At 56.0% G+C, this 280,008-nt stretch overlaps 6 protein-coding genes and 2 long non-coding RNA genes across 12 annotated transcripts; 3 read left to right on the forward strand and 5 right to left on the reverse strand.

Moving 5' to 3' along the window:
- Positions 1–74,997: 74,997 nt before the first annotated feature.
- On the reverse strand, positions 74,998–81,555 carry IRF8 (interferon regulatory factor 8). The gene is made up of 8 exons (XM_068203150.1): positions 81,332–81,555; positions 80,099–80,282; positions 79,043–79,131; positions 78,505–78,616; positions 78,191–78,238; positions 77,123–77,509; positions 76,445–76,560; positions 74,998–75,585 (listed from the first exon to the last, which is right to left on the reverse strand). The coding sequence occupies exons 1-8, from the start codon at positions 81,503–81,505 to the stop codon at positions 75,415–75,417; spliced, it is 1,281 nt and encodes a 426-aa protein (XP_068059251.1). The 5' UTR covers positions 81,506–81,555; the 3' UTR covers positions 74,998–75,414.
- A 6,496-nt stretch (positions 81,556–88,051) lies between these two features.
- Positions 88,052–101,692, reverse strand: LOC137481217 (dual specificity protein phosphatase 22-A-like). The gene is made up of 8 exons (XM_068202774.1): positions 101,466–101,692; positions 101,271–101,346; positions 99,922–99,955; positions 99,337–99,419; positions 95,972–96,021; positions 93,232–93,306; positions 92,222–92,393; positions 88,052–88,234 (listed from the first exon to the last, which is right to left on the reverse strand). Exons 2-8 carry the CDS (start codon positions 101,289–101,291, stop codon positions 88,052–88,054), a joined length of 618 nt encoding a protein of 205 aa, XP_068058875.1. The 5' UTR covers positions 101,292–101,346; positions 101,466–101,692.
- Positions 101,693–102,363: 671 nt separating this feature from the next.
- On the reverse strand, positions 102,364–107,479 carry COX4I1 (cytochrome c oxidase subunit 4I1). The gene is made up of 5 exons (XM_068203151.1): positions 107,402–107,479; positions 106,599–106,678; positions 104,865–105,032; positions 103,452–103,583; positions 102,364–102,629 (listed from the first exon to the last, which is right to left on the reverse strand). Exons 2-5 carry the CDS (start codon positions 106,675–106,677, stop codon positions 102,493–102,495), a joined length of 516 nt encoding a protein of 171 aa, XP_068059252.1. The 5' UTR covers position 106,678; positions 107,402–107,479; the 3' UTR covers positions 102,364–102,492.
- Positions 107,480–110,510: 3,031 nt separating this feature from the next.
- EMC8 (ER membrane protein complex subunit 8) lies at positions 110,511–118,355 on the forward strand. Its single transcript, XM_068203152.1, has 5 exons — positions 110,511–110,755; positions 115,516–115,592; positions 117,046–117,115; positions 117,582–117,676; positions 117,805–118,355. Exons 1-5 carry the CDS (start codon positions 110,558–110,560, stop codon positions 117,962–117,964), a joined length of 600 nt encoding a protein of 199 aa, XP_068059253.1. The 5' UTR covers positions 110,511–110,557; the 3' UTR covers positions 117,965–118,355.
- A 6,324-nt stretch (positions 118,356–124,679) lies between these two features.
- LOC137481424 (uncharacterized) lies at positions 124,680–128,537 on the forward strand. 2 transcript variants are annotated; one of them, XR_011003492.1, is made up of 3 exons: positions 124,680–124,796; positions 126,735–126,858; positions 128,180–128,537. It is a non-coding gene; the product is annotated as an uncharacterized lncRNA (long non-coding RNA). The 2 variants fall into 2 exon arrangements; XR_011003491.1 differs by lacking the exon at positions 124,680–124,796 and adding an exon at positions 125,243–125,345.
- Positions 128,538–130,382: 1,845 nt separating this feature from the next.
- On the forward strand, positions 130,383–133,824 carry GINS2 (GINS complex subunit 2). The gene is made up of 5 exons (XM_068202435.1): positions 130,383–130,533; positions 131,197–131,311; positions 131,933–132,032; positions 133,100–133,226; positions 133,666–133,824. Exons 1-5 carry the CDS (start codon positions 130,444–130,446, stop codon positions 133,789–133,791), a joined length of 558 nt encoding a protein of 185 aa, XP_068058536.1. The 5' UTR covers positions 130,383–130,443; the 3' UTR covers positions 133,792–133,824.
- A 4,652-nt stretch (positions 133,825–138,476) lies between these two features.
- Positions 138,477–239,195, reverse strand: GSE1 (Gse1 coiled-coil protein). 4 transcript variants are annotated; one of them, XM_068203154.1, is made up of 17 exons: positions 237,234–239,195; positions 203,888–204,050; positions 153,816–154,034; positions 149,929–150,128; positions 148,386–148,567; positions 148,056–148,253; positions 147,667–147,858; positions 147,086–147,396; positions 146,397–146,721; positions 144,195–144,775; positions 143,565–143,677; positions 142,836–143,106; positions 142,610–142,732; positions 142,134–142,502; positions 140,901–141,176; positions 140,419–140,522; positions 138,477–139,188 (listed from the first exon to the last, which is right to left on the reverse strand). In XM_068203154.1, exons 1-17 carry the CDS (start codon positions 239,178–239,180, stop codon positions 139,054–139,056), a joined length of 5,709 nt encoding a protein of 1,902 aa, XP_068059255.1. In that variant the 5' UTR covers positions 239,181–239,195; the 3' UTR covers positions 138,477–139,053. The 4 variants fall into 4 exon arrangements, with proteins under 4 accessions (XP_068059255.1, XP_068059258.1, XP_068059256.1 ...); XM_068203157.1 differs by having other exon boundaries at positions 142,610–142,717; positions 148,386–148,564; positions 237,234–238,621; XM_068203155.1 differs by having other exon boundaries at positions 148,386–148,564; positions 237,234–238,621.
- LOC137481426 (uncharacterized) lies at positions 191,099–200,116 on the reverse strand. Its single transcript, XR_011003493.1, has 2 exons — positions 196,730–200,116; positions 191,099–196,682 (listed from the first exon to the last, which is right to left on the reverse strand). It is a non-coding gene; the product is annotated as an uncharacterized lncRNA (long non-coding RNA).
- Positions 239,196–280,008: the final 40,813 nt, after the last annotated feature.

Raw genomic sequence — 280,008 nt, forward strand, 5'->3', positions numbered from 1 at the left:
TTAGAGACTGGAACTGTAGGATTTGCCCTTTGCAGCTGTATGAACTGTATGTTAAGAGTAACAGAGCTGTCTCAAATCCCTTTGTATTCCAGGGATATTTTTCCAAGGCATTTTGTCTCCGTAACAATACCCAGAGCTCCCTAAATTTTGGGAAGGTCATTTGTTTCCTAGCAGAGAGATTCCCTTATCCAGAGCTTACTAGAGCCCAAACAACAATTTATAAACTCTAAGCTCCTTTCTCCTTCAAGATGAAGTGCTTTAGTGTTGAAGCCAAACTAAATCTTTAAATGGTATAAGAGGCATTTGGATTTTTTTTCCTTGCCCAGCTGACAGTAGGTTTACAGTTTATAATCTGGCCTTTGTAAAGGCATTTGTCAGCCTGGATATTTCATTTTAAAACGCGACCACCCATGAGGACGCACAGACAGGAAGCGTTTGTTCACTTGCACCAACAGCCCATTTGAAGGTTGGCTGCAAAATAACAGAATTTAGTCACAAAGGCAAACTTTTTTCCTTTTTTTTTTTTTTTTGGTGCATTATCTCCCAAACATCTCGTTTTAAAAAGCAGCTTTTGTTTATGGGAAGCCAGTCCTCCGCTCTAAATTTGGAAATTCGACGTATTCCCCTAATCCCCACGTCCTCTCAGGGATGCTGGCTGTGCATCTTTGGCCTCCCAAAAGACAGAGCTGCTTTTATCTTCTCTCCCAAGGTCCCCAGTTTAACTGCCCCACCAGAGGAAGAGGAGTCTTAGCACTCCAGGGGCAGAGGGGAAATGTTGAGCCCAAGTTAACAATTTCCATGGAACCAGACCCACTGGAAGTGCTGCAGCTTCGTGCCCATCCCATTTTTTCAGATGTGTTTTCCACCTTTAGCACAGATTTGGTCATGCCAAACGTTGGTTGCTTTTGTAATTGAATAGAAATCTGTCTTATAGTTTATAAAAGGATTTCAGTTCTAAGATTAGGGTATCTCTTCATGGCTCCCATCTGGGACTTGACTTTTTCTTTGAAAGAAAAGAAGTGAGTGCACTAGTAATTAACCAACACGAAACCCACCACACTCATTAGTACATTAACCAAGAAATCTCAAAATTAAAAAAGCATCTTAAATTAACAACCCAAAACCACTACACCAAGCCAAAAGAGAAAGGCAAGAAATAGGATTTGAAGTTAAAAATGAGTGGCCTCCACTTCTTAAATAGATGAGTTTGTGTCTCCATGTCTGGGGCTGAGGGGGAGAAAGCAAGGCCAGAGCAGAGGGGCTCTTCCAGACAGTACCACACAGAATATTGCATTCTTTCCCCCACCATCACAAGTAACACTCACTTTTTATCTCTATTGCTCAAAGGTTTAAAGGGAGGAAATAGTTCCAGCAAGTGATAAAGCTTTCAGCTTTTTTTATTTAAGTCAGTTGCAAAATATAACAATAAATAATAATTACCTCAAACACCCGTGGCCTGGGGTTCAGCTCTGTGCCCCCATCATTGCCTGGGGGACAGACCCCTACAGTACCTCAGAAGCACATGTTTAAAGAGTATTCCCAGCTTTGCAGCCCCCAAAATATTTGCAGTATTTGCAATCCTCTTAATTCCCTACTTCCTACTGGGTCCAGCAGTTTCTTGTCACCCTGGAAAGCTTTTGCAGGCCTTTTTGTTGTTGTTGTTGTTGTTGTTGTTGTTGTTGTTGTTGTTCCTTGGCTGCTGGCACAAACTTTGATGCTTAAGGAATCTTCTACAGCAGAAATCATGATGATTAAAGAAAAGCCAAAACAACAAAAAAAAAAACAACCAACCAAACAAACAAACAAAAAAACACCAAAAAAACAAAACAACAAAAAAAACCCAAACAGGGGACAGGAAATTCTCCAATTCATGGAATCTCAGAATGGTTTGGCCATCCAGTGCCACCCCTGCCGTGACAGGGACACCTTCCACTATCCCAGGCTTCTCCCAGCCCTGTCCAACCTGGCCTTGGAGATTTCCAGGGATCCAGGGGCAGCCACAGCTGCTCTGGGAATCTGTGCCAGGGCCTCCCCACCCTCGCAGGGAACAATTCCCACCCTTTGAGCCCCCTCAGCCATATATGATGGGTTCCACAAGAAAAGTGCAAGAGCTGGTGATGCCTCCAGCACCTCTTTGGGCAAAGAGGATTTTGAGAAAGTTTGCAGGGAGAGATACAAACAGAAGTCTGGGAAAAACAATAGGACAATATCAGAAGGAAAAGAGGAGAATACCTGTTCCACGGGAGGGGAAAAAACGCCCCAGGCAGGCTATTTTAAGTCCTCTCTTCATGTCCCAAATGCCACTGCTGTTTTGCCCCAGCACTGCAGCTCTGTGGCACCGTGCTGCCAGCACAATGCAAGCCAAAGGAAACCTGCTCTGTGTCCAGCTGTCCTCCTGCTGCAAGCCTGGCTTTATTCTGCATGGATCTGACAGTCCAGAGCCTTTCTGATGCCTCCAGGCCCCAGTTTCTTGGCTGCCAACAGCAGTTCTCCCGGGGCAGGACTGTGGTGCTGCTGCTGTTTCTGGCCATACCTGAGCCCGTCCTCTCTCCAAACTTGGGTTGGGAGGCAGCTGCGGTCACCAGGTTGAGCCTCTCACTGTTCATAAGCCTTTCCAGGCATCCTGGAGAGCAAACACACTTTCCAAAAGGGATTTCTCACAGTTGCTGATGGCTCAGGCCATGCTTTTAGTGGTGGGGCTGTGCAATGTAACCTCAGAGAAGGAAGATTGTGTTTCCCTCTCTCATCAGAACACGCTGTGCTAATTTGCCAGGGCAAAAAACACCCTTTTTTCTCTTCAAAGGAGGTTTTGGGGTCTGCAAACACTTTAAGTGGACTTCAGTACATGGGGTTGGATTCAATCCTGCTTGCTTGCCCTGCAGTGCCCAGCCCAAACACCAAAGCCAAAGGAAATATTTGTCCTAAATATTAAATGTGTCTATGAAGAGAAATAAACTCTTGCTGAAGCACTTGAGCCTCATCCAGACCCAGGGAAGGAATCATCTGTGGAAATAGAGGTAGGACACCTTGGAGATTGGTCCAAGAATAGAACCAGAGAGTCATGGAATGTTTGGAATGGAAGGAACTTCAAAGATCATCCAGTTTCCACCATTGCCATGGGCAGGGACACCTTCCAGGATCTCAGGTCGCCCAAGAGTTCCACCCAACCTGGCCTTGGCCCCCTCCAGGGACGGGACATCCACAGCTTCTCTGGGCAAACTCTTCCAGTGCCTCACCACCCTCCCAGGGAAGAATTCCCACAGTCCTATCCACACCTACAAATACACCCCCTCTCCCCACCAAAAAACTGAATTCCCCTTGCAGCCAGATGAAACCAGGAGCTGTGTAAAATTCCAGGGTGCTTCAAATAGGACCCCCAAGTGGTCAGAAGAGGAGCTGGGGCTGTCATTGGCCTTCCCTAATCCACATCCCTACTCCCTCAGTGTCATTCCCTCTTCCAACATTCCCATCTGCTGCTGAGAGCACCCTGGATCCTAAGGTAAGGGCTGCATCCCAGCTCCTGCTCCAGTCCTGGGAGTTTGAAAAACATTAATATCACCTGTTAAAGACAGGCAACAGCCAGCACTGAACCAGGGCTGGTTGGTTTATAGGTATCTTCTGTGGGAAGAGCATCAGGAAGGCTCCAACACCAGGAATACTCCACTTTTTGTGGAGCCAGACAGTTACTTAAACCAGGATTAACCCATGGGAAACATTAAAGTTTCCCTTTTCCTCCAGAATAACACTGTTCTAGAAACAAAAAGAACATTTTCCTCCAGATCTGCTGCATCCCTGCATGGATCAATGCCAGCCCTTGGATTGATATCCACATTATTATTTCTCATCCCATTTAGCAGCTTTCCCTCATTTCTTCCTGGCACAGAGATCCCATAATCAATAACCTACATAAACTTTGGAGACAACTCCAAATTTATTTTCCCCTTTTCTGAAGGCATTCAAAGCCAATACATTTTATTTTCCATCTCCTTTGCTGAATTTGAATTCAAAGCATTATTTTGCTTTCTCATGGCACTGAAGAGAGGAGGAATTGCCTTTCCCAGTGCCTGAAGTTGATACAAACCTTTATGTGTGCTGTTAACTGGGAGCTCAACAGTGGGGATTTAGGGGTATGGCCCTCTGAGCCTGGGAACAGCCTGGGAAACCTGAGGAATCTCTGCCTGCCAGAGATGCACTCCCTGCCCCTTGCAGCCCCTCGTTTTACAGCTCCAGATGGGCTGCCTGGTTTAGTCTGAGCTGGGCCATATTTTAAAGCATGTCCAGAGATGTGAATTCAGACCAAGCAATTCCAGGTAGGTTCATGCACTCCCATTCTCAAAATCACTGTGTTTTGCAGGAATCTGGGTTTCCCTCAGCCTTGCTGGAGCTGTCTGGACCTCCCTGTGGCTATTAGGGCTGAGTTTAAGTTTTCCAGGAAACCTGGAACAGACCCACTGACCCAAATCTGCAGCACAGATGGTAAAAATGATTTTGTAACAATATCTAAACCACTCCACAGTGTTTCAGTAAACAGTAAATTTATTTTGGGTTTGTGTCCCAGCTTCATTTTCCTCAAAAAGGACTATTCCATTTTTAGTTTTATCCCTATGAATCTTCTTCCCAACACTCAACCTTTATTTATTATTTGTAAAGGGCATCTATCATCCTGCCTTAGAACTGTAAATATTCTACTTACACCCAGCACAGCACATCCTTTCTGTTCAAAATCCGAGCTGGGGGGTTTTATATAATTTTTTCCTTTCCAAGCTGAAAGGTCCTAAAGATAAATTCGCAAGAATCCCAAAGTTGTGAACCACAGCCCAAGCCCATCCCAAGGGATCCCCTTTAAGCTTGGCTTCTGGCAGTGTCAACACCCAAAGGATGATCAAAATTAGGAAGAAAAACAATTACCTGGAAAGCAGATGGTAACTGAGCCTAAGTGCAGGGAAGGAGGAAAGGAGGGACTCCTGGAATGCATTATTGGGAAAAATTATTCCATTGGCGTTCATGACTGGTCATTGGGCTATAAATTATTTCATTATAGGGCTGTGATGTAGGAATCCATAGGCATTGGGCACAGGCAGAGGAGAATATCACCCAAATTACTAACCCAAATAATTTGAAGGAGCAACCTGGTCAAACAAAGGCAATATGGCAGCTTTGAATGGTGCCTGCAGCTTTTCTGAGGGGTCAAATAAATAAAAAGCAGCATTGGGTGGTTTTTCTCCAGGCTCAGCTCTGCAAAGTGAGAATCACCTGCTTCCTCAGTCACCAAAACCCAGTCAGAAACAGACTCTGTGCCAGTATTTCAGCACTTCAAGATTAATTTGGTTTTATTTGCTTCATTTCCAGCAGAATGAAACCCAGGATTCTCCTGGCAGGCCCTGAGGGGGCTGATTTATTTTTCATTAGTTGCAAATTAGCCCAACGACAAGACAACTTTTCAAAAGGAGAAGTTTGAAAGTGGCTTCTTTCAGAAGAAAGTCAGCAACGAGGCACTTTGTGGTTTGTTTGGTTTCTTAATGGTTTCTGTCCCCTCTCTGAAATCCTCCTGGCCGCCCAACACAAACTCAGGATTGATTTTAGTCCAGCCAAAGGTGCAGCTGAACTATTAAATTACATAAAGCAGGAGGCCACAAAGGTCTCCTTGACACTGGCACTGGCTGTGGTGATGATAAAGTGGTGTTTTCACATGCCTGGGGTCGAATTCAATTTGTAGTGAGGATGGATAATATGAGGATGTGGCTGGTTTCAGTTTTCCCTTGATCCCTGCCCCAGCCCTGGAGTAATGAATCCCAAAAAAATAGCCTGTTGGCCCAGTGGGTATTTTCTCTCCTAGTAGTCCCAATCCCACACTGGAACACCTTTAGGCTGTCACCTCCTCACCTGAGCACCCCTGAGCTGTAACAACCCACCTGGCACCATCCCCACTGCCAACCAGCAAGGGGTTAACACCACCCCCCACCCAGGAAAGGCTCTGTCAGGAGCAGATCCGTGGCAAAACTGAGTCACTACCACTCTGAGGTCACTGCCATGGTGGCTTGGCCAGCATCCAACCAAAGGAAGAGCAGCTGGGGCTGCAACACCCACACCAGGTGCCATCAACACCCCACCACGGGGAGGTGACCCCACAGAGATCCCCTAAGCACGTGTTATCTTGGGAGCCCCAAAACGGGTCTTTTTTGGGTGTTTTTCCCACTTCTCCTCCCATTTTCCACCAGGGAGATCTCTGCTGGTAGTGCACACATGGGAAGAAGGGGCGAGAGGATGTTTCCCCAGTGATATCAGCAGCCCTGAGTAAATTCTCTGACCAAAAGCGAAGGGCCAAGGGAACAACTTGTGCTGCATCCTTTAAATGCCAGATCTCCATTTGCGAGCAGCATTACAGGAACAAGCAGGGCACTTAATAGCCAGCTGTGAAGTCATCAGGTATAAATATTTACAGAGGCCTCTTGCAACATGGACATTCCTCCAGATGCAAGAGGATCCCAGGCGTTTCATGGCATTTTCACCTTCTGCAATAAGAATCTTATTTTACACATGCTCAGCCATAAAACGACAGAAATAGCATTTTATGGAAAACCCACAGCACACCCACTCTTCAGGAGCTGTTCCCTCTCTTCTCCTCTTTTGGAATGGTCAGTTATCTCTGGTTTTGACTCAAATAAGAGGTTGCAAAGCAAAGGTTGTTCAGGGCATGGCGAAGCAGCGTCCTGTGGAAGGGCAGTGATTGCTGAGGTGTACAAAGGCATGACATGAAGAGGGATGGGGTGGAATTAAGCAAAAGAAAGTTCCTCTTTTATGGCAAAACCCCTCAAAAGAATAGATTGAAAACTTCTTACTGAAGAGATCCAATACTCCACAAATCACAGCTGGCAGAAGGGGTAGAGGACCTGATGAATCATTTTTGGGGTTAGGGAGAGATCCAGGGACACCCAGCCCAAACACAATGGAGATTTTCAGCAAGTGAAAAACAGACCTCCAGCCCATCTTGTGCATTCACTGCCATTATTAAAACCATCTCTTGGTTTCTGCGCTCCTTCGTCACCTTTTTCCTTATTCTAAATGAAAATTCTCATTCAATATCAGATTGTGGCTGAGAGCCTGGGAATTACCATGGGAGAGTCCAGGTCCTTCCAGATATTCCTTCTTTGTGTATGAAATATAACCAAGGAAAAAGTCACTTCAAGGAGGAGTTTTTTTCTTGATGAGGAAATGAGGTTTTAGGAGACCAGAATTATGGAATCATGGTGTCCAGCCATCAGCCTGATGAGACTGACCACAGCCAGGCTCTGCATCTGCATTATTTTTCACCCCAGACACCAATTTTCTCCAGATTTGTAGGACTTTGTGATGATAATAACGTGGTCTTGTGTTTATCAGCCTTGGCCAGAATGGGCTGCTGGGTTCAGAAGTTAAAGTTATCCACCCCATTTCCCTCGAAGTCAGAAGATGTGGAGGGGGTGAGGCAGCACCTCTCACCACCATCATCAGAATTCCTAGGACCTAACACAGGTTAAATCCTGATTAAAACCATGCAGTTTTCTCATTTTTAGGGTCACCCTGCTCTCCTTCTCCACACACAACAGCATTCCTCCAGCACCAGCTGTGGGTGCTCCAGTTGGGATTGGCAAACCCAACTGCCCATTCCTCCTTTCATGCCTCCATAAACGCCCCCAGGACTTTGGTGAGAAATGATGGCAATGCAATCCAAGCTGGAGCCAAGGTTGGGGAATAATGGCACGTTTTCAATGCAAATCCTATCGGTGGGTTTCTAAAGAAAATCCTAAAAGGTGCCGATTTTGTGCTGGAAAGGGAACAGAAGTCAGCTTACAATATTCCTGCTGCCTCCTTTTACTGATTCCAGACGCCAGGCCGGGCAGGATCTGGCTATTTTCACCATCATGTTATCACTCCACAATATGTCAGCAAATTCTTGTCCAAACATGATTTTTTTCCAAGGCACGTTTTATCACTTCTTTTCCATAATCATGACTGATAGTGAATCTAATCTGAATTGGGCTTGGAGGAGGCACGAGAACAATGAAGTGCCGTCAGCACAGGGAAGCACATCCCCTTCTTTTATTCCTAAAGCCAGGCCTCGCTTCAGAACAGATCCCCTCAGTGCTGAAACAAGGCTGGAGAGCAAAACATGCACCTCTTCAGGCACCTGAAATTGGAAATAAATCAGGGAATGTCAAAATACAGGAATGTCAACAGGCTCTGTTGTAGTTGTGCAAGGGATCAGCAGCTCTTGGGAGCTGCTGGATTGGCTCAGCTGACAGCTCCAAACCCAAGCTCTTGCTGTGGGCACACCCTTCTGTCCCAGAGATCATGGAATCAGGGAATGGCTTGGGTTGGAAGGGATCTCATCTCATTCCACACCTTTCCAACCTGGCCTTGGGCACTTCCAGTGATCCAGGGGCAGCCACAGCTTCTCTGGGCAACCTGTGCTGGGGCCTCACCACCCTCACAGGGAGGAATTTTCTCCTAATATCCAATCTAATCCTACCCTCCAAAGTGAATATTTTATCCCTTCCATCCCCTTCATTAAGTATTTTTCTGTTTTTCCTTTTTTTCAAATTTTTCTTAATTTATGTGCTATTTTCCTGATTTATCAAAAAAAAGTATTTTCGCTCAGAGGCAATTGCTCCCATTTCAGCTTCATTTTTGTATTGTTTTTACTTTCATAGCTCAAATAGGTTGTAAATAAAGCAAACAGCACATTTGCTTGATTTCAGGGGGACCTGGAAAAAGGCAAAGCTTTACAAGTTCTGATTTTGTCTCAAAATTTAAAATTAAAGAAAATCAAAGCTAATCTGAGACATGTTCATCAAATACAATATTCCTCCTCTGTTGAACCCAGGGCAGGCTGATCATTCCAACAGATTTAAACCTGGAATTTTATGACTGTTTCCCATATTCAATTACAAATTCAATTCCTATTTTTGAGCCCAGCTCTTGACAGCCCAGATCCATCACCTTTTCTCCCTAAAACACCTTCTACCTGTAATGACAGCTCCCCTAAATAAGAGAGGTGACACCTCCCCAGGCCTGAGAGCCAGACAAGCCCTTGGAAATCTGCTTTTTGCTACACCCAAAGTGCTGACACTGTTGTGGATAAACCCAGTGACTGCAGAGGGCAATTTCTTTCTCCAGGCTGGAATATTTTTGGACAGTGTTGCAGGGTAAATAGGAGGAAAAGCAGTGGTTTACCAAACACAAATCTCTCCAAGCTGCCAAGCAAAATTAACCCCTCTCTTAATTTTTTCAGTTTTTTTTTCAAGCTGAACAAGGCTCTTGGGAAGGGGAATGGGTTTTGTGCTGTCACACTCAAGAGGTAACTGAGCCTTTCAAGTGCTGATCTGACTTAATCTTTCAAAAATGTGTCCAAATTGCCTGAGCAAGGAAAAACCCATCCATCCCTGCCCTCTCCCCAAATGGAGAGATCCTTCAGAGCAACTCCTGCATTCCAGAGGTAATAACCTCCAATACCTTAAGTCAAAAAGCCAAGTCAAACTCCCCAGATAATGCATTTGGGATTAAGGTTAAATAGGCTCCCGTCACCAATAATGCATCTGCTCCCCATGGGGAGATTTGGTGGGACTTGAGGGATGGAGCTCCTGCAGGGCTCCCCAAACAAACCCAGGGGTGCACCAGGAGCACCCCAACCCCGGCCCACCCCGGTGCCCCCTTCTTGACTCCCACCCTGGCTTTGCAGGAGGGCACAAAGGGGGAAAAAAAAGGGGGGTAAAAAGCTGGATTCAATCCATTTCGAGCTGGCTGGATGTGTCTGGGATGGAGACAGATGCTGTTTAGACAGGCTGGGTCGGTGGGTGGCCGTGTGAGGAGACCATGGCTGTACAGTTTATAGAAGGCTCCCAGCATAAATGAACTGTTGAAGACCATTGGAAGCCTCAGTGAAATCACAACACGCAGGAACACGGGGGAGGGAGGGAGGGGAAAAAAAAAAAAAGGCTCTTTTTGAAAGAGCACGGATAGAAAGGGATATTTGGAGGGACTCGGGGAAAATCACAATGAGGGGGCTTCTGAAGCCGCCATTCATGATCCCCAAAGAAAGTAAACATGCCCAGGAGGGGCTGAAAAAAATAATAATTAAAAAAAAAAAGCAGATCTAAATAGTTTTTCCTGCATCAGGGCTAAGGAACAGACGTGCCTTTGCCCTGCTCCTGTCTAGTCTTGCTAGGTGGAAAGCTAATATTTGAGGTCATGCTCCAGTGGGGAATATTTGGATATTAAAAAAAAGCTGTCCAGGCTGCTCTGCCCATTGCCAGCCTGCATGGGATTAAAAAAAAATTAAAAAAAAAAAAAAAAAAGAGCTGATTTGGAGTTTCCTGGGTTTATTTAGAGATAAGCCTGAGGTGACCTTTCACTCCCACACACACACACGTTCGCCTAGAAATGGAACTGTCTGATCCTTGAGGTCTGTGCTCAGGAAAATCCAGAGTTTAATGTGGCAAATTGCACCAGAATCCTGAAATCTGAAGATTGACAGACTCTGGGATTGCAGGGAAATTTGCTGGGAATGAACTCCAGCCCATGTTCCCCACTTGGGGAACAATAATCTGCATGAAGTGCTTGCTAAACCCCAAGACCACAAATCCAGTTTGTTCCTACATTTCCCTTCTCTGTTTCAAGGTAGGAGCCAAAGACTGGAAAAATGTCCAGGATATCTCAGGTCCTCTCTCCTTTCACTCCCCTGCTCTCAAAGAAAAGGAACATCTTGAAAATCTCAAAATTCGGGAAAGATTAGCTTGTTTTACATGGATTCAAAGCATCTCTGAGAGTATTTTCTCCCCTCCTCATCGCAGGCTGGAGCTGGACTTTAAACTGCTCCAAAATCCCATGGGAAAGGTTCCATGGTGGCCTTGGAACTACCAGGGTAAGGGTTGGACTCAATAATGTTGGAGGGATTTTCCAACCTCAACAATTCCATGATTCCATGAAGGAGGGACAGGGGAAGGAAGGGACAAGGGAAGGACAAAAGGAAGAAAACACATGGAAATCAATGCCGGTGTTGGGATCAGAGGTGGACTGGGAGCAGAGGACTTCTGGAGCTTGATGCCACCAGTGGGATCAAAACCCCAAATGTTAATAAGTTTGATGTACAATATGCTAAAACATAAGAGAAAAAAAATCACCAGTTTTGGGGGATTTCTCTGGCTTTTAGGGCTTTTCCCTCTGCATGATAGGCAGAATGTTCAGAGCTGGACACTCCCAGCGTGGAGAGGATAATTTGGAGGAGGCACAAAGAGCTCTAAATCCTGAAAAAGCTTTGGCAGAAACCCAGATCTCATCTCAGCAAAATGGATTTAAATGGAGCAGCTTGGGAAGGAGCAACAAGCCCTAAGGAACACCAGGGCTGTGGGAATTCCAGCGTTGGAGGGATGCACGTGTGAAGCTGTATGATCCCAGGCAGTTCTTGGGGATGGCTCCTAGACAAAAAAACAGCAAAAAGAGGGGAAAAAAATCAATCAAAAAACCTCTTTTTGATGAGAACCTGCAGCTAAATCATTTCCATCCTGGAAATAAAATGTTTCCAGGTCAGAAAAGAGGAATTAAAATGCATCTAAAAATAATTTACTGTTCTGAAGCAAGCCATGACAAATTTATCTGTGGAGTTTGGAGGATTTCTCTCCGTTTATTGGCACTGCAAGTGTTACGATGAAAAATAGAGGCATCAAAAATAAACTCTGCTACTTCATGTTTAAACTCCTGTGACTCCCGGTACTCTGGATTTTCTGGAGCTCCACAAGAATTCATTCACTGGAAAAATAAAACTGTCCAGCTATTAAAAAATGTGCAGCCTCATCCTAATTAGTGGCTGATAAAGCGATGGAAACCATATTTCTCCCAGTTTTGACCAAACAAAACTAAGATTAGAATATCTAACAATAGAAATTCATTTTAATAGCATGAAAAAAAAAAGAGAGATCAGAGTGTATTTCACCTATCAAAGGTCAGTTTATTTAATTACAAATGCCATGGAGTATCAGAAACTAAAATATTGAATTATATTAATGCTGAGGAGGCATCTCCATGTCCATACATTACGCACAGAAGCAAGAGTTCAAAGCCAATCTTAATTAATTATTTGAAATATCTCCAGCTCCCACCTTTCCCCCTCTCCATAAAACACAAAAACTGGCCCAGGTTCATCATCCTGGGACCAATCCCACTCCCCTTTTTCCGTGGGATAAAACTCTGATTTCCATTGCCTCCTTTAAATTGCTTCCATGGCAAAACCAATCCCTATCAGCAGCGATTTTTCCTCCTGTCTCGCCCCTGCTGCTGGTTTGATAAGGGGAGTGCTCCCCTCTCCGCGACTCCACGCTTAATTAGCTCCAGATGCAGCCTAATTAGTCAGTCTGCAGGGCGAGCATTGTTCCGTTGTCACCCGAGCCCGAGTGGAAGAGCTGAGATTGAACATGAGAACCAGATGCCGGCAGCGCGCCGTGCTCGGGGCTGCCCATCCCGGGATCCCCCCGCGCTCCAGGGCTGGGGCATCACAAATGTTGTGTTTGAAATGTTGTGTTTAAAAGCCACGGGCACGGCAGGAGCCTCCCGTGGTTCAAGGGAGGGAAGGGGTCACAGCTTCAAGCAACCCGTTCCCGCTAATTCTCCGCTGGAGCATCCTCGTGCCAGGATTTTGGGACAAATTGCTTCGACATCCAGCACGATTTTGCTCGGCAGGCTTTTGGTGTCTCCCTTTTCCTCACCAGATTGAGCCTTTAATTCCTCTGTAATCCCACGGAGATACCTCTAATTTCAGTGCAGAGGTTTTTCCCTGGCTTTTTCGCTGATTTCAAAGGTTGGCTTGCTGGAGAGGCATTCCACATCTGGAATTAGGGAAATCAGCTGGACAAAGGATGGACAGACTCTGGGATTGCAAGGAAATTTGCTGGGAATGAACTCCAGCCCATGTTCCCCACTTGGGGAACAATAATCTGCATAAAGTGTTTGCTAAACCCCAAGACCACAAATCCAGTTTGTTCCTACATTTCCCTTCTCTGTTTCAAGGTAGGAGCCAAAGACTGGAAAAATGTCCAGGATATCCCAGCTCCTCTCTCCTTTCACTCTCCTGCTCTCAAAGAAAAGGAACATCCCAAAACCCAATTTCAAATGTTGCCTTGCTGGAGAGGCATTCCATGTTTGGAATGAGGGAAATCAGCAGGAAAATCAGATGGGCAAAGGGTCTTACCCTAATGGCATCTGACACACTCACAAACCTGACGTGATTCGTACAAATCTGAGGGTGAAACTCAACCAGCAGCCTGGGGGTGTGCTCCTGGAGCAAAAGGATGGAGGAGGAATGGAATTTATGTCCTAAAATTTGTTGTGGGTCTGAAATTTGGGTTGTCTTAGAGTGTTGGCTGAGCAAAGCTGGGAATGGTTCTTCAAATGCTTTCCAGGTCACCTTGCTGTTTGATTTTATCACATTAAATTAAGACAAAACCAGTTTGGTTCAGTGGGACCTTCTGCCATCTCAACTTTGCTAAAATTGGCCACATGAAGGAGTGATTTCCCTGTATTCCAAGGACATACACGCTAAATAATCCCTGGAAAAATGACAGTTCTGACCCACGGTGGCTTTGTTCTGTTTCATTTGGAGAATGAACTGGAATATTACGTAGGAGATCCAGCCGAGGAGACTGACCCCAAAGCAGGAGCAGTCTGTGGGTGAGTTCTTGGAGACAAGTGCCTGAATGAAGATTCCTTGAGCTCAGAACAGCTCTGTGATCAAGTCCTTCATCCAAAATCCAAAATCAGGATTTTGGATGAGGAAACAATCTGACTGTCAGCATGAAACCCCAAATTGCTTCTTCAGAAACGTCACACAAACACCATGATCACATTATCAGCCCAGCTGGGGGAAAAACTGTTTGTGTAAAAACAATATTTACTTTAATTGGGAGCTAAAACGACTCCATGAACAAGTCCTGCAGCTCGGAGGGGGTGCAGAATGTGGGATCAACAGAACACGGTCCTTTCGTTTCTCAGCTGGTTTGAAGGAAAGTCAATGAAATAAATGGGAAATGTTCCAGCTCCTCCCATTCCTCTCCACCCTCTCCCATACCCGACATCATTGCTGAGCTGTCCCTGCAACCTGAGCCCATCCCCATGCCAGCACCATGCCAGCTCTCTCTGCTGTTCCTTCAAATCCAGCAGGGGTGGGATTTTTTTCCCATTTTAAGGAAGCAATAAACATTTATAATCACATTTTCAGCCAGCACACCTGAGATTTCCACAATGTTGCTTGTAGTTATCCTTCCTAGGCAATTTTTGTTCCCAAATCCCCACGGACACGGCGATGACGTCAGGGAATCCTCCACCACCACAGCCCCTGATGAGCCAGGAGAGATCCATGGATGTGGCTTTGTCATCCCCTGTGCCTGCCCGTCCCTCCCGTCCTGCCAGCAGCAGCCTTGGTGCAGGAAACTCGATCCCAAGGCACGGTTTTAAGCATGATTACAGCTTTTCCAGGCTTTCCCTGTGGTTAATTATGGTGGGCCTGTGAGGTAACCAGGTATAGGTTTCAGGATTTGAGCAGTTTGGTGTGGAACAGCGATCCCATGCTTGTTTGCAGGGAGTTGAAGGGAAATTGGCAGCTGCATTTGAGCACCAAGGGACTAAAAACAAAGCACAGCATGGTCTTTAGTTCAACTTCATCTCAGCAAGTGTCTTGTGATTCAACTGAACACACCTAAAATAAAAGGAAATCACAGAAAGTGACAGAATGGCAATTTTTTTCCTGTGTTTGGTTCCTGTCTTGTCAAACCAAACTATCACTGAAATCCACCCAAGAGCACCAGACACCAGATCCTCTACGTGACCCTAGTCCTGGATGACTTTTCTGATGCAACCAGGCTGTTTAGGAGGTTCTTGGTGTGGGAACTCTTATTTGGCATCTTTTGTACCCTTCTGAGCTGAAATCACTCAGTAATTTGCCATCTCCTTGAGTTCAGAGTGACCATTCCAGGCTTGAAGCCAACCACACCTGGAAGGTTGGACCTGAATCCGTAAAAAAAACCATATTTTCTATCTTTTATCCATTTCCAAATTTCTTCCCATCAGATCCTGCGGTGAATTCACCAGAAGGAACACAGAGAGAGAGAGAGAGCAAAATCACTTTCCTAAAGTCTGGAAAAAATAATCCATCTATGGCACATCAGGTTAAGGAAGAGACATCTGGCTTTTATTACGTTTTATAAGGTTGATAGCAAATAAGGGTATTAGAGTTAATTTACTTATTTAGAGAGAAACGACTCAATCACAGAAGCCGTGATTGTGCCTGCATGTTTGGAGAGCTCCAAAATTCCCTCCAACCTCCTCTGGGAGTGAAACGGTGCCAATGGGAAAGCAGAGTTTCTTTTCCACAGAGATATTCCCAAAGGGATGCAAAGATTAGAGGAAAACCACCAGGAGTAAGTCCTTCCCAGACTTCCTGGCTGCCTAGGAAAACATGCCAGGGTGTTATTTAGAGCTGGAGGTGTAGCTGGAGGATGAGGAAAAGACTCGGTCGTGGAAGTGCTGGAATTTATGGAAATGGAGATCCAAGAAGGATGAGATGCTACAGGTGAGACAGAGGGAAAAAGGGAAGATTTGAGGGTGGATTTGAAGGGGCTATAAATGCAGAGGTTTTGCTTGGAATGAACATCTGGGGGGGTGTGGATCAAAGCCAAAATGTCCCCTTCAAGATGTCACATCCACGTGGCTTTCTGGACATGCCAGGGATCTGTCCCAGGGCTGCCTCATCCTCCTGGGGAGGAATTTTTGTTTCCAAATCACATCCTGTGGCCGCTGCCCTTTGTGAACCTGGGAATCCAAGCACGGGCTTGCATTTCTCTCTGTCACATCTATCCTAAAAACCCCAGGTCCTGCTTGTCTCAGAGAGGGAAGATGGGAGCTCCTGTGGAAATCTGCTTGCCTCAGGGGTCATTTCATCCCTGCTGGCACCTGATAGCCCCGAGGAAGCTTTCAAGGGCCCTTTCAGCACACCTCTTTCCCAGACACATCCATCCCAGGGCTCTCTGTCATCAGCTCTCTCTCCTGTTGCTTTAAATCCAGCAGGGATGGGATATTTTCCCCCATTTTAAGGAAGCAATAAACATTTTAATGTCATTTTCAATCTCATTTTCGGGCAGCACACCTGAGATTTCCACAATGTTGCTTGTACTTATCCTTTCTAGGGATTTTTTTTTTCCTCCCTCTCCTTTTAGTTTTCTGTTTAACTTTTGGTGGAAAAGAAATTGCTGCTGCCACCAGCTGGAATTTTTGGGGAATAGCTTTGAAATGTTTCCTTGCATCCCACGGACACGATTCCAGCTGCTTGGACTTTTATTCCTGCTCATTGCAGTTAACTGGAAACAAATTTAAGCCCAGCTTGCTTCTTGGAGGCGCAGAACAAAATTATGTGACAGCTGATGAATTTTTCTTGAGCTGGATCCTCCAGTGCCAGGAATTCAGACAGAAGTTAAATAAAATCCATTCTCAGCTGTAATTTCATCATTATAACAGCCGTGAACAAGTGGAATTTTGGAGTCAAAAGTGTTCTGAGGAGTGTGGTGCTATCCATAATTTTTTTTAAATAAATAAATCTGGAGAAATAATTTAAATGAAATTCAGGATTATCCCCTGGTAGGTGATGCTTCCTTTGAGGGTCACGGTTCATGGGTGGATTTGGCAGTGCTGGGATTTTGGCAACCCCAGAGGTCTTTGCCAACCTAAATTAATCTATGGCTCTTTAGTTCTTTCTTCTCCCTCTTCCATGATTAATGTATTGATTGAAAGGGAAAAGCTGTGAATTTGGGAATGATCAGCCAAACACTGGCCATGGCAGAGGCTGAAATTGATTTTCATGGAGCTGAGCAAAATTTTTCAGCGGATTTCAAGCCAAACTTCCAGCTGCAGCCAGCAACAGCCATAAAAAACCTCATCTGGAAAAAAAATCCACTTTCCCCTAACTCAATGCACCTCACTTGGATTTTTTACTCTGGATTTACACCACCAACACCGAGGGGCAGAGCTGGAAGAGCCAAGGCAGCCCTGAATGCCCAACCCCAGCCCAGGGGAGGTGATTTATGCCCAGAGCTGAGCCCCCAGATGGATGCTCCGGGCTGCTTTGCAGCAATGCCACTCGCAGATAATTTTTGATTTAATCCATGCCACACAGGGCAGTGGCTGTGCTGACCCTTGGCTTTTAACCCTGAGACCTTGGCTGTTCTGGCTGGAGGAACTACTGTCTGTCCTCTGATAACCCTGCCAGAGCTCAGCTGGGGCTGGTATCTCACACGGGTGTTTATTGATAAAGATGTGGAATCAGGGGGGCATGTGAGCAGCTAGAAATGACCACCCGGGCAAGATTTTGTATTTAAACCCCATGTACGCAAGATTTTCTCTGCTTTTTAGGCCTTGGAGGTATCCAGAGTTTTGGGGACACCCACATTTCCCAGCCATGCTCAATGCTTCAAAAGCTCTGCCCCTTTTCCTATTCCACTATAAGAGAGTCCCTAAAAACATTCCCATGCCACAAATCCCTTTCCCCAGCCACAAAATGCACATCTCTTATTTTTTATGTTTAATATTTATATGCCAGACCAGGCTCGGTTTCACCATTGTAAGATTTTTAAAAACAGCCTCGGTTTTAAATATATTTCTCTTTCAACCAGATCAAAGTGAATTTGACTTTTCCAAGCCAAAGCCATCACTCTTTCCTGATTGCCACTCCAGCTTCTCCCATTAGCCAAAGCATTTTGAATAATGCCTTTTTAAAGTTATTAATCCATTCCTTTAATTTTTGTAATTAATTCCTTTCTTTAATAGCTCTGTATCTAAATCCCATGGAATATTTTCATCTGCCATCCATGTGAGATTCAGCTCCATCCCCTCTACTGTTTGCCCAGCTTAACAGGAGATGGGAGAGAAGCACTTGGAAGCATAATGAAACGAAAAAGGGGGAAAAGGGGGAAGAAAAGATTAAATGATGGCCAGGAAGAGCAGGAATGCCTTGAGAAAGAGAAAAACTGCTGTGAAAAAAATCGAATGATGGTCAGAAAGATGAGGAATCCCTTGAGAAAGAGGAGCAATGCCTGGAAAAGGAGGCTGCGTTGGACGTGCATTCCCCAGGGAGCTCGTGGTGGAGAAGAACTCGGGTCTCACCTACGCCGGCTGGGCGGGATTTATCGCCCTGCTCCAGGAAAGTCCAGGAATGATGGATTCGGTGCTCTGCTGGGAAAACAGCCCCGCTCCGGGAGTGACTGGCCACGGCCGGAGCCTGCGGAGCGCCGAGAGTGCGTGGGGGCTGGATGCGCTTGCTGATAAGGGGCCGGGTTTTATCTCCAACAGAATTTTAGGCTAATCTGGGCTTTTAAAGAGAAATGTGTTTGAGAGAAGTCTGGCTGAGCCGCAGGTGGCTCTGGGGAGGGGGGTGTTGCTGGAGGGATGCTCGGCATTTTTTGGGGAGGTGGGTTTGGGGTGGCCAGAGCCCAGGGTGGTCCTGGCAGGGCGCCGGGAGGGTTTCCATGGGGATCCAGCTGGGTCTGCCATCCCTGGAGTGCAGATAACGCCCAACAGGGGTGCTCAGGGCTTCCCACTCCGAGCGGGGATGCACAGCCGGCAGATTGGCAGGAGGGAGATAAGGTGCTGCCCTCCTTTTAAAAGAGAGCACAGGCAAAGCTTTCCAAAAATTGGGTTTGCCCAAGGCCACAAAGATCCATCACTCTCCCAGAGCTATGACAGTTTAAAGTCTTCTGTCTCCCCATCCCTCTCCACCCTTCTTATTCCAACATCTGAAGGAGGAACAGAGAGGAATGAAAGCGATAAAAAATTGCTATAAAATGTTTAATATCTATAAATCAAGTCTGCAGCTCCAGCACTGCCTTTTGCCTTTCCCTTGCAAAGACTGAACGGTTGCACAAGAAAATAATTTCCAGTCTCAGCCATCCTGGCTGCAATCAATAATATCAGGAATTTATTTGGGGATTGAAGGGACATTTCTGTGCGTGAAGCAGGTTGGTGAGAGGCTTCAATTAAAAAATTAAATGAGGTTCAGTTTGGTCACAAAAGGTGACATATTTCTTTATTCCCCTCTGTGAATGAAGGTATAAATCAAAACCTTGGTATAAATAGGTTGGATAACTGGATCCTTGGCAGTGGAATAATAAGGAACTTCCTCACTGACAACAGGGCCTGAGCTGTGGAGTTTCCCAGTATGCAAGAATGGCCAGCCAGGCGGGTTCCATCTTCATGGATCACCCAGCCACGGTGGGAAAAGCTGTACTGAGCTCTATAAACACCCCAGGTTTTATCAGGGGCTGGGGAGGAGATGGGGGATGCAGGGACTGAGGGATCCATGTGCAGGGATTGTCCTTGGCAGTGTGCTCCATGCCCATGAAGATGGAAAGTGCTCATTCCCATTGGGCACAGGCTCCTCCTGCTCTCTCTGTGACATTGCACAACATCCCAAGTTAAGAATTTGCCCTTCAATGCAAATGGAGCTTTATACAAGCAACACAATTATCCAGGATGGAGCAAATCCCTTGTTTCAGTGCTGTTTCTCCAGTCTCAACTGGATGGGAGTCACAAATTCTGGTGGCAACAATCTCTCTTCCAGATCATCATCTCTACATCTTCTTCTCTCCAGGATGTTTTCCCCCAAGGTCATACTCCAGCAGCTCTCTAGGTCATTCCCACTTAGCAACTCTGCAGGAAAGGAAATATTCAGAAATCAATCTGCTTATTTCTTGTCTTGTGTGCAATGATTTCTCAGGACAGGAGGAAAACCAGTTGCCTAAAATTAAATTTATTTTTCTCTGTATTTTTATCTGTGGTTCTGAATTGCTTTTAAAATTTGTGGCTCACTGTGATGGTAAAAATTAGGGAAGAGAGGAGGTTAAAGTCACGTTTCACCTTTGCATTCCCCCATAGGGGACATTTGGGGCTTTATTTGTAGCTCTTTGCTCCATCTTTTCCCTCCACACCCAGAGCAGTGGGATCTGGAGTCAGGATTTGGGGTTCCAGATGGAGCAGTGAGATACACAAGTGCCTCAAGGAACAGGAACTCTGATGCAGCTACAGTGCCCAGCACTCGCCAAGTATTTACATTTACATATTTAAAAATAAACTTTTTTTTTTTTAATTGTCACGGGTGAAGGTAAGCACAGAAGAAAAAACTCGAGGGAAACATTTGGCAAAGCATGGTGGCCCAAGGAAAATCCAAACAATAGCCTGGGAGGAACAAGGGCAGGGGCGGAAGGGTAAGGCTGTGGATCCGTGTGCCGCGGGAAGGCTTGGATTTAACTGGAGCTGGTACCTCCTGGAGACAAACCCACAGCCCTACTTGTGTGGAGGCTCCTGAAACTCTTGTGTGGAGGCTCCCTGTCCCATTTCATGGTGGTGACGTGGTTTTGTCTGGCCCAAAGTCTCCCTCTGCAGACCGATCCCCATCCCTGCCGCCATCGCCGGGTTCCGCTCTCCCCCGGCGGTTGGGATTTGTCGTTGTCTCTTTGGATCTCTGACAACGTGAGGTTTGCATGTTCATTTGCCTGTGCAAAGCCTTTCCTTGGGACTCATCCATCAATTTCCAAGTTAAAACAGAGCTGCTTGTCCAGAGGAAGTCATTTGTCTCTCACGAAAGAGTCACCCTCCCACCCCCGCCAACCACTCCGTGGCGGTGCAAGTGAATCCATTAACTTCCCTGGAAAATGCATCATCTGACATGGGGACTAAACTTTAGACTAACAAACCCCTGGAGAGGACATGAAGGAGCCATCTCTGTCACCCTGCTCAGTGCTCAGGTCAAAGCCTGACCTCTCTTTCCATTAAATCTTTGACTTTTAAGGGAAAACATCACAAATTGGCAGCAGCTCTGGGTTTGGTGGCCGGAGCCGGCGCCCTGATTTCCAACCTCCCAAGAAGGCTCCTAGCTCCCTTTGAAACCCACCTCTGGAGTCGCTGCCTCTCCCTGCTCCCCTCCTTCTCCTCTCAGGGGAAAGCGGGAAGGAAATGCTCCTTGGAGGGGAATGGCTGAAAGATCCCAGAAATAAAGCCTGGGAGCAGGAGGGAGCCCGTGTAGGAAGCAGCCACTCAGCCACCTCGCGGGAGCCGCGCCGAGGGCAGGGCTCCAAAGGAAACACCCCAAATCACATTCAAGTTTGTTTTCCATGTGCTTAATCCCACCTTTTAATATTAACAAGTTTTCCACAGTCCCTATCCCAGACTTGCAGGCCTGGAAGAAGTACAGGAGATAAATTATCCCATCCCAGCAGCCAAGCGGGACCCAGGAAAATTTTTGTTCAGATAACCCCAAACATAACATCTCCAAACATCTCCACCTTGGTCACAACTTTCCTTGGTCACAAATAAAGGATATATCAACTGCCACACTTTCAAGTGGGAATTCCCATGTGCATCCAGAAGAAATTATTTTTCAGGGAATTTTATCCGCAATTCAGCATAATTTTGAAATTTTTGTCCTGGAAGTTTTCGTTCATGTCAATTTTATCTTTCATACCAGTGGAAGAGAAGAGCATTTATTCCATTAACTCTCACACTGAATGATGATTTTATATTGTTTGTGAGTTTCTCTAAAACTTAGCAGGCAAAGTTAAAATCCACAAAGCCAAAAAACCAACAAAATCAGTGCCCTGCTCATCAAACTGTTTCCTTTTCTGGAAAATTATTTTTCATTCTTTGAAACTATTTTTCAATTTTATTTTGCTCAAGAAACAAACACAAGAAGGAATTATTCATTTAGGTTTAAAGAAAAGAGGGGAAAGACCAATTTTTCTCCTTCATCTGACTGGGAGGTGAATGGCCTTTCTATTATATGAATAAAAAAATAAAATAAAATAAAATAAAATATTAAGGAAAAATAGAGGAGGCAAATGAAAGCTGATGGGAAACCCTGGTGAAAAATGAAAGATCTTGGAAAGTTCATTCCTGGACTTTCTGGGACAGAGCTGTGAAAGCAAATGCAACTGAACTCCAGTGAGGTGGGGAACGTCACTGCTTTGAGGCAGAGCTTGTAACAGATTCAGATTTAAAGACAACAACTTTATTTTTCTATGGCCTTGAGGGGATTAAGAGAGGAGAGGAGTCCTGCTCGCCACTGGGGATATAAATCCTGGAGGGTCACTCCGTAGCCATCCGTCAAGCCAGAGGAAGGGAGGAGGCAGAGTCATTTTCAGTAGTAAATTTGGGAAGAACAAGCACTAATGGCCTAAAATTAAGAAAGAAAAACATCAGGCTAAATAGTAGGAAACGCTTTATAATGGTGAGGTCAGGCAGACAATGGGGAAACCTGTCAGGGGAGGTCAGGGGCTCTCCAATAACGGAGATGTTCAGGGATGGCCCGAGGAGCCACGGAAAGGGGGCTCTGCTGGAATCTCCTCCCTCGGGAATGTGTGTGATCCCAAGGTGCTGGAGATTTGGGGAGGAATGCCAGGTTTCTCACAAGCTTTCCCACTGTCTCCCACCCAGGAGCAAGGTGCAGGGTGGGCGAGGGGGTCAGCTGCCGCCGGCGCTGCTCGGAGCAGCAGAGATCTGCCCCAGCTGTTCCCTTCTCCAAAGGAAAACAGAGGCTGTCTGAAGAGGTGGGATCATCCACGCAGGGAAGGAAGAAAGAAGCCTTTCAGCAGAGCCCTCCCGCCGGGAAAGTGGGGGAGAGGGAGGCGGGGGACAGGCCGGGGGTCTGCGTGGATTCCAGCTCCAGGCGCTTTCCTAAGGCTGTCAGGTTGATTTCCTGCCGCTTCCCGCACGGACACCTGCGCTCCGTTCCCCACACGTCGTTAGGTTTTTCCAACTTCTGGTGTCCATCATCACCCCCAGGCAATCAGAGCGGAGCTGTGATAAATGATCCGCAGGCAGTTTATTATACACACTAAATCCTCTTCGCTTGGTGCTCCAAGGGTGGGCCTAATACATTTTATTCCTCTTCGGCTTGGATTTGGATCTTGGATCTGTTGGACACCTCCTGGTAAATGTGGGAGAGGTGCTGCACACCGTGCATTTGTTCCAAGCACAATTATTTCCCATAATTTCTCTGGTGAGAAGTCAGTAACGCTGGATTTTTTCTGTATTCCTGGAAAATCTGACCATGTCAGAAATGTCACCCAGCCAAAGCAGGGAATGTCACTGTGACAGCCCAAATCTCCCAGTGGAACAAGGCTGGAGATGTGACAGCAAGTGGAGGATGGGGGTGCTGAGATCAGATTCCGGGAAAGCCAGAACAACTCACTCCCGTTGGAATGGACCATGCAGAGACCACCATAACTGTTTTGTTGTTTTTTTTTTTAACAGAGATAATTCATAAGTCTAAAAAATTAAAAGCTTCGTGTGGGGCTGGCCTGAAAGGCAGCACAGGGACATCCATCCGTGTCCCCACAGCTGCCCTCTCCTCTGAGAGTCCTTCCTGCTTTGACATGTTGTCCCAAACACCTCCCAAAGGCGACTGCGGTGGGCAAGGGAGTGCTTCTAATGGAGAAGGTGGAATCGAGACTCTCCTTCCTCCAACTGCACCCTCCAGCCCCACCAGAGCAGGTTTCCACCAGCCCACTGGAGGAAATTCCACAAACTTCTCCCTCTTTGTCAGGAGGCAAAGTGGGAAAGATTTCTCCACAGCACTGCTGCCTCTCAGGCATTTGGAGATGCTGTTCCCGGTTTTCCCTCTCCAGTATCAGGCTCTTGGTTCCAGGATGCTCCCAGAACAAAGCTTTTGAGAAGGTGCCTGCTCATGATGTCTTGCCTGGGGAAGTCAGTGGTTTTATGGAAGACGAGGATGGACAAACCCAGAGCACAGAGGGCTCCAGTGCCTGCAGCTCGTGTGTAGACATGGAAATGTTTTGGCAAATGACAGGAGGTGAAAAAACAAACAGGGAGCATGCTGAGGAGGCTGAGGAGAAAGGAGGAACCTCAGAGGAATGGCACTGACTGCTGGACTAAAGGGCAGCTTTTCCCTCTCCAAAAGCTTTGTTTCTGTCCGGCTCCTGAGGGAGGAGAGTTGGCCTGGAGCTCCAGCAGTAACTTTGAGTAACTCCTCAGGAAACAGCTTATTTAGATAGCACTGCCTATTTTCAGAGGAGGGGAGAGAAGGACATATTGCCTGTTACTAATGAATGGCTTTTCCACGACTAATGATGTTTCCAGGGATGGATACTCCAAGGTCTCCCCAGTATCTCCACTAACAGGATGGATTTTGGCACCAGGAAAGCCAAGCTTTTCCACACACACACTCTGATAGGAGAGAGTTAAATCTCCTCTCTGCTTCTAATGGAAAATTAAGCAGGCATGACGCATCTGCTTAGAAGCCTTTTTCCTTATCTCCAGGATCAAAAAGAATTCCAGGGCTCCAAGAGCAGAAATTGAGAGCAGCTCGTTCCCTGCCAGCGCGTGCAGACTGGAGGAGTTCAGGTTGGACACAAGTTAAGGGTTGGAGTCTCACTGCAATAAAGAGATTGTTTCCACTGCCTGCAGGAGGAACAACTTTGGATCTTGAATTCTCTGCTCGAGCTTGCAGTAAATAAAAGCTTCATGCAGAGCCCATTAAAGCTGTTTCAATTTCCAGGCTCCGGTCTTTCTAAAATTAACTCTTAGATAATTCAATATACACAAATGACCCTTGGCTGAAGAGGAGAAGGATTCAGATCATCAGATGTTCATGACAACCTTCTGGGTCAAGGATCTGCCAGGAATATATCTGTGGGTTTGCTACCCAGCCTGGAAAAGGCTTCAGCAAAGAATTCCCAGAGACAATAGAGATTCTACATTTAACAGATTTTGTCAAATCATGGTATCCAGATCCTGTTCTGCACAAGAACTGGTGCTCAGCCTCGTATTCAGGTTCCTTTCAAGCCTCAATCCACAAAGCCAAACCGTTGGGGCCTCGTTCCACCTCAGCAGAGTTTTAGGATTGAGCTGAAAACCACAAGCCCCAGTCCCTGAAGGACCTGAGAGCTCTGGGCAAGGCTTCTCCTCCTTTTACAAAGCACAGCCCCTCTGAAAGAAAGCAAACAAAACTTAATCGCTGCTACCTTGAAGCAGCCAGCCCCATATCCCAAGGCAGAGCAGGTCCCTAACTCCAAATTGTTGGCTCTGGGAATTTTTATTTTGGTGGGGCTTTGCTGCATCTGGTTGTGCAAGTTTTTCTAACGTCATTTCTGATCAAGGTAGTTCCCAGTAACAACTTTCAGCATATTCCAGGTCAAGGTTAAGAGGGAAGAGGAAATTGCACTGGGGAGGTGCTCCTGCTGCTCTTCAAGGTGGCAGGGCCTGGGAGAGAGGGGATTGCTCAGAAATTAAAGGAGTTCTTGTAATTCAGAGGAGCTGCTGCAAGGAAGGGGGAAAGCAATGTATGTGACACCGTTAACAAATGATAGCAATGTGCAGATGCCTGGAAACGAAGCCAATGTCAGCTTTAAACCCATCCATGGCAAATTGATTTCAAATCATCAGCCCTGTGCTCCAGCAAAGGCTGTTTTTTTCCAGCAGAAACAGCCTGTGCATTTGGAAATCACTTTAACCAAGTCTGGAAAACATCCTGCTAAGCAGGCCCTGACTCCCAGCAGAGTCCAGGCTCACACAGATCTTGTGCTGGGCAGGTTGGGAGCAATCCTGATGTCAATTAATAGTAACTTGCCCAGAGAAGCTGTGTTTGCCCCATCCCTGTAAGCATCCAAGGCCAGGTTGGATGAGACTTGGAACACCCTGGGATAGTGGGAGGTGTCCCAGCCCATGGAACTGGGTGAGCTTTAAGGTCCCTTCCAACCCAAACCATTCCATGATTCTGTGATTCCCATACACAACCACATTCATGGTTTGTAGCATCATCCTCTCCAAGCTCAGGAGATCCACATGGAAAAGCTGAGCTTGCAGCCCTCAGCTGAATTTCACATCTGCGCATGAAAATGAGTCCCCAGTTCCTTTTGCTGCCTGGACCAGCTCGGATTTTAAGGGGAAAAAGAAGCCCTAAATAAAAACTCCCAGGTACACGGAGGGTTTGCAGCACACAGAGCAAACACAGCCAGAACCTCATGGAAACCCCATCCCAGATTAATCAATCCCTCCCTCAAGCAGCCAAGGAAGACATTAAACCTTCAGGCTGCTGGGGAATTGCCAGAAGCCGGGAATGCCGGCACCAGCTCTAAAGAATAATTGTCAATGACAGCAAAATGTGATGTTATCCTTGCAAATTGTCCCTGTCAGACCTGATGGGATTTAGGGATCACTGAAGCACAGAGGATAAGCTCTCTCTGCCGAGGCCATGGATGCTGGGATGTGGAGGGCAGGATGCTCCACGACAAAAGGGATACAGCTTTTCCATCTCCAACCCCATCCATCCTGACACAGGCGTCTTTCACATGGCAGGGCTGAACTGGGACAGAAAAATGGGACCATAGGAATCATCTGGATGCATGGACAGGTAAAATGATGTCCCCACTCGGTTTTGGGGAAGAATCCAAACTTTTTGTGTTCCCATCTTCCCTTGGATTTATAGATTTATAGTTTGCAGCCAGGTGTGGGTTTGTAACTGCAGTAAATGCAGACACAGCTGCTGGAAAATTTGAAATCCAAACCACTCTGGTGGAAAAAATTCCTTGCTTGGAAAAAAATCCATGAGAAGCCTCAGCCCTCACCTGCATGGCCTGTGAACATCACAGGACCCTCCTCTGCTCCTGAAAGACCCCAAAATCCTTCCTGCTTCAAAGAACTTCCACTGATGGGAAATTCAGGTTCTGTCAGAGCAACAGCACAAAACCGTTTGAAACCAGAGAGGTGAAGGGAAGAAAAGGGAATTTTAGGAGCAGAAAGGCCAGGCAGGAGGGAGGATTCAGTTAGGAGAGAAGCTTGGCACAGCTGCACCTCTGTCTTCAGCCCTGGGGTTGGGCACCCACCTCTTTACCTGGCCCCCATTTTCCACAGGCTCCAGGATTCCAGCAGGGAGCAACGAGGAGATGCCATCATCTACCCAACACTCACTCACTGCCAAGCAGCATCTTACAGAGCACTGGGAAAAGCTTTAAACAGCCCCTCAGAGGTGGTTTGGAGATAAATTTCAAACCACGGCCTTGGTTGCTTGCCTCCTCAGTTGCCTGGACCAAGGCAGTTGATAAATTTGGGATGTCCGGACTGTCTGACCTTACACAGCCAAGGCACATGGCTGCTCCTCCCACGTCGTCTCCCCCAGTGCCCCCTGCTTTTCTCCCCCACACCCCTGAGAATGCCTTTCCTTGTTTTCCAGAGCCTACTCATTGTTCCTGGCAGGATGGGCAGAGCACAGGGCACACAATGCGGTGCCCTCTGCTCAGGATGTACGTTGGTCATCCCAGGGCAGGAAAATGCTTACAGAGGGGCTTCCTCAGCCAGCTGCCTCCTCACTTTCCCTCCCCCTTCCCACCAGATCCTCAGCATGATCCTGGTGGTCTGATTACCAGCCACCCCTCACAGGAACTCAGTGCAGGTGACCAAAATGTTCATCACCCATGGAAGATCCCATGAATATTCAAAGCCCACCACAGGTAAATGCATCTCTCTCCCAAAACCTGTATCCCACCCAGGGCTGGAAGGGTAATCCAGAGGGTTGTGTCCATTGTGTCCACTCCATCTGATGACAGGAGCCTCCATCCTCACCAACGTCATGTGTGCAGTAAATGAGTCCTGGAGTCCTTTCATCCCCTGCCAGCCTTTGTCCTTGGCACACATGAAACTCCTGGGCATCCTGAGCGTGGGGCCAGGACTGGTGTCCATCTGCTCAGCAGCCCGTGGAACAAAGACTTCTCTGGGTGTGCAGCTCTGCAAATGACATTAATTAGTCTATAATTAGCTCTTAGCCCCTCATGGTTCAGGACAGTGTGTCCACGTCAGCCCCATGTCGTGGACATCCTCCCTGGGGGCTTGTACAACACAAGGAATTCACCCTGACATCACTGCTTCTCGTAAATCCCAGATCTGAGGCGGCTTTTTCCATCTCTCAGGCCCGAGTTCACTTCCTGCAATGGCTCATGGTAAATCAGGAGTTGGGGGTTTGGATGGCAATCCCACACACCAGGTTTCTACACAGCCTGCAAAGTTCAGGGTAAAATACAGACTGGATTTTCTCGGGGCAAGAAGATTTGCTTCAGAGCTAAACACCTCATCAATAATTATCTCTCAGTGCAAGCCATGTCAGCCCTGCCAAGGGCAAAAGCATCTACAAAGACAGGAATCAAAGAACTACTCACTTAGAATCAAAGAATCCCAGGATCATTTAGGTTGGAAGAAAGCTCCAAAATCATCAAGTCCAACCTGTGACCCATCCCCAACTTGTCACCAAGCCCAGAGCACTGAGTGCCACATCCAGCCATTTATTGGGCACCTCCAGGGATGGGGACTCCAAACCTCCCTGAGCAATCCATTCCAATGTTTGATCCCTCTTCCTGGGAAGGAATTCTTCCTGATGTCCAGCCTGACCCTCTTCAGCAGTGAGCAGTGCTGATGTGGGGCCGTGTGGATTTCAGGATCACGTGGAGTTGCAAGCACTGAGACCCCAAAAACATGGTGGCTGCCTCACCAGAGATTTTCTTCACGCCTCCACTGCTCTCCTCACTCATCCAGAGGGAATTTCCTGGGGAGGATTCATTTCTATCTCAGGACAGAATGTCCTCCTTCCCCACAGCACTGAGCTCTTGTTCACACCTCACCTTACCTTCACCTCACCACCACTGCTGTTGGTGGATGTCCTGGGGGAAGCCCAGGAGATGATCAAGGTTTGATCCCCGTTTGGAGTTGACTTTTGGAACAACATGATCTTTAAGGTCCATTCCAACCCAAACCATAAGGTCATAAGATTTCATAAGATGAGATTCCAGCCCAAATCTTTCCACGATTCTGTGCAGGGACTGGGGAGTTCCCACTGACTTTACACCATCAAATAACTTCCCCGTGTCTTTCCAGAGGCTCAGCATCCACGACCTTCCTTCAATTCATGTGCAGTCACAGACCAGATGACCTACAGGGGTGATGGCTCAGCAAAACTCCTGAGTCTGCCCCCACCAGTGGGAAAGAATCAGTTAAAAATACCAGAGTGGTTTGCATCCCTTTTCCTCTGAGGCCTGAATGAGCCTGTGGGAGGAAAGTGCTCCTCAGGGCCCTGACATCTGAATGTGCTGCTGAGGAAGAGGTGTGTATCACATACACAATAATTCACTGGGGTTTGAAGGCTCCAAGTGGCCTTTGAATGACAATTTGCTCACAGAGGCCATAAATACACGACGTGGTTCATTGGGCTCCGGTTAACATGGGAAACAACCCAAGAAAGGGATTTTGGAATTGTGGCTTTGCATTTTTTCATGTGTGTTCTGTCCAAGCCGGGAGCCCGTGGAACAGCAGGGTTTGGGGAGGGGTGATCACTTAACCCAGCAGTGAAAAACAAGATTTTGAGTGCAATTAACAGCTCAGTTTGCTGTCTGTGGTTACTTTTATTTATTGATTAATTGGGTGCAACTGCCTGGTGGAGTTCCCAGATTTTGAGGAGGAAGATATGTTGGAGAGGTGGCAGAAAAAAAACAGGGATAGAGCCTAAAGGAACCTGGAGGATCCTTGTTTCACAGGACACTGCAGGACCCAGCAGACACAGTCATGGGAAGATGCACCCATGGAAGTCACTGGCCAGCAGTTTCCAAGATGTTCCTCGGGTTTCCAAAAAAAAAAAAATTTCTTTGCAAGCAGAAAATATCTGCTCAGAGGAAATATTTCCCCACAACAGTTGATGGAAACCTCTTAGCCAGGTCCAAAATCCAGGGCAGATTTTCCAGTGATGTCCATGCACCAGTTTGGAGAGGCTGCAGAAAACTTCTCCAGGTCTCCAGAGTGGAAGCTCACCACGTAACTCCTGGTTTTCACCATGCCCTTGAACCTCAGTCTTTTCCACCCCAGCTAAACTCAAAACATTTGATTGCAAAGCCACCAATAAAAGTGGTTTTCGTCCACTTTACCAAAATCCCTTTACTGCACCATGACTTTGTGCATGTGGGGTGGAAAAGGGACACAGCCAAGAGGCTTTACTGGAAGTTTCCCTGGATTTTTATCCCACTGACAAGAGATTAAGCATCCTTTGTGGTGTCCCAGAAAAGGGCTGGAGCTCCTGGATCTTGGCTAAGCAGAGGAAGACAAGAGCTTTGCAGGGATCTCATTCAAGGCTTTTTTTTCCAAAGCAAAATAAGAATATTCTCTGGAAACATCGAAGGCTTTTGCAAAGAGAAATAAAAGTTTACAGCTCGGGTTTGGTTAAAGCCAAACCTGTGTCCTCTTCCAGTGGGTGAGGGGCAAGGGTCAGGAGGGAAAAGTGCTTGGCTCTGGAGGAGAAAAGCCTCAGGCAAAGGAGAAATCAAATGAGAAATAATTTTTAAAAATCCAAAAGGAAGACTCAGACCCCTCTTCATGATTCATGCCTGCAGCTTTATTTGCCAGAAATTATTCAAAATTACTCTTCTGGCCCGTGCTGCTGTTCCCCACCTCTGGAATTCCCAAATGTCCTGCTCCTCTGAGCATCCATGATCCTGCGGCACCCACCTTTCTCCTACCTCCAGAACTAAAATAAGGTACTGGAGGTAAATCTGGAGGAATTTTTCTGGAGGAAAAATCCCTCTCTGGCAGCCCCATAAGGAGAAAAACAGGGCACCCTTGTTTTCAGTATCTATTCAGTGGCTTAAAAGAGCAGGAAATTTGGGCCATTTGCTTTATCCATTGTATCTTCTGTTATTCTTCAATTTTGGAAAACAGCCTCTAAAATTGTTTCCGCCTCTCCTTTCCCATGTAAATCACTCCAAGGTTTTGTGTTTTTGTCTTAAAAAAAAAAAAGAAAAAAAAAAGAAAAGAAAAGAAAAAATAGCCAAACATTCTGTTGTTCGCAGCAATTTTTTTTTCACTTCATTCCAATTTAGCAGCTCCGTGGAGCTCCCCTTTCCCTAACAGCCTGGAAACAGAGGAAGCAGTTCCTGCCTGCGGCTGCACGCAAGCAGCAAATGCCACAGCTGAATGTTGTTTTCCTGTCCCCTCTGTCCCCTCTGACTGCTCCTTCAGCCCCGGGAATAACCCCCCTCCTGCAGGCTTCTCCAAGTGCTGACTCTGCTCCAGCCCCCAGGGGGATGCAAAAAGTTCTTTGCAGCCAGGGTGTGATGCTGCACTTTGGGAATTCCAGGCAGATATTGAAATGTTTGGGTTTCAGGGAGAAAAACTTGATTTTGGGGGTCTTTTCCCCCTAGACATTTCTAGGTTTGGGAGGAGATGTGGAAAGCAAATAAAAATGGGATGTGACCATAACCTGGTCACATGAAATACAAGACACACATGAAACCCTGGCTTGCCTATTTCCTGAGGGAAGAGCCAGGGCCAGCATGGACCAGGTTTAACTGGGAATCCCTTTGGTTTCCCACCAGGGTCCTGCCCTGCTGATCCCAGACTGGATCAACACATGGACATTTCAGGAGATATCTCACTTGCTGTTTGTCTCCAAGACCCAGCTTCAAGAATCATCTAAAAAGATGTTAAAATATATAATTTAAATCCATTTAAATTAGATTTTGGGAAGGAATCCTTGTCTCCCACTGGCACAAATTCCCAGAGAAGCTGTGGCTGCCCCTGGATCCCTGGAAGTGGCCAAGGTTGGACAGGGCTTGGGACAACCTGGGATAGTGGAAGGTGTCCCTGCCCATGGAACTGGATGAGCTTTAAGCTCCCTTTCAACCCAAACCATTCCATGATTTTATGATTTAGCTGCACCCATTTCCCTCACTAAAGTGAAAGAATACCCCTAATGCATCCATGAGAAGCCTGGACCTCCTCCAACTTTTCCCTGAAGGATCAGAAGGAAGCTGGAATGATCTCAGGATGTGCAGAGTCAGACCAGCCAGTTTCCAGCAGGTTCACACACAGAGGAGGGGGGAAAATAATAAAAAAATCAAAGCCAAAAGAAATACTCATATTGCAGCTTTTGCTTCTGGAAATCCCCTGTTTGACCCAGAGCGAGTCAGCGGAATTGCTGACCTTGGAATCATGATGGGAATGCTGTGTGACACAAAAGGAGAGCAGAGCAGCCCGGCTGCAGCGCGGAGCACTGGCACGAGCCAGGAGCTGATGAGCTCACAGCTCCAACCGTGCTGCAAAGGCAGTGGTGGTGTAGGAAGAGAGGACTGCTGTATTCCAGCAGAAAGGCAAAGCCAGGGAAAACAGCTCCTCAGTGGCTGCACCCAGCAGGGAAACAGCCCACCAAACCCAGCACCCACTGCGATGAGTAAGAAACAGGTTGCCTGAATAGTTCAGAGAGTATTCCCATTTTAATCGGATTTTTTCCAGGTTTTGAGGAAGCTCATCCAATGCCTCATGCCTCAAAGCAAGCAGAGAAAGAAAATCCAGTTAAATGTATTTTGGCCAGGAAAAGTTTCTCAATAAAATATCCTGGCAAAGCCGAGCTCATTTTTGGACCGAGCTGACCCACCTAAGGTGGTGTGGAAGTGCGCAATTAACTAATTAATTGATTTCAGAGTTGTTGCCATTCTGGGAAGATAAGTAGGGAAGGAAGGTGGATTTTAGTCGCTGTCAGGAGAGAAAGGTCAGACCCTGAAAGCTCATCCCACGCTGGGAATCCAGTTATGGGAATGTGGGCTGGCCAGGCAGACGTTCCTCCAGGTTTGGAATATTTGCCATGCACTGAGCTGTGGATGGCAGGTTACCCTTCCTTCCTCTTAAACTGAATAATCCCCTCTTTTCCTGGAACAATGAAAATTAGTAGGAAATTGCAATGGCTTTTTTCCTTAAGTGATTTCTTTGGTTGCCAAAGGGAAAATCCAAACGGTACATCCAAGTCAGACCTTGAGAAGTTTTATCATGGATTTATCCTTAAGTTGTCACTATCCCTCCTGATGTCCAGCAGTTCCCAAAGCACGATGGAACACGACTTTTTACTGGAAAATCTCCCTGATTACAGCCATGCTGGAATAAGGCAGGGATGAGAGGGTTTGGATTGTTCAGCTTGGAGAAGAGAAGGCACTGAGGAGACCTTGCAGCCCCTTCCAGTGCTTAAAGGGGCTCCAAAATTGCTGGAGAGGGACTTTGGAATAAGACCTGGAGAGACAGGACAAGGGGGAATGGCCTCCCACTGGCACCGGGCAGGGCTAGTTGGGATATTGAGAAGGAATGTGGGTATTGGCAACTAGATCAGCTTTAAGATCTCTTCCAAACCATTCCACGATTCTGTGACTAAGGGAATGAAGCCAGACCCAGCTGAGGAGTTGATTTTTGAGATTTTTGACATTTCCCGCAGCACATTTTTTATTCACCTCCCGATGTCCCAGGAAAAGCAGAGGTGGGCTGCATACCTTGGACTGATAAGGGCAAAAATGAGTCCCTACAGCCTCAGCCTGACCTCAGCCATGGTGTCTCACTTCTACCTTCTCCTGAAGGATCTGTGCCTGTTGCAATTGCCCTCCTGGTGTGTCCCGTGCCTCCTCCGCTCCAACCCCGGCCTCCTTCTGAGCAGGAGCAGGAGATAAGTGCTTAATGAGTGAGCAGAGCACATAGTTTCCCTGCAAGAAGCATCTCTCTGGGTTCCTGCCAGATTCTGAGCCTCTCCCCCGTGCAGACCGCCCTGGCAGGCAGGAATTTTCAGGGGATTTCAAAGACTTCCCACCGCGCACCCGACAGGGAGGCCTTTCCTCTCCTAAACCTGCATTTGGGGTGATGTTTTTTTTTTTTTGGGGGGGGGAAAGCCCTGGCAGTCCCCCTGGAGGTTTGGGACACACAGAAAAAAGGGATCCCTGGAGTTTAGGGAGCTGGGTTTCTTAATACTTGGAGCAGAGGAAGGCTTGGCCTCCATTCCTTAGGTCACAGTGACAGCGGAGGAAGTCTGGCAGGGCCACGCTGTGGGATGGAGATTGCTCTCCAGGGTGACTCCAAAAGGCAATAAAAAAGAAAAGACAATAAGGAGAGAGATAATAAAAACCCTCCAGCTTTTGATTTTCTCCCGGCAATGCCAGGCTTTTCAGGAAGGCCTAATGTTTGCCTACAGATTTACTGTCCCCCAGGCACAGGGGGCAAAGGGACAGAGGTGACGTGACTTGGCAGCTCCAGCCAAGGATTTGCATCGAGCTGAGCAAAAATTGGTGGCTGGATAGAAATGGGGTCAGAATTATCTTTTCCCTGAAGAGCACTGAAAAAGGACCAGGACCTTAAATCAGAATTATTCCTGCTGGAGGCAGCTTTTTCTTCCTATAACAAACACCAGCTTCTTCTGACAGGAATAGGAAAGGCCCTGGACAAACAATGTCACAACCTCAGGGCATGCAGCTGGAGAGTCACCAGGAATCCTTGGGATGATAAAAGCTGAGGCTGGCTATCCCAGGCACCAAGAGCAGCTCCAGTTGCTCTCCTTGGCCTCCACCTCAGCAGACTTTCAGTCCCTGATGCAGCCACCACCCAGAGCTCAGCTCAGTCCCATGAACTCACCCTGAGCACACAAAGAGGGGAAAAAACCAAAATCCAAAATAAACACAGAGCCTTGAAGATTGTCTCTCCTTGGAGAGCTTGGCCGGTCCCATGAGGATCTCCTTAGGGATGAACCAGGATGGTGGGATCTGATTTTCATCCAACCAGGAAACCCCACCCAGACTGGGTACCAGATGAGGGAGGATGAGCAGCTGGAGCCAAACCTGCACAATGAATTCCTCTCACCTTTCCCAGCCCAGGCTCTCCAAACCTGGGTGCTGGACCTTCCCAAGGGATGTTCCTGGGGGAGAACCAAGATTGTGGCCCAAACCCTTTGCTGATGATGCTCCAAGGACAGCAATGGGAAGGGATGGGCTGGGGAATGGGGTGTGGAAAAAACAAAAAACATCTTCTGAGAGGAGACTGGGACTTTTGTTTTCACACTTCACTTTCTCTTCTTTCTTCCCCTTGGTACTGGAATGCCTAAGTAGATATATTGGAAAACATTGGAATGTTTTCTTCCAGGGCAATTGGAATATTATGCTGCTATTAAAGAATTATGGAATTCCATTAACAATATTAAAGGAGAAGGCTCAACAAGGTTTTTTAAAAATTCTCCTCTTGATATAATTTGGTGAAACGAAGGCCTTCTCCTTCCTGAGAAGGATTTGATTGCAGCAAAGCCATTTCCTATGGAAAGCTGCTGTGCCTGGCTAACTCCAGTGCCAGGGATCATGGGATTACATGGATAATGGCCAGCATCAGCTGGTGGTGAAAACACAGCACATGGAGCACCCAAGATGTTCATTTCTGACTGCCCTGGGGGAAAATCCCTCCATGAGCTAAAAAATCAAACATTTGTCCTCATTGAGGTGATGCAATTCTTAGTTTTTTTTTTTCCTTTTATTGTTTTATTCGTGGTTTTAGTTGTTTTTTTGTTTTGTTTTTTTTTTGTCAGAGCTCTCCAACCACTGACTCTCTACCTCAAAGGCCAAAATCTTTCTCTACCATGACCATGTTTTGGATGCCCCCCACAGCGAGGTGACTCCACCGTGCCAGAAGTCATTCGCACACTTTAAAATCACTGCCAGAAACGCCTGGATATGAGGAAAATCCTAAAAAAAAAAAAAAAAACCCAAAAAAAACCAAAAAAACAAAAAAACAACCAAGCAAAACTAAAAATCCATGCCTTTTAGCTATGCATGTGTGGAAAAACACATTAATCTTGCAGAACACGGCCAGCAGACAGGAGCCAAAAGGTTGCCACCGGGGTGTGGTGAAGGGGAGACATTTCCATGCTATTGCTCAGCAGGTCACAGCAACAGGATGCTGATAACATCCTGCAAACTTCCTCCCTCAGCTGGCCTGGAAAAAAATCCCGAAAAATGAAGGCCCCGAGGCACATCATGAGCAGCCAACCATTCACAAATCCACCTTCTGGGAATGCTGTGTTTCAGGGCAGGCTGGGGATGCGGAGCTTTTCGCTGGTTGTAAAGGGGACAACTGGAAAGGAAGAAAAAGAAGGGAAAAGGGGAAAAAAGGGAAAACTAGACAGAGCTCCATGGCCAGCAGGACTTTGGGGTGGTGGCTCAGGGATCACAGTGCTGGCACAGCCGTTCCTTTTATTGTTCCAGACGGATTTTACATGGAAAAGAGGCTTTTTTAATAGCTGGGTTTCCACTTTTTCCTCGCCCTTAAGAGCTCAAAGGTGTTCAGAGTTATTCTCTCAACCACACAGAGATAAATCCAGAGAAAGGCAAAGTAACAGGAGAGGATTTCCTCAAAAAGCAGGGAGAGCAGGAGACTCCACCACATCCAACACCTTTAAAATCCATAAAATTAATTCAATTCAAGCTTTGACAAGAGACGAGCAGGATTTCTGCAGTGCAGTTGGGCTCGTGGCAGGGGGCAGCAAGAAGAAAATTGTCTGCCCAGAGCACTGAGGGATTTCTCCTTTTGCAAAGGAAAACACAAAGAGAGGCTCGGAAAGAGAAGTGAAACCTGCCTGCAAAGGAAAATGGCTGAGAATAAAAATCTAAAAAAAAAAAACCCTAAATATATCTTGGTTTGAGCAAAATAATTTCCTCCAACAAAATTCCAATTCACTCCAGTCATGACACTCACTTGGTTCTCAGGGAGGATGGGACAAGGAGCTCTGTGAGATGCCAGGGGCATTCCCAGGGCCCAGGAAAGGGGATTTTGCCTCTGAACGAGACTCAGTTCCCCCAGACCCTGCACAAGCCATTTCCAACCATTTCTTCTCTGTTTTTAATTCTCACCCCCCACAGGAAGGGAGAGATTCTTCAGGAGGGTGATGGATAGCATTGGTGAGGGGATTTCTTCTGCTCTGAGCAGTGCCACCAGTGCTGGGCCGCTGGTTCAACCACAAACCTGAGCTGTGGGGACATCAAACATGCCACAAACACAAGGAAAATGCAGCCCCACCCCTTAATTTCCTCCATTCACTTGAAGGGGATGAAAACTATGGAATTATAGAAGGGTTTGGATTGGAGAGGACCTTCAAACTCATCCAGCTCCATCTCCTGACACGGCAGGGACACCTTCCACTGTCCCAGGCTGCTCCAAGCCCCGTCCAGCCTGGCCTTGGGCACTTCCAGGGATCCAGGGGCAGCCACAGCTTCTCTGGGAATTCCATCCCAGTCCCTCGCCACCCTCCCAGCCGGGAATTCCTTCCCAACATCCCATCTGAAGTCAGTTTGAAGTCATTCCCACTCTTGCACAGCAGCGCAGGGCCCCATCCCCTCCAAGGCACCAACTTTGGGTCTCTGCCGCTGAACTTCAAGCCCCGGGAATGTGATTGTTCCCAAAAAGGGGAACAGCTGGGGACAGCGTCCCAGCGGTTATCTCCCACCCTAATTAACACCTTTGAGCGGCCGCCAGCCGCGGGCTGGGAAGGCAGCTTTGCTCTGAAGTCCATTCCTCGCACCAGAGGGAGCTTGTCAGCCCCTGCCTCCCACCCCTGCCCCCCTTATCTCCCCCCGGAGCTTTCCTGTTTACATTTCCCATTAGATTCCCTGTAATTAATGCACTGACAGGGCAGGCTGCTTGGGAATGCTGCTGGGTGCCACTCGAGATGAGCAGCACCCCCCCACACCTGGAGATGCCACCAGAAATTTGGGGTGACACCCCCCTATAAGGCTGATCACGCCTGGTTTTGCTTGCAGTGGGAAGGAAGGAGCAGCACGAAATGCACCCAGAGGGATCTGCCTCAGGATGGACGCAAATATTCCTGATAAATAATTAGCAAAAAAAATCCCTGTGCTGGGGGTGCAGTTTTGGCTGCACATCCCAAAACTCCAGCTCCAGGCAGCCTTGGCACAAAGGGAGCAGCCTGGGACCACGCAGTGGGCACTGTAAAACCTGGCGCAGGGAGACTCCCTGACCCTTTAATCCCTCAGGAGCTGCAGTTAATGCCCAGCATGCAAGTATTTGTAGCCCTGCATGGCACAATGCTGCTTTTCCTGGAAAATGCTCAAATTCTCCCTATTTTCCCTCATTTCCCCCCATTTTACCCTGCAGCAAATAGAAAAGTTCAGGCATTCAGGCACAGCTGCTGGTGTCTGTCCAGTCCTAGGGTGGGGAAGGGGGGGATGGAGAAGCATTAAAAACTCAAACACTGCTTTTACACATTTTCTTCCATTCCTATTTCCCAAACTACCCCTAATTTCCAACAAAACAGGCCCAGCTCTCGATCTAGGAGTGGATTAGGCTCCAAGACCACCAGGCATTTTCTTGGAGAGAAGAAGAACGAAGAAACTGACCAGATTTTGCCATCGGGAGAAAACCCCATGGCTCCATCCCGGCGTTTGGATCCCAAAAACATCCCGTGCCATTCCTTGTGACGCCAGCGGGGGGAAACCAGAGCCATAAACCCCATCCCTCCCCCTGAACTGGAGGCCAGCCCGCTGCAGATCCCTATCGGAATCAAAGCCCGCAGCTGCCGGGTGTGGGGTAGGGACCCTTTGGTGGAAACAGCCCCCTCGCTGTTATATGGCATCCAGGGGAGCTGTGGCTGTCGCCTTTCCAGACCTCAGGAATCCCGGGGGGATTTTAGGGAGCTGCAGCACAGCTGTGCCTGCCCTCATCCACACCTAGGCAGCAGGGTGAGAGGTGCCATATAAAAGAGCAGGGTGGGGGCAGATATGGATCTTCAAGGAGGGAAATTTGGCAGGAGGGTGAAGTAAAAGAAGAAGAAAAAGAGAGAGAAAAAAGGAAAAAGGGGAAAAAAAAAGAAAATAAAAAAAAAAAAAAAGGAAGCTTTGAAATCGAAGCCCTGGGTGATCCCACCTGGAGGTTGGGGAGATGAGAAGGGAAGGGTGGGTTGGGAAGGGAAAGGCACCCCTGGGATGGGGATGGGGTTGTTGTTAACACCTTTTTGAGGTGCACACACAGAGATCACATCAGGCCCAGCAGAGACAGAGTGCTGGTGACTTCCAAGAAGGTGTCCTTAAGGAAAATCCATTTGGCTCCGGTGCCTGGGAGCTTTTCTGCTTAACTGATAACCCCAAAGCATCAATATTCAGCCTTTATTAATATGAGGCAGAAGCGCAGCAGAAATAAGCCCAAAGGGGGAGGGAGGGGTAGAACATTTTATGCTTCAAAATCCAGAAAACAGCAAAACTGTGCTCTCAGTTTGGCCCACAATATTGACTTTTTTACTACCTGAAATTACAGTCATACTCCTGGCACTGTTACTGCCCTGTACTTCCCTCCAGCCCCCATTTTTCTAGCATGCTCAGCTCATTTCTTTTTTGCCTTCCATGCAATAAATCCTGCTCATCCTCTGAGTGTGACCAACCGCTGCTGCCATTCCCACATTTCTGATCCCTCACTGGGGTTCCTTTCCAGCTGCCATAAACCTGAAAAGAACCTTTTCCTTTGGAAACCCCTTCAGCTGCTGGGGCAGAAGGGTTTGGAAATGACCCCTCTCCTGCTCCTGCTTCCACGTGTTCCCCAGCTGCAAGTTCTGCCTCCAGCAGCATTGACCCCGAGCCGGATCCACCCCGGGCTCGCTGGTGCTGTGGGAAGGGAATTAACCTTTTTTGCAAGGATGAGTGAGGGAATTGCTGGTCTTGTTTTGCCCTTTCCCTCCAGCAAACCTTGCTGCGAGCTCTGCAGCAGCCTGAGCTCCTCTGGCTGGAAAAATCCTGCTCCTTGCTGCTGGGACAATAAATATTTTTCCCTCCACCCACCCGGGTTAAGAGCCTTGAGGTCAGGCTGGAGGAGCTGAGGGTGCTGGTGGCTCGCTGCCCTGCGTGCTTCCAGCCCCATTCCCCCGCGGGAGCTGCTGCCGATTTAGGATGGCATCCAAACCCTTTGGAGCCAGCCTGGCTGTGCCAGGAGCAGAGGCTCGGCTGTGACAAAGGAGAGGGCGAGGAGCCGGAGCGGGACACGCTGAGGTGCTGCCCGTGCCCTGCCCGCTGCTCCGGAGGGTGGAGAGCATCCTTTGGTGTGCGAGCTCTGATTTCCCTGCGCTGGTTGCTAAGGGCAGCCCGGAGGAGCTGAGCTGCCGGCGAACCCCTGAGGATGTGGGGAAATTATCCAGCTCGTTTGATGAAATCCTAGCCTGGCTGGCAAAGGAAAAATCCGGCAGCACAACAAATCCTGCCTGGGGGCTCTGGGATTGGATTAAAAACACAGCAGCCACTTGACGCAAAGAGGCAGCTCGGGATGAATTCAGGCTGCTGGTTCACAGCTGCCCGCTCGTCTGCGTGCTGGCAGATCCGGGCTGGATCGGGAATTGTGTGTGCCATTCCTCGGACACCTCCGCTTGTCCCCAGGCGGCACCGCAGGTGTGAAATCGCTCTTCTCAGTCGAGCGCTCGGTGTGTGAGGGGTGGAACGAGGTGATCCTCAAGGACCCTTCCCACCCAAACCATCCCAGGATTCTGCGGGCACAGCGCTCAAAGCTGTGCCGGATCCAGGACTCGCACCTGCGGCTCACCCCCAGCAGCCGGATGTGTGCGGTGCAGAACCACAGGCATCCACAGCGCCCAAAATGTGTACAGCACGCCTGGAACCTGATGGAGAGTGCCCAAAATGTGCACAGCACTCCTGGAACCTGATGGAGAGTGCCCAAAATGTGCACAGCACCCCTGGAACGTGATGGAGAGCACCCAAAGTGTGCATAGCACCCTTGGAACGGGCTGGAGAACACCCAAAATGTGCACAGCACCCTCGAAGAGTTCAAACCAGCACCCAAAATATGAACACCTTTGATGCATTCAACCCAGCACCCAAGACAGGCACAGCACACTTGGGATGCACTGCAGTGCACCCAAAACGTGCACAGCACCTTCAGTGCATTCAAACCAGCACCCAAAATGTGCACAGCACCCTCGGTGAGTTCAAACCAGCACCCAAAATATGAACACCTTTGATGCACTCAACCCAGCACCCAAGACAGGCACAGCACACTTGGGATGCACTGCAGAGCACCCAAAACGTGCACAGCACCTTCAGTGCATTCAAACCAGCACCCAAAACATGAGCAGCACCCTGGGAATGTGATGGAGAGCACCCAAAATGCACCCAACACCCCTGGAAGGAGATGGAGAGCACCCAAAGTGTGCACAGCACCCTCAGTGCGTTCAAACCAGCACCCAAAATGCACACAGCAACCTTGGAACGTGATGGAGAGCACCCAAAATGCGCACAGCACCCCAGGAACCTGATGGAGAGCACCCAAAACGCGCCCAGCACCCCTGGAACCTGATGGAGAGCACCCAAAATGCGCCCAGCACCCCTGGAATGTGATGGAGAGCACCCAAAACGCACCCAGCACCCCTGGAATGCGATGGAGAGCACCCAAAATGCGCACAGCACCCCAGGAAGGTGATGGAGAGCACCCAAAATGCACCCAGCACCCCTGGAATGCGATGGAGAGCACCCAAAACTCGCCCAGCACCCCTGGAATGTGATGGAGAGCCCCCAAAACGCACCCAGCACCCCTGGAATGTGATGGAGAGCACCCAAAACTCGCCCAGCACCCCTGGAATGTGACGGAGAGCACCCAAAACGTGCCCAGCACCCCTGGAATGTGACGGAGAGCCCCCAAAACGCACCCAGCACCCCTGGAATGTGAAGGAGAGCCCCCAAAACGCACCCAGCACCCCTGGAATGTGACGGAGAGCCCCCAAAACGCGCCCAGCACCCCGGAAGGCGCTGCAGAGCGCGCAAGGCGCTCCCCGCTCCCCGCAGCATCTTCCGCAGCTGCCGGGGCAGCCCAGCCCGGCCCGGCGTGCGGGTGGCTCTGGCTCTCACTAGAGGGAGGCAGTCGCCAAGAGAAGCCGCGTGAGGAGCTCTCCGGGCAGCCCGAGCTCCCCCAGCCGCCTGAAGAGGGACCCGAGGCAGCCTTTGAGCATGGGCTGAGCTCCTGTTCCTGCCCGAGGCATTTCCCAGAGCTGAAGCTCCCCGGGATCGGAGCTGGGCAGCCTCATGGAGAGCTGGGCTGGTCTGGCTCTATTCTGGGGAGCTGGGGTGGCCCTGCGTTCCTAAATCCCCCTCAAATCCCTCATCCCTCAGATCCTCAAACGGCTGGAAAGTGCCAGCACCACTCACCCAGGGATGCTGGTGAACATCCTCACCCAGGATGAAAATCAGGACATTGAGGGGTTTGCCTCAATTCCTTCTCCAAATGGGTTTGATTTGGGATGTGCAGAGCTCCAGGCTGGAACGAACCCAGGTTTGGCAGAGTTCTGGCTCCATCTGATCTCATTTCCTTCCATTCCTTAAAGTGCAGAGAAAAATCCCTGGGAACCAGTCCCGTGTGGATTAAAGCAGGAATTCAAGTGCTTTGGGACCCAGGTCGGGCCAAGCTTTGCTCACAGGTGGTTTAGAGCAGCACAGAAAAGAGCAGTTCCCCTAAATTTGTTATAAAATGATAAATCTGTTACACCCAGGGAGTGAATTTGCTAATTGCCAGCCAGAGTAAGCAGGAATGGAGGAATAGGACTGAAAAATCCATCTTCCCATTGCAACAGGACTTCCTGAAGGAAAAAGAACTATGGAGCTGCTGGGAAGTGGCCTTTTAAAGAAGGCAAAATGAGTAGAAAATCAGAAAATTGAGGGGCTTACCTCAGTTCCTTCTCCAAATGGGTTTGATTTGCGATAGGTTTTAGCTGGGACATTAAAGTTTGGAAAGCTTTATGAAGAGCTTTATTTATAGATAGACAGGTATTGTGTTGAGGCATAAAATGGATGGATATACAAAATCCAGAAATAAAATATAAATGTGACCATTCTCCCCAGATTTTCAGGAACAAGGAGCAATTTAAAAAACACAATATAATTTCTATGTTAAGATAATCAGAAACTTATTTGCCAGACTGGGCAACTTGTTACACATTTAATGATTAGATGATACTCAGAGGGGTAAAGAATAAAAAGTTACCGAGACTTGATGCAAAAGCCCTTTTTTAAGCTAAATCCTCGGTGTTTCTGAAGAAAGGCAGATATTTAAAAATCAATAGGAGTAGATGGTTCCACTTCCCCTCTCGCCTTAGGGAAAGGAAGCGCCCAGGAAAGGAATAAGTTAAATTTTTAAGGAAGTCTGAGAAAAGGTTCGATTTTGAAACTCCAGCGTGCCTTTTCTAGGCTGATTTAGGGGAAAAAGCAGAGTTTCTGCTTTCTCATTAGCACTCAGGGGGACATTCCTGCTGCTCAGCTGCCAGGGCTGCACCTCGTCCAGCTGAGACTTGTGCAAAATCCCCCCCAAAGCAGCTTCCCTAGGGAAGGGACTTTTGGGGCTCATCTAATCCAACATCCCTGCAAATAACAGGGAAATTTCCAACCACTTCAGGTTGCTCCAAGCCCTGTACAACCTGACCTTGAGTGTTTTTAGGGATGGGGCAGCTACCACCACCTTGAGTTTTTCCACCCTTTAGGAATGATCTTCCTCATTTTATCCAATTATTGTTTGCAAAAAGTGCCAGGTCCCACCAATATTCCAGATATTTTCAGAGGTGCAGCCAGCACAGCTTTTACCTTCCCCAGTGCTGCTCTGCCTTTCAACACACAGAATTTACAGCAGCCCAGGCTGTAATATCACAAAAAAAAAAAAGGTGATTTTACCCCCACTAAACCCAGCCCAAAGGGGGTGCACAGTCAGGGTTTGTCAAACCCACACAGGCTGTGTTTGTCCCCAGCTCAGGAGCGCATCCCACTGAAAGAGGAAATGGTTTGGAGGCTGCAAAATCTTTTTTTTTTTTTTTTTTCAGATGAACTGAGTGCAAATTAAATGCTGACCAACAGGGAAGGAGTTTTGCCCTGGGAGAAAGTTTAGCAGTGGTCAAGCAGTTCCCACGGGTGATTTTGGGCAGGAGGGGGATCAGCTGTGCTGCAGGGCACGAGGTTTTGTGGAGGAAATGTTGCTGCAATGGTGCCTTGGAATGCCCAAGCAGCTTCAAAGCCAGCAGCTGGGAAAAGCCAGTGCTGGGATTTAGTGCTGGAATAACCAGAACTGGGATTTTCCCCCTTGGAAAGCAGCAGGTGATTCCTGCAAGCAGGCAGCTGAGTGGAGGTTTGAGGTTAAACCCTGTGCCTTGAGAGCAGGATTGAGAAAATTATTTATTTTTAATCCAGAGCCCTGCCTGAATTGCACCTCAGATCAGGGGATTTGAGCAGAACTGAATTTTCTGGCTCTGGATACCCAATTACAGCCCCCACGGGTCCCCCCAGATTTCCAGCCCGGCTCATTTGGCCAGGTTTGCTTTGGTGAAGAAGGAAGACAACACTGAGAAGCAGCAGCACCCCAGGGGTGTCCCCAGGCAGCTGGCCCGGGGTTGTTCCCATCACCTGTGGGATGGAGAAGGCAAGGAAGCTCATCCCTACACTCCCCTCCATCAGCTTGCCCAAACATTTATTTATTTATCAGCTCACACAGACACTTCTCTGCTTTCCCAAGCAGAAAACCCCCAAGGAGGGGAAGAGAGCAGAGCAGAGGGGACACCCCCATCCCCATGATGGGGGCAAGGGGAGCAGCAATCCCCGCTCCAGCTGCCCTAGAGCAGTCACCACTCCTCCAGAAAGGATTTCTGCACTCCCACTTATCTCCCTCCAGCTCCAGGATCAGGGAGTTTATGCTCCATTGCAAGTCTTAAAGAAAATCTGCCAGCAGCCATTAACTCTGATAAGGCTTCCCCCGGGATCAGGCAGCTCTGGCTCAGCCTCCTCCAAGCATTTCCAAGAGATGCAGAGCACATTTCAAATGAAATCCAGGGAGTTTGCTGCCCTACCTGCTGCTGGAAGCAAAAAGGAACAAGCAGCTGGCTCAGCAAACACCTACAACCCTTGTAGGTTACACTTCACAAGGCACATGAGCTGCTCCAACCACTGAAGCATCAGGAAAAAAAATAAATTATTATGCTGCAGCAAGAGCATTTCCTTTCCTCTGCTCCTAATTAGCCTCATTAACAACAGCAAGGTGCACCGTGCTGAATTTAAAGGGTTTGTGGTTAAATAGGTGTGTGGGAGAGGTGTCTGTATAAAGGTGAGCATTGTTTGCTGAGGAAGTAATGGAAATAGGATTTTAAAAGGTGTTTTAGGAGTAGGGCTGGTGCTGTTGTAGGTACACCAAATAATTCTACTAATTGGCTATGATTTCTAGAGACAAAATCCCCAGGACAGCCACAGCAGAGAAGTGTTTTTGCTGAGGGGACTTTGCTGTTTCCATTCCAGGCAGAAAATTCGTGAAGGCAAAAAATGAGCCCCAGTGTGGGAGGGACCAGCTGGAAAACCATCAAATCCCAGGTCCCTGGTGGCTGGGATGACTCTGGCCATGTTCTCTGTGACAAAAACTTGCAGCAGATTTAGAAATTATGCCCAGATTTATTTTTTGGTATGATCCGAGAAGAGGAACAAGCTCAGGGGGCAAAAAGAAGGTTGGACTTTTACCTCCAGAGATTCCTGTCAACACTAAAATTCTGTGGTTTTGTGAAAAGGGAGCCTTGGAGATGTGAGCATAATTCCCCCAGCATAATTCCCCCTTCCCTGAGGAGGGAATGAGGAGCCCCTGTCAGGATGTGGCCCAGGGTGGACCAGCAAGGTTTCCTCGGAGCTGCAGATCCTCCCTGCAGCAGCAGCGACTTGCACTTTAAAAAAATCACTTTTGTGTCCCTCCAAGGCAGCCAAATCCCCCTGGCTGGGAAAGAAGTGCCCGCGGGTTTCGTGGTCCCTGATGGAAGGAAAAGGGCTTTTCTGCGTTTGGAGGAGCGATTTTTGGGGCGCTTGCAAGGCAGAGGCAGCTCGGGGCGAGCAGCCACTGGGTGGCAATCGCCATCCGGCTGCGGCGCCGGGACCGCGAGCATCCCTCCCCTTCGCCCCACATGCAAATGTGAAAACATCTGGCAGCGAAGACTTGTAAAGATAGCCCTCAGCTAAGCAAATACAGGAACAGGGGTTCAACCAAGCTGTCATGTAGTTAAAGCGCTTTTTTTAATATATAATTATGCTTTTTTTTTTTTTTTTCAATGCTCATTTGCCTGTTGTTTTTCGCCCCGCTGCATCTTGCTGGGTTTTATGGGCTGTCTGCAAGGGCTGCGGGGTGGCACAGTGTCACAGAGCCGTGGAAGTGGGTTGGAAGGGACTCTAAGCATCATTCAATCCCAACTCTGTGCCACAGGCAGGGACATCTACCACTAGACCATGCTGCTCTGAGCCCCATCCATACCCGTCTTCATCCTGCCAGGGAAAAGTGCTCCTTGTCATTTGAATTATCCTTAAAACTCCCAATTTGCTCTCCCTGGCTGTTTTGGGCAGGGTTGGGTGTCCCTTGCACCAGGCTGTGCCCAGGACTGGGCTTGCCAGCATCCTGGGGGCACTCAGGCAATACTCAGGAGGCTGCTCTGAAATGCAGCCAAGGCATTTGTGCAATTCCTCCTCGCTCTCTGCAGGCTGGTTTGGGGTTAGGGCTGAAGGACTGGGAAGGAAACCTGTGGTCTGGGAGTCTGGAGCCTGCTCAGGGTGGGAGCTGGAGTGGATTCACTGAGCTCCTGCCCAGGCTTCCCGTGCAGCCCTGGGTAAATCCCTGTGTGTCCCTTGGCCTCTGCTCACCGCCAGTGCCGTGGGACATCAGCACAATCCTGGCCCAGGGAGGAATTCTGAGGGCAAGGGAATATCTGAAACACCCAGAGAGCTTCAGCTGTACTTCCAGTTTAGACCCAAACCCTGGTGATTCAAGCCTAACTCAGCAAGAGGCAAACCACCACACTGACCATTCCTTGGGCTGGCTCTGCCCAGGTCTCCACTGCAGCATCCAGAGCTGCTTCACCAGCAGTGTTCCCCTGAGCCACACTGACAACAAACCTGCAACCACCACCTCCATCCCTGAACCACACTGATGACAAACCTGCAACCACCTCCATCCCTGAACCACACTGACAACAAACCTGCAACCACCTCCTCCATCCCTGAACCACACTGATGACAAACCTGCAACCACCTCTATCCCTGAACCACACTGACAACAAACCTGCAACCACCTCCATCCCTGAACCACATCGACGACAAACCTGCAACCACCAGCTTCATCCCTGAGCCACACCAATGTCAAACCTGCAACCACCTTCATCTCTGAACCACATCGACGACAAAGCTTCACCACCACCTTCATCCCTGAACCACACTGACGACAAACCTGCAACCACCAGCTTCATCCCTGAGCCGCACCAATGTCAAACCTTCACCACCACCTTCATTTATCTCTGCCTCACAGAGATGCCTCAACCAGACCTGTGATTGTGCAGCCAAGGCTGGGTTTGGAGAGCCCCAAGATGCTGGTTTGGTGGCCATGGAGGACACTCCAGAGTAGACACTCACGGCCACCTCTTCCCCCTGTCCCCAAACCACTGCCCAGCGGGAAGGAGGCGATGGGGCAGCATCACTCGGGTGATGCCAATGAGTAAGAGGCTGTGGTTCCCCTCTGGTTTTGTGGGGCCAAGCAGCAAGGTTGCGATGCTGCGATAGGTCCTGGGAGCCACCACTGTGGTCAGCACTGAAGAAATAGTGCAGTGGAGCAGGCAGAGAAATTGCAGTGGGTGCTGGAGTGAGGAGAACCAAGGAACTGCTGCCACAGGACAGCTCAAGGTACCTGGGACTGGGGCAGGAGCAGAGGAAGGGGCATGGTGGGAGAGGGAGTGGTGGGGTGGTGGTGCTGGACCACTCCAGGGTTGCTGTTGCTTATCTGAAATGGGGAAAAGGGGAGACTGGAAGGAAGGGTGGATATGAGGAGGAAGGGGGAGAAAAGTTGAAGAAAGGGATGAACAGAGCATGGTGAGACAGCTGTGCAGTCACCTGCAAGGTGCATCTCTGTGGGCTTGGATGGACTTGCCAAAGGAGCCAACAATGGACTCAATGCTGCCTGGAGGATCCAGTGAGGGGGCACACACAACACACTTCAGTTTAGGGAAGGAACCACAGGCTGCCAGCCTCACTTCTTCTGAGAGGTGGTCAAAGTAAACCTCCCCCAGCATGGCAGCCAGGCTGCCTCGTTCCTCAGGCTGGGTTCACCTCTCCTGGTCACAGGTGGCCCCGCTGCCACCCTGAGCACACAAGCAAAGCACGTGTTTGTCATCACCTCAGTGACAAGAGCCTGTTTCCAACTCCAAGGGCAACATTAACCATAATACCATCTTGTTCTTATTGGATGAAGGCACCGAGTGAAGGATTTGCATGGGTGTGGCATTCCCAGAAGGGGTGAGGCAAACATCTCCTCTCCCCGTGCTCATGGACACAAATGCCCTCAATCAGCTGTCACATTTCTCATGCTAAGTGTTAAAGAGAAAAATATCTTCATGGTTTACCAGAACTTTGCTGTTGACCAACATCTGCTCCCAAAGTATGGCTGCCAAACGTTCCAAGAAACCCTCCAAGCCTTTTTTATCATATTTACTCAGTGTTGTAGCTCAGTGCTAGTGGCACTTTTCAGGAGAATGTCTCGAGGGATTAAAGCCCTGGTTTTAAAACCACGCAAATGATCTAACAGTTAGGTGGAAGACATGTTCAGGCATGAAGAGATTTTGTCCTGCTGGATTTTCAGACATGGATCTGCAGATACTCAACCAGAACAAATTGTTGCTCAGGCTCTCCCAGCCTAGAAGATGACAGAGGTTGATTTGCAGATCTGGTTTCTGGCCAACTGCGCCTCCAGTTCCATCTCCAGATGTTACCTCAGGTAACATCAGCTGGTCATTGCTGCAGAGATGGCTTCACAGGAGCTGCGTACAATTGTTTTTCTCAACCAACCTGACCACCAGGTCCTCCCTGTTAACCTCCAGGAGATGTCATCTTAATTGGCATCAGCTGGTTGTGTCTGCAGAGAGGTTTTATGGGAACCAGGAGCTCTGTGTGGCCGTGCCCATGTGGAAGTGAGGGCCCTCCTGCAGTTTCATGCAGGTGGAACCAAGAGCAACGGGAGGCACCAGCACCGAAAGTCCTGTCTTGGTTTCAATGGTGAACCACATGGTTTTGTTGTATTGTTTTTATTCTCAGGCCCAAAAATTACTCCCATCTGGTTATTTCCCCCGAAACCATCATGAATCGGCACTCAGCCAATCGGAGCAGGGCTCCTCGCCCAAAATTCCGTTCTTCCCTTTTATGGTCATAATCTGGTCTCTCCAAAGATAAAAAAAGTTAGGTACGGACCACGCCAAGATGCGGGCGGTTGGTTCCACATGACAGGTTGTCCCGTGACCTGCTCCCATCAGGCCACCGCAGGGCCAGAAAAGAGGAAAGAACCCAACGGGCAGAAGGTGATAATAACACTTTTGGGCTCAAAAAAAACAGAGTGCCAACAGACATCTGAGGTGGTGAGACACAGGGAGCTCTGGGGGGTGAGGTGTCAGCCCCCCCGACCACCCCTGCTAATGACCACACTAACTGGGGCCTGGAAAACAGCACTGGGCACCATGACTGGGACTGGGTGTGGCTCTGGGGTTCTGGGGAGACTTTCAAGGCTTGGTCCAGAGTTGGGTACTTGTTGCTCTTGTTGTCCAACTGGTATGGGAGGAGAAATCTAACGGAGACAGCTTGATCCGATGAGGAAAGGGTTTTCCTCCTCCCAGCCACGATCATGGGCACTGCCAGACGTTGATTTCTGTTCATGTGCTCACACTTTGATGGCATTTCCTGCCCTCAGCCTCAAAGGCCTTGGCATGCAACACCTCAGGCCCAACTGGATCAAGTCATGATCAAAGCCTGATCTGAGACTTGTCTGCAAATTCAGACCTGGCTGAAGACAACAGAGGTCAAACCCCACCACCAAGTGCCACCCAAACCTTCCCAGAATCTGAGGTGTTTGGATCTTCAGGTGTTTTTTGAGCTCTTGCTGGTTCCCAACCAGGAGATTACACATCAGTCTCTGCTTGTCTCATCCTGCACTCAAGAGGAGGCCGATAACCAACGAGCCAGAAAGGAAACCACTTTCACACTCTGACCCTGAGCAGCCTCCCTGAGAGCCTTTAGGAGTGCTGGATTCTGTCAGGATTTGCAATTATTTGCTCTTTTCAAGCAGGATGAGCCACCGGAAGGAGCCGTAGAGGATCGGGGACCCAAATCCTGGACTCTGACCAGGCAACTCCACCAGATCCCCATCCACCCACCAGTACTTACCATGCAGCTGCCTCCTTCTGCCCTTCAAAAAATGCAGAACATTTCCCAAGCACAATCCCTCATCGTGGTTTGTGACTCTCTTAATTCCATTCTCAGACAGAAAAAGAAACAAAATACTGGAAGAGGCAAAGCACCCTTAGAGCAACATTTGGCTCCTGTCTGAGCCAATCCTTAATCTGGGGCAGCCCTGTAAGATAAACAGATAAACGCCCTGGAATGTGTTTATTCCCAGCACCCCAATGTATTTCCTCATACTGATCATATTTAAATCTCCTCTCCTGGCATGAGTGCATTCGAGTATTTGGTTAGAAGGTGGATACATCTGCCAAGCAGGAAAAAAAAAAGAGGTGGCATTGCTTAAAGAGGATTTCATGGAAGTCATCCTGGGCTCAGGCTGAGATTTTGTCACTTTAAAGCTCTGTAACCAAGGCAGGAAATTTGGTATTAATGAGCAGGAGAGCAGCTCTGAGTTTCATCAGCCCTTCTAGGGCAGCACAGGCACCCCAAAGCTGCGGAGCAGATCTCATTACTCTCATGTGCTGCTTCTGACCATCCTGTCATGTAAAATTAGAACATGGGAAGTTTCAGGAACAAATTCTCAAATGTGCTTCAGTTGCAAGAAGTAGAAGAAATTAATACCATGGGGAAAATTTCCTCCCAGGCTGAAACTCTTGCTTGACAAATGAAGAGAGAAATGCTCTGCAGAGTCATGGGCACAGAGAGTGGGGAAGGGTGGAGGAGGCCGACTATTTAATCTACTTTTAATCTCCAAAATTCTTGACTCAGACTTTCGTGGCTCTACATACCAAGAGTGCAATTCCTGCTTTGCCAATTCCTGCTCATTAAAGGGATGCAGCGACAGAAGAGGCAGGAACAGAAGGAGCATTTCTGGGCAGCCAAAGCAGCCTGAGACTCCTCTGCAAAGCCTGGGTAATGCCACTGTATAAATTCATGAGCCCATTCCTCTGGGGAGCCGGGCTTTAGTGCCAAAAGATATTGCAGAATTACAGCAATCAGAAAACAATAAAGAGCTTGGGAAAACGCTGATGAGGGAAACTGGAGAAATTAGGGTAGTTAAAAAGACAAATGAGAAGGAATAAAACCCAGGTATTAAATAATTGGTGGGAGGCAGGAGGCAGATTAAGAGCTGTTTTCATGGCTTGGACCCCGAGCACAAGGAACCATTAGATGAAAGGAATAGATGGGAAATCAAACCCCCCCAAAGGGCAGCACTTGCACTTGGCAGAGGTAATTAGAGCAGGGAGTTCAGGCTGAAGCCACCATCTGAAGAGGTTCACTTGAGCAGCGAGAATTCTGTGTGCTCTGCCATTAACAGCAACAAAAGCAGCTCTGAAAGGGCTTTCAGAAGCCCGGCCTGGCCCCCTTCTCTCTCGCTCTTTCCCTTTCAACATCTGCAGGGAAGCAGCTGCTGGACCACAAGACTGAAGCAAGAGCCAGACGAAGTCTTGGCATTGGCCAAGAGAGACCTCAACCACAGCAGGGACTGCTGGCACCCATGCGAGTCTTCCCCCACAGCCAGCCTTGACCCACTCTGTCCTGGAGATATTTCAGACCAACCCCATTATCCATCCCTATGGAGGATCTAAACTCAGCAGGTTTCTGGGAATCCAGCACTGTGACAGCTCATTAATGTTTAACTCCAGATCAGGAGGTTGCTGCTATGAGAGCACAGGGGAGGCAATAAGAGATAGCACATCCTACTCCAGGAGTTAAATAATCAGGGATTAAATAATCAGGGGTTAAAAAACACACCGGAGCTGATGGAGTCTGTGGCCTGACTGGCTCACTCTTCGCCTCATATTGATATTATCCTATAAACCAAAGAAGAAAAGTGAGACTGCCTTATTGCAGCAGTGGTTAACAGGACCAGAAGGAAGCACAGGTGATTATTCACCCCTTTAGGATGAGTTGTAGAATACTTGTTAATTCTCTTTCCCTGTAAATCTCCAGCTCCCAGAGTCCTGTCATTACGTGAGAATATCACTCTTCCTTTTTTTGAGAAACAAGAACTGCCAAGGCTCTCTGAATGGAGGGACAAGACACAGATGGGTATCTTTTGCAAAGACTGTGCCTTTTAACCCAAATTTTCTGGGTTCTCTTGGGGCTGACTTGTGGCACTCTGGGACACCTTGATTTTTTTTGCCTAATTCCTGACCTTAGCAAAAGCACAGTGAGATGGTGGCCAGCAAGATAAAATAACAGGGGTGATTAATGCTGCCTTTTTAATTGTGCCAAACTTTATAAACAGCTTGACCTCAGCAGTCAGGAGCTCGAAAGTGAAAATAAAAGCCAGGACAAAGGACATTTATTCCATGCTGGGAGGGGCAGAATTTGCTTGACTTTCACAAATACTCTCCCAGAAGTTTTATGAATGACTTGTCAGATTTCTTGGTGACTCTCACGTCCCCAAACAGCCTCCAGCAGCTGGGACCAGTCCAGATCCAGCACTCAGGGATCCCAAAGTGGGACGTCAGGGGCATCCCCGTGCCTGCACCACAGGTTGAAAATGGGATTTCCTCCCGACTTCATTGCAAAACTTCCAGGTGAACAAGTATTTCTAAGGGAAGAAGGGAATGGCTGCAATCTCTGCATTTCCAGCCCCTCTACCTCTCCAAACATCAGGAGGTGACATTTGAAGAACCACCCAAACACTGAGGACCTTGACATTCAAAGCTGCATTGCAGATGTCCTTCTCTAAACAGTATTTTTAGTTCAGGAGCAGCGGCTCCATCTGCTTCTTCCTTCTTTCCTATAAGTTAAATAAAACCAAAATTCCTGGAATCTCAGCTCGTCGTTTATTTAAGTGAGCTACAGTTTTAAAATCCCATCACATTTTGATTTTTCTCCTTCTGGTCCCATCAGTTTGCTTTAATACTAAAGGCCAATTTTCCAGCAACCACAAGTACCTGGAATTTAGGATGCCATTTTCTCCTCTGTTATTCCCCTCTCTCCAATCAGCAAAACATTTTCTTTTAGATGAGGAGAAAATGTCACGCCATGCAGGGCTTCTATCACATCCTGGGGGCCAAAGGACACCTGAAACACAGTTTTTTACATGGGGTGACACTTTTTTTAGCTCATAACCCATGGTAAAAAATCACAAACATCTGTAGATGTGCCTGATGATGTCCCAACATCTGCCCTATCTCCTGGAAGTGCCACCAGGTCTGCCATGGAGATTGGCATTTTGTGACATGTGCGTGATCTTGGGCCACCTCACAAGTTTTGCCTTCATCTTCTGCAGGGTTTTGCTGTTCTTTGGAAGGTTTCAGGCAGAAATAGTGTTTCCCCAAGCCAAAAATAGGCTTTCAAATGTGTAATTATTTTCAGGGTGCCTGCAGAGAGAGAGAGCTGCTGTGAAAGCCATGGTGCACCAGGGACACATCCTTCCCCCACTGCTTTGGGCCAGCAAGTGGAAACACCAATAAATCAAAGGAAAAAGGAAAAATTGTTGGGAATAGGACCCCAAAAACTCATTCCCCATGGTGTAGCTGTGCATACAAGATGCTGGAAGTCTGCTTGGCTTTCAATGGAATTTTTTGAGGTGCATGAGCATCCTTTGACAGGAAACACAGACACTCCTTACACTTCCCACCCCTGCTGCTCTTTAGCGGGCTTTGACGTGCTTTTCTGCAGGTTTGCTCCCCGCTTCCGCGGCACCACCACCCAGGCAAAGTCAGGCAGAGGCCGAGCAGAGACGTTTGAGCCCTTGCAAAGGCCCTTCAGCCTGGCTGGGGTTGTGTTTCCTCTCCTGGGAGGGCAGTGGACGCGATGCCAAGAGCTCACAACTGGAGTTGCACAACCCCAGGCCAGCGCCGGCTCCCAACCGTCAGCGCTCGGAGGCGGCAGCAGCGGCGGGAGGGGAGGACGTGCAAAGCCTTTTGTGGCCCCCCCCAGGCTCTTTTTATACTTTAGAGAAGTTGGGTTCATCCCTAAGTTCCTCTCCCACAGATTGTTCCTGTTGCTGTCGCTGCTCCGACCTCGCAGATCATGTGGCTCGGGGTGACCTGGGCGCAGCCAAGCCGGTGGCTGGGAGCTCCTGGTGCCTGCCCATGCTGGGGACACTGGGGACACTGGGGACACTGGGGACAGAGGTCCCTGTGGCTCTATAGCCCTGTGCTTTTTGCATCCTCACCACCTCCTCATTTCAGCTTTAGCTAACTCACCACGTAGCTGTGACTGAATGCTGTGGAGCTCTTGATCGTTTCACTAAGGTGTATTGATTTTCCTAGCCATCACAGCTGTATATTACATGCAAAATTCACAATGCACTAAGATTATAAAACAGAGATAGATCTCGGCTTTGAGTCTGTGGGCTATAAAAAAATCATGGCAAATAATCCACGTTTACTTGGTGTGTTGTTTTTGCTTTAAACTCTCTGTCATCTTCTCCTTCAAAAGTCAAAGAAACAAGGATTAGAAGAATTAAAACTTGGAAACAAGCAGGATTCCAGTTTATTACAATATCCAGGCTATACTGTTCAAGAATAATTTAAAGACCCCAGTCAGCATTTATTAAAACTGTAGAAAGCTTTTGAGCATGATTGACAGCCCATCCCTTTAGGGAACTCGCTCCTGCTTTAACTTCCTAAACACGAAGCTCTCTCTGTTCCTCTACCACCTCTACCTTGGCAGCTGTGCCAGGGAGAGCCTCTGGCTTCCAGCACCCCAAAAAGCTGTGCCCAAGCAGAGAGAATGGATTTAATTTCTGGGGAGCATCCCTTGAACACGCTTGGCAGGAAGGGCAGAGTCATGGTTAAAGGTGAAGCTTTCCCTCCCGCTGCTGGGTATCTTCCAGGTTTTATCTGCTGCATCGTGGCTGGGTTCAAATTCCCGGTGGTTTGGGTGCAATAAACCCTGATTTATTTGTGGGATCGGGGATTGCTTGAGGATTCAGCCAGGAAACTGAGCTGCAGCTCTGCTTTGATGCACACCTGGGCATGGCCACCCCTCTTGGTCCCAGGGACTGCAGGGGACACGGAGCTGGGAGCAGAAGGGGCAGCACCCATGGAATAAACTGAGCTCAAAGGGACCCACAAGGGCCAGCGAGCCCCCTCCTGGCTCTGCTCTGGACAGCCCCAAGAATCACTTCAGATTCTTGAGAGCGTTTTCCAAACCCATGTCCCTGTTCCCAGGGAAGCAGGCAGGGAGAGCTTTAAAACCCAGAGCAAGGGCAGGCAGAGCTTTGCTGTGAAACAGGTGATTAGCAGGTGATTAAGCAGCCGTGGTTAAGCAGCCGGTGAGGCAGTTCCTTGGGATGGCTCTGGGGCAGCAATTCCCCCTAGAGCTCCATTTGGAGCTGCTGGGCTTGGATGGCTACTCATGGATCTTTTCCAAGGTTTCCAGTGCTGGTGGCCAGTGGTGAATCCCATTCCCTTTGCCTCTCGCCAGCTCCCAGGAGCACGGAGTGGATTTTAGCACAAAAAAGTATATTTTTCTAGGGGAAAAAACACCCCAAAGAGCAGCGCAGACAGTGGAGCATCCCACCCAAATCCGTGCCCTACAAACCATCAGGTGCAAACCAGCCCATCCCATCGAATATTTGAAATTTTCCATGCCAGTGACCACTCCTGCATTAGCTGGATCGATTGACAGCACAACTCCTGCTGGAGCAAGCAGTCGGCGAGTCAAAAGAGCAAACTTGGTCATTATATAAAACAGGATGAACAGTAATGGTGAGACTCTGACCGTGCCGTTACATTTATGGCTGCAGCACGTGGGCAAGGGGATCAAGGTGTGCAGGGAGGAGGGACAAAGCCAAACCAGCCCCAAACAGTGCAAAAAAAACACAGCACAGGGGCGGTGGAGGGTTTTTTTGCCATCTCCCGGTGATGACATGGGAAGGCTGGCCTAGAACAGAGGCTGGGCAGAGTTACAGAATGAAGCAGGGATTGATTAAAAGGATCTCCTCTATGGATCCACCTTGGGCAGCACCAGAGCCCAGCCAGGGCTGCACCCAAGATGAACCCAAATGGTCCCAAAATGCACGAGCGCTCCCGGGGGCTCTCACTGGGATCAGCTCTGCTCCATTGGCACATTGGAGTTCATTGTCCCATTCCAGCTCCAGCCCATGCAGTCCCATCCTGCTTGTTTTTCTCTCTCCAGCCCACGTTGTTTGTGCTCTTGGGCCTGAGATTTGGATCATTTGTCCTTGGTGCCCAGCTGGAGAAGGAATTGTTTTGTCTCCCTGCTCTGTGCAGAGAGCTCACCATCCCCTCATATGAGGCCCAGACCCACACACTAAAGCAGCACAGAGTGTGAAAAATAGAAAAGCCAAAACCTGAGGCATCACCAGCCCCTAATCGAGCTATGGGAGGTGGTGATGGAGATCTGCTTCTGGTATTGCAGAAGGCACCAGAAGCCCCAGCTGGGATTGTGACTGCAGTGGGAATTTATGGCAGCAAAAAGAAAATCATGGAAGAGTCGTGAAATCAGACGTTTCAGGGCTTGGAGGAAGGGGCAGGGAGATGGTTCCCACTGGAATGGCCTCTCTGCTGAGCCTCTGAGGCTTTCCATCCTCTGAGCTGCAGAAAGCACATTCCAAAGGCCCTGTGGAGCTGCTTCCCAGGCTGCCAGAACCCTCCCTCACTGGGATTTTCTCTGCTTTCTCCACATTTTCCCTCAGTAACAGATCTGGTTTGTGCCCATCTCGTTTTTGCCAGACCTTCCAGTGAAGAAAGAGCAGCGAGGATTTGGGGCAGTGATTTTCCACAGCCCTAAAGTTTTCTCTGGAGAGAAGAGCTCACAAAGGCAGGGCTGGATCCAGTCAGGAGCTCTGCCTGGGGAGGGATGGAGGATTGAATTCTCCATTCCTTCTTTCCCACCTTTTGAGGACTTGGAGCCACTTTCCTGCCTTCACATTCCTGGGATGCACATCCCTGGCAGAGGCAGGGGATCTCCCAGGAGAGGATTCCCCCATCACCCTCTGAGGGGGCTGGATCTGCAGAATAGGGGCACCATCTCCAGCAATTGGGGTTGATCCCCAATTCCAGGTTCCTCCATCACTCAGGACCATGGAAAAACACACCTGCTCGTTCATTTATATTTTTTGTTCACTTTTTCCCCCCTCTGACTGTAGATTTCCCAGTGACTGCTCCCAGCAGCTCTGCCAGGCTCGTGCCAGACTCTGTTCTCAGTCAATCAGCCCTAATTAACACTGACTCTAATGGTTCTCCGTGGCTGTGCATTCTTCCTGTTCAGACAGAATACTCCCACTGTTCACTTCCCAGCTGTGCTTGTTGTTTCTAGCAAGATCTTTTCCCCTATGAAGGAGGAAATCCAGAAGGATTTGAAGCTCCTAATTTCAGAGATTTGCTTAGAAGTCGTGTTTTTCACGCTGCTCTATTTATTACAAACAGAAAACCACATTTTTTTCCAAGCAAATACCAAGAATGAGCAGCTAAAAAAGAAATCAGCACCCTGAACAAGTTCCTGTGATCTCAGCTCTGTGTTTTAGCAACACTGGAATTGGGATATTTGCATTTTGTTAAGGCGTGAGCAAAGTTTGTCAGCAGCAAAATCATTCCCAGGCTCCCTATAAAACCCTCAGTACAAACATTCCCGCTTCCAATGATCCAGAGGGTTGCTTTGGGTGTGGAATTCAGAGGAATCCACACAGAGAAATGTTTTTAGCCCCTGGAAGCACCAAGGAAATATTTAATACACGTGGAGGGAGGGGTTTGGCTGGGGAAGTGCCCGGCACCAGGGAATGTGGGATTCATGGCAGGCATCAAGGAATGCATCAGGGGTTGTCCACAAGCCTTGATGATCCACATAAATAGAGGGAAAACCCTCTGGATTTGTTATTGGTGAGCTTAATCTCGTCTGTGGAGAGTTTATGGGTTAGAGGCGGGATGATTTAAGGATTATCACAGCCTGGAAAGAGGGGTAGTGTATAATTTATGGAATGGTTTGGGCTGGAAATGGGCAAGGACACCTTCCCAATCGATCTGAGATCCCACAGGTTTGTTGGGAGCAGCACAATGTTCCACCCAAACTGCTGGAGCAGGTCCAGAGGCACCAGGGTGACGAGAGGGATGGAGCAGCTCTGCCGTGAGGAAAAGATGGGAGGGCTGGAGTGGCAGGCATGTTCTTCTCTCTCTCAGGATTTTTTCATAGAGGAAAGAAAGAGAAAACAATTTTTATTTCTTCTCCTTGTTTTTCCTGTGTGGAATGTGTTTGGAGAATTGTTTACCTGGGGTGATTGCTTGGTTGGATTCTGGTGAGGATTGTTTGAGCTGATGGCCAATCCAACCCACCTGTGGCTGGACTCTCAGAGAGGGGCACGAGTTGTGAGTTAGATATGGTAGTTAGAACAAGTAGGTTTGTAGTTTTAGTATCTCCTTTAAATAGTATATTAATGTATTATAGTATAGTTGTAATAAAGAAATCATTCAGCCTTCTGAGCTGGAGTCAAACATCAGCATTTCCTCCCACCGGGTTCACCTGCATTTACAATAAGCTGGGATTGCTCATCCTGGGAAAGGGAAGATTCAGGGTGGTTTAATTGTGGCCTACAGGAAAGATGGAGAGAGACTTTGGGCAAGAGCTGCAGTGACAGGAAAGGGGGAATGGCCTCACACTGAGGGGGCAGGGTTAGATGGAATTTTGGGAAGGAAATGTTCCCTGGCAGGGCGGTGAGGCTCTGGCACAGGGTGCCCAGAGCAGCTGTGGCTGCCCCTGGATCCCTGGCAGTGCCCAAGGCCGGGCTGGACGGGGCTTGGAGCAACCTGGGACAGTGGAAGGTGTTCCTGCCCATGGCAGGGGTGGAATGAGATGAGATTTAAGATCCCTCCCATCCCAAACCAGGCCGTGGTTTATGATCCCACTCCCAGCACTGCTCCGGCTGTATCCCCTCCTCATCTCACTCTCAGGCCCCCCTGGCTGGCCAAAAGCCACCCCAGAGCCAGCCCAAGTGGCATTTCAGTGGCCCTTGGTGCCAAACATCCCCCACCCTCCCCACCCCGAGCAGCCCTGGCATGTCCCGGCCGGGAAAGCGGTCGGAAAATGAAAATGAACTTTCCCTCAGCAGCAGAAACTCTGGGGCGAGGTTTGATTATTTTGGGTGGCAGCTCCAGCCAAGCAGAACCAGGAGTGGGCTGTCCCCACCTTCGAGCAGCACCCGCTGTGCTCTCACCCCTCTCTAGCGTGGTTCCTGCCATGCCTGGGGGGGCTTTTGTCACTCATCCCCAGCTGGGTGCCACGAGGGAGGTGCCCAAACCCAACCAGCATCGTGCCCTGTCTCCCCTCAGCACCCTCAGGAAGATCAAGGGGTGATCAGCGCAGTCTTTATTTCCTTGTAAGCTCCATAATTTCAACTCAAATCTCATTTTCCCCCACCTCCACTGTGGCTTCTGGCACGCAAGGAGTGTTTTCTTGAGAAAGCCGTGGCTCAGGGGGGATTTTGGAGGGTGGGTGACCTGCCCTGAGCTGTCCCCACAGAGGGGTGGAATAGGGAAATGCTCCTGAGATGCTGCACCAAAAGGTGGAGCCGGTTTTTGAGAAAGATTTTTAATTTTCTTTTCAGTTTTGCACTACCTTGCAGCTTCATGGGAACTCAGCTTTGGGCACGGAGCATTTTCATTAAGGAACAAGAATTCTGTTTTTTTTTTTTACAGCCCTTCCTCATCACCCAAACCCAAAGGGAAGAAAGAAGATTATTGCCCAGGAGACAACGAAAGTGGAGCCTTCCTAAATCTGGGCTTTGCAGCTCGTGGCTCCCTTCAAAAGCTGCAAACAGCAGGGACAAAGCCCTGGGTGAGGATGGGATGAGGCTGGGATGCTCCAATCCCAGGGCCTGGCAGCGTACTGCTGCCCTGAGAGTTATCTCCAGCTCTGTTTGGGCCAAAAAAAATGAGATTTGGGGGCTGGGAAAAGCCCCACAATCTCAATCTCTGTAACCACCCCCTTCATGTTTCCTAATTGCCTTTCTGCAGTGGTTATTATTGAGTAATGCCTATTTGGGTGAAAAATTGCACCATAAACAGCCAACAGGGAAGGAAATAAATAATTGCTAATAAATGTCAAAGTGGATTAGCAAAGCAGAAAAGCCAAGAAAGATAATTTTCTTTTTCTTTTTCTTTTTTTATTTTTTTTTATTTTTTTTAAGCTTGGAAAACAACTCCTTGCAAAGATTGGCTTTAATGAAAACTATTTCAGTGCCTTGCAGGGGAGCTAATGCTTTGTCATTTCCTCAGAGTGGGTTAAAATCTGTCTCACTCCCCCACAGTCTGCAGCCAGCCTGGAAAAACAGCCTTTTCTTCTGTAAAACAAGGAAAAGGCATAAAAAATTGATGGATTTCTCCTGAGCACACCAGAAGCTTGGAATATTGGATGCAAAGAGCTCAAGCATTGAGAAAATTGGGAAATTTGTCAGGTTTAGTGACTCTCCAGGGTTTGAAATTTCACAAGATGATGTGCATCTCAGTGATATTTAGCAAAAAATCAGCTTCCAGGTCCATTCAAAAGTGGGGGGAATAGGATTGAAAGCCTTAAATAAAGTGTAAAACCAGATCTAAATGAGGAAAAAGTGAAATAACAAAGATGACAGTGCTGTTCCTTCCCAGCCAGGCAGTGTGTGGGAGTTCTCTGTGCAGCCCCTCTCTGGAAGGATTCACCAGGTTTGCTTTGGCCACCACAAACCTTTGATTTACAGACTCATTAACATACCTGCAAAGCTGTACTTGCCAGGGTGGCTGCTGGGAGCTCTAAAAGTGACTTATGGAGAAGGGAAAAACGGGAAAAATAAGGAGAAAACCCCCCTCAGCTCTGCCCTTGGACCAGCAGCACCATCCCAGGGTGTCCCCCTTCACCAGGCAGGGCTGGTTCCCCTGGTTGCTGCAATGATCTCAGGTTTTTAAGCTCAAAAAGTTGATTTTTTAAAACTAGAATGCAAAGTGACAGCCCCATTTTGAGCTACTTCAGCACAAATCCTGGGCAATCCTTTTTTCCTTTTTCATTTTCTCCTCTTTCTGTGAGAAACTCATACTGCCCTGCTGTTGTACTGAAGAAATAAAAACCTCAAGAGAGCAGAGGATGCTGAAATGAATGGCCAAGCCCTCTGTTATTCCTCGTGGCTCCCCTAACTCCTGCCAGCTCAACTTGTGGTTGAGATTACAGCGATAAATCACAAGCTTCTCTTTGAAATAACAGCTCTGATTTCACCCAGGGTGAGGAAGGAGAAGGAGCCGGCGGGTTGTGCAAGGTGGGGGGACAGGCATGGGATGGATTCCCCTGGGCTTGGTGGGGAATAGAGGGGTCCCAAACCCATGGATGTGAAGGAACAGCATTTTCATCTTCGTTATTTCACTTCTTCCTCATTTAGATCTGGTTTTACACTTTATTTAAGGCTTTCAATCCTATTCCCCCCACTTTTGAATGGACCTGGAAGCTGATTTTTTGCTAAATATCACTGAGATGCACATCATCTTGTGAAATTTCAAACCCTGGAGAGTCACTAAACCTGACAAATTTCCCAATTTTCTCAACGCTTGAGCTCTTTGCATCCAATATTCTGAGCTTCTGGTGTGCTCAGGGGGTCCCACTCAAAATTCCAGGTGTGTCCTCAGCTCGTGGGTCATGGGTGGAAACATCAGAAAGAGATTTTCATGCTCCAGCTGTTGTCCTTGTGTAAGGATGGAAGGTTTGGCAGGATGGGGCTCAGCTGGAGTGTGCAGCTACACTGGGATGCTGGGCTGGACCCTCTGGATGAGGCAAAGGTGCCAAACCTGCAGATTTCTCCCAAAAAACCCAAAAATCTGTGGATACAGCACAGCTTCAGCACTTTTGGGCCCCAGAACGCAGCTCCCCGCGAGGGTGGTGACCCCCCAAGGCAAAGATGACCCCACAAAAACACAGGCAATGCCCCGAGGTGATGGGGAGACCCCACTAAACCCATGCCCAAGAGGGCTCCCCCATTCCTCCTGCTGAGCCCCCCCAAGCAGAAATAACCCCAAAGACTCCCTCAGCTTTTCAGTTAACCAAGAGCAAGTTTCACCTCACGCTTTGGGATCCTCAGAAACTTGCACCACAGCCCTATTTTTAGCCTGTCCCCTCAGCCCCAGCTGCTCTGGCTGGGAGACCCTTGCAGGACTCCTGCGGCCAGGCGTTATTTTGAGGTGTTTTTAGCCGTGTCCATCTGTGGTGGGCCAGGCTGGGTGAAGGAACGTGTGGTTTGAGCATCTGTGAGCGACACAGGCCGGGCAGGAGGAGCAGAAACGGCTCCAAGGGCTTTTTGGCCGTGGCCAGCAGCAAATGTGGAAGTGGCTCCTCAATCCTGGGGTCGGGGAGGGTTAAATAAAGAAAAGGGTCGCTGGGACCGGTGGGGTTTTGGTGCAGCTGAGGCCGACCTCACCAGCAGGAGGGGAGAGGCAAAGCAGCTCCGTGCCCAAGCCCATCCATGCTCCTGATGGGGCAGAAAGAGGACAAAAGGTTTCTCCTCTTCTGTGTCACCCCTGTATCTCCTCCTGCAGCTCCTGGCTCTGCCACAGGGACCTCAGCATCGCTGTTGAATCGCCCAAGCCCTGGTACAACCCTGGTTGCTGGAGTTCACCCCAGTTTTGCTCTCCTGAGGGGCAGATCCACAGCTCCCCAGAAGCCACGGACCCAGCGCTTCCCTTTTCTCAGAATAAAGGGAGATGTTTCTCCAAGAACAACAACAACAACATTAAAACAGAAACCACGGCCCCAAAAAAAGCAATGCTGGAACTTTTACTTTCCTTGTGCCTTTTGCTAAATTTCAGGTGGGATTTGGGAAGTTGCTGCAGGTTCAGAGGCTTTCAACTTCGTGTTTTCACTTTTTGGAGCCTGCTGCGGTGGCTGAGATCTGCCTGCCTCTCTCACACTACCTTTGCCTGGAAATACCCACTGCTACATGGAAAATTAAAAAAAAAAACATCTCCAAAGGAGCCTCTGGTTTCTCTGATGGTCTCACCAGGGTCACTGGTGGGACCAGGAGCCCATGGGTTGGTGGGAGGCAGCTCTGATGCTGTCATGAGCAGCTTCTCCAGAGGTGGTGGCCAAGGCCAGTGGTGGTGCCTCCAGGTGTGGACATGGAGTGACCACTTGACCTTGATGATCATGGAATCTTGGAATGGTTTGGGTTGGAAGGGACCTTAAAGATCATCTCATTCCAACCCCTGCCACAGGCAGGGACAGTTTCCACTATCCAAGATGGCTCCAACCTGGATTTAAACAATTTAAACACTTCCAGGAATCCAATCCTGGATGTGAATCCCTCATCACCCAGCCTCCGTGGGGATATTGAGCCACAAAGGATTTCAGCCTCAGACAGGCAATGTAGGTTGGATCCCAGCACTATCTTCACCATCACCCACACAGGGGAGGCCCATGAACTCCTGAGTGGAGTCTCCACCCCAAAACTGGTCACCCAGAGCTGTCCCATTCAAGCCCCACCATCTGAGCTGGCCATTTCCACCTGGACATCACTCCAGGTCATAGCATGGAGCATCCAAGCCTGTCCTGATCCCACCCCACACACCAGAGCTGAACTTTGGTCCACACCCCGCCGACTGCCCTTCCCCTCACCCTTCCCAACCGGGGCTTGTCTTCAAAGCACACGGCTCAGGATTTATAAATAAAAGAAATAAATAAGGTCTTTTTCTGTTCAAATTTAGCCCCGGGCAGACAATGTGTCCACGCGTTGAAAGACTCGGTTTCCTGTCTGTTTGTCGGGGCTCCTTAGAAGCTTCCTCTGCATAACAAACCCGGCCAGAGGGCGGAAAGGGTAAGGACCGAGCTGAAACGTGAACAGTGGGATTGCACAACACCCCTGGCCACCAGAGTCCTCCAGGCCCTGCGATCCAGCGGGATCTGGAGGCTGAGGGTGCAGTGCCCTCTGCGCACCCACCTGCCCCGGGTGGCTGGAGATGCCCAGGCAGCATCCGCAGGGGAGCGCGCCGGGGGAGGCGCACGCCCCGGCCCAAAAATAGTTCTTGGGATCCACAAAATGAGTCATTTGATTTCTCGCCCAAAAATATCTCCCCGCTCAACACTCGGGGCTGAAAGGAAAAAGCCGGATGCCGTCTGCGCCAGGCGCTGCTCGGCAGTGCCGCAGCTGGTGCCGGCGGATCCTCAGCCTGGAGGAGGATTGGGAGGCTGATCCTTGCTGGGAGTGTGGGAAGAGCAGAGCCAGAGCTGAGAATGATGATGCAGCGTTGTTCTTGTGGTATTTCTGGCCCAGCCAGAAGTAGGAAGTATCAGAAATCTCATGAGGCTCGACTCGGCCTTGTGAGATTTCCAGCTCTTTGCAAACCCCCTGAGGCCTGGATTCATCTCTGACCTGGTTTGCTCTCTCTTTTTAGTTGTTTATTCCTATAAAACACCCTTTTGCCCTGAAGGGATGTTTAGTTCTGTCTTCCACCTGGGTGTAGATACAAGGGCGTGGAAGGAGTACAAGGATTAATGTTCCATGCCACCCTGCAACCTCCTGCACCAAAAACAGTGGGGAAAAAAGGGGCAATAACAGCAGGAAAAAGGAAATAAAGCAGGAAAAATAGATTTCCCTCATTCCCTGGCATACTCAATACGGCAGAATTACGACTCCTCCCCAGCCCTGCAGCTTGTCTGACACAGCATTTATTGGTTAAGGAAAGTTTGGGATGCCAAAAAAAGCTCCTTCATTAGGGACTCTATTAAATGGGGCCCTTTCCACACGAATGTCCCCAAGCTCAGCTCCTGCACCTATGCCCGCACTTTGGGGCTTCAGGGATATGGGATCCTGAAGCATTCCAGGGTTAGCCCAAGAGAATCCATTTCCCAGCATGTCTGGAACACCAGCTCCCCTCCACAAAACACTTTTATTTCTTTCAGGTCCAAAGACTTGGACAAAACACCTTGGGGAATTTTTCTTGGAGAATTTTGTTTGCTCCAAGCCCCATCCAACATTTCCAAGAATGGAGCAAACCTCCTGGGAGGAAGAAACATGACGCTAAAATAATTTAAGTCAATAAAGATCTCTAAGATCATCAAGGCCAGATGTTTAACAAGCCAAGGCCACCACGAACAGAGGTGACAAAGGAGAGGCTCAACCCCATTACAGGATACCAGCCAACCCACCCACAAGGAAAAGAGGTTTGGCAGGTCTCAGGGCTTTTCCCCCTTCAAGATCTTGCTCCAGCCCTGAGAGACACCAAACCAACAGGGGGTTTTAGAGCCAAGCCTGGCGCTGACAGGAAAGCAGCTCACGCCCCACTTCTCACCCGTAAATGTAAATGAGCCCGAGGCCACTCCTGCACCCACTCTGGCACTCATCACTTTTTCTGCCAGAATTTCTGCAAGGAAATTCTGATTTTTAAAGCAGGGGCACCCCAGGGCTCGGCGTGCCACAGTGGGAAACCCAGGAGCTGAAATCTCGCTAAGAGCAAAGCTCTGCAGATTGATTAATTCTTGGCAGAGGCCAAAGCCTGAACTCAAGGCTTCTTTAGTCACAGGGAATGGATCTCATCCTGACTCATCCCAGCAGGAAAAGTCCTACTTGACTATTGAGGAAGCTTCAGTAGAATAAAGTAAATATTTATTTCATGACTTTTGTTTTTCCCTCCACATGGGTTTTGTGCACTGCAGCTCATTGGTTTAATTTTTTTTTTTCTACTTGCTTTTGAAAATTTGGTCTCAAGCCAGAATTCCTCTTAAACTCCAGATTCAGGAGGAGGCTGTAACACAAGCACACAATAAATTTCTGGAAAATGAGAGGGGTTACAGGATGGGGAGGACTTTTTTCAGCTCGTTTCAGTGAAACTCCAGGTTTTGCCTGTACAAAACTGAGAGCAGCTCTTGGTGTTGGGGGAAAGGAGTTGGGGAACTTTTTTTGCAGCTCTGTGAATATTCAAAGCTTAAGAACTTGCCTTTTGTAGGCAGTGGAGCTACCTCAGAACCAGATGAGATGATCACACCTGCAGACTCCGAAGCTGAAGCATGTGATGGAAAGATGCTGGTTTTGAGGAGAATGGGCTCTGTCCCAAATCCAGCCTGAGAAAAGCTGATTGAATGTACAGGACAGCAGCTCTGATTCTGTCAGCCTCCACTTGTGACCAAAAATCCCTAATGAAATAACTAAAACAGCAGAAAAGTAGGGAATGGGAGAGATATGATCAACTCACCACTATTTCTTATCTCAACAAAAAACAGAGGATAAATCAGCTCAGACTGGGGTCACAGGTCCACAGGCCACCTCAGGCACAATTCCTGGAACCCCAGGGTTACCACATCGTGCCCAACTGACAGCTCAGGCTGGAGGTGAACCTTTACAGCACGCCAATAAAAGGGAAAACAAATGCTACCATTCATTCCCATCCTCCTGTTTTAAGATCTGGCCCTGCCCTGAAATCAGATCCTGTCTCTGGCCACACAAATCAAGAGTGAATTATTAAATTCTCCAGGCTGCTTTCCAGCCTCACCTCTCCTGATAGCCCTGCGGGGCTGATAAGGAGCAGGATGTCTCAAGGACTGGGCTGTGATGAATCAGCTCCTCCTGAACAGCTCCTGGTTGTTTGGAGATGAACCAATTCACCGTAGGGCAAGGTGAGAACCAGCCCCAGGGTATTCAGCTTCTGGAAAATGAGCCTTCACGGGCAGGCAAAGATTTTCCTGCGCCTGAGGCTGGAGCTTCTGTGCAAAAATGCTCCAGACGCTCCAGGCCTCGTTTATTGTCTTCCTTTCATTTCTCACTTTAGAAAGAGGCTGCTACAAACTCCACCAGTTTCATTAAAATTACAGTGAAATCCCCAGTTTTCCACTGTTGTGTTTAGTGTTTAAACTCTTCAAAATGTGGCTGTCCCATCCAGGGAAGTGTCCAAGGCCAGGCTGGACAACCTGGGATGCTGGAAGTTGTCCCTGGCCATGGCAGGGGGTGGGATGGGATGAGCCTTAAAATGCCTTCCAACCCAAACCTTTCTGGGATTCTGTAAGAACCAAAATTAGGAGACAGGAGTAGAAATGGCACAGTGACACCTTTTCCTGCAGCAGCTCGAAAAGATGATGTCACTTTACCAGAAATACGGAATAATTTCTCAACGAGGCAAAACCGAGGCCAGGTTTTGCTTTCACATCGAGACCTCTGCAGTTTCAAACTCACAGCAGGAAGAGTTCCAGGCCAGGTAAAATAATTTGGGATGGAAGGGATTATTAAAGGTTGCCTAGTCCAAACTAGACCCATCCAAATGGGATGGGTGCTGGCCAACCAGCCTGGCCAGACACTTGCCTGCCACACAAAATCCTGCCTGGCACTCAAAACCCTCCCGACACCTCTCGGCTTCATGACTCATCCTTACAGCAAGAAGCTTCACACAGAAAATCTGATGGGAGAAAATTTAAAAATTGTGCCTTTTCTAAACACCCCAAACCATTGCCCTCCTTGAGAACCAACTTCCCCTGAACCATCACCGCTCTGTGTTTCATCAGAGGGCACAGCCCTCAGCCTGAGAAGGTGGGAAAGGACATTCCGGGGAATCACAATCCTGACGGCTGGCACTGATCCTGCCCTGCTTCAGCTGGGATGTTTCTCCTGGGGGATTTGCACCCCATGACTTTGAGTGCCCAGCACAGCAAAGCTGTAAAACCCCTCGGTTTCTCACAACCCACAGCAAGGCTAAAATTACCCCAGAATTTCCAGACTCTTGTCAAGACCGAGAGTTTCCCACATCCACCCCGAGGGGAGAGCCATCCAGGGTGGGTACAGGGGTTAGTTTCCCCACCATTCAGTCTGATCTTGGTCTCCTGCCAGATCTCGGCCCCACAAAATGAGACCCAGCACCGTCACTGGCTGTGGGCAGGAAAGAGGAATCGAGAAGACACTGTGCACCAGAGATGCTCCTCAGGAGGAACCCAGGAGACTCCCCCTCTTCCAGGAGAGACCAGTGCTGTGTCCTGCCCAATGGGGTGGAACCCCTCTCTCCTTTCTGATCCCATCCCCACGTAATGCAGCTCTTTCTTGGCCATCACTCCACAGGGGTTGGTCCCCACAGCCCCGAGCACGTTGAGGGCATTGAAGATGTCCGTGGAGCAGGGCTGTGCTGGGGGCTCTGGCCCTCCATGTTGCAGCCACAGCCCACAGTCCAGGCTTCCCTCAGCCCCTGGTTTTGGGGTTCAGCTCAGCCACGCTTGCTCCTTCCCCTCCCAGGGGTGTGTTGGGTGATGCTGTGCAGGACCAGGGTTGCCCATTTGGCAGGGCAGATGTTCACCCTTCTCCTGAGCTGCATCAGCAATGAACCTCCTGCCAACCACCACCACCTCTCACTTTCCCCCCCCTTTTCCATCTCCTGCTCGGTGGTGAACCCCACAGACCACCTTCCCCACCTTCCCAACCACGAGCCTCCTTCCTCCAGGCTCTCCTTGCCCTTGCTGCTGACATCAAAAGTGAACATTTCCCGCTGATTTTTCCCTTCCTTGCCTTAAATGCAAGCAAGTGGTCTCTTCCCTTCTCCACCTGAAGAAAGAGGCTCTTCCCATCTCTCCTTGGACCAGGTCTCCTGCAGACCTCACCACCTGCCCGAGGAAGGACTGGAGGTCACCTTGGTCGTGAGCATTTTGGAGCAAACAGAGAAAACTTCGGTTGAAGCAGCAAAGCAAATCAGCAAATTTGAAATATTTGGTATTTTTACAAAAGAGGTGTCCAGACCCTCCTCCAAAAACAAAACCAGACTGTATTTCTGGGGCAGAGGTGCAAAAACATTCCCCACAAAGATCCCTCTTGCTCTTTTCTAACCGTGATCCCTGGGAAGACCAACCTGCCTTCTGCACCTTGCAGACCTGTCCATGAGCCAGATTTATCTCGGGGAGAAGTGGTTACTCCTCAAATACAGAACAGAAAGACACAGGCAGGGAATCATTCATTTCAAACCACTGCTGTTTCCACATCCCTCAGTCCTCCCTCTGAAGCCCAACAGAAGAAAAAAGCAGGAACCATGGGATGCTGGAAATTTATATTATTGAAACTAATTGCTCCAAAGACTAAAAATCTTGTTATTCTTTTGGGGTTTTGAGCAGCCTGGTCCAGTGGAAGGTAATCCAGCCTCTAGGGAGAGGTTGGAATGAGATGAGCTTTAAGGTCCCTTCCAGCCCAAATCCTTCCATGTTTCTATGATTTGCATTTCTCTAAAAAACACCCAGCACAGAGTAAGGAGGTTTTACATAACCCATGTGAATTATTCTCTCAGCAAGAGCTGGAGCAACTCTTCTGAACACCCAACTACATTCACACATTGGGGTGAAAAAGAAGGAAAGTGAATATTTCTCCCGCTTGGAGCATTTTTTTAACCACCACGTTGCAAAGACTCCTTGTGCAATGGCCTGAAATGCCCTTTTGCTTCTTCCCATTTCCATTTTAGAGCTGAGATCAAATTCTTCTAAGGAAGAGCAGCAGAGGCCCAGGTTACCTGGTGGCTCTGGGTCACCCAGACCCACACAAAAAGCTCCCACTGACTTTTATGGCTCCTGGGTGCATCTGGGTGTTTCGTTATTACAAACAAATCACCTGCAATAAAAATATGCCAGAGCAGGACACAGCCCCTGAGCACATGCAGACTGAGGGGGAAGGGAGGGGATTTCAGCCTGGATGTGGTTTCAGACTTGGTCTCATAACAAACCCAAAGTTCTGAGCAAATATCGCCGTGTTTCTCCTCGTCCCTGTGTTGTCTCTGCTGCTGTGGCTCAGGTGGAGCCTGTTTTCAGGACCTGGTGTCTGGTGTTCAGGCAAAGACCTGCAGAGGGAGAGGGCACCTGTCAAAAGCTGATTCTGAAAATTAGGTGGCTGTCACGTTTTCTGGGGTTTGGGATCTCCTTTCCTCTGCACAAGACCTTCTTGCAGCCAAGTCCAGCTTGAGGAATTCCTGCAGCTTCAGCGTCCTCACCCTCAGCTCTTCCCAGCACCTCCTCTTCCCTCTTTTGATGGAGATGAGGAGGTGCCTTTGGCCGATCCTTGTGCTGCCTCCACAGCTCTGACCTCATGGTTTGGCCCTTGAACCAAGTCCCACCATCCACCCAAACCAAAAGACAATTGAAAAGTGTCACATGAAACCATGTCAAAAAAAAACAGTCACAAAATGGGGCAAAGCCCTTGAGATCCACCAAAGGCAACTCTGGATGGGTTTTCCTGCCAGGTTTCCATCACAAATCATCATCCTTGGCCATAAAACCACGCAAGGGGGTATAAATCCCTTTGTAAAAGGAGGTGGGAGCCTCAGTGCAGATCTCCTGCCTTCCCAAGGAGACATCCTGCTAGCCCATGAGGAGGGGGCTGCTCCCAGATTACAACACACTGGCAGGAAGAGCCCAGAGAAGCTGGCTCTGGACAGGCTGCTGTGCTGAAACAGGGGCATTGAGCAATCAAACCAGTTGGAGAGGCTGGTGTCTAGAAATAAAAAGTGACTGTTTGTTTTCTAACGCCTCGAGAGGTGCCTGGGGGGAGCCGGTGCCAAGAGGGGGCAGGTTGGAGGAAGCAGCTGGAGCTGGTGGGTCTTGGATTCCCGAGCAGTTCAACTGTGAACTGGGACCTGCCACTGACTTGTGGTTGCAGAGCACTGGATGGAGATGCCTGCAGAGCTTTTCCTCTTTCTCCAGGTTGAGTTGGGGTAAATCTCAGGATTTAGGTGGGACAAACCTCGCCCTCCTCCTCCCCAGCCCACCAAACCTGTTCTTCACACCAATTTGGCACTAGGTAACTCTTCACATTGGGTTCCAGGCATGTGGGAGGGGTGGGCAGACACTTGTTTTCCTCATGGATGCTGAATTCTTCTCCTGAATCCACCTTCAGTGGCATTTTTGGCATGTCCTGGGAAACTCCAGAAACACATGATGAACAAGATTAATACAACCCAGGATATAACCCAGCTCATTTTCTCCCAAGGAAAATGCTTCCCAGAGGCCCATCTGCCTTCCAGCCACAAATCTCAGGAGAAAGCTTGGCTTTGGACCCAAATTACATCCCTGAGTCAGTGAACAAAACATCAGTGTTGATCACATCCTTTGCAGCACCCAAAAATCAAAATGTTCCTCTGCCATGGAGTAGACATCTTTAGGATGGAAAATCTTAGAAAATTCTCCCAGATTTCCTGCCCTGGTCCACCCTTCCCTGCCAGATGTCAGGAGGATTTGGTAAGCACATGGCTCCTTCCCAAATATTCTTGAGGGAGCCCTGTATGTCCTGCAAGTTAAGGTTTCCTTCATGGAAACCAAGCTCCACTCTCCTTCCCATGTGGAACCTTCTGCTCCTGAAGGCAGGAGTTCAGCCTGGGCAACTTCCAGAAATTCCCTTCCCACTCTCACAGGCCTTCCTGGGAAGCAAGGAGAAACCTTGACATCAAGCAGGAGTTTGATGCTGCTCTGCTTTCCAAGCGTGGGAAACCACCGAAAAAAGCAGGAAGAATTTTGGGCAGGGCAGTCCGAGCATCTCATTTGTGCTCCACTATCCTGCTACACCAGGAGGATCACTCAACGGAGGGGATGCAGGGGATAAATCACCCCCCCAGGGTTTGGGGAGAGGGTCCTCCGCCAAAAACTTTTGGGACTTGCCAGCAGACAAGCCACTGACAGAGAGGAGCCGACACTGGCACTGAGGTTTCATTTCAGGGAGGTGACAGAGAGGAACCCAAATGAACAGAAACCAACGAAAGTACTTGAGTCACCAGTCGCCCAAAACCACCAAGACAGGGCACAGCTGCAGCAGCAGCTCCCTGGAGCTGCCCAGGGCTGGGCAAGGTGCAGGGATGGGTGCCTGGGATGCAGGCACTGCCTCTGGATTGGGGCTCTTCCAGACCCCACCAGCTTCCTAGATGGGGATGGCAGTGCCATTCCTGCCTGGCTTGCAGGAAAAGTGCAGGAATTCCTTCTGGAATTTCACAAAAGCCACGGTGACTCTGGGCCAAAGCACCCCTGTGTGAAATCAATGCACTTACCTGGAAATCCGTGCTGGAACTTCAGCCTCGGAGGCTTCCTCATGATGGATTGCAGGATGGGGAAACCCAGTTTAGGCCTAAACCCAAGCCAAATCCAGGCATTAAAGCTAAGCCCAACACTTCTGCCAGCCCTACCTGAGCCAAAACAGGACCCCTGCCCACAATCACGTGCCCACCCCATTTCATTACCCTTCTTGCATCCCACAGGCTCCTCCCCAGTCCCTCCTCACCCAGCAGGTATTTCCTCTTGGAATCTCTTTAGGATGGAAGCCACGGAGCTGGTTAAGGTCCCAAACCGAGCTGTGGGCTCTGAGACACACTGACAATACTAAAAATAATCAGAGCAGCACAAGGCACCTCAGCTCCCCATGGCTCTTCCGCGGTCTGGGGTGGAAATTGAAAGAGCCCTGGGTAGGAGCAGGTGGCTCCAAGCGAGCACAAGGTGGTGGTTTCTGAGGAAGGACTTGGCCATGCACATCTGGGGAAACCACGAGTGGGGTTTCTGGTGTCCCAGGCTCCTGTCCATCATGTGTTGTTCCAGCACAGCCCACAGCGGGTGCCTCGCTCCCACCTCCACCCTGCCAGGCCCCACAGGTGATGCCTCAGGTTTTGGCATTTCTATTTTTCACACTCTGTGCTGCTTTAGTGTGTGGGTCTGGGCTTCACATTAGGGGATGGTGAGCTCTCTGCACAGAGCAGGGAGACAAAACAATTCCTTCTCCAGCTGAGAACCAAGGACAAATGATCCCAATCTCAGGCCCAGGAGCACAAACAACGTGGGCTGGAGAGAGAAAAACAAGCAGGATGGGACTGCATGGGCTGGAGCTGGAATGGGACAATGAACTGCAATGTGCCAATGGAGCAGAGCTGATCACAGTGAGAGCCCCCGGGAGCGCTCGTGCATTTTGGGACCATTTGGGTTCCTCTTGGGTGCAGCCTGGCTGGGCTCTGGTGCTGCCTAAGGTGGATCCACGGAGGAGATCCTTTTAATAAATCCCTGCTTTATTCTGTAACTCTGTCCTAGCTCAGCCTTCCCAAGGTATCATAGGAGGTGAGGCTTCCTCACCCTCTGAGGGAGCAGCGAGACCCGGAGCAGGATTAAAGCCCATGGGATGCTCAGGAAAAGCAGAGAAAGGCTGAGCAGTGCTCACAGAGCACCCACAGCTGCCATCCCCACCCCAGTGGCACAGATCCCACAGGAGCTTACAGGAGTTGGGGTCTCCTTTGCCTTTAGGATCCTGGTGCATCCTAAAAAATCCCAGTGTGCAGCCAATTCTTCTCACAAGCACCAAATCCAAGTGCTGCAATGCCTGCAGAGGACGTGCACAAGGGCACAGGCAGGACCACGAGCATCCCACCAACAGGGTCAGGCCAAGGATGGAGGAATTCCCTCAATCCTCATGTTTTCAATCCAAAATTCAAGCGGGTTCTCCCATCTCAGGGCACCCCCCCAAGACCAGAACCCTGAGAAATCTGGATGGAGAAGTGTCCTGGTTTCTGCTGGGATAGTTCATTTTCCTCCCAGTAGGGATGAGCAATTGTATTGTGCATCACCTGCTTCCCTTCACTTTTACTCCTCTTTCCCTTCCATTACAATTGCTACACTTGATATTTTTATAATTGGAATCCCTGAATGGTTTGTGCTGGAAGGGACCTTAAAACTCATCTCATCCCACTCCCTGCCATGGGCAGGGACACCTTCCACTGTCCCAGATTGTTCCAAGCACCATCAAACCTTGCCTTGAGTATTTCCAGGGATCCAGGGCTTTTCTGGGCACCCTGTGCCAGGGCCTCACATCCCTCACAGCGAAGAATTTATTCTCCAAAGTAAAGAATTTCTTCCAAATATTAAACTGTTGTCAATCCACAAAGCTTGTCTTTGCAATTCCCCTCCCCCTGAAGGGGTCACAGGGAATGAGGGAGGCACCTGCCTGTCAGCTGGGATTGCACCACGACAGGACAGTGGGGAAACGCTCCCATTTCCCATGGGAAAAGGAGAAGAGGAAGTTCTTGGACACAGCCATAAAAAACTGCCCCCACCCCATGACCTTGAAGCATCACACCCAGCTCAGAGCTATGGCAGATGAGCAGGGACACATCTTCCTCCTCCCTGGAATGGGGGCTCTCCAAGTGATCCCATTTCCCTCCCTCCATTGCATTACAGCATTTTGACTCCTTTCTTTCCTGCCTGGAGATGAATCCAGGAAGTTCTGGAAGAGGAAGGAGGTGACAGAGGCTTCACACAGACCCCACCACAGGTAAAACCAAATTAGGGGCAAGCCAGAAGTCCCAGACTCCCCCCAGAAGCTCTGAGACCCCATTCCTTGCACCCAAAAACCACATTGCAAGAGCAATACAAAATATAGCACTTTAATTGCAGGGAGATATAAAAATTTACCCAAAAAACTAATAAACCTCAGGCATATAATAAATAGGCAGCTTTGGTGGCATGCACACACGTGCAGTCCTGCTTTGGGAGGCACCAGCAGCTCCCCAGAGCTGGGGGCACACACAGAGGCTGTGAAGATGAGGATTTACACATGGATGACGCTGCCTGGACACGCTTGGGAGAGCCCCACACGTGTGTTTGGGAGGGTGAAGCCAAGCTATTCACACTATGCTGCAATCTTGAAAAATTAAACTTCTACATATTTATATAAACTCTGGCTCTGGTCAGGAAAAATTAAGATTCCCAAGTCTTCATATTCAATATTTACATATAGATATCTGCATCAGTTTCCAAATTTCAATCCACTTTGGTGTGAAAGAGAAACACACAAATCTCACAGCAAAAATAAAGAGGGATTTCAGGAGTTCTCTTTGGGAGGCACACCCTGCCTTTCACCAGCAGGACTCTTTGAAGGGGGAAAGCTGATTCCTGGATATAATTTCCTAAATTTGAGCATTCTAAGGCTTTTCCAAGAGTCACCTCCTATCAAACTGCTGCTCTCAGCAAGGTCTGAGTTTCAGGTTGTTAGGGCAGGTGGTTACAGCTGTTGATATTTGGTTCTGCCTGACTGGCCATTAACAAAGGCAACACAAAGCAAAGCCAGCCCTGACCTTCCTGCACAGCTTGGATGCTCCCTTGTCCCCCAGCCATGAGCTCTAGACAGTCCTGGGACTAGAAAAGTCACTTTTATCATAAATTGTTTACAGGACAAACACTGAACATCCAACCTGTTTGCTCACGGTAATTTCCACCTCTGGATTTAGACAGACTCTGCACTGGAAACAGCAAAGAACAAAACCCAACTTTCCAAAAAAAAAAAAAAATAGAAAAAAACCTAAAGGACGCTTTTTAGTGTCACTTTTTTAGGACACTTAGGCACTCGTGGGACTAATCTGGGTGTGGATAAGCCCAGACTAGCAGGCTGTGAGGGGAGCAGGGCTCAGACTGCGATCTGCTGGTTCTCCCGGAAGAGCGGCCGCGTCGTGCAGATGTCCTGGAAGATCCGGTAGCCCTGGTCGTGCTGGGGCTCCTCAGCCACGGGGAGCATGGGGCTGGAGCTGCAGCTCTTCCCAGCCTCATCCACCACCTGCCTCAGGTACAGCTGCTCCACCTGGGACAAAGGAAAAAGGTCAGGAATTGAGTGAGGAGCGTCAGCTTTGGGCATCTCCTGCTGCTCCATCCAGTGGAGATGGGGTGGGGGACACACAGCAGAGCACAGGGGGCCAGGTCCTGCCAGGACAGCAGGTCTGGCTCCACAAGCACCTCCAGGAATAAAGGAGCAGCCCAAGGAGCTCCTGCCAGCAGGGATATTGAGCTGCAAGGACAGGCTGGGGGATGTCCCAGCACATCCAGAGTGATCCCCTGGGGCAGACATCCAAGACAACAGGAGGTGAGGAGGTCAGGAGTTGTGCAGGAGACACAGGACCAGTCTCTGATCTTGTAAAATTCCCTCAGGGCTTTACAGACCTGGTGGGTCTCTGTGTGCTGAAGAGGAGATGAACCCTACAACTGCTGCAGCTTCTCCAAGGAGAAGTTTCTGACCAGAGCCATGAGGACTGACCCCACATCCCATCCCCTTCTTCACCCTCCTAAGATCTCCCAGCCCCACTGCTGCCAATCACAGCTGTTGACCACATCACTGACTGATCTTAAATCCACCAGTCCAGGGATTTACTTCCCCATTTCCCACAGGAAAAGGCAGAAGTCCCAGTGCCAATGCAGGATCAGGAGGAGAAGGAAACTGATTTCCCTGCAGTTCACAGAACCCGTGCCATTAGGGAGTTTCACTTGCCTACCCAGCTCCAGGAATTTGATAATCAGCAGCCCAAGCACCTCTCGGGAGGCTGTGGAAAAGCACCACACTTCCACCCCAATCCAGGCACCCTAATGCCCCGTGGCTGCAGGGGGTGGAGCTCTGCTGGCAGAATTCCCACCCTTTCTGTGTCTCTTTTCCTCCCAGCCCCCCATACCTGGACAAGGATGAGTTTACACCTCAGTGGCACCGCATCTGGGAACTCCTCCCCGAAGCACAGCATGACCCTGCTGTCTGGGAAGCGGCCCTGGTTGTTGTAGTACTGCTGCAGCTCTGCAAGGACAGAGGAAAACTTGGAATTTGCCCTCCAGAGGCTGCCAGCCTTCGTTACACATCCTTGGGATCAAACACTCCTCAAGGAAGCTGTGGGCTCAAGCAAAGCCTCCAGCTTTGGGATTTGCCACGTGACCCCAAACACCACATTATCTTTTCCTAGGTCTGGTAGTGTCACCTGCTCATCCTTGGGAACGCAGCACTGAGGGATTCAAAGTGGTGCAAGGAAAAAGGGCTCCACCCTTTCAACCCCACCACAGGGCCCAAGGGGGTCTGACACTGGGTTCAAGCTCCAGAAACCCTCTGTGCATGGTCCCAAGGCTTTGGGATCCCAGAATTACCTCAGCTTTTCCAGGGAGCTTCTGGCCAGAGTCATATCCCTGTTTTCCCATCCCCTCCTCCACCCTCCTGAAGGTTTTTCCCCACCCCAAACTGCTGCCACCCAGGGCTGTCCACCACGTCTGCTGGCTGATCATCTCCAACCAACCAATGCAGGGATCTATTTCCCACAGGAAAGAGCAGGGATCCTAACACCAAAGGAAATCAGGAGGCTCCTACACACCTCGGAAGAACAAGTTGGTGTCAAAGATCTTCACCACCTCCTCCCGGTCCAGTTTGTTGGGCCTGTCCTTGTAGGCCATGGTGTTGCCACTCCAGAAGACCCTGCCCTGGCACAGCCTCTTGATGAAGATGCCCTGCTTGTTGCTGTGCAGGAGGACACCCCTCTCCAGGTGCCCAAAGAGCTTCCTGGTGATCTGCTTCTGCCGGTCGTTCTGGATGGTGTCGGCCGAGGGGAACCGGACGTGCTCCAGGGCATCGGGGGCGTAGAGCTTCTCCCCGTGGCCTGAGGGCTGGCCCAGGGAGATCCTGCAGCCCTCGGAGCACGAGGTGCTGACGTGGCCCACCAGCCTCCCGCTGTAGTAGAAGCTGATCACCATCTGGGAGTAACCTGGGAGGTGATGGATGTGCACGCCTCGTCAGGAAAGGACAGACCTGCTCCTCGCTGCCGTGCCCAAATCCCAAATCTCCTGGGAGTGACTGTGTCTTGGTGGAGGGACATCTCCAGGGCTGACCAGCAAGTGAGAGCTCCCAATATTTACAGGATCGTGGAATGGTTGGGGTTGGAAAGGGCCTCTGGAGACCACCCCAGTCCAAGCCCCCTGCCCAGGCAGGGTCACCTGGAGCAGGTGACACAGGAACAAATCCAGGTGGGGTTTGTTCCATGAATTCCTCTCTGAATGTTCCACAACTCCCTGGGCACCTGTTCCAACTCTCTGACAATCTCCATGGGAAGTTTTTCCTCATGTTCAGGTAGAACTTCTGGTGGTTTAGTTTATGGCCATGAAATTTATCAAACCTCTTCCTCCTGCCTTTGCTCCACACCCCCGCCATGCCATGGGCAGATCCCCCCATTCCAAAGGCTGCCTGATCCCAGCATCCCAAGCAACTGCTCTCTCCCCCCATGCCACCAGGCAGGATTCATCCCAGCGTGGGAGTATGGATCATCAGGAGGGCGCAGCACCTCCTAAACCCAAAGCAAAGCATCCCTCAAGGTGGGGGACAGAGTCAGAGCCACCTCCTGCCACCACAACCAGAGAAGGGCACCTGCTGGCCAGGTGAGGTGCCTTACCTGAGTGATACTGCTCGTAGCTGGAGTATCCATTCATCAGGGGCAACGCTGTGGGCACAGAAAGCCAAGCTGAGCCTGAATACCCAAATCCCCCAGTTCCCCCCTGCCAACCCTCTCATTTTCTATCCCAGGTTTCCCAGCTCCCACATGGGAAACGCCAGCAAAAAGCTCCCAGCTGGATTCCTTAATGAGTACCTCAAACATTCTTAATAAGGAAGATAAAATAAACTGCTCCCCATTCCGTATCCCCGCACAGGAAGATTTTTCTTGCCTCAAAAATCTCCCAAATGACACACAAGCTGTTGGCTACTTACCAGGGCTGGGCTGCTGCACCCACCAGTCGGGTATTGGAGGGTTCCTGCAGGTCTCCTGGGGGGGTGAGGGGCTCCTCTTGATGATGCCCAGGTATTCATCCACACAGGAGGGCTGTGGATCAGCAGACACCGGCATCAGAGCAGGTTTGATGCCTCCGGCAAAGCACTTGAAGCGCTCTGGGAGGGTCCAAATGGCACCACCAGCCAATTTTTGGGGGTTGGAAAGGCCGAGTCTGGTGCCTTTCTGCCCAGGTGGTACATCTGAGTAAGACCCTCAAGAGCTACAGAGGGCAAGCAGCCAGGTGTGACAAGGCCAAGAAGGGGCACAGAGCTGTGACAGACTCATCCCTGGTGAAGGTCTCTCCCAGCTGGATGCACAAGGAAAGCAGGAGCCAACGTCAGAACCGTGTCCTGGTGCTGGCTCACCTGAACGAGCTGCAAACCCAACGCTGCAGCTTTGCAGAGGGAATTCTGGGCAAGGCAGTGCTCTCCCAAACCAGACCCAACCCCTGCACCTGCAGCCAGGGTGAGGCCTCACCTCTTTGATCAGGTCATCGATGGCAGAGGAGCTGCAGTCCATCTCCGTGACATCAGCCAGGCTGCTCCCGTTGGCACCCCCTGCTTTGCCTGCAAGGAGAGGTGGGGCTGCAGTGAGAACAGCCACACTTGCCAAGCACAGCTCATCTGGAAGGGTTTTGGAAACCTTTCACCCAGTGAAAGTTATGAAACCAGGAACCACAGCAGAGCCATGTATCAGCACCTTGGAGAGGCTCACAGCCCCTCCAGAGCTGCTTGTTTGGGGCCAAAAATCACTTTACAACTCATCTCCCCCCTGCACAGGGACCAGCAGCAAGAAAAATCAAAAGCCTGGCTGGTGACAGAGACAGAGCTGGAGCAGAGGAGAGGGTTTGGGGTTTTTTTGAGCACCCCAGAGACTGGGGCTGGGGCTGCTGCTTCTCTTTTTTCCACCAGCCACCCCAGTGCAGTGGTGCTGCTGGTGGGAACCTGCAGTGCCATTTGCATAGTGGCAGCACAGCCCCTGTGTGAACGGGCTGGAGGGGACAGAGATGCTAAAGGCAGATTTCCTGACTGCAAAAATCATTCTTGTTTTTGCAAGTTTTTAACTTAAAAAAAAAAAGACAAAGCACACAGGCTCCCCTAACCACAAATAGAGTTATAGTTAGTGTGAGTTGAGACACAGCAGACATCAGAGCAGCTTTCTGCAAAATTATTGCTCCCCCAGCAAGAAAAGGGATTTATTGCAGCTCCCCACCATCCTCACAGGGCAGGGATTGGGAGGAAAAAGAAGTTGAGGCTCATGTCCCTCCCTCAGGCAGGGAAGGTGGAATTTGTCCCTGGTGGATGGGAGCTCCCAGGAGGCTGCAGCCATCCCATAGTTCCTAGGGGTTTAAGGGGTTAAAATAAACCAAGCCTGGCCTTTCTCCTCCCCTCCCTGTCACCCCAGGGGGACAGCAGGGGAGCAGGACAAGCACAGAGGCAGAGCAGGGGCTGGCCAGGAAGCCTTGCTCAGGTGCAGGGCTGTGCTCACAGGCTGCACCCACAGCGGGGGTCAGTCCTTTCCCGGGGAACTCACACTTCTGCTCCTCCTCGGGCACGATCCTGTAGACCTTGTAGGGCTCGGAGATGTCCAGCTGGGACCTGTCTGTCACCTCCTCAAAGTCAGGGCTCTTGTTCAGAGCGCAGCGAAGCCGCGTCTTCCACGTGGCCGGCTCCGCTTTGTCACCTTCCTTGAACTTGCCTTTGAAAACAGCCCAGGCCTAAAGCAAAGAACGAAAAAAAAAACCCTAAGAAAATCCTCCCTGTGAGCCCTACAAAGCCTCTCAGGGAGGAAGAGCTGGGGTGGCAGAGAGCATTTTGCATCTTGCACCCTCCCTCAAGCATCTCTTGGGGATTTGCTGTTTCACTCCTAGACTGCGGCCACCTGCACAGCCACCACACCTGGGGGGTTTTGGGGTGCAGAGCAGCACTACCTGCCTCAGAAATGCAGAAAAGGCTTTTAAAAGCCAGGTTTTCAAAAAGCAGAGGTCAAAAGCATCACCTGTGGCTTCACTTCTGCACCCACGGATCAGGAGCTGCTGGGAGCACAAGGAATCGCTGCTCAATTAAAAATCAAAATAAACCTCATTTTTCAGCTCCTGGCTGATTAATTAATAAATAAATGAACTGGTTTCCCCACGATCTGAACATAATTTGTGCTTTTGGTAGAAGAACATATTTTACCACTGAAGGAAGAATGAAAAATATATTTTTTAAATATACATATTGGTTTCTTTTATAGATATGTCTATATTTTCAGAGGGCTGAGTTCAAGGCTATCCTCATAACTCTGTGCTCTCAAAGCAATTCTTACTGAAATTAAACTCCTTCACCAGTACAGATACTTGGAAGTGGGGTCAGAGGGAAGGGAATTCCTGGAGAAGACCTGAACTTTTTGCTTCAGGATGGAATTTTCCCATTTTTTTCCAAAACTGGAACCCCCCCCTGCAGTGAAATCCTTCCTTCCCACCTACAAAGTCTTTTTTTAATACAAATCCAGCATTTCATCAAGAGAAGCTGATGAGAAGTTTAGAGCAGGTCAACAGCTGCTTCTCACGTCACACCTGGATTCAAACATGCTGAAAGCAACCCCAAAACTGGTCCTAACTTTCAATAAAAAGGAATAAATCATCCCCAAAAACAAAAAATAAAAACCACCCTGGGAGACCAACTACAGCATCTCCTGCAAGGTTTAAAGACATAAAACCCAGAGACAGCGGTGGCACAAAACCAGCACCGCCAAGAAAAGGCACCAACAACCTGTCCCTACCTTGAAGATAGAAGCATCCACCTCCTGGTTGTAGTCCTGCTTGCCGGCGTGCTTCCAGGGGATGCGGAACATGGATTTCTCCTCGTTCTCCCAGATGAGCCCCGCGTAGAGCTCGCTGTCGATCTGCTCGATCAGCCACTGCCGCAGCCGCCGCCCGCCGTTGCGGTCACACATCCTGCAGGGACACGGGGTCCATCCGAGCCCTGCCAGCTCTCCCACTTCCATCCCAGCACAGGGAATGGGGCTGCTTTGCCCCGTGCTCGGCTGGCAGCAGGCAGGCACCCCCTGCAGCTTTTGGAAGCCCCCCATGCCGACATCTGCCCGTGGAATGAGATGATCTTTAAAGTCCCTTCCAGCCCAAACCCTTCTTGGGGTCCCACAGTTCCATAATTCTAAGATCAAAACATCCCCAGCCCACACCCCCACCCCACCCCCTGCTTCTTTTAAAATGTAAAAAAATTAAAAATCAAGGCAATTTCCTTCTGAGTTATTACAAATTCTTCCTCCCGCTCTACCACAGTTCCGCTCCCAGAAGCAGCTGACTCAGTGCTCTGCTTATTCCTATTTTGCTGCAGGATAAATCGCAGAGGAAGTAGATGGATGGGGATTAAAGCCCCCAGCTGTGCTGTCACCTGAGCAAGTGACACTGGGCAGGCCACGCTGGGGGGCCAGAGCTGTCCCTGGCCAGTCTTGGCACAAGGATTTGTCCCAGAGGCGGCAGCAGCTCCTCTCACCAAGCACTATTTGGGGAGCAAATGCCAGCTCCAAACTGCATCCCAAACCCTCACAGGGATAAGGAACACAAGTGGAAGCAAAGTGCCAGGCTCAACCCTTCCTGTCACCTCCAGGCCATGACAGGAGCTGGTGGCCTGGCAGCAGTGATCTGCAGCCCCTGAATCAATTTCCCAGGCATTTTGGGCTCTACATTTTGCAGGACTGCCTCTCCCTCGTTCGTTGGTTATTTACTGCCCCACTGGAAGATTTTTGGGCAGAAAACAAGGATGCTCCCAGCACAGCCTGAGAGCCAGTGGTGCCTGCTTTGCCATGCGCTCCCACCAGCTCAGTGCCACCAAATGCCATCCCTTCTACATGGCCCTGGCTGCTCAGAGCACAGCCCCTGGTTTTTAGGGATGGTGAGCACCAGCAGCACCGGCCAAAACACCACAGAGGGCACAGCTCTGCATGCCAGCTGGATGTCCCAAAGGACATGCCACAGCTCATGCCTGGAGGAACAGGAGCGCACACAGCCTCTCTGGGGGCTCCAGCACCCAACCTGAGCGATGCCAAAAGGGAAGAACCTGAGAAATCCCGCAGAAATGGGACACTTCTTTTTCTACAAAGCTCCTTCCCATCACTGCCGGAGGCCGGAGCTCCATCTCTCTCCCCGAGAGGGAGTCACACGCTCGGGACAACGTCAAGGAGCCCGCTCCACCGGGCTGGCAGCGGCAGCCCCGCGGCTCCAACCCGCCCATCCCGGGCTCGGTCCTTGCGCAGGGGACCACGAGATGGGGACTTCCCGCAGCCCTGCCCTTCTCGGCAGCCCGCAGGCGTGCGGGCAACCGGGCTAGGGCTCGGGACCTGCCCCAGCCTTTCCGCCGCTCGCTGCCGGTGCCTTGCGGTGTCCTCTCACAGAGGATGCCGGTACAGGACGCGATCCTGCGGCAGGTGCCTGCTCTACCACGGGATGCCGGTCCCTGTCCCCCGGCCGCTCCCTGCCCTCCCACGGGGGATGCCAGTGCCGGTATCTGTCCCCCGCCCGGTCCCTGCCCTCCCACGGGGGATGCCGATGCCGATGCCGGTATCTGTCCCCTGCCCGGTCCCTGCCCTCCCCCGGGGGATGCCAGTGCCGGTATCTGTTCCCTTGCCGGTCCCTGCCCTCCCCCGGGGGATGCCGGTGCCGGTTCCCGTCCCCCGGCCGGTCCCTGCCCTCCCCCGGGGGATGCCGATGCCGGTCCCTGTCCCCCGGCCGGTCCCTGCCCTCCCCCGGGGGATGCCAGTGCCGGTCCCTGTCCCCTGGCCGGTCCCTGCCCTCCCCCGGGGGATGCCGATGCCGGTCCCTGTCCCCCGGCCGGTCCCTGCCCTCCCCCGGGGGATGCCGGTGCCGGTCCCTGTCCCCTGCCCGGTCCCTGCCCTCCCCCGGGGGATGCCGATGCCGGTCCCTGTCCCCCGGCCGGTCCCTGCCCTCCCCCGGGGGATGCCGATGCCGGTCCCTGTCCCCCGGCCGGTCCCTGCCCTCCCCCGGGGGATGCCGATGCCGGTTCCCGTCCCCCGGCCGGTCCCTGCCCTCCCCCGGGGGATGCCGATGCCGGTCCCTGTCCCCCGGCCGGTCCCTGCCCTCCCCCGGGGGATGCCGATGCCGGTACCTGTCCCGGAGCCGTTCCCGTTCCTGCGCTCCCGGCGCCGCGCCCGCGGTTTCCCCGCGCTCATCTAATATACCAGCGATATTATGCGGCCACGCCCACTGCCACGCCCTCTCTAAGATCCGCCAATCACTGACTCCTCCCCTCTCCCGCCCTACCCAATGAGGAGGCGGGGCCGCGCGGGGCTGGCCAATGAGGAGCGTGCCGGCGGGGCGCGCGCCGCAGTTTCTCTTAAAGCGCGGCTTTCCCCGAAATCAGCTGACCGCGAGGGGCGGGGCCGGGGCGGAGGGGGCGGGGCCTGTGTGGGAGGGGGCGTGGTCAACCCGCCCCCAGCCCGGGTCTGTCCCGGGCCCGTCCCAGGTCGATCCATTCCCAGCTGCAACCCAGTTTCCCCAGTCCCAGAGCCGTCTTCCCAGAGCCAGACTGGTCCGTTACCAGTCCCACATCAGTCCCTCCCCAGTCCCAGACCAATTCCCCAGTCCCAGACCAATTCCCCAGTCCCTGACCAATTCCCCAGTCCCAGACCAGTTCCCCAGTCCCAGACCAATTCCCCAGTCCCAGACCAATTCCCCAGTCCCAGACCAGTTCCCCAGGCCCAGACCAGTTCCCCAGTCCCTGACCAATTCCCCAGTCCCATACCAGTTCCCCAGTCCCAGACCAGTTCCCCAGTCCCAGACCAATTCCCCAGTCCCAGACCAGTTCCCAGTCCCAGACCAATTCCCCAGTCCCAGACCAGTTCCCCAGTCCCAGACCAATTCCCCAGTCCCATACCAGTTCCCCAGTCCCAGACCAGTTCCCCAGTCCCAGACCAATTCCCCAGTCCCAGACCAATTCCCCAGTCCCAGACCAGTTCCCCAGTCCCAGACCAGTTCCCCAGTCCCAGACCAATCCATCCCCAGCCCATGATCAGTATATGCCCGAATCAATCTCCCGTCCCAGATCAATCTAGTCCTATAGCAGTCTTCCCAGTCCCAGACCAGTTTCCCCAGTCCCAAATCAGTTTCCCCAGTCCCAGACCAGTTTCCCCCATCCCAGACCAGTTTCCCCCATCCCAGACCAGTTTCCTGAATCCCAGATCAGTTTCCCCAGTCCCAGCCCAGTTTCCCCCATCCCAGATCAGTTTCCCCAGTCCCAGCCCAGTTTCCCCCATCCCAGATCAGTGTCCCCAGTCCCAAAACAGTTTCCTGAATCCCAGATCAGTGTCCCCAGTCCCATACCAGTCTCCCAGTCCCAGAACAGTTTTCCCAATCCCAGGCCACTTTCCCCAGTCCCAGACTGGTCCATCCCCAGTCCCAGTTTAGTCCAGGCAGCTCCCAGTTCCTTTCTGGATCAAGCCCAGACCCGGATCATTCCCTCCCTGCCTGCCCCAGCCGTTCCCACTGTTCCCAGTCCAGATTTGGTGTCCTGACTGTGCCCCAGCCCAGCCAAACCCAGCCCGACCCACCAGAGCATAAAGCACCATCTGCAGCCTGACTTCAGAGGGGTTTTTTTTTTGGGATTACCAGATTACACACACATTTCTTGGAAGAAAACCATAATTACTCCCACGTGGGTAATACAGAGAAATGGGAAATGGATGGAGCTGCACAGATGGTTTAATAAAAATCACGCTCTGAGGTGCACAACCTTTCCTGTCATTTCTAATAAAGAACGGCTGGAATGGGCCTTGTTATTAAACACCCCACTGATCCTCATTGGATCCCCCCCCAGGAGATTTGGGATGAGCCAAAAAACATCTTCTGCAATCAGATACAGTCAGGAGGATTCATGTTCTTTTTTGACCAAAAATACAATTTTAAGCTTTGCTTATTGGTGGGTCTTTGCATCACCACCTCTCCTTGCTAGATAGAGACCCTCCTCTAAAAACCTCTTTGTTTTGCTAAAATTCTGGGAAACTTGTGATATTTTAAAGGGTCTGCACACAACCGAACTCTCCATCCCCTCTGGAGACCAAAAACTTGGAGATCCACTGCAATGGAGTGAGGTGACTTCATCATCCCCACCTTCATTTTGGCTCTGCAGCCTCAGAGGCAGCCTGGAAAGGTAAATTCCACTCCAAATTCTCTGGGGCGAGGGGGGAATTTTTTATCCTGTGGGGAGGATAAAAAAATTAACCCCATTAAAATAGGGTTTCAGGCACTTGAAACAGGCTGGGACATGCCCCACAGCCCTGTTTGCTGCTGGGAAGGGAAGATGAGCACACCAGCAGGGCCAGGAATGTGTTGGGAACAATTTTCCCATGTCAGCCACGCTCCAGCAGAGCCCATTTCCTCTGCCAGAGGCACCAGGATTTTGGGAAGGCTGATGTGGGACAGCAGAGGCCAGCAGCCAAGCGTGATGTGCTCTTGGCAATGTCCAAAAAGTGGAAATCCAACCCAGTTTCACCTGGCCCCCAGAATTCCTAAAGCCACCTCAGGTCCCACTGATGGAAGCCAGAGTGGAAAAATAGATATATTCACCTGGGATAACCCTCAAAGCCAGGGAAATTTGGGTTAGGAGGGGATTTTTGGGGCGTGGTTGTCGCTGTGATGTCAGGCACGGAGGGTGCTGCTGCTCTGGGGAAGCATTCCCTGTGATTCCCCAAATCTGGGGGATTTTCCCAGGTTTTGCTCTGGTGCTGTGGTTCCCTGGGAATGTTTGAAGCCCGGGCTGTGGAGCTTATCACACCTCCTGCACATCTAATCTCTGCTTATCACCCATCTCCAATGACTTCCTATTAACTCCCACTTTCTTCTCTTTTCTCTTCCTGCGTGCAAGTTCCATTTTTCTGCTTCCTGACTTGAAAACAGAGGCTTTAAATCCAATATTGATCCCTGAGCTGATTGCTCAGCTTCCCTTCAGCCCACTCCGTCAACAGCCTCCATCTCGTTAATTGCTTTCCCATTACTTCCATGTGGAATAACAGCCACAGGGACCCTTTTCTCCATTTAAATAAATGGGGGGAAAAACCCCATTTTTTTCCCCCTGGAATTCTATATCATGGCTAAACATGGAATATTTAAAACTTATCGTTTTGCTGGTGGTTCTCATCAAGAAAATGGGAAGCAGGGTGGTTGTTTCAGTCCATTTCTGTATTCCAACCAGGAACACCACAAATCAAGTCCAGGCACCCTCAGGATTTAATCACTCTCTTCTTTATTAGGAGCTGGGTGAGTCACCCCTGGTGCTGTCACACGATGAGTACCCGAAAATCTTCATCAAGGGAATTCCTAGAAATGTTTTTAATCCCCTTTTTCTTAGAAGGAATTGCAGAGCAGACATTTTTGAGTGGACAAACAGGGTAATTTTAGTAAAAGGCCGAGATGGCACAGAAGGGTTGAAGGTTTCCAGGTGGAAGAGCTGAATCCATGGGATGGGACCCTTCTTGTAAGGCAGATGGGGGATGATTCCTGCCAAAGAATGCTCTGGAAAAGCACAATCCGAGTTTGGGATGAAAAACTGGACACGGCCACGGGGTTTAGATGTTAAAAAGGCTTTTGGAGAGGGACAGAGTTAAATTGGTCCATGGGTTGAGTGAATCCATCCAAGCTTTTGGTTTCTTTGGCAAGCAGGGACATTCAGATGGGACTCGGGGGAAACCCAAACCCACTCTGGCTCCAGGGATGGAGGCAGTGGGACAGGCACTGCTGGATTTTCCCCCTCCCTGGGGTTGGGGTAAGGAAAATGCCAGCTAAAAGGTAAATTTGGATTTACCTTTCCCCTTATCCCTGGGGCTGGGATAAGGAAAATGCCAGCTAAAAGGTGAATTTGGATTTACCTTTCCCCTTATCGCTGGGGCTGGGATAAGGAAAATGCCAGCTAAAAGGTGAATTTGGATTTACCTTTCCCCTTATCCCTGGGGCTGGGATAAGGAAAATGCCAGATATTCACCTGCCAAGGACATGCACAGCAAGGGGCAGCCCCAAAACACCTCCAGCCCCTCTCCCCATCCCACTGGATGCCAGGTGAGGCTCAGAGCATCCCCAAATCCCGGGATTCACCCCTCCTTCCTCAGGGAAGCAGAGGACAAGGTGGCCTCTCTCCATCTCCTCCCACCTTGGATTCCCAAGGTCTGCCCCACCTTTTCCGTGCCCTGCCAGCCCAGATATTGTCATGAGGAGAGAGGGACGGGGCTGGCTGCTGCTCTGAGGGTGGAAAGGTGGCTGTAATCCATTGGGAATGGGGGAATGGGACAGGGCAGGGCACTGTCACCCGTTCACTGGAGCTGGCAGCTGACAGGGGGGTCTGTGGGTCCCGTCCCCCTGCTCCAGCCCTGGAGCCCACGGTGCTGGCAGCTTTGTGCCCTAGACACGAATCCCTGGAGGTGCCTGGCAAAGGGAAAACTGAGTTTTCCAAGCCCCAGGGCGAACAGCCTGGCTGCTTATCTGTTCGCCCAGCTGCTGGCACCAGCGGTGCCACCTGCGCGGCAGGGAGGGGGCAAGGTGGGAGCTGGGGAGCGGGGCCACGAGCAATCCCTGCTCCCCTGCTGGCCCAGCAGGCGCTGCAGCTCCTCCTGGTCCTGGAAGGGGTTCCTGCCGTAATCCCGGCGGATCCAGGCGCGGTACTGCCGGGAAGAAGGCAGAAGAGGTTGTCAGGGTGACCTGGGCAGCTGAGAGACCCCAGAGAGAGAGCGGGGCTGCGGCAGCTCCGGCGGAAAGCAGCGAGCAAAGCAATTCCTGCTGCGTCCCCAGGCACAGCCAGCATGCAGGAAGGTCCCAGTGCCACAGGAGCTCACACTCAGCACCCCACAGATGCAGTGCATCCCCCCATCCCACACTCCCCACCTCAGAGCTGGCAGCACCCTCAGCTTCCCACACTGGCTGCAGCTGGGACAGCAGCTTTATTTATTTCTCCTTGCCAAGAAGCTGCTGCTGTTCCCCGTGTGCCTGAATTCCCGTAAGGAATGCTTCCCAAAGCTTTTTTTTTTTTTTTTTTTCCCCCACAAGCAGCACGGCCGAGTTGGTCCTTGCAAGGTGGGGCAGGTTTGTTGTCAGAGCACCTCGGGAGGTTGTGGGGAGCCTCTCGCCCCACTGATCCCCATTATTCCAGAGGCAGGAGAATCCTGGTGGCCAGGGGCCAGCTGGCAGCAGGCTGAGGCCTGGAAGCAAGGGATGATCCAGAGAAACTGTTCCCGTTACTGCTGGGATGAGGAAACAGCCAGACAGTCCCAAATTGCAGCACGGGGGAGCGTGGGCAGGAAGGGGCAGCTCTGCCAGGATTCCCCATTCTGGGCTCACAGGGGCTCTGCCATCTCCCTGAGGAGCTGGGATCCAGCTGCTCCAGCAAGGAAATACTGGGATGAGTGGCAGAAGCACACCCAGCAGCACCAAAGACCCCGAGGAAAGGATGGAGGGTGCAAAGGGTGTGGAGAGGGACTGAGCAGTGGAGCCCTGGGGGGGGGGACAGGGACAGGGATGGGACACAGCCAGGGGATCCAGAGGGAGAGGGAAGCAGCTCCCGTGAGCTGCCCGGCCTTGGCACCCCCAGGGTGAGATGCCCTCGCTGTGGATTTGGGCTCCTGAATGGGCAGGAGCCACTGAGCTCCCAGAAAAAAGTTTGGGATGCAGGGCAGCAGGATTGGCAGCTCAGCACCAGATCAGCCACAAGGGAAACAAAGTTTTAGACTGACCCTGGTGGTATCCCCCTCTCCTGCAGCCAGGGAAAAAGTTTTAGACTGACCCTGATGGTATCCCCCTCTCCTGCAGCCAGGGAAAATCAGCTGGGACAGGGGGGATTTCCACTGGGAATGTCTGGATTTCCCAACTCCACTGCAGGACTCACCAGGGCTGTCACACAGTTGCCACCTGCAAGTAGGGACATCCCTGCCCAGGGCAGCCCTGAGAGCCAGACCTGTATTCCTCGAGAGAAAACACCCCCTGGGAAGTGAGACCCACAGGGTTTGGGACAGGATTTGGGGCAAGGCCCACGCCAGGATCTCATGGGGGGCACATCCCTTCTGTGCAGGCCATGCAGAGGGATGGAGCTCCGTGGGAAGGGCTGCCTGGCACCCAGCAGGGCTCAGCACCCAGCCTGGGAGCTGGCTCCACCGTCCAGGGAAGAGGGAAGGAGTGGGTGGGAGGTGGGGGAAGCTGCCAGGCATTTCCTCTTAAAGCCAGAGCAAGAAGTGGTTCCAGCCCATTTCCTCCAGTGCTCACCACCAACCCACTGCCCTCCTCCTCCTCCTCCTCCTCCTCCTCCTCTCTGCTGGGCCAGGAGCACCCAGCCCATCTGGGTAAAAGGCAGCCTGGCCACGATGTGCCAGCACCATTCTGTCACCAGAATGTCCATCTGTGACCTCTGTGACATCCACACTGTCCTGCCTGTGCCCGCTGACTTCCTTTTCTAACCTTACCCATCATCCTGCTGCTGCTCTTGGTCCCTTCCTTCCTTCTTTATCCCTCCAGCCCAGAGAAGCCCCATTTGCCAGCTTGAAACCACAGCTGCACACTCCAGCAGTGGGGCTGGAGCATCTTCCCCATTCCTTCCTCCCATCTGAGCTCCCTGAGGTGAAGGAAACTGAGGCACCACAGCCCCAGGAGGTCCCCAGAAGGTCCAAGGAGGGTCCCCAGAAGGTCCAAGCTGTTCCTCAAAGGTTTCAACCACCAAGGATTGAGGCTTCCCACCCACGAGGGCCATTCCCTGCCCAGTGCTGACATCAGAGGGAACACGGGTGGGAGTTTCAAGGAAAAGGCAGCTCTTGCTAAATCCCACAGACAGGAAAACACATCCCAGCACCTCCACCCTCAGCTGTGCCTTGGCTGTTTCAGGGAAAGGGTTGCAAAGCCACTGGCAAAGCCGTGAGGTGATGGAAAAGCAGCTTCGAAGGGAAAGGGAGGGAATTGTGGCATCCATTGAGCCCAGCGTGGATTTTGGGAGCAGGAGGAATGAGTGGGATGGAGGGAGAGCACAGCAAACCCCACACCAGGGTCTGTGCTGGGCCAGAGCGTGGGAAGGGCTGGGGAGAGCTGGCCCAGCCAGGGGAAGCCCCGCAGGGAATCTCCAGCCCCGCGGGTGTTTTGTAATCCCCGGGAGCATTTTCCAGCCTCCTCCAGGGGCGTTTCTGGTGATGACGGGGGGCAGAGCCACATCCCTCATGTGACAGCACCCGGGGAAGAGAACTTGGCCCTGGGGACGGGGCTGGCCTTCGGGACAGTGTCACGGGCTGTCCCTGCTCCCTCTGCGAGGACACGAATCCCCTCCGAAGGGACCGCAGGGTCCCGTTTGCCACGGGGCCATCGCACGGTGCTGCAGTGCACGGGGGGCTCTGCCTCCAGGGGTGGCACCGGGTTTAGGGGTGACAGGAGCTGTGACATCCCCTGAACACGTCTTGTCCAGGGCTTCCTTTTCCTTGCAGAGGTGTCTGTGTCCCATGGGAAGTTTGGGAGCCCAGGGATGGGTGAAGGAGCAGAGTCCAGAGCGGGAGGCTGGGGGCAGCTGGAGAGCCAGGGGGGAGCTGTGTGTGGCAGGCTCATTCTTCTCTCTCTCAGGATTTTTTCATAGAGGAACACAGAGAGAAGAAAGAGAAAATAATTTCTATTTCTTCTCCTTGTTCTTCCTGTGTGGAATGTGTTTGGAGAATTGTTTACCTGGGGTGATTGCTTGGTTGGATTCTGGTGAGGATTGTTTGAGCTGATGGCCAATCCAACCCACCTATGGCTGGACTCTCAGAGAGGGCCACGAGTTGTGAGTTAGATATGGTAGTTAGAAAAGGTATGTAGGTAGTTTTAGAATCTCCTTTAAATAGTATATTAATGTATTATAGTACAGTTATAATAAAGAAATCATTCAGCCTTCTGAACTGGAGTCACACATCAGCATTTCCTCCCACCAGGTTCACCTGCATTTACAATAGCTGTGCTTTTAAAAGCCTTTGCTTTGCTTTTTAAGGTCTTTCCCTTTGCCTTTCAAGGCCTTTCCCTCTGCTTCCGAAGGCTTTCCAGGTCAAAAGTGCAGCTCTGACCTCTGCACTGAGTGCTCTCCCAGCTGCTGAAATCCAGCTCGGCTCGGCTCCATCCTCCCTCCCCTGCACGGACTGGGAACCCAGCCAGCCCAAGCTCCTGCTCTCCCAAAACCTGCTGCCCCACCTCTTTTTGGGGAGGAAATAGGAGATTTCTCCACCCACACCTGCTCCAGCCCGTCACCTGCCTCTGAGAGCGGGGCACTGCTGGCAGAGGGAGCCCTGGCAGATCCAAGCGTGCCCAGACATCCCGAAACTCCTCACAAGAGCCTTCCTCCTTCCTCCCTCTCCGTGCTGCATTTCTGGGAATTGGCCCAGCTCCTTCCTGAGGTTCCCAAGGGACAAACTGCTCTCCCATCCCTCCGGCTGCATCTCAACTCGAGAAAACGAGTTTAGGGCTTTTGAGAGCTTTCTAAAGTGCACTCGCACAATATCAAGGCATTTTTTTTTTTAAATTTCTTTTTGTTCTTGCACACAAATCCTCCGGTGATAAACAACATTCCCCAAATCCAGCTGGGGCAGACAGAGAGCTGCATGCAGAAGAGCCGTGCCTGGTTGCAAACCCCTCCAAAACGTCCCTCAAAGGGACCTTACCTGGTGGAGCAGGGTGCTCTCGTATTCCTGCAGCTGCTGCTGGAAGCCGGAGTTGGGGCTGGCGTAGGAGCGCACGGCCCTGGTGGCAGCCAGGCAGCTCTGCCAGCCCAGCTCTGTCACTGTCATCAGGTATGCCACCAGGACCGTGGTGCTGCGGGACACCCCGGCCAGGCTGGGCGGCCGAGGAGCCGGGTCAGGGAGGGGATCCCGCAGGAATCACCCCTGGGATGCACATTCCCTCACTGGGGTGCGAGCAGGAGTGGGTTGGGAGGGGATAAGGAGCTGTCTCACACTCTCACTGCTGTTGTCACCTCCCTGTCCCCTCCTCAAGCTTGTCCCACATCCTGGATGCTCGGGTGGCCAGTGCAAGGAGAACCCATTGCTGTGGATCCAAAGGCCTTCCCATGGCCCTCCTTGCTGCTCTGTGCCTCCTCCTCTCTTTGTCCCCCTCCCCAGTGATGTTCAACACCAAGGACACTTTTTGGGAGCCCATGCCTGATGCCTCAGGTTTGAGCTTTTCTATTTTTCAGATTCTGAGCTGCTTTAGTGTGTGGGTCTGGGCTTCACATTAGGGGATGGTGAGCTCTCCTCACAGAGCAGGGAGACAAAACAATTCCTTCTCCAGCTGGGGACTAAGGACAAAGGATCCAAACCTCAGGCCCAGGAGCACAAACAACGTGGGCTGGAGAGAGAAAATCAAGCAGGATGGGACTGCATGGGCTGGAGCTGGAATGGGACAATGAACTGCAATGTGCCAATGGAGCAGAGCTGATCACAGTGAGAGCCCCCGGGAGCGCTCGTGCATTTTGGGACCATTTGGGTTCATCTTGGGTGCAGCCCTGGCTGGGCTCTGGTGCTGCCCAAGGTGGATCCATGGAGGAGATCCTTTTGATCAATCCCTGCTTTATTCTTTAACTCTGTCTAGTCCCTCCTCTAGGGCAGCCTGCCCAAGGCATCATCCCCAGCTCCCAGAGGACGGACGGGGTGTGAGGGGTCACAGCAGCTCTCACCAGTGCACCAGGCAGCCTCCCCCTCCGAGCCGGCACTCGTGGATGAACTGGATGCACTCCTTAAAATGCTGCAGCCTGCAGGGAGAGAGGCACGGGTGAGGAGGGAAGGGCTGGCTGTCCCTGCAGGGCACCAGGACACCCTGCAAACAGCTGCACTGTCACTCCCAAGGGTTTTTCACCACCCTGGGGCCACCAGCGTGGGGTGGGAGCAGAGATCCTTCCTCTACCAGGTGAAGGTGATGCCTCAGGTTTTAGCTTTTATATTTTTCACACTCTGTGCTCCTTTAGTGTGTGGGTCTGGGCTTCATATAAGGAGATAGTAATCTCTCCTCACAGAGCAGGGAGAAAAAACAATTCCTTCTCCAGCTGGGCACCAAGGACAAATGATCCCAATCTCAGGCTCAAGAGCACAAACAACGTGGGCTGGAGAGAGAAAAACAAGCAGGATGGGACTGCATGGGCTGGAGCTGGAATGGGACAATGAACTCCAATGTGCAAATGGACCAAAACTTTGCAAAGAAGTGAGACTCCCAACCCTAACAAAAAGAAAACCAAAAATCCGCAGAGAAGAGGGTCCCTTTGGCAGCACCTCTGCTGCGGCGCCGGACTTCCTCTGCTCCGCATGACGGGGTGGGCGGGAGCCCACAGAGCCTTCCTGATTTCTCAGAAGCCAAGGCTTGACCTCCCACAGTTATTCCACTGGGTCCCTTGCCAAGGGAGCTGCTTTCCCTCAGGGAGCTCTCCAGAATCTTCTCCATCACTTCTAGCCCATGGAAAAGGGTGTTTGTTCTTCACCCTGCCCTGGGAGCGCCAGGCTCGGTGCTGTCCAAGGAGCCAAAGAGGAATTTATTCAGGAATTGCAGGAGGTTCTACTTCCCAGGAGCAGGAGGAGAGATGAGGGAGTGTCTGATATCGTGATCAGGCTAAAAATATTGAGCCTCTCATTCCTGGAAGGAGATGTCAGTCCAAGGATCCTCCAGCAAATGGAGCATCACCATCTGGGAGGATTTTCCCTGCCCAAGTGATGCCTCAGGTTTTGGCTTTTCTATTTTTCACACTCTGTGCTGCTTTAGTGTGTGGGTCTGGGCTTCACATTAGGGGATGGTGAGCTCTCCTCACAGAGCAGAGAGACAAAACAATTCCTTCTCCAGCTGGGCACCAAGGACAAATGATCCAAACCTCAGGCCCAGGAGCACAAACAACGTGGGCTGGAGAGAGAAAAACAAGCAGGATGGGACTGCATGGGCTGGAGCTGGAATGGGACAATAAACTCCAACGTGCCAATGGAGCAGAGCTGATCACAGTGAGAGCCCCCGGGAGCGCTCGTGCATTTTGGGACCATTTGGGTTCATCTTGGGTGCAGCCCTGGCTGGGCTCTGGTGCTGCCCAAGGTGGATCCATGGAGGAGATCCTTTTGATCAATCCCTGCTTCATTCTGTAACTCTGCCCAGCCTCTGTTCTAGCTGAGCCTTCCCAAAGCATCAAAAGCTTGTCCCAGGGGATTTCCCTGCTTGTCCTGCTGACCTTCTCAGAGCAGACAACATCCCCCAGGGCCTGCAGGTGCTGCCCACTCAGCTCCAAACTCTCCAGATCCCAGTCCTCTCCTTCAGCCCCTCGGCAGGAGCAGCAGGAATGTTCTTTGCTTGCAAGGACACGATGCTCGTGCCTCCAGCCTGCATCCCTGTCCCAACCCACCCCAAAGGGATTTGGCTGCCTCATCCATCTTCACCCACTCCACGGGTGTTTTGCCCACAGGGAAAGCTCTGCCTGTGCTTTTCCAGCCTCCAAGCGTGGGATCAGGGCGTGGAATTAGTGCTGAGAGCTGCTGAGCTCCCGAATCACAAGCAGGACACAAAGTTCACCAGGATTGTGAAATCCAAGGCATAAACTGACAAGCAGAAAATAGTTTCTTGAATAACTCTTCCTTCCTGCAGGCAGCCTTATCTTCTTTTTTTTTCCCCTCTTTTTTTTTTTTTTTTTTTTGCCTTTCGTAGACACGCCACAAGCACAAAGAAGTGAGTGAAGGGGGAAAAAATACCAACCAAAAATCCCAGTTCTTGCTGAGGCAGGGTTTTCTTGTAAAGCTTCTCTTTCCGCTCAGCCAGAGCATGAGCAAGCAGGATTCCACCCCCGGGCATGGCTGCTCCCAAGGATGCTGGAAAATCCAGCACCTCCACAGGCAGGGCCTTGGAAATTAAGTTTTGATGATTTTTAGGGCTTGATTGGAGAGAAAAATCCTGTGGATTGGCCAAATTGCTGGTGCAAATGGATAAATTATGGGTGCCCATCACCCAAAGCAGCAGCATCCCACAAAATCCTGGGAATTCCTCCCAGCTCCTCTCAGCAGCTTCATCTCCACAACAGCATTCCAAGAGTTATGAGCATGGGTGCTTCATATGGCAAAAATAATTTATTCTTTAATAAATTTCTCTTAAAAAAAAAAAAAAAGCCTTGAAGACTGACACAAATCATCTTTCTAACACTCCAATTTTCAATCCTGCCCAGTGGAATAACTCTGAAAATTGACGAAAAATTACAGTGCCTGACTGCAAGCACACTTTAAAAAGAGATTTTAAGCCCTAAAATGTTCTTTACCACACAAAAATGAGCCCGAGCTCCTGGGAAGCTCAGGGGTTATGTGAAATTTCACAGCATGAATGGACTGAACCTTAATCCTGCAGAACCTGAGCTTTTACTGACCAACACCTGCCAACAGGAAAAAGGATGGGAAATCACTTACAGGTTTTGACTGGATGAATCCGAGGCCGAGATACACAGATAGGTCATGTCCTGCAATACCAAATAAAATAGTCATGAAATACCTCCAAGAATCACAAAATCCTCCATTGCTCTCTCTTTTTTTCCTTCCTCAGTTGACCTTGAGAGGAGAAGAAAGCTGAAAACCACTTTGGGGTTTGCTGCACTGCAATGGATGGGTGCATCCATCCCACCCCATTAATTTCCTCTCAATCCCACAGGACAGGCCAGGCTGTGGGGCCAACTAAAATGCTCAGGAGCCCCCCAAAACAGACCCAGGGAGCCCCAAACTCCACCAGGAAGGCGTGCACTGACAAAGCCACTCTCATCAATGAGTTATTTCCTCCCCGTCCTTTTAATACCCCATAAATCATCTGCTGCCTGCTGGCCTAGGTCAGATTACTTTCCTCTCCTTAAAACATCGCTTCCTCGATCCTCCCTGTTCAGAGCTAAATTTAGATCCTTTTTATCTGGGGGTTGGGGTGGTTTTTTAATTCCTTTCATAGCGAAATGGGGAGGGGGGGGGGGGGAATCCTGCAGCCAGAGCGCCAGAGATTGCCCCATCACCGTCAGGTCCCTCCTGGCTCAGGCAGCCCAAACCCCTGGACCCCCCTCCAGCCCAGGAGGCTGGAAAAATTGGATTATTTATGGAAGGAAGGGGCAGAGCAGGATGGGCACTGGGATAGTTCTGTGCTGGGATGACCCACAGGCTTTCCGTGCGTCACCTCATCCACAGCTCCACGCCTGGTGCCACCCCAGCGTCTCCCCAGGAAGAGCCACCAGGCCACCACATCCACCGGCGAGAAGCCCAAAGGACCTCAGGCCACCCCAAAGTCCGACCCACGCCCCCCAGGCCGGGACGAACCCAGCGGCTCCTCACGGGGCCGGGTGTCCCCATCCCGGGGCCACGGCAGCGGTGCCGGGCTTTGCGGTCACGGCTCGGGGCCATGATTGACACATTGCAACCCCCCCGGGCCCTGCCGCTTCCCTCTGCGGGCTCTGCTCCGTGGTGTAAGCGCTGCGTGCGCTTTGCTCCGTGGTGTAAGCGCTGCGTGCGCTTTGCTCCGTGCTGTAAGCGCTCCTGAGCTTTGCTCCGTGGTGTAAGCGCTGCGTGCGCTTTGCTCCGTGGTGTAAGCACCGCGTGCGCTTTGCTCCGTGGTATAAGCGCTCCTGCGCTTTGCTCCGTGGTGTAAGCGTTGCGTGCGCTTTGCTCCGTGGTGTAAGCGCTGCGTGCGCTTTGCTCCGTGGTGTAAGCGCTCCTGCGCTTTGCTCCGTGGTGTAAGCGCTCCTGCGCTTTGCTCCGTGGTGTAAGCGTTGCGTGCGCTTTGCTCCGTGGTGTAAGCGCTGCGTGCGCTTTGCTCCGTGGTGTAAGCGCTCCTGCGCTTTGCTCCGTGGTGTAAGCGTTGCGTGCGCTTTGCTCCGTGGTGTAAGCGCTGCGTGCGCTTTGCTCCGTGGTGTAAGCGCTGCGTGCACTTTGCTCCGTGGTGTAAGCGCTCCTGCGCTTTGCTCCGTGGTGTAAGCGCTCCTGCGCTTTGCTCCGTGGTGTAAGCGCTGCGTGGGCTTTGCTCCGTGGTATAAGTGCTGCGTGGGCTTTGCTCCATGGTGTAAATGCTCTGAGCACTTTGCTCCGTGGTGTAAATGCTCTGAGCACTTTGCTCTGTGGTGTAAGCGCTGCATGCACTTTGCTCCGTGGTGTAAGCGCTGTGTGTGCTTTGCTCCATGGTATAAATGCTCTGAGCATTCTGCTCCGTGGTGTAAATGCTCTGAGCACTTTGCTTCACGGTGTAATCGCTGCATGCACTTTTCTCCGTGGTGTAAGCGCTGCGTACGCTTTGCTCCATGGTGCAAGTGCTCCGAGTGCTTTGCTCTGTGGTGTAAGCGCTCCAAGTGCTTTGCTCCGTGGTGTAAGCGTTACAAGCACTTTGGTCCGTGGTGTAAGTGCTCCATGCGCTTTGCTCCATGGCATAAGCACTGTGTGCACTTTGCTCCGTGGTGTAAGCACTCCCTGTGCTTTGCTCTGCATTGTAAGCCTTCCAAGCACTTTGCTCCATGGTGTCAGCACTCCGAGAGCTTTGCTCTCCCTTGTAAGTGCTCCCAGAGCTTTCCTCTCCCTTGTAAGCACTCCGAGCGCTTTGCTCCCTGTCTGGCCCAGCCCCGCGCTCACCAGCCCTGGCTGCTGCCCCAGCCCCGGTCCCCGTCCGTTTGTCCTTCCTTGTGGCTCTGTCCCACTCCCGGTACTCAACGCCTCAGCAGGGAACGGCCCCAGCTGGGGTTTTGTTGGGGTTCCCCCCGTGGTGGTCCCAAAAGGAGGAGGGGTCCTGGTGGTCCCGTTCCCTTCCTGCAGCATCCCAACACTGGGGTGAAGCACCCGCAGCACCAGGAGGACGTGGAGCTGCTGGAGAGCCCAGAGGAGCCAGGAATGCTCCAAAAGCTGGGAAAACTGCTCTGGAGCCAGGCTGGGAGAGCTGGGGGTGCTCACCTGGAGAGGAAAAGGCTCCAGGGAGAGCTCAGAGCAATTCCAGGGCCTGAAGAGGCTCCAGGAGAGCTGGAGAGGGTCTGGGGACAAGGGATGGAAGGACAGGACACAGAGAATGGCTCCCAATGCCAGAGGGCAGGGATGGATGGGATATTGGGAATGAATTCCGCCCTGGGAGGGTGGGGAGGCTGTGGCACAGGTGCCCAGAGCAGCTGTGGCTGCTCCTGGATCCCTGGAATGCCCAAGGCCAGGTTGGACATTGGGGCTTGGAGCAGCCTGGGATGGTGGAAGGTGTCCTTGTCCCCCACCAGGTATCCAGCACCCCACGGCCGTGCCCCTCACTCCTCCTGGCGCACGGAACCATCCGGGCAGGATCTGTGCACGAGCGACCTGTCCCACACCTCTGCCACCACCCCCTGCAGGCGGGCAGCTCCCTCCTGCCTCAGTTTCCCCACCCAGGATCCCGCAGCGCTCCGGGGATCAGCGAGGCCGGAGGAGCGGGGACACCGAGCAGGCAGTGCCAGCTCCGGTTGCGAGTCCCGCCGTGTCCCCTCCCCGCCGGGGCTCCATTCGCGGGGCGCCGCCGCCCTCTCGTGGGGACCCCCCGGCAGCACCGGGCACCCGCCGGGCCCGGCCCCGCAGCGCCTGCCCCCCAAAAACCACCGAGCGATGCCCCAAACATCCCGCTGCTCCCTCCCCAAATCCATCACTGAGCTCCTTTGGGCAGCATCGCCTGGCGTCAATCGGTGTAAATCCGTGCAAATCCGTGCAAATCCAGCATTGCTTCTCCCCAGGCCAGGAGAACGTCCTGGATGTCCCTTCCCAGCTCCTGCTGCCCTGGGTGGTCCCCAGGCCCCCAGCCAAGCACGCACCTCCAGCACGGGCTTGGCACGGTTGTGGACGGACAGGATGTGGGTCACCCCCTTCCTCAGCAGGTTCTCATGGTCCTCAGAGTCTGGAAACGGGAGCCACCTGGGAATTAGCTGCCCTGCTGGGACCCACCGGCCACCCCCACCCACCACCCCCCACCCCCTGACCCCCATTCCAGCCCTTCCCGCTGCCTCTCATCCCACACGGTGCAGGGAGGAGACTGGACTCCTCCTTCCAGGCAAAATCCCCCTGGGATGCACTGGGTACTCAGCAGGTTCCTAAAGCCATCCCCAAAATCAGAAATTACCCTGAGAACTCAGACAAGGCTGTTGTGTCCTTGCTGTTGAGGTTTCCAGATATGCCATGAATTTCCTGGAGTTCCAGCATGGCTGGTGACCACAGCTCCCAGTGCACATCCCTTTCCTGGGCTGGACTGGGATCACTGGGATGGGGATTTGGGGCCGCTCTGGAAGATGCTGAGATCCCCAGTTGGGAGCACATGGAGTTGCCAAGGAGAGGAATCCCCCAGACTTGCCAGCTGCCCAAGGATCCCAAAGCACCACAGAGGGGCAGGGAAAGACACTCACCATTAATATTCCCCAGGTAGAGGCCGGTGACAATCTGGGAGGTGACAAAAAGGAGAGAGAATTCAGATGGCACCAGGAACAAGGTACATCTGATGTGGTGGGAATGAGCTCCAGCAGGACCAGGACACCTGGCACCAAACTCCCCGGGCCATGCCAAACTGAGCACCCAAATCCATGGATCACCCTCATAAACAGCCAGGAAAGGCTGAGCCCAAACCCCTCAGGAGAGCAGAGCTCAGGAAAAACTCAGCACAGAAACGGGAGGAGTTTGGATGTGATCCTCTGGAGTTTCAAAAGTTGCATCTGCCAGCTGGGGATGGATGGATGCTATTTATAGCAGGATTTATATTTATTGCAGTTAAGAGATGTCAAGGCTGCAGATTTGGTCTCCAACTCACTGCTGCAGGGTTATGAAGGAGAAAAGGGACAGTTGAGCGTGTTTAAGGGGTGTAAGAACCTGCCAGGGCATTTCCAGAGGCAAAGAAGGACAGAGCTGATTGTCAGCTGGACCTTCTGGTGCCCATGTGGCAGAAGAGCCCTGGTTTGAGGAGTTTTAGGGTTTTCAACAGCACTGGGCCACATCCAGCTGAACCCCAGCCCATCCCTGGGTGCAAACTCCTGGATTCAGCACAGCACAAACTGTGAAGGGGAATGCAGAGCCCTGCATCTTATGGAGTCCAAAATTGGATCCTACAAAAGTGTCTGCACCAATCCAGTCCTTGGCAACAAACAGCCTGGGCTCCCCAAAAGGGTTTGGTGGCACTGGGGGGCTGTAAAAGGCATTTTGCCTGTCAGGCTGAGTTCGCAGGGGGTGAATCCCCGGTGTTAAACCACATCAGAGCCGTGCAGAGGGAGTTTGCCCTGATCTGATCTCTCTGTTGGTGTCCCAGAGTCTAATTTTAAACTGGAGGACTCACATTCCAAGTGGTTATTTAAGGACACCAACAGAAATTGATCCCCTCCTCCAGCCCTGGAGGAAAAAGCAGCACTGAAACCACACTTCCCCCACTGCTGGGGCACACCCCGAGGGTAGAAAGGGGGGAATTTCTCTGCAGGGACTCCTGTTATCCCTCAGGATGAAAATGCCAAGGTTTTACCCCCCCAGGGATGAGCACTTAATGCCAGCTGTCACTTTTCTGACACCTGCAGACACCAAGCTCTTCACCTCAGATAAAAACCTTGGATTTAAATCCCTGATTGTTTTCCTAATTCTCTTGAAGTGCTTAGAATTCCAAAGGGCTGTGGGAAAGGGGAAGGTGCAGACAGCTGTGTTTAGGGATCTGGGAAGTGCACCCATGAGCTGCAGAAGAAGAGGACGTGCTGGCCACCATCCCACTGTCCCCCTGTACCTTGCTCATTCCAGTCCCCATGGATTTTCTCTGCTCAGGATCAGGATTCGGGTGGTTTCTCAGTCTCCAGGGCTACCTGCAAACAAACACCCGAAATTCCCAGGGAGGATGGTGAGATCTGACCTCCTCCCAGAGCATGAGGAAGGGAAACACGCCAGGAGGGAAGCAAGCAGAGCCCTGGCAAACTCAGCTCACCTGAGGCTGCTCCGGCGGGTCCCGCTGCTGCTCTGGAGGGAAAGGGAGCAGAGAGTGGCTGGTGCCAGGAAGGGGAGGATGAAATAAGGATCTGGGATCGTGGCGAGGCTCAGGTTTCTCTCCTGGCCTTCCTGGGGTTCCACAGCTTTTTGGAAGGACAGACCCGGGAGGAAGAACTCCCTTATCCCAGCAGCACTGAAACTCCAGCATTTGCTCCAAAATACCAATTTTCCAGGCATACAATCCCCTGGCAGCTCCGTGCCACCAGGCTGCCAGAGGCAGGAGCTGTGCAAGAAGGAGGAAAAAGCAGAATTCCAGCCATCATCAGCCTGGGATTGTCACCCTCGTCCTTCTCAGCAGCCCAGAGATAAATTTATCACTTAAGGGATTTTTCAGGCATAGGAAGGGGAGTTCATTGCTTAATTCCCATCTGATTACCTCACTTTAAAAACCTTCCCAAATTTCTGAGTGTAAGGAAAAGAGGGGTCAGCAACAGCCTACCACAGCTCCTAAACCACACCATCAAATTCCTGATGGTTTCCTGTCCCATCAGGAAAAGAGCAAACTTAAGTCCAAGCTTGCTTTAGGCTTCAGAAGGGTGGGGATCAGAAGGACCAAAGATCTTGGGAGTAAAAACCATGGATGTCCATGTATGGGCACACAAGGAGCTGCATCATAATTCAGAAAATTCCTTCATGGATCAGCTCTGCCCACAGAGACACTGGGAAAAACAGGGAGTAAGAGCTGTTAAAAACCTGCTGAGTCCAGCTCATCTGAAGGGGGAAATTTGGCAGCAGCTTTCTTAGCCCTGAAAACATGAAGCCAGGCAGCAAATCCTGTTCAGGAACCCAATGTCCCACCCCAAGAAACCCACCCAGAGACCAGCAACAGGCAGCTCTCAAGTTAACCAGACATTTATTAGCATTTCTGGAGGTGGAGAGGGTGTTCCAGTACAACAAGCAACGAGGTCACACACGGGTGATGGAATCATCTCATATTCAAGCAGAGCAGGTTCCACTGAGTTGCTTTATTTCTTCCATTCGTTCTTGTCAAAATCCCACTGGGCTGTGATGCCCTGCACGGGGTTAACCCTCATGTCCAACATCCTCTTGGTCTGAGCTGACACCCACTCGTCAGAGAAGGTGTGCGGGACAGGGCCGTACACTGCAGGATGGGAAGGGAATTATGGAATTATGTCCTCATGCCACCTCAGCAAGTTGGGAATTCTGGGCTATGTTCTGCTAATAAAAGGGTTTTTTTCCCCCTGAAGTCATCCCACTGGAGCAGGGTGCCCAGAGAAGCTGTGGCCGCCCCAGCCCTGGAAGTGTCCAAGGCCAGGTTGGACGGGGTTTGGAGAAACCTGGGGCAGTGGGAAGTGTCCCTGGCCATGGATGGAGGTGAAATGGGATCATCTTCAAGATCCCTTCCAACCCAAACCAGCCTGTGAGTCTGTGACTTGTTCCAATCTCCACTCCCTGCATGCAGTCTCTGCAGCATCCAGCTCAAACCACACTCCCACATGGATTCTCCAGTGGTTTCCTCCATCACCAAGATAACAGCTTCCTGCTTTCCTATTTTTGGGAGCCTCAAGGCAGGGAGCAGCTCCTTTAACTGCTGCTCTGCCTCCCGGCAGCTGGAGGCTCCCTGGAGGTTGAATCCATAGCTGGGAAGGCAGCCAAACGTGGCAGAAACCCAAATGTTCACTACCCAGTGCAGCAAAAGAGGGGAAGCTCTGGAATCAGGAGTCTCACCACTCACTCCCTTCCATTTCCCGTCCTCCCAAAGCTCCACTCCCTTTCTGTGAGTCAGCTTCCTGAATATTTCTGCTACATCCCTACAAGCTGCAGCTCCAGGATGGAGTTTTCAGGGACTAACAGACAGCTCCTGCTGGAAGTCCCTGTTCTGGCTGTTCCATAAACCATCCTGACCCCACAGAATTCCCATCAGGCATCTCCTGATCCTACTCTCCACGGAAGAGTTACTTACTGAAGTGCTTCTGCCAGATGAGGATGAGTCCAGTGAGACCAAGGAAGAACAGAACTCCCCCTAGGATGGTTTTCCACTCGTTTGTCCCTTTGTTCATCTCTGCGTAGGTCTCATTGAATTTTATCCGATACACTGTGGGGGGGAAAAAAAAAGCATCAAATCCTCTCTTTTAACTTTTCCTGGGATTTGCAGGTGACCAGGAACTCTGCAGAGGGAGGTGAACGAAGCCTGAGGCTGGCCAGAAGGGGATGGATCTTAAATTAGGTTTGGCACACACCAAAGCCAATCAGTTGTTTCACCCCAACATCAATTTTAGTCTCCATTTTACAGATTATCCTAAAGTTGGGCACAAGTTACAGTGTAGACCTGAAAGAAGGAAAACTGGGAGTTCTCCTTCCTCCCCTCCAATTCCCAGTGTGGTTATTGACCCCAAAGCTTCCTAGCACAAATAATTCCAACAGGAATGTTTCGAGCTCAAAAGGCTTCTCAGCTGCTGCTGAAATCCACAGGAATTTAAAATCCAAAGCAGCAGAAAATTTGGAGCAATTCCTCAAAAAGTTTTAAACCTTTCCCAGACCAGGTTCTCCCTTCATACCACAAGAGCAGTTAGAAAAGATGAGGCAGATTTATTTGCAAGTCAAAACACCCACGGGGAGCCTTCATTAGCTGGAATTTGGTTCATGCCAAGGTCAGTGGTTATTAACATTCAAATCCACGTTTGTGTTTGGGGCTCACTTTACCCAGCTGGACTAACAATGGCACGTTGTTGTACTGAAGAGATTTTTTTTCCCTGGCCGGTTGAAAGCAGATGGGAATCAGGAAATAAATCTAATTATTATTATTATTATTATTATTATTATTATTGGTTTCTGGAAGAGGAAGGAACGGCTGAGTGTGACCTCAGATATGGAACAGAAGGCATAGCAAGGACATTGCATGTTCTGTAACAGCACCAAAGACCCTGGGAATAAAAACCATGGAGCACACAAGGAGCTCCATCATAATTCAGAAAATTCCTTCATGGATCAGCTCTGCTCACAGACACTGGGAAAAAGTATGAAGAGCTGTGCCAAGTATGGCCTGGAACAAAAAGCTGTCTAAAGACTTCTGACAAGGGCCTGGAGTGCCAGGACAAGGGGAATGGCTTTGAGCTGAGTGGGTTTAGGTGGGATATTGGGAAGGAATTCCTCCCTGTGAGGGTGGGCAGGCCCTGGCACAGCTGCCCAGAGCAGCTGGGGCTGCCCCTGCATCCCTGGCAGTGCCCATGGCCAGGCTGCACACTGGGGCTTGGAGCAGCCTGGGGTGGTGGAGCTTGATCTTCAAGCTCCCTTCCCACCCAACCCAGTCCATGCACTGAGGATGGAAATTGTGCTGTGGCTGCCTGGGAGATCCCTCAGAGCCCCCCAGACCTACATTCCACTTTCTCATCCACGGACAGGGCGCTCCACGATGCCTTCTCCTTCTCCTTGAGCGCCCGCTGCTGCGCAGACAGGTCCCTGACGAAGGCCACCTCGGGCAGGGGGACATCCCGCCGGTCCACGTAGACGGGCAGCGTGTAATCCTCAGCCTTGACCACGCCAGCTGAGGGGACACACACATGGGGACACACACATGGGGACACGGGGACACACACGGGGACACGGGGACACACACGGGGACACGGGGACACACAAACACATGGGGACAGGGACACAGGGACACACACACATGGGGACAGGGACACAGGGACACACACACATGAGGACACAGGGACACACATGTGGGGACACAGGGACACACAGAGGGACACACACACAAACACACATGGTGACAGGGACACACAGGGACACACACACATGAGGACACAGGGACACACAGAGGGACACACACACACACACATGGGGACAGGGACACACAGGGACACACACACATGAGGACAGGGACACACACACATGGGGACAGGGACACAGGGACACACACACATGAGGACAGGGACACACATGTGGGGACACAGGGACACACAGAGGGACACACACAAACACACATGGTGACAGGGACACACAGGGACACACACACATGAGGACACAGGGACACACAGAGGGACACACACACACACACATGGGGACAGGGACACACAGGGACACACACACATGAGGACAGGGACACACACACATGAGGACACAGGGACACACAGAGGGACACACACACACACACATGGGGACAGGGACACAGGGACACACACACATGGGGACAGGGACACAGGGACACACACACATGGGGACACAGGGACACACACACATGAGGACACAGGGACACACACACACACAGGGACAGGGACACAGGGACACACACACACACACACGGGGACACGGGGACACATGGGGACAGGGACACAGACACACAGAGGGACAGGGACACAGGGACACACACACATGGGGACAGGGACACAGGGACACACACACACACACAGGGACAGAGGGACACTGGTCACAAACCAGAACCCAGCAGTGCAAATTGCAGCAGTGCAGGAGGTGGGAGAGCCTGGCAGAAACGCTGTTCTAACAGCTAAAAATGGAACTACAGAATGGTGTGGGATGGATTGGGAAGGACCTTAAAGATCATCCCAGTCCACACCCTGCCATGGGCACAGGCATCTCCCACTGTCCCAGGACTCCTGGCCTTGGGCACTGCCAGGGCTCCAGGGGCAGCTGGGGGGGCTCAGCCTGGAGCAAAGGAGGCTCAGGGGGCCCTCCTGGCTCTGCACAGCTCCTGACAGGAGGGGACAGCCGGGGGCATCAGGCTCTGCTCCAGGGAACAGGGACAGGAGGAGAGGGAACGGCCTCAGGCTGGGCCAGGGCAGGCTCAGGGTGGACAGCAGCAGGAATTTCCCCATGGAAAGGGGGGTCAGGGATTGGAACTGCCCAGGAAGGGCTGGAGCGCCCATCCCTGGAGGTGTCCTGGGAATTCCTGGATGTGGCACTCAGAGCTCTGGGCTGGGAACAAGGCGGGCACTGGGCACAGCTGGACTTGGTGACCTTGCAGCTCTTCTCCCACCTGGATGATGCCATGATTGTGACTCCTGCCACCTCCCCAGGCTCCCTCCACCCCAGCCCTGCCCACCCGGGGCAGTTTTCTGTGCTCCTCCCCTCCAGGCTGTGCTTTACCCACCGTGTCCATGTGCCCCGAGGCACAGGGAGGTGGAGATGGATCTCCTCCCGACCAGGCTGAACATTCTGGAAGCCAACATCCTGCAAGGGCAGGCAGCAACAGTCGGTGCCAAGGTGAAATTAAGAACCTTTTCCACGAGTTTATATTAAAAAAAAAAAAATACAGCCTAAAGATTTACATCTCCTTCTCCAGAGGGCAGCACACCACTCCATGCTGGGAAGGATATTTACTGGGATATTCTCCCACTAAACCGGCTGGGATGAGCCTTTCTGTCCCTGCTTTTAACCCGAGCCTCCTGCAGTGAAAGCAAAGGACATTCCCTTATTTTAACCACCCTTCTAGGACGCTGTCATTCCAAAATAAAGCAATCCTGGGCGGATTCCAGGAGCCCCAAGCACATCCCGGAGCCACTGCAGCAACCCCAGAGCAGGGAGCATCCCAGGGAAGGGCGGGATCCCAGACAAGGGATTCCCACCCACACGGGATTCCAGGCCCTCCGCTGACCCCAGCCCAGCCCAAACCCGCCCAAACTCCCGCTGTCTGCCCCTGACCTTGCCCTCCCTGCCTGTCACCTCAGTCCCGCCCGACATGTCGCGACACCGGTGACCGAACGCCGCACGGGCAGCCTGGAACGCGCGGGAGGGGTCGCAGCGCTCCCCCCTCACAGCCCTCCCCGCATCCCCCCAACCCGCGCTGTCCCGCCAGCCCGGCCGTGGATAGGGATGGCGGGGGGGCTCCGCTCTCCCTCCCAGCCCGCTCCCAGCCCGTCCCCGGGCTCCGCCCGCCCGGCCCGGCCTCACGACCTGGCGACCGTCCTCTACGGCTGGCGGGACCGGAAGGAGCCGCGGCCGGAAGCGCGGGGCACGCCGGGAGCGCGGGGCAGCGAGCGGGCCGGGCCGGAGCGGCCCCGCGCGGGGGCTGATGGGATGCGGGCGGACCGCCGCTGGAGGTGTCTCCCGGATTCCCAAAATCCCGGGATCGCTGAGGGTGGGAAAGAGCTCCGGGATCATCGAGAGTCCACCCTGTGACCCCGCCTTGTCCCCAGCCCAGAGCTCTGAGTGCCACATCCAGGAATTCCCGGGACACCTCCAGGGATGGGCGCTCCAGCCCTCCCTGGGCTGTTCCAATCCCTGACCCCCCTTTCCATGGGGAAATTCCTGCTGCTGTCCACCCTGAGCCTGCCCTGGCCCAGCCTGAGGCCGTTCCCTCTCCTCCTGTCCCTGTTCCCTGGAGCAGAGCCTGATGCCCCCGGCTGTCCCCTCCTGTCAGGAGCTGTGCAGAGCCAGGAGGGCCCCCTGAGCCTCCTTTGCTCCAGGCTGAGCCCCCCCAGCTCCCTCAGGATCCTCCAGCTCCCTCAGGATCCTCCAGCCCCTTCCCAGCTCCCTCAGGATTCTCCATCTCCCTCAGGATCCTCCAGCCCCTTCCCAGCTCCCTCAGAATTCTCCAACCCCTTCCCAGCTCCCTCAGGATCTTCCAGCCCCTTCCCAGCTCCCTCAGGATTCTCCATCTCCCTCAGGATTATCCAGCGCTTTCCTGCTCCCTCAGGATTCTCCATCCCCCTCCCAGCTCCCTCAGGATCTTCCAGCTGCCTCTGGATCCTCCAGCCCCTTCCCGCTCCCGCAGGATTCTCCATCTCCCTCAGGATCCTCCAGCCCCTTCCCAGCTCCCTCAGGATCCTCCAGCCCCTTCCCAGCTCCCTCAGGATCCTCCAGCTCCCTCAGGATCCTCCAGCCCCTTCCAGCTCCCTCAGGATCCTCCAGCTCCCTCAGGATTCTCCAGCCCCTTCCCAGCTCCCTCAGGATTCTCCATCTCCCTCAGGATTCTCCAGCGCTTTCCTGCTCCCTCAGGATTCTCCATCTCCCTCAGGATTCTCCATCCCCCTCCCAGCTCCCTCAGGATCCTCCAGCTCCCTCAGGATCCTCCAGCCCTTTTCCTGCTCCCGCAGGATTCTCCATCTCCCTCAGGATCCTCCATCCCCCTCCCAGCTCCCTCAGGATCCTCCAGCTCCCTCCCAGCTCCCTCAGGATCCCCCAGCCCCTTTCCCTCTCCGTTCCCTTCCCTGGACACGCTCCAGCCCCTCCAGGTCTCGTGAGGGGTCCCGAGCCGGGCGCGGAGCCCCAGGTTTGGCGGCCAGGAGCCGGCTGGAAGAGCCCCGAGGGGATCAGCGTGCCAGCCGGGGACAAACGCCTCCACTGAGGCCACTCGGGGTGGTGCCTTTTACACAGAAACCCTCTCTCCTTTATTATTCGGGATGCCGCATCCCTGGCAGTGCCCAAGCCGGGCTGACGGGGCTCGGAGCAGCCGGGGACAGGGAAAGGCGTCCGGGGTGGGAGCGGAGCACCTTGAAGGCCCTTCCAGCGCCAACCGTCTGCGATTCACGACGACGTGGAGGTGCTGGGCTGGGACATCCCAGAGGTTCTTCCCACCCCATCATCCCAGAGATCTTCTCCCACCCCATCATCCCAAAGATCTTTTCCAACCCGATGATCCCAAAGATCTTTTCTCACCCAATCATCCCAGAGGTTTTTCCCACCTGACAATCCCACAGATCGTTTCCCACCCGATGATCCCAAAGATCTTTTCCAATCTGATGATCCCACAGATCATTTCCCACCCGATGATCCCATAGATCTTTTCCCACTCCACGATCCCAGCGGTTTTTCCCACCCCATGATCCCAGAGATCGTTTCCAACCCCACAATCCCAGAGATCTTTTCCCACCCCATGATCCCAGAGGTTCTTCCCACCCGATCATCCCAGACATCATTTCCAACCCGATGATCCCAAAGATCTTTTCCAGCCCAATGATCCCAGAGGTTTTTCCCACCTGACAATCCCACGGATCTTTTCCCACCCGATGATCCCAAAGATCTTTTCCAATCTGATGATCCCACAGATCGTTTCCCACCTGATGATCCCAAAGATCTTTTCCAATCTGATGATCCCACAGATCGTTTCCCACCCGATGATCCCAAAGATCTTTTCCAATCTGATGATCCCAGAGATCTTTTCCCACCCCATGATCCCAAAGATCTTTTCCAATCTGATGATCCCACAGATCGTTTCCCACCCGATGATCTCACAGATCTTTTCCAATCTGATGATCCCACAGATCTTTTCCGATCTGATGATCCCAGAGATCTTTCCCACCCCATGATCCCAGCGGTTTTTCCCACCCGACAACCCCAGAGGTTTTTCTCACCCCGTAATTCCAAAGATCTCTTCCAAACCAGTGATCCCAGAGATCTTTTCCAACCCAGTGATCCCAGAGGTCTTTCCCACCCCATAATCCCAAAGATCTTTTCCAACCCAGTGATCCCAGAGATTTTTTCCCACCCCACGATCCCGGAGGTATTTCTCACCCCATGATCCCAGAGATTTTTTCCCACCCCATGATCCCAGGGGCTTTTCCCACCCCACGATCCCAAAGACCTTTTCCAACCCAGTGATCCCGGAGAATCTTTCCCCACCCCACAACCCCAGAGGTTTTTCCCCCGGTCCCGCGGCTCCGCCGGCACCGAACGCTCCCAGCCCTCCCTGCCCACCGCTGCCCTCACACCGCTCACCCCTCGCCCCCCATCCATCCATCCATCCATCCATCCATCCATCCATCCATCCATCCATCCATCCATCCCACCGAATGTTGGGATCCTCCCGCATTTTCGGGACCCTCCCCACACCCCAAACCCACCCCACAGCGCTGTCGCAAAGCCGGCCGCGCTTGGCGGCGCTTCCCGACAGCCGGCGGCGCTCGGCGGCGGGCGGCGTGAGGCGGGGAGCGCGGCCGCACCGGGCCGCACCGGGCCGCACCGGGCCGCACCGGGCCGCACCGGGCCTCACCGGGCCGCACCGGGCCGCACCGGGCCTCACCGGGCCGCACCGGGCCGCACCGGGCCGCACCGGGCCTCACCGGGCCGCACCGGGCCTCACCGGGCCGCACCGGGCCGGGCCACGGCACCATGAAGCTGACCACGCAGGCTTACTGCAAGATGGTCCTGCACGGCGCCAAGTACCCACACTGCGCCGTCAACGGGCTGCTGGTGGCCGAGCGGCCGCCGGCGCCGCGGCCGCCGCAGCCCGCGCTGTTCGTGGATTGCATCCCGCTCTTCCACGGCACGCTGGCGCTCGCCCCCATGCTGGAGGTGGCCCTGACCCTGGTGAGGTGTTGCCGCAGGGGTGCGGGGTGCGGGGAGGGGTGCTGGCAGGGTTTTGGGGGGTGCAGGGAGGTGTTGGCGCGGTGCTGGGGGTGGAAATGCTCCAAAAACTGGGAGAGCTCGGCTGGGAGAGCTGGGGGTGCTCACCTGGAGAGGAGAAGGCTCCAGGGAGAGCTCAGAGCCCTTCCAGGGCCAAAAGGGGCTCCAGCAGAGCTGGAGAGGGACTGGGGACAAGACATGGAGGGACAGGACACAGGGAATGGCTCCCACTGCCAGAGAGTGGATTGAGATGGGATTTTGGGAATTAGGAATTGTTCCCTGGGAGGGTGGGCAGCCCTGGCACAGGTGCCCAGAGCAGCTGGGGCTGCCCCTGCATCCCTGGCAGTGCCCAAGGCCAGGCTGGACAGGGCTTGGAGCAGCCTGGGATGTTGGAAGGTGCCCCTGCCCATGGCAGAGGGTGCAGTGGGATGATTTTAAGATCCTTTCCCACCTAAACCGTTGAGGGATTCTTTTTTCCAAGTGCTTCAGGTCGTGTGGATGAGGTAAAAAGTTGGGAGTTAAATCATCTGGGCAGGCAAATGCCAAATCTCCAAATTTTGGTGGATAGGGAGGAAAAAAGTTAATCCTGAAAGTCATTAATTGCTAACAAACCAAAAAAGAGTACGACACATTCCCAGTGCTGCCTTCCCAGCTGTTAGCAAGAAATGCCTTCCCCAAGATTTCCTGCCCCTGAAGTTTTAAAAGGAATTACCTTGAATTCCTGCCCTGAATCCAGCAGATTTTCAGCCAGGAGAGCAGCATTTGCTCTGGCACATCAGCAGGAAAGGGGAACACAGCCTTCCCAGAGCCCTGCAGCTTCCTCATTCTTCCAGGAGAGCCACGGTTCCTTGGAGGGCGGGCAGCCCTGGCACAGGTGCCCGGAGCAGCTGGGGCTGCCCCTGGATCCCTGGCAGTGCCCAGGGCCAGGCTGGACAGGGCTTGGAGCAGCCTGGGATGATGGAATAGGATGAGCTAAAGGTCCCCTCCCAGCCAAACCATCCCGGGATTGTGAGCAGAAGAAGATCCATCCCTTTTGTAAAATGCTGGTGCACTTAGTGGGAAGAAATGATGATGTTTAACTCTAGTTCAGAATGTCGAATTATTTCTTTATTATAACTATGTTATGATATATTAACATACTGTATAAAGGACGATAGTAAAACTCCATGCTCACTTTCCTAACTACTGTGTCTAACTCATAGCTTGTGACTTCTCACGAGTTTAGACACGTGGATTCGATTTGCTATCAGGCTTAAACAATTCTTACTAGACTCTAATCAAGCAATCACCCCAGGTAAACAAGTCTTCAAACATGTTCTACCTAGGAAAAACAAGGAGCAGAAATAGAAATCGTTTTCTCTTTCTTTCTCTCTCTGCTCCTCTATGAAAAACCCTAAGAGAAAGAGAAATGTGCTTGCCACACATCCCTTCTTGATACCACCAAAAAGAACAAATTTCTGGTTCCTCCAGAGTCGTCTCGAATGTTTCCCTCAGTGTTTGTCATCCCAGTAAAAATTTTATTTGGAAACAAGATTCCAGTTATTCCTAAATAAATTCCAGGGTTTTTTTTTCCAGCTGAGGTGATGCCGTGGCAATGCTGACGTCTTTGTGGAGCCTGGAAATGATGAAATGCAGCCAGAGGCACAGGACAGGAGCTGAGCCTGAGCCCTGACCAATTCATTTTACCATAAAACACACAAAAATTATCATTTTAAATCTATTTACAGCAGCGTAGGAGTAGCAGAGCACTGTGTGCTTTCATTAAATCACAATTAAATGTCTTTCCACAGGGTTTGTGGCAATGAATTGTGGTAAACTTTAGGCCTTCAGTGCAGCTTTTTAGTGTAGATCTTGGAGCAGGATCAGATTATTAGGAAATAAATCCTGTTTCTTGCAACATCTGCAGGAAGAAAATTACCCCAGAGGCAAAGCAATGGCAGGATTTTACTTATTTACTCCCAGTTTTTGGTACAAAAAAGGTAAAGATTGGAAACTCTTGGTGTTTCCCACAATAATTAGGGCTCTGATTGGTTACAGCCACTGCTGTGATCCTTTAAAAAAGAGAATTTTACAAGAGCCCAGGGCCTTTTGCTGCGGTTCTGGGTTTAAACAAAGGCAAAGGTGTCAGTAAATCCTGTCAGAGCAGCTGTGAAAATTGGATTTTCTCACGGAAAAGGTTGGAAGGAGGTGATTCCACATCTTCTGTACAAGCTGGTGTGTGGATCCAGAATCAATCAGGGAGATCAGAGTGCTTAAACTCCATTTTTGTAGCAAAGCAGCTTCATTCCTAAAGGATTTCAGAGCTGTGGCAGGATTTAATGGCATCTGCTTCTCTCCAAGTTCAGTTATTGCTCATTCTTGGGCAAGGGTGGCCCTGTGGGAGGGGTTTTAGAACCAACCCCACAGGTTCCACCTCCTCTTCCCTGCCCTGAGTCCTCCCAGAATGGGACAGGAGCAAAAAATCTCCAGATTTCATCTCGAAATAGAGGAGGGACTTCCAAACTTCAAGGCTTTGCCTCCTAAAACTTTCAGGGGGTACAAGGGATAGAAAAACCCCAAACCAACGCCTCCAGAGGGTGGTTGGGCACTGAATTCCCCAGGGAATGTTCACATTCCCAAGGTTCCAGAGCTCCAGGAGAATTTGGACAGCGCTGCCAGGCACGGGGAGGGATTCTGGGATGTCTGTGCAGGGCCAGGAGTTGCACTGATGATCCTCGAGGCTCCCTCCCAGCTCAGGTTATTCCAGAATTCTCTGTTTTCCTGCGATTCGGAGCTCCAGAGGGCAGAGCAGCAGCTCCCATGTTTAATTTGCACTCTGAAATCCTTTTCCCAAGCCAGAGTCGTGAAGAAAAAGTGAATTAAGTTGCACTGGAGCCTCTGAATTTCTCTGCTAATTGATGTGGTTTTACAACCAGAGCTCCAAAAACGAGAAACCGAGGAGCACTTCCCTCTCCTGGAACAGCACTCAGCTCCTCCTCCTCCTCCTTTTCCTCCTCCTCCTCCTCCTCCTCCTCCTTTTCCTCCTCCTCCTCCTCCTCCCAGGGTTTTCCAGCCCTGGTGGCTGCAGCAAACCAAAGCCACTTTGGATTTTTCCTTGGCAGGACTGGATGTCACTAAAAATATTTCTAAAATTAAAAATATTTCTACCATTGAAAATATTTCTAATATTAAAAATACTCCTAACAGGAGCTAATTGCTGTAGGATACCTGTTGGGGATCAGTGCTGGGCTTGGAAATTACAGCTGGAAACAGCTTTCATTCCAAAATGATATTTTTTTTCCCCCTTTGTTCTATGCAGAAGCAATTTTTAATTACCAGTTAGGAAAGTGAGAACTTAAAATCATTCTCTTCTTTCTTTTCAAGACAATTTTTGGTGCGGAACAAAAATGGATTTGGGGCTGCGGTTTTTAATTTTTAAATGGATGGTGTTGGGGTTTTTTAGTAATAATTATTATTACTATTATTATTAATTTTACTGCCTAGGCTGCTGGCTCTAATGCCAAGCTTTCAAACCACTCACAATTAAAACCAGAGTCCTAAGCCCTCAAAATGGGTTTGGAACTGAAACAGCAGCTCTTGCAGGGCTGCACAGCTGCTTTTTTTTTGTCACTTAAATCTGTGTGATCCCTTGGATTATTCACATGGCTGCTTTGTTTGGTTGGTTCTGCAGTCTAATACAATAATTACTGCTGAAAATGAGATTGATTTGACTCCCAGGATGCCACAGGTCAGCACCAGATGTATTTTTGGAGGCCTTTTTAATAGAGCTGGGGAGGGTTTTTTGAGGCTGTGCTCTCTAGGGACTGCAAAGGAAAATTCGAGCTGCTTCCTCCCCTTCTGTCTTTGTATTTTGCTGACTTGATACCCTCAATTCTAATAAAAAACATCACATATATATATAGATACCATGTATATATATATAGATATTTTCAAAGTCAGACTCAGCAGGAGGAATTCAGCTCCAGTTTAAAGCAGCAAGAACAGCAGTGTTTAAATTCATTTAATTAAAAAGCAACAACCAACAAAACTACCTAAGTTTTGTACTTGTGTAAATCAAAAATTGTCTAAATTATATGCCAAAAGTACATCTAGTTAAGCATTTACATAGAGATGTTTAATAAGGAAGAACTCTCAAAGGAAAATCATTTTATCTCAGTTGAAAAGCTGCTAAATGGAACAAACTTCTGCCTCACATTCACCTTCCACCTCAGGTTTTTATTTTCTAATGAAGGCCCCAGATGGTTGCATTTCCCCTTAGAAATGGGACATTAGAAATAAAACCTTTCTGCAAGGACAGGGCAGCCACACATCCACGAGGGCGGCATTCTCTGAAGTGCCTTGGCAGGAAATTGTCCCAGCCATTGGTGGGTGAGACCCAAACCCTCTCCAGGCTGAGTTTAATTGTCCTGTCACTGGGATTTAGGCCAGGCTTTGACTGAGACAACTCCTTGCTCTTTTGCTCCATTTGGTTAATGCTTCCCATCATCCTCCAAATGCTCTGTTGGGTTTCTCCATCCCAGCTCAATCAGCCCAACTGTGAGCACTCCCACAACCAGACAGAAATATGGATTTATTTCAAGAACCCCATGGCAGAGATGGAGCAACACTGCTTTATTGACAGGACAGCCATGAGATTTCCTTCCTCCTGGGTTGTTTAATTTATTTTTTCCCTTGATGCTGGAGGGTTTTTTCCCTAGGATTTATTGTTCCCATTGCTTTTCCAGATTGATTCCTGGTGCAAGGAGAACAGCTACGTGATAGCTGGATATTACCAGGCGAACGAACGCGTGAAAGATGCCAGGTGTGTTGGGCCAATATTTCCTTCTGTTTGCTCTTTTAGCTCGTACCTTGGACTCTGCCAGCAGCAATCATCCCCAGAAATCAGGCGTGTGTGATTCACTCTGACAACTGTCAGCTGCTTCCACATTGTCTCCGTGGGGCTGCGGGATGCGGCCTTTGGTCAGGTGCAGCGAGTCCAGGCTTTGCAGAATCCCTGCTCTCCTCCCGTGGCTGCTATAAAAGGCCACTCTTTGAACGAGAGCCAGCTTCTTGAATTGCAGTTGTCAGGGAAAAAGCCAAAATCTGCAGAGTGTTTGCTCGTGCAGTATGGATCTTGGAAAGTCTGACAACTCCCAGGATCTTATGGAAAGTCAGGAGTGACCTCATTCTTTCTAAATTTCTTCATCGTCGCTGAGTTTTTTCCAAGCAGTTTTTTACTGGTGGTAAAGAAGTGGAAGATGATGTCAGTCAGGCAGTGATATCTCTTATTTATCACTTCTTTTTCTCAGGATTAGTCATTTTTTTTTCTGTGCTGGCTGACTCAGATTACTCACTAAACAATAAGGGACTTTCCTGTGGAGCCACACTTTAATTTTAGATCTGTGTATTCCACGTTTTCCCCTCTATCTGTTGGACAAATCCAGGATTGGGACTAATTAGAATAAGAGCAACTTGTTTAAAGTACTATGCCCCATCCCTGGAAGTGTCCAAGGTTGGATGGGGCTTGGGGCAGCCTGGGATAGTGGAAGGTGTCCCACCCATGGAAAGGAATGGAATGAGAGGATCTTTAGGGACTCTCCCAGCCCAAACCATTCCATGATGCTCTGATTCCAGTTATTTGTTAATGTACATTCAAACTCAATTATGTCTATTAAGGAACACTTGTGACTTCTAAGGTGTCTAACAGTGATAAAAGCATTATTTGTTCTTTCCTTATAAATCTGCTGAACACATTTTTAAGGAGAGGTTACAGTTTTTCTCTTTGAGGTTTGAAAGAATATCACAGGCTTGATGGTTTTTTAAAAGTTCAGTTTGATTTCTCAAGGTAACTGGCACCACACAGAGATTGTCAATGGCACCACATTAAGTGGCACCACACGGAGATTGTCACCTTTGAAACGTGGTAAAGGTTGTCAAGGGTTATCTGATTTTTGGCAAGTTTGCAGTGCAGACTGGGGAGAAAACTCAGATTCTTTTTTAAATGCCTGCCAGGGCAGAGTCTTTGGTCTGGGGAAGAAGATAGGAGGGCACCAGATGTTGATTCCATGTCATTCCAAAGCCATTCCTAAACGCAGCTGAGCTCCAGTTCAGGTGCTGCTGCAGAGCCTTCTCTCAGCCGTGGCATCAGCTCCTTTATTTTGTTCCTGTTTGCAAGCACCCAGAGTCACTCTCACATCTCTCTGAGCTCATTTCCTGCTGCTTTCAGCTGAAACTCCTGGCTCCCATCACTCACTTCCTTTTCCTTTTTGCTTCAGCCCAAACCAGGTTGCAGAGAAAGTGGCCTCCCGGATTGCCGAGGGTTTCACGGACACTGCGCTCATCATGGTAAAGAACTTCCTTCCCCTCACCCCCCTGTGTGTTCTGACCCTGCTGCTGGACCAGGGAAATGCTGTTCTCTGGCTCCTTTCATGAGGAATTCAGTTTCTCTTCCCCACCAAAATGCTCTGGGGAGGAGATGCAACGAGCAGTGAAGTACAGAGTAAATCCACAGAGAGACTGTGGTGAGCTCTCTGCCACCTCAGAGGACCTGGAGGCCTTCTCTACATGTTCAGGCAGCAATTTCTGGCTGCAGCCCACCTCGTGCAACATAAATTCTTATATTTAATGTCACAAACAGGGCTTTGCCTCCTCACTGCTGTGACAAAGGACATTGGCAGCTTAAATTTGGCAGTTGGAGAGTAAAACTGGGTGGGTGTAAGACGCCCTGTTTTTACAAACTGGTTTTGGGTTTATTTCATCTCTTGGGATGCTGAGGCGAAGACTGAGGTGGTGTTTCCGTGTCCCACCCCAGGTTGACAACACCAAGTTCACCATGGAGTGTGTGGAGCCTGCCATCCACGTGTACGAGCTGCACGAGAACAAGTGGAGGTGCAAGGACCCACACGTGTGAGTGAACGGGAACCCCACGGGCTCTGGGGAAAAACAGGCTGTCCTTGTGAGGATGCTGCAGCATGGCTTCATTCAGAGGGTTTTTGTGGTGATTCCAGTTGATGCCTGGTTCTTTTCCATCCTAGTGACTTCTGTGAAGACTGGACTGAAGCCCAGCGAATCGCTGCCTCCCTCCTGGACAGCAAGTCCTACGAGACACTGGTGGATTTTGATAATCACCTGGATGACATCCGCAACGACTGGACAAACCCAGAGATCAACAAAGCTGTGCTGCACCTGTGCTAGGAGGGATCCTCCTGACTAATCCATGGGCATTCCCACTCTGTACTGAAGAGAGAAAAATGCTATTTTTGAATGTAAATAGAATTAATATTCAGTACCTTGTGTGGAAAGCTGACTGATTAAAGAGGAGTGGCCTGTCCCGTGGCGCGGTGCTGTGTCCGTAAAGCCACGGAATGTTGGTGGTGACATTCCCTGGAAGAGCTGCCAGCTGTCACTTCCAGCTGTCCTCATGGATGCCATCCCACTTGTAGTGAATGTTGCTATTCCTTGGAAACCAGAACTGCTTCTGCTTGGCCCCCACTGTTCCTATTCCAAAGTTTTGACTTCAGCTTTTCTAATCTTCAGAGAGGTTACTTTTTACCAATTTCTGGAAATACCTTTCCAAAAAAAATAATCAATCCTGTCCTCAGATGAGAGATTTTAAGGGCAAATAGATCAAATGGGAGGTGAATGGTTTCTTCTGGCCTGGGTTGGAATTGTAAATCTCTTGGCACAGTAAAATGCAAACTGCTGAGGATGTTCCATGCTCATGTGTCACCTGTTTTGCAGTGCTTTAGCATGACAGAGAGTTTTAAAGCAGTATTCCCAAATAATCTGGTGGTTCCTGCTCTCTGTGGGCTTGACAAGCACAGTTACTGCTTGAATGTGTTAAACCCAAAGTAAATGATTTATAAAAAGGACTGGAAGCACACTGCTGAGTTTGAATCTGCAGTTGGAGAAATTAACTTTATTAATTTCATGCATTTTGATGGGGGAGTTAATCAGCAGATCTCACTTTCCACATGATCCAAGTACATGGAATCAGGGAGCCTGGATACAGCCTAATTCAGCTTGCCTAGTCTTTCCCATTAATATTTATTTCCAAGGAGAAGTTTTCTGGACAATGCAGCTTTATCCCAACCTGCAAGAGCTCTTTGTTGCCTCTATCCTAACTGTAGTTAAACACAGCCTCAACCTGCAACAATTCCTCCAGATTTCCTTCCTTTCCTGCCCAGAAATGTTGTTACAGGGAAGATCCAAATATCCACAAAATGTCTGCCTGTCTCCAATCTTAGTGTTAAAATCACAGCAAAGATTGGGCTGGAAGGGACTTAGAGATCATCTCATTCCATGGGCAGGGACACCTTCCCCATGGGCAGGTTGCTCCAAGCCCCATCCAACCTGGGCTTATTTCAAAGTGGAATTGTCAGAACCTCACGATTTTGAGTCAATAACCCCAAATTTTACTCCTGGTCTTGGAGAGGAATGGAGCAAGGCTAAAATCCCATTAGCAGCGGGAATAGACCCTGGATGCCCCTAGGCTGTGGAGTTGCCTCCAGGTGTGATTCCACAGGGCCATGGGGTGAGGTCCGAGGGAGGAGAGAGAGGAGGCTTTGGCCACTTTGGTTTTTATCTCCCTGCTGTGCACGGGTGAGGTGTGATTACCAGAGGCTGGCACCGAGTCAAGGACCTTCCCTAGGCTGAGTCAAGCTTGCAGGAGAAGGAAATGTTTTCACTTGTTGACTGAAAACATGTATTTAACTCCCCAAAGCAGCGAGATAACACATTGCAGTGGCTGCTCCACTCTATTTCTGTAGGAAAAGATATCCCGGGAGCAGAATGCGAAGCACCCAGGCTGCAGGAAGAGGACTTTGTACAAACACCGAGTGAAATCCAAGGTATTGTTCCAGAGGCAGATCGTTATCTTAGCCAGATTCCTCGTGTGGGGTTGTCAGAAGGAGCTGCGGTGTCTCCTGAGCCACAGGAAATGTGTTTCTTGTTCTTTGTACAGCATCTCCTATTGAAGCTTTGATCATAAATATGCAAATTCAGGCTAATCCTGCTCCCTCTGTTAGGCAGTTTGTCTCCTCAGTGTGTAACCTGCTGGAATGTTCCCTGTGACTAACCTGGGACACACTGCTGGAAGGGGAGCAGCTTTTAATACTTTGTCTTCCCCTTTTTTTAATCTTCTCTTTGCTTTCAAATGAGCATTTTTTGCCACCTGCAGAAGCCCAGGCTGCCTTTAAGCAAAAAGGACAAGCCCGCAGATCTTATCTCCCCTGGCCTATTTGCATTGAAGGCTGGACAAAAGCAGCAATTCCATAAATCCAGGCAGCCACCGTGGCTCTCCTGGAAGAATGAGGAAGCTGCAGGGCTCTGGGAAGGCTGTGTTCCCCTTTCCTGCTGATGTGCCAGAGCAAATGCTGCTTTCCTGGCTGAAAATCTGCTGGATTCAGGGCAGGAATTCAAGGTAATTCCTTTTAAAACTTCAGGGGCAGGAAATCTTGGGGAAGGCATTTCTTGCTAACAGCTGGGAAGGCAGCACTGGGAATGTGTTGTACTCTTTTTTGGTTTGTTAGCAATTAATGACTTTCAGGATTAACTTTTTTCCTCCCTATCCACCAAAATTTGGAGATTTGGCATTTGCCTGCCCAGATGATTTAACTCCCAACTTTTTACCTCATCCACACGACCTGAAGCACTTGGAAAAAAGAATCCCTGAACGGTTTGGGTGGGAAAGGATCTTAAAATCATCCCACTGCACCCTCTGCCATGGGCAGGGGCACCTTCCAACATCCCAGGCTGCTCCCAGCCCCATCCAGGCTGGCCTTGGGCACTGCCAGGGATGCAGGGGCAGCCCCAGCTGCTCTGGGCACCTGTGCCAGGGCTGCCCATCCTCGCAGGGAACAATTCCTAATTCCCAAAATCCCATCTCAATCCACTCTCTGGCAGTGGGAGCCATTCCCTGTGTCCTGTCCCTCCATGCCTTGTCCCCAGTCCCTCTCCAGCTCTCCTGGAGCCCCTTTTGGCCCTGGAAGGGGCTCTGAGCTCTCCCTGGAGCCTTCTCTTCTCCAGGTGAGCACCCCCAGCTCTCCCAGCCTGTGGGATTCTCTTTTCCCCACTCAACCCAATTTTCCAGAACAGTGACAAACATCCCCACAAGCAGATGGGTGGCAGGAGCCACGGAATCCCTGACCAGGTGTTCTGGGGCACTCACAAGTGAGGTCCCTGCTCCCAGGGAATGCCAGGTCCCACATTCTCCCTGAGCTCATCACTCTCTGTGCATACGAGGATTTGGGGAAGTTTTTCCCCATCCAGCAAGTGAAGCAGCCTGCTGCTGGCATTTCCCCTCTTCCCATCTGCTCCTGGGATGTTCCCACCCGGAGGAAAGCCAGCAGAGATGTAGCAGCTCCAGCTCTCGGAGCTGACACAGGAGCAGGTGAGCGGTTCAGAGATCACCTGGCACAGCTGGAGCCAGGAGCAGACAGATGTGCAGAGCCCACCCCAACCGTGAGGGGCAGCCCCCTGCCCCCAAGAATTCCTCCAGCGAGTGGCAGGCGAGGAGAGGTGACAGTGACAGATGCAGGAAGCAGTGCCCGGTCTCTCCGCTCCCTGGCTCCGGGCCTAATCGCTGCACTCCGGTGTGGGAAGCGTCTGGAGATGCCGCTGGAGGAGGGCACTGCCAGGGAGAGCTGGGATAATGCTAATGGAGGAGGCTGTTAGTGGGGTGGGCTTGCGGCTGAGCGCAGCCTGGAAAATGGCCTCGAGGGGAAATGTGCTCGATTTGTGAGCTCTGCTTCTCCTTTGGGTGGAATTCAGCTCCGGGAGCCGAGCTGGGGCACCCACACGAGCTGGTCCCTGTTGGGCTGCTCCCCTCCCATCCTGCCCGGGCTCTGCTATTCCCAGCTGGACTTGAACACCTCCACACATCCCAGTCCTGCAGCACAACCCTCTCCTGGCTTCCCCCACCCAGCCCTCCCGCAGCCGGCAGTGCTTTCTGTGTGCCCAAGGAGCCACTGAGGGCTTTATCGATTTCCCTTTTTGATTTTTTTCACTGTCGCTTTTAGACCACATTTTCACCCAGCCTTCTCCTTCGAAAGTGCACCCCAGCTGCTTCCCTTCCTCTTGGTTTCCCGTGAAAGGCAGCAGATCTGGGCAGACCTGGAGAGGACGGGCACGGGGGGCTGCCAGGGGGGACAACGCTCCTGCGTGTGGCACTTCCAGCCTGCCGGAGCTGGGATGAGGGAAGCAGGGAACTCTACTCTCAAAACCACCCGGTAGGTGGGCTGGGGGTGAGGGGTCACTCCGGGAGTGCTTCCAGGCAGCGCCGCTCCGGCTGCAGCGGGATGCGGGCAGGATCCGTGCCAGGCATGGCCCGCTCTGCGCACAGCCAGCCCGCCAAGGCTGAGCGAAACGACGCCGCCCTTCCTAGAAATGCACCCTGGAGCTTAAAAGATGGACCTAATTGAGAAACTCTATCGAGGTTGTAGCAGCAGGGGATAAAAGGGAAAGCTGGGCCCAGATTAAGCTGGAGCTCAGTGAGCCGGGAAGCGCGGCAGCCGTGGCCAGGTCCTTAAGCCAATTCCCGGCCGTGGCCTCCCGGCTGAATCCATGCCGGGGGAGAGGTGCTTTGTTCTGGATGCAGGAGCTCTGTGCCTCAGGTACGTGCTCGTTCCCCGCTTCCCTCCTGACCCCCTCTGCAGCAGCTCCCGCCTCATCCCGCTGGATTTTCTCCGGGGGCGCTTCCAGCCCACGCGGTTCCTGCCGGTGTCTCGCTCTGCCGGTCCTGCCAAGAGCCGCTGCTTGGGGAATGCTGGAGCTGCTCCAGTTTCCCCGGAGCCTGCATCTTCAGCTGCCTCCTCGTGACATCCTCCTCCCTCCCTCCCTCCCCACGCCTGGCATCCCCTCCGGGTGCCACTCGCCAGCCCTGGTGACTCTGGATCTCCGGGAGGGAATTTCTTCTCCACTCCCAGCACTGGTTGCCACTTCCAGCTCTGGCAAGCCCCGGGCAGGACCCTGCAGCCCCTTTCTGGGGCAGCTCCAGAGCCAGGCTGGGAGCAGCCCTTTCCCCTGCTCGGGCCAGAAGGGACGGGGGCAGGAGGGGACAGGTGGCCTCGTTGCTCCGTTAGCACGGAGCCAGGGTGACGTGTCACCTGCGTTAGCAGACCCTGGCACTCTGTGACCCAGAAAGCGGTTTCCTCCCCCTCTCTGCTGAAAGGGCAGCCCAGCTGGTGTTTGCAGGAGCAGCTCCTGAAGGGAGCCAGCAGAGCTGCTCCGGGCTCTCCAGCCAAAGCTTTTCTTGTGGCCAGTGTTTGCACAACGCGTCCCTTGTCCCTGCGGTTCCTCTGGCGCCTGGGAAGCAGCAGCTCTCGCTGCCCTTCCCCCAAAGGGAATGTGGGAGGCTGCCCTCCATCCTCACCCCCCAGCAGGGCCTCAGCCCCGGGTCAGGATGGAGCAGGAGGGTTGGGAAGCAGCGGGAGAGGAGCGGCCCAGTGCCAAAGGGACAGAGGCAGGACTGGAAACCAGCCAGTGACCACCTCGGGGGACAGCCAGGCTCTGGCCAGCTCTGGAAGGACAGTCTTCCCCCAGGGAGTGAAGGTGGCTCCATACCCACCCACCCCCTGAGCCCACCCTCATCCTCCCCTGGCCAGCTGGCTCTTGGGGGGCTTTGGCCACTTGTCCTGACGTGATGCTCAGCAAGTCACAGCTCAGAGCCTTGTGACAGGAACCAGGAACTCCTGGGAGGGAGGTGACCCTGGAAAGGGGACGTTGAGCCCACTGGGCTGCTCCTGTTCCTGGCACTCAGCTCCTCCTAACCCTGCTCACCCGGCAGTGACCAGGGCTCCACACCAGAGGGGCTCCAGGCCATTCCCAGTCACCTCAAGGTGGACAACCTCCACTTTATAAACCTTCACAAAGGTTTTTGCTTTGTTCACCAGCCCTGGGGAGGACAGGAGGGGGTGTTTGACGCCGTGTTTGTGCCTATCAGGTGTCAGCAGAGCAGCTGGAGCTGTGAACTAACCACAGAACTAACCACAGGTATTTTAGCAGCCTGGTGTTTATGTTTCCCATCCCTGCTGCAGCAAGACAATCGCTTTTTGTCACTGTTGTAGCAACATCTGCTGCTCCGGGCCAGGCTAATTCCAACCCTCGTGGGTTTGGGGCTGTTTGTTCTCACAGAGCAGCAGCAAACAGGTAGTTTTGGAGACAGGCAGTAAAACAGCTCAGGGTGGAGGTGGGATTTGTGCTGCTCTGACTGGATTTGTGCTGCCAGGGAGCGATCTCTGGTTCCATGGGGTGCTGCATGCTCTCAGTTTGGGATGGGATCTGGAAAGATCAGGTTTGCCAGGCTCTGCCTCAGGACTTGTCTCTGAACAAGACTTTACAGCTTTAGACTTTACAGCTGAACAGGGGAAAAAATCCACATAAACCGATTAATTTGTCCGTTTTCTGGGAGAAAAAAGGGAGCTGTGGGTTGCAAATGTCTCTGCCCAGGACTGTGCCCGCAGCTGAAGCTGCAGTCTTGCCCCTGTGCCACCCTCCCCGCTCCTGGAGCTTTGCAATAACTCAGTTATTTGACAAATCGGAGGAGTCAGATCGGGAAGGAAATCAGCTCTTCCCAGATTTCCGATTTTCATCAGACATGGCAGGACCAAACCAGCAGAAAGTGGAGCAAAACCACCCGTTTGCTCTCCCTGCTGCCCTTCATGCCCATCCCAGCCGGGCTCTGATCCCATCGGAGACCTCCCAAACCCCTGGGATCAGCTCTCTCCCGATCCCGGGGTGAAGTTCCAAGCTTCCCTTCCCTTGCTCTCCCTGCCTCCCGCGGCCGGGGGTGTTTAATGTGCGCCCGGCGTTCCCTGCCTTTGAACCGCTGCTTTTCACTCCGCCTGAAAAGGAGCCGGCGCGGGGCCTCGCCTCTTAATTGCGGAGGAGGGGGAACATGGAAAAGCCTCTGGAAAAGCTTCTCCCGCTAATGGTAATGCAGGAGAAGGCGGCTGCTCCGGAGGCACAGCCTCCTCGGGCATCCTCCCAGCGGGGTGGGACCCGACCCGGAGCGCTCATCCTGGGAATGGTGAGGAAGCCGCTGGTGCCCTTCCCGCTGCCAGGCTGGCTTTGGGGCTGGGAAGGGGAAAAGATCCTTCCTGGAAGCTGGCGAAGGCGGAGGTGCTCCCAGAGGTTGATGTCTGTTGACATCGGGACCTCAGGGATGCCGATGGCTTAGGTATAGACACTCACTGGCCCTTTCGGGGCACTTGGTAGCCCTCAGGCTGACTGTAGGGATGTTAGATGCCCGGAGGCTTTGCCGGCAGCCCAGGGCACTCCTTTCTCTCTCTCTCTCTCGGCTCTGGACTGCCTTGTGCAGCGGGGTGAGAGTAAGGCAGCGTTTCCTCATCACCCAAGGGCTTTGCCGGGCACGGATGGGCTCGGAGTGGGGGCCGGATGGGAGGAGCCGGGGCTCCGCTAACCTCATTAACCAGGTTCCCAACCAACCTCGCCAAACCCAAAGCCGGCCGGCTGCCACCTCCCGAGGGCACCCCCGTGCCAGCCTCCGGCGCCCAGGAGCAGCCGGCTGCGCCGGGAGGTGGGATGCGACCGCGGGCATCGCCCCTCCGGCCACCGGGTAAGTGCCACCCCCTCGGAGCCCCGGCTTTGTCCCTTCTTCCCCTTCCCAGTGCGGCCTCTGAGTGTCCCCCCTGCCCGGGCGGCTCGGTCCCCGCTCCAGTGACGCCTGCGATGAGTGTCTGGGGCTTTTTGGAGCGTGAACTCGTCGGGATGCAAACATTTCTCTGGCCTGGTGCTGGCACACGGGAGAGAAGTGGGAGCCCCAGCAGCGAGCAGCAGGAACCCCGCTGGAATGCTGGCAGGGGGAATTCTCCACCCAAATTCTGGCCCTCGGCCATGGGGAGGGGGCTGCTGTGTCCTCTGCAAAGGTTTGGCCAACAGGGGGTGATCCCAGAGGATGAGATCTCAGAGGATGAGATCCCAGAGGATCCGATCCCAGAGGATCAGATCCCAGAGGATCAGATCCCAGAGGACACCCACTGTGCACGGAGCTGGGTGTCCCCAGCGTGACCCTCCTCTGTCCCCGACTGGTGTGAGCCACCAGCAGGTGTTAAAACCCACAAGATTTGTCACAGAACAGATTTCTTGGTATTTGGACAGCCTCCAGGAGAGCTGCAAAGTGAGGTCCTGGGGAGGACTCCACTGCCCAGCCCTGAGTGGGGGTCACAGCTCAGGCTGCACCTGGGGAACTGATAAAAATACAGAACTAAAATCAGAGGTAGCAAATTTTCACTTCCCCTTGCTGGCTGCTGCTGACCCACCTCAGGGCTTCTTGTAAAGGCAGAGGTCAGGCAGGGGAGCAGAGGCTTGCCTTGGCTCTCTGTGTGGCCCAGAGTTTAGAAGAGCCAAATGAGTCACTGACCCTCATCCCAATAAGCTTTTCCCAGCAGCTGTGGGAGGAGGGGTGAAGATTTCCCAATAAAGGGATGTTTTTTCACAGAAAAATTGTCAGCATCTTGAAAAAAAGTATGTCCCCCAATGGGAATTATCCATCCAAAAGCTCCGGGGACATCAGGGATGCCCAAGAGGAGCAGGATGATGTGAATTCCAGCAGTGCATCCCGGCAGTTGCTCCGGCTCAGCCCGAGGGAGGCAGCCCTGGGATCATCCCTCTGTTTCTTGTGTGTGGACTCGGGGTTTTCTCTGCAAGAACCAACCTAAAACCAACCCAGTTCCTCCTGCTCCCAAGGTTCTCATCTTGAAATATTTTCATCCCAGACCCCAGGAGTGGAGAAGCTGGGATGGGACCGCTCACCCAGCACCAGGCCCCTTCTCCACCCTCCCAAAAAGTTCTTCCTGGACCTCATCGGCCCAGGTTGAGTCACTGACGTGCCGTGACATCACTCGTGGTTTTGCGAGCGAGCGACCGCGTTTCCTGTGGCTCCTGTAGACACAGACACGCAGGGAGAGATGTGAGCTTGCAGCTCCTGCTCCTTCCTCCCCCCCAGGATCGCTTCCCTCAGGCCTCTCCTCTCTTCCCCAGCGCCAGCGGCGAGGGCCGGCGGCGGAGCTGGAGAGCTGGATCCCGCTGAGAGGATGAAAACATGGGGCTCAAGTTTTCCTGCCTGAAAGGTGAGTTTGGGATGGGGCTTTGGGGTGTTGCTGCTCCCTGAAGGCACCTGAGGGATGGTTGTTCCCGGAGGAGATTTAGGTGTGGGCGGGATCGGTGTGCTGGAATTTCTGACGTCCCACGGGTGACCTGTTGCACTTGGATCAGCCCGAAGAGGATTTTCCCAGCTTTATTTTCCCAGTCCCGTGCTTGTCCTACACCTTTTGCTCTGGAGAATCCATGGGTTAAGGGCAGACCTCAGGAAATCAGGTGGGTTTCCTTGGAGGCAGGAAAGGGCTGCTCAGGGACACGTGGGTGGGATGCAGGGCTCAGCCCAGAGCCTGGGTCCCAGCTCCTGGCCTCCAGGCTGGCCCAAATCATCCCTCACTGCTCCGCTGTCCCCAGGGATACTCCAACCAGGAGCTTCTTCCCCAACTCAAATTTTCTTAATGGATTTAGGCTGGGAATGGCGTCAGGGATGTCTGCACAGGGGCAGAGTGGGAGCTTTTAGTGCTGCTGGCCTCGCAGGGCGAAGACTGGATATGGCATCTCCCATTAGCTCTGCATCCCTCTGACTCCTGCTAATCGTCCTTGGGGTCGTTAGGGATGGGGCTTAATGAGGATCCCTATCCAGGATGCAGGGCTGCCTCTTCCCTGGCTTTTCCCAAGCCCAGATTCTGTGGGATTCTGGTTGTGATGGGCACAGAGTTGGATGCGTCAGCCAAAAATGAGCTCTGCCCCATCTCCTCATCAGGGATGTTGGGAGGGAGTGGCTGGGGGGGTTTGGGGTCTCACAACCCCCCCTGTCCAACAAGGGATAACTGAAGAGGGGAAGCAAGCAGCCAGGGAATCCCAGTCCTGCCCCAAATCCAGGACAGAGCCCCAAAATATTCCCCCATGCTTCCAGACCCCTCTGATGAGCTTGGAGCCTGGAATAAAAGACCCTCCCCCTTTTCCAGCTCCCTTACATAAGGCAGGGCTTTATCCTTAATTAAAAAGAGATTAAAAATATCAGTGTCTGTCCCCTCCGGGCATTTTCTTGCTTGGGAAGGGCTGAAACCTCCCTGGATGCCGCCTGTGCCACACGGGGCTTTTCTCCTGATTAAAAAAGCAGATTAAAGCGATCTGTTCCCCTCAGGGGGGGTGGGCTGGGCAGGTGGTCGAGGGAGGGGGGGATCCACCTCTGAAACCCCCCAAAATCCACGGTGGATCCATGGGAGGAGATGTGAGGATGCTCCAGTGGCTCGTAAAGGGTTGACACTGAGGAGGGCGGGCAGCTGGGGGATGCTGCAGCCCGGTGCCTGATCTCCTTTTACCCCCCTTTTATCCCCCAAATTTCCCCAGGCTTGAAGATGTGCGTGAGCAGCGGGAACGGCAGCGACGGGACCCCGACGGGACAGAAGCACCTGCACGTGCCCTCCATCATCGTCACGCCTCCCACGCCCACGGGGACCACGCTGTCCCGCGAGGGCCGGCGCGGGGAGGGCCCCTCACCCTGCAGCCCCTGCTGAGAGGGGCCACGGGGGACACCCAGCCCGGCAGGACCTGTCCCTGCTCCGTCGGGATGGAGCCGCAGCCCCCAGGGCACGGCTGGCTGCCAGGGACACGCGGGGCACCCACGCGGGTGGGTTTGGACACCAGGGCCTGGGGTTTGTCCCTTTGCCTGACAGCGCCGGCGAGGGGGATCCCCCCACGGTGAATAAAACCCGCACCCCCAGTTTGGCTGTGTCAGCACACGGGGGATGGGTTGTGCGCCCCAAAACACGCCAGCACCACCCTCCCGGAGCCACCCCCGTGCCTGTGGGGGCCAAAAGTGGGGCCCCCACCTCTCCACGAGGGATTGAAGAATCCATTTCAGCAAACAGCAGCAGGAAAACGAACTCGGCGTCGTCACCCGCGTGCCGCCGGATCGGCCGCATCCCGGGAGAGAGCCGGGGGCGATGCTTCCCGGGGAGCGGCAGCACCCGGAGCCGGCGGGAGAGGCGGGAGTGTGAAAGCAGATGGAAATTTAATTTTTTAATGACAGCAGCAGATGGCAAAAGACACACGAGGGGAGGCGCAGCGTGGGGGAGACGTTCCTGGAGTGCCCAGCACGTGCCGGCGGCACCGGGGGCTGCTCCGGGAACGGGGGCTCAGGGACCCTCCTCGTGCCACCCATGGCGGGGGTGGGTTGGGGGTCCCCAAGGCTTGGCTCCCACCCCAGGCTGGGGGTAACGCTCAGCCCAAGGGTCGTGGCTGCTCCATGGGTGGGCCCAGGGCTGAGCCCGAGGTGGTGGGGAGAAGTGGATTTGTCTGGTGGGGTTCCATGGGGACTTGCAAATGGGATGCAGCTCCCCCCAAATCTTCCAGAAACCACTCGGCTGATGTGGGTGTAGGGAGGAGGATGGATGGATGGATGGATGGATGGATGGATGGATGGATGATGGATGGATGATGGATGGATGGATGGATGGATGGATGGATGATGGATGGATGATGGATGGATGGATGGATGGATGGATGGATGGATGATGGATGGATGATGGATGGATGGATGGATGGATGGATAATGGATGGATGGATGGATAATGGATGGATGGATGGATGGATGGATGATGGATGGATGATGGATGGATGGATGGATGGATGGATGGATGGATGATGGATGGATGATGGATGGATGGATGGATGGATGGATAATGGATGGATGGATGGATAATGGATGGATGGATGGATGGATGGATGATGGATGGATGGATGGATGGATGGATAATGGATGGATGGTTAACAGAGGAAAGGGACAGATGAGTGATGGCAGGTGCCTGAGCATGGGTGTCTGAACAGGGGCCACTGAACAGACAGACAAATGGACGCTGCTGCTGGTCCATGCACAGGAGGGCGGCTGCTGGGGCCTGGGCACTGCCCAGTCCGTGTCACCCATCCCGGTCCGTGTCACCCATCCCGGTCCGTGTCACCCATCCTGGTCCGTGTCACCCATCCCGGCCCGTGTCACCCATCCCAGTCCGTGTCACCCATCCCGGTCCGTGTCACCCATCCCGGTCCGTGTCACCCATCCCAATCCGTGTCACCCATCCCGGTCCGTGTCACCCATCCCAGCCCGGCGGTCGCGGGGACCCGCGCGCGTTCCCGCGGGGCGCTGCCTCTCTCGGCCGCCAGGGGGCGGCAGTAGCGGGCGCCGCCACTCCCGCGGCGCCCCGGCAACAAGTGCCGAGCGCTGATTGGCCGAGCGCCCGCGGGGAGCGCCGCGATTGGTCCCCGTGCCCCCATCCGGACCTCCCCCGGCGGGGCAGCAGCCAGAGCGCGGGGAGCGCAGAACAGCCAATCAGAGAGGCGTGCGCCACGGCAACACAAGGGGACAGCCAATCAGCGTGCGCCGCGCCGCGCCAGGCCCCGCCTTTCCCCGAAGACCGCGAAAACGCGCAGGGAGGCGGGAGAGGGGAGCGGTGGGCGGGGCCTGGGGGCTGCGCGGCCAATAGGGAGCGAGGGCGGGCCAGGGCGATCCGGTTCGATCCCGGCCCGGTCCCGTTCGATCCCGGCCCGGTCCCGTTCGATCCCGGCCCGGTCCCGTTCGATCCCGGCCCGGTCCCGGCTCGGCTCCCCCCGGGTCCATGGAGCCGGCCGAGGTGGAGTTCCTGGCCGAGAAGGAGCTGGTGACGATCGTGCCCAACTTCAGCCTGGACCGGATTCACCTCATCGGGGTCGGGGCCCGCGCTGGGCTGAGGGGGCTGGGCAGGGACGGGGGCTGGAAGGGGCCTGGGGCCTTGGGGACACGGCCTGGGGCGACCGAGAACGAGTTTGGGGGGCTTATGGGGCAGGGCAGCGTCTGGGTGGGTGTGGGGAACGGGGTTTAAGGGATTGGGATTGAGGTGCGGCAGCTGGGGGGATTAGGATGGGTCTGGGGTGTTTGGGAACAGGGGGAGGAGATGGGGGGTGGGTTTGGGATGGAGGGATGAAGGGATTCGGGAATGACGGGGATGGGAGAACGGCCCCCAGGAGGTTGGGGAGGGGGCTGTGCTGTCCCCCACATCTCTGGGGGGTTTGTGCAGCCCCTGAGCCCTGGCTGGGAGTGGCCGGCTGTCCTGGGCGCTGGCCAGAACCTGGGGAGCCTCCGGGAGATGGAACTTGCAACTCCTGTGAAACACCTTGGAATAAAAGGAAACGTTGGTTGTTCCTTCTCCAGGGAGATGAGGGAAAGTCTGAGAGCAAGAATTCTGGGAAGTGAGAGGAGGAAATGCAGGATCAAATGTTTGACCCAGGCTTTTCCAAATCCTCTGGAAACTCTCACCACGTTAGCAGGCAGGCTCTGTGCATTCCAAGCCCTGGTTGTTGCCCGCCTCTCTCATCCTTAATTTGTTTTCCAGGGGGATCTGGGTCCCTTCAATCCTGGCTTGCCAGTGGAAGTGCCTGTGTGGCTGGCCATTAATCTGAAGCAGAGGCAGAAGTGTCGGCTCATTCCCCCAGAATGGATGGATGTTGGTGAGGATGGAGGCTCTGGCTTCAGCTCTGGCTTTCAGTGGGTGCAGTGGAAACATGAAATTAAAAGTAATCTGTTTTTCACCAATAGTGGGGAGCTTAATTCAAAAGCACAAAGCAGCTGGGAGAGAAGGATCTCATGTCCCACCCCTGGAATTCTTTATTTACTCTGAGGGTGGTGAGGCTTGTTCAGAAGACACTTTAGGGACTTTGGGTCACAGAATCTCAGAATTTTTTAGGTTGGAAGAAACCTCCAACCTCACCAAATCCAACTTGTGCCCATCTTGTCACCAGCCCAGAGCACTGAGTGCCACCTCCAGGGATGGGACTCCAAACCTCCCTGGGCAGCCCCTTCCAGTGTTTCAGTCCAGGAATTCCTTCTGATGTCCAACCTGAACCTTCCCTGGCAAAACTTGAGGCTGTTTCCTCTCATCCTCTCACTAATTCTTGGGAAAATCCCTGTGAGGAGGGAGACCTTGGAGGCATCCATGTCCCTTGTGTGCCTCCTCGCAGGAGCCTTTTCCTGGAGGCTTGGACACTGAGCTGATCCTACAGAAACAAGTGGGTTTTTCCTGGAGAGGGGGAAAAACACACAAAAGCTGAGCATCCCTGGTTGTATTTTAGGGAAACTGGAGGAAATCCGGGATCAGGAGCGGAAAGAGGACACCTTCACTCCCATGCCCAGCCCCTACTACATGGAGCTCACCAAGCTGCTGCTGAACTAGTGAGTAGGAGCTGAGCTGGGCCATTTTCCACCCCGCTTGGTGTGAGCACGGACGATTTTTCAAGCTTTGCTTGGCAGCAGCCCCACAGGGCGGTGGGGAAAAGGGAGAGCTGAGGGAGGTTTATCCCTCAGCCTGCCAAGATTTCGCAGCAGCACTTCCCTCACGGTAACTCTGCCTCTCAGGAACCTGGGGATGGCTCCTTCCCTGGCCTCACAACTGGGGCTGTGCCGCTTTATTGAGCAGCAGCTCGGCGTGGAGGCCTGGAGGAGCCGCGGCACGTTCCACGGCTGCAATCTGTTCAGCAGCCTCCAGCCTCCAGGCTTCTTCCTTGGCTCTCCTTCAGGAGGAAAGCTCCTCTTCCCTCAGCCTGGGAAGCAGGAGGCCGGGGATATTCCGAGCCTGAGCTCCTGCCTGCTGAGGCATTTCACTTGTGAAATGTGCTGGCTGGTATTTGTCTCGGCGAGGGCTCTGCTGACTTTTTAAGCCCTCGATTAAGCAGGGTGGGCATTCCAGCTCTGGCTTTTCCCTCTGGAGAGGAGGCTCCTGGCGTGCTGCTCCTTCCCAGCACGCTCCAGCAGCCCTGACAGCTCTGTCCGTGCGCATCCATCGCGTCTCCCAGCTCCTTGTGGCAGCGCTGAATGGCCTCAATGGGGTGGTGGGGCACGTCCCATCCAGCCCTTCCAGCTTAATTCTCCCTGATGGAGCCCTGAGCTGGGGATTTCATTGTGCCTGAGCCCTTGGATTCCCCAGCTGGCCGTGACTTTGGCCGGGTTTGGGGCCCTCTGCGCCTCGTACCAGCTGGGCAATTAAAGAGCAGAAGGATTCTAGTGACAACCAGCTGCTGCATTGGAGCTGAGCATTCCTGGGGAAAGAAACCACCCCAGAAATCCCAGCAGGACAAGGAGCAGAGAGGATTTTAATTGTGGGGTTGCAGGTTTTTAGCGAACTGTCCTGGGTGGGTGTCACCACTCGGTGACAGCAGCCCTTGGGGACACCACCACCCAGCGACATAACCACACACCCCTCAGAGCCTGCTCTGACCCTGCCCTCCCTTTCCCTGCCCCAGTGCCTCTGACAACATCCCCAGAGCGGACGAGATCCGGACGCTGGTGAAGGACACGTGGGACACGCGCATGGCCAAGCTGCGCCTGTCCGCCGACAGCTTCGTGCGGCAGCAGGAGGCTCACGCCAAGGTGTGCCAGGAGCTCAGCCCGGGAGGGATCCGGGCTGCTGAGGGACGGGGGATGAGCTGCTGGGAAAAGGCTGGCTTGGGGCGTGCTTGTCCTGTGTCACTGAGGAGCTGGGGTTGCGTGCGGAACCTCGTGGGCCAGGGGCAGCTCCCTGCGCCTTGTGGGAAGCAGAGGAGTGGTGGAATGGTTTAGGTTGGCTCTTAAAGATCTCCTTCCACCCCCGTGCACACCTTCCACTAGACCAGGCAGCTGCAAGCCCCATCCAGCTTGTCTTTGAACACTTCCAGCCATGGGGAATGCTCTTGAAATGGTGCTCGGGTGCTTCTCTTGCCCAGGGCTGGCAGCTGGGTCAGTCCCTTGGGGTGTCAGCAAAGGGAGCTGTGGGCTGGGAGCTGCTTCCCAAGTACCTTGTCTTCCCAGATCCTGTTATTTCCCCTTTTAGCTGGATAATTTAACCCTGATGGAGATCAACACCACCGGGACTTTCCTTACCCAAGCCTTGGATCACATGTACAAGCTCCGGACTAACCTCCAGCCTGGCGAGAGCTCCCACTCCCAGGATTTCTGACCGGGAGCTGGGAAGGAGCTGCTCCGTCCGGGCAGCTCCCACCTCCCTGCAGGGACCTCCCAGCCCTCAAATCTCCCCTCAGGGCCGGCTGGGAATTGCTCTGGAGCTGCTGGAGCATCCCCAGAGCCTCGCCGCAGGCTCCCCCCCCACCCCCGGGGGTTTTTTGCCCTCCCTCCCCCTGGGGTTTTTACCCTCCCCCCCAGGATTGTCCCCATCCCCCCTTGGGGCACTTTTGTTGTTCCCCCCCATTTTTGTCACCCCCAAAACCAACACCCAGCTCCCCCAAAACGACCTGTCCATACCTCTCCCCACCCCACAGGGACATCTTGGTGTCACCTCTCACCCTGGTGTCCCTCCCCCCTTCCCCTATTTACAGCTCTGGGATGTGGCACCGAGGGTGACACAGGACACAGGGTGAGCTTGGGGACATCAGCTCTGTGTCACTCTGTCCTGTCCGTGTGTCCTCCCCCTTGGAGTCACCGTGTCCTGTCCTTGTCCCAGTCCAGGTGCCCCCCCAGTGTCCCAGCTTGGTGTCACCACGTCCCCTCACCTGTGGCACAACTCGTGTGACCCCAGCTCTGTCACCACGTCCTGCCCATCAAACTCTCTCTCCCTGTGTCCCCTGGCATGGTGGCACCATGTCCCCTCTATGTGGCACAGTCCCTGTGTGGCCCACTGTCTGTGTGTCCCCATGTCCTCGCAGGGCGCCAGCGTTGTCCAGCTGTCCCCACCGCGGCGTCCCCTTAGGGCGTGAAGATGCCCCAACTGTCCTTGTGTCCCCAAGTCCTGGTGCCACTGTCGCCATGTCCCCTGGGGCACCAAGAACAGGCAGTGCCACTGTCCCTGGGGCACGAAGAGCGGGCAGTGCCACTGTCCCCATGTCCCCTGGGCACAAAGAGAGAGCAGTACCACCGTCCCCATGTCCCCTGGGGCACCAAGAACAGGCAGTGCCACTGTCCCCATGTCCCCTGGGGCAGTGCCACTGTCCCCCTGCCCCTTGGGCCACAAACAGCAGGCAGTGCCACTGTCCCCATGTCCCCTGGGGCACAAAGAGAGAGCAGTACCACCATCCCCATGTCCCCTGGGGCAGTGCCACTGTCCCCATGTCCCCTGGGGCAGTGCCACTGTCCCCATGTTCCCTGGGGCACAGAGAGGGCAGTGCCACTGTCCCTGGGGCACGAAGAGCGGGCAGTGCCACTGTCCCCATGTCCCCTGGGCACAAAGAGAGAGCAGTACCACTGTCCCTATGTCCCCTGGGGCACCAAGAACAGGCAGTGCCACTGTCCCCATGTCCCCTGGGGCACCAAGAGCAGGTGGTGTCACTGTCCCCATGTCCCCTGGGGCACAAAGAGAGAGCAGTACCACCATCCCCATGTCCCCTGGGGCAGTGCCACTGTCCCCATGTCCCCTGTGTCCCCGCGGGCCCCTGGGGACAGCGGCCCGGGGTGGCTGTGCCGGTGCTCGGTGGGGTCGCCGCTCTTGCCGCAGTGGCCGCAGCTGTGCGGCTTCTCCCGGCGATTCTCTGGGCTTGTACTTCAGCGAGGGAACTTCTGAGGGCAGCACAGGCCACACACTGCCTTGAAAACCATAAATTTCGAGGCGGTGCTTCCATGGATTTTCTCAGAGCCTTGAGAAAAAAAAAGAAAAAAAAAAAAAAGAAGGGAAGATGTGCCGGCAATGAGGTGTCTGCTGGGGAGATCAGCTGGGAAGCAGATCCATCTGCTCTTTGGAGAAGGACAAAAGAAAATGGTTTTCCCTCTCAGATACCAGGCTGTGGGGAAATACCAGAATATCAACCAGCTTTATTTTTGTAATATTTGGGGGTTTAATCTGAAACTGTCTGTAAGAAAAATAACGATAATTAAAAAAAAAAAAAAATGCAGCTGAAGAACGGTATCAGATAAATCCCAGACTGTGTCACAAACAATGCCTGGAAAATCCTGCAGCTCCCCTTTGGCTCCGGCCCCGTTTCCCTGCAGCAGAGCGACAGGCAAGGGTGGGATCCAGGGCAGGATCCAGACAGGATTCAGAGAGGATCTGGGGCAGGATCCAGGCAGGATTTAGGGCAGGATCCAAGGATAGGATCCAGAAAGGATTTAGGGCAGGATTCCGGCAGGATTCAGGCAAGATCTAGGGAAGGATCCAGGCGGGATCTAGGCAGGATTCAGGGCAGAATTCAGGTGGGATCTAGGGCATGATCAAGGCAAGATCTAGGGCACGATCCAGGTGGGATCCAGCAGGACCTAGGACAGGATCCAAGCGGGATTCAGGCTGGATCCAGGGCAGGATCAAGGCAAGATTTAGGGTGGGATCCAGCAGGATCTAGGACAGGATCCAAGCAGGATTCAGGCTGGATCCAGGGCAGGATCAAGGCAAGATTTAGGGTGGGATCCAGCAGGACCTAGGACAGGATCCAAGCGGGATTCAGGCTGGATCCGGGGCAGGATCAAGGCAAGATTTAGGGTGGGATCCAGCAGGATCTAGGACAGGATCCAAGCGGGATTCAGGCTGGATCTGGGGCAGGATCAAGGCAAGATTTAGGGTGGGATCCAGCAGGATCTAGGACAGGATCCAAGCGGGATTCAGGCTGGATCCAGGGTAGGATCCAGACAGGATCTAGGGCAGGTTCCAGGCGGGATCTAGGCAGGATTCTGGGCAGGATCTAGCAGGATCCAGGCGGGCTCTGGCCGGAGCAGGGCTGTGCTGATGGCAGCTGTCATTATTCCTGGTGCCCGAGGGTGCCAGGCTGCCAGCGCTGCCCTTCCCCGAGCAGCTGGGCCAGGCTCCCGCTGCCATCTGTCCCCTGCCTGCCCGGGCTGTGCCCCGAAGGGCTGGCACCGCGGGAAGGATGGCAGGAATGACGGCAGGAGCTGCCGGGAATGCTCGGAGCGTTCCCAAGGGAGAAAGGATTCCTTGCCGTCGTTGTGGAAGAGTTTATTTTGGGGGTTTTTTGGGGATGTTTTCAGGAATTACAGCAATATATTCATAAATACCTAATTACTACATTCAACAAATAATATATTACATTACAATTAATTCCAACAAGGTACACTTTGAACATGTTTAGGGTTGGGTTTTTCCCCTTTCTTGGGTTTTGTTTTGTTTTCTTTCACAGCATCCAACCTGCCCCCAGCAGGCTCTGTCTTCCTCTCCTTCCTCCCAGCCCTTCCAGGCTCTGGCACAGCTGCTCCAGCAATTCTGCACAGACACAATTGCTCACCACAACCCCGGGGCATGGGGAAAATTGGTCCAAAACCCCTGAATCCAGGCTGGTGAGGAGGGAAAGTCGGCACAGGAGCTGCTACAAAGCGAGGCTGCATCCCAGCCAGGCTCCTCAGCACGGCGAGGGATAAATTGCCAATGATTTTCCATCCCTGGCTTCTTCCCCCTCCCTCTGCCACGGCACACGGGAAGGGAAAGGAGCGGAGCAAGGAGCGAATTTTGCCGTGTAAAAATTCCCTTTGGAGCCCGCAGTTGGCAGCGGCGAGGCCAGAGGCTGGCGAGGCAATTGGGGATTTAAAAAAGATTAAACTAATTTCTGTCACAAGGGCATTTTGCTTTTTAATCTTGCCCAGCTCTTTTTTTTTTATTTGGTGAAGCCAATGAGAGAGCAGGGAGCAGGGGGGGTTTGTGGGGGGTTAATGCTTTTCTTTGCCAGTGCAACGAGGGAATTTAAAGCAGGAAGCAGAGGTCACCTTTTCCCGAGGATGTGAGCTGGTCTCGTGGCGAATTAAAAACAATTTCTGATAAATAATTTAAAAATAACAATATCAAATAAAAGGGCTCCCCCGGGGGAGGGGAGGCAGGGCACGCACTGGTTTTTAGCAGGTGGCTAAAAATGGCACCAAGCCTGACCCTGGTGGCACCAGGACATCCCTGCCCGCCTGCGGGCACAGCTCCACATGGATTGTCCCCAAAGGGCCACCAAGACACCCCACAGGACCCACTCTCCCTGTGCCCAAACTGCCTTAGAGCTGCTCTGATTGTCTTGGAATTTTTTTGGGGGGGACAAGGACACCCCAGTGCCACCCACCCCTCAACCCTCCACCCTCTCCGTGCAATTCCTTGGGATTTTTCCTTTGGCAGACGGAGCCTGGGCAAGGCTCAGACACCACCCGGCACCGTGACACCCACGACGACCCAGCTGGAGCAGAAAAAGCCCCAGAAAGCAAAGAAAAAGGGTAAAAATAAAAAACAAAACCACAGGAGGGTGGAAGGGCTCAGCTTCTCGAGGGACTGGTGGTGGGACAGGACCTGCCCCAGTAGAAAAGGGGATTTATTTTTCCTGGGTTTCAATTCTTTTTAAAACATTTCAATATCTTTTCTGGCCCGACCAGCAGCAGTACAAACACTAAAAGCGAGTTAATCTTTTCGCCAAAAGGAATAAAAACAAACAAACTAGAAAGAAAGTAAAAACAGGGAGGGAGGAGCTGGGGGTGGGGGGAGAAAAAGGAAAAAAAAAAGCAGAAACATCTTAAAAAAAAAGGCAAGCTTTTTATAACAATAATTGAAGCAATAAAAACATACAAAACTTTGTTGTTTTTAATATATATACACAGTACAAGGCTGAAGCACCTTTTTTTTTTTTTCTTTCCGCCTGTTCAATCCCAAAGCCGGGGTGACAAAGTGACCCCGCGCGTGTCCCTGCCCCTTCCCCGCCAACCAGGAACAAAAAGGGACCTTCAACCAGTTTATTGACTTTATTTTTTGATAGCGAAGTGCATTTCCAGGGGAAACCCCGGGCTGGGGGTGCCGTGCTGGGAGCGGGATCCGGCAGCACCCGGGGCCCCGCCGGGTTTAGTGTTGTCGGTGGAGTCTTTCATTGTCTTTTTTTTTTTTTCTCCTTTTTCTTAGAAAAAAAAAAAAACAAAGAACCAACAAAAATGAGCGTTATAAAGTGTGGGTGGGTGGAGGGGGGCGCTTCAGAGCCGTGGCCCCCCGAGGAGGGGACAGGAGGGGACATGCCGGGGGCTGCTGGCCTTGGGATGGGCTCCCGGCTCCTCCCGGCTCCCGTTTGCTTCATGCATGGCACATTCTCCATTTATTTATTTCTCTTTTTTTTTTTTTTTTTGTTGTTTTCTTCCTTTTATTATTAATGATTTCGTTGTTGTTGTTTGTTGTCTTTTTTTTTTCCCGTTCGTTTTTTTTTTTTTTAATTTTATTTTTGTAGCTTCAAACCTCCCAGTGAAAAATATTAAATATTCAAGGTAATAAAATAGATTATTATTTCTAGACTATATGTTCGGCCTGGCCCAAGGAGCGTCACCTGGGATACCCCTTGAAATAACCCCTAGACCACTGCATTGCAGGCAAGGCAAGGCACTTCCGCAGGTGATCCAGCTCGGCTTGCAGGCGCTCCCGCTCCGACACCATCTTCTGCTTCTGGGTCCTCAGCTCCTGCGGGCAGCCAGGGAATGGGAATGGTCAGCGGGCACCCGACAGCTCCAGGGGAGGGGAAGAGCAGAGGGGAATAGCGTGGGGGTGCTGCAGAGAATGGGCAGTGCAGGGAATGGACAGGGAATGGACAGGGAATGGACAGGGAATGGGCAGGGAATGGGTAGTGCAGGGAATGGACAGGGAATGGACAGGGAATGGGCAGGGAATGGACAGGGAATGGGCAGGGAATGGACAGGGAATGGGGCAGTGCAGGGAATGGACAGGGAATGGACAGGGAATGGACAGGGAATGGGCAGGGAATGGGTAGTGCAGGGAATGGACAGGGAATGGACAGGGAATGGGCAGGGAATGGACAAGGAATGGACAGGGCAGGGAATGGACAGGGAATGGACAGGGAATGGACAGGGAATGGGGCAGTGCAGGGAATGGGTGCTGCAGGGAATGGGGCAGTGCAGGGAATGGGTGCTGCAGGGGTTTGGGATACAGCAGAGGATGGACACTACAGGGAATGGGCACTGCAAGGGATGGGATCCCCTGTGAGATGCTGAGCTCGCCCAGATGCTCTCATGAGGGATGTGGTGCCTGGGAAATAGTGGGGGGAAAGGGTGGGGAGCAAGGAATGGGCAGTGCAGGGTTTGGGATACGGCAGGAAATGGGGAACTGCAGGGGATGGGCACTGCACAGGATGGGTGCAGTGCATGGGAGGATTGGGGTGCCCAAGAAGATCCCAAGAAGGTTGGGTGCCCATAGAGCCTGGTGCCCAGGACATGGCACGCCATAGGGGTGTCCAAGGGATGGGTGCCCAGGGGGAGGAGTGTCCAGGGGATGTGTGCCTAGGGGATGGTGTGCCCAGGGGATGGGTGACCAGGGCATGGTGTGCCCAGGGGATGGTGTGCCCAGGGGATGGGTGCCCAGGGGATGGGTGCCCAGGAGATGGGTGCCCAGGGGATGGGTGCCCAGGGCATGGTGTGCCCAGGGGATGTGTGCCCAGGGCATGGTGTGCCCAGGGCATGGTGTGCCCAGGGGATGGGTGCCCAGGAGATGTGTGCCCAGGGGATGGGTGCCCAGGGGAATGGGTGCCCAGGGCATGGTGTGCCCAGGGCATGGTGTGCCCAGGGGATGGGTGCCCAGGGGATGGGTGCCCAGGGGATGGGTGCCCAGGGCATGGTGTGCCCAGGGGATGGGTGCCCAGGGGATGGGTGCCCAGGGCATGGTGCTCTCCCCACTCACCGCCATGCTGTGTGACAGCTGCTCGGCCGTCAGGCTCAGGCTGTAGTGCTGGGCCTCCAGCCGCCGGCACTGCGTCTGCAGCACCTGGCGCTCCAGGTTTTGTTCTGCAACATCCAAAGCACAAGGGCTGAGCACCGGCTCCTCCGGCTCCTTGCACCACCCATGGAGGGTGCCAGCCCTGCTCTAGGCTCTGCCCAGCCAGCAGTGATTGCCCCCAGCATCCCAGAGCACTCCCAACCCTGGCACTGCCTGTGGGGAACCTTTAGGTCCCACTGGGAGGACACTGGGCAGCTGTGAATACACCGATTTTCCCCGCATACATTAATTTTTGCAAAAACAACAGTGCCCGTTGCTTTCAAGCTGCTCCTGCACTGCTGGAGATCCCCCAGTGCTTCCCCAGCCCATCCCAGCAGGAACCACTGACCCCTACCACAGGAAACTAAAGCACAGGTTGGCATTTTAACTCTCCCTGCCCCCCTTACCTTCTATATGTTCCTGGTAAGCTTCAAAAATTGCCTCGATCCCTTGCCACTTGGGCCTGGGGTAATCTTCCTCCTCTTCCTCCTCTTCCTCCTCCTCCTCCTCGTCCTCGGAGGCGGAGTCCCGGGGCAGGGGGGGCAGTGGCCGGAGTGGCCCCTCGGCCGTGCCGTTGTGCGGGGGCCCGGCCAGGCGGGAGGACGCCTGCAGCTCCGGGATGTTGTAGTGGATGGAGGTGTCCAGTTTGTGGTTCTGCTCCGCCGTCAGCGCCGCCGTCCCCCCTGTGGGCAGCCACAGTCAGCCCCTGCCCACTCCCCACGGCCCCTCAAGGCATTAATTCCACCCTTCCCAGACTTTTCGGGGGCTTACAGGTGGGGTTTTATCACTCTTTGTGCGCTGGAGCAGTTTTATTTATTTCAATCACTCAACTGAGTGAGTTTGGAGGCTTTGGAGCTGTATTATTCCTAATTTTTTGCTTCAGCAATGAGCTCACGGGATGCTCCAGCACTGAGGTTGCCAGTGCCAAACCCTGGTGGGTGGACAAGGGGGTGATATCCCAGTACCCAACCAGCTTCCTGCATCCCTGCTTCTTTTTCTGGACATCAGGGAGAATTTCTTGATTGGCAGGGTTGTTAAACACTGGAAGGAGCTGCCCTGAGAGGTGGTGGAGTCCCCATCCCTGGAGGGGTTCAAGGAAGGCTCGATGTGGCACTCAGTTCAGAATCTTACTCTCCTGGATTCTTAAGAACTTTAGATTTGTAAGTTAGGCCTGTAAGGAAGTTATTGTTTTGTGGAATAGTAAATTCCATATGAATCCCTTGCTAAATTGCTTCAGTTGTCAATTAAGTTTAAATGCTGTTAAGATTAAGTTAAGAGCTATTGGGCCTTGAAACACAACCTGCTGATCAAGTCTAGGCTCAGTTTAGCACAGGGATCCATTCTAAACTTGTGATTCAACACGAGGGTCATCCATATTCCTTTTTGTCCTTACCCCTTCCTTTCTTTTTGTTTCCCCCTCCTCCAGCCTCCACACAGATTATTTGGGGTTTATTTAATGACTTTGCATTTTTGTTTCCTTTTCCTCAGAGTGCTTTAACCATCTAGTAAACAGGAGAGAGCACCTTGCCAACAAACTTTGTTGTGATACTGTTGTTACACTAAACCTGGTTTTGCTGGTACTTTTGCGGGTGATTCTTTAAGTGGCTTTAAAGCAGTAATTCCCAACAACTTCCCGTTACCTTTGTGCTTCTGCAGCGCCTTCTGCGTGGACTGCAGCACCGACTCGTGGAACTGGTGGGCAAACTCCTCGGCAATGAAGGGCTCCCAGGGCTTGCTCTTGCCGTTCATGCTGTGGGAGAGCGGCACCGGGATGTCCTTGGGGAGGGGACCCCTGACGTAGCTGAGGATGCTCAGAGCCTTCTTCCCGGGGTGCCCGTCGCTCAGCCGGGGCTTCTCCGGCGCCGTGCCCAACTCCTTGGGCCTCGGTGGCTCCTGGGGCCTCAGCTGGTCTAACCTGGAGGCTTCTGCCGCCTTCGGCACCTCCGGCACGGAGACGGCGATGCCCACGGGTTTGTCCAGGTCCAGCAGGAGCGGTGGCACTGGAGGCTCTTTGGGAAGAGGAGGAGCAGTTGGCTGCAGCCAGGACTCTGTGCACCCTTCAAGGCAAGGCTGTGCCCCCCAACCCAAGACCCGGGGAAGGACTTGGGGCGCTTACCAGTGCTGGGGGCACCGGGGCTGTCCCGCGGGGAGCTCTTCACCACCACGGCGGCCGGCGTGGTCTTCTGCTTCATGGCCTGGAGCATCTCCACCAGCTTCTCCTTGTCTGCGGCATGGGAAGCTGAGGTTTAGTGTAGCCTCTGCTCAACAGAGCAAGCTCAGGGCCCCAGGCAGATCCCCCACGGCGCCCCCAAGCCCGAGCGTGCACGGGCCATGGCTATTACCTTTCCTCTTCTCGGCGCTGATGTGCGTGAGGTTGAAGATGGTGAGGAAGCGCTTCTTCTCCTCGAAGTTGGGGCTGTTGTTCATCTCGTCGGGGCTGTAGCGGGTGGAGAGCGGGAGGCGCGGGGAGGGCGTGCGGCGCTTGTTCTGCACCGTGGGCGGAGAGGGGCTCCGCTCCCGCAGCATCCGCCGCCGCTTGCGCCGCTTCTGGCTCAGCAGTTCCTCCTTCTGCTGCTGCGTGGTGAGGCCGAAGAGCTGCAGGAACTCCAGCTTCTGGGGCGACCAGGGGGAGAGCAGAGCAGAGCAGGGTCATCCCCCATCCTCGCCTTTATCCCCATTCTCATCCCCATGCCCACCGTCATCCTCATCTTCACTCCTATTCCCATCCTCGTGCCCACCCTCATCCCTGTTGCAATCCTCATCTCCATTCCCATCCCCATTCTCATCCCCGTTCTCCTTATCCTCATTTTCATTCCTGTTCCTATTCCCACCTCATCCCACCCCCATTCCCGTTCCAATGCCCATCCTTACTGTCAAACCCACTTCCATCCCCATCTCCATCCCCACCTCCATCCCCATCTCCACTGCCCATCCTCATCATCCCCAGCTCTAACCCCCTGGTGCCTCTGCACACATGTGGGGATGGTGGCTGCACTGGGCATTGGGAACTGGTGTAAAAGAGGGGCTGCTCCCCCAGGGGACAGGGAGGGGACAAGGGGTGCCACCAGTACCTCAGAGGACGTGTCCAGCTTCAGCGGGGGCTGCTCAGCCACGCAGCGGAGATGGGCCCGCACCTCCTCCTCGTCGCTGTCGTCACAGGAGTCATCCAGGTCGTAGTAGTACCCTGGGCATGGGGAAAGGCTGGTGAGAGGCTGGGAACACCTTGGGGACCTGATGGGACCCCGGGGAATCTTCTGGGACACAGGGGAACCCCACTGGGGATGGGAGTGCAGCAGGGTAGGATGTCAGAGTGATGTGGGGGGTGCTACCCAGTGGAGCCCTGTCCCCTCTCCACCAGCTGTGGGACCTCAGAGGGCATTGCCCATCATTCTGGGATGAGTGGCAGGGGGCCAATGGGGCACAGGCTGGGGACACTGTGGCAGAGTCCCCATCCCACTGGAGTGGGGACAGAATTCCAGCCCCTCCCAGCTCTCCGTCTCCTCCTCGCTGCTATTCTCATCCCCACTCCAGCAGCCCCATCAATATTTAAAACCCTCTTATTAGCTCCAGTTCATCATTTATTCATCGGGCATGTCTGGAGCGCAGGGCTTACCAAACCCGCTCGGATGCAGGAACGCCGGCATTCCCGGGAGACCCCCGGCCAGGTCCCGGTGCCGGGGGGGAAATCCCCGGACCCTCACCTTTCTCACGGGCCTCCCGCCGCCGGCGCTCCTCCAGGTCCAGTTTGCTGACCAGCCTGCGGTGCTGCTGCACGAACTCGTCGTAGATGTACATGGGGTCCTGGGCGCGGGGCTGGGGGGGCCGGTAGGGCGAGCTGGGCTTGGTGGTCTCGGGGAACGCGGTGGCCGGGGCTCTCTGCTGGCTCAGGATGCTCTGAGTGGACTTTTCCAGCTCAGCTAGGAAGGGGGTGTGGGTGAAGGCCCCGTGCTCCGGGGCGCCGGGCTCCCGTCCCGGGGGGTATTTCTCCAGAGCATCCCTCTTCCTCGGGCCCTCCTCCAGCTTCTCTGGGCAGAAGACCCTCTCCACCTTCACCACAGGGATGCCCTGGCGGCCGGGCTCGAAGGGCGCTGGGTGGCTGTGGAGGGCGTGGGGCTCGGGGAGGCGCCGGGGAGGGTCGGGGGGGCTCTCCATCAGCGAGACGGGGTTCCAGAGGGACGTGGTGACGGGGTGGTGCTGGGGTTTGGGGGAGATGAGGGGTGGGGGCCCGCCAAAGTGCTGCCCTGGCTCCCGGCTGCTCGGCTCGTGGCGGCTCGATCCCAACCTGTGGGGAGAGGAGAGCACCGGAGAGGTCAGGAGCTGGCACTGCCACCGGAGAGCTGGCAGCGCTCCAGCCCCGGGGGATTTTGGGGAGAAACACGCCTGTTAGGAACACCCAGAGGGATTTGTGCACGTGGGGCTGCCACACTTGTCCCCTTCATGCCACAAACCTGAGGGGTGGGGGCAGAGTTAAGGCTGTGCATGGGCAGGTTGAGCATGGATGTGGCTGAATCCTAGGTGCACAGGGCTGGAGACCCCAGCCCTGACCCCTGCATGGGGACGAGCGTGCCACCAGTCCTGCCACAGCCCCGTGGCGAGGGCAGCACCCCGGCGCAGCCCTCCTCTGACAGCAGGAGCCGGAGCCAGCCCATTTGCAGGATAAATATTTCATGTGCCCAAGCTGTGCATTTAACACTTTTCCGCTCCAGCGCCCCGGAGCTCCGCGCACGGAGCAGCGAGTTCAGCTCAGCGCCGCCGTGGAGTCACCACCGGCGGGGAGCACCGCCTGCCCCCCGGGATCCATCCCTCTCCCACCCCGCTGGATGCAGGAAAAGGATGGGGATGGAATATCCCCGGCTGCAGGTGTCTGGGGGTGACCTTGCTGTCTCCTCTCCAGTTTGGGGTGGGAGGAGCGGATGGGGAATGGAGCCTGCGGCGGGCGCTCGCCTTTGTGCCGCCCCGTGATCCGCTCCTTATTATCCTCGATGAGCCGCGCTAATCCCCTGGATACCCAAAAATAACAAAGGGAGCAGGCGGCAGAGCTGGCTGGATGAGCCTGCACCGCTTAAGTGCTCAGCCACAGGGGCGAGCAAAGCCCTGTCAATCAATCCGGGGGTGTGGGCACGCTCCACTGACCCCCAAACTGCCCAGGCTTGGCGCAGGTGCCCCCCAAACGAGGCATCCACCGCCCAGCCCCACTGCCAGGGAGGGGGGAGCTGCAATTAGCGGTGCTGGTGGCTGGGCAGCACCTGGCCACTCGCCGCTGGCCCCCGGCCACCTCCCGGGCTCGGCGCCTGCCGCCACGCAGATGTCGGGCACCGGGAACGCCTGGCGCTGCCAGCACAGCCGGCCTGGCTGGCACCGTGTGGCAGGAACCCGCTGGCACCGGCCAGGCACCGTGGCTTCGGCTCATGGGATGTGTGAGGGGCACGGCCGAGGGGTGGTGGATGCCTGATAGCGGGCAGAGCTGGGTAATGGGATGGGCACAGCCACAGGTTGGGGGGAAAATCCTTTAAATCATCATGTCATGGCATCATTAAAGATCATCCTATTTCACCCCCTGCCATGGACAGGGACACCTTCCACAAGACCAGATTGCTCCAAGCCCGTTCCAACCTGGCTTTGGACACTTCCAGGGATCCAGGGGCAGCCACAGCTTCTGTGGACAACCTGTGCCAGGGCCTCCCCACCCTCCCAGCAAAGAATGTCTTCCCAATAGCCCATATAGCCCTGCCCTCTTTGTATACAAAGACATTCCCCCTGTCCCATCACTCCCCTCCCTTGTCCAAAGTCCCTCTCCAGCTTAAGATACAGATATTCCAGCAAGGACAGCAGTGACACGGGAAAACACAGCTCAGCTTTGGGGGAAAGCTCCATCCCTGGAGCGGGGCTGGCAGCATCCCTACCTGGGGTGCTCGGGCCGGTGCTCGGGCTCAGCTTGGCTCGGGGCACGCCCTATGTCCAGGTGCTGCTCCAGCACTTGCTGCCGGAACTCTGAGACTTGGGATTGCCGATCCTCCTTCTCCTGGCGCAGCCGGCGCTGCCGGGCCAGCCACTTCTCCTCCTCGTTGGTGCGGTGGATGAGCAGCGCCGTGGCCGCGCTGCTCCCGGGCAGGGGGAACACGCTGTGGTTGGGGATGAGGCTGGGCACGGGGTGGTGGGAGCCCGGTGGCGGGTGCAGAGGGTGCTGGATGGGCTTCGGCGTGGGCAGCACCGAGTCCTTGAGTTTGTCTGCAGTGGAAAAGGGGTGATGGAGAGTCAAGGTGTGGAAGAGCAGGGGTATTTTGGGGGCGGGAGGGACCCGGAGCTGTGGGGCAGCCACCGGTCAGAGCTCAGCTCAGGGGGCTGCCCACTCGCTGCCAGCCCAGCTGCCCGGCATGCACCGGGCACAGTGCCCGCCCGGCCCGAGTCAGATGGCACAGGCACCGCGCCGACGCTCTGAGATGCTGCAGCTGGGCTCCTGGCAAAGCAATCTGGCAGCCAGGACAGCCCATCCCCGTCCCCAGCCACCTCCCGGGGCCACCGACCCCCTCGGCTTTGCCATCTGGATGGAGGGGAGAGGGGACCAAGGCAAGCTCTGGAGGGCGGGCGTTACCTGCTCTGCTGGGTGCCAGCGGCTCCACCGGCTTGCCCCGTTCCTCGGCCGGGTGCCCCCGCAGCCCGTGCAGCTCCGCCACGGGGAGGAAGGGCCCCTCCATGGCTTTCACCATGCTCAGCTCCTTCTCCCGGGCACGCTCCCGCTGCCTCTCCAGCTCCCGTTCCCGCTCCTTTTCCCGCTCGCGCTCCAGCTCCTTCTCGCGCTCCCGCTCCCGCTCGCGCTCCTTCTCCCGCTCCCGGTCGGCTTCTCGCTCCCGCTCCTTCTCCCGCTCCCGCTCCCTCTGCCGCAGCTCCTCGTCCATCTGCAGCCTGCAGAGAAAAACCAAAAACAAAAGCACCAACCCCAAACATCCCGCTTGGAGCACCCCGAAAATCAACCCTGGATGCCTGTCAGCATCCCCTGGAACACCCTTGAACCTCCACAGGACCCCCAAAGAATTCCTGGGCACCTGCCAGCACCCTCTGCAGCATTCCCAAATCCCTAGTCACCTGCCAGCATCCTAGAGCATCCCAAAACCACCCCTGGTGCTCTGTCAGCATCCTTTGGAGCGCCCCATCCATCCCCCCACCATCCCGTACCTCTCTGCGGCGAGGCTGGAGATGCGCTCGGACTGCAGGGCGGAGAGGGAGGAGTGGGAGAGCTCGGGGGGGTACCGGACCCCCGAGAGGTGCAGGTGCATGGCCGAGGGGTGCAGGGGTGGCAGCGAGCCCGGCGCTGGCAGCGGGTAGAAGGGGGACCTCAGTGCCGACAGGCAGTACGACTCATCCATCCTGGGGAGACAGGGATGCTCAGATGGGCAAAGAACCCCCCAGTTCCCCTCCCAGGAGCCAGATGGGGGCTGCCTTCTACTGGGAGAAAGGGATGGAGAGCCCCAAAATGCCCTCAGCGGATCATGCTCCCACCTCCCAGTGCCCCAAAGCTCATCCAGTGGGATCTCCCAGGGATCCCAAGGCTGGGAGGTGCCCACCTGAAGGCAGGATGAGGGAAGGGGTGATGTGTCAGGTAGCTGGGGTGGTAGTAGGCGGCGGCAGTGGCCGGGTCGAGGCCGAGGGGCGGCAGGGAGGACATGCGGAGATCCTCGGCCGTGTGGTAGGGACGGAAGCTCCGCAGGTAATCCTCGGTCACCGCGCTGGGAGGCACCACGTGGTGGACCGGCCGCTGCAGGCTGGGGGGCAAGGAGATGGTCACCATCCCTCCCTGTCCCCCGGGGGAGATGTCACCTCCCCCAGGTGGGACCAGAGCTCGCGGGGGACACCCTCATCCTGCGACCGCTCCCGTCCGTTGCGAGCAGACTCACTTGAGAGGAGGGAAGCGGGAGTCCTGGACCACGGAGCTGGGGGGCAGCCCGAAGGAGTAGGGTGTCCCCAAGAGGTGGGAGGGGACAGTGGGACCCCCTGCCTTCTCCTGCGTCAGGGGGGGCTCCGAGATGAGGCGCTCGCGGCCGGCGCTGCTGCTGCTGCCTCGTGACCCTGCTTCCTGCTGCAAGGCAAAGGGGCAGGAAAGCCAAGATGGGCATTAGGGGACAGCAGGGCACGGGGAATCCCTGCTGTGGCCCCACCCCAAGACCCTCAGTAGGGCCCCAGCGTGCCCTGGCTGGCACCAGTACCCAGGGAAGGATTCATCCACCAGGGCATCTCCTGCATCCAGGCTTTGGAAAGGCAGCTGGAGGGGTGGGAGGGTCTGAGAGGCTGCACCGAGGGGCCCCAGTGGGAAAGGAGGTGCTGAAGCCGGGGCAGAGCTGAGGGCAAGACACCCATTACCTGCCTGGAGATTTATGGCTGCTTTGTTCTCCTGAGCTATTAATCATCCGGGGAGGAGTGACACGGCCGGGGGAAATCCAGCCGGCCTTTGATAAGGGCCATAACCCAGGGGTCAGCCCACAATCCCCCCGGCACCCCCGGCATCAGCACCCTCCCACAGGGCCTCAGCCGCTTTCCATCAGCTTCCACCCCTGGTGTCAGCACAAAGGTCACTCCCTCCAGCTGGGGAGGGACCCCTAGCAAGGGGGAACAACTTAGGGTGACAAGACACCCCACAGGATCGGACAGTTAGTGAGGAGAACCCCCCAGCACGGCAAGTTTTGGTTTAAAACTTGTCATTTCTCATCGCACCTTCCCCATTTAGCAGCTCAGGAGGAGGAGGATGGTGGCACCCACAGCATCCCCCACCCCAGCATCCGTCCCCACCCTATCCCATCCCATTCCTCCAGGGCAGGGCCAGCCCCAAGGTCACCACGAAGGGTGTGGTGGCCTGCACAGAGCACACTGTGGTGCCAGGCTCTGCTCTAATTACCTCCAGCTGGGGCACTGCTCTGTCACACATCACCACGCTCCGTTAACCCCCACACCGGGGGGGACACGGGGCTGGGGAGCACCCCGACACCCCACGCACCCCTCCGAGCTCCCGGGGATCATGGTTCCATTTATTTCCCCCGTCTCGCCCCCGGCGTTTCTCATCCCCTACCCTCGCCTCTCTTTGTGTTTAATTAGTCTTTCCAAGTGGCATAATCCCCCCGGGAATCTGCTTGTAGCATGCGGAGGAGAGGAGAACCACTAACGATGCTTCTTAATTAGCTGCTCTCCCCCTCCAACCCCTCCTCCTCCTCCTCCTCCTTCCTTGCCCTCCCCTCCGGATGGCAGCCCGGGGATGATGGCAGCAGGGGGACGATGGCAGCCCCGGTGACGATGGCAGCCCCGGTGACGATGGCAGCCCCGGTGACAACGCCAGCTCAGGGACACAGCAGGGAGGGGAAGGGACCAGTGATCCCTCGGGAGCCACGCACAGTATCCCATACCCTCCATCCTTCAGGGGGGCCGGGCAGCCCCCAAACACAGCCGTACCTGTCTGCCCTCGCTCCTCCAGACCCCGTTGACCGTCTTGGTGGGGGCGATGGTGACGACGGGCGGCGTGCTGGGCACGCTGTGCCCCCCCGGGGGCACGATGATGGGGCCCATGGGGCCACGCTTGGGCGTGCTGGCGGGGGAGCTGTGGTTGGTGGCCGGTGAGGACACCGGGGACGACTCGCTGCTCAGTGAGGACCCTGGAATTCCATCAGAAAACGGCGGTTAACGGGATGAAACCACGCTCTGAAGGAGCTGGAGCCATTCCTGACAGGATGCCTCACTGCAGGGAGCAGGGGTGGGGTACTGGGATGCACTCAGGGTGCTCAGCATCCTCAAACTGGAGGAGGTCCCCCATCCTCCCATCCCAGAAGTTCCCAGTGGTGCTAAAGGCTCCACCCGGCACGGTGGGATGGGGCAGCCTCTTGCTCCCTCCTAACAGGGACTGGCAAACCCCCAGTCCCACAGAGCCCCTTGGTACACGTGGCACCGATGTGATGCCAGCCCCAGATAACCACATCTTCCCAAGGCAAACCCAGAGACTCCTTAATCCAGCTGCAGGAGCTGTCACGGACAGGCCAGGGCCTCTGGAGAGACTGGGATGAAGGAGTGACTCCCTGAAACCCTTGGGCAAAGCTTTGGTTTCATTTGCATAATACATCTCTACTTTATCTTATCCCCACCCCAGGGATGCTGGCCGTATATCCAAAGGGAAAATAAAACTGGAGTGAAAGTGGAGAATAGGAAAAGCAGAGAAAGACAAATTCCACATTAACGGGGGCACACGGAGCCTGCTGTCTGCTCCACAGAACACTTCCCATTCCTCAAACCCATCTGGGCAGCCTGGGGGGCTCTGAAACCCCAAACTCTGCTCCCTCCATGCCACAGTCTGGGTCAGAGGGAGATTCCAAGGTGCCAGCAGGGATCAGCTGCTGCAGAGTGAGGAGTGGGCTGTGGTCACAGGGTGAGGTGGCAGCGATGCTCCCAGGCAGTGAGCAGGGCACGGAGAGAGGCCTGAGCGTGCAGGGTGTCTCATCACCTTCCCAGCGTGCAAGGCCACTGCCCTGAGTGTGCAGGGTGTCTCATCACCTTCCCAGCGTGCAAGGCCACTGCCCTGAGCGTGTCCTGAGCGTGTCCTGAGCGTGCAGGGTGTCTCATCACCTTCCCAGCGTGCAAGGCCACTGCCCTGAGCATGTCCTGAGCGTGCAGGGTGTCTCATCACCTTCCCAGCGTGCAAGGCCACTGCCCTGAGCGTGTCCTGAGCGTGCAGGGTGTCTCATCACCTTCCCAGTGTGCAAGGCCACTGCCCTGAGCGTGTCCTGAGCGTGCAGGGTGTCTCATCACCTTCCCAGCGTGCAAGGCCACTGCCCTGAGCGTGTCCTGAGCGTGCAGGGTGTCTCATCACCTTCCCAGTGTGCAAGGCCACTGCCCTGAGCGTGTCCTGAGCGTGCAGGGTGTCTCATCACCTTCCCAGCGTGCAAGGCCACTGCCCTGAGCGTGTCCTGAGCGTGCAGGGTGTCTCATCACCTTCCCAGTGTGCAAGGCCACTGCCCTGAGCGTGTCCTGTGGGCACGGCAGCCACTCCCAGAGCGTGCCCTGAGCTCCTCACCCTGCACCCCGCCTCATCCCCTTGCCCTCTCCTCAGGCCACACAACAGCAGGAGGGAGCTGGGGATGCCGGGGGAAGCAGGAGCATCCCCGGGCAGCGGGAGGGCTGCAGGGTGGGAGGGAAGCTCCAGAAGGACGCTCCGTGGGAAGGATGCTCAGCGGAGCAGAGGCCAAGCGGAGCATCCCGCTGCCGGCCGCCCTCCCTGATTAATTATTCCCGAGTCGCTCCGAATCGCTTTCATTTGAAGAGCAGCAAGGCTGGGGGAAGGAGAAAGGCTGTCCCCGACAAAGGAGGCCGATTTGACACCCACTGAAGTCTATCTTGTCAGCGCAAGGCCAACAACAATTAGCAGCCTAATCCCCTCTGAGCTGGGAAGCCATTACTCACCACGCGATAGCGTTAACAATCAATACCATCACAATGAGCCCGGCAATTAATGAAGCTAAAGTCTTACTTCAGAACCTTAATTCTCGCTGTGTGGCTTTAAACGGGAGGGTTTGTGATCGTTATAATTAACTGGTGGTATTCAGCCAGGAGTTAGTCAATGAAACTAATCTGGATTGGAGATGACAAGAGGCACAGTGTGATGGTGTCACCTTTGTTTTCTGACCTCCCGCTTCCCGCTCGGCGATAGCAGATTAGCAGCCCGGGCTGACAGGCAAATGTAATTAACAGCTGAGACCCTGACGGAGAACTGGGAAAAAAGAAGGGAAGGAGGGGTGGAATAAAACCCACCCTGCGGACAGCCCCGGGCAGGACAAGAGGCAGCAGCCCCCGGGCAGGCGGTGGCTTTGTGGGGCTTTGCTGGGAAGGGGTCAGTCAGGATGAGCCTTGGCAGTTTGGGATGCTGTGGAGCAGCAGGATATCCCTAGGGATGTGGCAACACACCTGTGACTCCATAAAGCTGGAAAAAAAACAGTGATCCTGCATGGATCCGGCATCTGCCACAGCAGAGCATCTCCCGAGGTGGGAAGGGGAGTGGAGTGAGCATCTCCCGTTGTGGGAAGTGGGTGAGGGTTTCAGGGAAAAGCAATTTGTTCCCTGGTGCTAAAAACCACAGCAAGGAGAAAAACCCCCTTCCCAACACACACCCAAACCCGCACGGATCAAAAACCTCTGAGATGGGCCACCTGAAGCACCCAAATGGGCAAGGGAGGGTTTTTTGCAAACAAACTATGCAGGTGTTAAGGGGAAATCCAAAGGGAGTGTGGCTGCTTCTCTCCAGTGCCACAAAATCCATGCCCAAACCTGCTGATGTCCCTTGGGATGGGCTGAGCAGCACAGGGAGGGCACAAGCTGTGGGGTGCAAGGGGGGAAAAAAGCAAAATAATTCCCCAAACTCAATCAATCGCTCTGAAGGAAGCAGATGGGTTTCAGAGGAAGCAGCTGGGAAAAAACAGGAGCTTCCAGTGAGGATGAAGCATCATCAAGACCTGGTTCCCTCACAGTTACAGGGACCTGGTATCCCCACATGTTTCCTTAGGAGCAGCTGAAGCTTCAGGTCATGGCTGTGCCAGAGATTTTTGGGCTGCAAGGAGGGTCTTGTAGATGGTGCTTGCAAAAGGGATTTTCCAAAAAGAGCCCTGCAAAAGGGGTCTGGGGAAAAGGATTGTGCCAAAGGGGCCTTTAAAAAAGGGTCTTCCAAAAAGACTTTGCAAAAAACATCTTGCAAAGGGGTTTGGTGTCTTTTGCAGGGATCAAAGTGCCCAGGCAGTGGGACACGATCCAAGGGGAGCACCCACTGATGCAAACAGCAGGGATAAAGACTATTTCATCCCAAATTAAAGATACCAGCAGTCTCCTGAAACACTTCCCAGCCTGAGGACTGGCTGCCTCCTCATCTGGGTAAGGAAGCCCTGGCAATTCCCCCCTGTCTCACACTCCCTGTGGCAGGGGGGACCTCGGGGTGCTCTAGAAGCAGCTCACACCCCGCATCCAAACAGGGAGAGGGGGGTGTGATGGAGATGTGGGCGACAAGGGCTGGGCACCCCCTGGGGCTGTTCAGTTGGGAAATTTGGCCAGAGAAGTAGAAAATTTGGGGAACCTCTGGAGAAAGCAGTGTGGTGGGAGGGAGCAGGGCTGGTGCTCTCCCAGGGTACAGTGAGCAATACAGCACTCGGATTACTCCGGATGAACTGAATTCCCAAACTGCCCCCTTGAGACACGGCACCAGGAAAAGGCATTAGTTGGGGAAATGGCAGGAAAACACGGGCTCCAGCTCCTGGGAAAGGCACCAGCGTTTGTCACCGCCCTGTCCCTGTCCCTGCCCCTGTCCCCACCTCTGGGCTCCTCGGCTTGCTTGGCGAGCTTGCGGAGGGCGGCGGCGAAGCTGGAGGAAGGTGCTGCCTGGACGGACAAAGTGCTGCTGGCGGCAGGGCTGCCATTGGGAACGATGGAGCCGTTCAGGGGGGACGGGGTCAGGGGGCTCACGGTGGCGGTGGTGCGGGTGGCCGTGGAGAGCATTCCTAGGGACGGCGACTTCGGCTCATGGCTCATGCCTGTGAACCAGAGAGAGGGGGTTAGACATGTGGCGACAGGATCCTCAATCTCCACCAGGAGCTGGGACCACCAGCTCCTTTCCTCTAGTTCACCGTCCCACCCCAAAATGCACCCCGAGTTCAGGCAATGTGGGGGGAAGCGTGTCCCAGCATTCCACAGTCCCACTGAACCCCAGGATAATGGAGCAGGAGGGCTCAGCAGAGCTCTGCAGGAATGGACAGGGTGCTCTGGGGGACTTCAGCATCCTGATGCAGGTGGTGGGGAGAGGCTCAGTCCCCTGACTCGCACGGTGCTGCCAAAACCCAAAGCACCGCTGCTGCACCCCTTATTGCCACTATTGCACCCCCAAATCCAGCCACTGCACACTCAAATCCCCACCACTGTACCCCTAAATCCGCAATATTGCATCCCTGGATTTCTAGCATTGCACTCCCAAATTCCCACTGCTGCATCCCTGGATTAACAATATTTCATCCCTGGGTCTTCAGCACTGCACCCTCAATTCCACAATAACACATCCCTGGATCCCCAGAACTGCACCCTTAAATCCCCACCACTGCACCCCCCAGAACCCCAATATTGCATCCCTGGATCGCCAGCACTGCATGCCCAAATCCCCAGCACTGCACCCCCAGCTCCCCACACTGCCCCTTCAAATCCTCATGCCCCAAATCCCCACCATTGCAGCCCAAACTACCGAGGTCCTAAAGGGCACAGTGACCCCAAAAGTGAGGCTCAGGTGCTGAGCAGGAGGGTGCAGCCCTCCCAGAGCCCCTCCAGCTGTCACACCAATTGCTCCAGGGCTCTCCACCTCCCAAAACAGCAACTGCTGATGTCAGGGCCCTTAAAATAGACTTCACCCAGCAGCTTCATTAACACCAGCCTAAAATTAGCCCGGCTCCCAGGTGGGCAGGAGGACGGGGAGGGGGGGTGGGTCTTGGGGCAGCCCCCAACTCCCAGCAGGCCTGGAAGCAGCTCGAGGCATTGAACACCTGGAGCATCCACTGCAGAGGGTGGATGGAGCATCCCCGGAGCATCCCGTGGCAGCGGATGGCCAGGGAGCGCGGCGGGCGCCGCGGGGGCACGGGGGGCACTCGGCGTTGATTAATCTTTGCCCCCCGGCCCCAGGAGAGGCGGCCGGCGCGGCGGCGCGCTCCCCTCTGCCCTCATTATACAAGCATTTATTAACTCCGGTGCTCTCAGCCATTGACTGCCGCCTTGTCGACACGCTCGGCTCATGTAAATTCATTACCAGAACAGCTGGGAAGCCAACCCGCCACGCCAGCCTGGCCCCGGCACCCCCAGGCTCTGCGCTGGCACCCCCGGGCTCTGCTCCAGCCCCGGGTGAGGGCTCGGCGCCCCCCCGAGAGCAAAGCACCGAGATCTGCCCGCAGCACCAGGCGCCCACGCACCACCCAAAGGGGACACGGCACTCCAGGCACAGCCTGCAGCTCCCATGCACCTCCTGAGCATTGCCCCACATCCCCCGGGCACTGCCCCACATTCCCCGGACACTGCCTGGCATCCCCTTGGCACAGCCCTGCATCCCCAGGCACTGCCTGGCATCTCCTTGGCACAGCCCTGCATCCTCCCAGCACTGCCCCACAGCCTCCAGGCACAGCCCCAAACACTTCCCAGTGCCCCCCAGTTCCTCCCCACCTATTATGACCCCCACTTCCAGCCCCAACCAGGCCTGGAGATGTTTTTCCAATCATCAGCAGGGATCAGCAGGCTGGCACACGGGCACGGGGCTGGCGGCAGGGCATCACCCGTGTGATGCTCAGCTGATCCCCGCGGCCCCAAACGCCTCCCGGCCAACGGCCAACTCCTGATCCCAGTGGGATTTGCCAGGCGAGCACAGGGCAGCCGGGAGCGGGCGAGTGGCTGGGGCAGCGTGCGGGGAAACTCGCCTGGCCCCCGGGGCTGAGTTGTGCCGCTGCCCCAAACCAGTTCTGCCGCTCCCTCCCGGTGATAAAATCGGCGCCTCCGCCCCGGCTGGGGCCCAAGCAGCGCCGCTCACCCGCCGTGCCCCGCCGGCGCTGGCGTCCGTCTGTCCGGGCGTCCCTGGGCTGCTCCGTGGGACAGCTGCCAGCTGGGGAAACTGAGGCACGGAGAGCTGGCTGGGTGGGAGCATCCACACGGGGATGGGATGGGATGGGATGGGGTGTGGGGCTGCCGTGCTGCGTCCCCCCATCCCTCTGGCATCCCATCGCCAGCACGGCGTGGGTGCCACTCACCCCTGCGGGTGGCTGGGGACGCCGTGACGCCCCACGGTGAGGTGGGGCCCCCGCCAGCTCTGCCCCTCCCCAGCTGCTCCTCTCAGCAGGCAGATCCGTGCGGAAAAACAGGTCAAGTTTGGTGCCTGGAGCAGCCCGGGGTCACGGCAGCGGTTGCCTCACCAGGGCGGGGAGATGAACCCCAAAACGGGACAGGCTGTCCCTCCACTGTCCCCAGCCCTGTGTGGGTACAGGGCTGGCACTCCCATGTACCCCTCCCTGGGAAACTGATGCCTGAAACCCCACACACACCAAGGCAGGGGGGGGCCTCAGGACACCTGGGTCCCCCGTTGAGGCCACAAAGGGGAGGTTGGGGAGCAGGGAGCAGGCGATGTGTCACCCTGTCCCCGTCCCTCCCATAGCATGTGCCCGGGCACAGCAGCACAGGGAGTGTCTGGCATTCCCGGGTGCCCGCTGGCTGCCTGCCCGCGGGAGCAGGAGGAGGAGGAGGAGCGGGGATGGCAGGGTCACTGCCCCGCTCCCCTCGCCCTTCCCTGCGCCGCTCCTTCCCGCGGCGCCGCACACGGCACCCGCCACGGGGCTGGCATCTCCGGCGGCACAGGAGCCCGCAGCCCTGACTCCTGGAGCGGCGCTCCCGCCCCCCCCGAGCCCCCGCATCCCCGGCTCAGGGCTGGGAGCCGGGAGCTGGGAGCGTGCCATGTTCTCTCCATCTGCTCCTGATGATGCTGGCGGGTTTTTTGGCAGCGGGAGCCTCCTCCGGCAGCGAGAGCAGAACCAGTCTGGCTGCCTGGTGGGGCTGGAGACAAATAAAACCCCTTGGCAGCCGCTGCGGGCAGGCAGGAGCGGGCAGCGAGGGGCAGGGACGGGCTCCCAGCGCCCTGAAATCCCTGGGCACGGAGTACCGCTGTCGGGAAACGGGAAGTGGGCAGGTTTAGCACCTTGGCTCCCGCTTGCCCCCTTCCCAGCACCTTGAAAGGCCTCTAATGAGCGTGGAGTGCCCTTGGGAGCAGATTGCCATTGAACTCGACCTGCACCAGCCGCCCGCTCTTACAGCAGCTATTTTGAGCTGCCGGGCTCCCAAGTGCTGGAACTAATAATTTATTACCAAATACGATCAGGCAGCAGCTCCAGCCCCTGGCAAATGGAGCGGAAAAAAACCCAGTGCGGCGGGAAGCCGAGGGAGTGGGGAGAGACGAGCATCCTGCATCCTCCTCCTCCTCCTCCTCCCCCGGGATGGATCCGCACCCACCCCGCAGCACCGCAGCTGGGACGGAGCCCACTTGGCCAAGCCCTCTGGAAAGCTCCACCACGCTCACTGCTGATGGTCCCCCAAGGGATTTGGGGTGATGAGGTCCCCCCTCAGCCTTTCCCCCCTCTCTCAGCGCCTCTGCTCCCGCTCCGGAGCCGCATCCAGCTGCACGCTCCAAGCAGGAACAGCTGCTCTGCATGGATTTTCAATGCTAATGGCCTCGCATTGTCAGCCCCCCTTCCCTCTGCCTGAACGCAGCGGGCAGAGCCCCAGGATGGAGGGCAGGGGGCCAGGGCCAGCGCGTGCCCGTTGTCGCCCTGTCACACACCCTGTCACCCCCTCGGGCAGGGGACAGGCAGAGGTGACCAGCTCCTCTCCCGGTGATGCCCTGCCGAGCCGCCGCACGTTTTCCACCCCTCATTAGAGCAGCTCTGCCGCCGCACCTCCAACATGCTCCGTTAATTAATTAATTGATCGATCCGAGCCTGTGCTCCTGCCCTCTCTCCCCACTTCCCAGCACACAGGTGAAACGAGGGGAGGTGGCCGGGCTTGGTGTCCCCAAGTGTCCCCAGGCGCAGAGAGATGCAGGCACAGCCTCTGTCCAAATTTAGGGTGGTCATGGTAGAACCCAGGGCACATCCTGGGAACGCCCCGCATCCCCTTGGAGGGTTCCCCATGGTGAGAAGCACCTTGGGTGGGATTTGGGGCTCCCCGTGGAGCCTGGCTTGGCACCAAGCACCCGGCACTATTATCCGGCTGGGCCTCCATCGATCACTCCTCCATGGACCATTGATCTGGCAAACGACAACAAGCAAAGTAATAAGAGCTCGTTTGGAGGGCGCAGCGCAGGGGATGGAGTGATGCCGGGTGGTTTCTCTCCCTTCCCAACCTTCCTGTGCCCAGCCAAGCAGCCCTGGGAGCCTTTTCAGCCCTCAGGAAATTGAGCCAGGGAAAGATTTACTTTAAAGCAACTTTCTCCCGTTTCTGCCCTGTTTTGAAGCTGGGAGCTTGGAAAACCAAGCCCCTGTGCCCCAAGGGTGCTGCTTGAACTCCCTGAACTCCCCTCTGCAGCTTCAGGGATGGGCTGGCAGCTCCTCTTGGCTCCTGATGCCCAGATCCACGTGCCAGCTCTCTGCTGAGGATCCCTCTGCTTTGGGGGAAGTGGGGTACAGCCCTCACCCCTTCACACTGGTGTCTTCTGGGGCTCAGTGGCTTTGTGGGGCACTGGGCACTCCATGGGGCTGCCAGGCATTGCCTGGGAGAGACTGGGCATTGCACTGGGATGTTGGGAATTGCCTGGAGGAGATTTGGGAATTGCACCAGGATGCTGTGAATTGCCTGGAGGAGATTTGGGAATTGCACTGGGATGCTGGGTATGGTCTGAGAGAGAGCTGGGCACTGCCCTGCTGGGCACTTAATGGCCCTGCCAGGCATTGTTTGGTGCTGCCAGGCACTGCACAGCGGCAATAAATGGTGCCACTGGGCACTCCCCAGTGCCACTGAGCCTTTCACAGCGGCACTGGGCATTCCACAGTGCTGCTGGGCATTCCCAGATGCCACAGGGCACTGCACGGCGGCACCGGGCATTCCACAGAGCCGTTGGGCAACACCTGGGCCGGAGCCAGGCACCACGAGGTGCTGCCAAAACTGACACGGTGCTACCAGCCACGGCACAGCCCGAGAGCGGGCAATGCCTGGCACAGCCAGGCTGCCCTCCCATGCCCACATGCCCGTGCCCCATGCCCCACGTCCCCAGGCTGGCGCAGGCATGCAGCAGCAGCAGTGCATTGTTTTGGGCGCAGGATCCCTTGCCCAGCAGATGGCAGGTATAACAAAGCAGCTTGCTGCGGCCAAGCCAATTATTTATCTAATTATGATTTACCACTTAACCACATGATCTTTCTGCAGAGTTGTAGGCAATTAAAACCAGGGTGATTATGTGGATTATGCAAATCGGCTGGAGCCGAGCGAATAAAATTGGAGATTAGAGTTTCACGCAGGCTGGATCTTGCATGGGGCAGGTCCTGGAGGGGCAGGGGCAGGGCAGGGGGACTGCAGAGAGGGGCTGGGGGCTGCAGGCAGGGCCAGAGGCCAGGACTCAGCCAAGGCAAGGGGCTGCAGGACACAGTTGGGAAGCGCCAGGACAAGGTGAGCAGATGCCTCGTGCCACCCCCCTTGCAGCCAAAAACTGCCCCCATCATGGGGTGGGTGCCCTGCTGCTGGTGGGTGACTGCTGGCACCAGGGACTCCCCAGCATCCACCCCCACTGCACCCCAGAAAGCTGAGAGGGGTTCCATAGCCCCCATCCCTTACCCCATCCACGGGGCAGCTCATGCCCGGCATCAGAGGCAATTAATAACAAGTGCTAATAACAGGTACGAATAACAGGTATTAATAACGAGTACTAATAACGGGCATTAATAACGAGTATTAATAAGGAGCATTAATAACGCCGCCTGGCAGATTACGCCGCCCGCCCGGCTTGATATGAGATTTATGGATGGCGCAAAGTCCGGAAATACAGGAGTATTAATGGTAATGCCTCGTGTCCTAGCAAAGGTCACAGGCAATCTCCATCAATCCTGCTGCAGAGCGGGGGGTCTGGGCAGGATGGGGGAGTCCAGGCAGGATGGGGGTCCCCCCTTCACCCCCGGGATCCCCCAGCAGTTTCTGGTGGTGCAGATGGCCCAGCACGGGCCAGAGCAAAGGTTTTACCTCAGGATAAGAAATTATCCCTGGCAAACAGAGAATTTGCTGTGTGGATTTTCATTTTCCCAATACCAGCGCCATCTGCTCCAGATCGGTGCCCCACGTTTTGAGCTATGAGGTGTTGTGGAGGTCTTGGGAAGACCTTGGATTTCTCCAAGCCTGGGAGCACCTGCAGTGTCACCAGGGCCACCTTGATGGGTGTTTCCCTTTTCATGGAGCCCCACAAAAAAAAAGGAGGAAGGTTTGAAGGAGCAGAGATGTCCCTGGAGCCAGACTCTGCCGGGGATGAGGACACACTGCCAGTACTGGTGGGACAGATCCAGCACGCTTCTCATGGCAAGGAAGATCAACCAAAACCCCAGCAAGGGGAGCAGATCCCTCTTCTCTTCCCACGCCGGGATTTAGGGTGATTAATACCAGTGATCCCATGTGCCAGTGCTGGGAAGGCCGGCCCGTGCCCCCCTGAGCAGCATCTTTCCTTTCTGCCTACAGTAATCCTCAGCCTTTCGAGCAAATTATTAAAATTCACTTATATTTAATCTGCCTGCTGGAATTAATTGAATTTTTACGCTTGGCAAATGTCAGTGGGTGCACGCTGCCTCCCAACGGGGACCCGGCTGCAGGTGCAGCGGGCACAGCCCGCGGCTCTCACCGCTCCCCAGGGATAAATCCCACCCTGGAGCAGGGGACAGCGTGCCCACAGGCCCCACTGGCAAGGGCAGTAGGATGCCAGGATGCCAGCACCTCCCAGCTCTGCAGGAATGCTCAGTGACAGCAGGCATGCATCCCCCAGACCTCCCTGTGGAGGGGAGCTCCCCAGATCCCACGGGATTCCCACCCTGGTGGCTTTGGAGGGGACACTGGGAGCCCCTCTCTCCCTTTCCCACACCAGTGCCGGAGATGCCAGCGCCCTGCCTGGCATTGTAGTCGCCCTCCGGGTGATGAGAGCCTTCCTCCCCTCCCCATCCTCCTCCTCGCAAATTGCCAAAGCATCTAATTTGCCCGCTGGGAAGGCCGAGGGAAAAGAGCCTCTATTTTGCCGGTAATAAGCCCTCCAGACAAAGGCGGGATGAGCCATTCAGCGCCGGCAAGGGGGAAGGGTCCGGCCCCACGCCGGAGCGGTGCCAGGGGCTTGAGGAAGCCAGAGACTGCTTCCCTCTCGGGGGAGCCAGCACTGGGACACACACACACACACAGAGCATGGGACACTCCCCCCAGGATGACCCCGGGACGATCCCGAGCTCCCGGATGGCCGCTGGCATGGGACACACGGCGCTGGGGACACTCCGGCCCTGCGAACTGACAGCAAATCCCAAACCCAGGGATTTGGGATCAGCCCCCGGGAACAGCCCCGCTCCCTGCTCGGGGATGCTCCTCTCCCCGCTCGGGGATGCTCCTCTCCCCGCTCGGGGATGCTCCTCTCCGGGCTCGGGGATGCTCCTCTCCGGGCTCGGGGATGCTCCTCTCCCCGCTCGGGGATGCTCCTCTCCCCGCTCGGGGATGCTCCTCTCCCCGCTCGGGGATGCTCCTCTCCCCACCCACCGCGATGGAGAAGTTCATGGGCGACCGTGGAGCTCACGGGCGGCAGGAGCCACGGGGGGACCCCGGGCCCCGGCGGGCAACTTCCAAACTTGCCTGGCGCTTGCCCCCCTCCACCGCCCGCCCGGGATTATCATAAATTAAGACGTAATTACTCCATGGAAATTTACAGCACAAAGCTGCGGCGCTAACAAGTGTGTTTGGCGGCACCGGGGGGAGATACAAAGCGCTATTGTCTGGCAGGCGCCAAAAAAGCTGCTCTGTCCCCAAACCCACACATCCCGGGGACAGGGATGAGGGTGGGGATGGCGATGGAGCCGCACCACGGCGGCAGCGCAGGGAAGCACGTTTGTTTGACACGGAGCTCCAAAAGAAGGGTCCCGGCAGGGAGGGCTGGGTGAGGCTGGGTGAAGGCTGCCCAGGGTGATGGGTGCCCCTCCAAGCAGGTGCCGCGGCTCTGCTCCCCAACAAAGACATCTCCTTTATTCCCTGAAATAACTCTCAGCTCCCAACCATGGGTGCTGCACCCAGCTAAACGCCACCTCTAACCCCTTCTGCCCAACTCCAGCACACACGGGGTTAAAATGAAAGCCCCTGGGGACCCGGGGGGGGCACACATGGGGACCAGTGCCAGCGCTGTCGTGTGTCCCCCCTCCCCGTGCTGCCACATCCCCCCCAGCTGTCACACACATTAAAAAATAATCATCATCAACGTGGCAAAAGAAAAAACAAAACAAAACCAACCAACAACCAAACCCAACAAAACAGTGCGAAAATATTCAGGCGGCTAAAACAAATCCAGCAATAAAGGAGCTGGGATCCTCGGAAAGCTGGCTGTGCAATTAAGCAGTTTTCTGCTGTACGCCGATAATCACCTAATTATACTATTAATGACAGTTCAACCTGCTCTGAAATAAAAGGACATTCTTCCATAACAGGATGCCAGCTGTTTGTTACAGATGTCAAACATCTTTAAAGCATTATTATTAAAAGAAGGGGGGAAGGAGAAAGCTTGGGGATGCTGAAGCACAGACGTCTTTCTCCCTCAAAGCATCTTGCAAGGGATGGGGGGGGTTTGGAGTGTCACCCCCACTTTGAATTTGGGAGAAGAATCTGTCAGAGGGGTTTTTTCAGCGGGGGTCGATGTTTGGAGTCATAAATCCCCCACGTCGGGCTGGCGGCGAGAGGCACCTGGGTTTAATTAAGCGCAGCATTTGGGAAATAAAGTTAAAAATCAGTCATAAAATTAGAGGGAGGGGATGCTCCCGCTGCCAGGCTCGGGGCAGGGCTGGCCCCGCTCCCCCCCGGCTGCCACTGCCGGTGCCTCGAGCGCGGCTGCCGCCGGCGGTGCCCGCGCACGTGCCGCGGTGCCGTGCCAAGGAGCATCCCGGCAGGTGCCGACAGCCGGTGCCAAGGCGAGGGGAAAGGGGGGGGACACGCCAGAGAGAAAGGCAGCACCTGCTCCCCCTCAAAACCCCGCGGTGCGTTTGGAGGTTTGGAGGTGAGCGGTGCCCGCTGCACCCCCAGCGATTGGGGTGCGGCGGTGCCAGGAGGTTGGGGGGGAAGCTGTGGCAGGGGTGCCCCAAATCGCCAGCCAAATTCCCCCTGGGGTGATTCCACCTCTCCCCCGGCAGCTCTGTGCTGGCACAGCCGTTCCCGGGGAGCAGCCGGGAGCCCATCCGCCGTGGGGTGATGCCAACGCTGGCGTTACCCACCCACCAAGACACTTGGCTTTGCACCCTGTCCTATATAGCTACCAGCAAATCTGACTGTAAAACCATCAGGAACCGCGTTTAGCCTGGGAATAAAGAGATTATGGAGGGGAGGGGGGTGAGAAAGGAAGAAGGAAGGAGAAAGGGGGTGTCTGGGAATAATTCACCCCCCCTCCCGGCTGTGTGGCTACTGATATCCCGGGTGCCTGCAGGGCCATGGCATGAGCAGGATGGCTGCAGAAAGGCACCAGATTTTTGGGGTGCCCACCCACTCAGAGCTGGGGGCCTGTGATGGAGCCCCCTCCCCAGGCCAGGACACCCTGACCTCTTGGCACACGCTGGGCTGGCAGTGGCCTCACTTGCCAGACAAGATCCAGCAGGAAAAAACCATCTGGGAAGCATCCCCCCCGAGCTCCTCGGAGCAATGCCACCAATCCCCCCCTTCCCCTGGCTTCCCTCTTCCCCCCCCTCCCCTCCTCAAACCATCACGGGGAAGCTGGAAAGTGGTTGACATGGTTGCCATGGCGACCGAATTTAGGACTGGCGAGAGGAGGAGGAGGAGGAAGATGGTGGGGTGGGCAAGGGAGGAAGGCAGGAGGACTTCCCGGCACCCCACCACAGCTTGGAACACCCCGGCATCACCCAGCCCCCCTCAGCACCCCACCAACACCTCCTCGTGCACCCCTCGACCCCACACCCGACGAGGATGAGGAAGGATATCCCCAAACCCCAGATGCAGCTGGGGGGATGCCAAGAGTGGGGCTCAGCCCCGAGCACCCCAAACCCAGCCTGGGGGCGACTGTGCCCGCCCAGCGCTGCCGAGAGCCGCCGGTGAGTCACACCTCGCGCCAGCGGCACCCGCCGAGCGGGTGTTTACGCGGCATCACTCAGCTCCTTCCATCTGCTTTGATCCAGGGGCTAAATATTCCCGGCCCCGGCATAAAAATAGGAACCATTTGGGAAGGTCCTGAGTCAGCAGCATCCGCTGCCGGCACCCACCCCGGCACGCCAGGCACCCGCCGGGGAGCCCCAGGGCCCCGCCGCCACCTGGGGGATTTGCCAGAATTGGGGACACTCATAGGGAGGGGGAGCCCCCAGAAAGCTGTGTGTATCCAGGTGCCACCCTTGTGCCTGCTGGAGCAAACAGCCAGGCCCTCCAGGGATGCTGTGTGTCTCCAGGGAGTGCTGCTGTCCCCAAAGGAGGGTGGTGTCCCCGAGGGACACTGACACCGGCTGTAGGGTGACAACTGCACCCACGTTATCCCAGGGAAGATGAGGCTGAGCACGGCTCCTATAGGGACCAGCAGGGAATGGGGTCCCTTCCCTGTGCCCTGGCTCTCAGCGATGCCTGGTGGCAGGTCCCCACAGCGCCCGGTGTCCCCTGGCAGCCGGCTGAGCCCCGTGGCACAAATCCAGCCTCATACGGGGGACAGAGGCATCGGTGACCACAGGGATAAAAGGGCACAGAAGCATCAGTGACCAGAGAGACAGAGGTGACAGGAGCATTGGTGAGGTGACCAGAGGGATAAAAGGGGACAGCAGCACTGGTGACAGGGACAGAAGCATCAGTGACCAGAGAGATACAGGGGACAGGAGGAACCAGAGTGATACAGGGAACAGGAGCATCAGTGACAAGAGGGGACAGCAGCACTGGTGACCAGAGGGGACACAGAGAAGCCGGCAGGATCCCGGGCCAGCCAAGCTCGGGGAACAAGCCACCGGGGAGGAGCGTGTGACACGGGCCACGGCCAGGCAGTCCCTGAGGCGGTGACAGTCCCCAGCAGGACTCGCGCCGCTGAGTCACCGCCACCAGCCCCGCGCTGCTGAAACCCCCGCGAGCCCAGGGCGGGGGAAGGTTCCCGTCTCCATCTGCTCCCACCCGACCTGGCCCACCGGCATCTCCCAGCGCCCGGCAGCTGCCGCCAGCGATCCCGCTGTGTGCCAGCGCCTCCAGCACCATTCCCCCTAATTGCTTTAAACCTCGCAGCCTGACACTTCCATGTTCCTCTCCGTCTTGCTTTTCTCCTCCGATTTTATTATTCCCCCTCCTCCGAGGCGGCTGGGGAGCCGGCCGGAGCAGGGTTTTCCAGGGCGCAGGAATTAGTGCATCAGCCACAACGGCAAAACCAGAAGTTTCATGCAACAGGAGCTGCTGCCGGGAACCCCGACTCGACCGGCGCGTGCTAAATATGGAATTTAAGGGGCGAAAAAGCCAAACCCAAACCCCGTCTCCCTGCACCTGCAGCCCTTGGAAGGTCCCCACGGCAAGGGACGGCTCCGAGGCCGGGCAGGAATCACCCAGGGCTGCTGCAGGCAGTGGAGAAGAGCGAGGAACAAGCAAGGCGATGGTGTTTGGGGGGAACACGGGGAGCGGGACCCCCACAGCCGGCACGGAGGAGGGCTCAGGGTCGGAGCAGGGTGGGAGCGCTCAGGCTGCCACAGGAAAGCAGGTCACCCGTGTCCTCACGGTGGCACAGCGCTGGCAGAGGATGTCACAGCACAACCCCTCCCAGAGCGGGGGGACCCCCAGTTCGACCCCGGTGCCCCTCGGCCGCCCTTCCCGGCTCGCCTTCGTGCGCTCCGGCGCAGGCGCCGCTCTCTCCGGTAAGAACGGCCACATGCCAAAGCCATTTCCTGAAACAAACAACCATCCGCGGGGGAACGGCCACGCGTGGGCACCGAGCCCCGGAGAGGGCCCTGCCACTGCCCCCCAGCTCTGGGAGAGCGACCTGAGCGGGCACCCCGAAAGCGCCTCGAGTTCACGGCCGGGGCTCCCAGCCCGAGGCTGCATCCGGAGGCTGCACTCCCAGTGTGAACCCCAAGCGTGAACCCCGAAATCACAGCCTGAGCTCACAGCCCGAGTGTGCCAAGGCTGAACCCCCAGTGTGCACCCCAAACACGCACCCAGAGCCTGCACCTCCAGAGCACCTCCAGCTCCCACCCTTAAGCACCCCAAAGCCCCCTCACAACACTCACCCTGAGCACGCACCACGCACCCCCTGAGCCCGCACCCCAACCCCACTGATGCTCCCCAAACCCTCCCGGGGGGATGCTGCTCCCTCGCCGGCAGCCAAAGGGGCTGGGGTGGCACAGCAAACTTTGGTGCCCCAAATCCCCGTGCCCTGGCAGTGACAAGGCTGGCACCCCAAAACACAGCGCATCCCGCATTTCTCCCCATCCCAGCTCAGCCGGAACGCCCCCGGCTCCTCGGGGAGGGGGAGAAACCCCCAGGGTGAGGGAGTGGCAGCAGGAGAAGAGACGGGGATCCAAGCACCCCAAAACACTGCAGTGCCGTGCCAGGGCTCTCTGCTCCCCCCTCTCCTCGCTTCCCCCGACCCCAAAACCTCTTATAAGGTGCTGGAAGAAAGTAAGTTCACCCCCAAATCACCCTTGGCTGCCGCAGGCTGGGGCGGACAAAGGGGAGTCCCCGGGTTGGGGGGGACCCCGGGGGAGACCCCAGAGTGGGGGGAGAGGGAGTGCAGAGGGCTGGCGGCAGCATCGCTCGGTGCCTTACCTGGTAAGTAATAGAGAGGTGGTTTCAACCCAAACATGATTTATGTTACAGTTCCATTGCAGCCAGGAAGAAAAAAAAATTAAAAATAAAAATAAAAGAGCCAACGTGAGGAGGATGTGTCAGGAAGCAAGAAAAAAAAAAAAGAGAAAAAAAAAAAGAAAAAACCCCAAAAATTAGCACCAAGCCACACGGAGGGGGTTGGAAAAATAAACCAGAGGCGAAAAAATACGGTGGAGCGGGGAGGAGGAGAAGGAGGAGGAGGAGGAGGAGGAGGAGGAGGAGGAGGAGGAGGAGGAGGAGCGGGGGGGAATCAAGTGCGTGGGGGGAGGAGGAAAAATAAAAATTGAAATAGCAGCGAGCCCAGGGCGCCGGCGGAGGGTGGCGGTGGCGGCTGTCACCGGCGGGGCCAGGGCAGGAGCCTGGCTGCCACGCGTGACGCCTTCCCGGGGGTTTTCCTGCCGCTGAGCCCCCAGCTGCCAACCGCAGGCACACAAAAAGCCAGCGACGAGGAGGAGGAGGAGGAGGAGGAGGAGGATGAAGAGGCGGTGGGACCCTCGGCGGCGGGGAACGCACCCCCTGAGCAGTGCAGTGGGCAGGGGGATGGAGGCGTGGGGCGGGTGACCCACGCGGGGGTTGCGAGCCGGTGTCCGTCCGTCCGTCCGTCCGTCCGTGCGGCCGGAAAGCCCCGTCTCCGCGGGCTGCGCCAAGGCGGGCGGGCGAGAGGCGGCAGACTTGCCCCTCGATCAATTTTCATGCAAGAATCATTATCGGTAAATTGGAAATCTGGCTCCTTGACAGCAGATTTGTCTCCCCTAATGACGGGGAGCGGGCAGGAGGGCGGCCGGCAGCTGCTCGCCCCAGCACCCTCCGCCCACCGCCCGCGTCCCCCGGGCTCCAGCCTTTGGCCCCGGCGCTTTCGGGGGAGGGGGTGAACCCCCGGGGCGGCCCGGGGAGCAGCCTCCCTCCCCCTCACCCCCCGCTCCTCCTCCTCGCCTACAGACGGAATAATTTTATTTTTTTCTTTCTTGCCTTTTTCTGTTTTCAAACAGCTGCCGATGCGGCGGGCGGAGGGGGTGGCGGGGCGGGGAAGAGGTATATGTAAAATAAAAATAGGAACGCAAGTTTCCCCCCCCCCCCCCCCCCCGCCCCGGTCGCTTCAGGAAGGAAAATTAAGAAATAAAACAATAAATAACCCAACTTTCCTGCCCGCCGGGAGCTGCCTGCTGCTTCACAAAAGGCAGGCGAGCAAAGCCGCCTGCCCTTAACCCGGCGCGGGGGGCTGGGGGCGAGCTCCTGCTGCCCCCCCACCAAATCCCCTCTGAGCCCCTAAATCCCCCCTTGCCGGCCTCGCTGGGCGTCGGGGGCTGTAATGAGCCGCCCGATAGGATCTCCCCCATCCCCTCTCCGCTGATGCATTAGCAGATCCGGGAAGACATGCTTGCAGGCAAATAGGGCTAATAAATGCTATTACGGGAGCGCGAGGGAGGCTGGAGATCCTGGCTGCACCATAGTAACGAGGGCCCGGCTTAATTTGCTTTAAGCAAACGATCAGCCAAAGGCGGGGTGGAGAAAGGAGGGGATGGGCTGGGGGGGGGGGTTGGAATGGGGGGGGGGAGCGTCGCTGGCTCCAGGCTCGCATGGGCGCGCTTCCGCGGGCACGCGCTTCCAGCGGGAGCGCGCTTCCAGCGGGAGCGCGCCCCTGAGCGTTACATGCGCGTCTGACCCCCCCACCACACACACACACACACACACACACACACCCCGCCCCCCCCAAATCAACCCCGCTCCCAGCGCGCCCCCGCCCAGCTCCGTCCTTCTCTTCCCAAACTGGTTTTAACACCAAAGTTCACGAGGGCGACGTGTGATATCTCGCCCCTGCAAGAGAAGCCACATCCTGTATGATAATGACCAGCCCTTCAAACAGCTTAAAGATACAGAGGCCATTCCCAGGCGCCCGCTGCCTGCCCCTGCCTGCACCGGAGCGTGGGGACAGGGGGCACGGAGGTCACAGTGCCACCCCAAACCCATCCATCCATTCCCAGGTGGCCCCCGCCTGCTCCAGAGCATGGGGACAGCGGGGTTATGGGGGTCACGGTGTCACCCCAAATCCGCCCAGCCGTTCCCAGGAGGCCGCTGCCTGCACTGGGTGTGGGGATGGGGGGGCACAGGGGTCACGGGGCAACCCCAAATCCAGCCAGCCATTCCCAGGTGCCCACTGCCTGCCCTAACTCCACCAGAGCGTGGGCACAACGGGGAAAAGGGGGGTCGCAGTGTCACCCCAAACCTATCCAGCCCCATGGCTGGGCATGGATGGTTGGAGGGGGTTTGTGACAGGTCCTCTGGCTGCAAACGCACGTGTGCACACTTATGCACACTTGCATGCACACATGTGCATGTGTGCACACACACAGGTATCCCTGCACTCCCGCCCTGCCGGCCGTGCTCCCAAAAATCCCACTCGGCAGAGACAGAGCCTGTGCAAACCTGCACCCTTCCTCCTCCTCCCCCCTCCCCCGTTAAATATTGCTTTCCCGATTCCAGGTCGGGGGATTATTATTATGTCTTCTCTTCCTTCCTAACCTACATCTGTCAAGATCGGCGCTGGGAGTATTTCTGGCCCGTTCCCTGAGTCATCCTCGCTCGTGTCCCAGGCAGCTCCCCTGTGTCACCGCGCTCTGTGGGGTGCTGGGAGCTGCTGCTCCCACCCATGGGGTGCTGCTCCACCGTGTCCCCCCACCCCGGCCAAGCCTCCCCCCAAACCCCACCGGTGCACTCTATAATGCCACTCATGGGGTGACACACCTGGGGGTGCCCCAAACCCATTGCCCTCCCTTGTGGGGGTGCAATGGGGACCCCCCCCACCCCAGGCTGGGAAAGCTTTGGAGTCTCCACGACACCCAATTCCCACCTCGCTTGCAGAGGGGCTGGATCTGCTGGGTTCAGGCAAGCACCGGGGGACCCCTCCCCTGCTCCCCCCCCCCCACGGCAGGAGCCGTAAAAATTAATTTGCAAACATGTCATTACACAATAGCTGTGCAGGCAATAAACCTGTAATTACAGGCGGCTGGGGGAGCGGGCAGGCAGGGAGGGGAGGGAGGGGAGGGAGGGCAGACCTGCCTGCCAGCTCCGGTTTTGGGGTTTCACCCCCCTTCCCCTCCGCTGCTTTTATTCATTATGCAAACGAGAATTGCTTCACTCCTGGAAGTTGGGCTCCACTTCAAAGGGGCGCCCTGCCTGCCTTGCCTGCGCTCCCCGCCCTGCCTCCCAAAACCTCAACACCCCAAACCAGGAGCACCCGTTGCTCGGCCGGCGTGGGGAAACCGAGGCACAGCGGCCGGGACAGCCCCGTTGGGAAACCCCGGCCCTTTGCGACATCGGCCCAACCGAATTATCCGCCACCCTCCTGGGCTGTCCCCTCTCAGCGGGCGACCACCCTGCCTCAGTTTACCCACTTACCACCCCGCGGGAGCCGGGACGCCGGGCAGCGGCCCGAGACACCCGCCCGGCCACCCAGCAGCCGGCTGGGCCACGCCGCGCCTCGCCCCTCGTTAGCGGGAGAGCCTGACGAGCCTGACCCACTTCCCCGAGCGCCGGGAGGATTAATTGGTTCCTTTGCTCGCGCGGAGCCGCCGGGAGCTGGGGCAGGTGCCAGGCGGGATTAGCAAAGCATGAGAGCGCAGCTCGCGGGGCCGGCCCTGCCCACGCCGCCGCCACGGCCGGGCCACGCCGCACGGGCATCCCGCAGGGCCACCGGGACACCCCCCGGGGACGGGCATCCCATCCCGCATGGCCACCGGGACACCCCCCCGGGGACGGGCATCCCATCCCGCATGGCCACCGGGACACCCTCCCTGGGGACGGGCATCCCATCCCGCATGGCCACCGGGACACCCTCCCTGGGGACGGGCATCCCATCCCGCATGGCCACCGGGACACCCTCCCTGGGGACGGGCATCTCGCATGGCCACCGGGACACCCCTTCCTGGGGACGGGCATCCCGCATGGCCACCGGGACACCCCCCGGGGGACGGGCATCCCATCCCGCATGGCCACCGGGATCCCGCATGGCCACCGGGACACCCTCCCTGGGGACGGGCATCCCGCATGGCCACCGGGACACCCCCCCGGGGACGGGCATCCCATCCCGCATGGCCACCGGGACACCCCTCCCTGGGGACGGGCATCCCGCATGGCCACCGGGACACCCTCCCTGGGGACGGGCATCCCATCCCGCATGGCCACCGGGACACCCCCCCGGGGACGGGCATCCCGCAGGGCCACCGGGACACCCCCCCGGGGACGGGCATCCCATCCCGCATGGCCACCGGGACACCCTCCCTGGGGACGGGCATCCCATCCCACATGGCCACCGGGACACCCCCCCCGGGGACGGGCATCCCATCCCGCATGGCCACCGGGATCCCGCATGGCCACCGGGACACCCCTCCCTGGGGATGGGCATCCTGCATGGCCACCGGGACACCCCCCCGGGGGACGGGCATCCCATCCCGCAGGGCCACCGGGACACCCTCCCTGGGGACGGGCATCCCATCCCGCATGGCCACCGGGACACCCTCCCTGGGGACGGGCATCCCATCCCGCATGGCCACCGGGATCCCGCATGGCCACCGGGACACCCCTCCCTGGGGATGGGCATCCTGCATGGCCACAGGGACACCCCCCTGGGGGACGGGCATCCTGCATGGCCACCGGGACACCCCTTCCTGGGGACGGGCATCCCGCATGGCCACCGGGACACCCCCTCTGGGGATGCTCGGCCTCCCCACGGGTCTCTCCCCACGGAATGGGACGTGGCTGTGCTGGGCACATCCAGCACGGAGATGCCCAAGCCCAAGGGATGCCTGCTCTAGGGAAACTGAGGCACGCGCTCCACCACATTCCCTGCAGCCCGGCACCCTGGAAGCATCCAGCAGTGGGGACACAGGATCAAGAGGAGGGAGCGGTCGCCTCCCATCGTAAATAAGCAGCTCAGCGATGATTTCCTGCTCTTGTTGACCTTTGACTATGCAGAATAAAGACATAAATCCATATTTTAAACCCATCTGAGCGCCAGCCAGGCCCACAAAGCCATTTACAGCCTGCGATTTGGACGGGGCAGTGAGCAGGAAAGCGATGGTTTCTCGAGGTGACATTCCCCAGGAGGGAAATGAAGTGTTTTATTTGCAGATATATAGGGCACGGTCGTTCCTCCGCTTCCCCTTCCCTCCGCCCTCGGCTCATAAATAAAACATACGGCCGTGTAACCGGCTAATTACGGGAGGATGGCAAAACCCCGCCGGTCGCTGGGAAAAGAAATCAGCTTTTTAATCAGCCCACTATCCTCCCCATCTAACTTAAGGAGAAACGGGCATTTCGGGTGCTGGGATGGAGCCGAGACTCTCCGGCGGCTCGTAGGTTCCCTCTGGGGTTGTGCACCCCGATCCCTTGGGGCAGGTTTGGCGTTGCTTTGGACTGGGGGGGCTGGGGGGTTCAAGCTGCTTCTGGTGTTCTGGTTTTTTGTTTTTTTTTTTTTTTTCCCTGGCTGGGAAAAGGATGTCTTTGAAAAGTCTAATTGTTCCTTACACATTAGATACATTAATGAGGTCTCTGATCAAGCGGCTGGCTCTCCGGCAAGGAGGCTTCAAGTAGCAATTTTCCATTTGTGTTTCAAATTTTAATGAATGTTCCTGTCTCCGGCTGCGATGCGCGGTGATAATCCGTACGGCTCGGGTCAGCGCCGGAGCAGGGGCTGCCGCACGGGAGGGCTTGTACAAGGGTTTGATTTCTTTGGGGAATAGTTCATACAAAAAATGGTAATGGCAGAAGACAGTCTTCCTTCCCCCTCGGTTGCCAGAGCCCAAGAGCTACAAATCAGAGGGTTATTATTTCTTTCCGATGTCCCTAAAGTATCCTATATCTTTAGCGGGAGAGTAAAGTTCAGCCCTGATAAGATTGCGGCGCTGGGTGAGACGCGCTTTGCCTTTCCTCCTGCCTTGTTTTTTCTTCCCTCCACCTCCATCTCCCTCTCCCTGTATCCCTGAGGAGGCCAGCGGGGTGTCCCCAGGGCCACCAGCCCAACCCAGGCCCCCCCCAGCGCCCCACATCCAAGGGCCGGATCCGGAACCCACCTCGCCAGGACAAGATTTGTATAACCTTGTTTTGGCATGCCTGCCATTAACTTAATTTAACATCCATATTGCCGCTACTTAATTAAATAGATGAACTCATTTTACATTTGCAAGTCTTAATTCATCCTGAACAAAATTGGCCATGTTTCGTTCTTTCTACGCTACCAGCTCCCCGGAACAAATGACTGCCTTTTGTAGTTAACTGCTAGTACAGGTTAAACGCTAATTAGCAACCCGGGTTGGGTGTTAACTTCCTTATTTATCACCCGGCGCCACTCGGTGAGCGAGGGGGCGCGGGCTGGCACTTCCAGCTTCCTGCGTGGGCCTCGGTCCCGCAGGGTCAGGGCAGCGGCGCTGGATGTTGTGCGGGATGCGCCGTGCGTGGCACACGGTGCAGGGCTCCTGGGGCTCAGGGCACGGTGCCTGACCCTGGGGCACCTGATGCACAGAGTGCTCGGTGCAGGGGGCCTGGCACATCATCCAGGTGTGCGGGATACGTGGGGGTTGGCGTGTGGTGCGTGGGGGTCAGCGCATGGCGCTCAGCACACGTTCCATGCAGCGTTTTCAGTGCGCGATGCTCGACGTGCCGTGCGTGGTGGCGCGCGGGGTTCGGCACACCATGCCCACAAAGGACGTGGCACACGGGACACGATGCACGACACGTGGCTCATCGTGGATGATGCACAGGGCTTGACACACGATGCACAGGGGGTCAGTGCATGGGCCTTGACACACGTGGCCCTTTGTCACAGCGGTGCTCAGTGCATCACACAGCGCCCAGCCATCGCCCAAGAACCCAAACATCTCCCTGGAGACCACTCCTCCACCTCACCACCCCGCCAAGCCACCACGGGCCCTGCCATGGCCAGCACAACCTTCCTGGAGGTATCTGAAGCAAGCACCACCCTGCTTTTCCAAGCAAGCTCCCATGCAGGCTGCTCCGGGGGCGCCCACACCAAGTGGCGATGCCTGGAGGCCGCCGAGCCTCACCACATCCCACCCACACGCCTCCCGTGTGGCGCTGGCTGCGGCGAGGGACACGGCAGGGCGAGAGGACACGGGGACCCCACCAGCAGGGCAGCTGGGCTGCGCTGAGCCTGGCAGGAAGCCGCTCCAGGAAGGCTCATCTGGTTTGACTAACAAATCGCTAACTGCTTCCCCCGAGGCAGGTGGAAGGAAACAAGCTCCGTGGCTGTAAACAACGCCCCTGTCCCCCCGCTTCCCACCCACGGCCCCCCACAGCCCTCCCCAAGCACCGGCCAGGGGCAGGTTGAGACATAAAACACTTGTGCAACACCCCCTTCATGCTCTGATGCAAACCCTGCCACGGGGACAGGCTCCCCCCAGGTCCTGCCTGGTGCCCAGGGACGCTGGCAGCCCGGGCAGGGCGTGGGGTGACGCAGAGCTTGCGCCAGCCCAGGCTGGCCCTGCAGGACAACTCCTCGCTGGCGCCTGCCATGACGTCCCAGCTGCCGGCGTGACTCAAGGGGACGAGCTGAGGTGGTGGCACGGGGCAGCCAGGAGCAAAGCCTACCATGCTGGTGACACTGAGGTCCCTCTGCCAGCACCAGCCAGTGCAGCGGACCCCAAAGAGCAGCGTGCCCGGGAGAGGCCACCATTGGTGCTGGCAGTTGCCATCACCGGTGATGTCCAGACGTGGCGGAGGTGGCGTGGGGACGAAGTGGCAGGAGGGGACTGATAGGCATCTCCCTGGCCTCGTAAACCGATCTGCCCCCACCTGCTGAAATAACAGCGAGGGGAGGCAGCTCTGGTTACCGGCAGTGCCGGGGGCCGGCTGGGTGCCAGCACCCTTGGCAGAGGGCCAGGCACAGGCAGCTCTGCGGGCACCGAGCGGGGACCCCCGTCCTCCCCCCTTGCCGCAGGCGCCGCACGGAGCTGCTCGTCCCGCTCCCCGGCGTCAGCACCCCGCCTGCTCCCTCCCCACCCGGTATTTCAGGTCTGGCACCCAAGCCGGCGCCTTCGGGAGCCAGCGGTCCCGCAGGGACATCACCCCTGCCTGGGGCCACCGCTGTAGGGATGACACCAGCCACGCCGCTTAGGTGCAGGAACAATTCTCCAGGTTATCCCGAGCGGTTTTGGCTGCATCCTCCTTGGCAGAGAGGGGGTCCGAGCCCAGCAGCACCAAGACGAGGAGTCACCATGGCCAAAAAAGCAAAGCCCGGTGGCTGGAGGGAGGAGGGATAAGCGCTCCCAGTTCCCTTCGCTCCCCCCAGCCCCCACCAGGACCCCATCCCAAATCCCTGCCATCAGCAGAGGCGAAGGAGCGGGGCCATGAGGAGCGAGGGTGATAGATAACAGCCCTCTGTGCCGGCGAGATAAATAGCCCCAGCAGCGCCAAGCTGTACTCGGCCAGAAGCTAATAGGGGCTGTCAGGGCAGTTTAGAGGAGCAGAGCATCGTTTCGGGGCCCGGCTGGGAGGACGCCGAGGGGAAGTGACAAGGAAGCTGAGCAGAAAGCGACAGGCAGTACACAAAGAGCATGTCCTCTGTAAGTGGTGATAAACCTTGGAAAAAAAAGAGAAAAGCTAAATCAGTTGTTTAGCCGATGTACCACATGCTGACAGGGCAAATGTGAAGGCTTTTATGGCCACATGGGTTTTCATTTGCAGTTATTCATAGCGGAGCCGGGCGCTTTATCTCACTTTACATTATGTGCAACCACAATGCAGACACTTGCACCGCAACGCATTGCCTCCCTGGAAAATATTAATATGTAAATGTCAGGCTCAGAGGGCAGCGAGGGAACGGCAGGCAGGGAGCAGGCCGGGAGATAAAACCTGTCCTGGAAGGGAGGGGGGCGAGCAGGACCCCCAGCCCGCACCCTCGGGTGTGCAGGAAGGGGGAGGCACAGCTGGGACGGCGCGTGCAGAGAGGAGCTCGGTGTGCATTTGTGTGTGGGCACACGTGTGTGCACCATGCACTGCCTCAGCTGAGAGGGGTGTGTGTGTGTGTGTGTGTGTGTGTGTGAGCACAAACACGTGTGCACAGCATCCCTCAGCAGAGAGGGATGGATTCCTGCGTGTGCACTCACACACGTGTGCACAACCCCTCCCTTGCAGCACAGGATGTGCACGTGCCTCACCTCTGCAGGACAGACACCCTCGGTGACCTGCCATGTGTCACAATCCACGGACACCCCCCACACCACCCGAGCACCCCCATGCACCCACGACAGTCCCGGGGAGCCGTGCCCACCCCGAGGGATGTGTGGCGAGGCCATGGGAGGGCCGCCACGCCGGGCTGGGAGGCAGCCCCGGCCGGGCAGAGCGCGCCGGCGCGGCGTGCCAGCGCCTGCACAGCCCCGGCGGGCAGCGCTCCAGCCATGCCTGCTGTTCCTGGGCTCCATTCCTCTCCAAGAGCCTCCAGCCCCGGGGTAGTGCCAGACTGACAGCCTGGAGGCTATTTATTCGCAGGCAGAGGCAGCGGGAGCTGCTGGCGGATGCAGCCGCCTTTGTCCTACAGGGAAGTTTGCTCCCTGCCTCCTGCCTGCCCCCCATCTCCCCTGGTTTTCCACCTCCACACCCTGATGCACCATCCAAACGCAGGGAGGCATTTGGGGGAGTTCCCAGCCCGGGGTTCCCAGCCCCAGTGTCCACTGTGCCATGGCAGGACTCGCCACAAGGCCCTGGCACACAGGGACACCGGGCAGCTGCCACGCTCCCCCTGCCCCAGCAGCCTTCAGCATCAGCCCGTCAGGCCAAGGCGCTGGAGGTGGCACCCCAAAGGTGGTGGGGGGAGGAGGAGGGTGGGCACCCACCCCTGGGCTTTTCTCCTTGGCACAGTGCCTGCTGGGGTGGGGGGCACCTCCGAAACGCGGCCCCCTCGGCCGTTACCAGGAGAATCGCTGGCAGCCGGCGCTGGCACGGGGACAAGCCTGGGAGAGAGGTGGCCCCCCAGCACCTCGGGGAAGGGAACAATCCCTGGGCATTTCTTTTTTGGCAGGCCCCGGGTGCCCCCCCCTCTGCACCCCCCCGTCCTCCTCCCGCGCTCGCTCGGGTGCAGGGACACAATTAAATCAGTGTTCTGCTAACAATCTGCCGGCTAATAAGACATTTTCCTCCCTCTCCCTCCTCCCCCCCACTCCACCCCAATCCGTGTGTGATGGGAGCGCTTTGATATGAGAGTGGACTCTAATGGGTTCGGTGTAAGGGAGCCTTAATTTATTACGTGCCTGTAATTGATGTTTGTATAAAGTAGCTCTTACAGCTCCTCAGAGTGGGAGATGAAAAGCAATCAGTCAGCCATTTGCCTCCAAAGGAAGGAGAGAGAAGACAGACAGCGAGAAAGAACCAGACATACTCATCAAGCCTGGAGAAAAACCCAGAAAACGAGGGAACAAACAAAATCACCCCTGCGCAGCCTCACCAGCGGCTCTGGCACCGCTGGGTATCACCGCCAGCATCCCTGGGTACCACCACCAGCATCTCTGGACATCACTGCCAGCATCCCTGGGTATCAGCATCAACATCCTTGGGCCGTGCTGCCAGCATCCCTGGGTACCAGTGCCAGCACCCTTGGGTATTACTGCAAGCATCTCTGGGTACCACTGCCAGCATCCCTGGGTACCAACACCAGCATCCCTGGGTACTGCTGGCAGTCCCTGACTGCCACCAACAGCATCCCTGGGTACCACTGCCAGCATCCCTGGGTACCAACACCAGCATCCCTGGGTACTGCTGGCAGTCCCTGACTGCCACCAACAGCATCCCTGGGTACCACTGCCAGCATCCCTGGGTACCACTGCCAGCATCCCTGGGTACCACCCTGGGTACCAGCTGCCACAATCCTGGGTACCTCACCACCCCAACATTCCCAGGGCCGGATCCTGATGGGAATGCCAGGGGCAGGCGCCTTGTGGAGCTGTGGCAGGGCAGGATGAGGCCGGGGCTGATGAGGCTGCAGCAGCCGGTGCTGAGCTGCTCTAATGACGGCGGGCGCTGGGGAGTCACGTGCCGCCCAGCGCCGGCTGGGGAGCTGTACGTCACCGGCCCCGGCAAAAAATCGGTGCTAAATTGAATCAATCCATCTTGGAAATGGCTCTTGTCAGCCAGTGTCAGGGAGAGCGTCTGCAGGAGAGGGATCAGGCGGGGGCAGGCCGGCGAGGGCCAGGCGGGCGGCACCGCTGCTGCGGCACTGCTGGGTGTCTCCTGACCCCCCCAGATGTTGGATATGGGGGGTCCTCCTGCCGTCGAGGGGGCAGAGCAGGATGGGATCCTCATCATCCATCCAGCAGGGAAAGCAGAGTCCAGAGCAGACAGCATGCCTCAGTTTCCCCACACTCCGTGCCCCTCTATCGGGTGAAGGGGAGCAGCTCCACATCAGGTAAAACCCCAGGAGGGTTGGAGACCTCCCCAGTGCCCACGTGCACCACAACACTGTGCCCAGGGCAGAGTGTGCCAAGCTGGGAAGGACGATTCCACACCAGGGAGACAAAGACGCCGGCACTTGACACAAATATAGATGGATCCTCGGAGTACGGACCCTGCAGCCTGGCAAATTAAAACGTAGCGCGAAAGGGGGGACGGAAACAGCCCCGGTGATTGATTTTCCATCCAGACATTCAAACCAACCGAATATGTCACCCAGACGAGCCCTCGGAAAGCGGCGGCAAGCCCAGATTTATCCTCCGCTTGGGCCAGAGACCATCAATCCCTATCCAACCCTGGGAAATGGCTTCACGCCCCTGCCCTCCCATCACGGTGCCCATCCCATCACCGGGCCAGCAGGTGGGATAGGCACCACGAGGGAAAGATGGGGCTCAGGAGCTGTTACCGTGCCAGGAAAGAGGATCCAGGCACAGGGACACATACCCAAGCTGCTAACGAAGGCAATTAGAGGGGAAAGCATCCCTCGCACCGCTTCTCCTAATTAAGAACCATCCAATTCCCCAGCCCGCCTGTTCCCCGGCTCCGGTACAGCCTGTTATTTACCTGCAGCTAATAGGTTGGGCGCAGCTAATGATAGTCTTGTATCAAATGGCTGGATCTTGGCTTCTGACAGCTTTAAAGACCCGTCTCGGGGACACGAGGGTTTCTAATTACGGGGTTCGTCACGGGAAGGCTGGGTTCAACGCCAGTCACTCTCCCTGGGTGACATTTCTGCCCGGATTGGAAATCTAAACACAGCCCAGCCAGTTAAGGTTAAAAATACGGCGCTTGACAAGACAAGGGATCATAATTTGGGTCACCGCCGGGTTTAATTAATTGGAATGGAGCAATCAAAGCACAGCGTGCGGTAATTACAGCCCCGGTTGGGGCAGGGCTGGGGGAGGCGGGTGAAGGGATGGGTGGGGGATGCTCCCCACCGTGGGGACGGGCAGGGAGGCATCGCCCTCACCCCGGGGTGCAGGCAGGCATCGCGTGCAAGGAGCAGGCAGGGCAGGCAGGGAGACGCGAAGGAAGCGAGCTGGGAGCTCCCAAGCACGCCATTCCCAGCGGATCACATGCCAGCCCCACAGGAATCCTGGCCAGGCAAAGCGGGTTCCATCCCCAGTGTCCCCATCCCCACAGTGCCACGCGGCTGCAGCCCAGGCTCCCAGGCACCACCGCGGCTCTGCCGAGTGATTTATTTTCACCAATTACCAGGGCACTTTTCCCTTCGCCAGGACCACGCTTAATTGATTGGAACCTATTGAAAACAAATTAACTGGCACCGGGGCGCAGGGACCTGTTTATGGCTCCTCCGTGGGGGGAGGACACGTGAGTGGCTCTGACACGTGGGTGATGCACGGTGGGATCAGGGGAGGAAGGGGGGACAACCCAAATATCCCCCTAAATATCCGCAGCGCTGTTCGCTGGCTCCTCTGCGATGGTTAATGCTGATGTGCAAGGGGAAACTGAGGCACGGAGCAGCATGGAGCTCACATCCTGGCACTCCCTTGCTGGAAAAGCTCGCTGTGGCATGGACAGGACCAAAATGTTCCTCCCAACCGCAGTGCCCCGGAGGAGGGATGCTCACAACGGTGACCCCATTAAGCGAACCCAGCTAGCATTAATTTGACCCCATCCGCCGCGCGCTAATCAGCTGTAACCGTGGCACCCAGCTCAATCCAAATTGATTTACCGAGGCTGGAAATGGATACAAATGTGATTAAAGGCTTTTTATTTTCCATAGGTCCTCTCTAAAATGATTTAAATCAATTGCTACGTGCAGGGTCCTCTTCCTCCTCCCCGGCTGACCCCACGGCGCCGCGCTGTCGGCCGGGGCGAGTGGGGAATAACACCCCCACTTTCTACATCTGCCCCATAAACCCAGCCGGAGGGGAGCAGCACCCCAATTTCCCCCTGTGACCCACTCACACCCCTCGCTGGACCCCTCACATCCTTCATGGGCGGGATGCCGGCACGCCGGGCGGCCCTGGCGAGCGATCAAAGCCCATTAGGCTGAGCGCCGATGCGCGCCCGTTGTTCGTCAATTATTCAAACAATAATTGCACCCTTATTTAAAGTCTAGTCTTGCGTGCGCAGCACTGCAGGCTGCCAAGGCCCACGTTAGATTTACACCCCCGGCGCGCTCCCGCCGCCAATTAATTAAGCAAACACATTCCTCCGCACACTCTCAGGTGTGCAACCTGCCCAGTTCAGGTTCAGCCCGGCAGCACTGACACATTCCCCACCTGGGCGAGGGGTCACAGCCCCTGGGGGGCCCTATTAGGGCTCCCTGGTTTTAGGATTTCCCTCGGGTTGGCTGCTCTCACTCTGCTCCAAAGCTGATTAAAGATTAAGCGGTCCCCTCATCTGCTTCCCCACAATTTTTCCCAAATTTGGGGGAAAAAAAAGCAAGGAGGAGGGGGCTGACACCAGCATCAATTGTTGGGGGGCCCCCTTGTCCCCAGCAGTCCCTAACAAGGGGGGAGGCTGGGAGTGACAGTCACCAAGAGGTCAATTCATTCATCTGGCCATGTTATTACAAGTCCAAATTTATTGTCACCGGGCCACATTAGCGCTGGCATGGAGGACACAAGGTGGCACCCCTACTGAATAAGCAGATAAATGAAAGACATCTGGAGAGCAGAATGAAGGGGCAGATTATTAATGCTGAAATTTAGAAGCCAAGGTCTAAGCCACGAATCCATCAGCGCAACCAGTTATGTCCAATAAATTAGGAGAGATAAGGATTGAAGGATGGTATATTAAAGGCAACATTCATTTCTGAACTGGCACGAGGGCTTGCAGGCATCCTGCCTCTGCAGGGTTAACCCTTGGTGGGCAGGGATGTGGAACGCGGGATGTGGCAGAGCTGGGGAGGCCGATGGTCCCTGCACAGAGCACACCCTGCCACCAGCTGCCTGATCTGGGGTTGTCACCAGTGCTCACGAGGGGGTGTGAAGGAGGGTGCACCCCAGTGGAAGGGGCACTACGACGGAGGTGCAAGGTGACAATGGAGAGGCTGGCAGGGGAGCACAGGGCATCCCATACCCACTGGGCAGGGGGCACAGGGCTCCCCAGCCCTTCCTGCAGCCCATCCAACCTCCCCAGTTAAGGGAGGCCTGGGGGTCTGCGTGGCTCCTCACAGCATCTGTGACCTCCGTCCCTGGGCTGGGGTTCAGCCGGCCCTGACGGTTCTTTGGGGAGTTGTGGATCTTCTCAGCTCTACAGCGACAGGGAGTCATTGCCACGGGCGACAGGTAAGGACTGAAGGGACAGAGCCTGTCCAGCCACCCCAGCCTCAGGCCGGACAGCTGTCACCAGGAATTTTCCCCCTATTCCTCCTTCTTTGGCTGCCTCCCAACCACAGCCCCCATCCCACCCCACAGGCCCCACCACACCATCACCTCCTGGTTGTGCCTGCCTCAGTTTCCCTAATGGCATCACAACAGAATGGCAGGATTTGGCTACCTGAGAACACTTCCGTGCCTATCCTGCTGATGTGAGGCTGCAGCCTGGCACCTTCAGGACACGTTATCCCTGGGGAAAGCAAGAGAACACAGCAGGCCAGGGACCCATGACCTCCTCAGTGGCACAGCCCTGGGAAGGAGTGTGCACCTCCATGTCATGATGCCAGTAAGGGGAAAAATCAGGATTTTTTGCTCCCAGGTTTGGCAGGGTGACTGCTCAGCAATGAGGCCACTCACCTGCGTCTCCCCTTGGCACCTCAAAAGTGGCATTTTGGAGGAGAGATGTGCAAAGATGGGGAGATGATGGCAAAACAGGGGGTCCCTCATGGTCCAGCAGCAAAGGGATGTAGGGCAGGAAGGCACACAGGGCCCCCGTCACCGACCTGGCCCCCACAACACCAACTGAGCCCCCTGCCCAGTCCCAAGCCCTCCCAGCACCAACACAGCTCCAGCCTCCCCCGTGCTCCCAGCAGTCTCAGCCTTCCCAGTGCTCCCACCAGTTTCAGCGTCTCTCCCCCTCCCCGCAGTGGCTCCCGAGCAAATTTCAACCAGCCTCATCTGGCATCTGAGGGATTTGGGATTTGTTTAAGCTCTTTTCACCCGCCAGACTTTAATCGGCGCGTTTGCCTGACCTCCAGCCCTGGTGCAACCCCGGCTGTGCCGGCGGTGCCGCCCGAGGGTCCTGGCTCGGGGCGATTCCCAGCGCCAAAGCCCGGGGCTGCCCCCAGGATAGCTGGGATTAGCTATCAAATAACTTTGCATTTAAACCCTTTTTAACAGGGCTGGAGGTCGGGAGGGTAAGGGCAGAGGTTAAGCCTGGCCGCGGCCGGGCGCTGACCCCGCGGTCGGGGACGCCGGAGAGGGGACGGGGCGGCACGCGGGGCTGGGGGGTGTGGGACCCTCGCCCCAGCCATGCCACCCACCCACTCCCCCTTGCACGGTGGGGCCAGGGAGGGGACGGCTTGTCGGGACCTCGCAATGGGGTGTCCCCACAAGAAGGGGTGTCCCCACAGGAGGGCTGTCCCGCAGCCCCAGCCTCGCCACCCCCATCACTTACTGAGGCTCTGCAGCAAAGACGACCAGCTCTTCATCTCCAGCATGGTGGGGTTCCCGTGCCCCCCTCCCCAGGCCGGTGCTCAGGCTGCTGGGGGGGCCCAGCACCGGTCCCACACCCCGGCAGCGGGAGGCACAGCCCCGGCGCTGAGCCGCCAGCGGGTGACAGCGACCATTTTATTGCCTTTTAACTCTGCCTGCGTGGCTCCAGTGCGCTCATCCTCCCCCTCCCCGCCGCCCAGGCTGGTCCTGAGTTGGGGAGCTTTGCTTTTCCCTCCCTTCCCTCCTCCTCCCTCCTTGCACTTGATAGCAGCCTTGTCAAGCCCGCCGAGCTGTGCTGACCCCTGCCCTGGCGCTGCTAATTAAGGCGGCACAGTGACAGCCCCAGTGCCTCGCCAGAGCGCCGCGGCACCGCTGCTCCTAATTGGAGATGCTTTTGAGTTCTCAAAAACCACCCAGCTGGGGCTGGGGGTCCTGGAGGGTCCTGCACCCATGCCAGGGGGTGGTGCTGCAGGGGGATGCAGCGCCCAGCCTGCACCCATCAGCATCCCGGATATTGAGATCCCAGGAATTATAGAGAAACTGATGCAAAATTGGATAAAAAGACCCTAAAGTCAGGAGGAAAGTGGGACTGGGATGGATGAAGGTGAGCAATTCCCTCGGGAACGTCCCCTGCATGAGGGGCACCTCGTGCTGGGGCCTCCCGAGGTATTTTTGGATGGTGAGGAGTGAGGGCAACGGGCATGGCAGGGAGCCAGGACACGGGGCTGTATCTCCCTGCGGCAGAGCAGGGGCTGGCAGGGGCATCAGCCGGGACACCTGGCTCCTGCCCCTGTCTCTACCCCTCTGCTGAGACCCTGAATACCCTGGGGAGCCCCAGCACCGCTGGGGGAGCTCAAAGGGGTGCGCCAGCACCTACCCAGCCTCGGGGCCGTGTCCCCTGGGCCGTGCCAGCAGCCTGACGGATCCATTGTGTCGTGACAGACGAGCTGTTTTATCGCGGCGAGGGAGCCAGCGCCAGCCGTCAGGCTGACCCCGCCGGCGGGCTGAGGAGAAACAGAAGAGGGCTTGTATCATCCGGGGGTCAGAGGGCACCGAGGCAGCCGGCCCCCTCCCCGTGCTCCCAAATTCCTGGCATGCACGCCCGGGCAGGCAGCTGCGTGCGGCCCCTGAGCCGCAGGTGGGGGCTGGCAGGGTGTGGGGACAGACACCCCCCCCCCCACCCCCAGCACCCCCAGTCCCTGTGCTGCCAGCTCAGCTTACCCTTGTCATCCCTGTGACATGGGGACTGCGCTCTGAAACGGTGTCCCCAAGCTGTCGTGTCCTGTAGCATCCCTGAACTGGGGTCTCCAGTCTGTCCTGTCCCATCCCCTGAAATGGTGTTCCCAGCTGCCCCATCCCACTGCAGAAGCTGGGACACCACAGGGGGACACAGTCGGACAAGGATACTCACAGCCAGCCCAGTGTCTCCCAAGCCAAACCAGTGACCAGAGGTCACCACTTTTCCCATGCGACCCCAAAATCCAGTGTCACCTCCGTGTCAGGGCTCTAGTGGGACAGGCAGGGTGGGATGGCGATTGCAGCCATGATTCACATGCAATTAATTGGAAATCACATCCCCAAGGCCAGAGCAATGTCCCAGCACAGTGAGATGGGGACGTCTGGTAGGACCCCACTCCCTGCTCCCAGCAGCAGGAGTTTTGGGCAAGGACTAATCAATGCTGCCTCTCCCAAAACTGTCCCCAAGACTCACATCCCTCTGGGATCAATCTCACTGGGCTGACATCCCTGGCATCAGGCACGGCCAAGCTGTGGGGGCATGATGGTGCCAACCACATGGGTCAGAGCCTGTCTTTTTACCTTCACCCTGGTACAGGAGGTCTGTGTGGGCCAGTGGGGAGTAAATCCCCCCTGGAACCTCTCTGAGCTCCCCATCCCTTCCTCCCCTCCCTTCCAGCAGCCTTTGTGCCGCCGCCGAGCCGGCACCTCCGGGGTGGATGCATTAAGGCAGCACAAAGCAGAGCCGAGAGGCATTTCGGGTGCAATTTTCCCTGCTCCATTATTGACAAACAAGCTGCTTTGTGCAGGTGATGCCGAGGCCAGCGCAGCAGCTGGGACACTGTGCCACGCTGTGCCACGCTGTGCCAGCTGGACAGCCCCACTCCTGCCCCACAGCCAGCCACGCTGCCTCCCCATCCGCCACATCCCAGGTCACGCAGATCCATGTCACTCCTGAAAACCAAGGGGGGATGAGGCAGGGGGAGAGCTCCGGGATGAGCAGTGGTGCCCAGGCGGGCGCTGGTGTCGCTGCCGGGCAGCCCCTTTCCCCCGGCCGGGGCGGCTGGGCACAGCGTGCGGCGAGTCTGTCGTTAGCGCCGTGCCAAACCCAAAGTGGCTGCTTCGGAACGGCAATCCAATAAAAGTGCTACTTGTCTATTTATCATCCTCAGGGCTTTTTATCACAGTGCAGATGGCTGCTACCTTCGCAAGGCACAGCAGTGTGCTGGCACGCGCCCGCCGCACAGAAGCTCGGGCGCCGCGGAGTCTGTGCGTACACCTGCGAGGAGCCGGCGGCCGCCTGCTCCAGAGAAGCCGGCCGGGAGCCGGGCAGCGCCGCCTGCCAGTGCCACAGCACCCCAGGACACGCCAGGTCCCCGCCTGGGTGGTGTTTGCACCGGGCACTGGCACCAGGGATGGGCATTGGGCTTTGGAAAGGGGCACTTGCGCTGGGGATGTCCACCGGGCGTTCGCAGTGATCGTTTGCACAAGGTGTTTGCATGGCACCTTTGCATCAGGGTTGGGCACGGGGCATTGCCACTGGGCATTCCTCATCCCTGGAAGTGTTCAAGACCAGGTTGAACAGGGCTTGGAGCAACATGGTCCAGCGTAAGGTGTCCCTGCCCACTACAGGGGGTTCAAACAAAGAAATCTTTAAGGTCTCTTCCAACTGAAACCATTCCACGATTCCATGATTTGCACTAGGGATGCTCAGGAGGTGTTGGCACAGGGCTGCTGCAGTGGGCACGCTCACTGGGCACTTGCAGGGGGTGTTTGTTTGCACTGGGCACCTGCAGCGGGCATTTGCACTGGGGGTTATTAGCGGGCGTTCCACTGGGCACCCACAGCCTGTCATTACCCAGCTGGGCGGGCTGTGGGCAGCGGCAGCAGCGGGCACAGGGCGGTGGGTGGGAGCCGCTGGAGCAGGTGATTAAAGCTGTATTAAGTGTCTGTCTGCACGCGGGAGAAAACACACCTAATTATCCACTGGAGTCGGCCGGGAGGGAGGAGCGGCCCCGATCGCAATCACGTAATGAAGTGGAACGCAGGGCCAGGCCTGGCGCGGGCGGTAATTAAAAGGCAGCAAAGCCAGAATTGCAACGGTGGCAGGCAGCGGGCAGGGTCCCAAACCCAGAGCCTCTGACTTCCATGGGAATCCCTCCTCAGGGAGCCCATTCACATCCCCACTCCAGCACACTGGCCCGTGCACCGTGGGCTCAAGCGTCACCTGCTTGTGCCAAAACCCCCCTGCACGGCACAACACCGGCGCACTCCAGCAAAGCCACCCGGGTGCCAGGACACAGTGCCAGCACCCCTGCCCTGCCCGCGGGCGCCGGGCAGGCAGCGCCATGGCACCGTTGCATGGGCGTCGAGCGCGGCCCGCTGCGCGGAGGCGATGCCGGGACACGGAGGGCCGGCGCCGCTGGAACGGGCGGCGGCGAGGCGGCAGGGGCGGCCGGCCCCACCTCTTGCACCGAAGCCAAAGCCGCCAACCCACGCCGCCGCTCCCCGAGCGGGTCCGGCAGGTCAGGAGCGCCCCGGGGAGACGCCGTGTCGCCCTGCCTGTGCCCGGCGTCCGCAGCACCGCTGCAGGGACCCCACACCCGCGCCTCCCCCTTGGTCTGGCTGCCCCAGCCGGTTGGGAAGCGGCCGGGCTTGCCCGGGAATGCCGCTTGCATCAGCCCCGGCCTGGCTGGCACCGCTGGCAGGCAGGGACGTGCAGTGCCGGCGGGCAGCACACTGGGGTCAGGCCCTGGAGAGGAGCAGCAGGGTAAGGGCATCCCCGGCAACACCGCAGGGACCCCCACATCTCTTGGGGGGGTGGCACAGGGCTGAGCGGGCACAGGGGTGGTGGCACAGGGCTGTGACTCAGTGGGGCAGTGAGCACCCATCCCATCTCCCTGTCATGCCAACTGCAGCACACCGCGGTGCAGGACTCACAGCCTCATCCATGGGACGGTGACAATCTCCACCACAACGTGCGCCACGGTGGCAGGCAGTGAGGACACAGGAAGACGTCCCCTCCTTCTCCTCTCCCTGTCTTTTTCTCCTTCCAATGTTTTTTTCCTCCAAGCTCTCCAGAACAAAGTACACACTCTACCTCTTCAAACCCACCACCATCTGTCCGTCCGTCTGAGCGCCGCAGCCCCGCCGCTCCGAGCGGCCGCCTCCGAGCAGATGGTGACAGGGGAAGGACAAGCCGCTGCCACACAGGGCCTCGACGGCGGCGGGTCACAGCGGCTCCATCGGCCCTGACCTCCTCATCCTCCCCGGCACGGTAATTACCCAGCGCGCCGAGCAAACAGCCTGCGCCGGGTCATTGTGCTGGACACCAACAAAGGGCGGCCGACGGCGGGACCTCCCGACCCCTGCCAGCCCCTGGCGACCCCGCCACCCCTGCCCTCCGCCAAAAGAGCAATAAATCAAAGAGATGGGACAGGGACAGGCTGGCAGGCGGGGATGGGGATGGGTCTCCCACCCCACCAGCACGTGGGTGCACCCCCAGCACCTCAGCAATGAGCCTTGGCTGCTCCGCAGCCCCCCCGGATTAGTGAGGCCATGCAAAGCATGGGAGCCATCCCCCTCCCTGGCCGAGGGGACAAGTCCCTGCTGCCCTTGGGGACACGCACAGGCTGTGTGCGCTCCCAGGGTGAGCGCAGAGCAGTGAGGGCTGCTTCCTCCCCCTCCACCCTCCGGTCACAGCCAGTTAATGGGGAATTTCATGGGTGCGGCACAGCGGAGCGCGGCCGGGAACATGCCGGAGCCATCTGCTCGCAGGACCTGGGGCTGTCGAGCCGCCCTGACCTCGGCAAGGCAAACAATTTGCAGGAGCAGATGTCGCACCCTCCCTTCCCCCCGGGGATGTGGGTGTGTCACCCCCGGGGCTCGGCACCCCTACAAACCCCCGGCACCTCGGGGTGGTCCCTTGCACCGAGCTGGGGGCACAACCAGAGAGCCAAGGCGCATTGCAGAGACCTGGGAATCTCACTGCAGGAGTGACACCCCCCCAAAATGTGGCGCCTTTGGGAATCTGGGCATGGCACAGCGGCACAGAGGATGATCCCTGCTCCCTCCTGGCACCCCGGGCACCAGTCAGGTGCCACCTCACAGGCTGCCATCCCCCTGTGCTCGCTGGCAAGGATTCGGAGAGCCGGCTGTGCCCACAAGAGCTCATACCCTGCAACCCTCCTGGCGTGCCAGGCACAAAGGTGCCTGGCTCTGCAACCACCCGCACGTAGCACGGCGTGGCACGGGGGTAAAGGTGCAGGTGCGGCTGCTCCGGCAGCAGATCTCAGCCGGATCCAGGCTGGTTTCCCGCAGGTCCTCGGGAGTGGCTAGCACCGGTGTCTTTTGGACTGATTAAAATTCATTCTGCATGATTTAGGACCTAATCTCGGTGAAACTCCACAGCGCTTTATTAATAGCGCATTAGTGGATAATTCATGCGTTCGGATGAAAAATCAGCCCGTGTTATTCTCCGGGAGGGGGGGGAACACGCTGGGGGGGGGGACACGGGCGCGGGGAGGGGGGCACCCCACTCGCCCAGCCTCCCGCACCTCCCCGCCGCCGCCACATCCCGGCGAGGCAGCAGCCCTTCTGACAACTGCCACCACTCATTAATCTTGACGAGTTTTCTGCTGAATATTCTTCCACAGGCTTTCAAACCGTTCACTAATTGCAATTAATCACTTACCGAAACAGATGTCAGGAACAATGGAATTGGGAAGTCTGGAGGCTTGATAAAGCTGTCAGAGGAGCGCGCTCGTGTGGCAGCGGGTGCCAAAAGGCGCTGGCAACACCTTCCCCTAGCCATGTGCTGGGGGGACCCGGTGACCCCGTCCTGCCCGCGCGGCATCTGTCCACCCAGGAGAGGGAAAACGCACGGAGAGGGGGCACAGGGGGGCTCTGTGTCCCCATCAGCCACCAGCGCATGGGATGGGGATGTGGGAACTGGTTTGTGGTGGTGGGAGTGGCACACCTGCAGGGAATACCACGGATCCCATCAGCACGGCTTCACCATGACACCGGGGCGGCTCGGGCTCTGCTCTCCATCAGGAAAGCCGCACGGAGCCCCAGCGGGGCGTCACGTCCGCCGTGCCTCGCGCAGGCGACGGCACGTTCCCCGTCCCTGCCAGACGCCGCTTTAGCACCAGCAGGGATCCAACAGCCTTCCCCGGCAGGCGCGCCACGCTGTTTACCCATCACACATGAAAGGTGCCGAGCTGACAGCTCCAGAGATGGGAGACAGCTCCCGGAGACACTGACGGGGCCAAGGTGCCCGCGCGCCTTCGCCTCCTACCCTTGGAGACCCCAAGGGCCACCCCACAAGGTGACCCACGCAAGGGGCGGCCCCCGGGCTTCTGTTCCCCCTGCAGCTTTACCAGCTGCAGCTCTGCACACCCGCACACCTCAGCTGCTCCCCACAGCGTGAAGACATCCTTCGGGAACAAGGTGGGGACAGGCTGGGAGAGGGAGCACTTTCCCAGTCCCCCGCGAGGCAGAGGATGCTGCACAGCCTGAGGCCACCAAGAGCAATTAGCCCCGAGTCCCCCCACCACTGTGGGGACACTGCTGTGGGGACACCCACACCTCCCCAGCAGGCAGAGCCCGTGGGAGTGGAGCATCCTTCCAGGTCTGGCGCAGTGTGAGCCCAGCCCGGGGCTCGTGACCGGCGTGGCCTCGACACATGTTACAATAAATATTCCGCACAGACACCGTTCCATATGTATGATCCGGTGGGGTGATGATTTTTCTACTGATCACTGGAAGTGACAGCTGTGCGGAGAGCAGGAGAAACAAAGGCACCGACTGCTCTCCCCGTTACACTCTGCTAGCGACATGATGGTGTGACACGGAGCGGCAGCATCTGGTGGCACGGGGACTGGCAACCGGGACGGGACGCCTGTTAGCGCCCGCCACAAAGGGGTGGCCACGGGGTGGGGTGGAAATAAGGACGGCGTGGCCACGGGGATGGGGTGGTGAAGGAAATAGGGTGGAAATAAAGATGGAGTATCAATGGGGACAAGGTGACAATAAGGATAGGGTGGTAGTAGGGATGACATGGTCATATGAGGGAACAAGGTGACCATAGGACAAAGGTGGAAATAAGGATGAAGTGGCAATGGGGAAGGGGTGGCCATGGAGATGGAGTGGCAGTATGGACAGGGATGGATGGGGTGGCAGTGGGGACAGGAATGGATACAGGACAGCAATGGGTGCTGCGTAGCAGTGAAGATGGGGTGGGCATGGGATGGCAATGGGTATGAGGTGAAAAGAAGGATGGGATAGCAACATGGTGGGAACAGGGTAGCAGAGGGTGACAATGGGGATGGGGTGGCCATGGCAATAGGATGGAAATAAGGATGGAGTGGTAGTGGCAACAGGGTGGTAATGGGGACAGGATGGTGATGGGAATGGGGTGGAAATATGGAAAGGCATCAGTGTGGATGGGATGTCAATGAGAATAGGGCAGAAATAAGGATGGGGTGGCCATGGGGGTGGCTCCCATCAGCCCCCGCCATGTCCCACACTAGCAGCCAGCCCCTCCATCCTGCCCTCCTGCCACCGCAGCAGCCGTGGGAGCACCTGGCCGCTGCAGTGCAGCGCCCGGCCCAACCAGGGTCAATATTTGCATTTGATTTGCAAGCGTTTCCTCCCCCCAGATAACGGCAGGGCTGCCACAGGTACGGGAGGGAGAATGCTGGGTTGGGTTAATTATTAGTGAACATGCAAATTCCCACTCCACGAGATAACAATAAACACCATGATTTCAGCGAGATAAACAGGGCTTTAAATTTCCAGCAGCCTTTACTGGTGTAAAAATAAGCGTCCCTTATTTATTTAGCTCCTTTGAGAAACCACATCAGTCCCCAAACACAGTCTTTTACTGTCAAGATACAGTAGAAGCCTTTATAGGCGGCGAAGATCCTGACAGCTACCCCTAGCACAACCATCTTTTATTCATGCTCATAATATAAACTGTATTGCCTCAGAAACAAAAGGATTTAACTCGCTGCTGGCTGGGTGGCAGCGGCCGAGCCGAGGTCCCTGCTGGGGGCACGTGGTTGGGATGGCTTTGCTCTGACATCCCACATCTCTTCATCCCTCAGGATGCCTCCTCCTAGGGACAGCGCTGAGACAGACCCCTGCTCTGATGCATCAGCATATCCATGGATAAAATAAGCCAAAATAACATTCCCCCCCCAACCTGGAGCCATTAGGCAAAGTCTCCGTGCTCTGCGGTTCCGAATCCCACCCTGCCTCCACAGACGCAGGAAGAGCAGCGGTTACAAGAGTGGTTCGTATTTAATAATGCAATTTATATTCCACTCTCAACATAAACTATTGTAAAGGCACACTAATGTAAAAATACATCTGGCTTGTCAATAGTTTATCTTCTGGATCTGCATCTAAATCCCTGGGCATTCTTGACTTATGGCTGCACCAGTGTCTAATGAATAAAAAGGTGCAAATTATAGGCCTTGCTTTAATGCTCATCATAAAATTAGATGATAGTTGCAAAAGCTGCATTCTCCTGCCCACAGTGCAGCAATGGTAAGCTATAAATAAAGTGTATTTAATGTATCCCAGCGCTGCGCAGAGCCAGGAAACAGTATGTTACTGCACAGCCTTCAATGGATCCGCCACCAGTTCAATGAAGTGATAACTGATCCATCATGTGAATTTATGTTAACTGTCTGCTCGCAAAGTCACGGCCCCAGCACTGTAAATAGCCCACAATCCTTCCAGCCCGGCCTGCCTGCCAATAAACCTGTCACCGGCAGCCTGGGAGCAGCCACCTTAGGACACCGCAGACAAACCATTACAGCTTGGGTTTCCTCCTGGTTTTTCCATCACCGCCGTGCCTCGGTTTACCCACAGCCCAGCACCCCCCTCCTCGGGGCTTCCCAACCCCATGCAATGCTTTTCCACCTCCCTGGAGCTGTCACATCAGGGATGCGGGAAGCCCAGATGGGATCCGGGGGGCTGGGGGGGGCGTGGGTGGGATGGCTCCTGTTCTGGCGACAGGCAAATGATGGGAAGGGGGGGACAGGCTGAAAGTGGAGCCCCTCCAGTTCCTGCCACAGGGTGGGATGCAGAGCCAGGAGGGATGGTGGGAACAATTCACTGGATGGGGACAGAAATGTAACTGCATCGTGACTGGAAAGCATCCTCCTCTGGCAGAGATGTGTGTCCCAGGGCTGGCACCTGGGAAGGAGACATCCCTAGGAAGAACTTCCTGGGAAAACATGGTCTTCAGGAAGGAGATGTTCCTTAAATTGTGGTCCCCAGGGAGAAGACATTCTCAGGAAGATGTTCCCAAGAAGCAGATGTCTTTGGGAAGGAGGTGTCCTTGGGAAGTTGTCATCCCCTGGAATGAAACATCCACAGCAAAGATGTCCCTGGTAAGGTGTCCCAGGGAAGATGATGTCCTAGGGAAGGACACAGCCCCAGGAAGAGGATGACCCTGAGAAAATGAGGGAAGGAGATGTCCCCAGGAAGCAGATGTCTTTGGGAAGGAGATGTGTTCAGGAAGGAGATGTGCTCAGGAAGAAGACATCCCTGGAAGGAGATGTCCCCAGCAAGGGGACTTTGCTGGGAAGGTGTCTTCTACAGGGAGTTGTCCCTGGGAATAAGATGTCTCTGGGAAGATATTATCTCCTGGAAGGAGACATCCCCCGCAAGGATGTCCCTGGGAAGGTGTCATCCACAGAGAGGTGTCTCTGGAAAAGTGTCAGGAAGAGGATGTCCCTGGGAAGATGTGATACTCAGGAGGGAGATGTGTCTGAGATGTCTCCAGGAAGACACAGTCCTGGGGAAGACGTTCCCAGGAAGCAGACATATTTGGGAAGGAGATGTCCCTAGGAAGGAGACATCCCTGGGAAGATGTCACCCCCCTGGAAGGTCACCTCCCTGGCACAGATGTCCCAGGGCAGGCGTCACCTGCAGGGATGCATCACTGGGAAGATGTCCCAGGGAAGAAGACATCCCTTAGGAAGGAGATGTCCCCCTTCAAAGAGCCCAAACCCATGGAGCCCCAGCAGTGAGAGACAGGAGACACAGTGATCCTTGGGGAGCAAGGTGGCACCCGGAAGGACACGGGGGACACTGCGCCCACAGGAAGCGGCATTTGCCACCATCCGGCTCTCATTAACGTGGCGCTGAGCAGCCCCTAATAATAGCAACAGTAAATTCTCCTACCCAATTCGGGTCCATTTCTATAAATAATGTAGAATCTTTGTATTTACTGACAGGTTGTAAAAGTATCAGTGAGAATAATGTGAAATCAGGAGCTGCTGAATAATTCATGGCAGCGGCTCCGCTCTCCCCGTCCCCGCGCTCCCCTGGCCCCGGCGTTTACACGACAGCACCTTGTGCCTGGGTTTATCTCATAAAAACCAGGACTAACGACCTGGCACTAATTCTTTATCAACAGGGACTTTTACAGTGAGGGGAGGAGGAAGGAAATAGAAAGAAATAAAAATAACCCCAGGTGCACTCTATAAAAAATGCATGGGCCCATGTCCTCGCCTCTGCACGGAGCTGGCCATCCCCGGTTCCTCCCGTCTGCAATTCCCCACAGACCCCACCGCCTCTCCAAAAATTACTATTAATTGGCAGCACCCACAGCCACACACTGGCATCATCCTGGGGTAGCAAGTGCAGGAAGAGTGGCACAACCCTGCTGGGACATGGGGACAGTGGCACGACCCATGGGAACACTAGGAGGACTGATGGAGAGACTGGCAGGACCCATGGGAAGGATGGTAGGACCCCTGGTGACACCAATAAGACCCATGGGGATGGTGGCAGGAGCCATGGGAACACCAGCAAAGCCCACAGGAATGATGGCAGGACCCAGGGGGATGGGGACAGGACCCACGGGGATGGTGACAGGACCCATGGGAACACTGCCAGGGCCCACAGGGATAATGACAGAACCCATGGGGACAATGGCAGGATTCTCCCTGTCCCCATGCCACCCTCAAGGCGGCCAGCCTGGGGCAGCAAACCCCTGCTGGGGGCAGATGGGTTAAATTTGGGCAGAAAAATCTGATCACCGGGGCAACTAATCCCTGTAACAACCTGATCCGGTGTCCCTCATCCCTCCTGCCACCTCTGAGGGCGATGGGGACAGTGGGGACGCCCCTGCAGCTGCCCCCATCCCCTCCCCAGAACAATACCTACCCGCCGCTGTTTTGATGTGCGGCACAAAGCCGGGAGAGCTTTCCATGTAACATGATAAAAGCAAGTCCCCAGCCAGCACAATTATTTGATAATTCTCCCTTAACACCCATCAAATTAAAGCAATGTCCAAGGGCTGCCTGAAGTGGCACTGATAGGTATTAAACTTTAATGAGATTTAATGGCACTGCCCTACTTTTTAAGCGCTCGGGCCTACATTTATGAACATTTAATTTCCCGGGCCCTGACCTCTTTTTTTCCCCCCCCCTTTTCCCCATGGCCCCCCCTGCCCGCCAGCACAGCTGGATTCTGTTAGCGCTGGCAGCCGCCCCGACCTGGGATGCTCGGCCAGCCCTGAGCCCATGGAAATCTCCAGGCGCTGCAGGGTGAGATCTTGACTCCTGCAGGGAGCTGAGCAGGGAGGGGGAGCCCAGGGAAAAGCCAGGGGGGAATGGAGGTGCAGATGTATTTCACCAGCAGCAAACACAGCCAAATTTATGGAATGACTTAATTAATTTGCTCTTGGGATGAAATGATGCTGCGGGTCCGAGAGGTTGGAGGGCCCTCATCCTGCTGCAATGGTTTTGCTTAGGCACACCTGAAAAATACGTGTGCCCCCGCTGCAAACCCACTGTGCCAGGGCAGATCTGGGGGCTCAGACCCCTCAATGCCCCCAGGGACAGAGCACAGCCCACTGATCCAGTATATTGCTGCCCTCTAGTGTGTATGGGACAGCCCAGGCCTGCTGTCACTTGTCCCCCTGGCCACTTGGCCACCTAGCATGCTACGTCTCAAGTGGGGACAGCTGATGAGATGCTCAGAGCCCTGACAGACAGAGGCTCTGTCTACCTCAGCACCCCAAAATCCCACTAATGTGGCTGCAAGATGGGCACCGTGGCACAGACTGGCACCAGTGACACTGGGCATCACCTCCTGCCCCACGGCATGGCAACGCCAGGTTTGATGGGGCTTGCAGTAACCTGGACTAGTGGAAGGTGTCCCTGCCCATGGCAGGGGGTTGGAATGAGAGGAGCTTTGAGGTCACTTCCAACTCAAACTACCCTGTGATTCTGTGGTCCTGGTGGGATACAGGCTGCAGCATTTCCCTACACTGGGAATACCAACCATGAAGAGGGGCTGCTGGCATGGGTGACCACTCATGGCATGGGGGTTAGAGAAACTGAGGCACACACCAGGGCAGCCAGGCTTCTGAGCTGGAAATGTCCCACTCCCGCCTTCCCAGCACCCACCTCAACTGCAGGGAGCCCAGCAGCAGGAATGCAAAGGCAGGGCAATAAAAGGGAGTGTTATCATGCGCCAGCAGAGCTGACAGCTCAGGGAGGAGAGCAGGGAGGGAGGGAAAGGAACAGAAAGGGAAAAAAAAAACCCCACCCTTAACCCTGAGATCACTTATCATTCAGGCTGCATCACGCATCTAGAAAGTGCAGACACAAAAATGTAATGTCATAACATTCGCAGTTCAATAACCTTTGCTTCACGAGACGGCTTGAACTGTCAGAGGAGCTGGAAGGTAAATATTTCAGCGCCCAGGCACTGAATGCAAAGGCGTGGGGAGGGGGTCGGCTTCGGCTTCCCCAGCTTGCCTCGACACGTTCAAATATCCCCCGCCATAAATCCCGGCCGGCGCTGGGGAAAGGCCGTGGCGCAGATAAAATACGAGCAGATATAAAGGCAGACACCTTTATTGTTCGGCAAAGTCTTCCAACAAGTTATGAACCCACAGCTTGACCCTAACCCATCATCTTGTTATACAGCGGAAACAAAGGCAGCGCCGGGAGCCGGGGCTGGAGCGGGGCAGGATGCGGGTGGGAAGGAGGAAAACCCAGCCTGCCTCCTCCACGGGGGCTATTTGGGTGTAATTCATCCCTAAACCCCACATCTACCACGCTGCAGGCTGCCGGTGGGGAGCAGACCCCGTGTTAGCCCCTTGCAAGGAGCCTCCCTGCCAGGTTCAAGGGTACAGAACTCCCTTGGCCGGGGTTAACAGGAGCAGGACCCAGCAAACTCCGGTTAACCAGGATGGCTCATGTGCCATGCGGGCAGGAGGAAGGAGATTGCACAGCCAAGGACCAACGGCTACGGGGGCTGGCAAACCAGTGAGGGATCCAAAAGGGAGCAGAGCGATTTCCCAGTGGGGAAAAATCCCCTAACAGCACTGGGAAGGTGCTGGCACCAGGGCTGTGCATGCAAAGGGACAGCATGGCACAGTGGACGGTCCAAGGCGGCTGCACAGCACAGCGAGCAGCAGCCTGGTGTCCAAGCCAGCTGCACGGCACGGTACAGCACAGCACGGTGGGCAACAGCAGTGCCAAAGCAGCTTGCACAGCCCCTGCGTGGCACACGCTGCACGGACCTCCCCGCTCCAACTGCGCGGCACAGCTGGGGACAACCGCAGCCACCTGCCTGCAGCTGGGCTGGCTCTGCCACGGCGCAGCCCCAACGCGGGGGAACAGCAGCGCCAACGCTCGCAGGGGAGCGGGACACCCCCGTGCCAAGCAGGGAGGGCGTCAAAGGGGGCACGGCCGCGGTGAGGAACAGTTAAACGGCCCCCGCCCGCACGGGGCGTGCGGCAACAGGCACCATCACACCCTGCCCAAACACCTGCTACCGCCGCGCTGGCACGGGGCGAGCGCCCGGGGCGGGCACAGCGGCGGCGGCGGCAGCGGGGAGCACGCCAGGGCCCGCAGCGAGAAGCGGCATGTCTGCGCTTGGCAGCACAACAGAGAGCAGGTGACAAGCGCGCCGGCGGTCGCTTTATTACAGGAAGCGAGCACACAAGCATCTGACGCCGCGCTGCCTGGAGAGAAAATAAAACACCCCCCTCCCCTGCTATTAACAATCCCTCTGCGGGCGCGGGAGAAGGGCCCCCGGATGCGGGGGGTGGGTGCCCTGCTGCAAAATGATGGCCCGGTGGCATCACAGCTCAGCCTCCCCCCCCCGCACCACTCCCAAGGCCAAGTAAATCCCAAGGGAGTAAAATTATGTGTGTGTGCACAAACATTTTTCCTCGGCAAACACTCCCCGAGACAACAAATTCAGCCGCCCCTGCACCCGCTCCCGCGCCGCCCCGCTCCTCTGACCCAGCAATTAGAGGCAGGCATTAATATTTAAATATTGCCAGCTCGGGAGAAAGGAAATCAAATAAAACACGCCAGCGTGCCGACAGCACATCCCGCTCCTGCTGCATCGGCCTCAAAGAGGGTGCACGGCAGCAGGGGGGGTGCTGTGCCACATTGCTGGGGACACCAGCGTACTGATGTCACAAGGGGAACCCCCTTTTCTGGGCCAAATCGGGGTGAGCAAGGAGGCAGTGAGCTAATGGTGGGCAAGCAGCAGTGATGCTGTTGCCTGCTCAGCCGGGGGGTTTCAAAGGAACCCCAACCCCACACTGACCGTGTTTTGGGGTTCCCACTCCCTCCCCGACACAAGGCACCCGCCTGCAGGGTGCTGGGGACACACACATTCAGGCTGCACCCCGCCTCGGGAGTCACCCCCGCGGTCCCCCGGGTGCTCGGAGGCGGGCGCTGGCCCAGCAAAGAGGATTTACTGCTCAACGCAAGGGGCTTTAGAGGCAATAACTTTCCCTCCTCTTGACTTAAATGGATTTGAAACTTCAAAAAGGATCGAGGGGGCAGGCTGCCAAGCGGCCGCCCCCAAGGGCTGACCCCGCAGGGGCTGGGGGGGCCGAGGGGGGGCTGCGAGCCCAGCCAGGGCCAACGGCCGTGGCTGATAAGGGGTGGGGGGGCCCAGAAGGCCCCGAGATAAGGCGGCCGCCGTTACGGGCGCGGGAGCTCTGGGGCGCTTCCTCCCGCCCCGCGGTGCAACCGCCGGCAGGCAGTGGGGTGCCGGGGTGGGGGGACATGGGGGGGACGTGGGGCACCCGGGGCATGAAGCACGAGGCATGGCAAGGGCCAGTTCAAGGGCAATCCCCCTGGCAGCCTGCCCGGGCAGCAGCCACAGGCCAAGCTCTGTCCCGGCTGCTCCTTCTCGGGGCTCAGCGGGGCTGCCCCACAGCCCCTCGGGGGCACCCAGCACCCCACAGGTGGGTGATGCACCCCAGCATTGCCAGCACACGGTGGTCTGGGCTGGGTGCCCCCACTGGGCAGTGATGGCAGGGGCTATCTGCTGCTGCCCACAGCAAGGCCATGCCTTACACCCGGAGCTGGCGGCGGTGCCAGGGCTCCGGGACAGAGGTGTGACCCATGGCACCGTGCCCTGATGCTGGAGAGAGCACCACCACCTCCCACACGGCTGGCACAGCCACAAACCCCCCAGGAACAGCCCCTCCAGGCCTCAACCTCCCACGGGCCAGACAGCAGGGTGAGGGAGAGGGCTGGGAACAAACAGAGGAGCAGCGATTAAAACTAACATTAAAACTAACACCCCCTCCTCAAGCTGCCCCCCAGCCTGTACCCCTGTCCCAGCCACCGGCGTGCCAGGAAGGAATAAACTGTCCTGCGTCCTTCAGCACCCTCCCTGTGCCCCACAGCAGCCTGGCCCCCCGCCAAAGCCACCATCTCCTCGCTGCAGCTCCCTGCCCTGCAGCCAACACGCTCACCCCCCTCCACCGGCCAGAACAGGCCCCGTGTGCGCACACAGGAGCGCAGTCCCACCGGGATGCGCACCGGGACGTGCAGGCACACGCACCCGGCGTGCCCCCAGCGCGGGGTCACGCACAGAGGCACGCGTGTGCTCACGGCCAGCCCCCCCTGCACGCCGACCCCCCAGCCCCGTGAGACCCGCTGGCCGTGGCCGGCCAGCCCTGCCAGGGCGCCGTGCCCATCGTGCTCCCCGGCAGGTCACACAACCAGGCTGCCGGGCGCACGCCTCGCTCACTCACACCCACAAACCACACGGGCTCACCCCGGTGCTCGCCGGCGCACGCGCGCCCTTGCAGGAAGAGGCGCTGGCTTCCCGCTGCCTTCTCCCTCCATTAACTCCCTCCCTGGATCTGGATCCTGCTCGTGGCCCAGCGGGCACCCACGCGGCGCCCACAGCTCTGTGCCCTCCGCCACGGGAGGAGGATGGGGATGGGGATGAAGAGAGCATGGCGCTCCCCCCTGCTGCCCCGAGCGCTGGCAGTGGGCGCTTGCCCAGGGCTTGGGGACAGATGCTACCAATGGGGCACTCAATTGACAGATGCCACCCATTGGGGACTGGCACCCATGTCACCATGCCGAGCAGACACGGCAGGGCATGGTGAGCCAGCGGCCCCAGGGCGAAGGGCACGGCAGGCAGCACAGGCAGGGCTGGAAGAGCCAGCACGGAGCAGGGCATTAAAGGCGGAGGCAGGCGAGACGCCGGGGCCGCGGCATCACCCCGGCACAGGGTGCGGTGCCCAGGCTCCTCACGTCCGGCTCAGTCAGCAACACGGTCCCTCCCCAGCTCTGGCGGTCCTGGGTGTCCAGAAATATTGGTGGGTAAACTGAGGCAGGGTCTCAACGCTGCACCCTGTGTGCCTGCATTGTGAGAAGGATAGGCACCAAGGCAAGGAGAAGGGTCAAGGTCAGGGCCACCCGGTGCCCTGCCAGCCATGGGAAATGACCCCAAGGGTCTCTCTGGAATGTGGGTCATGGGGACTGAGCACCTCAGTTGGCCCCAGACCCTGAGGCCACAGAACCCAGAGGGTCTCATCTCCCCACAACATTCCCCAGCTGGATCCCCAACTCCAAAGCAACCTCCATTTTCCACATCACGGGGTCCCCCAAGGCCAGGGTGACCTCTGTCCACAACATCACAGGGTACCTGAAGCTTGGGGAGACCTCTGTCCCCCCCCTGATGGGGTACCCCTCCAGCAGGGCGACCTCCACTTCTCCCACAGTAAGGGCCTCCAAGCCAAAGGCAACTCCCATCCTCCAGGCCACAGGGTCCCCCTGCCTCAGGGTGACCTCCATCCCACAAACAACAGTGACCCCCAAAGCTCAGTCTGGCCACCACCCTCTGTGTCACGGGATCCCCCAACTCTGGGGTGACATCAGTCCACACACAATGGGGTCCCCAAACTCCAAGGTGACCTCCATCCCCCACATCACAGGGAACCCCAACCCCAGGGCAACCATGGGGTCTCTCAACCCCAGGGTGACCTTGGTCTCCCAAACCATGGGTTCCTCCAGACCCAGGGTGACCTCTGCTCCCCTTACAACGGGGTTCCCCAAACCAGGGTGATCTCCATCCCCCATACCATGCGTTCCCCTAACCACAAGGCGACCTCTGCCCCTTAGACCGTGAGGTCCCCCAACTCCAGGGTGACCTCCATTCACCAAACAACCGCGCCCCCAAATCCCAGGGCGACCTCCACCCCCTATATCATGGGGTCCCCCAACCCCCGGCTGACCTCCATCCCCCACAGCACAGTCTCTCTCAGCCCCAGGGTGACCTCTCTGTCCCCCACACCACAGAGTCCCCCAACCCCCGGGTGACCTCCATCCCCCACACCAGAACCCCCCAGCAGAGGGGCTGGGGCGGGGATTGCGAGCGGCGGGGTCACACCAGCCCCATCCCACCCCTCCAGCACAACTGCCCCCCGGGGGGGACCCCGCTGCCCCCTCCCCACGGCGCTGCTGGGTGGGGGGGGGTCCCCGTGGGTTGGGGGGTGGGTCACTCACCCGCGGGCCGCGCTGTCCAACGGGGGCTGCGCTCCTCCATGGGCAGCGCCGGAGGGAGCGGAGCGGAGCCGAGCCGAGCCGTGCCGAGCCTTCCCCCGCCGCTTCCTGCTTCCCTCGGCGCCCGCCCGCCGCCCCGAGAGCCGCACGGCTGGAGCGTGACTCACCGGGGGCCGGGCCGGGCAGGGCAGGGCAGGGCGGCGGGGGCGGGGGCGGCGGGCACCGGGAGCGAGGCACGGGGCGCTCCGAAAACAGGGATGCTGGGCAGGGGGCGGAACCCCCCGCACCCGGGACCACCGGGAGTTCACCGGGAATGGGGGTTCCCCCCGTGCGGGGGGGTCCCGCGGGGTCTCGGTCCTTCCACGGCGTGCCAAGAATTAGGGTGATGGGGGTGTCACTCCTGATCACGGCGCACAGGTGACCCCGCCCCAGATGTAGAGATGGGGGGATGCCTGTGCCAGGCACTGGTGGGGGCAAGGGGTTGGGGTGGGATCCAGGCCTTTGACCCCCACCCCAAAACTGCTCCAAGATACCCTGGGGCTCAAGGGTGGCAGCGCGGCCCAGCACAGTGAGCACCCAGGGTGGTCCTGAGCCCAGACCCTGAGGAAATAAGGGGTGTTCCCAGGGCATCCCCCTCGGGGCACCCCAATGCCCCAGGCACCCCCTGCACCAGGCGTGGGAGAGGGAACAGCACTGTCCCTCCCAGGTGGGGATGGTGGTGGTCACCCCTGTGGCATCCCACCATCACCCGGGCTTGGGGACATCAGTGACACGAGTGGGGTGGGGCTCAGCCCACTCGAACAGGAGGAAGTTGCCCATCATTCACCGGCCACACCAGTCGGCTCCACGTGCCAGACAGGCTCAGCTGGCTGGGACAGGCCGGACCCCTACCTCCCTCGGGCAGGAAGGAGGCTTCAGTGAGGAATCTTGTCCTGGCACTGCCAGCCATGAACTGGCATCTCTGCAAGAGGAGACACAGGCCATGACAGGGACACCCAGCCGTCCCCAAACAAAATGCCATGCCACCACACACACATCCCCCAAAATCCCTTTCTAGCTCACCCTTGTCTCTGCATCCCCTCCATCCTCCTCCTCTTCTTCCAACAGGCCCCAGTGCCCGCCACACCAGTGCTGCCGCGGTGCCACTGCTGCCCGCCACCCCCCCAGTCCTCCTCGTGCTTCCCCCCCACCCTCCTCGTGCTTCTCCCCCCCCAATTCCCTTTTCCCGTTCTATTTTAAATTTTTATTGCATTCTTTTTAAAGAATACAGAGGAACAAATGCCCTTATCAGCAATTCTCACAAGGTATAAAGAGCCGCTTTTATCTCCTGCCTTTACTAATCTAGAGCGAGCCAATGCCTGTTAATTTTTTAATTTTCCTGGTGAATGCATTTGTGGTTCCGTCAGCATCCATTCGGACACGCACGCAGGATCCCCTCGGCATCCCAGCCCAGCCACCCTGGCATGGGATTGACACCGTGCTGGCAGAGCAGTGCCTCATGGTTTGGCAACCACAAAGGGGTTTTGTGCACTGGGAAGTCCCGTGTGTCACACGAAGCTCAGCAGGACACCCTGGGATGTGTCACCACCCCCAAGATACTGAGGTGCTCCCCCAGATGCTAGCCGGGCTCTGCCTGGCCACAAGGAACGCTGACAGTGTGGGTCTCCATGCTCAGCACGAGGATAGATCCCATGCCAAGCTGTCCAGCTGTCATTGTCACCCTCTCTGGCCGAGGTACCCGCAGGGGCAAAGGGGGGGTCACCCCTGTGTCCCCCGCAGGAAGGGACACAGCTCAGGCTGCACGCACAGCAGGGCTGGGAGCGCAGCAGCCGGACGCGGCACGCAGATGAGATGTGGCAGGCGTGTAACAAGCCATTAGTCACTGTCACCTTTGCCCGGCAGCCACTGGCAGGGTAATAAATCCCGGGCTGACTCCAGCGGGCCCGTTCCAGGCCACGGCTCCCAGCTTGCCTCCACACCACTGCCGGCTGGGCTGTGAGCAGCTTGTAAATGCATCCTGGCCCCCCCGGGGGACACAGCGCCTTGCAGGGTCCCCAAACCAACCACAACCAAATCCCTGTGGGGCTGATCGATGGGTGACACGGGCCACTGCATTCCTGAGAAGTATCCTTCTTAGGGAATGTGAGGGGTCACAAATCCTCACCCCCAAGCAGCCCCCTGGCCCTGCAGGCTGCCCCTTGCCTCTCCCTGCCTGCCTCAGCTTCCTGCCCGCTGCACCTTGCGGTTCCTGACTCTTCCCAGCCCAACGCCAGGAACCGGCATCGGCGGTTGTTACCGGATCAAAGGAGCCTGGCATGGCCCAGCACAACATGGCCCGGCGCGCCCGCCGGGAAGGACTGGCAAACAAGCCGGTCCAGGGAGGCGGCAGGCGGGAAGCACGCGTGATACCTCTCCTAAAAATGCTGCTGCTCCTGACGGACAGGGCGGCCAAGTACCTGGAGCCGCGGTCCATCCCAGCCCCGGGGGCTCCCCAGCTCCCCAGCACAGCCAGCCCAACACTGCGGCTCTCCGTGGCACCCACAGTCTGACTCACGGCCCCGGGGATGGCGGGCAGGGACTGCGGTGCTGTCGGGGTCACCTTCCCAGCGGGGCTGCGGCTGTTGGATCCCAACCCCAAGCCGCTGGGCATGAGCCTTCACCGGGAGTCCCAAGGAGCACATTGGGCTGATGGTCACCCCACAGTGGGACTGGGGACATCCCTTGGCAATGGCAGCCTAGTACCCTCCAGTATCCCCCCGCATCACCTACTTGTGGCTCCAGCGTCCGCACCCTCCGCATCCAAAGGCGTCCGCTGGCCGATGTCCGGGACAGTGCTGCCCGTTCCCGGGCTCTCCCTAGCGCTGGCCACCCGGTGCCGGGACTCACCGGCCACAGGCTTGGTGGCGGCTGTCTCCAGGGACGAAGAGGACGCCTGAAAGAGAAGCAGGACAGAGACTCAGCGCCGTTGCCTCTCCCGGTAGGAGCAGTGCCGGCCCGGGTGGGGGGCACGGGGGGGTTCGGGGCGCACGGACACAAGATGCTTTTGTTTTCCTGCCGGCCGGTGCACGTGGCCAGCACGGGAGCCGCACGCCAGCCCGCGCCGTGGGGCTACAGCTGGATCCGGCCGATGGCTCCCAGCACAGCCAGACAAGAAAGGCTGCAGGGGGGGTGAGGACATGAATCAAAGCAGCGTCCCCTCGCCCGCCGGCGGCAGCTGGCCGGTTAGGCAGCTCCCGATTACTCAACCGGGCAGTGTTTACTCGAGATCAACAACCCCCCATCGCCTTCCCTGCCAGGCGGGCGAGGGAAACGTGCTGCTGGGATGGGGATGGCATTCCCACTGTGCCTTGTTTGGGGACAGTTTCCCCTCCTCGAGCCCTGGGCGTTGCTGTGGCCTGGGGTTTGTTGTAGCTGTCACCCTCCTGCCCCGGCACACAGCTTGGGCTGTCACCGCTCCTGTTTAGCTTTAATAAAGCAACAGCCAGTGACACCACACTCGTCCCAGTACTGTTGTGCCACCCTGGGAAAGACACACGGACAGCCCAGGTTCACAGGATGCTGTGCCCACCCTGGGTATGGTGGAGAACAGGTGACCTCCCCCTGCCACAGGTGACACCAACAGGGGACACCGTGCGCCTGATTTGGGGACATTAGGACCATGGTGAGGATTTTATGTTGATCCTGTTTTTTCTCAGGATTACTCCTATAAACATGGAGATGGATGGTCGGTGCTTTGCTGGGAAGCCCTTAGACTCAATGAGCCACGCACACGAGCGGACGTATAAATTTACCGTTTGCTTCCTGGAAAGGTTTAATTTATGGAATCCATATGGCAGCGCCGCACAACCGCGAGCGCTTGGCACATCCCGTGAGTCCTCGAGTGCCACCATGTCCCAGCCCCAACTGGCGGGGTGCCACTGGCTGCCCCGGTGATGGCAGGATGCTCTTCTCTTTCCCAGTGATTAACAGAAGGTGACTTTCACAGCGAGCAGGGGACAAGCCCAGGGATTAGTCCCCATCCCTGACAGCTTGGTGTGGGATCCCTGGAGGTGGCAGGGATGTCTCAGGGGGGAGGCCATGCCACCGCTCCTCCTCCCAGGACAATGCCACCAGCAGCAGCAGGCAGCAATCCCCTACCTGTGGGCATGGGAAAAGGCTGGGGCGCACTTTGATACCCGGAGCAACTAATCATTAATTAGCATTAATCACTCCCCATCATGTGTCACAGCAGCATTGGGCAAGACGTAGCTGGGAAGTCGCAGACCAGGGTCTTGGTGGGGAAAGTGGATTTTGACAGCTGGGCCAAGGCTGGCACCCTCCTGCTCCCCAAGGAGCCCCCCAGACCCCAACCCACACCCCAACCCACCCATCAGCCCCACAGCACCAGCAGCCCCCACCCCCTCTCTTTTCCTGCCAAGGGATGCTGAGATGCCAAGGCACCAGAGATGGGTCCCACCTGCCCAAGGGCAGCCGGGATCCCACCCCCCCCTCACCACCCGTGTCCCCTGGGACCCCCAGGCTCCGCACGGAGCACCGGCCGCCTCCTTGCTTTAACTTTAACCGGCACTATCTGTCAGCAAATCATTCCCGGTTACACAGATAAGGAATAATTGATGCAAAGGAGCCATCTGTTTGCGAACACGGAATATCTGCTCAATTAGGAGGGATCTGTCCACCCAGATAAAGCATGGCGGCAGCCCCTCGGAGCGGGGGCCTTCCTCCCCAGCCACGTCCTCAAAGACTCAACCCCAATTAGAGGTGAGCAGGTTGATTTGGGTGCTAATTTGCTAAGCAGCACCCTGAGGTGCTTGGGAAGAGGCTAGGAGGGAAGTGTGCTCTGCCACCAAGTGCTGAAATTTGAGGGGAGAGCTGGCAGATCCCCCATGTCCCACTGAGACAAAACTCAGCTCCTCCTGGCTCTGGGAGATGTTTATTCCACATGTTTGCAGGGATGGAGAGAGGGGACCAGGATCTGTGCTTGCCGAATTGCACTGAGCTGAGGCCGGCCCGCTCGTGACACGCAGATGGGACAAGCCTGAAACAGCTCCCAGGACATCCACAACAGGGATCAGGGACACAGGGCACAGCCTCAGGCACATCCAGGTCAGGGGTAGATGTGCAGCGAGGTGACAGCAATGTGACATTGTTATGTGATGTTATTAACATGGGAAGAATGGAGCTGGCACACAGGTTAGCTCCACAAGTGACAAAACCACAGGGCAAAGGCTCCAAGCAGAGCTGGCAGGGATGGCCCCATGACAGGACACTACTCAAACCCCTCCTGGGTGGCATCTGTCTCCATCTACCCCAGCAGCTTCTTGGTAGGAAGGACATGGAAAGTTCAAGGGGAGTCAAAACAGAGCTGGTGGCCTCCAGGGACAGGCATAGAGAGGCACTGCCAGACACCACATCAGCCGTGTCACCTGTGCCCCACACCACCAGCATGGTGCCCCCCTGCCCTTGGCGTGGTGCCCAGGGCAGGCAGCATGGAAGTCTGTGGACAGAGTGCCACCAAGGGCAGAGGAGAGTGTCCCCATGTCCAGTGTTCCCCCTGTCCCCAGTGTGTCCCTCCCTGCCAAGGACACATTCCTTCTGCTCCCATCACTGGGCTAAATACCTGCTGCAGCTCCCAGCTCTGCCCCCAGCTTTGGGATGGCAGTGGTGGAGTGGGAAAGCAAAGGGCAGGAGGCCACGCCAGCGCACTTCCTGTGCCTTCGGGACACCCAAAATCGTGGCTTCCCCATTCCGCCTCGCCTGCTGCTGGGATGGGCTACGGCGTGCGCAGCGCCGATGCCACCCGCCCACGGAAATGCCACCCACGGGAATGCCGCGGGCACGGCAAAGCCCCCACCGCACCACCCCAACCTCCACCCTCCCGGCTGGCAGCACCCCGGAAAACCCCTGTGCTGCCAGCAGCCAGGGCACCGGGGGTGGATGCAATCTTTGGCTCTTGGCTGGCATCAACCTGGCAAGGCGGCGCGCACGGAGCCTGGCAAGCACCGGCACAGCTGCACCGGCTACGGGGTTTGGCACAGCGTTGATGCCAGCTCCGGTGAGTGAGCAAGGGATGAGGTGAGGAGGATGTCCAGCACAGAGGGGCACTTCCAGGGGATGCAGAGAGCGCTGTCTGTAAGGCCTGGGGGACACAAACCCTTGCTGTCCCCCGGCTCCCCCCAGGCCAGGGGGGTGGCGCTCAGGATAAAAGGTGGTTTTGGAGTGTTGAGGGCTGCAGGAGCAGGCTCCCCCCAGTTCCCTTTGTCGCTGAGGCCCTCCAGCCCCCTGGCTCCTGCTGGGGCTTTATCACAGCACAGCCCCTGCCGTGTGCTCCCCCAGGCCGCTCCAGCTGCTCTTCCCTCCAGGAAGACTCTGCCCTTCTCATCCTTGTCCCAGCAGCCTGAAAACACAGGGTTTTCCCACAGAGCAGGCTGGGGTGCCCCTGGGGGGCTGGGGACCCTGCTGGTGGCATGACTTGGCCCTGATGGGTGCCCACAGGAGGCGTGGTGGCTGGGTCCATGCATCTCCACCGTATTTAAAGTTTCTCAGGCGTGTTTGCTGGCAGAAAGTTGGAACCTACAATTACAGCTGTGCTAACTCCTCATTAAAGAGGGGAAGGGGAAAAAAAAAAGGGAAAGAAACAAAAGGCTCCAGACTGAGAGACAGTGCCGTTAACCCTTCCCAAGATGGGGATATGGCCCCCCAGGAAATTCATACAGCTGGAGGGATGGGTCACAGTGGTGGCAGGTGACACCGCGCACTGAGGGTCTGCCCATGAGCATCACTGCCCACCCAGATCCCCGCTCCGTGTCCTGGTGCAGCGGCGGTGCCGGCTGCGCCGCGGCGCCCGCGTGGGCACGGCTGCGGCTGTGCCGGAGCCGTTTGTCACGGCAGGGCTGCGGTTCCCGCTCGCTCTCCAGCAGCGACACCGTGACGCCTGCTCCAGGAGCCCACACAATATGTTCGCACTCATCTCGCAGCTGCCCCCAGACAGCCCGAGGTGCCGCGCTCCTCGCCGGCGCGGGGGCCGGTGTGTGCCAGCAGAGCCGCGACATGCCGGCAAGTCCAGGCGGGAACTGGCACGGATGGAAGGGGCTGGAGACTGTGGTCAGGCTGGATGCCACAAGGGCAGACGAGGCTGGAAACACTAGTGGCATGGGCAAGGGACACACCAGTGGCCCCCCCCATGCCACAGCACACTCAACCAGGCTGTGCCACGAGCCCTGGGAACAGCGGACGGGGGGACAGGCCTGGCTGTGACCCCTGCGTGTCACTGCAGCCGCCCTGCACCACATGGAGCAGAAGCCAGGGTGCAACGCATGGGGTGAAGCACATCCTCCCAGGACCCCATCCCCAGCGAGGGTCTGACCCTGTGGCCATCCCAGCATGACCACAGTCCCCTTCATGCCCCATCCCCGGGGAGCAGCAGGTCCCTGCGTCACTCTCCAGCCCCCCCCACCACCCACCCCCGGCGACACCACCTCAGCGCCACGGCCGCAGCGGCTCTGACAGCAGCTAACAAGCTGCAGGCAGCAATTTGGGTTATATATAGCCCCAAAGTGACTGCATCTAATTGCTCCGGCGCACACCGGCCCCGCCGCGGGGTCCGGGTGCTGGGCTCAAGGGGACAGGGTGAGCGGCACGTGCTCAGCCCCCTCCCCCGGCTGTCACCCCGTGTGACCCCCCGGGCACCCTGAGGCTGGCGTGGCACAAGCATCACCCCATCCACACCAGCCCCGAGGAGCTGGGCCGTTCCCAGCAGCTTTATGCCGGGCCATAAGCCGCTTTGGCTAAAGCCGCCGTCCCAGCCCGTCCCAGCCAGGGACCCTAAGGAGCTTTTGTCCCCTCTCATTAAGGACTTTCGGCCAGGGGGCCCACGGGGCGCAGCACCCAGCACACCCTCCCCACAGCCTTGGGCTCCAGCCAGCTGCTCCGGCAGCCCCGGCAGGGAGGCACGGCTGGAGGGAGGGAGATGCTCCCTTTGTGGCAGCCCCCATCCCCTCGCAGCAGCTGCCAGGCGAGGCGGCGGGCGCGCAGATGCGGCCGGGGGAGGCGGTGTGTGTGTGTGTGTGTGTGTGTGTGTAGGGGGGTCCCCCGCAGCGGCTCCCCACGCCGGCGGGGCAAGCGGCGGCCCCCGCGTGCAGCCGCTGGCGGGGAAGGGGGAGCCGGAGCCGAAATTGTTTGCCAGCTTCCTCGAGACGGCACAATGGAGGGCGCGCAGGCGGATCCGGGGTCAGGGGTGAGAGCAGCAATAAGTGGTTTATGCCTTTTGTGAAGAGGCTGAACTGACAGCTCGCTGGATTAACAAAGACGTCCTCTGTTCCCGGGCAGGTCATGTGGAAAGCGCTGCGCCGACCCCTGTCACTTCTTTTTTTTGCAAGAACAGACATTTGTTCGCCAGCGAACAGGGAGGTGATGGAGGGGGAGGCGGGGGGCACGCAGCCGCCCGCTCCCGGCTTTTCCTCGAGCTCCTCTGGGGCTCTGGCCGTGGGGATCGGCGGCTGCTCGCTGCTCCGGCAGCCGCGGCCACGCCGTGTCACCTCCCGTGCCTCAGTTTCTCCAGGTTATGGGAAGAGCCGTGGCTGGTGGAGATGTCAGCTCCTCCACCCCACGCCCAGACACTGCTGAGTTCCACAATGCTCCACATCCACACAAAATTCCTGCCCCCATGCTCATCTTTCCATCACCCCAGCACCAGGCCGGCTGGGCAGGATGGGACCTGCTCGGTCCCTGTCCCACCGTGGGGACATTTCTAGCTCGTGTTTGCCAGTCCCTGCCAGGCTGGGGAATGTTCCCTTCAGCCTCCTTTCAAAGCAGGGAAACTGAGGCAGAGGAGGATGTGAGCATCCCACCCATGCATGGACAGCAGGGCTGGCAGCAGCACTGCCACTCCTGGTCCTGGCCCCGCAGGGAACAATCAGCTTTTTCAAATCCACAAGGATTTCCTCAAGGTTGTGCAGCACAGAGGCTTTGCTGTCATCATTAGACTCCAGAGTTAACAGCTGCAATGCTGCCATTCCACACTGAGACCAACTGCCCTGGCTGGGGCAGTCACTCCCTGGCCTCAGGTGTCTCTGCAGCTCCCACCTCCCTCTGTCACCACACCCCAGCCCTGGTGTAGGTCCCCTGGAGACCACGGGGCCCAAAGCTGGGATGGGAGGGATGCAGCTTGGTGTCTGCCACCCAAATCCTTCTGATATCCCACAGGACACGCAGCTGCTCGGCCCTAGCCCCTGCTCCCAGTCCCCATCCCAGGGACACCACAACCCAGCACAGCTCACCCACCTCCAGCTCCAGAGCTGTCGGGCAGTCTGTGACCAGTGTCCCCTCCCCGCCACCCTAAATACCTGCCATGGGAACCAGAGGCTGCCACAAGGGGTTTTTCACTCCGGAAAACCCCACCCACCCCACAGCGGCTCAAGTTTTCGGGACATTCCCACACGTGCCAATCCCCGCGTGCTTTGGGGTAAACTGAGGCAGGGAGGAGCAGCCAGGTCAGCTCTGCTGGGTGAGGGGACACATCTGGGGGTCCCCATCCCTCTTGGATTGGGGAGGGGCACATCACGGCAATCCCAGCCGGGGCCACGCTCCGGCTGGGCGATCAGCTTGTGGCACGGTGGCATTAAAGCCCCAATCCGTGTCCCTCAATCCGCCGTGTCCCCCTTCTCCATCCCGCGGGCAGCTTAGCGCCCGTTCCCGGCTCCCGCCTGCCATCTAAAGACGGACTTACCGCCAGGTCCGGCGCTGCCCTAAGCCGCAGATTAAATGGGAACCATCTGCAAGGGGAAACTTTAATGCAGGATAATACCTGCCACACACACACCCCGCCGTGTCACCGCGCGCCCCGCGCCAGGTGGGCGCAGAGCCCCGCGGTGGCATCGAGTCCCTGAGCGGCCACGGGGATCTTGAGGCTCTGCACATGATGTTCCCATCCTCCTGGATGTCCCCATCGTCCTTGCTGTCCCCTCCCGGCACAGCCCTGTGAGGATCCACTGCTGGGAGCTGCACGCCCAGCCAGCCCTGCCAGTCACCAGCCCATGTCCCCCCACAAAGGAGCCACCCCAGGCAGGGCACACCCAGGCATGTGGGGTGGGGGGGGTCCAGCCAATGCCCCACCTGGTTAATTACTTTAAGTGATTAAAGTCTCTTCATCAGAGCAGCAGATTAGACCCTGCAGCTGGGAGCTGTTTTCCCTCACAATCTCCTCCCCCCAGGGGACAACAAGGAGGGATCCTGCACTGTCCCCATTTTTAGGAGCAAATCCCACCTCCTCAACCCCAAAAAGGTGGCCCAGGTGTCCTCTGTCCCCCCAGCCTGGCAAAGCCCCCAGGAATGCCCAGACCAGCAGCATCACCTGGGGTGCAGCGGGGTAATGGGGTCACCCAGGCTGTCCCTAGTGCTAGTGGGGACAAAGCTGGGCTGAGCATCACACAGCCAGGAATGACCTCTGCGGGGAGGAGGGATTCCTGGGGGACAGTGAACCCCACAGCTGGGTGGGGAAGGATGACATGCCTCCTGCCAACTCAGCACCCCAGTGAATTACACGGGATCACAAGTCTGTGCTCGGGTCAGCAGGGAAAGGAGCCAGGGAGGTTTTCCACTCCTGATGGAGAATTTATGGCCAGGATCCACTGTGGGCTCAGTAATTAGTGTTGGGATGCTGAATCAGCACCTGGCCATCGGCACTGAAGGGATGGAGCTGGGGGGGCTCTGGGACTGATGGTGGTCCCCCAGGAGGGACACAGGGGGCACTGGGGTGACCCAGCAGTGTCTGACAGTGCAGAGGGCCATCCCTATGGCTGGGAACACTGGAGGCAAAGCTGGTAGCCTAGCTATCCCATCCCAATCTGCTGCTCCAGGACCAACTCCAGCCCAGGATCCCTCAGGTGTCACTTTGGGAACACCCCAGGATGGACAGAATCCCCCATCCTGTTCACCTAAAGACAAAAATCCCTCTGGCCCTCCCTTCACAACCTGGATACTGCATCCCAGGATGCTCAAGCCCTGGGATGCCCGAGCATCCCAACAGCTGTGCCCGGGCAGCCCTCTGGCCTTGACGGCTGCCATCAATTTCCCGGGGTCGGGAATGGCAGGGCCGGCTCCCCAGCAGATCCAGCCTCTGTTCCGTGGCTGATTACAGCCATTTCCCTGCCCGTGCCCCCTCCCCGCTGTCTGCCTCCTGCCTCCGTCTGCTGCCTGGTTTTATGAGGGCCATTTCCAAGAGGTCGCTGGAAATAGATTTTTATCACCTCGTGATAAATATCGTTTATGGTGACATTACTGCTCCGAGCAGCCGTGCAGGGGAGGGAGGAGAGGCAGGAGGACGCCCGCTCCCAGCCCCAGCTCCACGGGGCACAGGCTGGGCCCCTCCTCGTGTCCCTGTCCCCATTCCCGGAGGTTCGGGCAGCGCCATCCGACACCATCCCTCTCTCCCTCCCTCTCTCCCTCCCTCCCTCCCTCCCTCCCTCCATCCAGGCGGCAGGAACAGAGGGAGCTGCATCATTAGCCCCGCGCGCCATTAAGCACTTAAAAAGCCATAGGAATAAGCCGCGCCATTAGCTGGCAAGCGAGCTGGGAGGGGAGGGATGCCCGGAACCGAGCATGGACCAGGGAATGTCACCACCCCGAGGGCTCCCGTGTGCCCTGGAAGCGGGGGCAGAACGGCCCCCTCCCGCACACAGCTCCAAGGTGGAGAACGAGGGGCTTTCAGAGCTGACACATCGCTTCTACAAGGGGTGACGCCACTTGGGCGCCTCTCCAGCGGGACTTTTCGGCACGCTGGGGAGAACCGGCTCCTTGTTCATCCCCTCCCTCTGCTTTAGGGCTGGAGCTGGCACAGAAAGCCGGGAGAAAAAGCCAAGGCTGAGCTGACAACTGCAAACTCATGGCAGCGGTGGCCCCGCGTGTTGCAACCCTGCACGGAGGTGACCCGGCAGCCCAGGGGAGCAGGGTCCTGCCCCGGCCGAGCCCGCGGGAGGGACAGCTGCCAAGCCATGCCCACAGGCAGCTGCCTCTGGAAAAGGGCACGGCAGCGGGCAGGGGGCCAAGGCCAAGCTGCTCTCCGTGCCAGCCCCGCCACACACAGCGCCGGGCACCGGCCACCGCCGGGGGGAACAACTGCCCCGTTCACCAGCGCCAAGGCGAGGGGGTGTCACCTGAGGGGACAGAGCTGGGGTGCAAAGCAGCAGCAAAACTGCACACCCAGCAAAGAGCTACCCTTGCCTGCAGGCAGAGCGCGGCGCTGCCAGCCCGTGCCAAGAATCCTGTTTGTTCTCCCCAGCCCTGGCACTGGGTCCCTTGGGCAAGCCGCCTCCTGCCCCGCTGCCTCAGTTTCCCCAGCTGGCAGGGATGGTGGGGCACGGGTAGGGGGAGGGCTGCCATGGGGGCGCCCCAGCCTCGTGTTGGGGCTCCTTGTGAAACGCAGAGTGAACTAGCCATGACACAGAGCTGTGGTGACTTCCTTGGGAAGGGACACCCGGTGTGGGGCCGGGACTTTGTATGGGGACAAGCATGGCCAGAAGGCAGCACTGGCCACCTGGCATGGTGGCATGACCTCTGCTCAGCTCCTCACACCTTGTGGGCAGAAAACAACACCAAAAAGGGCCAGTCCGCTCACCCTGATGGCACATGGGGCTGCGTGGGGACAGCCAGCCCCACATGCAAGGACGAGGAGTGCTGGTGGTGTCCACTCTGTTTCCCTTTCTGCTGCCAGGACAGGTACCTTGGTCATCCAGTGCCACCCCCATGTCATCGCCCACACCAGCAGCTGGCATTGTCCCCTGTTGCCATATCCCACCTTTAGGACAAGGGTTCCCCAAGCCACTGCACCCCACTGGGGACAAGGAGTCCCTTGTCCAACAGAAACCCTGGAATGCCCCGCAGCAGGATGCCTGCAGAGCCAGCTGCCTCCTGTGCCCATGAAAGGGGATTTGTTCACCTGGCCAGTGGCTTGGTGACCCCATGTCCAGCTCCTGCCACCACCTCGTGGCTCCTGGCACGCAGGAGCCAGCACGCCCTGGCAGGGCCACCTCGCTGGCGGTCGCGGTGACCTTACACCGCTGCCGGAGCGCTCCAAGCCCAGCTCTTGGCCCGGCACACGGCTCCTTCGGCCAAGGCAGGCTGGTGGCTTGGCACCCACCCTCCCACGGCACGGCAGCCGCCCTCCTCACCCTGGGCTGGCAGGGAGCGGGCAGCAGCAGCTGCAGGAGGTGCGGACAGATGGACAGACAGACAGCACGAGCACAGCCCCCTGTGTGCCGCCCCGAGCTCTGGGGTGTGGGTTGGGCATCCCCTGCCCACATCGGGACTGACAAAGCCCACAGGCCACCCCACAGGCCAGCAGCATCTCTCACTGGGGGACAAATCCCAGCTGAGCACCCCAGCAGAGCACCAGGGGGTGTCCCCCATCACCCACAGACAGAGCCTCGTGCTGCCAGTGGCCACGTGCCCCCAGCCTTTGCCTACTGCCCCCCAGGAGCCAGACCTGAACCCCCCCAAGGGTGGGTGCGTGCGCTGCAGCCCCCAGGTTGGGGTGCCGCCTGCCATGCACCCCATTAGAGCTGTGTATGGGCCGGCTGGGGTGCAGGAACACCATTTTACAACATTTTTTTTTAATAAAAGCACGGAAAAAGCGGGAAGTGCAGAAGGCACCTGGCAGCACCACGCAAAGTTTGCAGCAAGTTCCACCAAGCACCCCCCCCCCCCCAAGCAAGTACATGGCACGGGTCAGGGGGCCACAGGGGTCCCCCCACTGTGCCCCCACACCCACTCACAGCAGGTGCCCTAAACACACCCAGCAAAATTGGGGGGGGACACGCACCAAGTCCGGGGGGGTAGAGGGTTTATCCCCCCAGCAATCCTGGTGGGGTGCCCACCTCAAGGCTGGACAGGGGTGGGAGAGAGGCTACAGCAAGGGGGGTACAGGCAGGGGTTGGGGGTACAGGGTGGGTACAGGCAGGTGAGGGGGGCACAGGCAGTGCGTAGGGGGGCACAGAGGGGTGGGAGGGTACAAGAGGGGGTGGGGGCATTTAGGATGGGGATGGAGGGGTACAAGTGTGAGGGGGGTACAGGCAGAGAGGAGGGAGGTGCAGACCGGGGGTAGGGGCGGTACTGGGATGGGATGGGATGGGATGGGATGGGATGGGATGGAGGGTAGAACCAGGCTGTGTGGGGGGGTACAGGTAAGGCGTGGGGGACAGTCCGAGGGGAGGGCACAGGCAGCTGCCTGCCCTGCACGTACCTGCGGGGCGCGGCGCGGGGCGCGGTGCGGGCAGCGCGGTGACCCCGGCGGCGGCAGCGGGAGGAGGCAGCGCCGCGCACACGCACACGCGCGATCACATCCCGAGCCGCCGGCGAGAGGCGGGGGACACACACACACACACACACACACACACACACACACGCACGCACTGCTGGGGGGGTGGGGGCTGCGCTGAGCTGGGGGGGTCAGGGAAATTAATAACCGAGAAAAAGGCACTTACCCCCTCCGCGGGGCTCGTCACCGTGCCGCGGGGGTGGCTGGAGGGTGGCGCTGGCAGGGGAGGGGGGGATCAAAGGCTGGGGGGGGGGGGGGTCTCGCCAGCCCCCGCTGCCTGCCACAACAAAGAGCCAGACACAACAAAAGCAGCATATGGCCAGAGCCGCGCGGGGCTGTAAATTAAACATAAAGGGAAGATTAGATAATTAATGAGCGCTCCCGGGCCGGCCCCGGGGGAAGGGGAAGGGGGGGCTGCCTGCTGCGGGGAGCGCCGAGCCCCCCGCCCAGCCCCGGCGGGGAGGGGGCCGGGGGGCACCTGTTGGGAGGGAGGATGGGCAGCGGCCGGGCCGGCCTCGCCAGCTGCTCCGGGGCGCAGCCTAAGAGGATTAGCGGGGGCATCCCGCCCCCGGCAAAAGGGCTTGAAGCTGCAGGGCTGGGGGTGGGGGTCCCTTGAACCCCCCCCCACGTGCGGTGTCGCCTCTGCCCCAGCCTCGGGCAGCATCCCGGGGGCGGTGGGGAGGGGCTGGGCTCGAATCCCGCATCCCTGCATCCCTCCCCGGGCAGCATCCCGGGGGGAAGGGGGGTGGGTGGGCTCGCGTCCTGCATTCCTCTGCCTCAAAGACCGGGACCCACAAACACGCAGGGATTCGCGCACAGCTCAGCGTGCTCCCACTGCCCGTGCTCCCACTCCCACGCAGGGAAGCCCTTTGGAATGCCCCAAATCCACCCTGCTAGGCAGGAGGGGAAACTGAGGCAGAATGGGGTATTACTGAGGCAGAAGAGGGGAAAACAGGCAGGAGGGGGGAAACTGAAGCAGAGGGACGCAGGGGAAAGAGAGAGGAAACTGAGGAAGGAGAAGGTGAGTCCACGCTGGTGGCTCAGATCTGCGGGAGGGCAAACTGGGGCTGTCCCCAGGCAGCCCCGGACCATCAGCAGCAGTGTGTCCTGGCAGGCTGGCTGCCCCCGGCAGCCAAGAGGAGGGGGTACCCCGGGAAGGGGGTGCCAGAACGAGCGTCAGGCTCGGCCCGGCCAGGGGAAGGAGTTAATCCCATTATTGGCAGGCTCACAGATGGCGGCTGCACTATTCCCCTGCTTAGCAGATTGAACAGATCAGGCAGGAGGGAGGGAAGGAGGTGGGGGGATCTCCCCCCCAAACACCCACAGAACAGGGGTGTGAGGGGCTGTGAACACCCCCCTCCACCCCATGAGAGCCTGCCAGCACCCAGGGGTGCTGCCCTGCTCCCCACTGCACCCCTTGCCAACATAAATCCATCTGCTCTGCCCTGGACAAGGGGTGGCTGACACAGCAGGGGACTTGGGGACACCCCTGCCGTCCCCAGGCCAAAGCTGCCACCCCTCAGATTCTCCGGGAGGTCAAGGGCCAGGTCCCGTTTCGCTGCCTCGGGGAGATTGAAGCAGCTGCTCCCAGGGCATCAGCAGCCAAGGCTGGAGCCCGGGATTAGGGAGTGTGGGAAAGGGCTGGCAGGAAGCCAGGGACAGAGAGGCTGGAACGTCCTGAGCAGGGAGGACAACCGACAAGGGATGGAGGGAGGGAGGGACAGAGGGAAGGATGGAGGGGTGACAGGAGGGATGAGGGAAGGAGGCAGGGAGGGAAGAACAGAAGCCAACAGCTCCTCACCCCTGCCACACCAGCGTGGAACCACAGGACTCCAGCCAAGCGCCTCCATCCTGCCACGAGCTCAGGATGTGATGGCCCTGCCAGGGCTCAGCGACCTCCACCCCACAGCCATTCCCCACCGCAGCCCCCCTGGAGACCCCACAGAACCCCCACACAGACCCCACAGATGCCAGGTCCTGGTGGCTCCCAGCCCAGTCCCAGCGGGCAGGATGAGGCCACCTCCAAAGCAAAGCTGCCCACTTGTCTTTTGGAAAACAGTTGGGAAACACTGAGCCTTTCATTCTGCGGGGTGAACAGCTGTGCCCAGCCTGGCACCCCACAAAATAACCCCCCACATCAGCCCCCCACATCCCTCTCACCATCTCTGGAGGGCACCCCCAGCATGGGCACCTCCCCTTGCAGAAGGCACTGAGCCACCATTCCGGGGTGGCCAAGGCAATGGAGAGTGGGAATCTGGGTGGGAAAGGTTGGGGACACAATCCCACAGGGCTGGGGTCCCCTCCAGCACGCCAGTATGCAATGGGAGATGGGTTGGGGGACCATGGCACCCCCCAGCTTCCACCCCAGGCAGGGAACTGGGATGTACCCACTGCCTGGCCCCACTGCTCAGCATTGGTGCCCCCATGCCAGTCCCTCCCCTCTCCTCTGGGGGTTCTCTGCAGGTTTGGGGGTGCAGGAACGTGAGCACTGGAGTGAGCACGGCCCCAGCATCCCAAAACAGCTCAGCTCAGCTGAGGGAATCCTGGCCAGAGACTGACCCCCAGCAGGAGGGGACAGCCCCAGAGCCCTGGGGACACCACGGGGTACGGAGGGATGTGGGACAGCCCTGGTGGCACCCTGTCCACACAGGATGGAGCCCAGGGCAAGACGCCATAGGGTGAGAGCTGGCAGGAGGGCAGGCAGGCTTCTCCTCAGCCCTTTGTGCCTCAGTTTCCCCAGCCGTGCCTCAGTTTCCCCCAGCATTCCGGCCTCATGGCTCTACAGGCAAGATCACCAGGGGCAGTTTCAGCAGCCCCTGCCCAGCCCCACGGCTCACCCAGCCCACTGGGAGCACGGTGACAGCGCTGCTTCCAAACCTGCCCTTCCAGGAGCACAGCTCCCAGGGACCCACCCCAGCCACTGGCACAGGGCAGAGGGTGCTTGGTGGCCACATGGCGAGCATCCCTCTTACTGCCACTCCTTGCTCCAGGCACCAGCCAGCTCAGGAACATGTTTGTGCCTCAAGAGCCAGGTCAAAGCCCTGGTAAACTCACTCTGGGACATCCCCAGCTCCTGCCTCCACCCCTCCCTAGCACAGGGCTCCCCAAACCTCAGAATTCCCCTCTGGAAGCTCAGCCCAACCCCGCTGCTCCCACAAACATCCCGCTGCCAGGTTGGGGGATGTGGCACAGGCGTGCTCCCAGCTTGGCTCTGCATCCAGGGAGAGGAAATGGGCAGCTCTGGGTGAGGGTGGACACTGGCACAGGCCTGGATGATGGCTGGTTGTGATGGGACGTGCACCCACAGGGCAGCCCTGAGCAGAGCCTGGGGTGATTCAACACCTGCAAACCCCCCCCAGCTTTTGCTGGGGATGCTCAGCCATCCCCAGCTTTTTTTTTGGGGAGGGGATCCCCCCAGTCCCAGCCGGCAGTTCCCATCCACTGGAGATCTGAGGATCCATCAGCTGGGAGCAGACAGGTTGAGGCTGGGAGCTGCCTCCCGTGCCAGCCCAGACAGGCTCCCAGGGGACTAATACCGGCATGTAAATATTAGATACTTCTGTCTCCTCTGAGGCCAATTACACAAATCGTGGCAGCTCCCGCAGGACTCTCTGCTCCTACTTACTGTATCATCATTAACAGCTTATTAGAGAACAGCTGCTCCAAGAGGGGGAAACAAAAAAGGAGAAGCCAGCAGGAGAGGAGGGAAGGAGACAGGCACGTAGGAGACGAGGAAGCGTGACCTCCACCCTGCCCCAGCACTCAGGGACACCAGGAACATCATCCCCATGGCGGCACCTGTGTGCTCAGCCCTCCCAGCAAACCCAGCGGCAAACCAGCCCAAAAATCCTGGTGGGATCTGCTGTGGGATTCCCAGAAGGTGCTGGGAAGGGGACAGAGGGATGGGCCTTGCTGGTGTTGGGTGGGGGACAGGAGTGAGGTGGCTCCAGGGAAAGCAGGAGTTGGAGTGAAGTCACCAAAGCAGCCTGGCACTCCTCAGCCAGGGGCATTTTGGGGCTGGGAAGTCCCTTCGTGCCCAGAGGGAGGATATTGCTCAGCCTTTGGGTGCAGGGATGGGTGGACAGGAGGTTTAGGATCAGCTCCCCAGCACAACCCAGCCTCCCTGAGTGGGGACACATTCCCTAAACCAACAGCAGCATCATCAAAAGTGCAGCTAATTGGGAGCAGACACTCCTTGCCCTCCTCCCGGTCCCCCAGGGGTGACAGCAGCCAGGCTGGGATGGCGGGGGGGATTTTTGGGGTGCCACAACTCTCTACCCCTCCCACTCCCTCCAAGTGCAATTAGGCACCATCAGTCCCAGCCCTGACACCCATTCACGTCCCCTGTGGCCACCAAAGCCAGCCGGGGTCCCCAGCAGGGTGGCCGCGGGTGCCTCCGGGGTCACGGCAGGGTGGCCGGGGCAGGTGGCCGGGGCAGGTGGCCCTGCTGGGAGCCGTGTCCCCGGGAGGATGTCACGACATGCTTCTGGTGCGCTCTAGCGTCAGGCAGCATTAATGCATTGCTGGCAGCAGGCGCGAGCTGCACAGCTGGACACGGGTGTGGGCACAGACACCTGGACACGGATCCGCGTGGGGACGGACACCTGGACACACACACACGTGGGGAGGGACGCCGGCCCAGCCACCAGACCTCCTTGGGCAGGGGACACGGCCACCAGCTGCGCCTCACCCCAGCTCGGGTGGCTTTGCTGGGCCAATGTCCCATTCTGGCGGGGCTGGGGGGCAGATGTCCCATGGTGGGGGGGACAAACCACCCCAGGCAGGGGCAGATGCTGTCGGAGGGGAGGGGGAGCGGGGCTCCCCAGGGCTTTCGGGGGCCGGGGAGGCAGCAGCTTCCCGTCTGATTGCTAATTATCCTCGTTATTCCGTGTCAGACACTTTATGAAGCACCGGAGTGATTTGCTCTTTCCCTGTAATTAGGCACGTCGCAATTACCATCTAATTCAAGTTCAAGCTCCGCGTCCTCACGACCTTCCCGGCCTCAACACCATGTCCCTGCTTGTCTCTCCGGGGCCCTCCTGATGTCACCTCTGCCCCGTGTCTGCTTCTCCAGAGAAGAGAGGGGCACCGAGGGGCAGGTGGAGGACAAGGCACACAGCCACCCCCCCTAAAATCCACCCAGCTAAATGTGACACCAAAAGCCCCAAGCCAGCTTGGGAGCACCCCTCCAGGAGGGTGACAGTCCCCAACACAACGCTCCTGAGCATCCCTGAGCCCTTGGGATTTTGGGGTGAGGGCTGACCCCCAGCACACAGCCAGGCCCTGCCCATACACAGCTCCCAGCCAGCTGCCACTTTGTCCCCTGTAGTGTCATTTTAGATTCCACAGGACATATTTGACACATCCATGTCACACCCTCGGTTCCCATTCCCACAGGGACAACAGCACAGAAATATCAATTAAAAAAACCTACAAGGCTTTCTTTGGGGGGGGGTGGAAAATAGAATACAGTGGGTAATTGATCAGCAGCTCTTGTACCTTCCCAGTGTGGCACTGGGATTCCCTCTCCTCTCCTGGCTCATGGCATTGGCTCCGGGAAGAGCCACATCTCCTCCTGGAGCATCCCAAAAACGCCGCCAGTGCGGCAGCCCTGAGCGCCGTGCCGTGCCAGGCTCCGGTGGCACCGGAGTCCCCGCAGAAGGATGCCCCCTCCCTCTCCTCCCAGCAGCTAATTAATCCTTCTGCTCAGGCAGAGCTCATTAGCGCTGGTGCAGCGCGGGGCTGCTCCGGCCACCCGGCACAGCCGCCCTTCCCGGCAGACAGCAAGGTCAGTGCCAGGGGCCAGCGGGCACCGGCGCTGCCTGCACCACGCTTGCCCTGGGCTCTGCTTCCTGGCCCCCTCGGCGGCCCTTCCTGCAGGCTTGGTGGTGTTTTTCCAAGCTTACAGCATAGGGAAGTAAAAAAAAAAAAAAAAACCACCATAAAAAAGGGGGGAAAAGAAAAAAGAGGGGTGAGGAGGTGGAGAAAAGACCCCCCCGAGCGTGAGCGGGAGGGAGCAGCGGCCAAGGAAAGCAGAGGAGTCAGCCAAGTGCCTCTCTCCGTGGCGGCAGGGCGCGAGTGGGCCGCCCTGCAAATGTTTTGAATTTCCAAAACAGAAGGGAGAAGCCAAGAGCTGCTGAGTTCCCCCACTCGCCAAGAAGGACAAAGGGCATCCCTGTGTGGTGGAGGCGGGGGGCGGGCGCCCAGCACCCCCCGGGATGTGCCAGGTCGCGGGATGTGGCACAGGCGTGCTCCCAGCTTGGCTCTGATTGCATCCAGGGAGAGGAAATGGGCAGCTCTGGGTGAGGGTGGACACTGGCACAGGCCTGGATGATGGCTGGTTGTGATGGGACGTGCACCCACAGGGCAGCCCTGAGCAGAGCCTGGGGTGATTCAACACCTGCAAAAAGCCCCCAGCTCCCTGTCCTGGCACAGCAAGAGCCTCCCAGCTCCCATGCTCCTGGGAACCCACCCGCTTCAAGAGCCAAACGTGCTGGAAAAGCCCCGAAGCCGACATGCTAGAGGCTCTCCTTCCTGCAGGAGACACTGACACCAATCCAGAAGGAAATCCCAGTGCCCACCCCGGCTGCTGGCAGGGATGTGAGGATGCTGCATGGGTGGTCCAGCCCCTCTGAGTGATCCCACCCCTCAGGGTGATGCTGTGCCCCAAAAAACAGAAGATGGGAGATGGGGCAGCATTCATGGGAATGCCAGCAGCACGGGCCCCACGCTGGTGGGGGACCCCACACCCCTCCCTCCCCTGCAGATTATAACCTCACACAGATTATAACCTTAAATTATTAATCCCCAACAAATCCACACCCCATCTGCCTAATCCTGCCCCCCCAGCATAAACCCCCTCCCAGGGGGATGGGGGGCAGTGGTGCTGCCTGGATGCCAGCCCTGCTACTGGGAGGGGTGGCAGAAGCCACGGGGGGAGCCCCCCCAGCCACGCTGGGAGCAGGCAGGGAGACAATATCGGGCCTATGCGGCCCCCTCGCCGCCAGATGTGTGTTAATAAGGCAGCTGCCCCCTAAGCTAATAAGGTCACTTACTGGCTCCAGCAAGACGAGAAAACAAGCAGGGGCTTGGCTGCGGTACAGCCTGACTTGGCACTCGCCGCACGCCGGCTTCCTGAATTCTTGCCGCTTCCAGAACAGCGCAACGGGGTGGAAAAAGCAGAGAGAAACCTCCCTCGCCCCCCCAAAAAGCACCCCCGCGGCCCGCCCGCCCCCAGCATCCAGCATCCCCCTGCTCCCCGGGTGCTGCCGCCTGTGCCCTGCCGTCTTCGCCCCACCGCGGGGTTCATTCCTTAGGGAAAACCTCGTGGAAAGGCTGGGAGAGGAGGGGGGGATTCCTGCAGACGTTCCCAGCAGCACCCCCGGCCCCGGCCCCGCTCCCTCCCTCGCCTGCCCCCGATCATGGCGCCTACAACTCCCTTTGTTTTAATATTCTAAAGCGAGCCAGATGCCGGCTTTAATCCCCTCAGCTGGGGAGGATTTGCAAACACATTAGGAGGCAGAGCCGGCCCCGGCCCCAGCCCCAGCCCCACGGCGGCACCGCGCCCCATCTGCCGCCTCGGGAAGGGGATCCCGGCCCCTAATTGCCTTCTCATGTCGGGATTAGGAGCTGACAAGGTGTCCGACATCGGGGACACGAGCATCCCCTGCCACTTGTGGCTGGGGCGCACCGGGAGGGCCCTTTGGTTTGCTCCGCAGAGTTTGGGGGGTTTGCCCTGGTGACACGGTGCCAGCGGGGTGGGAGTGGCGTGGATGGCTCCTGCGGGGTGGTGGGTGCTCAGGAGAGGGGCAGAGGTTGGACTGCAGCTCTCCTGAAGGTGGGATGATGGATGGTGTGTCTGACCAGTGCCGGCTCTCCCACATCCCTCGTGGACATTGGGATGTTTTGGGTAAAGCTCTGGGGGTCCTTCCTTCAGCATGAACAGGGGAAGCGATTTCCATCCTCACCTCCAGCACCACCAGCTCCTGCTCTGCTGCCGCTTCCCTCCCCTGGGACTCAGCAAACGAGGCTGCGATTAAACAGGGACAGCAGCAGCAGCGAGAGGAGTCAGATCCCGCAGGAGCAGCTCCAGGTGTGCATCCCATTTGTCCGACAGCATCCAGGCCACCCTCTGCACCACAGTCCCGGCTGTCCCAGCACAGTCAGACCCTCTCCACAGTCAGGAGGGGGAAGTGGCCTCTCCAAAGTGGGGGGAGGCAGCAGCAGAGCCCCCAGAGCCAGAGGGTGACAGGAATGTGATGCTGGAGCGATGTCCCAACCCCACAACATCCCAAAGGGGGAAACAGCTGCCACACAAGATGCCCCATAAACCCCCTTCTCACTCAAGGGTCAGCTCACAGGGCACCCTCACAGCTTCCCAAATGCTGGGGGTTCCTTCCAGACCCCAAATCCAGGCTGGACTTTGTGGGGGACACCAAACAGCTCACATCCCTGCAGGGACCCCTCCAAGGATCTCCACATCCTCCCCTGTCCATCCCAGTGCTGCCCATGCCCACAGGAGGTTCCTGCTCCAGCTTCCCCAAAGAAACACCCCCAGGAACACAGAATCTTCCTGAGCGATCCCAGACCCCATATTCACACTGCAAAAGCAGCAGGGCTTTTTTTGAGGGTGTTTTTTTTTTTTTTTGGTGTGTTGTATTTTTTTTTTTTAAGACCAGGATCTCCTCCACAGCACTTAGCAGCCAGGAGCTCCGAGGGAGCAGAGCTCAGTGCTTTAGAACAACGCCTCATTTGCCAAGAAATAATCCCAAGGAGAAGAAAAAGAACCAAAAACCACCAACTCCAAAAACACCCAAAAAACCCAGACTCAGAAGATAATTAACTCCACAAAGCAGCGGCCCTGAGTAGCTCAAATCTTCGCTGTAACTCCCCGGCCTCTTCTCCAAGGAATTATTTCTTCCTGTCTCCAACACAACGGCACCAGCACCCGGAGGCCTGGGGATTTTATTGGGGTTGTGTGTGTCCCCCAAGGGCTGCAGGCAGATTTGCCCCCACCCAGGCAAGGTGGGGGGCCCAGCCTCACATGAGAACTTCCATCTCTGAGCAACGGGATCGCTCCCCATCCCTGTGGAGGGTCGGAATAGGGACATTGAGGATGTGGGGCTCCACTCTTGAGGGGATGGAGGGGGGGAAATGGGTGCTGCTGGCCCCCAACACCCACCAGCACCCCCTGACAGAGTAGGAGCCACTTTTCAGGTTCTTCCCTGCAGACAAACAGCAGGAAAAGGCAGGACAGACACCCTGGGGGTGCATTTTACCCCTCCATTCCCTCTCCCACCTTTAAGTCTGGCAGAAGGGGTGCTCCACCAGAAGCTGGCCCGAAAAACCCTGGCACCATCAGCCCCCTGGCACCATCACCCCCCTGGCACCATCACCCCCTGCCCCTTCCTGCCCCTGGCCAGGGAGGGGAATTGAAGAGAGAAGAGCTGAGAAAAAGCAGTGCAGAGCCAGCCCTTCCCCCGGCATCCCCCTTCCCCTCCTGACCGCAAAAAGCCAACATCTCCCCGCGCCCCTCCAGCCAGGGGATGGGAATGTGGAAGCAATTGCACTTGGCAAGGCAGCAACAGTGAGTCAAAAACAGTTGTTTGGCTTGTCAGCCACCCAGGCCCTGCAGCACTCTTGTTTTCCTTTGCCTGCCTTAACCCCTTCCAGCCCCACGCACTACTCCCAGCAGGAGCCACAGCCCCCAGCCCGCCGCCGTGGAGAGCAGAGGGGAGCTGGGGAGAGGTCTCATCACACAGCCCTGCTCCCAAAAATGGGAGAATGGGCAATTCTCTAGCAGGAAACCTGCAGGGAGAGGGTGCACTGAACCTGCTGAGGTGCTGGGAGCTGCTGTGGGGCACAGGGGTATCCCAAGGCCACCAAGGATGCCCGGTGGTCCTGGAGCATCCCACCCACTCGCCCCAGGAGGTGCAGAGAGCTCCTTGTCCCTGCCACAGAGAACATCCCAGATGGCCCTTGGCAGGCTGAGGGGACATGGCCACGCGTGCTGGGGACCCTGTGCCACCCTGGGGTGGTCAGACCCCCCCAGGCAATGGCAGCCTGGTGGCACTGGGTGATTTAAAGCCCTGAGCACAGCAGGCCTCATCGCATTTACAGCAGTTTAGCACATCCCAGGCTGTTCCCACTGGCTCCTCCAGCCCTTTCCCTGCCAGCCATATGGCAGCGAGGCCAGGAACACATCCAGAGCCACCACGGGCTGCAGCAGGGGCTCTGCTCCATGCCCAGCTCACCCCTCACACCCCACCATGGGGGTCCCACACTGCTGGGACCCCAACTCATCCAGGCTGCCACCAATTCGAGACACAGTAGGGGGACACCAGGCTGCATCCAAACCCCTCCCCACCACAGAGGGACAGCCATAGGGGTCAGGGTATGGGTCAGGGTATCCCTCTGGGCATCCAGCCAGCTCCCACAGCTCTCCATTCCCCCCAGACTGGTCCCAGAGAAGACAGACACGAGGGGAGAGGCCGGGGATAGGGGTTCTCCCTCTGTCCCCTGGGGACAACCCCCACTGCACCCCTCCAGCACAAGGGAACCAGGGCGAGGGGATGGCTGGGGAAGAGTTAAACCCTCTGGAGCACGTGGAAGGGGAGGAAAAGTGGAGGGCAAGGCTGCGCCGGGAGAGACAAAGCGAGATGCAGGAGCCAAGAGATGAAGGCGAGGATGTGATAAGAGGGGGAGCGGGTGTGTGCGCTGGAGCGAGGGAAGGGAGGAGGAGGAGGAGAGGTGGGTGATGACCAAAGTCATTGAACATTTTTTGGCACGCCTACCCCCGAGTATCCTGGCCGTTGGCCCAGCTCAGAGCTGAACTTAAACAAACTCCTGTTGCAGCCATCTGCTTGATTTTAAAATAAATCAAACAATCTGTTGAGCCGTGGGTGATCAAATTTCCATCTGTGCGGACGCCTGCTCGCCTCCTCGGAGCCTCCGCTTGCCTCTACCAGCCAAACACTCCTGGCAGCATGTGGCCTCCCTAATTCCTCCAGGAAAGGGAGAAACCGGACCTCCCCCTGCACCCCGGCCCCCTCCCGGCCCTTCCCCGCCACCCTCCTAACTCGAACCAAGTGCTATTTTTACAGCCGCCCACCAAACAGAGGCACAGAGACACGGTCCGGCTTTAAACGGAAGGAGAACGGGGCTGGAGGGAAGATCCCCAGAGGGATGGAGCCGCTGCCTTGCTGCCCACGCTGGGGGGATTCCTCATCCTGTCTCCATCCATCCCACGGCTCTGAGGGAACGAGAAGGGAAAGGGCAGCAGCTGCTGGCCCCGGCGGTGGTGGCTGCGGTGCAGAGGCCTCGGGCTGGCCAGAAACAGCAGCTGTGAGGGCAGCTCTGTGTGGCCGTCCCCAGGACAGGGACAGCGGGCACACGTCACCTCCAGGTGTCTGGGGTGGCAAGCTCGCAGCCACCCTGCCCAGCCACCCCCCGAGGTAGCCTGCTGGCCCTCAAGGCCACCCAAAATCATCTCATCCTGAGGGTTTCCCCCTCCTCTGGGAGCAGGGAGCCCAAGGGCGAGCAGCAACACTTGCATTTTGTCCACAGGTCCCCAAAGTGTGAAAAGAGAGGTGGCATCTCCCTCCTCCACTGTCTCTTTGTGTCCTGCAAGAGCCCTGCTCGCCTGGGGCAGCAGCACCCATGATATCCATGGTCCCAGAGCCCCTCTGAGGGGTCAGTCCCTTGTCCAAGCCAAGGACAAACCCCTGCTGGCATCACCCCGACGTTGCCATCCTTCCCTGGAGCCCTTCCTTCCGCTCCGAGCAGAGGGCACGGGGCACAGCGCCAGCACAGCCAGAACTAGGGCAGCAAGGGGTGGGGCAGAGCACAGCAAAAGGACTAAAAGATGAGCAAAGAGGGAGGAAATCGTTGTGAATGAAGGAGGAGAAGGAGCAGGGGTGGATAAAGGATGGAGCTCGATTTGGGCTCACTGGACCCCGCAGCTCTGGTGGGGAAGGTCAGGGTGAGAGCACAGACTGCATGGGAAAGGGGGGAAGGACATGACAGCAGGATTTACTCCTCCTCCAGGGCTTCACTTATTGGGGTGACACTTCCTGAGGGTCCCCATGGCATGGTGGAAGCAGCTGCAAGGAAAAGGAGGTGCCCAGCACCCACCAGAGCCGTGCCAGGAGCCCGAGCCAGCGGCTGCGGAGCAAACCTCACCCGTGTGGGACATTGCCAAGCCAAGAGCTGTCCTGGCCAGCCCAGGGCCAGCCTGGCCAAGCCACTCACTGCTGGAAAGAACAGGGATCAGGGTGGGGGCCACCCTGCAGCCTCAAATGCTTGCCAGTGCCAGCTTTTGGGAGAGGTTGTCCAGCCCCAAGCACACAGCGTGCAGCACCCAGGCTCCAGGATGCAGGATCAGCAAGGAAAAGAAAAACTGGAATGCGTGATACAGCAGCTTGGCTGATCCCAGTGCCACAAGGGAACAGCCCCGCAGGAAAATCTGCTCCTGGGGATCCGCATCCCTGAGCTCAGGCAGTGGCTGAGATGGGGAGGTCCCTCCAAATCCTCCTTCTGGAGTAAAATCCAAGCAGAGCCCTGACAGGATGCACAGCAGGGAGCAGGTTACACAGCACAAGCAATAGCGGGAAGGGGAGGGGAAAAAAAAAAAAAACAACCACCAAACCCCTTTTTGGAAGAGGAAAGGGCTGACAGGACCTGGCTGAGAAGCAGGAGAAAGCCCAGATTTCCCAGTTACTGTGCAGATGTTCTGGACTGAAAACAGAAGACGGCAGGAGCGAATTCATCTCCCCCTCCAGAGACGCCGCAGCCGGAGCATCTGGACTGTGTCTGCAGGCAGCAGAGCCGGCTCCCCCCGGTCCCTGGGAGCCCCACACCGGGAACAGCCAGGAACCCCTGGGAGCCCCACACCGGGAACAACCAGAGCCCCACACCAGGAACAGCCAGGAACCCCTGGGAGCCCCACACCGGGAACAACCAGAGCCCCACACCAGGAAAAGCCAGGAACCCCTGGGAGCCCCACACCGGGAACAACCAGAGCCCCACACCAGGAACAGCCAGGAACCCCTGGGAGCCCCACACTGGGAACAACCAGAGCCCCACACCGGGAACAGCCAGGAACCCCTGGGAGCCCCACACCAGGAACAGCCAGGAACCCCTGGGAGCCCCACACTGGGAAAAGCTGGGACACCCCGGGGTGCCACCCACACCAAGAGCAGGGCCAGCAGGGACAATCCAGCCCTGTCCCCACACCAGGTTGACCTTGGCACCGCTGCCTCCAGGGAGAACTGAAAGGCCTTGTCTTTGCAGTGTTTTCACTCCGGGATAACTCCTGCTGCCTGCTCCCGGAGCAGGGGGAGTGACGGGGAGAAGAAAATGTGGCTGGTTTGGCAGTGAGGATGAGGAGAGGGGCAGGAGACATCCATCTATACATCCACATATATATATATATATATATATATATATATATACACTTATTCCTGGTCAGGATAATAACTGGAACCATCAGCACTTGATCATCACTCGATGTAAAGCTTCACAGCCGACTGAAGTCAGCCCCTTTGCAGAAACATGCTGGAAGGGGATGGTGGCAATTTGCTGTGTGCCCCACACCCTCAGCTGTCTGTGAGTCTCTCCCTCCCAGCTCTGTCTGTCCCACCGTGGCTGTAAAACACTGAGCGAGAGCCCAACGTCCTGGCTGTCACCAAAATGTTCCCCGCTCCAAGGTCCCTCCCTGGTGTCCCCAGGGACACAGGTGGCTGCTGGTGGCCCCTCAGATCCATCAGCTGATGCACTCCCCGTTTCCAAGGAGGGGCAAAGCTGGGGAGGACAATTAAAACCATTTTGGAGGGTTAGCTGGGAAAACTCCACCGGCACGGGGTTGTGGCAGTTGTGGCCATGGGATGCACATCCTGCAGGGATGGGCACCCACAATAGGAATCCCCAGTCCCAAAACAGCAGGTGCTGGGGACACACTGGGTGACAGCATGCCAGGACACAGCCTCAAGGGGGTCACAGAGGGGCTGGAAGCCTGGGAGCAGTCCAGGCTCCTGCCGTTTGGCCAGGAAAGGCAACTGTCCATCCCAAACCAAGGGGGGAACACCCCTGGCTGCGGGGTGGCCACCACCCCTCTCCCATCAGGACCTTCCCTCCCATCCCAGCTGAGTCTCAGTTTTGTTTCAGCTCTAAAGTGGCAGACAAAAATTCACTGGGAGAGAGCAAACCAGTCCCTGCAAGACTTGCTGCCCTTTCCACATCCCTCATGGGGGTGCCAGGACCCTCCCCACACATTCCTGGTCAAAGCCAGCCCCAAAACCCAGCTGCTCACCCCTGCCAAGACCTGGCTCTGCCAGGATACCAGGGCGGGCAATGCTGGAATGGAATAACTCTCAGTAAATGCTGCAGCAGGTCCTTGTGCCACCAGGAATGGCCCATCCAGCACCGGTGCTTGGATACGGCCACCAAAACACAACATCTTGGGAGTTCTCTGGATGGAGGGAGCTCCTACACCTGCACCACCACAGCACGGACACCCCAGCCCCACGCTGGGATGGGATGGGATGGGATGGGATGGGATGGGATGGGATGGGATGGGATGGGATGGGATGGGATGGGATGGGATGGGGTGGGGTGGGATGGGATGGGATGGGGTGGGATGGGATGGGGTGTGAGGCAGCCCAGAGCAGCCACAGGCTCGCTCTGCCCCGGTGCAGGTCACGGCACGCTCGGCACAGGCACCTCTCCGGCAGGTTGGAGAGGGAAAGCCAGGGCAGCTGCTGCTCCAAGCACGCCAGCTCTGTGGGTAAACAGATGACTTCAGTCTCCCGAGAGCTACTAAAGCCCGGCAGCACTTGTGCTAACGTGGAAGGGGGGAGGAAAAGAAGGAAACCAAAGAGGGAGAAGCAGCGTCATACCCACGCCAGGCTGCAAAGCGCACCCAGGTAATGTCACCCTTCTCCCAGCCCAGCCAAAAATCCACCCTGGAGCCGTCCCCTTCATCCCTGCCCTGCTACCGAAGATCCAGCAGGGAAAAGGAGTCCCACAGCAGCCAGAGCAGCTGCACGAGGCTGTTTATCCAGCCAGGGCACGGCTCGGCTCGCGTGTGCTGGGGAGAGGCCGCAGCAGCTGCTCAGCCGGCACCGGGAGCAAACCACAACCTGCCCGCAGCAGCCTGGGCTGGCACCGGGGCTCTGGCACCCTCCACAAGGCCCAGGGAGGGCAACCAGGCTGGGATGGCCGGGAGCACTGCCTTTGGCACAGGAGCAGCCCCGTGGTCCCCACAGCGCGGCTGGCACGTGCCACCGCGCGGCACCGGCGCCGCCAGGAGCCAAGGCACGCCCGAGGCACCGCTGGCACCCGCCTTGGCGGTGGGGACCCGGGGTTGTCACAGCCCTGGGACGGGGCCCGGGGGAATCGTGCTGCTGGAAAGGCTCCCGCCGCCAGCTGCTCCGAGCGGAAGAGAGCCCGGCACGGCCGGGAGGCTGCCACCGCCAGCCGGACTCCTGCCCCAGCTCCCAGGGATGCCCCCTGCCTCACCATCTCCCTGGATTTGCGCCCAAGTCCCCACCCTGGCAGTCCCCGAGGAGGGCAGTGTCCCCTGACACACCAGAGGGACATTTCCACACCATCCTTTCCAGGCCAGGATGGCACCATGTGGCACAGGCCTTTCGCTGCAGGGAGGAACATCTGGCCAGATGCTGCCCAGCAGCACAGGACCGACTCCAAAAAAGGAGCCAAAGTTGCCATCAGAGAGCAAACAGAGCCCTCCCCACCCCAAAAAACGGAGTGGGAATGGATCCAGGGCACCTCCTGCAGCCAGAGAGGTGTAAACAGGCTCCTGGTAAACCAGCTGTGCCCGGTGCCCCAAAACAGCGTGGGTCCCCAAAACCCGCTCAGGAGATGGAGCCAGCTCCTTGCCACTCAAGGACACTGACAGAGGCGTCAGGACAGGAGCCAGCTGGTATCTTGAGGGGTGAAAAGCCAACTCCTGCCATTCCTGATGTACTTGGAAAACCAGGCACCCACGCTGCTGTGCAGGGAAGTCCCTCCTCGCTGGGAAGCAGCCAAAGAGCATCCCAGGCTGCCCCCTGCGACCGAGCTTCCCGGACGGCTGAGAAAGGCCAAGTGTCTGGACAAAACATCTGTCTGGCTGCAGCAGCCAGAGCCGTCCAGCCGTCCCTTTACCCCATCTCCCGACTTGGCTGCGACTCCAGAGGATGCTCCAGAGGTTGCAAAAGCATTTTCACTGCATGGGGTGAGAGTGGAGCCGGGTCCCTCTCCCCAGGGTGCCCACAGAGGGTATTTCAGGGGGTGCAGAACACTGACAGACCAGCACTTCTGGCAGGTGCCTGCTCGAGCTGCCAGTCCTGCAGTGCTGCTGCTTTTGGGAAAGGCAGGGAGAAAGCAAAGAGCAGGGAGGGCAGGGTGAAAAATAAATATATAGCAGCCAGCTGGTGAGCTGTGGAGTCAGCACAAGGTCTGCAGGACACAGCGCTGGCAGCAGCACAGGAGCCCTGGAATTTCGGACAGCTGGTCCAGCAAGGTCAGCCCGGCCAAAGCAAAGACCCCTGTGCTGCTCCCCACCGCGTGGCTGAAGGACAAACATGCCCAGCTGGAAACCCCATGGGGACAAGCCACCACCACAGGGGGTGACTGACACAGGCTAAGTGGTGAGGATGAGGAGGGACAGCCAGGTGGGAGTTCCCACATAGCAAAGCAGCCCTGACCTCAGCGGCAGGAGAAAGCCCAGGGCGCATTTTCCCCGTGTTGTTTCTTTGTTTGCCATCTGGGAACACGATCCCGAGGGAGGCCGTGCCCCGAGACATGAAGTCATATCATGATTATATTGCCACCTCCATGCTGGGATTGAGATCTCCTCTGAAAATGCCAGCCCGGGCCGGTGCTGGCTGCAGCAGCTGCTCTGCTGAAAGGCAACGTAGGCCTCACTAAAAACAACTTCACATGCTGCAAACTGAACAGGTTTACCCCAATGAAGCTGGCTAAAATTCTGCTCTGAATCTGCTGGAATTTGTGATGGCAAAAATTGCCACAAGCACAGGTAGAACCACCAAAACCAACCCAAGCTGGAAGCCAAAAGATTGAGATGAGTAAGACCAGCTCTGCTCCTTATTTAAGGGAAGAGGAGAAGCCAAGTGCAGCCTGTGCCACCCCACTGGAGCCCACACATGACACAGAGGTGCCACCAGCTTGGCCAAAAAAGCACCACCACCCAAAGCACTGCCAGTGGCCAGAAGGTTTTTTGATTTCCTTCAAAATCCATAAAAGATTGAAAAGAAGGCAGAGGTGCCTGGGGCTCTTCCTACACAGGTCTCTTAATTCTCATGCTGCAGTGCACCCAAATATCCCATAGTGTGGCCTGGTGCAATGCAGGAGGAGGGCTCAGGCATCACTCCCCGCCTGCTGGGTTTGTTTTTCTGGCATCCAGGAGCTTTGGCTGCTGCTCAGCATCAGTGGGACAAGGTTTAGTGGAGAACACAAGAACTCTTTGATTTTTGCCCAAAACCCTTTTCGAAAGCCAAAAGGAAAGTGCCCACCAACAGCTGTCAGCTCGACGCAGTGATTTGGAAACGCAGCCATGACCTTTGGAGCTGGGAACCTGCAGAAGGGGCCAAATCCCCAGCTGAGCCAACAGCACTGCTGGCAATTAATAAATACAGTGAACTCAGCCCCTGGGGACTGACTGTGCCCTGTCAGGCACAGCCCCACACCACCAGCCCCAGGTGTGCTCTGAAAAGTGGGAATGAGGCATGGAAAACACCATGTGATTCCCAGAAACCAGCCTGAGGACAAGGCTGGGAGAGGCAGTGAGATCCAGCTGCTCCCGAGGAGCTCCATGCCAGCACCTCCAGCACGCAGCACCAAAGGAAACTGAGCACAGAACCACAGACTTGTTTGGGCTGGAAAAGCCCTCCAAGATCATCGAGTCCTACCGTTCCCCCAGCACTGCCAAGGCCACCAGTGACCATGTCCCCAAGAGCCACATTTTTTAAATCCCTCAAGGAATAGTGACTGCCCTGGGCAGCTGTGCCAGAGCTTGATGACCCTTTCAGTGGAGAAATTTTCCTTAATATCCACCCTGAGCCTGCCCTGGCCCAGCCTGAGGCCGTTCCCTCTCCTCCTGTCCCTGTTCCCTGGAGCAGAGCCTGATGCCCCCGGCTGTCCCCTCCTGTCAGGAGCTGTGCAGAGCCAGGAGGTCCCACCTGAGCCTCCTTTTCTCCAGGCTGAGCCTCCTCAGCTCCCTCAGCCTCTCTTGGTGCTCCAGACCCTTCCCAGCTCTGCTGCCCCAATACTGAGCCCTGAGGACACCACTGGTGACCAGCCACAAACTGGACATGTCCCCATTCCCTGTCACACTCCAAGCCCAGCATCCAGACAGTTTTTTACCCATGGAACAGCAACCCATCCAAGCCATGAGCAGCCAGTTTCTCCAGGGAAATGCTGTGGGAAATGCTGCCAAAGTCTTAACTAAAGTCCACCCAGACAAGATCCAGAGCCTTCCCTCAGCCACTGAGTGGGTCACCTTGTCACAGGACAGCAGGTGACAAGGACCTGCCGGTCATGAACTCATGTGGGCTGGGCGTGATCATTTGGTTGTCCTCAACAGCTGTGCTCAGGTTATGGTAGGGTTTGAGAGCTTTCCAGATACCTGGAAGTTTTTCCAAAAAGTGGCATTTAAGGGGAAAAAAACCAGAAAACCTCAAGAGGAGTCACTTTTACAGGTACATAAGTGCAGAGAGAGCAGTGGAAGGTGAAGATGGGAAGAGTTGGAAGACAGAGGAAGCTTTTCCTGGTGAGCACAGGACATCGAGAACACCACACAGGCTGAGGACAAGCAGCCCTTGAGCTGGGAATGCATCACTTCACCCCTGCGGAGCGGGCTGGAGAGCCTAGGGGTGATTTCAGAAGGCACAGCCAGCCGGGAACAGGCCACTGTCACCCCTAGGAAGCAACCAAATCTCCAAATCTGGGCATTTTGTGGTTTATTCAAAGCCATGGCTCCCAGCAGCGACTGCTGGAGGAAGCAGCTCCTTCTGAGATGGATGCACATCCCAGTGGGATGCACAGGTAATTTATCCAGATCAGCAGGAGATATCCCACCTGGATACCCCAAAATCAGAGCCCTGCACCAATAAGTGCATTGATCTACACAGCTTCCCCTTGTGAGGGGCACAGCTGGAAAGCAAATCCATTTTTACAGTGCACATCTGGGCACCAAGGGTGACGAGCCAAAGGATGCCCAAGCCAGATACCCTTTCTACACCCCGCACTGCCTTTTTTTTCTTGGAGGGGACAACCCAAACCCGCCCCATGCGTGCCAACCACAGCAGGGTTCTGCAGAGCTCACCTCCAGGAGATCCTCCTGCAGCAGGGAGAACTTCAGGCACCACCACACCTCCACAGAGCATCGCTTGTTCCACTTCTCCCCACCACCAAACCAGCAGCAGAGGCACCACCCATCCAAAATATCAGTGGCTCCTCCCTCCTGACAAGCCTCAGACGTGGGGGTCCCTCATCAGCACCTCCACACTGTCACAGAGAGGACCTTAGCCCCACCCTGCTCTTGCTGCCCTGCTAAAAGAGGGACATGTGGGGGTGTCTGGTGGCTTTTGGGGTATTTGACCTCAAGCTTTGAACCATTTGTGTCAACCATACACGGGCGAGAGAGCAGCAAACCACAGCTGCGTGCAGGGGATGCGAAAAAGCAAGTGCAGTCCAAAAATGAAGTTGCAGAGCTGAAAGGAGAACTGGGGAGATGATTCTAATTGCTCAGGCTCATTCCCTCCAGCGTGGTCCCACTGGAATGGGGACCTGGGTGTCGCACAAGAGTGAAAGGCTCATCTGGGGTGACTTTCAGCAGCAAGCACGGCTGAACAAGGGTACAGCTAAATTAACCAAGTGCCCTACCCAAGCATTAAGCCGTGTTTTAAATAACCTTGACATCTGTGAGGTCTCAGCCTGCTGGAAAGCATGTGGAGACAGGGAGGGAAAATGCGCCAAGACCTTCTGGCCAGCCAGTGTCCCCGCCAGGGCAGGGCAGAGCCCGGCCACGACATCCCCAGGCAGCTCTGCTGTGCCTCCTGCCATCAGCCCCTTGCAGCAGCCCCTTAATTTGCTCATTAGCAAACCTGGGAACAAGAGGAGGAACTCAGTAGTGTCCCTTCCCCGGGACACACTTGGTGTCCTCCTGGGAGTTGGGGATTGGGGCCAGTGGGGACGAGGACTGGCATGCCTGAAAAACGCTGGGACCTGGGGGGGTTACTAAGGAACCCCATGAGAAGCACCCAGAGCACCCACCCATGCTGGGACAGAACTGCTGTCCATAATGTCCCCATGAGGTGGCCTGGGGACACCAAGGGGGCAGAGGACTGAAAAACCAGCTGGGGACATGCAGATGATGCCCCTCTCATCAGCTGCAGCCAGCTGGGGCACTCCAGCACCACCCCTGGATCAGCACCACGGGTTGCTCACCTGATTCCCGAGTCCTCCGTGGCCACCAGCACCTTGCAAATGCCACCAGACCCGTGGCCACGTGGGCATCACAACCCACCCAGCAACCATGAAAATAAACCACCCGCATCCACAAATGACCCAAGATTATGTCAGGGCCATCCAGCACAGGCTGACAGACCGGGGGGAAACCCCCCAAAAGCAACAGCTTCTAGAGGATTCCCAGCACCGGTGCCAACCCAACCTCCCGTGCCATCCTGGCACCCTCCAGGGGAGTGCAGCTCCTGCCTGGTGGCTTTCCAAGCAGTGTCCCCCCCAGTTCAGGAGCCAGCACAGCTGAACGCGAAATTATATTTGTAAGCAGCCAAGGGAGAGTGATGGGAGAGAAAAGGAGCGCTGTCTTGGAAGGACTGGTTTACATTTCTAAAGAAAATGCCAGTGCCTCAGAGAGCTGCAGGGTTCTGGCTATGGATGGAGCTGAAAGGCTTTGAAAATGACCTCGGGGATTTGGGATGTTGGCATTTGACAGAGCCCAGCCTGGGGCCTGGTTTGCTGATGCAGAGCAGCAGCTCTGGAGAGCTCCCACAAGCTGGAAATTTGGGAGTAAAAGCTGTTATTTTCCCATCCCACGAGAAAGACAAGCTTGGGAGGAATAAACTTTTGCTCTGCCATGTGCTTTTGAGGTGATGCCCTCAAAGCAACCTGTGTAACCCCAGGGGGACCCACAGAAAGGAGCAACTGGGGAATCTGGCAGCACCTGGGTCAACCCTTCAGGCTTGCAGGGCTTTTGAGGAGCCCTCAGTGCAGGATAACCAGAGCAGCATGGGTGGGGGGAACCCAGCCCTGTGCTTGCCCATCAGCTATGGGGAGAACTGGGGCTTCTCCAAGGGAAACCCCTTCATTAAGGCACCTTGTAAAACTGGGGGTAAGTTGGGAAGTTTCCTACAGAGCCCATGAGCTCCTTCCAGCTTCCCAAGGATGGTCCCATGGAGAGCAGGCCAGGCAGGCCTCCCACCCCTCTGGCACCTCTGAGCACCCTCGATGGCAAGCAGGACAGGACTGGGATTTCCTCTGTCCTGGCTCACACCTCCCTCATGCGAAGCTGCCAACAACACAGACACTTCTGGAACAGGACAGGTCTTGGCTCTTCCCACCTCCTGCAAGGGTTTTTATCTGTTCCTTCGCAGCTTGACAGCTCCAAAAGTTCATTGCTAAAGGCACTCCATCCATTAGCATTCACCCCCAGGACCCAGACCCAAAAGAAGAGCATCCATCTATGTCACTGCTCCAACTCCTCCTGGATTCCAGAGGTGGGAAGCGCTGGGAAAGGAGGGATGGGGTCTGGGTCAGCTGCCTTACCTTGGGGAGGAGAGACGGGGGTGCCACGGCCAGCAGCTCTGGCGGGGTCATGCTCTTGCCAGCCAGGACCACGGCCCCGCACTCGGCACAGGCGCCGATGGTCAGCTGCTTCCCATCGTCCACCAGCAGGCTGTTGGCCACGCGCAGGGTGTAGAGGAAGACGGGAAGTCTGGCCACTTGAACCGCTTTTAATCCAAGGCATCGCTTCTTCTCCTGCCGGCAGAAGAAGCAGACGAAGGTCTCCACCTTGTACTGCCGGGACCAGGCGCTGCTGGGGTGGTGGGAGTTCCTGCCCTCGTGCTGCAGCCACTGTCCCAGCAGGTCGTGGTAGCACAGGATGCAGGTGGCCACCAGCCCGGTGGAGTCGGCCGGTCTGGCCCGCGGGGCGGGCGGGTAGACCGTCAAGAAGGGGAAAAAGGGCTCCTTCTCCCCAAATCGCCCTGGAGGGTTGACGTTGAGCTGGAACTCTTTGCCAGCTCCCAGCTCGGCCCCGCAGATGTAGCAGACAGAGGTGGGACCGGGCTTGATGACAGCGGGGTGGCCGGAGAGGTCACCAGCGGAGAAGACCTGGTGGTACCTCCCCAGGAAACTCTGCACGGAGGAGATGAGCTCCTCGTTGTGACAGGCCCTGTACATGGCCCACAGGTCCTGCAGCACCCCGAAGCACTTGCGGCAGCTGCTGACCTCCCAGTGCTTGTTCAGCCCCTTGGCGCCGGGCGGGCAGGGCAGGAGGCTGAGGAAGGGGAAATGCATGGTGCTCTTCGCGTTGCCGTTGGTGATTTTGGCCGCCACCGGCCTCGCCTCCTTGCCGCACTCCTCCCCGCAGAGGTAGCAAGCCTCGGGCACCGGCGGGATGCCCGTGCCGTCCTCCTTCATCCCTCGGCGGCCCTTGGCGGGCATGGCCCCGGCGCTGAGGGGCACCACGTAGAGCCGCTGCAGCACGGGCACGTTGGCCAGCTCGAAGCTTTGCCACTGCTGCATGAGGGAGGCGTAGCAGCAGGGGCACACCAGGGTGCTGCCGGTGGGGGACAGCGGCTGGGCGCCCGGCGGGGGGCTGTGCAGCCACAGGAACGGGAAGAAAGGTCCCGGCGAGGTCTTCTCCTGCTTCTGCACGTGGACGCGGTGCTGGGCGCCGGGCGCCAAGGGGCTGCCGCAGATGTAGCAGGCGGTGCCCGGTGCCCAAGAGGGCCGCACGCTGCCTTCCTCCTCCTCCTCCTCGCTGGTGATGTTGATCTCGCTGTCCGACGAGCAGCAGGGGGGCCCCCGCTCGCTCCCCGCCGCCGGGGGGGCCCGCGCCGCGCCGCCCGCCCCCTCGGGCTCCGAGAGGGGCTCGGCGTCGGAGAGCTCGGAGAGTTCGGAGCCGGCTGCCGGCCCTTCCTCCTCCTCCTCTTCCTCCTCTTCCTCCTCCTCCTCCTCCTCCGGGTGGCCGGTGGCGCGGCGCGGCGGCGCGGCGGGGTCCCAGCCCGTGGCCCCCCGCCGCAGCCCGGCTCCCCCCGCCGCCGCCGCCGCCGCCGCCTCGCACTGATGGGGCCGCTTGAGCCAGTACATGCGCTTCTCCACCGGCGTGCGGCTGCGCTCGAAGGAGTCCCACTGCTCGCCCAGGAAGCAGCGGCAGACAGCGCAGACCAGGGCGCAGCCCTCCGCCGAGACGGCGCGGGCTCCGGGCGCCGGCTCCTGGTGCTGCAGGAAGGGGAAGAAGGGCCGGTGGTCGCGGGGGGGTCGCACTTGAAGCTTGAGCTCTTTGCCGCGGCTGATGCCGCCGCCGCAGATGAAGCAGCAGAGCGGGGGCGCCGGGGGTTGCGCGGCCCCGGGGCCGCCCCCCCCCGCCGCCGCCGCCGCCGCCGCCGCCTCGCCGGCCGCCAGCGCGGCCATCAGCCGCTGCTTGCGGGAGAGCGGCGCCGCCGCTGCCCCCGGCCCCGCCGCCGCCCCCGGCCCCGCCGCGCTCATCGCCGCCCCCGGCTCATCCCGCGGCTCCGCCGGACACGCAGGCTCGGGGGGCGGGTTTGCGGAGCGCTCCCCCCCCACCCCTCCGCCCGCCTCCTCCCGCCGGGGGAAGGCAGCGAGAAAGGAAAGAGGAAAAAAAAAATATGATAAAACAACGGCAACAACAACAACAACAAAAAAAGCTCCCCACGGCAACAAAATATCCACGAACAGCAACAAAAATAAACCCGGGATAAAAGTTCGGTGCGAAAGTTTGGGTCCCGCCGGCGGCGCGGAGGAAGGGCGGCTGCCGGCCGCCTCCCGGCCCCGGCGCCCCCGGCCCGGCTCCTCCCCGGCCCCCCCGCCGCGACCTGCCCGCCCGGGGGGGCCCGGAGGGAGGAACGAGCCGCTGCCACCCCCCGCCCGCCCGCCGCCAGCCCGGCGCGGAGCGCAGCGGAGGGACCCCACGGGGGAGGGACGTGGGGATTTTACAAAGCCACCCCCCGAGGGGATTTATGACCGGCTCCACGCGGGGATCCCCGCACCGGCCCCCACGCGGGGCCGCCGCCCGCGCTGTCCCCTCCGCGCTCGTCACCAGTGTCCCACCCGCCACCCCATAACCACACCACGGCGCTTTGTGCGGCTCCCACTCCCCCAAAGGCACCGTGTCCTGCTTCACGCCGGCAGGACGGATCGCACCGAAAGCACCGAGCCTTTCCTGCCCTTTCCAGCCATTAACTCGGTGTCCCGACCACCCCCGGTAATTTATTTCCACTTTCAAACTACTGCCGCTGTTCCAGTTCAATACCAGATTCTATTTCCCGCTCGGTCCTAAAATGCTGCGTCGCTTTGCCACTCACTGGTAAATAGCTGATGCGTTCCCAGCCGGAGCTGGCGGCGTTTCAGCGGCGCATGCAATAATCCCGGTATATCCTTACCTGCCTCGCAGCCCGCGATAAGATTTAATGCTTGGAAAGCACTTTGCTGTCCTTGGACAATAGGCACCGCGGAAGCGCAAACTGTGCCCAGGGCCAGCCTCAATTAAACCTGACTGATTAACCACCCCAGCGGCTCGTCAGCGTGCCCACCGGCTCGGCACGGCTCTCCCGATTAAATAAATATATTAGGAGCTGGAAGGGGGATTTTTTCAAGCAGTCTTTTTAGGAGGAAGCCTGCTCCCGGCAGTGCTGTGGAGTTGGAGTTCATGGCAAGTCACTGCAATATCCCAGGTGCTGTCCTTGCAAGTCTCCCTGAGCTTGGAGGGTGCAGAATGAAACCCAAAGAGGCAAGGTCAGTGGCTGGATAGGACACAGGGACAGAGGGACAGCAGGATGGATGCCTGAGCCACATGCCAGCACTCCCAGATGATGCACAGAAGCCACACTGTCCCTTGCTCCTCATCACTTCTCAGGGCACCCGGTCTGGGTCCCCCTTGGGCTGACCAACCCTTCGTGTCACCTCCCACCCGGATTGCGGGTGACAGCGTCCGGTGCTCCCCAGCAACTGGCCCTGAGATCAAACAGATTGTGTGACATCAGCTGGAGCGCGGGCAGGGGCAGGAGGGCGCTTCAGGGACCCGGATCCAGTTTCCACGCAGATGGCTCCGGTAGTAAAGAAGCAGGGGGTGGGAGGCAACGCACAAAGCGGGAATACGATACCTTGGGAGAACTGGCTCCACGGGGCTTTTTCAGGGGTTTCCAGAAGACAGCAGGGCCTCGTTATATTTTATTTATTTATAGGGCTGATGTGGTGGCTGCTCTATGCACCGAAGGCAGCGGGAATGCCGCATGTCGGGGTGGACATGACTCAGATGCTCTTTAAAGATGCACTCGGTCTCTCGGTGTCACCCCTCTTCCCGGATGGAAAGGGGCCACTGGGCTGGATGGGATCCCTGACCCCAGGCGGCAGCACCGGATCTGGGAATGCCTCACCCCGGTTGCCCAGCTGGAGCTCCCCCAGGAGCTGTGGCCACCAGCTCAGCCCACCCTTCGAGCGCAGCCGACAGATGCTCTCCCGCCTGCTCCGCAGATGGGCGAGAAAACAACACACCGTATCCAAAGTCCAGAGCTCAGCAGGGCCAAATCCCCCTCCCCACCCTGCCCTGAAACACCAACCCTCCGTGCCTTCTCCAGAGGCACCACGAGCCCCCGGCTCCCCCCGCACCCCACCAGGATGCGGCCTCGGAGCAGCTTCCCGGGCCTTGGCTGCGCCCGGACAGAGCAGCTCATTTATCATCCTCTGCCGCCCCGGCCCTGCGGTTGCTGTTTGCAACAGAGAAGCTGGGAGGGAGAGAAAATTTCTCAAGTCGGCCTCGGCAAGAACTGAAAACATATGCCCTGGCGGCAAACGCGTCCCCCGGGGCGCGCGGGGATCAAGGCGAGCCTAGCGCAGGATTTTCCACCGCGGCTCCCGCCGGCGCGCAGCCCTCCTGCCAGAGCTGGCGTTCCACAGCCACCCCTGGGCTGGGGGTGGTGACAGCCAGGTCTGCTCCTCCAGCCCAGCTCTGTGAGCGCAGTGGGAGGCAGGGCAGGGTGGCTCCTCGCTGGCTCGGGATGGCCAATATCCCACTGTACCTTGCTGGCTGCGGCGCAGAGCTGGCCCCGTGCTCAAAGACGAGCCCTGGGGACAGATGTCCCTTACAAGGTAGGGGACAGGCCCTGTCTTGCGTCAGGACTCAGCACCAGTTGTGCAAGGTGCTGTACAAACAGCTGTGATCGTGGGGCAGGGGGCTTCTCTGGCTTGTACAGGGCAGGGATTCAGGATGGATGCATGAGCAGCTCACGGGCTGCTGGGTCCATCCCTATCCCCATCCTTGTCCCCATTCCCATTCCTGTTCTTATCCTCATTTCCATCCCCATTCCTGCCTCAATTCCTCCATCCATCCCCACGGCCAGCCCCAGCCTTATCTTTATTCTCATTGCCATCCCCATTCCCGTTTCCATTCCTGTGCCTGTCCCTATTGCTATTCTTATCCTTATACCCCTTTCTTTTTCCACTTCTGTCCCATCTCATCCTCATCCTCATGCTCATGCTCATGCTCATCCTCATCCTCATCCTCATCCTCATCCTCATCCCCATTTCTATCCCTATCTCCCTCCCCATTCCCATCTCCATCCCCATTCCCATTTCTATCCCCCTCTCTGTCCCTATTCCTATCCCAGTTCCTATCCCAGTCCCTTTTGCCCTCGGGGCCCTGCAGGGCAGGCCCCAGCAGCACCCATTCCCCGGCACCCCGAGGAGCAGGCACGTGCTGCAGATCCCACATCCCAGGGACCGGGAGGTTAATATGGAAATTACCAACTGCTTATTCCTTCCAGCTGTTGCTGTGAGTCATCAAGTGCCTTAAAGAGCATTTCAAACAACACAGTGCCTTCGAGACAGCGTGACTGCTGCCCTAGCCACCCCCACTGGATAATCCTCGGCAGGGTCTGGTGTTCGAAAAGGGAATATTTCTCCAAGGAGGCAATTCCCAGCCGTGCGTGGCCGGGGAGGCAGAACAGCGGCGGCCTCCACGGCGCCTGTCCGGGCTCCCACCTCCGCCCGTGGGCTCCTGGCGTCCTGCCGGAGAGCAAAGCCAGGCAGGGAAGGGCACTGGGAAGGGCAGCCCAGCCCTGCCGTCATCCCTGCTCAAAATCCAGCAGGGACATCTAAATGCCACCACATGCCCCCATGAGTGACGATCCCTGCCGTGCCACCTGGGGAAACTGAGGCACGGGGCGGCCAGTCTGAGCTCCACAGTGTCACCTGCCTGGGGTGAAGGTGGCAGAGTGGCTGCCACAGGACGCTGGGACACTGGTCTGGAGTTCAGCAACCTTGAACTCTGCACTCAACAGCTCTATTTGTCTCAGCAAGCTTTTATTTCCTTTTTTTTTGTTTTTAAAAAGGCTGATCTCTGCACTCGGTGCTGATTTTTCAGATGGGAGAGATAGGGCTGGTTCATGGAAATAGTGGGGATATATCCCTTATCTGCTGCTTCAACCTTTCTTTGAACTTCTGGACTGACTTAATTGATTTTTTCACTCTTCCTTTCGCTGGAAAAGCCCAGGAAGTTTTTCTCCTGCTTGCAAACTGTTTTCCCTCAGTCCTTCGCGTGGCCGTGCAGGTGAGTCAAGGATGCTCCTGGCCAAGATCCCAGCTGGTGAGAGCAGGAACATCTGCCTCTGCACAGCAGAGAGCCTGGAATCAAAGAATAATGACCCCAGGAAAGCTGTGCACAGGTGACAGGGTGGAGGGGAAGGGGACACGGCCATCCCATGCTGGAATTACAGCTGCACACTGAGAGAGGAGGCAGGGAAGGAGGGAAGGATGCTGCTGGCATGGTCCCCAGCAGGCAGGAAGGAGGAAGGTGTCTCTGAGGAGAGGACGGGACCACTGACTGCCACCACAGCCCTGTGGGGACACTCTGAGCCTCTGCTGCTCCTGTGACAGCCGGAGGACAAAGCCATGTGGGGACACATTCAGTGCCTGGCACTGGGGTCACAGGGGCTGAGTCCAGCCAGGATGCCCAGGAGCACCCTGTGAGTCCATGAATTTAAGAGGATGATCCAGCACCCCATGCCCCAAATCCCTCCGTGGGCACCCACAGCATTGACCTCATGCTGCTTCTCCTGCTCACCCCCACTGGGACCAGCCCTGATTCCCCCCATGTCCCCATGGGCAGGAGGGAGCCACATCCCCTGCAAGGCACAAAGGCCCAGTTGCTGGCTGTGGGGTTTCATCATAAGGTTTTTTTTTTCTTTTTTTTTTTTTTCCTTTTTTTTTTTTTTTTTAAGAGATTTTTATTTCTTTTCCTTTCCAGGGCGAGCAGCTCTGCAAATGCCAAGTGCTGATGCCAAAGGGCCGTGTCAACAAAGAAGAATGAGTGTGGCTGTTAGAGGCTGCTATTAAAAAAGGGTGGAGAGGAGAGGGAGAGGGGGGGTGAAAAAGAGAAGAAAAGGTTTGTCACTGCAAATAATAACAGTTTGCAGAGCAGTAAAAATCCGGGAGCAGCAGCCAGACCCCTGCAGTGCCCTTGGGTGCTAGCATCAAGCAGAGACTGCACCCTGTGTCCTTCCAGAGAACAAACCCATCCCGGCAGCTTGGCATCCCCTGTGGGCAGCACAAAGTGTTTTTCAAGCTCCAAGGGTTTTCCAAGCCTGCTGTGCTCCTGCTTGGCCCCCAGGCCCTGCTGCAGGGAGCCACAGCAGGGCCGTGCATGGCATCGGCTCCCCGGGACGGGGCGGGGTCGAGGTCCTGCCCTGTGAGTGCCAGGAGCTATTTCTAGGCAAGCCCTGGCTGCTGCCGAGTGGGATGGGAGGGAAGGAACCTCTCACATGACTCCGAAGACGCAACGGCAAGAAGACGCGGTCTCTGGTTTCAGCTTTCTATTCCCAGCCCGTTATTCCGCAGTGGAAGATGGATCTGCCCCGCAGGGCAGCCACGGGAGCTGGGGCTGGATCCGGGGCTGCACTCAGGCACCCTCATCCCCCTGGGAGGCAGGTGGGGCTTACAGCTCCTGCCCAGCTGAAAATCCCCCTTGGCATCGCCTCTCCCTCCTGCCCGGTTGTCAAACCCAGGTGGATGTAGGGGATGCTCAAGTAACACCACTTGGGAAAAGCAAGCAGAGGAAGAGCTAGACAAAGCCCAAATCTGACTCCAAAACCCTGAATGAAAGTATTTTTGAGGATAATCCACCAGCTCACTTCATTTTGACTTTTTCAAAAATATTCTTGCTTACTATTTTGTACAGTGGTCTGTCCTTAGCCGTGGTTTTATTCCCACATTACCTTTCATTCCCACCTTTCCCATGCCACAGCTCTTTGCTCATCTCAAAAGCAATGGCAGAAGGTTAACCTCTGGAAAAGCCTGGTTTTTAAATATTCTCCCTCCGCCACATCCACCCCCCCCCAAAAAAAAAAAAAAAAAAGGGGAAAACTTTGGTCAAAATTGAGATGTTCCCACAGAAATTGGTATTTCCCGATGGAAAAACATTCCATCAGCGAAACGCTGACCTGCTCCGGTTACAGCCTGGTCATGGCCGTGAGGCAAAGCAGCTGGGAAAGGAATTAGAAGGGAGCTGGGAGCTGCATGGCTTCACTTCACCCTGGGATCCCCCTCCTGCCCGGTGCTCCCCGCTGCTGGCATGGGGCTGTGCCACGAGGAGCCAAGCTGCCAGCACTGCGCCCTGAGATGCCACGGGTGGTTGTCACCAACCCTGTGGCACCTCGGGGTGGCTCAGCAGGGTGTGACCACCCAGGCTGCTCCCCCAAAGCCAGCTGGAGGTGGGATGAGCCAGTGGTACCAGATGTTCCCAAGGATGGAGCTCTGCAAACAACCCCAGCCCGGTCTGTGCTCCTGGTTGGGAATGTCTTGCTGGATTTAGAGAGCTGGGGGATGAGATCAGAGGAACAAGGGCTGGGAGCTCAGCAGATTCGCCCCCAGAGCTGGAGATCAAGGGCTACCTCCAGTGTCTTCCCTCTAAGAATTGGTGGAAGAGCTTTTTTGGGAGGTTTTCCTGCGCCTTGGGGTGCCAAGCAATGGATGGGGTTTGGTTTGGTTCTTTTCTGAAGGCAGGCCGGTACAGGCAGGTTGGAATGGATCAGGAATCAATGGACCAGATCAGGAATCATTGGAACAGGTCAGGAATCAATGGAACAGGTCAGGAATCACTGTCTCCTTGTGTAGCCAAAGGGTGACAAGAGAAACTCCTGTGTTGGAAAGATTTTTGTTGGCAATAACAGGACAGAAATCCGTGGCCACGCAGCCAGAGCAGCCCATGAAGGGTTCAGGCCCCTCATGGCAAGCACAGATGCCCGGGAAAGGTGCCACCATCCAGGTGAAACAGGCACTCACCTCTGTCACTGCAGGCTCACCCTCCCCACACGGCACTGGAACCCATCAGCCGTGAGGGACACATCCCTTTGGACAAAGACTGCAGCTGTCACACCTGGGGAAACTGAGGCAAGGAATCTGCAGGAATGTGAGCCCAGACCCTCTAAATTCCCACAATCACCAGCTCACGGCTTCCCCATTCCAAGCCCTGCTCCCCATGTGCCTGTTGAGAGGCACCACCAGCCCCAGAGCCCTCTCTCATCCCAGGGATGCCACGTGGGCCAAGCATCGCCTCCTTTGCCAGCTCCTGTCCGGTCTGTCCAGCTGAGGTGCAGCCCTCTGTCCTGCTAATCACTTCCCTGACCAAACCTGGGTTTCCAGCAGGGATTTTCCCACTCCAGACTCTCTCAGTGCCCAGCGGTCCCCCCAACACCTCCCACACTGTGGGACACAGGAGCACTGGTCGTGATGGGGACACTGGACCTCTTGACCTGTGCCCAGGTTGTCACCCGGGCAAGCAACATCCCCTTCCTGGGAGGAACTGTGCCTGTGTTTCTCTCTGACCTCTGCTAAACACATCCATCCCAAGGGATGTGCTGGCCCTGCTGGAGGCAGCAGAGATGAAGCCTGATCCCACCAGGAAAATAAATGTGCCTTCATCCAAGGGATTCCATGCAATCCCAACCTCACATCAGGGTGCACCCCGTTCCTCCCCATTCCTGCTCCTGCCCTAAATCAACACCAGCAGCATGACCCAAAAGCAAATTTATCTTAAAGACCTTTTAAAACACATATAAAAAAATCCAGCTTCATCGGAAAGGCTTTTTTCCCCCCTTCTTTTCTTTTCCTTTTTTTGGTGGGGGGAAAGGTTTATGCCTCCTTGGAGACCTCTTCAATAAAACGCATTCTGGCTCTCCGAGCGTCTGACTGCAAATCAGGTTCCAGCCGTTCCCTTCCTGTGCCGACCTGCTGGAGTCGGCTGTTATTCTTGGCAGGGTGCCCCGAAGGAAGAAAAAAATCCCCCCCCCAAGCTCCCAGCGGCTGGGAAATGCTGATGACATGACACCTTCCAGCATTCTTCAAGGTCAAGAGGGGAGGGAGGGAAATGAAAGGGGAGAGGGTTTTTTTTTTTTCTGTTGTTAGCATGGGTTATTGCTTCGCTCAGGCATTTCCCTTTGATGCTCGCTCCTTGTTACACAAGATGTTGCAGGCTCCCCGTGCCCCGGGTACGAGCTCACCACCTTCCCTGCTTCCCAACAGCAGGGATCTGCATCCCGAGGGCATTTTGGGACCAGCACTGCATGGGCTCAGCTTAAACCCAAGCTGGTCTTAAGCTGCACATCTCAAGGAGCGCCACATTTGCTCCACCTCACGCTGCCCCACAGAGCTCCGTCCTCCAGGACACCCACATGCCATCCAGGAGCCTGTAGTTATTCCAAACTAAAATCTGTCTCCCTGGCATCTCCCCCCAGCACTGGCCCATGGGGTTTCCCATACAGAAAGCCCTGATCCCCCTCAGCCAGCCCTGGGTGCTGCATCCAGCTGATAGGGACACGGCAGCATCCTCGGGGGATGTGCCCTGCTCACAGGACTCCTGCTCTGACAAATAAAACTTGGCACCTCTCTCCTTGAGATCCAACAAATCTCTGCTAATCCCCCTGCTCCCGGCTGCCAAATCCTCCTCCTCCTCCCCCCAGGGTGCAGAGCTCTTTGAGGCAAGCTGCACACAACCATTAGACCTTGCAACAAGGAATTGTCATCATCAGGGCACAGAGGAGCAGTGGCAGTGCTGATGTCCCCCATGGCGGTGACAAGGAAGCTGCTGCACTCCTTGGAGAGGTTTTGGTTGATGCCCCAACCCAGGGTTGATTTGCTGCTGGAGCACACAACAGCTGCTCTGTCCCTGTGGATGGATTCTTTGCTCTCCCGCTTTCTCAGACCACATTGGAAGGAAGATCCAAAATGATTCAAGCACCGTGACAAAGGGGAGCAAAGCAGATGCCAGCAGGGATGTTCAGGGACAAGAGAACAAGGCAGGGACAGTCTCCCTGTGTGTGCAGGCAGGTTTGGGATGGGGTGACATCCCTGGACCCCTAGGAGTCCAGGGACAATTACTCACATCCTCCATCCACAAGCTGCATCACCACACCCGCAGTTCAGGATCTCCCTCAGGGGACTGTGCTCCTCCTGCTTTGTGTTCAACTGAAATCTCACTGCCACATCATCCCATGAGACTGCAAAGGATCATCTTTGACCTAACCCACCTGCACTGGGATCCCATCGCTTTCTTCACACACTTTTTTGGGGCCAGGGTGGTGAATGGGCCTGTTGGGTGAGCTGGATCAATTCAGGGCTAATAACGCTCTTGTGTCTTTGTTGGGTTCTCGGCCCTCCCCCGAGGAATTACCCAATCCTGGGATACCATGACCACAACACCTGGGCTTGCCCCGGGGCTGGCTTGGAAAGGAGCTGTGGAGAGTGTCCAGGACACCCCAGCATCCCTGCAGGTTCCCCTGGAAGCTGGTGCACGGCCGCATCCTGCCCCAAGGGCTGCTGGAGGAAATCCTGGAAGGCCATCTTACAATGCAGCCCTTCCTGTCCCCGAAGGACCGCCGAGCACGGAAAAGGCACCGCGGGCTCAGGCACCGGCCAGCCCCGGGGGGACGTGGGCCTGCCCCCCGGCACCTTGTCCAGCCCACCTGGGGCCACTTCCCGCCGGGCTCCCGGCCAGCGCCGCTGCTTTGTCTTCAAAATCCAGAAACACAATGGGAGCAGCGGGGGGATTGCCCAGGACCCCGCTGGGGCAGCCACACGGGCACAGCCGCAGCAACGCGCGGAAGTGTCACTGGAGATGCTCCTTTGCGCGTCGCAGCCCGCCGATGCTCCGCTCCCCGCCCTGGCATCCCACCTGCACGCCAAAGGGAAGTGCCTCACCAAGCTGCCCTCCTTCTCCTGGCAGCACCGTGGTGCCCGCACGGTCCCTCAGCCCCGTGTCGGGGCCGGGCAGGCTGGGTGACAGCAGGTCACGTCCCCGGCCATGGTGACAGGCTCAGCGCGGGGCTCCCGTGTTATTGTTCCCGGTTGTTTTCCAGCGGGGAGGCCGCGGGGCCAGCTGGCTGCCGCCAGCCTGGAACAGCGTGGCCTATTTTAAACCGCTTGCACAAGGAGTCAGCAGCTCCAGCTCGGATTTTTTCCGAACTTTATTTGTCCAAACGCTCCGCAGGGAGGGAGGGAGGGTGAGCAGGAGGTGGGGGAGCAGCTCCCGGCTTGTTCAGCTGCCAGCAGCTCACCTGCACCGCGGTGCTCCGGGGTGGGATGGAACAGCCGGGATGCTGCGTGCAACACCCCAGCGTGGAGCGGTCCCCAAATCCCCCAGGATCAACAGAAAAGCTGGAGGTGACAGGGGCAGAGCATCAAAGCCTGTGAAAGGCAGCAGATACCTGTCCACAGGCCAAGTTGTGGCTCTCAGGAGTGTTCTCAGGGCAGGCAGCTCTGCTGTGCCAGAGGCTTATGCCAAGCAGGCACCCATATGGAAAGACCCACTGGGAGCCAGGATAAAATCCCAGCCAGACCCTGCTGAGAGCAGCAGAAGAAGGGACTGGAAAACTCTCCCACTCTCATGATGGTCCCACTGCCCCACCGTGTCCCTTGTGACCCAGCCCATCCTGCTGAGGATGCTGCGACCCAGGGATGAAACACTGGCTGTGCAGTGATTAAATATTGACAACTTTAAATTAAAATCCCTTGTTTGTACTTTTCCACATCAGACCACATCCACTATAAACCTTTTGGGACCTTTCCCTGAAGGTCCCAAAGTACCCAGAAACACAGAGCAGCAGTGCTCACAGAGAATCTTTTCCCTCATAGAAAACTTGACATTCCACAATGCAACCAGAATATCCATCACTCAGGGATTTTTTTCCATGCTATTTTCTTTAGATCAAACTGCTAATTATACCTCTTTATGACATAAACAACTCCTTCTGCCTGGGCTGAGGTGAGCTCAGAAGATCCCTTCCAGCTCCTCTCAGAAATCCAGCAGCTCTCACAAGGGTCAGCAGCCAAAATGATGTAAAACATGATTTCCTAACCCTGCCGGTGGGAAATCACTGGAGAACAGAGGGAATGACTACGGTTTAAAAAATTTAATTCTGCTCAAAGGTTTCTTGTTTTTTTTTAACTGCTTCCCCAAATGAGTGGGAGTTGCTGTGGCCAGTAGAAATAAATTTCCCTTTCCAGAGTCACCAGAGCCTTTGCACACTGGGGAGGGACTGAGCTTCTGCTTGGGGGGACCTGGCCTGTGCTGAGGGTCCCGGAGCACGTGTTCTGTAACTGCTAAAACCACCCAGCTCACAAAACCTTCTTCTTGGGCTTTAAACTCTTGGCTGGAGGCCCTTCTGAGCTTTTGAGTTTGAAGAACAGCCCAACTCTTGGAAGAAAAGGCAGGGGGGAAAAGTTATCAGCTGCTGAGTGCTGGCTGGATGGGATAGAGCCGCCGAGCCGTGCGCCCGGGGGGACGGCCGGGGAGCTCCACGGATGTCACGTTGGCCCGAGGCAAGATGTTTATGGCCCTGGCTGGAAGCCCTTCTGAGGAACCCATCGCGGTGATTTACAGCGCTTCCGATGGACACGGAGCCGCTCCTCTCGCACTGACCGGGCTGCAAAGAAAACATCTGCAATCCCTCAAAGTCAGCGAGGGGGCTGAGGGCGCAAACGAGCGCGTGTGTGCCCGAGGGCAGGGTGACACCAGGGCCAGCACGGCCCGCGCCCGGCACCGGGGCACGAGGGCAGCTGCTCCTGCTCGAGGACACCCAGATCCCGCCCGCTGCCCTTCCCGGGCTTCTCCCTTCAGCACAGGAGCCCAGAGGTGCTAAAACACGGATTAAATCAACAGGCTTGCCTTTCAGAGCAGAGCTGCTCGGGGAGGACGGAGCCCAGCTCTGCGTGAAGAATTGCATTCACCCTGACAAGCCCAGAGCGCGGTGGGAGCGTAAGCAGCAGCCCCTGGCTCCACCAAGGCACATCCAGCACCCACAGCTGCCTCCAGGTGCAGGAGGCTGCACCCATACCCTCCTGGTGCTGTCCCCAGGCAGGTGCTGCCAGCAGAGGGGTCTGACCCATGGGGAGCCTCCCAGGGACCCGCTGGGCTCCCCAGCCTTGGTGACATGGCTTTGCCATCCATCACGGTCCCCACAGACTGAGATGTGGGAAGCCAAGGTAGCCACAATGGCTGATTTCCTCTGGATTTGGGGAAGAGTGGGTGGGAAGGATTTAAGTCGGGACACCAGAAGTCGTTTCCCTTTTCCCAGCCTAGAAAAGGGACCACAGTCCTCCCACACACCATGCTGCACCCACTGAGTCACTGAAAGGAGAAGAAGGGGTGATGCTGCCCTTCCTGGGACCCCAAATCCACACTCACACCCTTCCCCGCTGAGCAGGGCAGCCAGAAGAGCCACATCCCATGGGTGCCAACCCTTGCTGTGGGTCAGGGCTGACTGCAGCAAAGCAGGACACTGCCCCAGGGGCTACAAAGTTTATTTTTCTGCCTTCAGAAGCCTAATTTTATATGAAAAAAAGAGCCGTAGTGCAAGGGAGTGATTGGCAGCTGCCTCCTGGGGTTGTTGGGCTGGGGGCTGCCCAGGAGGAGTTGGAGGGCTCTGTGCCTCCCCGCTAGACACCCTCATCCATCTCCCTCCCTTCCCAGCTGCTCCCCAGCACAGGATGGATTTTTAAACACAAACAGCTCCCGGGTGATGCACGCCAGCAAGAAAACAGGGATCACTGCCCGCTCCAAAGAACCGACCTGCACAACCCCCACCCCACAGCCCCCGAGGGGGTGTCCCTGCCCTGAAACCCCCAGGTGTGGTGCAGGCAGGTGGGTTTGCCCCCCCTAACAAAGCTCACATGGTTCCAGTCACACAGAGGCCATCAAGTGAGTGAATGTGAGAGGGATGAAGGCTCCCAGAGGCCCTCAGCAGCCTCCAGCACCGCATTTGAGCAGTAAATGGCTTTATTCTCTTCCCAGCACTCACCCATTAAACACTCCATGTTTCTGCCACTGCTCTAAGCCGGTGATAAGTCAGATTGAGGCGGGTGAAGAGGGGGATGTAAAAAAAGCACCCCCAGGCATGAAATGCCAGCAAGGCCCTGCTCCCCCCTCCCAGGATTTATGAATGAAAACACGTTTCGCCTTGGCACCGCAAGTTTCCTCGATGCACGCGGGCAAGGAGGGGGGAGAATCCTGGAATTATGAGGCTCCAGCACCAATTAGGGCTGTTTACATTGACGTAAAGTCTGGGTGAAGTCCCCACCCCTGCTCCCAGCATATTTATGAAATTACTCCTGCTGACACTGACAAATGCGGGAGGGAAAGTCCCGGAGAACACGGATCCAGCCCGGCACTCCGTGGGGTTTCTTGAACCAGCACTGAGATAGTTCCTATAAATCCCAGCCCCCTCACCCCAAGCAGGACAAAGGGATTCAGCTTGAGGAACCCCCAGCATTCCCCTAGGACCGGGATTCCTGGAGAGGGCAGGGAAGGCAGCATCACAACAGGGAGAGGCTGGGATGCACAGGAAAACTCTCCACTTTCAGAATTTCCTGGATAAATGTGATCCAGGCTCCCCCTCCCCAGTCCAAGGACCTCAGGCTGCTGTCACCAGCTAGGATCTGGAAAAAGGGAATTCTCTACCCCAATCTCCCTGATCACTCCCTGCTTCTGCACCAGAGCAGGACATCCCAGGCTCCGTCCATGGAAAAGAAATAGCAGCTTTATGGCTGAGAAATCCCCAGGAAAACCTTTTCCCCCCAGCTCCATAAAGGGAAACCATCTGAACCTGCTCCTCACCACCCACGCGGCAGCACAGACGCGGCGCTGGGCGCCAGCACGGGCGTGTTGGAGGCAAACCTTCAAATTAGGGAGCTTGGCCAAGCCAAGACATTCCCACTAACGGCTCCTGGCACAGGAATTTGCCAGGGGCTGAGTAGGATTCGTGCTCAGAGGGAGATGCCACGGCTGGTGCGTGGCAGGGGACACGCACAGGGCTGGGAGGTGGAGGGTGCAGAGTGCTGCCAGAGGCTGCCGCCGCCTCTGCAGAGGTCAGCGAGGTTGGGAAGGCTGGAAACGGCTCCAGAGGGAGGGAATAAAGGCTTGATCCAGCTGGAGAATACCACAGGGGGTTGTGGAGCTGGTGCTGAACGTGTTCAGGGGTTTTGGGGAAGGGCCTGGGGCAAGCCAGCAGGAGCTGAGCTTTGGCAGCATGAAGGATGGAGAGAGTGACTCCTGAGCACAGCCAGGCTCAAAGCAAGCCCAAATCCCTCGGGAAGGAGATCCAAGCGTGGCAGCAGACGGATCAAACCACTCTTCTTGCTGCACCCCAGCCTGGGGAGCACCACCAGAGAGGAAGAGAAGGTGATGGAGGAGGAAGAGGAGGAGGAGGAGGAGAAGGAGGGGCTGGAGCTGCCCAATGCTGCCTCCCTGCAGAGAAGCCAAGTGCAGAAATGCAGGAGCAGAAGGATAAGGCCTTGGGCAATGGGATGCAGAGGGACTGGGAGAGCTGCAGAGGAAGCATTAAGCAGGGAGAACCAGCCCATGGAAAGAAAATTACTTCCCTTTTTTCCCCAGAACAGAGCTCAGTGCTAACCTGAGGAATTCCTCACGGCTCCGCAGCAGCAAAGCTGGGAGCTCAGCAGGATTAAAGCCATGGATTAATTCCTTTCCCAACAAATAAATATCTCCTAGGCCGTTATATGGACAGCGAAACCATCTGTGGGGACATTGATGGTGATAAAAACCATGGGCACAAGAGGAAATCTCAGGCTGTAGAGTCCTAATCCAGCTGGATCCGAAGGCAGATTTTCCCTGCTGCCATCCTGACGCGCAGCCACTGGAAAACCAGAGGTCTTGCTCAATTTGATAAGGAGAGAGGAGCCTCTGAGCTGGTTTTTGCAGCCCTTGGGCACACTGTGATGGAAAAGCAGCACAAGGAGCATCGCCTCACTCTATACCACAGAGTTTTTATTTGTTAATGGCTTCTAGGTTAAAAATTATTTAACATAGGCTGCAAAACAACACATTTCCCATCTGGCAAAGCCGCTCTCTTTAGCTAAAGCAGCTCCACACTCGTGAGGTCTCCACCACACCGAAGCCAAGAGCCCACACGGGGTGGGAACCACGGCAGCAGCCCCCCTTGCAGTGCCCTGATGACTTGCCAAAAAGCAGAACTTCCAGCAGTTCAACTAAAAATGGCAAATCCTCTTTCATCCCCCCGGCATTATTTTTAGCCGGTGTCCCAGCGCAGGGACAGCGCTGCCATTTCAAAGCTTAGGCTTGAGCTTAACAAGCTGGGAAAAGCTCAGCGGTGTCTGCTGAGTCTCGGGGTGAAAGCAGAGCAGAGAGAGGAGCTGCTTTCATTTTACGATGAAATAACTCCCCGTGCTGGGCCACGGGCACCCTCCTGGGTGGACCTGCTGGGTTTGGAGCAGCTGGAGCTTTTGCTGCAGGGAAGCTCTTGGGTGGGACTTACCTTGGGTAAAATAAAGCAGCTTTTTCAGCAGCAAAGCAGCTTCTAGCAGGGAAAACAACCCTCCCCATCACCACTTCCCTGGCTTATCCACGGAGATTCCCTCTGGTGTCTGCTCCGATTCAGGATGATGCAGGAGGAAGGAGCTCCATCCTCATCCCACTCACCAGGGCTAACCCTCCGTGGTGGTGAGAGGAAGGAGCACTAGGGAAGAGTGGGAACAAGAGGAATGGGATTTCGGGAGGTGGGATTTTCAGGCTGACAACATCTGCCTGAGGTGGCTTTGAGCCGGGGCGCTGGGTATTCCCATAACAATAAAGCCATGGGGGAAAAAAAATCCCTTTTGTTTCCCAGGCCAGCGGCTGGAGCAGTTCCTGTTCCAGGGATGGCATTAATGGGTTTGCTGTAGCACTAATTATGCAGCAGTGGGGATGGGGGAGGGCTCAGCCCTGGTTTTACTTCTTTTTCCCTCTAAATAACTCGAAGTAAATAAGGAAGGTGCAGCAAGGAGCAGGGAAGTTGAGGCACTCTTGCTCTATTAGCTCCTGGTAATGATATTATTTGTATTAAAGCCTGGGATAAAAGCAGCCGGGCAGACCTCAGCTGGGATCTGGATGGGAGATGGGGTGGGGCTCCTCTCTGGCCATAGGGATGCTGGAAGATATGTCTGTGCAAGTGTGGAAGAGAAGGGGGGGAAATACACACCCGTCTCGTCAGATTTTCCTGTAGGCACAGGAAAATGGGATTTTTTCATCCTAGAGGTGAAGCATCCCAGGCTTATCCATCCCAACAGCAGGGCTGTGCCATCCCAAGAGCTGCTGCCCCTTGTCACACAAACAAAACATGGATAATTTGGCTGCCTATCCCAGATTTTGCTTCCAATCCCATTGGGAAGGGATGTCCAGCAGCCTGGGGGTGCAGCAACAAATAAAGTCCATTGCTTTAGCACTGTTCCCATCAAACAACCACAGGCACAAGACTTGCTGTTGAAAACACCATGGAAAAAAAAAAAATCAAGGAAACCTCTTGTCCCATCTACCAGATGAAGGGAAGGAAAATGAGCCATGGAGAGGAGAAACCAGGGAGTTGAAATGAGTGTCAGCAACTCAGCCTGGCTCTGTTGACACCACGCGGGATGCCCTGAGTGGTTTTGTACTGTTTGGGGAAGGGCTGGGAAGGCTCTGCCTCCAGCTCTGTACAGAAAACAAATCCCAAAAGCTCCATCCAGGCAGCCCCAGCCCTGCTTTTCATGCCTGGCTGGAGTTTGCAATAGCAAAGAGCCAATAACTGGGTCAGAGCATCCATCCGTGCAGGCAGAGCTGGTGAGGCTGGGACAGGAGGCTCAGACCTGCCCCGGCTCCAGAGCGTGGGGCTGGGTGTGGACATCCAGCCCAGCTCGCGGCCCCAGCCGCTCGCAGACACACGAGCGGTGTCTGCGGCCGAGCCGCGCCCGGCGCGCTGCCAGAGCCACACAGGGACACCTTGTTCTGCCAGGGGCTGCGAGGCCAACCCACAGCCAGGCCCTGCACTTCGCAGAGCTCCAGCAGCCCCTTCTCCCCCTGGTCCACGGTGTGAGGTGCTGCCAGCTCCGGGGAGGGCGGTGGATTCTCCAGCAGGGAGCCAGAACACACACGGCTCCCACCGAGCATCCTCAGGGCAGCGCTGCTCTGGCACATCGGTGTGCTGGAGGCATCTGTCCCCTCCTGGTCCCCAAAACAAAAGCTCCAGCCGGCTTTCCCAGCATGGAGCAGATGGCACAGCACGGGAAGGCGGCACAGGCACCACCAGCTCCATCTCAAGCCTCCCTGACAGAGGCATTTCACCCCTGGAGCTGGGATGAGTTTTGTCCCATGCCTGCAAGTGGGATGGAGCTCTCCCACCCATTTCTGGGGGCGTTTCCCCATCTAGACAGGGTTTGATGGCTCTTTCCCTCCTCCTCCTCTCTTCCAAGAGCAGGGATGGATTTGTGAATGGGCTATTGTGCGTGGATCGGGGAGAGGGAAGGGAGCAGATGGGGAGCGGGCTAGTCCCCGTCACGGGCCGGTGGCCCGAGCCCTGAGCGATGCAGCCAGGTGCTAAAGGCCAGCCTTGCTTGAAGGTTACCGACATCTGAGAAACCCGAGCTGCAAAAGACCTTGCAAAAGGGCAGACCTAGCCTTATGGCCCGTCTGGAAGAGCAGACCTCCCCTCTGGCTTGCACCCCTTCTTTGCCACCCACCTTGCCAGTGGGGGTGCACCCAGCTGGGGGGCAGCCCCTGCTCACTCTGCTTTCCAGGGCAGGAGCAGCCTCCTCCTTGGGCAGCCGTTCAATTTTAGCTGCGCTTCTCAGAAAGCCCGAGCCAAGCCCTGAGCCCAAACACGGAGGCGCTTTGGCCCCCAGCCCTGCCCTGGCAGTGCCGCCGAGCCTGCCCTCACCCAGGCAGGGTGGCAGCAGGTCCAACTGGGCTCCAAAAGCAGCCGGGGGGGTTTGGGAGCAGGGGCAGACTTGCACCCCACAGTCCCAATTCTGACGGAGCTGTGTGGCTGCCGGGGCACCCGCGGGCACCACCACCTTCACCCCTCCCGCCTCTGCTGCTCCGCTGCTCTCGCAGGGGGGATGTGGGGGACACCCCGAGGGGGACAGAGCAGAACCCCCACCCGCCACACACACACATTCCAGTGGCTTTACCCTTCGGAGTCGCGGCGGCTGGAGAATTCCAGCTATTTCAGCATCTTTATCTTTTTTGGCTACCATTTCTCTTTCGGCCACGTTATAAATTAAAAGCTGCTTTGCTTTTAACCTCCTCCAAGCTGCACCTTTTAACCTCCCTCCCTCGGCTGCTGGCAGGGAGGGGGCTGCTCCTTGCCGGGGCCAACGCTCTCGCCTTGGAGGTCTGCCGCAAGCCAGCGAGCCCGATTTTCCCCCCTTGCTTGGCTCGGCACCGGGTGCCAACAAAGGCTCCTTGCAAAAGGAGCTTGTCATCGCTGATGGATGACGTGGTTGTGCGGCGGCTGGAGCCAGGGAGCCGGGCTGTGTCTGCACGGGGGCTCAGCCAGCCACCTGGATGGCACTGACAGGCTGCCCGCCAGCAGCGCGGCGGCCGCCGGGGCTCCGCGGGGCTGCCCGGGCAGGGGGACAGCCCGAGGGGGTGGCACTGGGACAAGCAAGGCCACCCTCGCTCGGAGCAGAGAGCGTGGCTGCAATCCCACGGGCAGCACCTGGGACTCGGAGCCATCCCAAAGCCATCCCGGCTGTGCCGGTGCCCGACGGGCTCGGAGGGGCCGGCCGGGAGCCGGGGGATGACAGACAGGCAGCGCTGAGAAATAATTCTCTCCATCCTATGTGGCTTCCTACATAAGGTATCAGTGCTGCTCTTGATTAGAGAAAAGCTTCCCATATTACAGGCTTTTGGCTCCGGGGAGGAACGAGTTGGCCAATTGCAATTATTAAGACATTTAAAGTGCATTTAACCCAGGAGCCCTTATTTTCCCCTTTCAATGTAACCACTAATTCCTCCTAAATGGTCTGCTCCGCACTCCCAACCAGACAAAGGCTTTAATGTTCGCCTGGAAAGGCTCATGGCACAGGCACCGGGCACGGCAGAGCAGAGAGGAATGAAAGGCTGGTGCAGCCTCCAAGGGGGAATCAAAGCTGGAGACTGGAGCTGAGCACAGCTTGAAGCCCTTGGAAGGTGCAGGGTCCAGGCAGGGGCTGACCGGGCTGGAGGCACGGGGTGTAAAGCTCAGCAGGGCAAGGAGAGGCACAGGGAAAGGTTGGGATTGTGTGAAGCCTGGCCAAAGTTAGCCCAGGGTCACCTCGGGGAAACAAAGCAGCCCAAGGAGACATAACTCACTGTCCCCAACAGCTGGTGACCCCAGACACCATGAGGACACTCACCCTCCCACCTTGCCCACGTCTTGTTTGGATGAAAAACTGACTGCTGGAGCCGAGGGAGCTCATCCTGCTGCCCTGGTGGTCCTGGTCTGCAGCCAGCAATCCCCTGGGACACCAACCCCTGCCACTGCAGCTCGGGGACAGCCCCCGGCCACCCCTCAGCGATGCAAACCAGGGCTTGCCTGGAGCTCTGTGCTTTAATCCAGGGCCAGGGGTTATTTGCCTTGTTGCTCGCTGCTGTTGGATCCCCCTCAGGCAGAGCCTGGAAGCGCTGGATTTGTACCAGGATGAACCTGGGCTGCAGTCTGCAGTAACATCTGTGTGTCCTCACCAGCCAAGCAGCCTGCTACCCTCACCATCCCAAAAAACCACAGGCTCCCCATCCCAAAAATATGATGTGGAAGGAGGCTGTGCAACTGGAATCCCCATCTTCTTCCCACTGCCTAAAATTCGAGGTTGGATTTACCACCTCTGAAGGAATCCAAGCCCCAGCGGAACACCCAGCCATTCACATACCCCCCTGTTTTTCACACTCAATTCCTCCCGGAGCGAGGGACTCTTGGAGGAAGGTTTTCCCCCCAGCCCTGGCTCAGCAGTGGGTTCCCATTCCCAGCTGAAGTTATCTGCGTGCTCGGACCCGATGGGGAAAACAGATGCAGCAGCAGATGCGAAAGTCATCGGCTCCTTCGGGGCGGGAGAGAGACGGGCCAAAAAAAGCTGAGCAGGATGGGCAAAGGGAAAACAGATTTTTTTCTTGGCGCTGGGGTAACCAGGAGGCGGCACGGCGAGAGCCGGTGCGAGCCCGGCTGTGCCGGATCCAGACCTTTTCCCTGGGGTTTATTTCCCAAACAACAACAACAAATTGGTTGCAGATTCCAAGGCGGGTGGGGAAATAAAAGGAAATCAAACCAAAATCCTTTGACTGCAGAGATTAAAGGGGATCAGAGGCCAAACACACAGTCAGCACCCAGCTCCTTCACTCACATGATGGAGGCTGCTTTGCATGCAGGCTGTAATTAAACAGCTGTGTTTTCTTTAAAGTATGATTTCGAGTTTGTTCAAACACCATTTTTTGCAGAGTACCACGGGATTTCGAATGAATAGACTTTTAAAAACATATTTGGTGGGGTGGCCTTGGATTTGGGACTGGGGAAGGAGGCAAGAGAATGTCTGCAGGCGTGGGGGAAATGAAATTAAATTAAAGTGAATAAAATAGAATAAAATAGAATAAAATAGAATAAAATAGTCTGCAAGGCAAACACCTCGGCAGGGAGAACACGCGAAGCAGGGCCAGGACTGCCATCCCTGGCAGAGGAGAGGCGGACACTCAGCAGCTGCCAGCAAACACAGGGTTAAGACTCCAACCAGCCCCTCTATTAAGAGCTGAGCACATTTAATGGTTTAATATTAACCCAAGCGTGACGGCAGGATTTCAGCTCTACTGTCTCGCCTTGGAGCTCAGCCCCACAGAAGGCTCCGGCTCCCTGGCGAGTGGGCACTGGAAAACCTGATGCTAAGGTGATGCTTGCTCCAGCATCCCTGAGCTGGGATGCCAGCAGCCCTTTGGCACAGCCGGGGGGGTCCGGCGGCTCCAGGCACACCCAGAGCGATGGGAGCAGGGCTCAGCTTGCGGCAGGTAGCGCTGCCCGGCTCGGCAGATAGTCAATACCTCATTTGAGGTTTAGCCTTTCAAGCATTTCCCATTCATTTCAGCAAATGGATCGACTCCCACGGCTGCGGGAAGATCGAAGGGCCCCCCTCCCACCCCTCCGGCTGGCCGGGCTGGCACGGCTGAGGCTGCCCGGCCGCCCCTCCCAGCAGCTCGGGGCGTTAATGGGAGGTCGATGCGGCGCTAACGACCGCTCTGGGGGTGACCTTCGCGCAGGTCGGGGGAGCGAGCTATTCCAGAAAGAAAATTGCGGCTTCATCCCGCTGGCTGGTTCAGGAGGGTAATTGCAGAGGGGCTGGCCGCTGAGGGTTGGGGGTGATGGTTCACATCTTGTCTGGGTTTCAGGTCCCTCAGCGCTCATCCAGCTGCAGCCTCCAAGCTACAGCTGAGGCGGCTCTGGCTGTGCCCATCTCCCGCATTGCAGCCCTTCTCCAGCGCCCCTGCAAGGGCTGTTCCTCCAGATTCACATCCCACGGCCCATCCCAGCATATTTCCCACAAGTCATTCCCTCCCAAAGCAGCGGGGTTGTTACTTGGGCTTCAAGGTAGCATCCAGCCACTTTTCATCGAGTGGTTGTTACCTGAAATTGTGTCCACAGGAAGGATTCACAGACCAGGAAACACAGCAGCTCTGCTGCTGGTAACCCCATCACCCTTGGGGGCAGTTCCAGGTCCTGCTCAGGCCCAAAATCTGGGCTCAGAGCAACCCTCCCTGGATTATAGCCCACACTGGAGCTCATTAGTGGGATAACGATTCCCACCTGGAAGCTCATGGATGGGGTGATGAGTCCCACCTCGCAGCCACCACTGAGGCAATCATTCCCACTTTGGAGTGGCTATTCCTTCCCATGGATGGGCTCCAAGGTGGGAACTGTCACTCCATCGACGAGGTCACCACTCCCAGGTGCCACCACTTTGCGCAGCAGATGCTGAGCGTTCCCAGGTAAGGACCATGGGGCCAGGCGGGGCCCCCGTGTCCCCCGCAGCCGGGATGCACCAGCCGAGCCTCCCAGGTGCAGGGAGGGTGATTTTTTGGGGACAAGGCGGTTGCAAAGGTCACTGTTGCCCTCTGCTGGTCCAGGGACAGGGAGAGCGGGGATAACCCGGCTCCCACCCCGGGGGCTCCAGCCAGGCTGGCCGGGACACCGCTGTCCCTTGCTGCCACGTGTGTGCTGAGTGTGCCCGTGCTCAGCCCGGCTGCCACCGCCTCGGCAAACCCGTGTGTGCCCGTTCCACCCCCCTGGCTGGCAAAGAGCCTCTCTGGTCCCATGTCCCTGTTATCTCTCACTTAAGGCTTTTCCTTACAGGCACTGCTGCTAGCTGAGCCTGCAGAGACACTCAGACGAGCTGGGCAATGCTTTCCACGCAAGAAATAAATCAAATCTCCAGGAAATAAATCAAATCTCCGGGATAATGATCCAGTCTCCATCCCCAGGGGATTGCAATCCACCTGGGAGTCATGCTTCCTCCCATCCCCAGGCAGAAAGTGCCCATCCCAACAGGTATCTCCCCTCTCCCTCCCTCCCAAGCTCCATGATTTTCCCTCTCATAAGCAAATCCATAAGAGGCACAGGGAGGCTGGCATCCGGAAGGCAAAGTCTGCAGATTGCTAAATCCAAAGCTGTCGTTGCAGTCCCAGCACTGGCAGAGGGCCCGGCTAAAGCTGCCCTGCCTGCGGGTCCCCAGGCTTGGCACCAGAGCTGCTGAGCCACAGCCTGCCCGGCAATTCCTGCCCACGCCACAGCCTTGAAAGCTCCAAGGCACATGGGGAGGAGGGATGATGCTCCATGAGCAGTGGGAAGATGCCTCAAGAGCCCCAGGAAAAGGGAATCTCATGGGACCCTGGGTATGCAGCAGCAGTGCTGGCACAAATTGGGGATGGGAGATACCTCAGGACTCTGGGGAAGGAGAATCCCTTGGGATCCTGGTTATGCAGCAGCTGCAGGTGCTGGCTGTGGGCACAGCTGTGGGTCTGTCAGGCGAGGGAGTTGTCTGTGCATGGCCCCTCCTGCCATCAGGAGCACGGACCTCCCCCAGGTTCCTCTGTGTCCTACTCCCGGGTCCTATACCGTACTCACAAACCCCTGTCAATAAGCATTAAGAAATCATCCAGCTCGCTGGGGAAGGGAAAAATCTGTAGGGTTAAGATAAAGACATGATGACAGAGCAAGACAGGGAGTTATCTCGGGCATGGGAGAAGGAAACAAGAGCAGGGAGGGAGGGAGGGAGGGAGGTGGGGAGCAGGGCTGATTTCTCCTGCAGAGCAGCAGCCTGCCAGACTGAAGGTCAGCAAAGAGCTGTAGCAAATCAGTTTTTAATTGAAAACGAGCCCAGCAATGATGCCTGGGCACTGTTACCTGTGTGGGGATGCTGGAGCCGGCTGCCACCAACAGCTTTGCTCTCCAAATACACAAGGGTTTATTCTTCCACCAGCACAGCTCCCCAAGGAAAGCCATGTGCAGGGAATCACAGCCCTTCCTGCATCCCTTCCAAGGGAGGAAAGCAGGGAAAGCTGCTGTCCTGCTACCTCCCAGCGAGAGCAGGAGGTGGAAGAGAAGGACCCTGTTTGGATCCAGCTTTAGAGACACATGGAGAAACCACAATTTCCTCGAAACTTTGCATCTGCTGGAGCTCAGCGGCTGCTCTGACAAGCAGGGGTTGTGCTCTATTGGATCCATACGTTATTTTGTGCAATCGGAGCCAAGATCCCACCGTGGGATTTGTGTGGCCTCATCTGGAAAATGCTCCAGAGCCCAAGAGGTTCCCAGGCAGCTACAACCAGGCTGCATCCTCCTTCCTGCCCCAGGTGTTCCTCACAGCAGAGACATCTCTTTCATTCCCACTGCTCTCCCACCTCCCAGGTAGCTTCGGTGGTGTTCCCAACAGTCCATGGACTCAAGCCATGCATCCCAATTCACCAAGCATCCTCCTTGTCTCTGGAGAAAAGCATCCACAGATGTACCCTCAGCCCCCACAGCTTTCCCTCACTCTTCACTTTCATGTCAGCTCTTCCCAACTTTTCCTTACTGGTCCCGGTTCCCTTTTCTCACTGGTCCCCAGGTGATTGGATGTGACCCCACATGGCTTAGGAGCACCAGAGTGGCTTGGAAATGCTTTGGTGTTGGCAGAGGAGTGGGAAGCAGAAGTTCACTGGAGCAGAGAAACTCAAGGTCCTGCCAGTCATCAACCCAGAGCCCACCAGCACCACCAGCACTAGGAAGGGCAGGAACCACAGAGAGGCTGGAGGAGTGAGCACAGCTCCTGCCAGCCTTGTCCAGGTATGTTCTGCTGGATTCTTGGCCTCAGGATCCATCTGATGGGCGGACACCACTCCTGGGAAAGTGTCTTGTTTTGAAAGACAGGTGTTTGCCAAGGAAGGTGGGAACCTCCCTTGGAACGGAAAAAAATTATGACCCCCTTCCCTCTGGACTATTAAAACTTTGAAATGAAGATGCTTTGAGGCGAAGATCAGGGGAATAGGAACAACAGTTCTTTACTACTATGTGTAACAAGGCAAGCGAACAACAAAAAGAGCAGAAACCCAACCGCAGCCGCTTCCCCTTCGCTGCACTTCCGGGCGCGGCCACCAGGGGCGCTGCTGGCTCCCGGCCGGGCACGGCGGGGCGGTGATTCCTCCGAGCCTGCAGGGGGCGCTGTGGCGCGGGGGCTCGGCCGCGTTTCTCCCCCACGCGGCGATGGCGGGCGGGATGGATGGCAAGGGTGGGCTGCTGGAAGGGTGGGCATGAGCAGATCCTGCAGGAGTTAAAGAGGTATACGAAACTCCGCAGGTGTAGCAGGAGCCACAGGGTGTCCTGGCAGGCAGCGTAGCAAAAAAAGCCGGGACAGCGGCAGAGGAACAGCAGGGCCGGGCAGCGGCAGCCGGGTTCCTGAACATGACCGGGAGAGGCTCGTCTGGAGAGGAAAAGGGCCCAGGGTCCTGGGTCCTCCCCTGAGACACCCAAGTAGGTGGTGAAGGTCCCTTCCAGTGAGGTCAGGTGTTAATAAGGTCCCAGTGCAATGGCTGCTCCCATGAGCAGAGCTTCATTTGCAGTAGGGGAAGACAGCAGGAGACAGAACCCTGCAGTGGTGGCGAATTTTCCCCACAGCGACTGCAGTCTGTCTCCCCTTAGATGTCAAGAGTGAGAGGAGTCAAGCCCAGCCCCTCAGCAACCCCCACCCCCCACCCCCCCCAAAAATCTTGAGGTATCTTTGCCCTTCCACCCCCCAGGTGAGAGAGTAGCCAGCTGCAGCCTTCGCCCACCTTGGCCATTTCCTTTGTCTCTTAAACACCGGTCGTTATTTTCTCTTACCAACAGATGGGACAAAATTCCACGGGAGAAGGAAAAATCCTAACCCCCAACAGAAAGCAAGTGCTCAAGGAGAAGGACAGTCCAGCCATTGAGGAGGTGGGCAAGAGGGTTCCTTATGTTGAGGAACATCACGGCTCAATTTTTCAGATCATTGTTGGCAATTCCAGTCACTCCCAGGCACAGCTGGATGAAGTTCATGGGGAGTTTGGCCAATGCAGACAGGTCCTTGATGGCTTCCTAACCGCAGAAGGTGGCCAGCCCCCAAAACAAGGTGGATCTCCTGGTGAAGCAGCCCACAGGCTGTGCCAGCACTGGAGCCCTGTGCCTGGCCAGGTTTGCCAGGATTTATCCCCCTGCTGCGGGGTTCCAGGCAGGCCGAGGCAGAGAGCGGCTGAGCCCACGAGCCCCTAACAAGGTCCTGAGCAAAGAGATCCCAGCTGTCGCCCTTCCCGGCAGGAAGCAATAAACACACACCTGGCAGTCGCTGCCTTTGCCAGGAGGGATCTGCTCCCTCCTCCCCTCACCATCCCTGGGCAGAAATTCCTGTTCCTGGGATGCCTGGCTGAGGGGAATCAAGACAAGGGTTGGACCATGCCTGAGATGATGACGCATCTCTGCTTCTCAGAGGGTGTTTGGGGTGGAAAGAAGGGGAGTCACCCCCTCTCCTCTGTACTGTCACATGGCACGTGGAACCTGGAGGTAGAGTGGATTTTTGGATGCTCTGCCACCACTGGCTGGGAGACCCACAGGTCTGTATCTGGTCCAAATGAGCCCAAAATGAGCTTTGTCCCTTGGCATCCTTGTGGGATGCAGCTGGAAAAAATCATTGCTCCTGTTTTGAGCAGAGCAGCTCATGTACTTCAGTGGTGCTTACAGAGATGAATCCCTGTCTGGAAACTCTTCCCCTGAATTAATATCCATTTTTTTTTCTCCATTAGCACTTCTGTCAAGACAGATTTGCTGCCCTCAGGCATTCAAGAAACCAAAGTAAAAACCAAAAGCTGGGAACGGGGGAGTTGCCCCTCACCCTAAAGTTCAATATGGTTAAACAAAACCTGATTATTCCTATCAATCCTGCTTTCCTCCATGGAGCATTCCCGTGTCACAGCGTCAGGAGATGCTAACTCACCGCTGCTGCCTTTAAGGGAATTATTCCTGATTCAGACCAGTGCCAAGGATCAGCTCTGAATGTCCCCAGCAAGCAGCAGGATGCTCAGGGATTAAGCCTGGCATGCATCACCCCTGAGGGACAAGGAGAAGCTGTCCCTGCAGTTTCCCATGGGAAGGGGGGCTGGAGGGGGAGAGCCATTAAGCAGCTCCTTACCCTGGGAATAATTAATCTGCAAAGCCCACGAGGAGGGAACGGCTGCGTTGCCCTCTCCGTGCTCCCATTTCCAAGGGGGAGCCTGGAAAGGTTCCAGTCAGATCCTATCTCGTGCTAGGGGGTCCCTGCTCACCATCTACGGGGGTCTTCAAGGGCATGGGAGTCCCTGAGAGCCTGAAACAGGGCGTCCACAGGGCTGGGCAGGGCCACCTTGGCTCCCCAAAGCAGCACCGGGAGGCATCCGGAGCGTGCCGAGCCTCGGGAAGGCTGAGCCTTTCCCCAGCCTCTGGGCTGCCTTCCCGAGCTGCTGCGATTTTAATCTGGAGCTGTGGAAATTCGGGCAGCTCCCCAGCCCTCGGAGCTGTTCTGCATTTTGGCTTTTAGCTCCTGCACCCAGGGCAGAGACAGGAGCAGGGCTGGGCCCCCCAGCTCTGCCCCACACATGGGGATCTGCTCCAGCACATCTCATCTTCCTGCTTCCCTCAGGGCTTTGGAGCTGGGATCAGTGCAGCAGGAGGCTACAACCAGCCCTGCCGTGGTCCATGGGCAGCACAGCACGCCCGGGATCACATTTTGGTCCCGGAGACAGCTTCAGTGCCATCCTCAGCGCTCAGGCAGAGCCCAGCAGGCAGCTCCAGGGCAGGAGGCAGCGTCCTGGCTCAGCGGGGCGCAGGGTGATGGATGCGGGGGGAATCAGCATCCTCTGAGAAACCTTCCTGGGGACAAAGCACCAGAAAGCCGCTGGTGAGCGCAACGGCTTTGCAAGAGCCTGGAGCTCTGGAGAACCAGGAGGGCTCGGCACAGCGGTGCCTTTGGGACGTGTCTCCCTGCCAGCACCTGCCACCTGTGGCAGCCCCTTCCCCAGCCCTTTGATCCGCCTCCAGCTCCCGGCTCTCCTCGGCATTCGCGTTGCTCTCTCTAGGGATTTTCCAGACCACCTGGGTAGAAGCATTCCTGCATTCCCCCGTGTGGCCCGGTGCCGGCGTCAGCTCCTGGAGTCAGCCTTGTCTCTGCCTCCATCGCTGCTTTGCTCTGCCGTGCCAAAACCCAGGCTCCCAAAATAGTCCGAATTTACAGAGCAATCACTTTTCCCCAGCTCCCCTGAGCCGCCAGGCCCGTGGTGAGGGTTTGCAAAAGCTTTTTATTCGGATGTGCAAACACCAGCGGCTCTAAAGCCACTCTTTAAGCTGGGACTGGCAGGGCTTTATCAACCCAGGGCCTCGGGAAGGTTCACTAGCCCAACCTGACTTGTTTACTGGGAATTCATTGCTCTCCTGTGCTGCACCAGGCTGAGCTGCTCCACAGCATCACTGCTGGGCTTCAATGGAGAGCATTCTGGAGGATTGCAGGATGGGACTGTGTGATCTGTGCTGCCACTGGGGTTCCCACCACCCCTCTTCAGCATCCTCTGTACCATGAAACCCCAACTTCACCATCAAAGCCAAGCCCAGGGGTGTCCCCAGTCCCCTCATCTCTGTCACCCCCATTACCTCCCATGGACCCAGCTCACAGCATACAGCCCCCGCTCCCTGCTCTGTGTCCAAGGCAAACCAGCCCCTGGTGGTTTCACCCCCCCTCCTTCCCTTGCAGGCTGTTTTTCTCCTCCTCTCCTCCTTCCATCAAGCAGCAAATATGCTTTCAGAGCAATAAGACGGCTGTTCAGCCTTTGGAACAAATGTTCTCTGCCAGGCTTCGAGCACAGGGGCGGAGGGGGGACTCACACTGATTTAATGACAGTGATTTAAGCAATTTGATCCATTTTTATGGCGCATTTACAGTTAGAGGAAAGGGAAGGAAAAAAAAAAAGAGGAGAGAGAGAGAAACACAGGAGTGGAACGGAGGCAGGAAAGGTTAGGGAACGCACCCCAGCAGGCGTTCGGAGAGGGAGAGAGGCTGTCACAAGCTGTTCCCCTGGCTGCTCTGCCAAGGCGAGGCCTCGCCAGCCTCCTGTGCCCGGCTTCGAAATCTGGCTCGTGTCAGCATCAGCTCCCCGGGGCTGCAGCTCACCCAGGAGGTGCTGCAAAGCTTCCCCAGGTCACATGGATGCAGGGATGTGGGTTCAGGATAGGGCAGCACCTCATTTTCATTGGGAAAATGCAGCAAGGGCACAGCCAAACCCCAGCTCTCATCCTGCTTCCATGAGGGGAGTCCCCCCTTCACCCCTAATGGAAATCCCTCCAAGACCCCCATCCATTTCTCAATTCCAGCTATAGGGATAGAAGATACACTTTTGGGGTGCTGAGGGATAGCTGCCCGTATAAACACACCAAATCCACTTGGAATAGAGGTGAAAACAGAGCTCTGAGCTCAGCCAGCTGAGAAGACCTCAGCCCCAGGGAACCTTTCGCATGGTTCTGCTGACACCTGGCCCCCTCATTCCATGCGCTCTGCACGGCTTCATCCTGGCCCCACTCCGTATCTCCCAGCTGGCTCCCAGCATCCCAGAAATTCCAGCCAGATGTGGCTCATGCCAACAGACCCTGCTGTGGACAGCACCTTGTATTGCACTGGGCTCTCTGCAGGGACATGCTGCACCTGTGAGAGTGCTGCCAACCCCAGCTGCCCCATCCTGCCCTGCCCTTCCCCTCCAGGGGGGAATGACCCCCAGTAAATCCAGGATGCACCAGCCCAGACATCACAGAGTAACGGAATTGGTGGCCAAACACTGCTCCTCCCTCGGGAAGAGATCTTGGATAAGCCCACACTCAGCTTGACAACAACCAGCCAGCTTGGCTCTGTGGGAAAAGGAAGAAATTCCATGCAAAATCCTAAAGGATCCCTCTTGGGGGTCCCCTCTGCCACAGGTGGTGGCTTTGTGGGACCAGAGCTGGCTGAAGCATCGCACTCTGCACAAATCCTCACGTTCCTGGCAGCACCTTGAAGATTCAGTATCAGGGAAAACACACCTGGACTTACCCTGCTCCTGGCTGGAGAGCAAAGTGAGTCCTGCCTCAGGAAAACGGAGGGGGAAATGTCATTCCAAGAGAGTTTACATGAATAAACAGAGGGCAGCAGCCTCTACCAAACCCACTCCACAACAAACTTCCAATTGCATCCTCTCACTCCACCTGCAAGGAAAGCCCTGTGCCAAGAGCTTCCCCTGTTCCCAGAGGGTTTGGGTGCTGGTGGTCCCTCATTTTGCTGCTCCATCACTTGTGCAAAGCCAGGGCTGTCCCAAAACATGGATCTCAACTCCTAATATCCCACCTGCAGCGGTCCAGCCTGCTGCAGGCACAGGGATTGGGAAGCTGCAGCACTGCTGAAGCTGTCACCCTGCAGAGATGCTGCACACCCCCATCACTTATGCATGATTTATCCAGCTTGATGCCCTTTGAATCCCACAGGAATGAGTTGTGGCACCTGGGAGCTCTCTGCAGGATGGGGAAAGGGACACCCAGGGACAGCACAGCAACGTGGGAGCTCCCAAACCAGGCTTTGGCAGCCCCCAAGAGAATGAGGATGGAAAAGGTTGCACAGAGAATCCACCTTCCTGCTTGGTCAGTCCCACAGCCAGGAAAACCCTTCCTGGAAGCCAGTGAATTTTTTACTGCTTGTTTCTTTGGTTTTTATTCTTTCATTTTTTTTATTATCAAGGCCCATCTAGAGGCTACAAATGCCCTGCAGGTCTGTAAGGGATGGGCTCTGAACACATCCCAGAAGGTTTTGTTTAGGATGCCACCACAGGAGCCGGTGGCACTGACACCTCCATGAACCCAGAGACATCCAGGAGAGCAGCAACCCCAGCCTGGCCTCGGGGGGGCTGTTGGCTTTAAATACCTCCAAAGGAAGAGGGAAAAAAAAAAGACAAGGGAAAAAATTCCAAGCAGCAAACAAAATAAATCTTCCTCTCCAAGCCAAAACAGAGAGAAAATAGCCAAGGACCTTGGCCGGGAAGTTGTTTATTATAGGCCTGGGGTTCACTGCCAATTTCAGCAGTTGGACAATTTTCCTTTTGCAGCCCAGAAATAGCCACTCCTTTGCCGGGCAGCCCTGGGCGCCGCAAGGTGGGCTCCTCTCCTGGACTCCCAAAACATCCCTGCTCCAGCCAACACGCTGACCTGCCCGGACCCCCCCGGGCAGCCAGAGGGTTCGCTTTGGCAAAGGGATTTTTCGGGAATCATCTGCAAAGCCGAGATCCCGCACGTGAGTGGAGCCCCGGCCCTGCCGGCAGCGGGATGCTCTGCCAGGCGCAGCTGCCCTCTGGCTTTGTTTCCAGGGATTAAAAGGGAAAAAAAGAAGAAAGGACTAAAGCCCAGGAGAGCCGGAGCGATGGACACACCTGCCTGTGGCATCACCCCGCAGCTGCTCCCCCTTCACCCCCAGGAAAAAGGCAGCTGCTGCTCGGTGGGGTCTGGGGGTCTCATGGGAACAGGGAATGCTGGCCCCAGGGATGGTTAACGTCGGGATTGCCGTGCTCCCTTCGCATCCCTCTCCTCATCCCATCAAGACGTAGGACAAAGGGAAAGGCAGGCTGCCTCTAGCACGCGGCCTTTTGTCTTTGAATTAAAAACAAACACAAAATAAGAGCCGGGAGGGACCCGCCCGCTGCGGCCGCGCGGCTCCTTCGCACAGGCGGCTCCGCCGGCTTTCCTCAGCCCAAAGGAATCCGCGGGCTGGGAAATCAAATCCACGTGGGATGCGAGAGGGGCCACACGCCCCCTCAAACCCCCCGGCCCCTCGGGGGGACACTCCTCCCTCGCAGAGCCGGCAGTGGCACAGCTCCAGCTCAGGCAGCGACTCCACAGCCACACTCCCTCTCCTCTCTTCCCTCCCTCCCTGCCATCCCTCTGCTCCCCAAATGTGGGCATGGGGATGGGAAGCTCCTGCCCTGCACCCCTCGCAGTGGATCCAGCCCCTGGCAATCCCCCAGGAGGCTTTGGATGCCCCCAGCCCAGGAGGAGATGCCCATGGTGGGGTTTTACCTCCTGCACAATGCCCGAGTCATCGCTGCCTTCTGCAGGTGACAACGGCAGAAAGCACAGGGTCCTGGGCCACCAGGTGGGTGGGGATGAAAAGCAGCGTGCCAAAGAGCATCGAGGACAGCTTGATGTTGCAGAAAAGCACCTGGAGGAAGCACACCTGGAGTTTGGGAGCACCACTCAACGCCATCATCAGGCTCAGAGGCTGCTGAGTGTCCTTGTAGGAAAGGACTGAGCCCCACAGGTGATGCTCAAAACCCAGGAGATCCTCAGTCCCCTCTCCTCAACCCACTAAACCCATAAAACCATCAGGAAATCACATTATTGTTACACAAAGCTGAAACTCCATCTGGCTGAGAGAATTTCCAGAAAAATCTCCCTCACTGCATCTCCCGTATCCCTGGGACAGAGCTGGGGTTTGCTCCCCTCACTGCCCCTGCAAGTCAGGGTCACATCAGGCTTTTGGCCAGGGCCCCAGGAACCCAATTCCCTGCTTTGCAAAGGAAAAATTAAATTTTCATTCAAATTTTCACTTTGGCAGCCAAGATATCGGCTCAATTTCCACCTGCTGCTTTGAAGCCTTCGCTTTGCATGGGAGAAGCGCACAACTGAGAGTTTTCAATTATAGAGCACTTGCATATAAGGGCAGGAACAGCCAGGAGTATGGATTTTAAACCTAAAAAACATCAAAATAAAAACAAAATGAGAGGCACTCGGAAGGACACGCTGCCCCAGGAGGGACCAGCTGCTGCTTGGCTGGGTGGAGCAGGGCCACCACTGTCAGCCCATGGATGTGCTTGTTCCAGCCTCAGTGCCAACAGCTTGTGACACGGAGTTGGGCCCTTCCCTCCCCAAAATCAGCCCTGCAGGTCTGGCTGGGAGGGGCCAGGGCTGAACTCGAGCCAGGTTTGAAGCAGGAGCATGAGGCAGGTTTGGACCTTTCCCTCGAAGGATGCGTGAGTGGGGCTGCCTTCCCCAGGCTATTGCTGTACCCTCTTCCAGAGGGATAAAAGATGATTTATCCTCCCTGCAGGGCTGGGGATTCCCACTCTGAAGCTGCAATTAGACTGGAAACTGCTCCAAGTTTCATCAGCGGATTTGGAAAGGTGGGTGGGAGAAGAGGGGAGTTTGGCACTGCTGGGCTTGAATGCAGTGCCCAGCCAACACTCCCTAAGGGATGTCTGCTCGGCCTGGAGCCCCAAGAGCAGCTCATCCCAATGTCCTGTAGGAGGAATTTCCACCTGCATCTCTCAGGGATGGCTCTCTGAGATCCAGCCAGGCTGCTGGGTTGGAACTTCAAGGAGCAGAGGTCCATGAACAGCAGAATCCCATCCCCAGCAACCCCTTGTACATTCCAATAAGCCCCATCACCTGTGGGAAGAGCAGTGTTGGCTCCCAAAATCATCCCAGGGAATAAGAAAACACAGCCTGGCCTCCCCAGCTCCAGCATCTCACAATCCTGTCCCTTGTTCCTTGAGAGGAGAGATCATCCCCACCTGGCTCTGACCTTTCAGATGAGTGCAGAGAGTGAGAAGGTCTCTCTAAATATCATCCCAGATCTCCAGAAGTTTCCCCTCAGGCTGCCAGAGCAGGCAGGGAGCCCCTGGTTTGCAGCCTGGAGCTGATGACCCCCCCAAGCCCAGACTTTCCCCTCGATATCAGTGAGCCAGCAAATCCCAGTGTGTGGGACCACCAGGAATGTGACATTTGCCAGAGCCCCTGCAAGGAAAGCCAAGAACTGGAGCAGGATCTGCAAAAGGCAGGAGCAGAGGAGCCTTTGGGGACACGTTAAGGAGACTTTGCAGGAGGAGATGATGCTGACACTCTGCAGACACCCAGCATTTTCCAACAGATCCAGACACGAGTCTTGCTCTCCAAACTGGACCCCGTGGAAAAGGAGGAAACCACATGGCCGTGTCCCCCCTCCCAACACCCAGCTCCTCCGAGGGGATCAACTCCACTTCCTAAGGGACCTTCCCAAGAGCAGACCCTGCTCTTCCTCCCCCACTTCCAGCCTGAGCATCAGCATGTCTCCGAGCCATCCCATATGCGATGTTCGCCCCCTGGCCGGTGTGGGGGACTCCCGTGGGCCCCCCCGCCAGGTCCAGCTGCACGGCACACCCGAGGGGCCGCTGCCGGCCCGGCAGCAGCTGCCTTGGCCCGGCTTCAAGCCCAGCACTGCTCGAGAGCAGCTTGTTATTTCGGTCCTGCTACGGGGTTATTTTTAGAAAGCGCTGAACACCCCTTCTCCCAAACGGCTCCTCCAGGGATGACCTTGCGGAGCTGCAGCCGCTCACTCCCTGCTCCAGCACCCCTTTCCTTGGGGGCTGTCACCCACCGCCCCCAGGGCCCCCACCCTGTGCAAATCCCGGCGGCAGCAGGGCGGGGAGGGAGGGGGCTGAAGGCTGAACTACATCTCAACCCCTGCCGCCATCCAGGTTCGCTCCCGGTTTCAATTATCACCTGCTGGAGCAGCAGCTGCCGAGTGCCGGGAACTCAAAGCGAGTCAACAAGGTCTTGTTGTTTCAGCTGCTCGGGGGCACGGAGCTCCGTGCGCTCCCCCCGCCCGGCTCCGCAGGGATGCAGCGGCCCCCGCTCGCCCCTGTGCGCGCTTCCATAATTCCCCCATCCCGCTCTCCCCGGCAGGTAAACGCTGCTGGAGCTGCCGAGGGGGGAGCGGAGAGAAACCTCAATAACAACAAGGGAAAAAAAAAAAAAAAAAAAAAAAAAAGAGAGAGAGAAAGGAAGAAAGAAAGGAAGGGGAAAAAAAAAGCCCCAAGAAGCAGTCGCTGCACAGAGGTTATCCGGGGGACAGAGCAAATAATTGGCGAGGCGAACAATGCATTTTAATTAAACCTCTGCAGGAAACGAGGGGAGGGAATCAAGTTAATTGCATGGAGCGGGAGCAGGAGATTAAAAATGCTCTTTGCTCAGAAGATGGTGGCTCCCATCCGCCTTTGCCGAGGAAAACAAGGCCACCTGGGGTGGCAGTGCCGGCGTGGGGACAAGCAGCTCGCTGGCTCTGCCGGGGCTCGGTGTGACAGCAGGGTCTGGGGGGACCATGCTGGTCCCCTCTGCCAAGGGGCTGGGGGCGCCCGGTCCACGGGGATGGGTACAGGGTGAGCCTGGGTGTGGGAGCTGCTCCTGGGAAGTCCCACAGGGATGGGGACATTGCTTGTGTCTGCAGGAAAAGGACAACGAGACGTGTCCCATAACAGCTCAGCCCTTCCCCTGCTCCGTGTCCTCTGCTCAGCCCAGGCTGTTCCTGGCACTCTTCCCATGAAAAAACATCAGCCTTTACCTTTTCCTGCCCATGATACTTCAAATTTCACCTCTCTCAGCTTGGCACCCTCTATTTTTTCTCAACGATTCCCTTTCCTGATCTTGTTTTCACCCCGCCCTGGACACCACAAATGGAGAAACCCCGACTCTCTGCCAGTGAGCCCCAGAAGAGCAGCACATCGAGGCTCCCTTCCTGCTCAAGAGAGGAAACAGGATCACAGGATCACGGGATCACAGACTCCCGGCTGCTGGAACACGGGGGCAGGAGCGAGCACCCCACGCCTGGCACCGGCACAGGGAAGCGCTCCCAGCCCCAGCCCATCCCCTGGGCACCCATCCGCACTGCATCCAGGGCAGGAGGCACCAACCTCTCTCTGCTCCGAGGCAATTTGTGAGCTCGGGAACCCTGCCCTGCCTCCCGCCGCCTGCTAATGAGCCCCAGCCCGCTCCGCCTGCCACGAGAACAGCAATCAGAGACACCGCTCGCCTGCTAGGAACAATCTCACTCCTTCCCTCCTTCCCTCCTCTGCATAAATTTCCCAGGCTGTGGTTTTCAGCCTCTTATCCCACATAGCTTTATTCACAAGAGAAGTCCCACTGAGGGCAAGGAAATTACTCCAGCGAGGAAAATTACCCGGGCACGGGATGCACCCAGGGCACCAGGCAGTGGGCTGGGCTGGTTTTGGTTTTTTGCACAGCATCGAAACCAAAATAAATCCACAGAGGGAACTCAGAGCCAAGCCTTGCTCCTGACCACGGGTAAGAGCCAGACAAATTATAGCAATTAAAAAGAAGAAAGAGGCATGTGGACTTTCATATCCACAAACCTCAGGATGCAGCCGGTGGGGGAGAGCGCGTTTCCCAGTCACACACAGGCAGCAAAGCCGACGCACATCACAAAATACTGCGTGTCCTCAGAGGCACAAGCTGTCCCTCCAGGCACCGGTGCCACCAGCGCGAGCACGAGGCTGGGACAGCCTGTCCCTGCACAGGATGGCTGTCGGCAGCAGGACACGGGCTGTATTGTCCCCAGAGCTGGAGACTGAATGGCAGGTTGGCCCTCCCCGCTGTGCACAAGCGCTGCCCTGATGGGAAACGAGAGTTCAGCCGAGATCTTCCGCTTTTCCCCTGCAGCTGCAGGCGGATGGGCAGGAAAACCACAGAGCTCTGCTCAAACGCTCACACCGAGCAGCTTTCCAGCCAGAGAAAAGCTGCTGCTTCACCACATGCTTAAATTGCATGTTGGGAGGGAGGAAATGAACCACTATTTTCACCCCAAAGCTGTGGTGGAGCCAGGAGGTGAAGCCTGTCATGCTGACAGTGAGATGCAGCATCCCCAGGGTGTTTGTTCAACAGGAGCATCCTAAGTGGGAATAAGGTTGGATTGCACTCAGCATCCCCAGGAAAGGGAGGGAAGGGGGGGGGTAGAACCAGCAGGCCCAACCCAAAATCCCAGACACCCCCTTGCTGCTGCCTCTCCATCACTCCTGGGGCTGTCCCAGCCCACCTGGATGTATCCACGGCACCCCTGGAGATCTGCAAAGATCCCTGGCTGCCAGCAGGGCTGTGGGAACACTCTCCTCTGCCTGCCATGCTGCAGGGACAGGGACATTTGGCAGCTGCCTGCCGGGAAGGTGTCTGGAGTGCAGTGGGAACATGAGTCAGAGCTCCCTGCTCTCCCTGACGTCTCCCTCCTGCTCATTTATTCAGCACGTCAAATATTTGCCCTGTGCAGAACCATGTTATTCAGGAGGTTTTTTGTTTTTTTTTTTTTTTCCCTTCGGCTGGCAGTGACAGCTTCGAAAAAGCCACCACAGTGCCATCTTGGGAAAGTTGACCTCCCAGCTAAGCAGTTCCAGCATCCTTCTCCTCGCCTGCTCCAGGGGCCAGCTCCTCTTCAAGCAGCCATCCCCTCTGTGAGGGATGGAGGGGCTGGATGCCAAAACCCACAGGCTAAAGAAACAACCCACGGGGCTGCAGCGGGGAAAGGTCATTCCAGACCCACCTCCAGCATGGCCTGAGTGACAGCAAAGCTGGGAGCCTGCGGGAAGCAAGCAGTGGCCCTGCTGCCCCTTCATGTCCCCGAGCATGCTGCCTGGAAGCGGCACACGCAGTGGCAGGAGAGGCCAGCCAAGGAAAACTGCTCAATTTTGCCTCCCTTCGGCAAGGAAGTAGCTTTGCTGGCTGCCAGCCCCTCAGCAATCCCCTGAGGACCTCAGGCTTTTCCTTTTTTTTTTGAGCCACATCCCTGGATTTCTTGCTAAAAGGGGTGCTCACACCCTGAATTCCCAATCCCCAGGGAGAAGGAACAGTGTTTATCCTTTATTAAAAGCTAAAGGCTGGAAAAGGTCACCTTGAGCAGAGGTGACACGAGAGAATTCGTGTCCCACCTGGCCCCATGGGATTTTTATCCCAGGGTTGCAGCCAAAAATGTCCCATTTTATGGAGAAAGTGCAGAAATGGCTCATAAAGCACAAGCTTGGGGATGCAGCTGAGCAGATCAGCTGCCAGATAAAGACAGCGTGCTCTGGGGGAAAACACACCTGCCTCCCTCCTGGCTGGAAAAGGAGGAGGAAAATCTCCCTTCAATCTCCATTCCCAGCAAGGACACACACAAGGCTTTCACCTTTTGCAAGAGCTGCCCAGGATCAGGGCTGGCATTTCTTGCTGGTGGGGGCTCCAGAGCCTGCTGGTCCCAAGCCAGCAAGCTCAGCATTCCTCCTCTTCCTTGGGAAGTCACAACACATGGAAAAGCCTTAGGGCTGGAATAAAACTACAAAAAGCTTCTGCAGTGCTGTCAGAAATAGCAGCAGGAGAGAAGGGAACTGCCTGGTGGGTTTGGCCCCCTCAGTCCTGCATCCTGCTCCATCCCTGAGCTCCATGCCCAGCCGGCTCCAGAGGGAGAGAAAGCATGCTGATTTCCTGGGATTTTCCAGCTTATCCAGTGTTTACAGAGCTGCCCATCCCTCTTTGCTTGTGGAGGGGCAAATTTGGCCGAGCCCACGGCAAGGACTGCTGGCAGATGAGCTCAGAGTCCTTTGGGGAAACCAGCAGGGGAAAATCCAGCTCAGCCAAGACACCCCCTGTGTCTCCCAGCTGGACAAGGAGCTGCAGTGACCTTGTCCAAACATGGCCTGGAGTTGGAAGCGAGGAAGGAGAGGATGTGACTCACATCTGGGATGCAGCCACAGAGGACAGATGTGTTTTATTACTGTCCAGGCCCTCTCTGCAGCTCTGTCTCAGTGACTCAGCCTTGCCTTCGGGCCCTTCCTAAAAGAGCCACAGCACAGCCCTTCCCAGCAGCTTCCCTCTGCTGCAGTAAAACAGATTTGGGAAGTTCAGGCTCCTGCGAAGGGGAAAAAATAAATTAAAACAAATCAAAGTTATGTTTCTGCATGGGAATCTTCCAATTTCAGTGGTAAATCATTCAGAGAAGGATGAAATCAAATGTTTTAGTGGCAGGATTCATCTCTTTAGAGACTTAAAAGCTGAACATGCCCCAGTCCCAGTGGGAAGGACAGTGAGGAGTCCCCTGGGTTTTCTTGGACACGTCCCACAGGGCAAGAGGAAACATCTGGAGATGTTCCATGTCTGGAGGAAGGAATAAGGGGATTTCAGCAGATCTCCTTCCCGCAATCCAGAGGAAACTCAGCAGCATTTAGTGGAGAGAGCCCCAAAGTGCTGAGACCAGGCAGAGCCTCCATGTGTTAGACATCAGAGAATCTAAGGAGGGGAGCTCTGCCGCAGCTGGGCTCAGCTCGTCCTTTCTGGGCCTTCCTGTGGAATCCCGGCACAGCTCCCCCACCTTGGGAAGGGCTTCCCTTCCCACACCAACCCCCAAAGAGCCTTTGGCACCCTCGCCTGCACTCTTTACCCGCCGCTGCCACCAGGTACCGAGGGGCACACGGGGTGGCCCTGCCCAGAACCCCCCCCTTTGACAGCTGTGCTTTTCCCGGAGGGAGAGCAGGTGGAGCACGTCAGCCGGGCGGCTTTTCCAGCCGCATCCCCGCCCCGACGGCACCCGGAGCCAAAGCTCCGCGAGCCACCCGGGGCCAAGCGCTGCCCGCCCCGGGAGCCAGCGGTGCAGTTCGGCTAGCAGACACTGGATGGGGCTACGAAACCGGTTACCGGCACAGCTGGCACGGCCGGGGGGCAGAGCGGAGCGGCCTCTGCCAGATGTTTCGGGGTCCCTCTTTGCGGGTGCCAGGTTGGCCGTGCCACAGCTGCCACCACTCACGCGGGATGCTGGGCCGGGCACCAGGTGGCATCAATCCGGGCTCCACCTCTCCTGGGTAGTGAGTGGGTGTCTGGCAGCACCTGGAGAAAGCTGGAGGCTTCACCTCCGAAAGCTTTCCCACCTCCTGAGAGTGGTGATGGGAAGGGAGAGCGGGAGTTGCTGCCTTGCAAAGTGCTGATGAAGATTTCTACTGCAGTGGCAAGATGAGGTGAGTTTCCTCCCTCCCACCTGCCTGAATCCCAGCTCTTTGAGGGACTTTGGACAAGCACACAGAGTGGCAGGACCAGAGGGAACGGCTTCACATTGTCACAGGGCAGGGTGAGATGGGATATCAGGGGGAAACTCTTCCCTGTGAGGGTGGGGTGGCCCCACAGAGCAGCTGTGGCTGCCCCTGGATCCCTGGAAGTGTCTGAGGCCAGGTTGAATGGTGTGTGCTTGTCTCTGGCACTTCCACCTGCTTTTCCAGCACCTTCTTTGCCACGCCGTGCTTTGCTCATCCCTCTTTGCTTAGCGCCAGCTGTAATGTGCAGAGGGGATGGGCGAGGGCCAAAACCTGTGTGTTGGGGAGTTCTGAGGTGGCTGATCCTGCATGCTGGGGCCTTTACTGTGGCAGAAGGGCTGCTGGCTGCATTTTGGCTTCGTGCCACCACATACCCACTCCAAACAAAGAGCATTGTGTGGGCACGGCGCTGCCCTTTGAAGTCTCAGTGGTGGCTGTCACCAGGCAGGTGCTATCGAGGGAGATGTTGATGCAGTCGCTTCCTCCGAGCCTCTCATCCCCAGGCTGGGCTGGCTCTGCTGCTTGGGGACAGGCTGCTGTCCCCTCTGCAGGGCCTTGTGCCAGCCCAGGGCGTGCAGAGCCCCCTTTTGCTTTGGCAGGGTTGGTGGCAGTGACACTCCCAGCCTTGCTGTGGTGCCACCCTTGTCTCTGCTCTGACGCTGTTGAGCCAGGGACAGGCGAAATGACTCGCACGATTTCAGAAGGCAAAATGAGCATTTATTCAAAAACACCTCTCTCTTTTATAGAGAACATTGTGAACATTAATTCCACTGTCTTAAAGTAAAAACATTTCACCTGATTGGTACACTGGACACAGGTCAGTGTGGTAGAACACATCTATAAACAATATGAACGGAAAGCAAGATAACAGATTGTTTACATTCCTCTCGGGCTTTTTCCCAGGCCTAGCCTGGCAGAAATCTTTCTCTTTTTCTCTCTGACTGAGCTGAGGATATCCACATCTGCTCTGCCTGGCTGGGGTTGCCCTGCTCCCAGTCCTTGGGAAGCTGCTCCATGCCCTGTCCTGGATCAATAGCCATTACCTTCCCATCCTCTCGAGCAGGGCCAGCAGCTCCATTTCTGCTGGAGCAGGCTGGGCTGGGAGGAAGGGGGTGCAGGGATGGGCAAGCTCTGCTCACAGGGATGCCATGGGTGGGCAGAGCTGGGCAGGGAGCAGAGCGGCAGCCAAGGGAAGCTTGGGGAATGCTGCAGGGATGGATGCTTTGACCGCTGGGTTCCTGCTGGGGCAGCAGGACCACAGCCTGTGGAGTGTCCTGGGAGCCGTGGCTGTGCCGTGCTGCTCAGGGACGTGCTGCCTCCCAACGGTGTCCTGGGGACACGGCCGGTGCGGGCACAACAGGTCTTGTCCCCTCTTCGGGAGCAGGATCAGCGCCTTGAGCCCGCGGGCTCTCTGTGCATGCTGAAAGCAGCGTGGCACTGGGCTGTCACTGCTGCTGGGCTGGGACATGATGTCTAGGGGACACTGGCACAGGACATGGCTCTGCCCCACAGCTTTTGGGACATGCAGATGGGGGCAGGCTGTGCTTGGACAGCCCATTCTTCCTCATCCTTCCTGCTCCTAACAGCAAATTCTGCCCCACAGCTGCAGCCAGCAGGCTGGAGATC

The sequence above is a fragment of the Anomalospiza imberbis genome, chromosome 12 (genome assembly GCF_031753505.1).
Source record: "Anomalospiza imberbis isolate Cuckoo-Finch-1a 21T00152 chromosome 12, ASM3175350v1, whole genome shotgun sequence".
NCBI lineage: Eukaryota > Metazoa > Chordata > Aves > Passeriformes > Viduidae > Anomalospiza > Anomalospiza imberbis.

Excerpts from the sequence above, each read along its gene's own strand:
- IRF8 (XM_068203150.1), bottom strand. The coding sequence starts at position 81,505 with ATGTGTGACCGCAACGGCGGGCGGCGGCTGCGGCAGTGGCTGATCGAG. Across the intron at positions 80,283-81,331 it reads TGGATGCTTCTATCTTCAAG|GCCTGGGCTGTTTTCAAAGG; the intron begins GTAGGGACAGGT and ends TCTTTGCTTTAG. Across the intron at positions 79,132-80,098 it reads GCCCGAGGAGGAGCAGAAGT|GCAAAGCAGGGGGTGCCAAC; the intron begins GTGAGTTCCCCG and ends CTCTCCTTGCAG.
- LOC137481217 (XM_068202774.1), bottom strand. The coding sequence starts at position 101,291 with ATGGGGACTGGAATGAGCAAG. Across the intron at positions 93,307-95,971 it reads GATTCATCCAGTCAAAACCT|GCTGCAGCATTTTAAGGAGT; the intron begins GTAAGTGATTTC and ends CTCTCCCTGCAG. Across the intron at positions 88,235-92,221 it reads AGAGCACCCTGCTCCACCAG|TACCGCGCCTGGATCCGCCG; the intron begins GTAAGGTCCCTT and ends TCTTCCCGGCAG.
- COX4I1 (XM_068203151.1), bottom strand. The coding sequence starts at position 106,677 with ATGTTGGCTTCCAGAATGTTCAGCCTGGTCGGGAGGAGATCCATCTCC. Across the intron at positions 103,584-104,864 it reads CGTGGATGAGAAAGTGGAAT|TGTATCGGATAAAATTCAAT; the intron begins GTAGGTCTGGGG and ends TCCCCCCCACAG. Across the intron at positions 102,630-103,451 it reads CATCTGGCAGAAGCACTTCA|TGTACGGCCCTGTCCCGCAC; the intron begins GTAAGTAACTCT and ends CCCATCCTGCAG.
- EMC8 (XM_068203152.1), top strand. The coding sequence starts at position 110,558 with ATGAAGCTGACCACGCAGGCTTACTGCAAGATGGTCCTGCACGGCGCC. Across the intron at positions 110,756-115,515 it reads TGGAGGTGGCCCTGACCCTG|ATTGATTCCTGGTGCAAGGA; the intron begins GTGAGGTGTTGC and ends TTGCTTTTCCAG. Across the intron at positions 115,593-117,045 it reads GAACGCGTGAAAGATGCCAG|CCCAAACCAGGTTGCAGAGA; the intron begins GTGTGTTGGGCC and ends TTTTTGCTTCAG.
- GINS2 (XM_068202435.1), top strand. The coding sequence starts at position 130,444 with ATGGAGCCGGCCGAGGTGGAGTTCCTGGCCGAGAAGGAGCTGGTGACG. Across the intron at positions 132,033-133,099 it reads ACCAAGCTGCTGCTGAACTA|TGCCTCTGACAACATCCCCA; the intron begins GTGAGTAGGAGC and ends TCCCTGCCCCAG. Across the intron at positions 133,227-133,665 it reads AGCAGGAGGCTCACGCCAAG|CTGGATAATTTAACCCTGAT; the intron begins GTGTGCCAGGAG and ends TTCCCCTTTTAG.
- GSE1 (XM_068203154.1), bottom strand. The coding sequence starts at position 239,180 with ATGAGCGCGGCGGGGCCGGGGGCGGCGGCGGGGCCGGGGGCAGCGGCG. Across the intron at positions 147,397-147,666 it reads TCCAGCCTCGCCGCAGAGAG|GCTGCAGATGGACGAGGAGC; the intron begins GTACGGGATGGT and ends TTTTCTCTGCAG. Across the intron at positions 143,678-144,194 it reads GCGGGAGGCCCGTGAGAAAG|GGTACTACTACGACCTGGAT; the intron begins GTGAGGGTCCGG and ends CCCCATGCCCAG.